The 253,979-nt window shown below is 46.3% G+C and overlaps 2 protein-coding genes across 3 annotated transcripts; both read left to right on the top strand.

Annotated features, from left to right (window-relative positions):
- Positions 1-133,581: 133,581 nt before the first annotated feature.
- SLC4A11 (solute carrier family 4 member 11) lies at positions 133,582-235,359 on the top strand (the record flags this gene model as incomplete). 2 transcript variants are annotated; one of them, XM_082315274.1, is made up of 20 exons in its annotated part: positions 133,582-133,640; positions 150,879-150,929; positions 162,365-162,517; positions 172,676-172,722; positions 177,879-178,110; positions 179,349-179,430; positions 188,530-188,653; positions 191,926-192,132; positions 197,156-197,240; positions 204,888-205,013; positions 205,790-205,903; positions 206,787-206,919; positions 207,231-207,304; positions 211,893-212,142; positions 212,906-213,012; positions 214,170-214,338; positions 217,226-217,399; positions 222,136-222,331; positions 224,746-224,915; positions 228,217-235,359. In XM_082315274.1, 20 exons carry the CDS (start codon positions 133,604-133,606, stop codon positions 228,278-228,280), a joined length of 2,595 nt encoding a protein of 864 aa, XP_082171400.1. In that variant the 3' UTR covers positions 228,281-235,359. The 2 variants fall into 2 exon arrangements, with proteins under 2 accessions (XP_082171400.1, XP_082171399.1); XM_082315273.1 differs by lacking the exon at positions 133,582-133,640 and adding an exon at positions 137,756-137,981.
- Positions 235,360-244,401: 9,042 nt separating this feature from the next.
- Positions 244,402-252,866, top strand: LOC309592730 (5-hydroxytryptamine receptor 7-like; the record flags this gene model as incomplete). Its single annotated transcript, XM_082316497.1, has 2 exons — positions 244,402-244,910; positions 252,095-252,866. 2 exons carry the CDS (start codon positions 244,402-244,404, stop codon positions 252,864-252,866), a joined length of 1,281 nt encoding a protein of 426 aa, XP_082172623.1.
- Between the last annotated feature and the right edge of the window lie 1,113 nt (positions 252,867-253,979).

Raw genomic sequence — 253,979 nt, 5'->3', positions numbered from 1 at the left:
ATGCAGTTTCAAGATCAGCTTCGGCTGAACTCCGATCAGGCTGCCGTTGAGAGGGCAATCCCGCCTTACCCTCCTTTTTCTGCTTCGGCCGCCGAGTGGGAGGCTGTGTAGGAGGCAGATCCGTTTGCTGATTAAACTGAATCTGCAAATGATTTCTGCCTCAGTTTGACAATGCTTTTGCATATTTTTTTTTTGTAGGAAGGTTTTGCGCTTGATTGGTTTTTATGAACTGTTTATGTAAAACCAGCATGTTAAAATTCAGCCTGTTTTGCGTACTCCAGGTACGCACACAAGAAACAGCAGCTCCTGACGCGTGGACTTTTGACTGAAATCCAGGAATTTTCCCTTGCTACGCAGCTAGTTTTGGAAAACGTGGCCTCTTCCACCTGTAAATGCACTTGGGCTGCATCCACGGCTTTTGAACTGCTGAGTACGCGCAGCTTCCTTTGACGTCGTGGTACGTGCTGTCAGCACAGCAGTGAACGGCTTCGTGTCGTCATATCGTGATTGTCTGAGAGAAACAGCCAGTTACCGCTTCAGCGTTAGACTACAGAGCCACAAAATCGTTCAGGTGTCAGCTTTGCCAAGAGCGTTTGGATCCCGTTGCCACTAAGGTGTGGGCACGTATTCTCGGTACGAGCCTTTGGGCTCCATCTTAGCGCTGGCCAAGAAACGAGGAGGGTTTCCACCATCCCTTGGGTGCTTGAGTAGGGAAATCCAGAGTCTTAACCCATGGCTTGATTCCCATCTTACCATGCCGTTATTCTTAAGATGCTCTTCAAATGCAGCTAAGTTGCTGAAGGTCAATGAAAGAAAAGCGACTTCTTTATTTTTTTTTTTAAGCCTGCCTGGATTATCTTTCAAGTGAGAATTTTGCTCTTTTCTCTGGTGCGTAACTCTGCTCGCTGCCTTTGTGCCCTGGCTTCTCCATCTTCCATTCACTTTGGATTTTCAAGATTTAACCTGAGATCGGTTCGTGGTTGATTATTAAAATGTAAAAGTCTTCATCTTACTAGGGTTGCAAGAGATGTTCTTTGCAAAGAAATGCTTTTTCAGGAAGGCTACGGAAATCAGACCGTCGGCTCAGTACGCGTCGCTCTGTGGAGCTGTGGCCGGGAGGAGCACGTCCCTGGGCCCTTCTAGCCCGAGTGTAAAGAGAAAAACGCTGTGACAAGGGATGAGCTATTTGGGAATTTCTAGAAATTATCCCAATACTGAAGTACTGGGATTTTTTTCAAGGTGAGAGGCAGGTCCCTTACCAGACTTGCTGGAACATCTGGTGGTGGAGACCACTGGCTGGTCCCCTCCGTGAACACGGCATAGTATTAAGCAATCATTATGGGCTGAATTCGGGATGCTCTCCTCCCCAAAACCATGAATTACAGCTTTCTCGTGTCGATGTGATGCTAGGCACGCTGTGGGTTGCACCCTAGAGGAGCCGTCAGCTGTGCTGGGTGCTTAACCATGGTGAGAGCTCAGATCTTCTGTGCCTCTCTCCACGCACACGTTGCAGACATCAGCCCCGGGCTTGACGAAGGCACATTGCAACGGAGTTGTCTGGAGCGCTTAAAAGGAGGAAACATCACCTACAAATACAAGGTAAGTCGATTTTTATTTCTTTTTTTCTTTGCAGATACCAGTTTTTGCCTTTACAGCTTTATTAGTCGTATACACTTGTAACGTACCGTAAGATTTGTTGTGGGGAAGCTTTTAAAGCATTGTGTTGCCTCTTCACGTGCGCTGCTAGCTACCGATCCCCCCGCTTCTCCTCTTCCTATGACTCTTCCATGTGACAGAGATGGGCCCTTCTGCCTGCAGCTTTTGCCCCTGCGTGGTAATCCTGGGGGGCTCCATCCGATCGGATTATTTTTCCATGACAAAAATAAGAGAAAATCATTTTTTTTTCTCCATCCCAAGAATACCTAGGTTAAAACTTTCCGAAAGTGGTGGTCATAATGAATAAGTGTTGAATCGCCCGATGGGCCAGCAGTGCTTTCTCCGTGGAGACTCGAGTTTGATTCTGCTCCTGGTGGCCTCGGTTTTGCGAACATTTCCTAACATAGCTCCCGCAACCCCGAGGGATTTAAGGTGTCTGTGAAAGTATGAAGTTACATCAACAAATCTTACAAGAAAAGGGGGAAATTCCTGCGTTACAGGATCAGAGGAAAGATCCTTGTATTTGTGCATCAGTAAAAAATAGAGAGCAATAAAAGCTTGGAGCAGGAGAGCACACAAGGTGTGATTATTTTATCTGCTCCCATTTTTAAAACCCTTGGCCATCCTCTGGGTAAGCTGGCGGTGCCGACCCAGTGCTGTATCTCACCCGCTGCAGTTTCCACTCTGCCCATTGCTCTCGCGTTGGGCCCTAATCTACAGCTCAGGCTGAGGCCGTTGAAATGTTGATTTATTTTTAGCAGCCAAAACCTCAGAGGGGGAGCGTGCGACAGGTTTAAAATACTGTGAGCCCTTTCACGAGCTTGTAGGTTTTGCAGTCTCCTTTTTTTAAAGACCAAAATATAGAGGTCCGGCTAATGAATATTTGCTCTTCTCACACTGCCGTGTAGGTTCAAAGGTATGGGTCCCATTCCTCCCCAAATCCTTGTTCCAGTCCCCCTCACCTTGAGGACTTTCTTCTTTCCTCCCCTTCCCATCAAAGGAGGATCTCAGGCTGTAGCTGTGCACCTCCCTGCTTCAACCTCTGTCCTTCCCTTCTCCTTTTCAGATGGGCCATCTCACCTGGTGGGGTCTGCAGGCAGAGCTAAGGTGGAGCTCGGGTTGCCCAACCCATAGCGTGGCTGCCAGAAGCTGAGCGCCAGGTTCCTGGGCTTCAGCCGCTTCCAGATTTGGCCAGCTGAGGGATGTGTGTTTACCTAATGTGTCTTTCTTACACCCACATTTCAGTGCTCACACGGGGAACATAACAGGTAAAATCTCTCTTGTGGCAGGTCAGGCAAGATCAAGCTGAGACTCAAGATCTTTTCTGCCTTAAAAATCTTAAAATTTAGTTTGGTTTGGTTTTTTTCCTAGTCCAAAATAACTTCTTATGGCCTACAGGCATGGATGGAAGGGATAGAATCGTTAAGGTTGGAAAAGACCCTTAGGATCACCGAGTCCAACTGTTAACCCAGCACTGCCAAGTCCACCACTAAAGATGCACAGGTGGGCATCCTAGGAGCTGCAAAATCTTGGTTGGGAAGAGCCAACCTCCATGTTTTGTCCCCCTTACCACCTTTCTTCCCCCAAAGGGCTGTCAGGCCCAGGCTGCCCAGGGCAGGGGCTGAGTCCCCATCCCTGGAGGGATTTAAAAGCCAGGGAAATGTGGTGCTTAGGGACGTGGTTTAGTGGTGGGCTTGGCAGTGCTGGGTTAACGGTTGGACTTGATGATCTTAAGGGTCTTTTCCAACCTAAACGATTCTGTGATTCTGTGATCATTCAGTCTGCTCCCTGTGAACTGGAGTTTTTCCTTCAATAACTCCTTTTCCCGGCAAAGGAAACATGGACTATATCTCATCTACCTGGACTTGGGCAATATATGTGGTATGTTTTCAAGATGGGAAGCTGCTAATTTGGAGACCAAGGGGGTTGGTGGAAGAGTGACAAGGTCAGTCAGAAACTGGCTGAAGGTTCGATGAGAGTGGTCAGTGTTGCAAGGAGAACTGGGCTGCGGGAAGGTTACGTGGTAGAGCTCGTGAGGAACATGCGCAGTGAATACTGCTATAAAAATTATCTTAGTCACAAGGGTTTTTGTACAGTAAACTTACTAAGGATGTAAAGTAGAGAGGACTTTTATAGACAGAGGAGGGTCAAAAAATGGTGGAGAACGAAGTGGAGGACCTCAGGGTACCACTGAAAATCAAATAATGAAGCTATTGCTAGAGGGATTTGAGCTCCTATCAAAGAACTGAGGAAGAAAAGCTGAATGTGAGGCTGGTGCAAAAGCACCTCTGAAAAATGCAAATGGGTTCTGGGATCTTGAATGGTGCCGATATTTCCAGTGTGGCAGGGGGTGGCCTCGACACTCGTCGATCACTGGGATAACTTGAGCTTTTCTGGTCACTTGTGCTCAGAAAAATAAATACTCCAAAGATGTTTAAGGAAGAGTGACCAAGGTGGAGACCCTGTCTCATCCAGGGACGCGAGAAATGAGCCTTGCTTTGGCCTGGCAGCAAAGGGGGCGTGCAACGGCCAAGGATAAACGCAGAGTAGATGCTGGGAGGAAGGTCTCAGATGGCCGGCGGGAGCATCGTGCTCCCGTACTAATAGGAGTAGGTGAAGAGCAAAACCCTCAACTAATGCAAAGCTTAAACCGCTTTGAAAGGGAACAGCTAACGGCGATGCCTACTATATGAGTTTCATTTCCTAAAAGAGATGAGTTAGGTTTTTCCTAGATAAATCCAAACATATCCCTTGAGTCGGGGTTTTAGTCCTGTTCCTTGCTCTCGATTCTCTCTCTCATTTTGGTGAGTCTGGTAGTATCTGCAGAGGTTTCCAGTTCTGCTTAGCTTTTCATGAGCTCTTCTGCCTTCCAACGTGAATTGATCTGGAATTTCTTCGCCTACGTGTCCGCAGACAAATGGTACCTTGTTAGCTTCATAAATTGCTAGCCTAATTAAAGTAATGAATGCACAACAGGAATTGCATGAAAATGGAGGGCTTGTTAATTGAATAGCCCTGGGTTCGGTTCCCATTGTACACTTTCAACAAGGTGCTTGTGTGATCCCTCCTATTGAATTTGCTTAAAATAAACCTTCAGAGTAGTTTGATGTCTTGGTAGGAAAGAAAACACCCAATGGGCAAGGCCTGGAGGATTTCAATAGCTTTATTGCTCCAGGACAGACAAAAAAAAAAGCATGGAAAGTAAAATCTGAGTGACCCATTCATGGCTAGGAAATCATTAGGCACACAATGTATTGTATAGATCACTGTAAAACCGCCCGACACGAGTAAAACAGGAAATTTATAATAGTTAAAATTGAGCCTTCGGTTAACCCCACCAAAAATCTTCTATTTTTCTGTGTTATCAAAGTTAGTTCAATATTTGCTTTATATACATCCTGTTCCGGACTTTGATTCCTCTCTATAGCGCACCTTCCTGCCTTCTAATATCTGATTTATTACACACCCGTTTTTCTTCCGAAGCTTTTGCTTTGCCTGCTTTAACTCTTTATCTTGTCAGCCTAAGAGCTGGTTTTGTCCGCAGGCTTTCCGTGTGCCTCTGCTTGCTTTGTGAAGCCCCGGAGAAGGAATAACTGAGGAGTTGGCAAAGAGGGGAGGCTATAGGGGACCTAAGGTGAGGATGGGCTGCAGGATCTTCTGGAGAGAGATGCAGAAACATCTAAGGTGGCTTGTGTGCATCAAATCAGGAGCTGGGTGGGTTTGTCCAGGTTGTCTCTGAAGTCAAAGGGTTGCAAACATGCAGGATGCGCGCGGTGTCCTGCTGCTGGAGCTTGGACTGAACGAGCATCAGTCTCCTCCTTCCTAAAACCCAGCGTAGGACGCGGAGGCTTCACGCGCCCTCCCGGCCGTGGTGCCGGCTTGGGGATCGCCGCCCTCCCGGCGCTCTGAGGTTATTTGCAGGCTTCGCCACGTCGCGGGGGGACAGGGGGACGGGGAGGAAGCGCTTTGCTCGGGGTCAGAAGGGATGTCACCAGCAGACGGGGAAGGTCCCAGAGGCAGGTTTGATGCTGAAGACTGTTGAAAGATGTGTTTCCTGTGCAACAATAGAGAATTCTGTTGTATTTCCCTGTGGAACCTCTTGAGATAAGGGCTGAAGTTCATCCTGTATAGCAGACACATCCCTTCTCCCTTTGTTGGCACGAAGAAGAACACAAAGACAGAATTACAAATTACGGTGCCTCTTATATGCCTTGTGCTGTCAGAGGTGCCCTGCCCCTGTTCAGCGTATTCCATCCTGAACGGGCCACCAGGATGGTGCGCATCTACCTAACGCGCATCTTCACGTGCACTAGTGACTACAGATGCTATTAGAAGTTGCCTTGGAGAGAAGAGAAGACTTCTGCTTTAAATTTTAGGAAGAAAAATGAAGAAATTGCTTGCTGTTCCTGGACTTGGCTGGTCCTGAGTACAGCAGAAAGAGGAGGCAGCAGCCATCCTGCTCACAGCGAAGCATCTTGGCATCCTCCCACGCCTCTCAGCTGCTGGTCCAGCCTGGGGCACGGACGCAAGGGTGGCTGGCTCCAGCTTTCTGCTGGTTGGCAACACATCCCCAGTGTTGGGCACGGCTCAGATCTCTTTCCTCTGCAGAAACGGCTTAGCTATGTGCACCCTGCACCCTGAGCCCTTCCTTCAGACCCAGTTCAGGGTGGCCAGGAGCTCAGAGGGTGTTAATGGAGAGTGGCAAAACTACAAACTACTCCTTTTCTTTAGGGAAGAAATTTTTTATGCTGAGGGTGGTGAAACACTGGCACAGGTTGCCCAGAGAGGTGGTCGATGCCTCATGCCTGGAAACATTCCAGGCCAGGCTGGATGGGGCTCTGAGCAACCTGGTCTGGTTGGAGATGTCCCTGCTCATGGCAGGGGGATGGACTAGGTGATCTTTGAAGGTCCCTTCCATCCCAAACCATTCTGTGATTTCCTGCAGCTTTGTTTCTTCACGAGATGGGGTTAAAAAGCTCCTTGAATTATGCCTTTTTTTTTTTCCCCCTAAAATAAATCTGCTAAAAGGCCACGTTGTCCCCCTGCCCAAGGACCTGCTCCCTGGCAGTGGGATGGGGCCATGGCAGAGCGGGGCTGAGAAGAGATTTCTCTTCTCAAAGCAAGAGCCTACAGCTTTCTTCTCTCTCTCTGGCTGCAAGACCGGAGAAATAAGTAAAATCCCTTCCCTAAAATGGGAGAGAGAAGCAGGGAAGGGATGACTGCACTTGCCTGGTCTCTGCTGCAGATTAAAATTGCTGCTGCAAAGCAAATGAAACACAATTATTGTAGGTTTGGCTTGGTTTGGGAAGGGTGTCCCTTCCGCTAGCCGCCGTTTGTTTGGTTAGGTTAGGTGCGTGCAAGCTCTAATAACAAACTCTCCTGGGAACATGATGGCTTGCAGAGAGGTCAAAGCAAAGGAACGAAGCAGCACCAGTCCTGGGATGGGACGCTGTGGGGAACATGGGAGGATGGGGTGGGCACGTAAAGGTGTGGTGCGCTCCTTCCCGCCGTCCTTGTGCCTTGTCCGTCCTCTTACCCATCTTGCAGGCAGCAATGGGCATTGCTTTGGCTCTTGAGTCCTTTCAGCCTCTTCTCCCAAGTTAAGTGGTCATTGATGGGTTTAAAGCAGTGTAGAGAGGAGAAGGGATGAAGAGAAGGATGGGAAGATCCATGAAAAGTCATCTTGTTTATCCCCATTGCCCCAAGAGAAGGTCACTGCTGCTCCTCAGGACATCCAGCCGTGGAGTTTTCTCCACCTGAACTGAGTATTGGCTTATTCCTCCCTGTAAAAGGCTTTTCTTGGTGTCTGACTCGCCTCTCTTGAATGGTAGAGCTGAATGGGGACCCCAGGAGGAGGGGAGCCTTTTGGTGCAGCCCAGCAGTTTGACTCTGAGTCCCCACCGCACGCAGCAGCACAGCTCCTGCAAACTCATAACAAACCCGTCGTGCCACTCCTTGAAAAACACCCGTAGATCAGCCCTGGGGCAATATCGCCTGTGTAGGTTGGGGAAGGGTGGTGTGACCCATCTGAGCCCCCCGGCGATGGGGCCGTCTGCCAGGTTTTGCTCTCCTTGCTGGGGACCCTGAGGAGCACCATGCTCCTGCTTTCTGCCGACTTCAGCACGAACAAGCAAACCATTGTTTGATTCAGTAACGAACTGGAAATACGCTCCAGACGTGAGAACCTGGTTGGTGCAGGTCTGCCAAAAATGGACAGAAGCTGAGAGCAGCATCCCTGGAGTGAAGAGGGGCAGATTGGCCATGGTGGGTCAGGTATTGCTGGGATTCATTGGAGTAACGGGAGATATGGGGGACCAGTGTTTTCATGGTCTTATCTGGACGTGACTGTCTGCATAACTGCATCTACCCAGCGCCTTGTGACGATGTTAGCGTGAGGCCAAGCCCAGATCAATGCACCCAAGCAAGGAAAGTCTCTGCCTTGATTCCCCTTGCAGGACAACCCAACGGGGCTGCTTTGCTGGCTGTGGGGAGGAAAGGATTCACTGCTAGAAGCAGTGAGGTGTGTGGCATCACCCTGGTGGGAGCCTCCCTTGGCGGTGCCTTGTTGGGGTGGACATGACGTCCCAAAGCAGCGGTGAAGGACAGAGCTCATCTTCAGTAGGAGGAAGGGAAACCAGAAACGTTGCAAGCCCAGGGTGTTGATATCTAGGAGGGGATTATGGCACTGGGAGGCAGGGTGAATGGTTTTTCATGTGGCTAGAGCCACGGGCTTGCTTTCCCCCCACTTCAACCAGACTCAAACTGCAAGTTTCCTTCCTTACAGATCTAGATGGCAGCCCACTACCTGATGCTGTGGGACGCGGTAACACAGGATGGACACGCCAGCGTCATCTAGGATACGTTAAACTCTGTCCTGAACTCGCCGGTCCCTCTGGGACGCACGGAGGAGTTCACTTCTCGGAGAGCTTCTGATTCAGCTGGCTTGCAGACAGCACTGAGTTCACCCATCTGCCGCTTTCTTGGCAGCCGGTGAGGGTAGGAAAATAACGATCGTTTTCAATCAAAGTTTAATGTGTGCAAAAAGCAGCCTGGAGGATTCCTTTGGCAAAGCCTGCCGCGGGGGAAGACAGCGGCTGGAGTGGGCCAGGAAGGCATTTTCCCCCTGCCCTGGCTCAACCTCTTTGTTGTAAGTGAATGTTTCTGATTGTCTGCAGCAAGTCCGCCGTGGCCAAGTGTCTCTTGGTTGCCACGGAGGTGCTCTTATCCCTTTTCTGCCTTCAGTAGTCATGCCCATCTGACATTTCAAGCACAATTTGTGCACTGTTGCAGACAGCCTTCAAAGGCTGAGCCATGAAGCCACTGGTTGTGGGGCTTACAGTCTTCTGCCTGGGTCTTCTCCTGGCAGCTTTCCCTTTGCTGCCCAGGCTAGCAATCTACACTCATATCCTACTTACAGGACAGTGAGGAGCAAATCAATATTTTTTTGTGATATGGACATTTGAGAGGGTTTGTAATTATTTAATTCCCTGTTTTTCTGCTCCGGGTGTGTAGTTGTCCATGCAATGCTGTCCCTACCCATGTTCTCCTTCCTAACCATTGCCCCCAAAGTCCCCTGCCATGAAGCATGGGGGAGCTGGAAGCGGCCGTGCTTGAAGGCAAAGGGGAAGATCAGTAAACGTGAAGGATGCTCTTAGCTTTACCTGGGGAAGGCATCCCTTAATGCGCTGCAGCAAGGCTTGAGGCTGTCAGTCAGCCCTTGGAGAGTTAACTGAGAGCTGTACAAGACTTAAACTCACAGAAAGTTGGTCTCAACCTGTCAACTAGGGCATCACACCACAGATTAATTTTTGTAACTTAATTGAATGTGCTTTTTTTAATCTTTTTTTTTTTTCTTTTGTCTCTGTAAGTCAGAGTCTTTCAATTAATTAGGTATCATATGCAGCCAGATTTCCTCTTTCATTTCCAATGGAAGAAAAGGGAGCTGGTGAAGCCTGTTCAGAAAGAAAAGCTGCTGGGGTTCAGGGAAATGATGGTTGCTGATTCAAAGTACAACACTGCTGCTGAGTTGTTTGCACCTTTGCTTCATGACCAGCTTTTTGCCGCTGTTTCATGCCTGCTTTGCTCGGTTTGCCTGGTAGCACCAGGGCTGCTGAAGGCCGCCCTTAGCTCGCATGGCTCTGCCACCCTTTTGGCTTCATCCTTCCCTCACTGCTTTCCCCCATCCACGGTGCATGTGAAGACTCATCCTTCTTTCCATGGATGTGCTCAGACAGCCGTGCCGCACAGAGATGACTTTGATCACTCCTGCTGTGTTAGAAATAACATGCTCTTAGCCTGAATACTGTTGTAGAGCTGTGACCGTAGGAGAAATGCAGGAAAGAAAGCAAACTAATGGGGAAAAGATGCTAAGTGAATCTCCTCTCTGGCTGGGAAGCAAAAGCTCAGCTAAAGAAGACTCTGAGCACCAAACCTCTGCTTTCCTGCTTTGTAGTTGACCCTACAGATGATGTAAGGAGGAGGATAGCCTTGATTCAGTGTGATAAATCCAGCTCAAAGCACTTGAGAGACCCTAGCATGTGTCTGAAGCCATGTGGGGCTGCAGATCCCTGCATGGAGCCCTTCCCCTAAATTAGCAGGCTATTACAAGGCCAGGAGCAGAGGTTACTCTGTTCTCCTCCCAGGCGAAGATAAAAAGAAGGTAGGAGAAAGAAAACAAAGTGCACAGCTGTTTCCTGGCTTCTGTGCTGCCTCTTCGGTGGCAGCTATTTTTGGGATCTGAGCTATGTTTTGTTCCCATTTTCAGAAACTTGAAATGTTCAATTCAGACTGTCTTTGGGGAATGCTTAAGGGGAAAAAAAAAAAAAAGAACAGATTAAGCACATTTCTAGCAAAGAGATACTGAAATAAAAACTGAACTTATATATTACACAGGAGCTGGGACTGTGATAATATGACCTGAAAATGGACCCCAAGCCTGGCTGTCCCATCTTGTCATGTCACCTTGCCCAGAGGGGACCAAGTTCTCCAGGGAAAGGAGTATTTCAGGGGAAGAAAAGCCTAACAACGATAAAAAAAAAAAAAATCAAAATCCTTTCTGCTGTGTTTATAATGCAGAGGTGAATAAAAGGTTTGTGTGCAGAAGCTGGATGTCCCCTCATGTCCTCTCTCATATCTTGGAAATGGGAAACCAGAGATATGCTTGGTTGTCCTTGGAATTTAAGGTTAGGAAGGGTCCATCAGGGTTAAACAGCCTGGTTTGTTCACCACTGGCTGCCTTGTTGCTGCTTGAGATCTGCCAGCCTCTTCCCATGAGGTTCACAGGTGCGTGGTCCTTACTGGCTAGATGGTACTCGGCTGTGCGGAGCCGAGCACCGTTACTAGCCCAGCTCGTTGTCCTGCTGAGTAACGAGAACGCAACATACTCTCTTCCAGCCAGATAGTCGTCACTGCCATTAATCCATCATTACCTGCAAGGACCATGTCAGTTCTTACCGCTCCTTGCAGCAGGAACTGCCTCGAGATCAGAAGACCTCACTGCGGTTGACCTGCAGAAGCAATGCAGGATTTCCCAGCAGGGCTGGGTTTGGCTACCGGGATCCTCTTTGGGCTCTCCTTTGTGCAATCTGCAGTTCAGCTCAGGAACTGTTTGCTATGTTTTCCTGGAGGCAAAGCCAAAAGCATAACTCGGTCCAGAAAGCCTGATTTGTAGAAGAAATGTTCCATCGAGAGCCAGTAAGTAGAGTAACAGGGAGCTAAACATGGTGTCTGCCAGGGTGGGGACAGCAGATGGCTGGAAACTAGAAGGGTAAGGCAAGGTGACCATCACTGTACAGCTCCAGTCTTTCCCCTAGCACTGGTTCTGGCTCCTGCCTGGCCTTGGTGAACCCTTGGTCTGATCCAAGACAGCTATTGCATCAAAACCCCTCAAGACAGAAAGCTAATTGGCAATATGGCCGTAACAGCCCAGGTGTCCTTTGCAAATGCAGGTCCTGGGATGAGTTGAGAGGACTGTGACACCGTTCTGGAGATGTTGCAGCAGGGTCTGGGGGACAACTGAGACAGCCTAGCTTGTCCTGGAGGTAACGGCCCCACCATGTGAAGGCGGCCAACCCCTGGAGCATCTCATCCCGGAGTACCTGCTTATTTCTCAGCTGCAAGGTCTGGGGGGGGGGGGCATCTTCCTGCACTCATGGTTTTGTACAATGGAGCCCTGTTGCATCTGAGGAGCTGCTGTCAGCGCACCGTCAAAAGCAGTGAGTATTGCTTTTTCTGGGAACAAGAATCACAGGAGCAAAACCCAAGTAGCCTTGGTTACCACGCTTTTATTCGTGGTAAACAACGGCTGATAGCAAAAGTCCTTTTCTTATGTATGTACTGAGTACGCAGTGTACCCACAGATGGAAAACAGCAGAGCCAGGGCGAGGAAGACTTTGGTAAAGCAAGCAAAATGTTGTAAATGTGATGTCACAGTTTTCTCATCACTCCAGTGCTCTTGGCGAGTCTCTCCTAAGGAGGTCGGCTCTTTGATACAAGGGGAAGCTGTTCCTTCTCTCTTTTGTTCTTGCCCAACTTATCTCCCGTGGCGATTTGTTTTTGCAGCTCCCAGAGATGAAACATCTTTGGCTGCAGTCATGAAAATGCTAACGAGGTGTCCATGGTCGGATAGCTTCGTAAAATGGGTTTGTAGCTTAAATCCTTAATAATGTGGGATTTGGGAGATATGTTTGCCCGGTGCCTAGCCTGCCCAGGAGCTAATCTCTTGGTTCTGTTGTTATAGAAATGCCCTTTGCGGCTTTCCCACCAGCCTTTGGCTCTGGAAGGTCTCTCTCCTGCTGTGTGCAGAAAAGCCTGCTCATCAGTTCCTCCCTTTTTCTATGGAAAGTGAGACTTCCACGACCAGAGTCACTTGTGCTATATCCTCGTACTCCTCTTCAGGGATTTTCCAGATTCATCTTCTCTGCATTATCAACATTATGTTGACAGTCTGGAGAGGAGGAACGGTACCTCCAGCAGAAGTCTGTTTATCCCATCTCTCTTGTATGCCAGCCTGCAGAGACACAAGCCGCAGCCAAGCTTTCTCTGAAAAATATTTTTAACCCTTCCTCCCTCCCACTCGTCTTCCCAGCCAGATCCCCGGGGACTTGCTGAACAAGATTGTTCTCACTTACCCGTCTCTTGTGACTGTATGGAAGAGCTTAGCTCTGCTTTGAGAAATACACTTCTTACGTATATTCTTCTTGTCTATACCCATTTCTTTCTTGCATCTTTGCCATGAAATCCCAGTTGTCAGGCCAAGGAGGAAAACTTTGAAATCTACTTGATTTTTTTACTTGAAGTAGATTATTTTTGTCATCTTTCCTTATTTTTTAAGACATTTAGGCAACGTAAGGACTGTTTTTCCTGGCATATTCTGTGACCTGATTGACCGAAGTACAGCAATTTTCGTGCTGTTCTCATACTTATTGTGGGACTTATTTGATCATGTGCAGGCATTCAGTCTGGTCTGGCCTTTCAAAGCCAGCGAATCCTACCCCAGTGCAGATATCCCCGCAGATGGGGATACCCTCGATACCTAAGCTGTAAGAGCAGCACAGGATGCAAAGACGTCTGCGCTGGAGCTGAACCAGGTTGGTTCACGACCGACTTGCAGTACTGCAGCCTTGGCATGACCTCCTGGCGTAGAAAACCCGTGGACACATATGGACAGGGCTGTACTCTGAACATAACATTCATCCCAACTGTAGCATGCAAATGGCAAGACTTTAACTCTTGTCCTACCGTCCTGCTGTTTATTTGCTGCAGTCTGACAGCTAACTACACATCTCCGTTTGCTTCTGCAAACTCCAACACCCTCACTCCCCACCCAACACACTCAGTGAAGTCTAAATACAGGTTGGAAGGGATGGCTATCTCAGGTTTTAATAGCACTGGAGTGATGAAGCACAAGAAGATGGAAGAAAACACAATTTCCATGGACACCTCAATCGTACAGCCTCAGTGGATAAATTCAGCCTAAACAAGTATTAACATAATTTACACTAACAACAAGATAAACACAGACACAGCACAGGGAAATGTGTAAAGCCAAGGAGTCTGGGCACAACAGTTGGTGGACATCACATATGGGTCCATAGAGGAAGATAAAAGCTCAGTCTAGTTGGTGACTGCTGTCTTACCGTACTTAGGAAAGGCCTGCATATTTTGTATGCAGGTTTCTGGTTCAACCCTTCCTGGTTTGCAGGTCTTACCTGCTTTGACTTTGGTTGTAAGGGAGTCTCTCAACCAAGATGGCTCATAGAGCTGGGTGCAGGCTCCTTGTATTGGGTTTGCATGGCAAGGTTTTGGTAGCGGGGGGCTACAGGGGTGGCTTCTGTGAGAAGCTGCTAGAAGCTTGCCCTATGTCTGATAGAGCCAATGCCACCGGCTCCAAGATGGACCCACCGCTGGTCAAGGCCGAGCCCATCAGTGATGGCGGTAGCGCCTCTGGGATAACGTATTTAGGAAGGGGAAAAAAAACTGTGCAAGTGCAGCCGGAGAGAGGAGTGAGAACATGTGAGAGGAACAACGCTGCAGACACCCAGGTCGGTGAAGAAGGAGGAGGAGGTGCTCCAGGCACTGGAGCAGAGATTCCCCTGCAGCCCGGGGTGAAGACCACGGTGAGGCAGGCCGTGCCCTGCAGCCCATGGAGGTCCATGATGGAGCAGATCTCTGCCTGCAGCCTGGGGAGGACCCCATGAGGAGCAGGGGGATGCCCAAAGGAGGCTGTGACACCGTGGGAAGGGGGTCCTGCTCCTGGCAGGACCCGTGGGGAGAGGAGCCCAGGCTGGAGCAGGTTTGCTGGCAGGGCTGGTGACCCCACGGGGGACCCACGCTGGAGCAGGCTGCTCCTGAAGGAGTCCACCCTGTGGAAGGGCCCCACGCTGGAGCAGTTCATGAAGAACTGCAGCCCCTGGGAAGGACTCAGGCTGGAGCAGTCCGTGGAGGACGGTCTGCCGTGGGAGGGACCCAGGCTGGAGCAGGGGCAGGGTGCGAGGAGTCCTGCCCTGAGGAGGCAGAGACAGCGTGCGATGAGCTGACCGCAGCCCCCATTCCCCGTCCCCCTGCGCCGCTGGGCGGGAGGAGGGAGAGAAATCGGGAGTGAAGTTGAGCGCGGGAAGAAGGGAGGGGTGGGGGGAAGGGGTTTTAAGATTTAGTTTTATTTCTCATTATCCTTCTCCAATTTGATTAGTAATAAATTAAGCTAATTTCCCCAAGTCGAGTCTGTTTTGCCCGTGACGGTAACTGGTGAGCGATCTCTCCCTGTCCTTCTCTCGACCCATGAGCCTTTCGTTATATTTTCTCTCCCCTCTCCAGCTGAGGAGGGCAGTGACAGAGCGGCTTTGGCGGGCGCTTGGTGCCCAGCCAGGGTCAGGCCACCACACTCCTGTTTGGTTTTTGGCCGTCCACAGCTCGATGCATGCCTGGAGGCCTCCTAATGACTTTTTGAACTAAGTTTGCTCAGAACTAGGTGTGTTTTACAGCTGCAGGTATGTGTTGTAATCTATCTTTACCTAATTTAATCCTGCTGGGCAGAGGGGGTGAGAGGAGGAGAGACATATGGGTTTGTTCTTTTGCCTATAATTATTTTTTCATGAGTGACGCTTGCCCCAGGGCTGTTATTTTTGGAGAGTTGGTGCTCGTGTTTATTGCGAAGGCTCTTAGAGCTCTGGGTGCAGGCTTTGAGGTATGTAAATCTAAATAAGAATGACATTTAAAATAGGTTACATGCTATACCCAAGTGTGCACAGAGAGGACATATGAGTAGACTGACTTCAGATCCTTGAAGTAAAAAATCCCTCGTGGAAGTATCATTAAAGTTCTCAGCACCTCCAGGTAATTATATTCTGACACAAGTTGTTTGGATCCCAATTCAAGGTAACTCTAATCTGGACCTCATTATAATGGATAAAGAGGAATTAATCACTGAGCTGGAAGCTGGATTTTTGCTGGAGGGATGTGATCATGACCTGCCTGCTTAAGTTTGGGCAAAGACGAGACAGTTTCGGCTAACAACGTGTGTGTACACACAGATACGTAGAGCGGCTCAACAGGGTCAGAGGGGCACAGGTCAGAAAAGTTAACGGCAAAACGGACTGGAAAGGACAAGGACATGGAGAGGAAGGCGGCAGTGGGAACCGAGAGTCATTTCACTTGTCAGTCATTTTTGGAAGCCAACCTGCTTCCACAAAACACAAGCAAAAATGCAGTCTTCGGGAGCCTGCTGGGTCTGCAGATATAATTTTACTACTGGTGCTGCGGACAACGCACAGGTTGGGAAGCACTGAGGAGGTCTGAAGAGTTGCACAGCAGCATCCCCGTTGCTCAGGGAGCGCAGCGTGGTCAGAAGACCGTTGGTCATGGAAGGTGCGTGCGAAGGTACTCAACTGATGGGGGGAGTCCGCAGAACACCACCGGCTGCCAGCAGCGTTACGGGCTCTGACTTTCCAGGCTGGCGCTGGATTGTCTGCTCAGCCTCACAGGGAGCAGATTGGGGTTTTTTTGTCTATGGTTATTCTGCAAGACACATAAGGGAGCCGAGTCACATTGTGCTTCTCTTTCCTTTATCCATCCAAGTGGATGGCCCATATGGAGTAGCCAGAAAAGAAAGATCTAGGGATCTGTGCTGCTTAAATTGTTTCTAGCAGCACAGGCAAGAGTCTAGCTCATGTCTATCATTGCAAGTGCTTCTCTTAGTTCAAAGTAGTCTTTGTACTTTGTTCTTCAGGGGAATCTTCCAACACAGTTCAGCAAGTTTGGTGTGAAATATGGATCCTGATACGTTAGCTGCAGGAACTGATTTCCAGGCCCAGAAAAAGCTCAAATCTACTTGAACTTTTGCTACAAGTCTAATTTAAATTACCGAACCTGAAGAAAGCAGACCGTGTTCCCCCACTACCAGCAGCATCCAAAAATAATCCATGGTTCTTGTTCTTCATTATTGCAACCAGGATCCCCCTTTCAAGCATCAGTTGGGTGCAGGCATGGAGAAGTATTTCCACTGTGTATCTTCTAGCCCACCTAAGTATGAACATCGAGTTTGCTTTCAGTAAGTCGATGTTTGTGGTGCCTTGCAGCATGTGTCAGAGTCTATGAGCAGAGCTGCTTGCACCTTCTGCTCAGTGGTTAGAGGCTTTGGCTACAGAGCTTCTTCCTTGCCTGTTCCCTCTCTTCATTTCAAGCCCTCAGTGCTCTTAAGTATGTATCTACATGTCATCCTTGATAATAAAGACCCAGAAGGTATTTTAAAGACAGAGATGATAAAATACAGCATCTCTTTACTTCCTTTCCCCTTTCCTCTGCCCAAGCGCAGAGTCTCTCTGCAAGGAGGTCTTACTTGCTTTACTATATATTTACATTTTAAAAATCTTGCTACCATCTGAAGTCGTTGGCTCCAGTTTGGGCTTTTTTCTTTTTTTTTTTTTATTTTTTTTGTTGTTGTTATCCTCTCAAAAGAAAGAAGCTATGTGGGTTTCCAAGTTCTTGAATAAATGTCAAATAAAACATTCCAAACAATTATTCAAGCTGGTAATAAGCAGTGAGACATCCTTCCTGTAGAGAAGCTGAACAATGGTTTCCTCTGACAGAAGCAAAATATTAGGAGCCTTCCATATGTTGGTGCTGATTTTAACGGCGGCAACATCTCTGAGTGGGATAGGAGGCCCCAGCAAGTATCTGGATATCCTGCGGGAAGAAAAGCTCTGCGGGTAACACCCAGACTCCCCCCGACATGCCATAAAGTTCTGGGAGTTTTCTCCATGTCTCCTCAACATCCTCCAGTTCTGAGAGCGTTTGCTTCCTTCCCTGGCTTTTTTAATCCTTCCCAGCACATCCAGCACTTCTGCGGCTTACCCCGAACACCCCAGGGAGGCAGGTGAGCCACCCTCCACCTCAAACACCAGGATGACCTCCAGGGAGGAGCAGTGCTGGCTGAACTTGGCTGCCAGTTTGACCTGCGTCCCCGCAGCCCCAGTGAACACGTCCCCTTCCCAGACCGCGTTCGGGGTCTGCTGCAGCACCGTCTTCTCTTGCCCGAGGACGACAGCTTGGTAGGCTTTCGGCACCTTGACCCTGAACCGGACCCAGCTCTGCTCTTGGAGCACCCCCGTGCGCGGCTCTAGCAACACGCACCCTCTCCTCCACAGGCTGTACACCCTGGGGAAGGGAGGCCAGCTGGGATCGGAGAAGCAGCGTATAACGTAGTCACAAATATGGACAAAGTCCTTGCGGTCCTTGCTTCTCCCAAAAAGCCCCACTTTGTAGACGCCCGACTCAGGGAGCACAACGCACACGCTGACTTTAGTCCTCAGGTGGGTGACCAGGACGTACCTCTCCAGGGGGTACTTGGCACCGGTGACTTTGTCCTTACTCAAGCTGGCGGTCACCTCGATGTTGGCGGGTGTGTGGAAGGTGATGTTGCACTTCCCTAGTTTGGTGGTGATGATGGGAGCAGAGTGGCTGGGGTTGGAGAGGCCATGGCAACTGGAGCTGATCCCGCTCCCACAGTTCATGCTCAGCCCCGAGGGGAAGAGTTCGTTCTGGTTGATGGGCCTCAAACAATGAATGAGGAAATTGGCTGCGTTCCTGAAGGTGCTGCCTCCTAAATCTTTCACAAACACGGAGAGCCAGTAGTAACCCTGGAAAGGGCAGAGCACGTGGCAACTCAGTTTCTCCTCCTCAGCTTGAGCAGCCAAGCATTTCTTGCTTAGAGCAGCATCTAAATCTTTATTAACCAGCTCATACGTGGCCAGCAAGGGTCGGGATGTCTGGAGAGTCAAGAGCAAAGTTCCCTGTGGAGCAACAAGCAGCTCCCCTTTGTGGCTGCTCTCCTTGATGCCAAAATCTCTCACCTTTTGGTGAAGGCCCCAGAAATTAAATGGGTTTTCAGGCAGTTTCTCTCCACAGTGTGGCTCCAGACATTGGATCTGATAGGAGCACACCCAATTGTAGGGGTCCTGAGAGTCGGCATGGCGTGCGAAGATCATGAGGTCAAACAAGCCCTCGGTTGGAGGAGTCACCTTGATGGTCATGTTGTTCTCGGACACTGTCATCATTCCGTGAACTGCGCCTACATCGTCTCCGGTTGTGGTGCCCTGGAGTCTGGACAGCTGGTAGGTGAACTCTGTTGGGTGGGTGCTCCCCAGCATCACTGACACCTCCCCATGGGCTGCAGAAGGGTAAACAAAACACCTTTTATAACCCTTTCATCACCAGTGTAACACATTCACTTTTGCAGTGTTGACCCAAATCATCTGCATGAGGCAAAGACGTAATTCTCCTTCTCTTTTTGCCTCTACCTACTGAAGGGCCTTAGCAAGACCCTTCCTCACCTTTTACCATTTTTCTTCCCTTGCTGAAAATGTCAAATAAATGCTGAAAGAGAAATGGTGATACCACTAGATCTAAGGATGAAGGGGACAGGTACAAATAGTTATCCTTTGGGCCCTGAGACACCCAAAACTAAGCTAATGGTGTCCCATAAGGAGGTAATTCTTGCATGACTTCCAGATCTGGAGTCATTCCTCTAAGCTGCAGGTCCTATACTGTGGTGTCAAACCAGCAAAGCAGCTGGGAGGATGAAAATATGCCAGCCTGGCTGCTAGGAGATCCCACATCACTGACACATTTTAGAAATGAATTTAATTTTTTGTATTATTATTATTAACATTTCCTTTCTAAATTTTGGCCTCACCAAATCACAAAAATCTACAAGCTTCTGGCTTGGAGTGCACACTAACTGGGGAGGAGGGGAGCAGGAGGTCCAAAGGAGAGGTGCGTTGGTACAGGTAGCTGGTGGTGGTATCATGCTTGGTGGATAAGTGCTGGGGCTCTTTCCCAATGACTTTTGCTCCTTGGTGAACATAAGTAGTCTCCTCCTCAGGGCCACTACACACCACCCAACACCTCCCCGGCAGCAAACCAACCTGCTCCCCCAGGCAGGCTGCAGCAGGCAGCTTTAAAGCCAATCTGAGCCCACCTTCACACCCAGACATGAAGCACCTCCAGGGGAGGTCACCACGGAGGAGAAGAGTCACGGTGGCCTTGGTTTCACCCCACCCTCCATGTGCCACGTCTTGCTGCTTGTAAACCCATACCGCAGTAAGAGAGGGCACTTCTCGGTGCAGCAAGCCCTCCCAAGGGATCTCCATCTGCTCCGGGGCAGAAGGGGCGGTTGGTTGATTTTGCAATGGGGACAAGGCAAGGTTTCGCAAGCCCTGAAGTCTTGGCCCTGAAGAAGACGGGACCGTCTAACCAGCAGACAGCAGGCTGCTTTCAGCACGTGGTGAGCTACATCATTCCATGTGAAGCCACAGATACTAGGGCAGCCTGGGTAGAAAACCCTGGTTTAATGGTATTTTACACCTTTTTTTCTCCAGGTATAGATGAAAGCACGAGAAAAATGGCGACAAAGAACAAGACTTTGAGTCCTTTTGCCCTTGAAGGATCCCAGGGTGCTTCACAGAGCCTGGCACCGGCACATAGACATACTGAGATGTGTACTTAAACCCACCATCCTCAAGGGCTGTGGAAATTAAGCCTGCTCTTCGTTACCCAAGGTCCCTAAGTGCCTAGGGATGGCTTGTCTCACGTCCAGAGTCCGGCTGCTCTGCATCATCCCATCCTTACCACGTTTTTGCTGGAGAGAGGGGAGTACCAAGCAATGGCACTGCGGGAGCTCACGGCTGGTATCAGCACCCGCGCTGTGCACAATGTTCATTTGTTTTGGGTGCTAACACAAAATGACAAAAGACTCCAGATTCATGCTGAAAAAATTGTCCCTTGCTAATTATTAGATTATGAAACGTGTTTCATAATCTAATGAATAATGGGGGGACGACTTTTTTTTTTTTTTTTCTGTTTGAATCTGGATTTTTTCATTGTTTACCCCACAGTTTTTGTTGGTAGGTTGAAACAGAGATGTGAAAAGAATGGGAAGGCTGGGTTTTATTTGTGCCTTGCCTGTTAAAGTTGTGACTTGGCTCACACAGTAAGTGCAAACAATTCTCTCCTGGCAAGTGTTCAGTGGAGACATTACTGATGACAGACTTTATTAACTGCAGGTTTGCTTGTTATTAAATTCGCTCTATGCTAGTTTCCGAAGCTGCTGGCCTGGCCGGCTGCATCGTATTAGGATCTTTAGGAAGAAAGAAAAGAACAGAACATTGTATGCAGCGGAGCCAGCGATGACGAGATAGGGAAGCCAGCAATGCATTTAGCTTTGGGAAGGAGACCCAAGGAGATAATTAATGGCTACGTTTAAAACAAACATTTGTTTGTTTTATTGAGTTAATTCAAGCCATGTGCTAGAGATTCCTGGTTTCCAGGGAGGCCAGGTGAAGCTGGGGATGTGTTCCCATGTCAGCACGCCCAGTGCTGCAGGAGGTCAACGTATGTTGCATTAATTGTTTGGGGGGGAAAAACCCACCATTAAAGTACAGGCATGTTTCTCATTCTTCAAAGCCTTGTTTAAAAGGCTTCCCTTCCCCTCTCCCACCCTAGCTATTGTATCTACGGTACGCCACCAATGACTGCCTTTCTATAAAAAAGAAAAATATCTTATAAAGTCTTGATTCCATAGGACTGAATGCCCTTCGTCACTGCGGTTACCAACCCTAACGCCCGGGCAACGTTAGCAATTAAAAGGGCTGGGTTTTCAGCGGATGGGTGCCAGGTATTTCCTGAAGATCAAGTCCCTTTGCAAGGTGTCCCACCTTCAGCTCCCATCACATAGTGATTTGTGGGAGGAATCTTGGCTGAAAGCTTTTAAGTATTTTGAGCAGATAGGAGCTGCTCAAATATAATAGAGCAGGAATCGATGCACAGTAACCAAAGAGGGAAGATAGGCTGATTTTGCACTGAAGATCTCGAGCGATTTTGCACTGAGATTGCCTTAGATGCTTAAGTGTACCCTGTAAGGTGATGGCTTACTTCCATCAACCTAGATCAATATAACCATAATTTTGTATCGACAAAAGCAGACTTCTGGTTTGGTTCACAAACTGGGTTTGCAATTTGGTGTTTTAAGCACATTTCTGATATGGGGCTGGCTGTTGAGGCTAATTGCAGAGGCTAAACTGTTCAGGTTATGTCCAGGAATACAATTATTCCCTCCACAAGATGAAAAATTCACAAGGGGAAAAAAAAATTAGCATTTTTTTCCCCGTTCTAATGGAAAAATCTCCTTTCATCTCAGTTTTGAAAGAAAAAAGAAAACTATGCCTGTAGCCCAGGTCACCCAGTGAATTTTGTGGTTGAGGGACAGGAGTTCCTCCAGCCGAGGGGCTGCAAAGGGGTGACGTAGCTGGGATGTGCCAGGCAGGTTTCCTTCCCTAACATCTCTCCCCACGTCCATTTTGGCTCGTGGCAGCTAGTGGCCAGCGAGGACCCAAAGCCCTGAGCTGCTTCTGGGCTCCATCCCTCTGTCTTTTGGCTATCAAAAACTGGGGGAGGGAGGGGAGAGAATAATGAAGTACTTATTTTTCCTCATTCTTCCCTTTGGGCTTTTGTACCACCACTAATGATATTTGGTGAGAGCCTATGTTTTGCAATTTATCGCTTTGGCATCCAGATCAAGGGACTGGTTGGACTATTGATCTGTTTTTCCTCTGAGAACGCAGACATTGTGTTGTTTGGTTTTATGCCTTGGAGCTTCCCTGGTGACCTGGACCTGAAAGGGCTTTCTCCAAGTCTCCGTTCCTGCATTTGCCACATAGGTGCTGTGTGACCCTGGGTAGAGGTAGACAAGGTCTACCTGCTCTGAGGTTCGGCGGTGGAGAAGCACCAGGAGAGCTTTGCATAAAAAGCAGCATTGACCTTTCAGCTATTCCCCATTTAATTTGATTTGCACAGGCCACTCACTGCTCATAAAGGTGCGTGATAGCCCGTCCCGGCAAAGCCCCAGCATCCTGGAAATACCGGAGGAGTTCCATTTCTGGGTAAGTAATAACCTCTCGGTCAAAAGCTTTACAGTGTGCCTTGTCTGTCATACATTCATTTTCTGTAAGCCTGACAGCTTCTCTCAATCTGGCTTTATCTCCTAGTTTGCTACCTTGATAAAATAAATTGCAGGGAAAATCTATATACTGTTGGGACCATCCGGGGGAAGAGAGGTACAAAGGGCGTCTAGGTAAAAAGAAGATCATGTTGTACCCAACCTGAAAAATTGTCATAAAACCACAATCAAGGAAAAACAACTCCAGCCCCCTCCCTTCATTTTCAGAAAATGGGACATGAACATTTCAGGTCATGTTTTATCTGGGAGTCTCCCTCCCCGGCTTATGAACACAATGAGGATTGTGGCTCAGGTACATTGAAGCTATTTTGCTACTGTTGGTGAATTTAGTTGGGAAAAGCCAGGCACAAAAGGGCTTAAGTGATTTGGCTCAATTAACTATAATTTATGAATCCTAATTCCCAGTTTACTAATCACAGTATCACACAATGGCCTTGATTCCAGAAATTGCTTAAATATGTGCCTCTGCTCTGCTAGATGTTAAACATGTGCTTAAAAATAGACAGATGGGCCATTTTTGAAGGAGAAATGTTTTTCTCAACCCAAACTTATTTCTTAAAAACAAGAGAGCTCTTAGATTATTAGGATTTAGCCCTCACTTTGCATTTACCTGTTTTGAGGAGGGAAGTGTCTGGAGAAAGGAGGGAGAGCTGAAGTCTGAAAAACTCTGAAGTTTTAAAAACTCTCTGCTCAAAGTCTTCCTGCGATATGGGGGGCTGCAGAAGCTGCCATTGGGGGTCCTCTGGCCAGTGGGTCTCAATGAAGTGCTCAGGGTCAGTAAGGAAGAAAAAATCGTCATGCCTGCAAAGTGAGAGGAGAAGACACCATGGAAGGAGCAAGAAAACCCTTAGCATCCTGAGTGGTCACGATGCACTGCTGTAAGGGAAAGGAGGCTCCTCTACCCCATCAGAGCTGCACCAACTTCAATAAGGGAGGGCCAAGTTCTCATTTGGCATTTCGTTTTCTGCTGCCCTTATTGTCTCTCTGCTTTTCCTGTACTGAGATGCCCAGAGTTGAAACTGCAGTTCCCAGCCCTGGGACAGACCTTTTCCAGCAACCAGTTAAGATGACCCTATGAGCTGCAGAGGAGATGATAATTTTACTGAGTGGTTCCTCTACCAAGGCCTGTTACTTGAGAATATATTTCAATATGACGTCTGATCTTGGTTTAAAGCTCTTCCAAGATTTTACGTATGATTTAAAAAAAAAAAAAAAGCATCTTGGTTCCAATTTGGATGTGCCTAGCCTGACTTTCCAAACATCACCCCTGCTTAGGTGTTTGCTGAGTGGGTCAACCTGCAGATGTGTGCTCAGCCTTGTGTTGGGGTCATCATAGAATCATACAATCATAGCATGCTTTGGGATAGAAAGGACCTTTAAAGGCCATCCAGTCCATCCCCCCTGCAATTGGCAGGGACATCTACAACTGGATCAGGTTGCTCAGAGCCCCATCCAGCCTGGCCTTGAATGTTTCCAGGGATGGGGCATCCACCACCTCTCTGGGGAACCCCTTCCAGTGTTTCACTACCCTCATTGTAAAAAATTTCTTCCTTATATCCAGTCTGAATCTACCCTCTTTTAGTTTAAAACCATTCCCCCTTGTCCTATCACAACAGGCCCTGGTAAAAAGTCTGTCCCCATCTTTCTAACAAGCCCCCTTTAAGCACTGCAAGGCCGCACTCAGGTCTCCCCGCAGCCTCCTCCTCTCCCGGCTGAACCCCCCCAGCTCTCAGCCTCTCCTCACAGCAGAGCTGTGCCACCCTCGGAGCATCTTCATGGCCTCCCCTGGCCTCGCTCCCACATCTCCATGTCCTTCCCGTGCTGAGGACCCCCGAGCTGGACGCAGGGCTCCAGGGGGGTCTCCCCAGAGCGGGGCAGAGGGGCAGAATCCCCTCCCTCGCCCCGCTGCCCACGCTGCGGGGGATGCAGCCCAGGATACAGTTGGCTTTCTGGGCTGTGAGAGAAGTGAAGCCCACCACTCATCCTGTGAAGCCCTGTTGCATCCGTTGACCTGAAGGTTTTGAGGCCACTGTGTTGGACCCACAAGAAGCTGTTATCTTTGCCTGTTGCTCTAGGTGATGTTTCATTCTCCTTCTCCTCTTTTCCCTATGCTCAGCTAAAAACAACCCACACTCACTGGTGTTTTAAAGTATTCTCAGCAAGATAATTACCTATTAGAAATTCTACAATTATTTCATTATGCGTTATTAGAGAAAAAAAAATTAAAAATGCAATCCCATAATACAGTTAATGGAAATTATAAAATTGTACAAATAACTTTCATGAGAGTCGTTATTTGCTTAGCATGGGCTGAGAAATCTCAAGTAATTACATATGGAACCACATAAGAGCAAAGTTGCTGTGAAAATGAGGATTTGTTACTTCATAAGTGACACTCGTTGCAGATTAAAAACAAGTTGCGGGGGGAAGTTATCATCTGAAAAGCTACTGCCCCAGCTCAGGGAATAAGGCACTTAATGTAGGTGTTTACATACAGAGGGTCCACATTTGCCTGATGTCCCTGAGCACCCACTGTAGTTGAGGATGAGCAGAATAGCTCTCTGGACCTTCTGCATGTAGCTTCTGGGGGGTTGTACCTGAAATAGGGGCTCAAGGCCTGGTGAACCCAGACTTTAAGGGTTCTATTGGAAGGGTTGGGATGGCCATTCTGGGGTGTCTCTGAAGTCAGGTTGAGCCTTGTCCATTTGTGTGGGGGACCATGTCTCCAGTGACGGCAGGGGAAAGGGTGTCTCACCTGGGCACGAACAACCTGTTCTCTGTATCCACAGTCCCTGCGCCCCAGCAAGCGTCCAGCAGCCACCACTGTCCTTCCAGCTCCACCGCGTTCCACATGTGGCTGCTCTTCTGCTGCTGGCACCACTGGCCTCTGCGGGAGCCCATACTGCGGCCAAACCCTGGGACCTCCACGCAGCTCAAACCCGCCTCCCTGTCCAGGGAGAACCAGCAAGGGAGATAACCGCAGACCAAACACTGCTTTGTGCTTGCTTTCTTGAGAGCAACCCAACCTGCATGGTTAGTACAACCTCCTTCTTAAAGCCACGACCCCACTCATGCAAGCTGTTGGCCAAATTCAGCTTTCATCCAGCCCCCTGCTTTCCCCACAGCTACTCCCAGCCCTCATCCCTCCTATCTCTGGTTCTGGTTAATCTGTCAAAGCCATATATACCCCTCCATCCAAGTCGAGTGGGAGGGAGGCAACTGCTGTGCTCAGGGACGTTGTGGGTAAATGACGCTGGTTGTGTGGCCAGCCCCATGCCAGATATATGTCTCAACCTCAGATCTTCAAGGGGACGGGAGAAGAAAGCCCAAGGTGAGTTTTACCTGCACATTTCCTGGCATAAATGGGCATAACCCGAACACACAGCTCTTCCTGTTTGCAGGACTTGCTCTGGCATGTGGATCTTCTGAGAAAGCCCCAAGAAGCCATCCACGTCATATTCTAGGAAAGGGAAAACACCATGCAATTTCAGGCCAACATAAAGGCTCATTATTTCCAAAATGATCCCGTTTCTTCTCGTGCCCAACCCTATTTCTCTGCCTGCCCACTCTGAAAGCCATGACGGCTCTTCTATCTATCATTATTCAAGAGTCTGACAATTCCCCATATGAGCAAAGACTTGCCAAAGCCTTGAGGGCGTTGTGTTCCCAGTGCATGTAAACAGCCGTTGCGCCATTCAAGAGAGGTACAGTGACAATCATATTGTCTTGCACACATGGATGTGGTAGGGTAAAGTGGCACGAAGAGGCTGCATTGTGCTGAGATTCCTGTGTCCCCAGATGACTGCTGCCAGGCGTAGCTCAGCCTCATCGAATTTGTATTATCAGGGAAACAGCCTCCGATGCATTGAAGATGAGTTCACCGGAGGCAGGTGGGCTTTACCGGTGTCTCTGGGGGTCTGGCACCTGAGTGCCAATGAAGCTGGTGTCATTTCCAGGATGGAGGGTCCCATGGTGGGAACCGTTCCTACCTCAGGCACTTTCCTGAATTCAAGAGGGGGACATTTCAATTCATGACTGCGATACAAATACTATGGAGTCTCTTCTGCAGGGCTTGAAGAGCTTAAATCCAGGAGGTGGCAGATGAAGAAAGGGCTTTTCACATCTCTGCAAAACAGTGAGGCCAGACTTACCAATGTTGTGGCAGAGCCAGAACCATATTGCCCGCACCGTCTCCAGTTTGCTCTGGGATTTGGTAGTGATCAGGGGAACGATGGTTTGGACGGACAGCTCGGTGTGCATGGATTTCATCTGCAAAGGAGAGGATGGGTGAGTTAAAGGGAATCTGGGTGTCACCGCTGCGTGGGTGGGTGACCGCTCCACGTGGCGGGCTCGCTGGAAAGAAAATGGACACCACAAAAAACCCAAAGCTGCATTTTTTTTCCCCCCCTAGACTTTAAAATGCAAAAAATACTGTTTGTGGTAGAACAGGGTGTTTCCCCCATTTTCCTAGGCATGGTATTATAAAAGCCTGAGGGGTGGAGTTGCAAGCTGGAGGAAATGAAGGTGGCTTTTCTCATTTCTTTGGAGCATCTGGTTGGGACATACAGTGTCATTGCTCTGCTGCCCTCTCTGTCCAGTGCAACGTGTCCTCTGGCCCAGAAGGTCTTGTCCTAGAAGTGGGTCTCTCCGGTGGTGCTACTCTGCAACACTTAACTAGGGACAGCGGGTTGCCAGCCCCGCACCAGTTAACATCTCAGTGTATGTATGCAGACTTGTGGCTCAGATGCTCTTCTTGAGGCTGTGAAACCTCATTCAAACCCATGCACCAAAATGGGTGGAAAGAAGATTTTTTTTTTTTTTTTTGCCCCTACCACTCAAATTTCACTAACTTTTTAATCCATACCTGACCCCCCAAAAAGCCTTTCTGCCTCTTTCCTCCCATTCACGCATTCACATTTCTGGGCTCTTTCCCCCTTTGTGATAGCACAAGCATTTTTAGCAGCAGGCTTTTCTTTCACTGAGTTAAATTCAGCCCAACTCGTTTCTCCAAACTCCTGCCCCTGCTATTTCATTCCTCAATGACTTTCCTGCCCCAGCCATCTGTAAGATAGTTTCACATAGATGGAAATTCCTTTCTTTTTGCCTGTGGGAAATGTTGCATTTGTAATGGACAAAGATTTTCCTTGGGATGCAGGTTTAAAAATGACAATGCAGCCAGGAGAACACCTATTTCAAAATGATGGTGCTCTTTCTGGTCCCTTGCATTTCTGTCATGAGGTTGTTATGAGTGTGCAGCTGCTAGGCAAACAAATAACATGAATTATTCCCAAGTCAAAAAAAAAATAACACTCAGTCATTAAATATCTAGCTAGCTGCTTCCCTGTTCATCTTGCAAATTCAGCCCAAGCCCATCCTATTCTTTGTTTCAGTCAGAGATGGTAAAAAGTAGGTCCTAGGTGGAGAGTTGCAATGTTGCCAAGTAATCATGGTCCCGACTATGCCTGAGGACCCTGAAGAAATGGGTCAGAGCATCTTGTGTTGCAGCGGCTGCTGGCTCCACCAGAGTGTTTGGAGTTGAAGGATGGAACCGTTTTCTCCAAAACCACCCAGGCAATGATCCTGCCAAGACTTTTTCACGTGGTTAAGGTAGATGCATGCAAGCAGTCCCCAGGCTGCTCCTAAATGGCCAGGAAACGGGTTCAGCTTTGTACCTGCACTGCCTGGGGCTCCCCCATCAACCACCTTCTCCCTGGGGGCTGGCAGCAGGGTTTGGTGCATGGGGAGAGGGGACAATCCTGTATCCCCACAGCACCATTGGCCGAGCAGCAGCCATCACCAGAGGTGCAATGCTCTACTCGTAGGTGGTCAGTAAACTGCTCTACTGCTGCTCTTGGCACCAATAATTCACAGCCAAGAGGAAAAGATGAAGTGCACCAGGTTTTAGTGCAGCTAGCGCTTTGAATAAATGGGGAAACAAGTTGTTCCCATGACTCCCCACTGCCTTGGAGGTATTTTTGGTTGTTTATTACCCTCTTTTTCCTATCTTCCAGCTCCCTCCCCCTCTCTTCTCTTTTTAATAGACTAGGTAGACTCTGAAATCCTCAAGCATCCTTATTCCCAAGGGAGGTTGGCCTCAGGCTAGGTACAAATGACAGGTTTCAACAATAACTGAGAGCACAATTATTCCTTGTGCCTCTTCGCTCTCACTAACAAGTTGACGTGTAAGCTGCAAACCCTGCATTGGTTCAGCATTCGCTGCTTAGGCAAATTATGCTGACCCCGGGGGAGAAATTACACCAGCAGCACATGGTTCAGGTAACAGGAAAGAATTACAAAATTCAGCGCTCTCCTTCTGGGCTCCTGAGCATCCAGAAAGTGGGAGCATCGTATAACGGCAGACAGCCTGAAATGAGAACACAACCAGCTCCCGGGCTAACTAAACACAGCCTGCGCCGCCTTGGAGCATCCTGTGGTCTGAGTCCCTTCCTCTCCCCCTTGCAACATTCCTAGAAGGGTTTCCAAGATCCCTCTACCCCACTGCCATCCTGTTTGGGACCCTGAAAAACTCCTGTCCCATGATGAAACCAGCCCATCTTCCCAGTTTTCCATGATGAGCTGCAGCAAGCGCTGCACATTGCAGCTACGCCCTGGTGCTGGCTGGAAACAGGCAGCAGTGGGTCCTGGGTGGGCAGCAGCTCTTCAGAGGTAGCGCAGTGATCTTTGGCTGTGGTTAGGACAAATTCACAGCCCAGGGTCTGTAGGGTCCTCTAGTTTTGCTGTAAAGCACCACCTTGTCACTCTTTTAGGACAAGAGGAAATGGCCTCAAGCTGCGCCAGGGGAGGTTTAGATTGGATATTAGGAAAAACTTCTTCACTGAAAGGGTTGTTGAGCATTGGAACAGGCTGCCCAGGGCAGGGGCTGAGTCCCCGTCCCTGGAGGCATTTAAAAGATGTGTAGATGTGGTGCTTAGGGACGTGGTTTAGTGGTGGACTTGGCAGTGCTGGGTTAACGGTTGGACTTGATGATCTTAAAGGTGTTTTCCAACCTAAACGATTCTATGATTCTGTGCTGTCAGCAGAGCATATGGTGAAAAGTTGAATGTTAGGATGTGGATCTGCTGGTGGCACCGTCTGCTGAGGGCACCATCTGTGTTCCTACTGAAGGACACCAGGACCTACCTGCTGGCTCACATGTAGGACGTGGGTGTCTATGTGGCTGAAAACCTTCGAGTCAGAGAAGAGATCTCTCCTGGTCTTTCTCTGGGGATTTTTAGCTTGCTTCTCTTCTTCCAAGCTGCTAAGCCCTTCCTTGGGAAGGAGGACTGGAGAGCAGCTTCCCACAGTCACGGATGACTTCTGCAATGGCTTTTGGAAGGTAGTCTTTTCGCTGCTGTTGTGAACTTTGTTTGCCCAAAACATGAAAACTGTCTTGGAGGGGGAATCCTCAGGCTCATCTCTTACTTTTTGTGTAGTTGAGACTTTCTTTAGCACGCCTTCCTTGTTCCTGTTCACATTGGTGACTCGGTGTGGGAGTTTCTTTGAGGTCTTGCAGCTGATCTCTTCAGAAATGTGTCCCAGGGGAAAGTTGCCATTACAGACATCTGACATCTGAGCTTCCCTCCAGCCAGGCAAGACGGTTTCTGCCTGGGATGGCATCGTGTTTTCTCCGTGGTTCCTGGGATGGGCCGGTCTCAATGAGCTTTGGGTGGTTTGTTTTTCATGGTGGTTGCCATTCCTGGAGCGATGGGAGGGAATCGGCTCGTTTGCTTTGATAGTCTGGGATTTGGACGACTTGCCTCTGTCATAACTGGTCTTCATCTGTGCAGTGGGTAAGGGGGTGAAGAAGCCACAGATGTCTGTGGATGGAAAGACATGATTTTTTTTTCAAAAGAAGAATGTACTCTGCACCGATTATTTCAGAGCCTGTCTGTCTGTATGGTTAATTACAGCAAATCAGGATTTGGTCGGCTGGGTTTAGCCAAAAGTACTGATTTTTTTCCTAATTCCAGAAGTAAGGTGGGATGGCAATGCCACAGAGAAGCCCTTGGCCTGTTTCCAAGTGAAAATACATTTATTTTTTTTTTTGATAGTTGGGGATTCAGTGGTGGGTTATTAACAGTTACATCTCTGCACTGGAAGGGAATGGGAAAATCGGGATTATTCCTTTCTCAGAGAAATGGTAAGGAGACATTTATGTGCATTGGAAGGGTCTGCAAGTAGGTACAGGGAATGGGTGGGTGCCTCAGTTTTCCTACATGAAACTAGGACTAATCACGTAGCATTTCTCCTTGCCCCCAGAGCCAGGAATCAAGGAGAACAAAGAATTAATATAATTAGTGTTTTGGTGCTCCGGAGAGGTACATCTGCCAGAAAATTTTTCCTTTAGGAGGACTCTCACCTCCCACCCACTATGTTTTTGTTTTTCTCAGATTTATTTCTGCCATTCAGGTTCTGCAGAAAAATGTCATTCTTTGTATTATTGCTTTGCACTTGAAATGCAGGTGTGTTGAGTGGGAAGTTTGCAGGAGAAAATAAGTGAAAAAGTGGAAGGAAAGGTGAAATCCGGGATTGATGAGGTTTTTGGGTTAAAGCTGTGGGTAGAGCCAGCTCTTGCATACCCTCAACATCTGCACAGCACTCGCTAGTTTTATCTTGGTTTAGCTTCTATTTGCTGTTGTTGTTTTTAATCATAAAATGACTATTTGTGCAATGCAAATAGCAGAGCCTGCTGTGAGCCACTTAGCGTAGCCCAGAAATGTCACTCTCCATATTCATCCAGCCTCTCCCATGCAGAGGCAGACTGGGTTTTCAACAACTGCACTGGGGCACTGGCCTCGCTTTTCCAGGAAAGTGGGATGTCACTCATCCTTCTCTCTGCTACCCTGGTTTTTCTCTCCCTGCCTGGGGTTGAGGCTTGTAGAGGTAGGACAGCCTTGTCCACAAGGGATAAGAGATCGTGACCACTCCAGGCTTGCCAAATTCTTTTTCTTATTAACACATGCATGCACGTGCAAACGTTGAGAGGATGCAAACAGCACAAATGAGTTAATCCAGCACTGGATGCTCAAATAACCAGAGGATGCCCCAATAGGACGATGTCCCCTAGATAGGTCCTGAGTGCATGCAATGTTTTTCTTTGCAGGGCAGCCATACTGGAGCCCAGATCTCCCCACTGCCGTGGGGTTTTTGCACAGCCCACTGAGGCCGTACGTTCTCTATTTACTCGCGGACCACATCTGAGCCCAAAGAGATGAATTGTTTGTGCCCAGCTGTTGACACGTTCGAGTTGTCCTTGTGCGTGTGAGCTGTGGTTGTTGCTGGGCTGTTCTCCTGTCCCCAGGCACAGACACCCGCTGTCACAGGCAGAGAGGGATTTTGCCTGCCACTTTCTAAGTGAGCAACAAGAGGCCACTTCTGAATCCTTCACGGTCATTACCTGACATGAACCGGGGCATGGTAACTTAAAAAAAAAAAATCCCAGCAGATGCCAAGAACATCAGCCTTTCTCCTCTTGCTTTGGCAGAGCTTGTTCCTGTGAAGTGTAGCCCATGTCAGAGGCATTGGGGGGCTCTAAGTCCAATTTTTCCACAGCTGTGCTTTCTGAGCACAAGTCTCTGCTGCCTTCCCACACGGCATTTGGGAGGTGAGTAGCTTGGGACTGGGGTGGAAAATGCGCCCTCGGCGCTTAGCCACAATCTCAGAAATACTGGAACAACCAGGTTGCCTCCAGATGACTGAAAATGTGAAAATCCTCACTTGCCCAGTTTTATTTTTCAATCTGAGCACTTTTTCTTGGGTTCAAACCAAATGTTTTATTTCAATTTCACGTCACTTCTCTATTTATGGCAAATAAATTTAAGCAAAAGCACCACTTTGACATTAGTCTAAACAGTTTCCTCTCCCCATGCCTTAAACATGATGCTTCATACACAACCCCTAGCTCACAAGTCCATAAATCACTCGGAGAAGAGGGTAACGGGGAGCTGCTGCTTTCTAAGTTTCGCCAACAAATTTCATCCGTGGTTGGAGGGGAGGGGGTCTTTGAGAGCACTGATCTCAGAGAGTGCTGTGCAGCCTCCGCTTGCACCCGCAGGGTGGCCAGACCCTTCCCCATGTCCTGTAGTGCCCTGGAGGTGATGATAACATGTTAATCCACAAAACACCAGCTCCAGAGGGGACTTTTCAGCCCAGAGGGGCTGTTGCAGAGGCTCAGGGAGAGGTGGGAGAAGGGCTAGCTGCTGCTGGGGTTTGAATGGGAGAAGCACCCCATGCCTTCCCAGGGATGGTTGTGCTATCAGCTCTTGACTCACGTTCCCAGGCAGGCATTTTGGTCTGCCCTGACCATGCTCAGAGCAGATAAATGCAATTTTAAAGTACCCCGGGCAACATTATCACCGGCAGCTCTGTGCAGTTTCAATGTTGGGAGTACGGGAATTGCTTTGCCTCTGTGAGGTGTAACAGCGGCAGCGTAGAGGTGTAATGGGTCAAATGGAAAGCCTCCACAAGAGGAGCAGAGAGAGACCATCTGACATCTCTGCAGCATCCCTCCCACGGTAAAGAGCCTGGCAGGGGGTGGAGAGGGGAAGGGAAAGGTTGTGGGGAACACTGAGGTTGCAAAAGAGCTGTTGGGGTGCGGAGGGTTTGGGGTGAGGAAGGTGATCAGGAGATGGGGGGGGGTCATAAAGAAGCCACCAAAGCAGAGCCACGCTGGATGCTGGCCACCCCATGTGGGGATGTGGCACTTTGTCCTCCTATAGTACAGGCAAGGAAATGGATGGAGCTGAGGGAATAAATGCAGAAGGGTGACAAAACTCTGGGAAATGATCTCCAGTGGATCTGTGCAGTGGCAGATGTCCCTGGAGAGACCCAGAGCAGTGGGTGCGCCGGGGCTAATAGCAGAGCCAGCAAAGCCTTTGAAAAAGGGGGTTGTTCCTACTCACCCTGCTCGCGACACAGCCGTGGCTCCCCACCGTTTGCAAAAGGCAGGCAACTCCCGGGGCCCCCCATCCCTTTTATACATGTGCCAAATCAGGACCATCGGTTTGTTTGTTTTTTTTTTTTTATTTTTGCACCTTGCTAATGTCAGGAGAGCTAAAAATACTGTAAAGTGCTGGCAAACATGCTAACATTGCTGCCAACCAAAGCCTCTGCAGGTCTGGCACTTCTGCAGAGCGTAGGGGCTAGTGTGTATTTACAGGAGGGATAGGGGCGAGATAAGAGGCTTTCCCTTATCAGCGGCCAGGCTTTGGCAGGGCAGCAGTGGCTGGCTCTGCCCGGCTGGCTCGTGTCCGTCCCCCCTGCCTGGGGAGGGCAGCTGCCTGCGGGAGGTAGTGCAGCCTATCTCTGTGGGTGTTTCTGCAGGGTTGCTCCTGCCTTTTTTTATTTTCTGGTCTCCTTTCACTGCATTCTTATAGTGCTTTGAATTTCACCATCCTGGCTTTGCCCTGCTAGGGATCTGGGGAATGCCCATAGCAGAGTTATCCAGCGAGCTGGTGGGGTTGTCCTCTCTCCACTTCTGCTCGTTAGCACTGCTTGGAAAGAACTTACGTCTTGTGAAATGCTCATGGAGCAATTCACACCACCTTTGCAACCATCTGCATCTGCCCTGAACTTACTGCCTCCCTGATTTTCCCACTCTTCTGCAAAATTCCTTGTGCCATAGGGCTGCATCTGCAGGATTGGAAGGGGAACTTTTTTTCCTGGCTTTGCACAGCACAGGCTGCTTTGCTTTTGTCTTTAGCTTGGTACCCTGGGAAGTCCCCAGTGCACATCAGGATTAAGAACAGTCTCATAGAGGTGACCAAAAATTTGAAACATGGATGTTGGAATGTTGTTCTTTATTATTATCTAACTATGTTCCACTAAGTGGCATCATATCCCTTGTTTCTGTTCACTCATCCTAACTCTGTCTCCAAACATTGAAAATTTTCTTCATCAAACAGACAGGAAATAATTAGGGAGGAAAAATATTTGCCAACTGAATGGAAATGTATTTTTGGAAGAATTTTTCCCAGTTTTTGGCTGAAAGTGAGGAAAGGAAAAAAAGGAGAAAAAGATTATTTTGGAAAAGAGAAGAAACATTTCATTTAAACTCCCCCCAGATCTTAGCCCCCCAGGCTCGCTCCCTTTACCTGGGGCTTGGAAACTCCCGGTGCTGCAGGTTCTCCCCAGCTCCCCTCTCGGTGTGGGGCTGGCTCTGTTTTGGATGCAGCGGACACCACACCTGGCTGCTGGAGAGCACAACATGTCATTTGGGTCCCAGCAACGAGACCTTCTTAATTTGCAGAAAATGGTTTCAAAATGAAATTTTCACAGCGCGTGGGTTTTGGCAGCAGGAGGCTGGCAAAGGAAGGTCTTGGGTCTTTGGGGAGAGAGCACGAGATCCCACAGCTTGAAGATGTTTCCAGTTATGTGTGGCCATTAATGGGTCTGTTTTGCAATTAGTGACCCTGAACTGGTCTCTACCCAATCCACAAACCTACTGAAACACTGCAGAAAGTTCTGTAAGGCATTACACACCCCTGGCTAATGCAGTTTTGGAGTCAAGGTACGAGTTCAAGCCTCTGGGCAGACCTATGGACAGCAGTCTGGCCATGGTGGTGCTCACTGTCAATGGGACCCTGGTTCTTTAGTCTGGGAAATCAGTAATATCTCACCTGGGTGCTGGCCACGTCCTTCCACTGGCTACAGACACAGATTCGGCTCATCTGTGCTCACCAATGAGACAACTAAGGTGAGGTTGAACTTTAGTCTCTGATACGCAGCAAGTTGTCACTGTCCTTGCTGTGGGACTCTTTTTTGTTAGATGGTGTCCGAAGGGCGAACTACAGCTTTTGCAATTGAAATAGAAGGAAAAAGCCCACACCGGACAGACCAAGGGATTCACCAAAAAGTGATGAGCCGATACGAGTCGCCATGGCTGGGCAGCTCTATTGACCATCTAACGGAGGCAAAGGTTTTTTGCGGTGTTGCAGGAAAAGGCAAGTTTGTAGGGAGGGTCTGAAGCAGAGGGATGAGGCGTTGCTGTGATTGTATTTGGAGGCTTTTCTCAGCGTGAAGACAGACAGGGAAAATAGCACAAGATTGCTTGCTTGGAGATTCAGCAGCTAGTAGAGGATGAACCAGGTGAGCCTGGAGACGGGGTTGGGATCAGAGGTGAGAGAGGAGGGGGCATAGAGGCTTTAGATAACTAAGACAAATCACTTATTCCCTCCTTCTACAGGGGGAAACAGTGCAAATAGAATCAGGATGCAGAAAGAGTTGACCCAACCAAGGCAAGGAGCTAAAAATACTCTTGCAGAGAGGTATTTTGCATGTGCAATGAAGGCAAATTTGCATCAGATGAGCCCAGCTGAGAGGCTGTGGCAGTAACCCTGTGCTGGTGGGCTGTGTGGGTGGGCAGGGGAGGGATTGCTTTGAAATGCCGAGTGGGAGGGATGTAGGCTCCAGCTATGTAAGAAAAACTGCCCACACCAACTAAGGCTGCTACAGATTTGATCCTAATTATCCATGTATGGCAGAAAGGGCCAATTTCTATATCTAGTTGTAGCTGCAGGTGCGTGTTTGCAGATCAGACCAAGATAGATACAGTTGTACTGTCCCCACCTTGGTTGCATGGCATGGTGGAGAGCAGATAAAACTGCCCTGTTGGGTGGGATGCAGCCCCGAGGTCATACCCATCCCTGAGCCATGGCATTGCTAATATTGCAGAGCAAGGAGCAATTTCAGACAGACAAGTATCTGTCTTTAAACTGGGGCTGGTCTCATGCTGTTTGCTTCATCTCTGCAGAGACACGAGCAACTTGGGATTTGCAGGACTGGAATCCAGCGTGGTGCCTCCAAGAGGGACTGGCCATGGGCTCCTGACTAAGGCGTACGGATCGTGGCAGCAGTTCTGCAGCCTTCTCATACAGAGTGCGGTTGAGAAAGTAATTTTCATTGTAATCTTTTATTTTACTTGTGAAGCCTTCCAGACTCAGGGAGTCTCTTGGCTCGAAAGCTGGGAGCTGGTTTTTGGGTTATTTTTTTTGGTTTTTTTTAAAAAGCACTCAGCAGGAATCCAGAATTTAAGAGACAAGAGAGAATTGCTCACTCTTCGGATATTGGCAGCGAGCCGCTTTTCCAGCTTATTTCCCTGGAAAGAGGGGAGGAATACATGGAAATAGAGTAAAGGCAGTATTTTAAAATCTTCCAGACAAGCACCTTCACCTAATGTAGGTCTGGTTTGGCTTTTCAAGCCAGCAGCCTTCCTAGCCTGGCAGAGCCTAAGCCCAGAGCAGGCAGGGAAATCCACAGATGGTTTTGAAACCAGCAGTGAGGTGTGTTTGAACGGTAATATGTCTTTCAGGAGGGACCCCCAACTCAAATCAAAGCATCCAGGAGGGGATGAGTTCACCCCAACCACTCAGAAACTAGCACCGTGTTGTTCTTGCTGTTAAAAACCCCTGATTTATTTGGAATCTGCCATTTTCCAGGCTACAAGGGACAGCCACCGGTTACCCATCCATCCACTTGATTCAAAAGCCATCGGCCAAAATGTGCACTTTGTGGGTCAGGGCTGCCTTGTTCCATTTGTACAACGCCGCCTGGGTTGGGGTTAGTGTCTAAGTGATGCCGCTGATGTCTAAGAAGTTTACAGCTATCCCAGTGGGGAAGGATTTGCCTTCTGGGATGGCCTTTGAAAGCCTGAGATTTAAAAAACAAACAAAAAAAGGAGACAAACAGGTGATGCTTCAGCATGTCTTCTGATTTAGAGGTCTCTCTAACACTGTATTTTAAAGGGTTTTATATGGGATTCGTGAAAATAAGAGATTAGGAGGTGGGAAAAAAGAAATTGAAAACTGGGATTCCTGCTTTCTCATCTGAGGCTGTAAGATAAACCACAGAGACTTGGTGTCTCCTAATGAAACGAGGAGCACCGGTGAAAATGCCCATGTTTTTCAGCCACTCTCGCTGCACGCTTGCAGGGACTCGGGCTTGTGAGCTCCTGCTCTGCCTGTGCCTTCGACCGCTCGGCATCTGGGGCCCCGACCTCGCGTGGGACCTTCCCCGCTGCTGCAGCACAGGGAACAGATTTACAGTGTTGTGGAAAGACGTCCCAATGGGAGTGAGCTCCTGTTTGGTAGAGCTCACCCACCTGCAGCAGGGAGCTGGAGCTGCTGTGGTGCAAAGGTGTGTTTTAAGGAACAATACGGGAAATAATACGGGAAATAATGCATCAGACACGTCTGTCACCAAGTTGCTTCATCTTATGCATCACTGTCTTTGACGACCTTTTTCAAGTGCTTTCTCTTAATGAATAGTTATTTTTCAGACTGAGGAAGAACACAGAGCTTTTGACAGTTCCCTTCCGTCATAGTTTCCTTCGTTTTGTTTTGTTTTGTTATTTCTTTCAGGTGAGTACTTGAACCAGAAATGAGTCAACTCTTTTTTTTTTTTTTTTTCTTTTTCTTTTTTTTTTGATCAAAAGCACAAAATATCCCGCAGAGTCTGGGCACATTCGCCTTTCTGAACTCACGGTGCTGGCATATCCCAACGACAATGATGTGTTTGATGAGCTCCTAATAACACTGCAAAGAGCCGTCCCCCCTTGAAGCCCACCTCCTGGCACCAATCTGACACTAAAATCTTTGAAGCTTGGACAAGTATTTAATTGACAACACTGAGCTGGCCTGGTATTGTCATTCCAAAGCTGTCAGGCTGCTGCAGACAAAGTGAAGGAACAATTTAAGTGACTTTTTTGTTTAGAAGAGGCTGGAGTAGCGGGGAAGCACAGTCAAGGATTAGAGCATATGCGCTCCCTGGTGCATTTCCATGCTTTGCTACCCTGTCATACGTCTTACCGTACAGCGCACGTGATGATCCATGGGATTTCCCGAGAGTCTGGTAGTACACACAGCAGTAAGGTCGGTTTTGGCTGTGGTCGTTTGCCTGGTGATGTGAAAAGTCCTCATGGCTCAGCTGATGCACAGGGCCGTGCTAAGGTTGCCTGCAGGTCTGCCAGGGATAGCGACTGTCCTTCATCTCCAGTTGCAGGTCCCAGTCAGGAACTGGTGCACCATGAAAGACTTCATGATTGCACAGTATCCCAAATGATATGAGATGTTCTGGGTATCTAGCAAGCCTCTCAGTGTTGGGAAAATTTCCAAACGTGAGCCTCGGGTAAAAGGTGGGGAAAACTAAGGACCATACCTCCGAGTCCTTGAGGTCTGTTTGCCAGCCAAAGGCAGAGAGTCCATGGGGTCCATGTGGACCCCACAGCAGGTTTCCAGACATGGTGTTGGGCTGTGACAGTCTGCAAAACAAAACTGCTCATACCACCACCAGCAAATCTGTCAGCAGAAGAGACCACACGATGCCACCAGGTGTGTAAAGATAAATACACCTCCCAGCTTGCACTAGCTATGTTCAGTGTTGCATCTTCTGGTTTTGCACTGGTTCTTGTCTCCTTTATTGTCTGCCACGGGTCGTGTCTGAGTCAGAGCAGACAGGGCAGGCTTTTACAAGAGATGCGCTCCCAGAAATGTGCTGCTGCTGTTTATTTTTACTTGTCCCTGCTTTGCAAGGATGGAGTGTGTGGGAAGAACAAATGATCTATCCTTGCGGATTGAAAGGGAGGGAGAAAATAAACAATCTTTTAATGCATGATTGTGCTTGAAAAACAGCAAGCCAGGATTTTAGGTCTTGATTGGGCTCAGAGGTGACTTTGCCAAAAAAACGGACAGCTTCCAGTCCCTGGCACAACCTCCAGGCAGGAGAAAGCTCTGAGACAAGTAGCCAGCCTTTCTCCAAGAGTTACGAGGAGAGGTTCACCTTCCTCAGGAGCCTGGCCATCAACACGGCCGGCATTGGCTGTGCTTGGACTGTGATGTTGACTTACAGTTTTCTTCGTGGCCTGGTGGTCCCAAAATAACAGAAAAGGGACCTTGGATGCCATCTATTGGAGAGGTGTAGGAAGGGAGAAGACGAGCTGGCTTCACCTGCGTGGGTGATACACCGCTGCAAACAGACTGGCTGTTTTGGCTCAAAAATTCAGTTCCATCTGGAGTAGGTGGGTAATAAAATGTCTTGTCTCTGTTGTAGAGCAATAAGGCAAAGGTACAGGCTGTAGTATGGGATGTTCAATGTAAACACCATCTCAGTCAAACCCTCTTGGGGAACAGAGCAAGAAAATAGAGTAATTTCTTAGCAGCGAGTGGTTTGCTGATGCTATATCTGGGCAAAGGAGAAGAGCAAAGGCCGTGGCTGGCTGGTTCTGCTCAGCAGTTTTGGGGATGTTGTTTGCTCTGAAACCAGAGACTTGCTCCTCTCCTGGTTTGGTGACCAAGGACAGCACACACACCGCTGACATTGTGGGACTGAGGTGTAGGACTGAGATGTGTCCAAAGTAATGTTCTCCTGATGGTCCCATCAGCATCCAGGAGATCTGGGACAGAGAACTCCTGGCCAACAAGCTGAGCAGAGGGGTGCTTTTACTGTTCATGCATACAATAAGGTTCAGTTTATTGTAGTGCCTTGTTCTTTTCCTCTTGGGTCATACAGGATTTATGGGGATCCATGGATGCTGCTTAGTTTTTCCAGGGGTTTTACTCCCTTCAGAAGGACTACGTGTGTACTTCGTGCTTATAGGCAATAGACTGATTCCAGCTGGCATCAGCTAGGGATCCAATATACACACTCCAGGACTATTTTCATTGGGCTAATTATTGTTGCTGGTGTAACAAGCAGCACTGTAATCATAACTCTTATTCTTCATGGATCTCCATGGACCCATTAAACCCCATTGTAATCTGTAGGATCCCTGGAGTACAAGAAAATTAATAGCAGTGCCCATGCATTACAATTACCACCAAGCAAAACTCAGAAATTCCTTTTTGCTGGAAAGTCCAATTCTCTGGAAAACAGTGATTGAGAATTACCGACTCTTAGGAAAACAGGAATCCAGAAATAAAAGTTCAGAAATCCTCTTTCTCACTTATTTCAAAAACTGTATCTAAGAGAGATCATTCTCTCTTTTTCTTTTAATTTACTCTTAGTGTTCTATTAAAAAACCCCCCACAAACCAGCTGCTACTGTAATTAGTATTGAGTGAAACAGCTTCTTTTACCATCTAATTCAAAATGTCAAACAATTCCCTTCCAGCAGCAAGACACACCTCAGACAAGCAGATAAGATGTTTCATTAGAGCAGTAGCTGCTTTCAATATTGTGGAAAACTGATAGCAGGTTAACATAAAAGCACAAACCTATGGAGCCGGACTGGCAGGCAGGCAGGAGAAATCCTAGATGAAGTTAGCACCCAGCCGTTTTCCCAGACAGACCATTAGGTGATTTCCCCCACCCCCTTTTTTTTTTTTCTGGCAAATTGACTGATTGCCAAGAGAAAATTTCAGTCTTACCCAAACTTCATTTTCCTGAGCAGCTGCAGTGCTGATAAACCTGCAGCCAACAGGGAAACTCCGTTTGCAGCGAGGTACATGCAGCTCCTCTGCAGAGCCCCAGGAGATGGACAGGACAATCTGTTTTCTGCCCATTTTATGGACAAAGAAACAAGTCAGGTGTGACTTGGTCCAAATCTTCATCCGTGTTTAATCACTGGCTCATAGTTTGCAGTTCCTGCTATGGAGCATGAGCTTTCTAAACACTCAAAGAGGACAATCTCTACTCCAAAAAATTCCCAGTTTAATTTAAACATAGTCAGCGATAAAAACAAGTGCAATTTATGTACGAAGCAGCATCATCCCCTATGGGCAAGCTAATGAATGGAGACTCTAAAGGTATTCCTGAATTAGGTACACCAGTGGATCTCCAAACCTTGCATGCAGTCCCTAAGGTGACGAGCAGGACCCCATCCTTATAGGGACGTAGCTGTGGAAAATGTCCAAAACAGCATAAAAAGGTAGATGCTGTCTTGAAACTGTAATTTAAGTGTGTGTTTGCTAAGGTGGACCTGGACTTCTGCTCTGCTCTGGAGGTGGGACTTGAACCTTGGTGTCCAGGGACTGCTCCAGCCATCAGAGGTGGTCACAGGTTGAGCTGGGAGAGGGAGGGTTGACGTTTGGCACGGATCAGAAACGCTCACACAGCCGGACAACCTTTCCGCTCAGCACCACACTTTCTCAGCTAATTTTTTTTGGACAAGTTGAGGTTTTCTGACAAAAATTATTTGAGGGATTTCTGATCTGCTCCAACCTGTGATAGTTTCTACCTGCTTGTGCAGGGAATGTGGGCCGTGAGGGTCAGAGGGTTTTTGGCACTACAGATTGGGTGAAAAAAAAGTAGGAGGAAGCAGCACAGACATGTTTTACTTGGCTGGAAGTTATGGGAGAAGCTGGGAAGCCAACTGGAGAGCTCTCCCCTGTAGGAGGTGAGGAGTTTTCCTACCTCCCTTGAGTGTTTTTTTTTTTTTACAGCTCCTGCAGGTCTGACAGGCATAGACAGCTTTGCTGTAGGATGCTTAGCCCACAGGTGCTGGTGTCTGAGGGGTAGCTGTTGTCACCGGAGGGCTGTGTCCCTCTCTGCTGAATCAGCAATAAGTCACCCTGCAACCACTACAGTTATCTTCATCCCTCCTCGGTGTTGTCCCCGTGGGACAGCCAGGGACTTGAGGACAGCAGGGTGCACATCGCACATAAATAGAGGGCAGTTGTGCATTGCTGTTAGGAGTGAAACTAAGTCTCTTTATATTGTTTGAGTAACAAACAGAGGAAATATCTGTAATCTCCTTTCCCTGCCACTCCTAGGGAACTATCTTGTTGCCTTTCCTGTGGAGTCCTCTGCTCTGGTTCTGCCTGTGGGAACTGCTACCCAAACAGATTATTTAAGGTTTGACCAGTTCTTCTCAGGGTTTTTTACAGGGTTCCCCTTTTGCGCATCTGTCTTTCAGGAGGAAAAATCCTGATCTCCTATTTCTATCTGTTTTGTGAGTTGGGATGATCTGGCAGCTCCTCTCCTGCAAAAGCTCAGCTTGTGCAGCATTACCACTTTCTCAACAGTCTGTCTTCTTGCTGACCCTTCAGCAGCTGTTACGTGCTCCGAGATGTCTTTCTCCCAGAACGTATCCTCTTCAGCAGATCACACCTGTGCTGGAAAAAAGCCCTGCCTGGACCGTAAACCACAGAGTCTGGTAATGCTTAACCTTTGTTATAGGTGCCTTGTTCAGGCACTGAGGCGTGGGCTGCAGTTCCATTTTGTTGGTTTGCAAAAATCATACCCTTATGGGACAGAGGAGAAAGCCTTATTGTGGTGGAGACAGACGCAGCAGCTAGAAACAGTGCTGTTTGTATGGGAATGAGGATAGGTCTCTGCAACACATCATTGCAAAGGCTCATTCCAGAAGCTATCCCCACAAAACCGTCTGCAGAGTAGGTAAGTCCTAAAAAGAAGCCGTTACTGGCCCTAAGAGCTGTGACCAAGGCAGGTAATGGGTGCAGCGACAAGCTACTGTTACAGCTTTGCAATTCAAGGCAGCAGGGAGCAATCCCATATCCGTGCCCTGGCACAGGAACCACTGGATTATGTAGGTCTGGATGAGACCCTGCTGTCATAGATAAATGTGCTGGACAAACTTAAAGGCATCATCTTACCTACTGAAAAAAGGTAGATTTAGATTAGATATTAGGAAGAAGTTCTTTACTATGAGGGTGGTGAGGCACTGGAGCAGGTTGCCCCGAGAAGCTGTGGATGCCCCATCCCTGGCGGTGTTCAAGGCCAGGTTGGACGGGGCTCTGAGCAACCTGGTCTGGTGGAAGGTGTCCCTGCCCATGGGAGGGGGTTGGAACCAGATGATCTTTATGGTCCCTTCCAGCCCAAACCATTCTGTGATTCCATGATCATACCATAGCTGAAAGCAACTCAGGTCATGCCACAGTCACTGAGCTTGGAAGGCAGCTAAGGATCCTCACTCCTCTCAATGTAAGATCCTAATTAAATTCCTGCCAATTAAATTCCTGCCAATTAAATTCCTGCCTATATTCTACCCTTGAGCAGATTCCCATCTTGCTAGCATACTGCACTCCTGCCTTCCCCACCTACACAAGCCCTCACCCTAGCGGACACAGAACTGCTTCCCTGAATGGTTTTGAGAAAAACCAGTCCTTTCTGAGTCTTTGTTTGAGAGGCTTGGGATGAGCTGTGGTCACCCAGGCTGGGAACCTGGCCTGAAGCTTTGCAGCCTCTCCCAGTCAGTACACTTCACTTCTCTTCCAGCAGCATGTACCTGGATGCCCGACATCCTGGGATGGAGGGAGGAGATGTTTAGGCTCCTCCAAGTCCCCTAGCTTTTCCTGCTCGCTCCAGTACCACTCCAGCATCTCTTTCCTCCAAGCATGACAGTTTGGGTTCAGCCTTTTAAAATAAGTATAATCAGAACTATTCAGGATGCTTCAGTTGTGGTCTCACAAGTGTCTGATACAATGACATTAAGGTTTCCATACCAGCATTTAAACTCTTTGCCCAGTACATCCTAGGATGATGTTTTTCCACAGATGACTCAATTACTGAGGTTATAAATATCCTATATGTCCACATTTTCTCCTCTTCCATTAATTCCAAACTGTAATTTTTCCCTTTTAGTCAAATTTTCTGTTTGATCCCCTCAGTACACACTCTCATACCTTATTAAATTCTACCCTTTTTAGCTCTCAAGCTCAGGCATTTTGTCTTTTATAATAATTTCCAATTCTTCCCTCTGCAGAGTCTTTTTCTCTGTACCCACAGCAACCATCAGCTCCCTGTTCTTCCTTTAGTCAAAACTATTACTGAAAATATATTTTTTTAAAAAGGAGCCCAATGTCTCACCTTTCAACTCCATTAGAAACTTTATTCCCATCCATTAGTTCCTCTCCCATCAAAACCTGGTGATGTCTACACTGTCCTCAGCTTGGTGCTTATTCATCTTCACAGATTCCAAACAAATCCTCTTTTCCAGGACATTACTGAATAAATACAATGCCAGGTGTGGTATCAGCAAATAGATCAGTGACGTTCTCAGACAGAAGACCTCTCATATTTCACTTTTCTAGGAAAACACTGTTTTTTGGCAACAAATTAGGAAAGGAGGTGTTCCTATACCGTGGCAGCTCCTGATGTCAGGTAACACGTGCTTGTTGTGAACAACTGATTTCCTACCACAACTGGGGTTCATCCTGCCTGGTTTTTGATGTCTACGGTGAGGATGCAAGATCCAACATAGCCACCTCAAATCCCTCGTGCTCAGGAGGAAGAGCAGGTACTGGTGAGCAGCAGCAGGTCTGATGAGCTGTACGCAAAGAAGAAATGTCATGATAAACTTCAGTCTTGTGATTAGCTTGTGAATCTCTCAGCCCCCTGTAGAAACTACCTTCCTCCTCAGCAGACCTGACAATGACCTGCAGGATATCTGTCTTTTCAGAGATCTTCCAAGAGCAAAGTCTTTGAGGGCCCAGGTCTGGACCCACTGTATCACTTTTGCTGATTTTATTGATGCGATGCCAGGGATTAAGCTATCCCCTACACCATGAGCACTAAAGCTGCAGCTGCTGGGAAGAACTGCTCAGGGCTAAGTCTTGGCAAATATCATGGCATGCGAATATTTTAAAGATGACTTCATAACTCAAAAAAACCCCAACCCCCAAACTGTGCAAGGACCAGCGAGTCATTCCGTATTGGCAGGACAGGAGATGGGAGGTGGCCAGCACAACGCATCTGCAGCTTCTAAGGTATGCACAAGCCCACTGGGTTGACTCCGTGGCTGGTTTGCCCGAGTTGGGGGCTCAACAAATAAAATGTAGAACTGAAACAGCCGAAGATAAGAATATCGTGAGGTTACAGGCAGAGAAATTCATAGCCCAGCCCATCCAGTGTCACTATCCTTATCCAAATTCAGCCTTCTCTGTAACCTTGGCATTTTTTCACATGAACTAATTCCCATTTTATTGGTTAGGAGAATTAATCGTATCATCCAATTCTTCAGATTCTTCATCCAGTCTCTCCTCCAAATGAGGGTGTTAAAAACCTTGCAGGTTTTATTGATGCCCATTATAAATGAGCATAATGGCTATAAAATATACACTGTAGTTTTATGTTTTTCTGCATCCCCACAGCATTTCAATGTTTGTAGCTGCATATTGCCTCTGTCTTTCTACTGCAATTCTAGACTTTTACACTAAGGCCCCAGATAAACTTTTCCACAAGGCTCTGTAGCCCCAGAAAGAGAAGAAAATATTGAATGTGTGTGTGACAAATGCAGGTAAAATGTTCACTGGGGAATGAACCAATTTATAGGGTCAGAAAGCCCTTGCTAAAGGTGAGACGAGAGTTAGGGAAGACTTGCTAAATTTCTCAGAGCACTGAATTGTCTTTAATTGGTATTTTCTCCATGCTGACATGTTTGTGAGGGTCCCCAGGACAAAGGAACTTTCCTAAATCTCTAATCTCTTGTAGTATAAAATCTTTCAGACACAGGCTGAGGTGTATTTTGTCACCCTAGGTGGAAAGGATACAGACACCAAGGTAAGAATTTATATTTTCTTTTTCCTTGGATGCTTTCCTTCCGGGGCTGGCTTCTCAGCGTTGCATTGACAAAGCCCACTCCCAGGCAGAATTGCCTCACCAGCCTCATTTGTGTGCTGCGAGATAAGGGAATGAATTTGGCCGGTTGTCAGTTAATTAACAGACCGCTGATGAATTTGTGCCGCTGTCAGCAGGGTGTTAGTGCTCTCCTGGGCACCTGCTGTCGACGGGAGGTGGAGGACAGACAGTTTCCGCGACATCCGTGCTACACAGCAAGCGGTTCCCAGGGTCCGCACCCCCCACCAGGGGTGAGCACTTTTGCTACTCCCAGATATCACAAAGCAATGGATATTTCTAAAGAAAAAAAAGAAAATCCAGGGCAAGATGCTCCCATGGCCTCCACCCAGGACAGACAGGCTTGTGCATACACCAGAGCTGCAATTATTCAGGCTGAGCACTTGCAAGAAAATAACTTTTTTATTTTCTTTTTTTTTCTGTGAACAGCAGCAACTAGAACTTGAAGTTCTCCCTTTCCTGTGAGGTCCTGCAACCCTGGCTGCCACGGGCGTTTGAATACTTCAAATGGAGAAATAAATGAATGGATTTTCCCCGATCCTCATTCCTTGCACAATCCTTTCACTCTTCTGGGGTACTGAAATGAGCTCAGCCCAAGGGTCAGGGTGGGTTTCATTGAAAATGGGCAGCATCTCCCAGGGCTTGGCAATAGAAGCCCGTTGTCAGTGAGAGACATAGGGTTTTGCTGTGAACAGATGTGGCTTTGGGGAAATCTCTTTCTGGCTGCATGTTTCGGGGATGGAAAACCCTCCACTTGTCCCTTGCTGAGCAGGAGGTACATCTGCTAAGGGATGAGCAACGCGAAAACACATGGAAGGGGAAGGAAATGTGGGCACATGCTCTATATGTGTGGAGGATAATCTGAGCTCAGTTATAAAAGGAGCAATTGCTATTCATGTTTTGTTTTTTTTTTAAACCAGCCCTTAATTCATCAAGTTCTTCCATTTGAAGAGCATATCTCTATCTTCTTCCCTCTCCTTCACTTCTACCCCAGAAGGAAAGAATCAGGAGAAATATATAATAATCATGAGACATTTTGGACTCCCATAGCATTTGTGTAGTGGTCCTACTATTCCCAACAGGTTCCTGTGCCAGCCTGGGAAGGTGCGTGCTACAAAGAGAGTGAAACAAGTTTCTTCAACAAAGAGTTTCATGTCCTACAAAGCAGCACATGACATTGTGCAGAAGATTGGTCTCAGAGATCTCAGAAAAGCCACTTAAATACAAACTTATGGCCAAAATGTGTTAATTTCCACACCATCACTTGTGATGTTGGACATCTAGGAAAACATCAGGTAAGCTAGGCTTGTATAGTGGGGAATGCTGCCTGGGAAGCAGTGACTGAAAAGGATTTGGGGGTTGACCTGTTAAGTCCCAGTGCCCAATGTGATGCTATGGCCAAAAAAGCTGGCAAGGCTTTGTATGTGCAAGCTGGGGCAGCTCAGGTAGGAAAGTGGGATCAGGTTGGTGACCGAGGGCCACTTAAGTCATCCTCACTTCAAGAAGTGGAGATCTGAAAATGCAATTTTCAGATACGTTGTCATTTTTTTTAAAGGTTTCTCCTCCTGATCTGCAGACCAAGACCCACTGCCCGAAGCCAGGATCGTGGCTCTGCTGGGAGACAGCAGCTGGGAGAGCGGAGGCAAGGAGTGGATCTGGGCAAGGGAGTGGACAAGGGGTGCCCTGTGATGCGAATACAGAGGTAACCCTGCAAATTGAATTCTCTTTGGGTGTGGAGTCTGATGGCAGCCTGCAACATTTTCCAAAGCAACCTCTTGCTTTACTCTTCTCCCTGGACCCAGCTGCTGCTAACTGCAAACCATCTGTCAGGTAAAGAGTGCTCTGCACTGAGCCCGCTCCTGCCTTCACTGAGTTGACAAATGCATTGCTTCCTGACCAGCAGCCTACGACTGATCGTTTGCAATTACCTTTTGTCTCTGAGGCCTCTCAGTACTGTAATCCCGGGGCTGGGTTTATGTTACTGGCTAAACGCGGTCCCAAGCCCTCTGTCTGTCTTGCTATTTGTTACATACATTATAATCTCTGAAGGCCTTTGTAGAAGCAAAGCCCAAGCAGATCTGTACTGTCGTGTATCCTGCCTGAGCCATCTGGACAGGGGCAGGACTACATAGGATGAGGATAGGTTGAGAGAGATGGCTTTGTTCAGCCTTGAGAAAAGGAGGCTTCGAGGTGATCTCATCACCATGTACCAGTACTTAAGGGGAGCTACAAAGACGATGGTGGCTCCCTTTTTACAAGGAGTCCCATGGTGAGGACAAGGGGTAACGGGTACAAGTTACTCCCAGGGAGATTCCGATGGGACACGAGAGGTAAATTTTTCACAATGAGAACAGTCAACCATTGGAATAATCTCACCGGGGAAGTGGTTGACTCTGCTATGCTGAACAGGTTTAAGACTCAGCTGGACAGGGTGCTGGGCCATCTTGTCTAGATTGTGCTAGAAAGGTTGGACCAGATGATCCTCGAGGTCCCTTCCAACCTGCTATTCTATGATTCTATGATACATAACACAGGAGCATAAGAGAGGCAGTGCTGGGTCAGACAGGACATCCATCTAACCCCATGCCTTGTGTCTGACCATGGCCAAAAGCAGGATCCTAGAGAAGGGTGAAGAGCAAAGCCTGCTGCTTCATGTCCGAGCAAGATCCTCCCAGCCCCCCGGCATGTTGTCTCAGACACTTGCTGAGCTGAATGTCGCCTATGTGCATTTAGCAATTCTCAGTTAATTTCTCCTCTGTTAATTTGTCTGGTCTTCCTATGAGCCCACATAAGCTGTCAGCATCCGCATGATCCTGTGGCAAGGAGATACAAAGCTCAGATGTGAAGAACCATCTCTGTAGGCCACTCATATATGTGGCCCTCACTGTCAGACTTCTCTGCACCTTCCACAGGCATCCCAAGAGCTTTCTGGGACTGATGTGGCTGTTTCAAGTCAGGTCTGTAGGATAGACTGGGTAATGTAGACAGAAAGTATCTTCATCACACAAACAGCCTTCAAAGTCACTCTTTTCATCCATGCAGAGGCAGCCCATATCTCCCTGGGGTATCAGTTGTGAGTGCAATGGTTGTATTAGCTTCATCTGCAGTGACAAATTCCAAGAAAATGTACAGCCTATGCTTTCAGAGTTGATGCAACATTAACGTCCTGTTGCTAAACAGGACTTTAAAGGAGCCACAAGGGAATGGAGACAACCAAAACCCATGGGATTTCAGCAAGGGGTAAGTACCTTACTCTCATGGGAAATAGGTGTCTTTTCTCTGTAATCTGTTTTGCCCTCTAAACTAGGTAAAAGAGAGCCTTACATCTTGCAATGATGGGAAACATTTGTGCAGGTCTCCCTCTTCTGAATGATAATCCTCAGCCATTTCTGGTTTGTTGTTTATTTTTTTTTTTCTTCTTTAATTGAAGCCCTGCTGTAAAGAATTAAAAGCAAACTTTTCTGAAGAAGGGATATACTTGCTCATGAGAAAATCTGTGCAAGCTTTACCCACCCCTTTCAGAGCTGCTCAGAGCTCTGGGATTTACTGATGTGTGTCTTTCTGTACTGAGTTGCTTTACTAGAAATTTGGTCTTTGCTCCTCTGCCTCCTAAATGCATCTGCAGGACTCGCTTTCGTGTGCTCTCTGCCAGGCTTGGAAATGCATCAGCTCTGATGGAGAACCTGCTGAAGACAGAGCGGGAGATGGACAGCAGCATCCCTTGAAGTGCACCATGCTGGTGGTCTCCCATCAGCCAAACATTTCCCTGTCAGCAGCCCTTGCCTCTTTGCTCCCCACCCTGCCTCGAAGCACGGGGCCAGACGCCAAGGATAAGTAATGAAATGAGGCAGAAAGACTGACACGGAGGCAGAGGTGAGGAGCAGGGAGAACGCTTCCACACTTGGATGGGAAGATCTAGGGTTCAACAGAGGAGGAGAGGCCAACAAAAGGGGAGCTGTCAGGAATCAGGGCTGGTCAGCAACTCCCATAGCCCAGGGTCATCCTCAGTTCCAGCACGCGGGCTTGGCATGGAGGCAAATGCCTGATTGTGAAACCCCCTCCTGCGCCGTCTCCCTCATGGACAGATTGATGAGTCTTGGGAAGCCCATCTGTCCTGTACAGCCAAGTGCAAGAATAAATAAGGCTGCAGTGTGGGGATTCAAGTCCGAGCGCTGCAGGAAAGCCAGGAGACACCTGGCCATGCTCGCAAGGCTAGGATTTGTCTCAAAATCTGCTGTACTGTGGAATGGTTTGGCCCTCTCCCCTCCAATATAGGACAGATCCTCCACCGACACAGATATTGGGCGCCTCTGCTTGGCTCAGATTCAGTTTATATCTAATAAGACCTTGCAATAAGTTTTTAACTGCATTGGAGAAGCCAGTCTCAGGCACCAGAGAAAGCAGAAAAAGGCAATTTATGCCAATGGCAAGGAAGAGAAGAGCAGCCTTTACAAGAGGAGGACGTACAAGGACAGCCATGGAGGAGAGCAATTTGGCCGTGATTTCTCCCCAGTTCACATTATTGGGGTATCGATAGCAAGGCTAATGGCCCTACAGTTCTGGATACAATGTGAAAAACTGTTTATAGCGTCTGCTGAGAGGCAGTTACTTTTACTCTTGTTGGCAAATCATTGTTTACGTCTCGTGTTTCGAAATGCAGCTGGGTTCCAGCCTTTCCTCACCAACTGGCGGAGCCGAGCGAATCCATGCCCATGTGCTGCTCTTTAGCAACACAAACAGCACAGCCAGATTCCACTTAGCAGGGTTTGCTCACTCCCCAAACATGCAAGGCTTGGCTATGAGCACGCCAGCTCGTTTCTGACGGCTCCTTGAGCACAGCAAGCGCCGCGGGAGAGTCACAAGCGGGTTAAAGGGTGGTGGAGCACCTGCGAGATATCCTGCAACAAGAACGGGCTTGACTCTTGTGTCGAGGTCAGGGGTGTGCTGTAGTTCATCTTCTTGGCGTGATCAGCTCCCCTTTCTCAGTTCCACTCATGATTCTGGAGATGTCTGTTGACTCGTGTAACCCTCGTTTCATTTTGGCCTTCTCTCTAGCTTTTCTGGGCCTATCGGCAACACCAGGTTGCTTTTGTCCAACCTAAATGTTGTAGTAAAGAGCCTGAGAGCCCAAATGGCAGTTCAAGTTGTGAAGGTGGAGATGAAAGGCTGTAGCTCTGAGAAGATCTACGTGGATATCGAGGGTAAGCTTGGATGGAGCACATTCATCCATTACGAGCTGCACATGCTGCCGTCTCCTGCTGTATGTTATTTGGAGCGGTGCGCCAAAGCCACTCGTGCTGTGCTGCTTGTTCCAGCAGCAGATCCCTGCTTGGAAGCACTCCCATTCCTCCTTGTGGGTTTGTTATCAGCTATGGGAAGAAGGGACACAGCATCCAGACGATGAGTAATAGGAGCTGTTATTGCTTGTCTTCCCCTGCTCACTGCCCAAATAAGTCCCAGATGCCCTTTTAGACTGGGAGGTCTTCTGTCCAGAACTCCAGCAGTGGTACAAACAGCTACCAGCTTCTTAGTAAGTGCATTGGGACTTCTGGCCCAACCAGCACTGCAGTCATAATCTTTAAGATCTTTTATGCAGAGTTAATCTACAAGGTTTAGACACAACTTAGAGGTGAAGACCAAGCTGAAGGCAATGCCCTGTTTGTTGGTGTGAGCTGCAAATGAGATGGTGGTGTACAAAAAGCTGAAGAATTGTAGCAGAAGTGTTACAGTGATGGGTAAATGCTGTATTTTGGCCAAGTGGGCAATAAGACATTATTCAGTGGGGAGATATGAGAAATAGGGGCTGAAGCCTGTATTTTGAACAGAAGGAAACAGAGGGAAAAGAAGAAATTTAGAGGAAGCAAGGGCAGAGCACTAAGCCAGCCCAAAGTTTGTCGGTTCATTTTGCACAGGTGGGAAATTAGAGGTCTGTTGGCCACAGTCAGATCCAACTCCCGAGCAGCTGTGCTTTGCGTTCTGGGGCTGCCCGGTGCAGTTCCTCCTTGCTGGGAAGTGAGAAGGGCTCAGAGGAGAGGGAAGGACCTGGGAGAAGCCACTGCTTTTTGTTTCCCAGGCTGGTCCCAGGTTCAGGCCGCTGATGGAGCGGTGAGGGATGGCTGACTCATCAGGCATAGTGCTATTTCGCAGGAGCTGTACGGAGCTCCTGACACCCTCTGATTTTGCGTTACATAAAGTAGATACACCCCGGTGCCAGATGTGCTATATCACATTCCCCTTTAGCAGAGTCCTTCAACTCTCCAAACCATGTCATGTTTATGTAGACTCCCAAGCACCAATTATGCAATCTTTCCCATTCTCTCTAGCCAACAAACATCCAATTAAATTGTGCAGTTACCATGGTTTCTTCCTCACCAACCTAGGTAGTTTAGATGTGAAGTTTGGGTTTGTGAGAAAAAAAAAAAAGAAGTATTTTCTTGTTATGAAATGTACTCATTAGACTGATGGTCTTAAAATGTTCTGTTCAGCCCACTTTGTGTTTGGGGGTTTTAATGCTGTTATTTTGGGGTTTTTTTGAGTACTCAAATCTGTGGAAAGGGAAGAGCTTGGGAATGGTTTACCATGACAAATACATTGTTTTCAGAGTAAATTTAAGCAGCCAGAGAGGAGGACTGGAGCTGGGGAATGTTTGCTGGAGTATATGAACGTGCTGTTGGAAATAGTTTGTTGTTGGTAAAAGCTGGGTTTAATTGTAGTCTCTTAAAATCCCTGAATGTCATATAAAGAAAAAAAGCTTTACAACAAAACATGTCTTTTAGGGCAGAGTTGAAAATGAATGTAGAGCCTAGAAACAAACTGGAGTTGCCTGGACTGGGTTACAAAACCATGACTTTTGTCATGCAGCATGTCTCACCATCCTGCTTTTCAAGATCCTTACACAGCAGAGGAAACTGGACTCAAAACCTCGGCTCCATGCAATGCTGTAGAGATCAGGCAGTGTAATCCAACTAATTTATCCAATTTTCCCTGCAGGGAGAGCACGAGGCCACTGCAGGCAGGTCACAGAAGCTGCAGACAGAAAGCAGAATGTGTCCGTGATATGGTGAAGTCAAGCTCAGCTGAATCCCATGGCATGTTGAGACAGTGCAAAACTTAGCCTGGGCTATGACAGAGACAAACAGCATAATCCACAGCTCTCCAAGCCATCGGTTCATATCTTCTCCCTTTGCAAACCTAAGGGGAGGCACAGGGAAAAAAGGTTAAGACTCATTGAAACATTGGTAAGTCTGCAGAGAGTAGCAATTCATCATAAATAATTACCAGCAAATAAGTGATAATGATAGCTGACCAGGCCAAGCCAGGTAGCTGGCAAGGCCCTGGAGAAATTCCATCTAGACAGATCCATCAACTTTGGTTTCTTCCTTTTTCTTCCTTCTCTCCATATTCAAGGAAGATGAACTGAAATAGAAAGAGGCACAGAAAGGAAGTAATGGGATGACATTAAAGGGAGCCTATTCTAAACAAACAAACAAACAAACCCCCCAAAAACATAAAAAAAAAGATGAGAGTCTTTGCTGGCCAACAGAAAGCCATGGCTGGTCTACAAGGTGCGCTGTGCCACTAAGCAGACATAATGGCATAATAAAATGATCAACCAAATGGTTTAATCTCCCCAGTAGGTTTTGGTCTGGTCTGTGCCCACTAGTGCTCTCCCTCACAAAGCCTGGAAACATTGCAGGGGACAGCAAGAGTCAGGGGCTGTCATCGGTAGGAAATATGGAAAAAAAATATCCTATTTTGCAGTAAAGGGAAAGACTATGATCACAAGCCATGCTGCTCCACTTGTCTTCAGGGCAAGAGAAGAGGCCTTGGCCCCATTCAATTTGCTAATCAACATTTTGCCCTGCCTAACACATTGTTTTTATAGAGCTTGGTTGAACTGAGAGGGTAAGTTTGATGTGAATAACAGGGAAGAGTAGTTATGGAGGATAACAGACTGTCTGCACAAACACTTGTGGTATGAACTGTGGAGGAATACATTTTGGATGAGGTTTAGAAGGTGGATTTTTAACATCACAACTATGAGATGCTGAATAGGCTGCCGATCTGAGTGGAGGCTGGAAAGAGCTTGAGTGGACACAGGTATGCATGCCAGCCCTGCTACCGCCTGGTTTTCCCCTGCTCCCTCCAAAGGGAAAAGCTTTGCAGTGCTGTTCCTCACCCTACACTTGTCAGCAGGGTTTGACTTTGAGCAGCGAGTCTTTGTTTAACCTGGGAGATGAATCACAGAATCATAGAATCATTAAGGCTGGAAAAGACCCTTAAGATCATCGAGTCCAACCGTTAACCCAGCACTGCCAAGGCCACCACTAAACCATGGCCCTCAGCACCACATCTACTTGTCTTTTAAATACCTCCAGGGGTGGGGACTCAGCCCCTGCCCCGGGCAGCCTGGGCCAGGCCCTGACAGCCCTTTGGGGGAAGAAGTTTTCCCAATACCCAACCCAACCCTGCCCTGGCGCAGCTTGAGGCCGTTCCCTCTCGTCCCAGCGCTTGTTCCTGGGGAGCAGAGACCGACCCCCCCGGCTCCAGCCTCCTTTCAGGCCGTTGCAGAGAGCGAGGAGGGCTCCCCTCAGCCTCCTCTTCTCCAGGCTGAGCCCCCCCAGCTCCCCCAGCCGCTCCTCCCCAGCCTTGTGCTCCAGCCCCTGCCCCAGCCTCGCTGCCCTGCTCTGGCCACGCTCCAGCCCCTCCATGGCCGCCTTGGGGTGCGGGGCCCAGCGCTGAGCACAGGACTCGAGGTGAAAATTGAAGATTGGTTCCTGGTGCATCCTGAGTGTATTTTCTTTCCTTCTGTGCCGAATTTTGCAGAAGGGAAACCTGGGCACAGAAACCCGAAGGGAGCTGTACTGGGCAATCAGAGACAAGAACTGGGTGCTGAGCCCAGCGTGAGCATGGACCTGCTGCTTAATGGAGACATCGTTTGATGGGAACACAGTGGTGTCATGCTCAGGGGACAAACGTTATGGGAATGCACACAGGGTTGAAGCGATATCTTGCAATGACACTGCTGCCGAACAGCAGCCATCCCCTGGTTTTACTCCTGTGCAGAGTGGAAGCTGACTTTCATGACCTGCCAGGTTAGGGCAAAATCAAAAACCACAGCCAGAAGTCTGCACCTTAGCAAAATAAATCCAGGCCTAAGCAGGATCCTCCAGAGGTCAAGGCATATCACAGACTGCCTTCCTCCAGCCCACTGGAAGGGAACTGGAGCTACCAGCTCTCCCATTTCGATAGGCTCTCTGGTAAGCGTGGCCTGTGCAGTTTCAGCTCGTGAGATCATCTGCTTCCCTAAGGTTAGGATAGAACAACATTTCACCACTGGTGGAAACCTCAAAGCAAAGCAAACCCACTGAAGCCATAATTATGTCTTTATTGTCCTGGGCCAAGCTGTGTGCGGCCTGGCAACGTGCCTTTCATTCTGCAGAGATGATTACATTTATACTACATTGCACATTGTGGGTTGGGGTTGGTAGTGCCGTTGTAATTCAGCGAGGGGCATCTCCATTCAGATCACTCGCTTGGCAGTGCTGTGAGGGCCATGTGTATGCAGATCCCATAAAGAATGACTTTGTTGCCTTTCTCCCAAGCAAGTCCCTCCTGGGCACCACATGGAGTGATGTAAAAGGGCTTTGTGTTGCTTGTCAGCAGGAACGCTCCAGCTGAGGCTGAAAAGGGCATGGACGAGGTGGCTGCGCAGTACAGACGAGGCAGCAGAGAAGGAGCAGCGCAAAGGTGGTTGCTATTTGGGCTGGAGAAGTGTGGGGCTGGGGTGTGACTTGTGAAAAAGAAATTTTGAATGTGGAGCAGTCTAGAGAGGAAGGTGGAAGAGCTGGAGGAAAGATGATGGATTTGCTGAGAAGAAAGCCATCCTGGTGGCAGGATTAAGGCCATATGGGTGGAATGATGGCAATAGCAGAGAGACGGATACGGAGGGTGAGCCAGGGCCGGTTGAGCAGATGGTTGTGATGCTTGAGGACATCAAAGGAGCCAAGGACTCAGGTGTGTGGTGGGGAGATGTCATTAATGTGCCCAGGTGTGACCAAGAGGGACTGATGGAGATGGCTGAAGAGGGAGAGGGGATGAGCTCTTGAGTGAAATGGTGAAAGGCAGAGTAGAAGGAAAGCTGCTCATTAAATGAAGAGGAATGAGCGAGAAGAGCTGAGTCAGGATCCAGAGAGGATGAGAGGAGGGGCGAGAGAAGAAGGGTTTGAGAGAGGCTGTGGCATCAAAGTGACAGATGTTATAGTGAAGAGAAGACAGGCAGGTGAAGGGATATGAGGCAGAGGCCCTCAGAGAAGAGGAGAGAGGCTGGATCAGAGATGAATGTGGAGACTGGAGGAGAAGTGATGAGGAACAGGCAGGGCTGTTTGTTGCAGGAGGTGGTAAGGGAAAGTGGGAAAAGGAGGGAGCTGGGGAAGGGTGTGCATTTGACACGACTGGCATGGGACGGGGTATACGGAGTAGGGATGGGTTGAATGCTGCAGAAATGCTGTGGACATGGTGCCTCCCTACTCTCTCTCCTGCAGAGCTGGAGAGAGCAGTCCTGTGCCCTTGGGGCAGAGGTTGTCCTTTCTGCTTGGCCCTACAGCAGTTGCTCTGGTGCATAGCAGGCCTTCCTACCACACCAACCCTACTTTTTCCCTCTCCTGAAGATTTCCTCCAAAGCCAGGAGAATGCCAATGGACTCTTGAATTGCTTGGCATTTTCCTGCCCAAACCCATACCTCACCCACCCTCCAGACCCCATGTGTGTGTCCAGAACAAGCAAACCCCAGGGTCTTTATTTTTTTTTTTTTTCCACACCTCAGAATTTTGAAGACTTTGGGGAAGGAGTAAGGTGTTTGGGTTAATGCTGGATGACAGGTAATAGGGAACCAGTTGAATAATTCCTAGGAGATTGAGCTTTATGTTGATGGACAAGAGGTGATGAGTTTCACAAGGTTGTGTCACGAGCCCAGGGTATTCATGGCCACAGGGAGCTCAACTGACTTTGCAGGAGTGGCAAAGGACCACCTTTCAGTCAGGGGCCTGTGGCTGGCCCTGGCTGAAGGGAAAGTCCAAGATTTGAAGAAGCTGATGTGATTTGACAGCTCCTGTGTGTCTTGCTTCTGGTCAGAAGGCTGCAAGATGGTGGTGGTGGTTGGATCATAGTGCAGCAGATGATGTTGGGCTGAACCAGCAAGGGAGGGCTGAGAAATTGGCACAGGCTTTGTCAGAGGAATATGAAAGGTTCAGTGCCATGAACTGTTGGGCTGTGGACATGTGTCTCTCTATGCATTGAACAAACAAAGTAAATCCAAAGTAAATGGTGAATTAGGCTAAGAATAGCATGTCAGCCTAATCCACAGACACCAGTGGCCAAGGGAAGGAGAACACTACACAAACCACACCAAATATTTAGAGTGGACAAGTTCTCTGCTAATAATCACATATTATCATGCCACATTTGCAAAATGTGTTTCTTTCCCACAGAACAGGCTGTCCCAACCTCCTTCCTTGGGAGGGGTGAACAGAAACTGTATTGACTCTACGGTGCAGCAGTGGTCCACGAAAGTCCCTAGGCTCCTCAGTACATGCTTTGGCTCTGTGTCACAAGACAGGGCCTTGTCCAGATGAGTTTCTAAGGGAGATCTTGGTGTGTGGGTATGGAATGAGATGCAGTGCACTGCAGTTCATCCTCCAGTGGGGTTTGTTAGGGGAAGGACCTAGGGCGTACCCTAAAGGACGCTTGGGACATGGCTGGGACATGCTTCTGTCCTGTAACATAGACAGCCAGAATGACAAGAGTAGGGAAAAGTGCATCATGGGAAGATGCTGGAGATACTAAGACTGATTAGGATGAAGAAGTAATGGGAAGCTTTTGGGTCCAAAACAATGCATGGGCCAATGGTAAATTATATTTAGACAACACAAGGCTGGTTCGCCCACCAGGCTGGGACTCAGAGGATCTGCAACCATTTCCTCAAGCAAACTTTAATAAATCATTTCACATTGTGTCACCTCAGTAGAACAGGGACATTACAGCCTCCTTCAGCAAGATTGTCAGCATTTCTATGTGTACAAGTACTGCTGTGCACCACAAGTGATGACAGCAGTCACGGAAAGCAACAGATCACTTGATGCAACTGAAAGGCGGCAGAGCTAAATCAAATGAAAGGAAATTTAGGCATTGGAGCGTGTTGTTTCAGGACATACCCGAGCTGAGGAGAACTCATAAAAACATCATGGGTATGAAAACACCAACTGCAAAATACTCAGAATGACCCAGTTTGAAGCAAAATCCAGGAAGAAGTTCCCTGCAGAAGAGACCCATGTTAGTCTGCAGAAGATAACCAGATCCTCCTGGAGGCCTCTCCGTCCAGTCCTAGAGGTAAGATAATGAATGAAATGACCTGATTCCTTCAGGCAATCCTGTGTCATCTAATCAGTGGACAAACACCCTTCCCATCCCCAGCTCTGCCTGTCCCAGCGTGACAGGGAGGCTTCTCTGGTTAGGTAAAATGCTTTATGCAACACAAATGCATTTTGTCACATTAAGGACAGAGTATTTCCAAATGTCTTGGCTCTTCCACATTTAGGGAATAGATAAATTAGCATCCTGAGTTGCCATGGTAAATAATACAGCAGCACCCCTGCTTAATGGCACTCCGCAAATACTTTAACATTGCATGACTGTAATTTTGCTTTGGAGTCTGGAAAATAGATTCTGTGACCAACTGAACAGTGGCTGATGGAAGTAATTTTGCAGTGGTCTCTTAAGCATCCCCTAACCCAGCCAGTCAGGCAGAAGCCAGAAAAATAGGAAACCTTATAGTTTGATTCTTTTAAAGTATCTTGAAACAGAAATTGGATTGTAGATGTGCTATCAATGCACTTACTGGGGATGTGGGTTTGCTAGTGCAGGAACGTCTTCAGTATACATCTCCATTATTTATTGACAGTGGGTTTAGAGCAGCACATGGCAGAGGAGAAGTCCCAGTTCTCAGTGCAGTGATTTAAATAGTTCCTAGGAGCAATGCTGCTTCGGGGCAAGTGTTGGATGTGGCGAATGGTTTTGAGAAAACGAACTCCCCAGAGCCCCCTTTGCTTTCCTGATGCTTTCTCCCTGACTTCTCCTCCATTCCCCTCTCTCAGCAGCCTGAGCAGAAATGCTGTGGTGAATGGAGAGCATAAACTGTCCTCTCTGTGACAGGGCAAAACATAACTTCACACCTCCATAACTTAGCCCTTGCCTGGTGTGCAATCAGTCCGTGCTTGCCCAGACTTCTCCCCAGGTGAGGTCTTCATGCCTCAATTGCAATGGAGAAGAGGGACATCTCTACCAGACCTGGCTGAACAAAGAGTCAGGGGAGCTGGGCTCTGTCCTCGGCTCTGCCACTGCTGTTCTGTTTCTCCTTGATCAAGTGACACCTCTCTGTGTCATTTCTTTGGGCAAGGAAGCTGCGTAGGGGTTCAGTATCCCCCATCCAGAGATGCTGTTCCTCACTGGGTTTGCTACCTCCCACCATGGTACATGGGGTCATAACAGACTGAGGCGACACTGCAGCTGCCCCACAGTGGTTCTGCCATGCTTCTCAAGACAGCAGCTTTTGTCAATGGTAAATACACTTTAGAGATAAAAGGCTTCAATGTCTCCCACTAAGACTCAGTTCAGCTGAAGTACTATCTATATCTCCTCTGTCTGCCCAATTTCAGGCTGTGATGAATAAGAAGGCATTAGACATAGCAGAAAGCTCTCACAGACACCTAGCCTGAAGAAGGGGTGACCTGCTTTCCTCCATCAGGAACCAGTTCACACCATCAGCTGATGGCAGTGCAGGAGTGGAAGAGGGAACCACCTGCACAAGGCTGTAGGGGAGTAGGATCAGTCTTGGTTTGTACGTACCACCTCTGTCCTGGTCTGGGGGTGGAGGAGGAGGAGAGAGCTGGAGAAAGGCAGAGATAAAATGAGCATCTGTCTCCTTTCAGGCCCTGGGCACATCAGGGAGCATCCCTGGACTCACAGCGGAGGTGGACTGAAGTCTGATCCTAGCACCCTCTATGCTATGGATGAGTATGCCAGCATCAGTCAGATCCTTAGGCTTTATTCTGGACTAAGTGGGAGACCATAATCACACTGGAAGGCATGTACTTGGTCCTTATTCAAGATACTGATCTTAGTACTTAGTCTTTATCCAAGATATTGATCAGCAAACTGGCAGCCTGAAGTGGTGGGTTCTGGATTATACACATACTCACTGTAGAGGATTAGCAAAGGGAAATATAAGAACTTGTCATAAAATCTTCCGGCTATCCACTGAATGACTCCTCTGAGCGTTTCGTTTGGGGCACTGAAGCGATACTGGCCCCAAAGCCCAATGCATTTGGAATATATTCAGTGTCTTGTCCCATTGCTGAAATCAGCATCTCACAACAGCAGAAAGGAGTTGGCTTTTTGTCTCCTGCCTCTGGGGGTCTGAGAAGGGTGGGAGACTGGTGAGCAAGGGGTGCAGAACAGGCATATCTGATTTATTTTTTCCCTTTTTTTAAAACAGAAGCAACTGAATGATTCATAAAAAAAAAAAAAAAAAAAAAAAAAAGTAAAAGTTGTGCATAAGATCTCAAAAAAAAAAAAGAAGAAAAAAAAGGCCCCGCCAGAAACAAGCTAGTTCCTCTCCCGTATCCTGCTGCTGATAAAAGATGACAGATTCTTTCCCTTAACGAAGCACCAGTGGTAGGTCTCAGAACAGCATGTTGAGACACCAGTTTCTCTGGGAGATTTCTCATTCATTCACAGGCCCAGAATACACGGCATGCTTCAACCACCAGGCAGGCTTGTACTGTCAAGTTTTCATTCCTCCCTGCGGTTTTGGTGGCTGAGGAAGCTGGAAATCAGAATTACTAGATATTCTTCTGCCCAGCTCCAAATCTTCCTGCTCCTTTCCTGCAGCAATCCCTTCCTTTGAAAAAGCACCACCACCAGTCAGAGACAACAACCCTCCTAAGGACTTCAGAGCTGGTTGGAGACAAATCAGAGATGAGGACCTCAGTGTTGGCTGGAGCGCTTGCATGAAGGAGAAGACCTCATCTCTAAAATTTGGGTGAAGACTTGGACAGCAATAAGAGAATGAATTTCTATATAACACAGCCTGGTCCTATGAAGGGTTCAGCACTCCTAAAAGGAGCTGGCCTTACTTGGCATCATGGGATTGATCTTTTAATGAGTCAAGCCTCAGTCTCCAGAGATGGCTAAGATGGACTCTTCACATTACTAGGACAGTTTTATGTGATGTGAACACCCACAGTCCTTTAAAAGCACCAGAGCTGGTCAGTGGCACCTTCCCCTCTGTGGAGTTACTTCTTCCAAGAGAAGGACATAGAGGTAAAGCTGGGCATTTGGGACAGGAAGGGTAAGGCATGGGGAGGAAAGAGAAAGCTTCCACCCATCCCTTCCCAAGGGCACGGCATTCCCCACCTGCACCCTCTTGTGATGGAGGCTGCTGCAAGCTCAACGTAGGTCCCAGGAGCGCTGGTTTCCACCCCTTTCCTCCCAACGCTGGGCAGCCATGACTCCTTACCCTCTGCAAATCGCACTGCTTTGGAGGGCTGTAGCTTTACTGTTCTGTCTCTCCTCTCTCAACCTCTGTCATTGCTTGCAATGTATTTCATCGCTTGGCCTTCACGATGCCGTTCATGTCCTACAGAGGGGGACGGACGTTTTAGTAGGGCCTGTAGCAATAGGACAAAGGGTAATGTTTTTTTCAAACTAAAAGAAGGTAGATTCAGACTAGATATAAGGAAGAAATTTTTTACAATGAGGGTGGTGAAACACTGGCACAGGTTGCCCAGAGAGGTGGTACATGCCCCATCCCTGGAAACATTCAAGGTCAGGTTGGACAGGACTCTGAGCAACCTGATCCAGTTGAAGATGTCCCTGCCAATTGCAGGGGGGTTGAACAAGATGACCTTTAAAGGTCCCTTCCAAACAAAATGATTCTATGATTCCTCTTCTTCTCTAGAGCATCAGAGACTGCTCTTTTTCTTGTGGGTTGCACAGAAATATCTCTGAGAAGATTTCTCAAGTTGGCAAGACCTTCTCTCCTTCTCCTGGAGCCCCCGTCCCACTTATCCTGGTTGTTTCAAAGTCATCCTGGCAAGACTAGATACGTCAACAAGAGAAAACTGTCAGGGCTGCTGATAGGAACCCAGCAACGCCCAGTTACAGGGGACATTTGCTGTGGACATGGCTTTTAAGGCAGGATTTCATTATGTGGAAAGTGTGTATCCAAGCCATCCTGCAGGGTGGCGTGGTGCCTGTATTTACAGTGCTGGCAGCTTTCAATAGCAATCTATTTTTAATGAAACCAAGCTGGAATGTGGTGCCTAAACCCTTGATTTAAGGCAGATTTCTAAAGGGAAGATTTACGCAAATTATCTTGATTGAAAATTAATTATTGCAACAGTCAAGTTCAGCTCAAATAATCTTGGAGAGACAGCCACAGGAGTCAGATAATTCATGGTGGAGAGAAGACATCAATTTACATTCCTTACTTTTCCATTGGGAAGGTTTCCTAATTCTGGAGGGAGCAGGAAGCATCGCAAGGAAAGCGAAGGGTGAGGGGTACTGGCAGTGGACCGAGTCGTTCCCCAAAACCCTCCTCAGAGAGGCGTTGTGCCTGAGTTATGGCAACCTCAATTTCACAACGGGGGCAAAATACTCCAGACCCATTTGGTGTGCCAGCTCTGCTGGATGCTCCTGCGAAGTCAAAGGGATGCTTGGGGGCCCAGGTGTGAGAGGGAAAACACGTCGGTCTTGGTGAGTGAGGGGCCTTGGTTTGCAAGTGTGGGTTTTTACTTATTAATCTTATTTTGCTGAAAGGAACCCTTACCAGGTTTACTCCTAAAGTGAAGGGGTGTTGTGGGTGTGGGGAGGCTCTGGTCCTGCTTGCATTTCACAGATCCTCTCTCATTTCCTGAGCCATTAGCCAAATTTTGGGAATGGCAGAGGAACCGAGCCAGCTCCAGGGCTCAACAGGTGATGAGGATATGCAATGTTTAAGTTCACCCTGCATTACAGCATTGTCCTTAGCCCCATAAGTTGATTATTTCCCATTTAATTGCACTCCAGTCCCTAAAGTATGCTAGGAAATCAGCAGTCTGGAATGCCCTCAGAGATGTGAGACCCTCACTCTCCCAGACAGGGCAGGCCAACCTGGTATTTCATTTATTTATGGCAGGATTGAGGCATGGGGCTCTCTCTCTCCCATCTGTGCGTTGCATGGTGAGCTTAGTGCCATGCTTCCATCTCCTCACCATGACTGGGGGTCCCCAGCACTCACTGGATCGTGTACCCCTAACATCAGCTCTGGGGCAGGTTAAATTGCCAGGGAGCATCTTCAGAAAGCTTGAAGGACATGTTATCTCAAGTCCTGACCAGGGTAGCTTCTGGTTTGGATTTTTCCTGAGGGTCAAAATCTGCCCCTATTCACAAGGTCTGACTTTGGGCATCGTTGTGTCTGAACATGAGGCGGGAGGGAGGTGGCAGAGAGCAAAGAGCAGGGAGAAGAGGATCAGGAAACCCGGCTATGCCTTGGCGAGGTGCCTGCCCTTAGCCTGTCTGTCACAGTTGGGAGTGATTAACAAGATGAAGTTCTCCTTCCCCCGCCGCGTCCTGCTGGGCTGTCCGGGTTGGTGGAGACTGTGGTCTGGGTTTCTCTTGTTCTCTCGGCTGAAATGCAGCTCCGGTGACAAAGAGGGAGGTTCTGGCTAGATTACTTCTGTTGTTTTCAGCAGCGTCTGCACCTCCTCAGCCTCTCCGCCGCCTCGTGTGCTCCAAGTCCAGTTTCCCTGCCTTCGTCACCCTGCTGCACTTGAGGAAACAGACCCAAGATAGGAAGGATGCTCCAAATCTCCGGAGTGCTGAAGGCTACGTTTCTCTTTGAAGCTGGCTTGTTTTTGCAGCCTTTTCCAGTTTGCTGTTGATCAGTGTGACATCCCTTCTCCCCCACCTTCAGGACTTCAGGAATTTCTCTGATCCTTTCCTTAGCCAGAGGGGAAAGCAGGACATGTCATCCCTTCCAGAACTCAAAAACGAAGAGATTTCTAACTGAGCTGTTGCACCCTTGAACTAGAAATGACACCTCACAGCTGGGTACTGAGGTTCCCCCTGTTTGCCCACAGCTATCAAGACTGAGCTTCACGATCACTGTGGCTGCAGACCACAGGCTGGGAGCTGTTGAAACACCTTCCACCTCCTTGAGGGATTTCTCTGAGGAAGAGATGCTGGATTTAATCCCAAGTGCCCATCTTGCTAAAATGGTTGGTGCCCCAATGAGGTCCAGGTCTAGCCTAGTGCAATGTTATTAATACATGAAAAAGGAACTGGTTGAAAATAAGTACATAAAAATGGTCATTTGTCCTGGACTAAAATGTCACTTTGCCCGTTCTCTGCCAGTGGACAATAGTGAAAATACAGGAAGGTGGTAGTGATGCTTCCCCAGATACTCTCCCAGCCTCTAACAATTTGTTTAGGGTCTTCCTGAACCCTAGGGCTCTTTATGTCTAATATCCCTCAATACATTTTTTTTCCCTGAATTTCCCCCATCAGATTGTGAACACATGTAAAGCACCAGCAGTATTCAGCTGGAGAGGCAAATTCTGCCCCTACCTCTGCCATAGCTTTCCTCAATGATGCTGGGCAAGTCACCCCAAACTTTGCCCATGGATTCTTGCCTCCAGTGAACACAGCTTGGGATGCTGAGGTCTAATCCACCATGGTGCTAAGCAGTCAAGAGGATCCAGACTTTTCTGGAAGGTAATGTGGAATTTAATCAGTGCTAGCTCTCCTCCAGTTTCTTAGAATTGACAAGTGGCTTTGAAACACATTGGGGGCCAAACAGATGGAGCACACCATGGAGCACAAACTGCATTTCCTAAGGAGCGCCGGATAAGAACAAATAATGGTAATATTAACAGTGATGAGTAGACAAGTGTTTTGTTTTCCTACCATAGGATTCTATGTGTACAACGAATAACATAGAACATTAAATCTGCTTCGAGAAAGTGGCTGACAGCATCCTTTTAAGCTAATTAAAGTAATTCTGGGTAGCTTTTTCTTGCTTGAAATTAGACAGGGTAGTTTTACTGATATTTAGGTCACTCTCAGTGCACATACTGTATTTAGCAATGCAGGCTTTTTGACTAATGTGACTGTCTTTGCCTGCTTTCATGAATATCTACAGATTTTTCTTTGTAGATAAATTTATCCCTGAACAAAAGATGAAAGATGAAATCTTGAGGATTGCTGCTGGTTGTTCTAGTCAATGAATATAGACCCTCTTTTGAGCTTGAGGAAGGAAAGGATGGCCTATATTTTGTACGGAAGATCATGAACAGTTTTACAGAGATGATACAAAGATTGTGTTTTCTCTTTTGTTGTTCATCATGCTTTAATTAGTTCAGCATTAATGGGAATTAAGTGTCCTATTTAGCTGGAGTAGGTGCCCATGCTAGTGTTATTAGTGCAGTCAGCTGCATTTGATATTTCTGAGCACTGGGTCTTAGGCAGGAGAAGGCACTTGGAGTGATTCTTTCCTTGTTGAGGAGTCCAGAATTTCATGTGTAAGTGGCCTTCCACGCAGGTACCACAGGATTTCATGTGGCCTTGCTTTCTCATTCAAGGAGCAGTGCTGGCTCTGGAAAACTGAAATGCTATAGAAGAGGACAGGGGTTTCAGCAGGCTTCACTTGGCTTTATATCAAAGTTTTGGGGAGAAGTGGAAGGAATAACTCAGTGTCCTGGGGAGGTTGTAACAAGGACAAAAAGCAAACAGACACTGACCTGATGTGAAAAAAGCACTCACTACACCTGAGAAATTCTTAGCTAGCACCAAAGAAAGGGTCAGGGAGAAAATGATGTCAAAACTTGGTCATCCCAAGGTCCATCTACCACAGTACCCTGTCCCCAAGAGGCAAGGAGGGAATGATTAGATAAACAGTGGAAAAAAGATGACAAGTACAGTGGCCCATCCCCTGCTGCACCCTCCAGGCTTGCAGCAATTAGCAGGCTAGAGCTCCCGTGCCAGAGATGACAGCCCAAACATCAAATTTCATTGCCAGTGGTAGAGCTATCTTCCAGCGATTTGGTAATCCCCCCAGGAGCCTATTGATAATTTTGTCCTCCTTGATATCCAAGACATTAAGTTCCACCAGATCGCAGCACACTTTATGTTAAAGTAGTACTCACTTGTGTCTATTTGCTCAATGCTGCACCTTTGGCATCTTTGAATTAAATTAAACCAGCATCTGCTCACTTTGCCATGGATTTACATCTTGGATGGATGGCTCCTGGTGACAACTTGTCATTTCAGGAGGCTTACTGATCTCCTGTAACACTACTAGGGTGCTCTTTTGCTTCTTTTGGAAGGATCTTGGTACTTACTGTTCTGTTTTTGTCATTGTGGTCCCAGAACTGAGTACGTGTCCATGTGTTTTCCCCTTATGTATTAGATGACACTAGTTCACGGTTAAGGACTGCAATTTTGTATGGATTCCTACATCCATTGCAGCTCTGGCAGTGAACCTGCTGTGTTGCTCCTGATCTATGTTCTCACTTACATGTAAGTGAGAAAAAGATCAATTCCATGAGATGTAGGCTTGTGACAACTGGAATCAATAACTACAGCAAGCAGCTTTAGTCCATGTGTACATCACTTTACAAAAACAGCTAGTGTAAGGGCAGTAGTATCTTGTTCATGACTTAGCGTGACACTTTTTTCCCATGGAAAACTTGATTGTTTCCATTAAAAAAATAAAATTTAAATATTTGAATTGAAAAAATCCCAAGTTTTGGAAATATCACTGAAAGCTGTCCCTTTGTGGGTCTTCTGCACCATTCAACTGCAAGGGCTCACGGCTTTTCCCATCCCATGCTAAGTCCCCTCAGGGTGCATGACGAGTTTCTGCGGCCGTGGTGCATCAGGAGACCTTTCAATGAGAAGTAAAACACTTTTTCCAGGAAATGCAAAAAAAAAAAAGTTATTAATTTCTTTTGTCCAGTTTTATTATCCGTATTATTGTAGAAACTCAAAAGTACTAGTTGTGGACCTGGATAGAGCTGTGCTAAGTGCTGTGTATAGGATGGAAAGACAGTCCCTGTCCCAAATTGCTTACAATTGATGTGCAAGACAACACTAAAATGGTTTTCCAGGAAGGTCCCTGACTGCTACCACTGATAATGGGGCTGGCACCTTTGTTGGTGAATGTCACAGGTTCTTTTATCCAATTTATAGGGCTGTTATGGCCTGGAAAACACAAAGATTGTCACAGTTCCTTATATTTATGACTAAGAGCAACCTCTCTCTTCTGCTGTCAGGTTGCTCCTTTGGGTTAAAATCCTCTTGAGTTGTAATCACCACATCATTGTGTCACCAAGGCAACCTCAGCATCCACTTTGGGAATCCGGGCACATATAACTTCAGCTTTGCCTTTTGGCTCTGAAACACTTCGTAAAACTGCCTCCAATCTACTTCCATAGGACAGTCTGTTTTTCCAGGGATAAATCTTTGGAGAAGGCAATTTTCCTTTTCACACCCAGATGGGAAGTCCTTAAATTATAGGAGAACGATTTAACTCTGTCCTGGTCAGCTGAAGTTCTCCGAGCTTTAATTATTCAGTGACACAGAAATGGCCAGAGTGTGCCAGAATCAGTGGCCAGCTTTACTCCAGATCTTGTTTTTGACATTAATCATTTCCAGCTGTTTCAAAGAAAGATGTAAGAAATGCTGCGCTTGATAAATTATGCAATTTTCCCACAGGGGAAGTTTCATCCTAATGGACTGTTGGTAGCTTGTTTGTGCTCTGCAGTACAAGAATTGATATCCTTTTCCAGACCAATCTAATATAGCTGCAGATGCTCCAATAGCCAGCTAAATGCCAATTTCTTTCCATTTCTTTGTTTCTTTTTTTATTTTTTTTTTTTGCAATCTTTCTAACCCCTGAGCTTACATAATGGCTCTTGGTGACGAGTTCCACAGCTTAATTAATCATTGTAATAACACATCTTAAATTGATGAGGTGCTCTATTTGCCTTTTAACTGAGTTGGGTGGGTTGGGTTGGGTTGTTTTTTTTCTAGATATGATGAAAACAGTGAAGTAAGGGATTCCCAGCCTGCTCTCTCAGAACCATCCATCATTTTATGCCCTTCTTTCATGTCACCTCTTCTCCCTCTCCGCTCAACGAGCTGTGACTCCCCCAAGGCAAGGGAAAGCCTGCCTCTATTTTCTGATCTGAAATCCTTTTGAAACACAGACAGAAAAATCCACCTTTCTTATTAGTGATGTGAAGGCTGGGAAGAGCCAGAGAAAATATCTGATGCGTGCTTCAGCAGAAGGGCTCGCAGCTCCAGGAGGAGTTTTGCAGGAGGGGAGCAGTTTCATGGGGGTGGATTGGGTTTAACTGCGTTTGCCATGGAGGAAGACAAAACCTTTTCTTTCAGCTTTTTCCTTTGAAAGAGGGAGGAGAGAGAGGGAAGCTGCATTCAGACTTCATCATCCCATTTTATTTTGACTTCTGGGCTAAATTGAGTCAAAACAGGATGAAGCAAGATGTTGGGAAGTTAAAATCATTTTTTTAAAAAAAATTCCAATAGTTGATGAGATATTAAAAAAAAAAAATCATGAGAGATTTCAAACTTCCAGCTTAGAATTTATATTTTTTGATAGAGATGTTAAATTTTTTGGAGGAACAAAAATCCCTCTTGCCCAGGAAGCCCAAACTAAAACCTCCAAATGGCCCTACCGGGAGGTAAGATGAATTATATTGTGGTTAAGAAAACTTATTGGGGCTCAGGGAATATGGATTTATTTCCTGGCAGGGCTACAAATCCCCTCTGTAGCTCTGAACAAACCATTTGGAAATAAATCTTACCGTGGATTTAAACATCACGGTCCTGAGTGCTTCATTACCCCTTTTTGAGGTGTTTACTGCCTGCAGTGGGACTGAAGTCCCCAAAGAGAAGGGAACAGAGGCCAGGGAAAACTTCCATATGGGAACAGCAGATTTTGAGTATACTAGATTTTCTCATTCAATATTCCTCATCTGTTCTAAGCTGGCAACCCTTTCCTGAAAAAAAAAACCCTCCTTCCCATCCCCTTACAACACACAGGGCAGGGAAAAATGTGTATAATTTGTTTGTGCACAGAGATTTGAGATGCTGGAAGAGATTTTTTTGCCCTGCAGTTGTAATGGGGTTTGCAACACAGGAAATCTTGGGAGTCTCTTTGCTTTAGGCTAATAGGTGTTTAGTTTTTTGGGACTTTGTTGACTTCCTTCTGTGATTCCTGCAGGTCTCGCCACTTCCAGCTCAAAAAATTACAAACTATGCTTTCCTCTACAACTGCAGGATTTTCCCTGCCGTGATGTCTCAGGAATATGGGTCCTACCTCTCCCCAGATGGTCTGCAGACCAAAGGGGAGGTTACACTTAGTTACAGCATGGGCATGCACAAGATCAGCCCTGCAGCTCACGCTACAGAAATAGCAGATGGGCTCTAAGTACTACCACCGTTTTTTATGGTGATGGATTTTTCATACTGGAAAAATGTTCTTGGGCAGAAAGATGACCTGCAAAGTTGGATAACATAGGAAAATCTGACTGCCCTCCTGCTGCGACATGGCCAGCTCTTTCCTGCTCTCCATGGAGGGATGCCATGACCGAGCTTGGGCGCCGTGTCTGGGAGAGCATCTCAATCCCACTCCCGCCTGCCGAGAGCAAGTCAACACGCGAGCCTGTCTTTGAGGCAGCAGATCTCAGCTGCCAGGGCTGGAGATGGGAGACCCGACTTTGTGGTCGAGGCAGGACCTTCGAATCGGGGCATAGGCATATATCTTCTGACATATTTAATGCAAACCAGAGCTGCAGGACAGGTCCATGCTTCGCCATGCCTCGGGCTGAGCGATGCATCTTGCTAGCAGACAAGAGCTGCTGGGGGCTGGTCCCTGTTGCTGAAGGGTCATTTAATTTGAAACTTGCTGCTCTGTCAGGGCCTAGAGCCACCGATCCCCTGGGCATGGTGAGACCCATCTGTTTACTGCGTTCTGCATGTCCAGGGCATGACAAGGAACTTGGCTGGGTTGGGTTGAGGAGGCTGTTTTGAATCTTGCCTCTTTCTTGTGGGATTGCATCGGGGGAGAAGTGAATCCAGAGATGGTCTTTGATGCTGCCACTTGCTGGCAGCGTGCCGCAAATGTGGACGGGTGGTTCCCGTGCTGCGAATGTGCTGAGGGCATGGGCAGTGGGCACAGCGACACTAAAATAAATTAAATATTTCTCAGGAATGGGGTGGGGACATCAACAAAACCTCTGCCTTATGCAATTGCCGCCAGCATTACAACAGATTTAAAGCAGCTGCTGTTGGCTTTCCCTCTTTGTTTTCATAAACCGGTTGTTTGTCTGTTTGCTAGATCCTGGTGGATGAGGTGGTGGGGGAGGGAGGAGAGGACAGAGATGGTCAAATGACGGGATGGTGCCCAAATCTGCCATCTTTGGCAGAAGAGAGCTGAACAGCTTGAAGCTTGGCTGACCTTACATGGATAGCAGTTGCTCTTGTCATCCCAGGCAAGGAGCATGAGCTGAGGAGGTCCATGGAGGGCCATAAACAGGGAGTGGTAGGGTTGAGCCAAAAGGATGTTCCTGGAAACACCAACTGGAGAGGATCAAGATGTTGCCATCGAGGCCAGACAAGAGGCAACTCCTAGCAGCTGAGGTACAGGATGAGAAGGGTTGCAGCAAGGCCTTTGACTGCTTCCTCAAGCAAACAGAAAGAGAAGCCTGATTTTTTTTTGAAGTAGCGAGAAGTAGAAGTGGTAAGATTGGGATAGGGCTTGAGCGGGTGGTTGAGAGGAGAGGACTGGGTCTAGAGTGATGGGTGGTGACCTCAGGTTGCAGAGAGGTGACTGACCCCACTGAGCTTGGGTTTGGCTCTGCTGGGCCTGACCTGGTGGTTGAACTGCTCAGTGAGAAGCAAGGTAGAGGACGGGGTGTTGTAAGACCCGCTTGCAGCAGGCAGGGAGGACGTGATTCACTTGTGTTTGAAGATGAGAGGAGCAAGAGACAGGGTGAGGGAAGGAATAAAGATAAAGGAAGGGGAGAAGGGAACATGGGGAAGCTTACAATTGAGCACTCGAGTCTCCTCTCTTCCCTGCAAGCAGGAAAATTCTCCAATTTGAGATGCAGCAAGGCTTTAGTTTTACTACTTCAATTAGCCTGCTTGAAACTCTCTGTAGGATGAGAGAAACCCCAATGCCCAAACCACAGCGAGTATCTACACGTGCAGAGCACCCGCCTGTGGGTATGGCTCTGCCTACATGTCCCGCAGGGAACCCTGGGATGCATTTTCCATCTCACCCCAGAAACAACACACAGCACTGTAGCAACACCCTGGGCTGTAGCTTCAAAACTCAACCGTTAAAAGGAATGACTGAATATCTCTGATCCAGGCCCTTCCCCAACCCAAATATACTCGCCTTCAGCTACATATTGCTGCCGTTATTCAGCCCAAGTATTCACCAGCTTCTTTCTATTCAAATAATACTAAAAACATGCTCACACAAGGGTCAGCATGTCTTAATATATAACTAGTATTTCAGCAAAACCCCAGGAGCAATCAAATCATCACTCAAATAGAAACAGTCCAGCCAGATATCCACAAAGAAGCCTCTTCCATCATTCCAAGAAATAGTCCCTCGGCTGTCTCCAGCAATCCTATTGTGAATAGATGTCTTTTGCCACTTTCCCAGAACGTCCACAAATGCAAGGGGTTTCAAATTCAGAGAGGACAGCGCAGAAAAACCAAGATTTAGAGTCTCAATGCAGGCAAAGAAATTGCCCTGCCACCTAGCCCTCTCTCTTAAACTGAGGTGGAATGAGCTCCAGCCCTACAAATGATCCTCGTGATGTGAGGCAGAGAAAAAGTAGATCTTTTGAGTTTCTTTAAATGGAGACTGGTCTTTAAATGCAGAATTGGTAAAGTTTAAGTGTTGCTTGGCTTGACAAGGGGTCTCAGAGTCCAGTCCATGATGAGGTTTGGAGACAGGGTGGCAGTCAAAGACTGCAAAGGGTTTTCAGCATTCATTTCCTTTCCATTCATTTCAAGCCTAGCTGTCCCTTTGCAGTGAGTGGGTAAGTGATGTATCACGGAGCAATTGCCATGGAAAACGCCTCCCAGCACATCAGCTCTCTGTTTTCTGTTTTATCTGCATGTTTTCTTTGCTCTTTGGGCTGGTAGCCACATGTGTGTAAGGTCTCCTGGTTTTACATATTGCTCTAAGCAACCAGCTCATTGCCGAGCTTTGTGTTTCCAGCCTCGCTGTCGCTTTCATCTTTGCATGCTAAAAATGGAGAAAACACCTGCACGGCTGTGGTTTTGTTTTATTCTTTGAGCTTCTCTGGTGGGAAGGTCAAAAGGAGGAAGAGCGTGCTCTGTACCCTGGGTTTCTTACCAGCCTGGTAGCTGTTTTTACATTAGAAAAGCTTTGTAGACAGAGCTTGTGCCCCCCAAGTGCCGGATGCCCAATCATCTGCCTAAGACATCCTTCTTGTCCGCAATTCCTTGACCATTCCATTTAGGAAAGGAAGGACAATAAGCATAGGAGGATCCTGCTCACCTCCACCACAGTCCTCCTGGACCCACGAGGCATCCTCACCCTGGGTCAGGGCGGTAAACCAGATGGAGACTCCTCCACAACCCTCAGCAGACGTGCTGGTTGCACACACTCTTTGAATCACTGAATCCTTCCCCTTGCCCTTGCCAGGCCTTCCTGCCCTGGCAAAGGAAGGTCCAGATGTGGGTCTAGTTCAGCCAGAGGTGAACACCCCACATGGTGAGCTAGCTGAGGGCAGGAGTCACTGGGTCAGTCCGGTCCATCAGGCAGTCTCTCCCTGTGTCAGACCATCTATTTTGCAGCCTGGCTCTGCAGACAAAGCAAGATCTGTCTTTTGTGGAGATGTCCCTTCCATCTCTTCTCCTCCCTGCTGGCTGGCTGGCCTGGACACGTTCAGCTGACTCCCCACCAAACACCCCTCCAGGATTTGCAGCGATAACCGTGCTAGCCAGCAGAAATCTTTTCCTTGACTTACCTCCTCCCAGTAACAAACTTTCCTTTCTGTTTGTCAGCCGGTTTCTCCCCATCAGCAAGAGGTCACGGCAGGGTGCCCTATCTCCATTACTTGCCCTGTAGCTTTTTGTGGGGGGAGAAAACAACTGAGCAAATTAATAGAAGAAAAAAATCCATTGAAGACTTAAACACAAAGACCTCACTTTTGGCTCAGGAAGTCTCTGAGCTGCAAATTGCAGACTGACCGAGTATTGTGGGGAAGTATTGCTACATACTGCCCTTTTTCTTATGCTCATCCTTAGGCATCAGCTGTTATTGCCACCGCCAGGAGACAGGACACAGGGTTACTTGGACCATGACTCTCAGATGCCATGGCTGCTCTTGTGTGCAGGGCTAGGTCTGTGCTTCTTCTAGTGCATTAGAAGTAGCTTGCAAAGACCCAGAGAGAGGTGAGCTGAAGCATTCCCTCCCTTCCACGTTTCCCCTCCTGCTTACTTAGTCAAAGATTAAAATTTTGCATTTTGTATTGTTGAGTATTTGTATTGTATTAGTACTGTGATTGACATTCTGTATTGGTTTTGTATCATGCACCCCTTTTTCCCTTGTTTGTTGTTTAGCATTACGAACAGGAGCAGTATACATTTCTAGTCACGTTATCTAGTTTACACATAAACTAAAAGTCTTCGAGTCCCTAAGGTGAAAGGAGAACTATGTTGTGCTACCAAAAAAACCTTCTGTCTCCTAAAGGAGGCTTCTGAGCAAATGAAGACTTAGCTGAAACAAAGGTTTATAAATACTCTGAATAGAAATTGCTTCTCATTTCTTTTTATCGCAGTTTCACTCTTGTTTTAGTTCTGATTTCACAGCTGTCCTAGTTGTAAGAAACTATGGCAAAAAACAAGGCTGAGAAGCCCTGTACTGCATGTTAGTAATAGCAAGAGAAGCAAGTGCAACAAAATGTAGAAATTCGTATAAAAACTTGAAATACATTATATACATCCAGATTAATTAGGAAAGGAATTAAACATTGCCTATCTTTTTTTTTGCAAGCGCATAGGGTTGTTTTCTCACCCAGCTGAAGTTCCCTGTGTGCCAGTTAGCTCGAGGGTTGTAAGGAATATTTTGGCAGCTGCTTTGGCCAAACGACCTCTCCAGAGCTCTTAGTGGGATGCGTGACTTTGTCTTTGGCCATTGTTTTGTTCTCCTTTTATTTAGCATCTCTTTCCTTTATGTTAGTAAAAGCATCGGGTGAGGGATGCTGCAAGGGGAGGCTTTAGGCTACTTTAATGCAAGCCAGAGAGGGGAATAGCAGGCTGAAGGGTTGTGCAAGAGGCGAGGCAGCTCTACCTACATTACCTGAGCATTAAAGGGCTCAGAAAAAAAAAAAAAACACAAAGAAGAAAGAGGATTTGAAACAACAGCCTGTAGTGCTTTTTCCCTTACAATAATATCGTGAGAGTTTTAAGGAGTTCTAATATAAATGAAGAATTGAGCTTTCCACATATTACCTGCAGTACTTCAGTATTTTTAAAAAAAGAGATGGACTAAGACAGCGCAGCTATTCTGTTTATTCACAGCAGTTATTGTTTGAGAACAGTGTCCACATATAAAAAAGATTTTTACTTCAAATGCTTCCAAGGACTTTGAAGTGAATTTGGTTGCTTGCTTGGTCGAGTATTACTTGAACACTAATAAACCCTTCCTCTTAACATCTATGGACTTACCTTGTTTACTCGTAGCGCACCTACTTAATGGTTGAACACTGAGTGTGAACCAGTTCAATTTTTTTCCAGTACAGCATTTGGATTTCTTTCTGATATATCACTTTCCAAACTGGAGTGTAAAAAAGTAATCACTGGAGGATATGTAGTCTGGACAGGCACTCTGGGTCTAGGTGTACACCAGCTCCGTGGGATCAGAGCAAGCACCCCGCAATGCCAGTGCTCCAGCTGGTAACCCCGGTCCATAGCAAACGTTTTGGGAGGTGCGTCCATCTGAGCAGGGCCACCACGGACAGAGACTGCTCTCCTGCCTCCAGTGACTTGCAACTAACTTCTTTATCTGGACATGATGTCTTTGTATTTAATATGTGTAAGGGAGCTTCTACCATTGAGCTGCCTAATTGCTTCTGGAGCTTGGGTAACCTTTTCTGGTCTTACAGCAAGGATGTGCCCCAACAGACCATGGAGGTGAGAAGTGCAGTGTGTGGCTGCAGGGGGAGCAAATCAGCATCCCCTCTGTCATGGACCCCAGCACAGCCATACGGGGGTCCTGATGCCGCTTACCTATCTTGCACATTGTTCTTGCCGTTGGCAAATGCAGGGTAAACTGAGGAAGCCCCATGGTCCCAGAGAGAAAGGATGCGTGGAGAGATCTGTGGCCAGGAGGGCTGAGGACTATGGGGAGTCTTAAAATGACATTAAAAGCAAAAGAAATTTTCATAATGGTATTGAGCCATTACTAGATTGAAATGGAAAAAAAGTGTTGATGATGATGAAGGCAGAAAAGTTCCCTAAATACTTCTTCTCTGTAGCTGGGAATAGTCAGATAATGTAATCACAGCCTAGATGGTGAAATGCTTTCCATTCCAACAGTAAGCCCCTAAGGGGGGTTTGGGCAGCAGCTATTAATTCTTGACACGGCTGGGTCTAGATAACTGCACCCAAGAGTTTTAAAAGAGCCGCCTGAGGACGTCTCTGGAACATTAATGATGTTTTTTTTTTCACTTGGTTTGGGTGGTTCTGAAAGATGAGAGTTCGGCTAATGTTGTAACTATGTTTTTCAAAAGGTAAATGGGATATCCTAGGAAAGTGTAAGCCCGTTAGTCTGGCATCAGTCCCAGGCAGAATAATACAGAATCTCACACAGGACGCAATAAATTAAGGGAAGATAATTAATAGAGGAAGGAAATTAAAGGAGGGTAACAAAACTAAGGCCAAGTAGTAATACTGTCAAGTGAATTTCGTATCTTATCTAAATAAGATTACCAATTTTTACAGAATTGTAACAGGCTTGATCTTATAGGTTTTGTCAGAAAGTTACAGAAAGTGGTGCTTCAAGTTACTCCTGGTTTAGTTTGAATTAGAGTTAGAATGGTATGCAACGCATGTGGAAGACATTAAATAGTTTGCAAACTAGCTAATTAATAGGATTCAAAGGGTAATTGCAAATGCAGTAATAAATGTAGTGGCTGTGTTTCCACTGGGGTTAGGCAGAAAGCATTTCCATGCTATTTAACATTTGAATTAATGACCTGAAGAAAACATACATTTGCTGCTGATAAAACCTTTCAGATGACCCAAAGAGCGGGGAAGTCATAAATGATGAAGGAAGGAATTCTGTAATACAGAAAAACTTTTATTCTTTTATTGCCACGCAATGAGGATGCATTTGAACGCAGCCGAGTATGCAGGTAGGCAGTAGTGATCCATGGGCATGGACTTTGGGAATTTGGGGGTGCAGGGGGAATCATGTGAGTCTGGGCTCCACTGCTGTTTGGTGACCAAAGGATGGATGCGACCGTAGTATGCAGAAGTGGTATGGAAACATAAGGTAGGAATGGGAAGACTGTGCTTTCCGTGGGCTGAGTCCTCCTGAAACCAGCACTGGAGGACAGTCTGCAGTTCAGGGACCTCCTGCTTGTGAAAAGTGTTGACAACCAGAAAGGGCTGATGGAGTCACGGGATGATTCATGGAAGCGAGACATCCCTTACAGCCAGACTGCAGGATTTTAACATTGAACGAACAAACAGGGCATTTTCATGCTTTTGGCACTTTAGGCATTCAACAACTGTGGGCCACTAAGTGGACTCTATAGGGATTCTTGCTTTTTCTGCTGCCTGTAGAGGTTTTGAGCCTCCTAGCTTAGGTATTTCAGAGTTGTTCCTAAATTTGGGCAGTGGGAATGTCCCTTTCATCCCAAGATGAGGAACGAAACTGCTGAAAGGTCTAGAGAGCAAGTCTTATGAGGATTAGCTGAGGCAACTGGGGTTGTTTAGAGTCATAGAATCATTTAGGTTGGAAAAGACCCTTAAGATCATCGAGTCCAACCATTAACCCAGCACTGCCAAGCCCACCACTAAACCATGTCCTTAAGCACCACATCTACACATCTTTTAAATACCTCCAGGGATGGGGACTCAACCACTTCCCTGGGCAGCCTGTTCCAATGCTTGACCACCCTTTCAGTGAAGAAGTTTTTCCTAATATCCAACCTAAACTTCCCCTGGTGCAGCTTGAGGTCGTTTCCTCTTGTCCTATCACTTGTTACTTGGGAGAAGAGACTTACCCCCACCTCGCTACAGCCTTCTTTCAGGTAGTTGTAGAGAGTGATAAGGTCTCCCCAAGCCTCCTTTGCTTCAGTGTTGCTTCAGCACAGTTGAGTTTTTCTTTCACTTAGGAGTTTTCTTTGGGTGAAATCAGGAGGTCGCACCAATTTCTGACTGTCCAATCCCCTGACCTCTGAACGTCAGGCAGCAGCTGCCCTCCCTGTATGGCCAAGGAGATGCTGACCAGTGAGAGTGTGCAGCCTTAGCAGCATCAGCTGCTCAGTGTTGCTGACCGGTCCTGCTAATGCATTAGGAAATCAAAGTGGCTTGACAGCAAACACCATCAAAAGGGGCTCTTGTACCCCTCTTCATCAGGGTTCACTGTTGTCAAGGTTGCACAAGCTTTCCTGAAGACTGCTATTTTACATCAAAGAGGTGGTGGATAAACAAGGGAAGTGGTATATTTTCTCTGGCAAACTGTGCTCTCACCTGGGCTCTCCCTGACCTTTTGCTGTGAAGTTCATCTGATTCCACGAATTTCTAAAACTCTGTTGAAGTGCTGCCCAGGCCCTTTGAGAGTTGCCCATTATACATCTATTTCCAACAAAAAAACCCCTAACTGGCAACCTCTCCTCTCCTCTCCTCTTCTTTTTTTCACATGCAGCTATGATGTGGTTCCTCAATTGACCCCTTTGAAATCTGACTAACAACTCTATACATTTCCCCCTCCCTCTGGACCTGCTAACTACTCCTCTGTCTCCTTGTGCCCAAACACTGCTTCTCCTTCTCTCCTGGGAAGTCCAGATAGCTTCTTCTCTTTTCAACACTCTCAGCCTTTCCCTAGAGGTCAGCCTGAGGAGGACAGGAGGTAGGTAGGGTTTCTTGCTAACACTGGCATTGGTTCTCTTCATCTGCTTAGTCTCACCCCACCAAAGTTCTCCCAGTACCTCTGCTTCTTCTCCCAGGAGGCTTCTTGTCACCTGAGATCACAGCTCCTACCTCAAAGGTTATTGCCTTGGATGGAGTTTTGTGTTGGCAAATTGGACTGCTCCGAGCTCCAGGCTAGTTTCTGTGTGTTGAATCCGCATTGCACTTCACTGTGTGATGCAGAGAGACCTTTATGTCCCTTTTTGACTGCTATAGCTTGTGTCCTCCAGTGTCTCCCACAAACAGACCCTAATCTTTGTACTTTTTTATCAAGCCTGCAGTGCTGAGCTTTTCGGGTCACTCTGTTCCTTTGAGGCTGTTGTGGCAGAGGAAATCATCGCAAACTTATGAGCGACTCCTTTTCAACCTCTCCCCTATGAGCCTGAGGGTAAGATTTGTCATCCTTTCACTTTTTCTCATCTGATGTTTACCTTGGGAGGAGCTGTAGCTCCAATATCTTAGTGGGCAAATCCTTTGGGATTGGAAGAGGTCAGGTCCCTCTTGACAGGACTTTGCTGCTTTGCCTTGTTTTCCTGAGCCTTGTGCCTATAGCCTTGCCCTTGAACTATGTGGTCACCATGAAACCTTGTCCAAATCTGTACAAATAGGATCTGAAAGGCAACAAGTATATCTCCAGAGCCCAGTGTGAGCCTTAATGCAAAAAAAAGTAATCTTTCCTGGTGTTGTCCTGTTCCTGATTTTTCTTTTCTTTTAAAATTATTTTAGTTCTGTTTAAAGACGACATTTTTCATGAATGAAAATTAACCTTTTGACTGACTTGTGGGACAGTATCAGGAAATAAGGAACCTGCTTACATGTTCTTTGCCACTTTCCTTAAATCAATAAAAAAATTGTTAAGGCTGGACAAGACTACTAAATTAAGAAGACCTGAACTCCTGTATAGAACAGACCATTTCACACTGTTAGCTCTATAAGGAGACTGATAGCTTGTGTTTGTCCAGGGCATCTCTTGCAGAAAGACATTTAACTTTGAACTCAAGAAGTGAAGCAAGAGAGGACTGCACTGCCCTTGGAGAATTTTGCTTCCACTGTGAAAAACTGGGATTTCATTTCCCATTCCACTTTATCTGGCTTTAATTACTGCCGAGAGAATAGAAAAGTGACCCACGTAGCCCCAGAAAATCCCCCTTCCTCTGTTCAGCTCCCTGCACAAGTCACAGTGCTCCGTGCCGCCGTGCCCTGCCCTGCTGGCTCTCGCCATCCTCACTGGGGAAGAACTGAAAAATCATAGAATCATAGAATCACAGAATGGTTTGGGCTGGAAGGGACCATAAAGATCATCTGGTTCCAACCCCACTGCCACGGGCAGGGACCCCTTCCACTGGACCAGGTTGCTCAAAGCCCCATCCAACCTGGCCTGGAACACTGCCAGGGATGGGGCATCCACAGCTTCTCTGGGCAGCCTGGTCCAGGGCCTCACCACCCTCATGGTGAAGAATTTCTTCCTAATAACTAATCTAAACCTGCTCTCCTTCAGTTTAAAACCGTTACCCCTCATCCTGTCACTGCACTCCCTGCTAAAAAGTCCATCCCCATCTTTCTTACAAGCCCCCTTTAAGCACTGCAAGGCCGCACTCAGGTCTCCCCGCAGCCTCCTCCTCTCCCGGCTGAACCCCCCCAGCTCTCAGCCTCTCCTCACAGCAGAGCTGTGCCACCCTCGGAGCATCTTCATGGCCTCCCCTGGCCCCGCTCCCACAGCTCCATGTCCTTCCCGTGCTGAGGACCCCCGAGCTGGACGCAGGGCTCCAGGGGGTCTCCCCAGAGCGGAGCAGAGGGGCAGAATCCCCTCCCTTGCCCCGATGGCCACGCTTCTTTTGATGCAACCCAGGATACAGTTGGCTTTCTGGGCTGCGAGAGCACATTGCCGGCTCATGTCCCATTTTTCATCCACCATCACCCCCAAGTCCTTTTTCACAGGGCTGCTCTCAATCCACTCATCGCCCAGCCTGTATCCATGTTTGGGATTGCCCCGAGTGAGAAAGCTCTTGCAAAGGCCATTAGCACAAAACAGCATCGTTAACACATATGCCTTAACATAGGAAACTTCTTTGCAAGGAAGCCTGATCTCAGCATCTTCAGCTGGAGAAGCATGTCTTCTTGAGCTCTCAAACAAAGCTGGGAGTACCAGGGAACAGAATTTTAGAAAGAGCATTAAATTCACCCTAATGATTGGACTAATTAACAAGCAGTGGAGCCTGCCTCCGCTGGGAGGTTTCCTCAGCCCTGTGGTTATTCATTATGGTATTTGTGATTTTCCATCTGAGATGACCTCAGAATTAGGGGGTGGAGATATTATTTCCTAGACACAGAGTGATTCCTGCTGTTTTAGAGGCAGTGGGATGGGAACTGCATCAGACACTGTGACCTCCAACTACAATGTGAGTCATGACAGAAACTACTCTACTCTTTCTCGAGAGGAGAGCTTTGCCCTGTGTGAAAGAAGGCCAGGCTCATGAGAGCCATGAAGCAGGTTGTGAAGGGGTGGGGAGGTACAAGAGGTTGTTTTTGTGGGTTAGTGTTGAACAACAACCTGTCCTCGGCTCTTCTTGAATGCCAGAAAGGGGAGATGCAAGTGCCCTACAAACAGCACGGAAGCCCCAATTTGAAGGGACAGTATGTGCTGCAAAGTAAAGTAGTTTCCCTTCAACTTAAGTTGCCTTTGGTCTTAGGCCCCCTTACTGGGAAGTAAGGGAATGAGCTCTTTTCTCCTAGGTGTTTCCTACCAGAGATAGTAGAGATCAAGTGAAAGAGGGCAAAAACTGAGTATGTCAACTAAACATGCTCTCACATCAGCACAAAAGTGAGCATCACAATAACCCTGTTCATTGGCCAAGAAAAAGTCTGGCACAGAAAGCTGCAACTTCAAGCTGAAGTTCAGTCCTGTGCCTTCAAAGAGCTGATGGGCACCAAACTCCAGAAAATTACTTAACTCCAGTAAAATGGAGTTAACGGTTGGACTCGATGATCTTAAGGGTCTTTTCCAACCTTAATGATTCTATGATTCTATGAAAATCAGTGAGAAAGCTCTAGACTTACCCAAGATCAGGATATGGTCATCCAGGCTGGTTGCTCCAGCTTAGTTCAGACGGGGGATTTAAAACACAACCCACAATGCAGCACAGCATTTACTGCCATGTTGCTTTTTTGTGTAAAGCAAAGACAAACTTGTGGTTTTTACCCTAAGAAAATGCTTTCACTCCTCTGACCCACTGTAGCTGAGTGATCCTCGTATTGCTGAGCAGTTATATTTCATTCTCTCAAGGATAAGGCCTCACCCAAAGCTCACCAAAGCCCATGTGTGTGGAGGCCAGTAGATGTTAGACCTGGCTCTGCTAACCTACTAGGAGATCACCGGAGCACATGCTGGAAACGTTCACTGCTTTCTTTCATCCCTGCCAGGACAACACTTGCTTTTATTTGCTTATCAGATTGATATATGTGATTTCACAAACAAATAGAAAAGATAAAATCATAGTAAGAGCCTTAATACGGACAGAAAAGCAGTGGAGAGAAATGGAATGTGATTATTGTTTGCAGGAAGATGAATACACCATCAAACTGAAACGCTGTCAGATTTCTAAACCTTATATAATATATTTTGTGGTCACTGCTATCTGGGACATCACGAAAGAGCCTTTGTCATCAACACCCGAAGGGTTTCTAGCTGCCTTTTCAAGCTCTTCTCAAGTAGGGACTGCAATGGCAGACCCAAATATGCTTGACAAATTCTTCTTTACTCTGCTTCTTTTTTTTCCTACAGATAAGTGGTTTCTTTTAATAACGCTTAATCAACCCAATGCACAATAGCATTCATTCAGCATGAGGGAGGAATCAGGCATGCAGAGCTCGCAGCTGCAGAGTTCAGGTTGGAAGTTCAGCTCCAGCTGTGTCCCTGATTCACTCCAGCATGGGGCAAGCGTGGTGGGATGAGATGCCTGTGATGTTCAGGCAACTTTCCTGTTTCTGCCTGCAACATCTACCTTGTGAACCCTCTCTGGGATGAGAACCTTCACCTTTTCAATGCTTTCTCCAGTAATGACGTTTCAAATAGCCCCAGTGAACTCAAGGGCAGAGTTAGCACAGGGCTGTTCCCACCAGCACTCATTGACTGTTGTCTCCTTGTAAAAGATAATGTCTTCTCTAAAATGGAATTGCATATTATCTGGTGAAACCGAGGGCTCCATCTTAAATGGGAAAAGTGGAAGCTCTTAAAGTGAAATAATGGCATTCAGTCAAAAATAAACACAGCTGAAATTGCTCAGTTTGGACTATGCTGCAAGGACTTAGCAGTTGATGACTGCAGTTTCTTCTCTTTTTCTGAGACAAATCTCTTGGCTATTGAGAATATGCAGAATTTTTGGCTGAATTCAGAAAAAAAAAACCAAACCACAGTTTGTGTTGTAACCTTGATTGACAATCAATTAATGATGTTTGGGCACCCTTAATTTGGAAACTGCCGCAGATGGGAACTCACCCTTTGCTTCATGAGCTTCTGCAGGTGACACCAGAGAGGGTTATACCCTCCTGTGCAACAGACATCTGCAAATGTTGTCAAGATCTTTTTTATTGCAACTTCCTCCCTTTGATTCCTGCCCGCCCCCCCCCCCCCCCCCCCCCTTGTAAGCAGCTTTGGAATTATATGCTTAAATCTAATCATAAAATTAGGAAAACAGTTATGCTAATTAAAAGTTGATGACAAATCTACATACAGCCTTATACAACCTTCTTTCATGTTGCCAGTGAAGGCTGACATGAGGAGATGTCCACACTGACACATTCAGTCAGCAGCCTTGCTCCGTGAGAGAGTCTATTATGGTTAACATAACAAAAGCGAGTTGGTTTTACTCTTGGGAAAAGGTACGAGTTTACATAAAGAGCTGAAAGCCAAGTGTCTTCATTCACAGCCTTGACCAGGCTGCTAACTGGGACAAATGTTGTCAAAATATAGTTTTACTAAAAGGTGATGAAAGGAAAAGCTTGGGAGCCACAGATGTTTCTCTGTCATTCACTGTTTCTCCAAACCACACGCAGAAATTGTTTCTTGACTCCAAAGTCAGGGCGCGTGTCTCCTGTGCTCCTTGCCAGTCGTTAGCCTTGTAGCTTTTGCTTCCCTCCTGCTGTTTTTTCCAAGGATGGATATTCAGCTGCTTAAATATATCTGCTTTGGCAAATCCACCCGCCCAATCTTAGTCTTTCAGCACAAGTGTCATCTTGGCCTCTTGATAGCATTGGTGAAGTTAAGTCTCAACGTTGACTTGGTTGTCCTATCAAGGGACACGGGTTGATCCCACATTGCAGGGAGACGGTGAGCTGCTCTTCCAGACTTTCTGTTCTGCTTCTCAATTGCTTTTCCTCGGCTCTCACCCCACTGGGCTCATACCGGTGGAACAACCAACACAGTGTGTGTCTGTGGGTGCAGTCCAGCTCAGGCTGACCATGAATTCTGGTGGCTCTCACTGGGAGCAGTGTGAGGGAAAAGCTCTCAGGTCTGTTTTGATACGATTCAATGTGCATTTGTTGTTGTTGTAGGCCACCCCAATTTCAGTTTGCATTTCCACAGCAAACTACCCTGTGAAATAATTCCCAGCAGCGTGAAGACGTTGACAAATGCCAGCACTGTGACAGACCAGCATCACTACAGCTGGAGATTTTCTGTGTGTTTTATGTGGTTCATAGAGAATGCACACTGGAAAAAAAAAAAAAAAACTGGAAATACTTTCTAGGAAAATGTCTCTGTTGACAATTCACAAGAAAGAAATGTTTTATATGGCGTAGTGTACTCAGCATGTCCCAGTTCTCGTGGTCCAAAGCAAGTCCAGTTTGTGTTCATCATGCTCCTGTCTCACTTCTAGCCTTGACCCCATCTTGCCACCACACCAGCCAAGGTGAAATGCCATGCAGGTTATCCTGAGAGCCACACAACCACACTATGTTGTGGGAGACCCACATGGGGCTGGTCAGCTGCTGCATGGGTCGAGGATACGGTGCAGCCATAGAGCAGGATATCAGTATCAAACCGTGCTTTGATGGCACCGCTTCCTCTAGAGCAGTGACAGCAAGGTGGATGCAAGTGATCTCTGGGCTTTGAACCAATCTGAAATCCCTCCACGGAGTTTGGCTCCTGGCTCAAAACACAAACTTGCCCAAAATGTCATGCACAGGCCCACTGTTCCCATTCAAGTCTTGCTCCTGCTTACTGGATAAGGACAATTCAAGAGCTGTAGGACTGCAATCTAGTATATAACTAACTTTCAGAGAGGCTGTAGCTCGCAACTCTGTCTTTAAAAACATATTTTACAGCTCAACATCCTTGATTTCCTGGAACTCATGAATAGAGAAGATATATTGTTCTTGGTAACTAAATAATGTCATTAAAACCATTATGAATCCTGCAAAAATTATTCCTGTCTACCTAATTTAATCATGTAACAATGACTATTATTAACTTGTCTTCTGCTGTTGCCATTTGAGATTATGGCCCTGAATGCATGGGTAGCTATTATATGATTCAGTTATTGTAAATGTGCATTGCTCTTAAGTGCTCGAGTGCCTATCCTTCAGTCAGCTCCCTGAATTTATCCATTCCAGGGCAGTATGGTGAAACTGAAGAAGAAAATGAGGAGTTCAGGGAACAACAGAAAGATTAACTCCTGTCCTCATCATATGGATTAGTGTCTCATGGCTGAGTTCTCACGTCTAACTACACAAGAGATCCAGTGGAAGCTCTTCCTATGATTGACAATAACATCGCTCTGTATGGCTTCTCGAGTGTCTGTAGACTTGAACTCCTCAACAGCATGGTCACCCCTATTTGTCTGTAAGGAATGTTATATTTTTGAAACCTCCAAGTTTCAGCCAACTTTGGCTCCACAGCCTCAGGCCCACAAGTTCTCAGCTGCAGAGGAGAGAAAGTGAGTCCCTGTCTGTTCTCATCCTCGGATTTTGACTGCACGCTCCCAGACTTCACCTCAAAAATGTGGCATATTGAGCAGACAACGCTCCCTAACAGTGTGACTGTCTGACCTCCCCCTCCACACACAGCTTAATGGAACAGGCTTCATTTCCTTAGGAAACTGGCTTCTAGGAAAAAAAAAATCCTCTACCTGTTTCTCTCCTTCCTTGGTAATAAAAAAAAAAACAAACCAGTGTATTTTTTTCCCTGATCACAGGTTTGAGCTGAACCAGACAAATCCATTGGAGTCCAAAAAATAAAAAAGAATAATAAATATGAAGTTACTTTTGGATTAAATCACTGCGAGGACAATATCAGCCTCAGCAAAACGTGTTGCATGAAAGCAAAGTCCCTGCAGAGAGCAGGGCTGGACTATTGCTGGGGTTCACCTCCGTCTGTAAGGGTGACTGCTGAAGGTGCCAAACATGCCTCCACCCAACTCTCATTTCTCTGCTGCAATGGCATTTCTCCTCTGCGTTACAGGAGCAAATAACAGGAGTTTCTAGGCATCTCCAGCAGGAGACAATAGTGTTTCTGGTGTCAAAAACGGAAAATAGGAAACATTATTAGCCTACTTTTCTAATGCAATGGGGTACATAGGAGCATCGTGTGTGAATGTACATGTTATTCCTACCCCACTCCTCTCTGGCGTTACATTTACCCCTTTGGCCAATTCCAACCAAACCTGACAGAGCCACCAAACTACTGGTTTCCTGCAAGTTTCATGAAAACAGACAACTGAGCAGAGTTGAAAGACCCTCCCTCCCACAGCAATTCTCATGTCCGTGTGGACAGCAACCCCCACCCCTCCCAAGCCTGTAGGAAAGCAGACATCTGTGTTCAGTGACTGCCACAACTATTTGATTTTCAATCTGGTTTTATGTGAGAAAGTGGGATTAAGGATGCCAGACTCTGCTATGGATGTAGGTGCTCACACAAGAGCAGCTCAGGTACTCGGTTACTGAGATGTGTGTGATGGCATCATCCCGCCTTCTTGAGACATTACATGTCCTCATTAAAGAGGCTCTTGAATGAAAGATGCTCCATCTTTCACACTAATAACATCTCCGTGAAGTTATTGATGTTACTATCGAAAATTGCAAGACAGATCCCAATTAGTGCTCATAAATGAGATCAGCCGGAGGAAATCCCTCTTGATGGGTGACCTGATCTCTGATTTGAGTCCAATCACGCTGCCACAAAATGCTGGCACCAGTTGTGATGTATAGTATAACCTAGCTGTCACGGACAACATGTTTGAGAGCTGAGGTAATTTCCATGCTGGGTGGAAACTATTTTCACAGCGGAATTCTTGCATTTCATTAATTACAAGTTATTTTGCAAAGCAAATGGGTCGGAGGATATCCCCTCCCCATTCCTGGGCGGTGTGGTAGAGATGTACGGTCAGGGCACTGTGCCTGTCAAGGCAGGGATCAGTCCCTGCAGCAACTTGCCACAAAATGGAGTCACCTGCAGAAAACAGAGGTTCAAACTGAACATCTCCATCTAATCTCCCAGGCTCAGGGCCGTAGCTGTACAGAGGCGACAATAACATTTTCCCCCCGTTTCAGAGCTTTTTACAAGTCTATAGGTACTGCCAACAGGGAGTGTGCTCTCCAAGAAAAGTCATGCCACCTTCGGAGCAAAATTTGAAAAATAATTGAGCAGATCAAAGTGAAGAGACAGAATAAAATACAGTTGTGGTAAAGCTCATAATTTTGCAACTTCAATGAAGTTTTGTGATTATTTTTTCAGACCGAATACAAGCAGCAAGTGATGAACATTTTCACCTGGTAACACAAGGGCTGCGTGACACAGCCCTAGGTCATATAATACAAAAGAATGATAGTGTGCTATTTACTGTCACTCGAGTAGGTGCTTGGGTGTATATTTTTTCCTCTCTCCTCAGAAATTGAGATTAAAGCCTCTACCTGAGATAGGGAGTCTGTAATGATACTGACCAGTTGATTTTTTAACTTTTTTTATATGGTTCCATGACATTTTCCATCTTAGTTGTCAGGAACCCAGTATTATGAGACAAAGCATAAAGAAGAGTGCTCTGATACCAGGACAACCAGTTATTCTGGAGAAGTGTCAGGAGTGTGGGATTGCATCAGAAACCCCAGTTACAACCCACAATAACATACCTTGGGAATAACACTGAAAAAGCAGGAGGGAAATGAGTAAGAATCAAAAGCAAACTTAGCCGTATCAGGTAGTTCACAAAACATCTCACAGACACAAATTCCCATTCTTTTGGAGGTCTTTCACCTTACTTATCACTCATCCTGGCTTCTCTAAGCCTCTTTAATCCCTAGGGGATGCCACTGGGAGGAACTTCTGGAGAAGATCCCTTTCCTGCCCCTGTCTCCAAGTGAACCAAGCTTCCCCATCAGGCTGTCCAACATCACCTGTGCAACCTCCATCCCACCCCAGCACCAGCTGTGTTTTCAAACCCCAGGAAGATTCCAGCAAGAAGCAGTTAAACGATCACCACTGCCACACCAATGGACCACCAAGCTGAACATCTCCAGCTATTCCTTATTGAGCCATCTCCCTGCCTGGAGAAGAAATATTGCCTGGCACCCTAAATACTTGAGTATCAACCTCCCCAGGCAGGTCAAGCCTGGGCTGTTGGACCACTGGGCTTTAACTCAGTGAGCTGAGGAGCTTCCCCCACCACAAAGTGTAAATGAGTTTATAGGAAATAGCTGAGGGTAAAGGCTAGGGTGGGTGGGGAGGTTGTCTTCCTCCCCACCCTTATTAGAGGACTTGGCCTCCTTACTGTGTGCCCTCTTCTCTTCTCCAGTGGTGGAGAGGAGCTGCTTCTCCTGGGCTTGTGGTGGGGGTGATGAATGGGGTAACCCCTCCTGGAGCCAGTAGGAAGGGAGGAGAGGGAGGGGGCTGTGTCCTCCATCCCCTGAGCCCTGGGAAGATGAAAACTGAGTCAAAGGAGATCCTGAATAATGAAAATGGGCTTTCTGCCCAGCAAGGTATGTTGCAATTTTTGTGTTTTGCTGCTTTCTTGTCTTTTTGTGACTGTTTGAAGAGAGACAATGTAGGCAATGCAGTAAGAGGCTGGGTTTTCTGCGGGGCTAGTAAAGTAAGTGAAGTGGAAAGCTGTTGAAGGGCTTGGTTAAAAGGCATCTGGTTTCTGATGGTCTGATTTTTTGGGGGTTGTGTGCTTTTGTTTTTGTTTATGGATTTGTTTTTTGTTTGGTTGGGCTTTTTTTTTTTTTTAATCTGTTCTTGAGGAGTCCTGTCTGTGCTTTTCCTGAGAAAGGCAATGTGCAGGGGTGATGACTATAGAGACCTCACTGTAAAGGGAGGAGGGTGAATGAGCAAAGCTGTGGGATGATGTGAAACAATAAAAGGGACAGAGGTGAGAATTTTTTTTTTTTCTCTTAAATACAATGGCTGATGTAGTGGTGGGTATCACTTGAAAGGTCTTCCAATACTGTTGCTATTTAAAAAACCCCACCCTGTTATGTGTCCTACAACTAACTTTTACTTTTAGTTAGTAAAAAGCTATTGGCAGAGAGGCTACACTGCAGCCAGGGTAGTGGGGAAGCCAAGGTGATGAAAGGTTGTGTCTCGTCTCCCTTAAGCAGTGGCATATCTAACTGTGCTCTTCAGGAGAAAAGGCAACTACTGCCAATAGCTGCTGGGAAGAAATTTCCTTGCTGTTGTTCAGAGCAACAGCCAAGAAAGCTCCTTGTGCCTCCTGTGGCAGCATAAGCTTACGGACAGGGTGATGTATGAGCTATTTGAGCTAATGCAGCAAGATTCTCCTCCCCGGGAGAAGCTAAGCATATGAATAGGAGACTAGGCAATGACGGCACCTAGGGATTTTGCCTAATTCCTAGTGAGAGTCTGGGCTGGAAGGGGACAAAATAAACTGAGTGTGAGAGGAGCTGTGAGCCCCTTCTCACCAGTGATGAGGCCACAACCTGTGTAATGCTGCATTGAGTGACCTGGCACAGCCGCCTTGGGAGACAGTATGAGATGAAGAAACTATGAGGACAGACCCTGTGCAATGATTATTCTTCCCTCCATTTATGAGAGCGGCCTTTGGGCTGTGCTTGTTACCTCTGGCTAAAGAGCCACCTTTAAATGAATGCTGGTGGTGGGGCAGTGGGAAGACTTGTTCCAGGAGTGATTTCTCTTCCTTTACTCACTGTTTCTTCTGGATAGATCTTGATGGACCAGGTCACTCCTGAAGGGAAAGAATGAGGGATGTGGGTAACCACCAGGTGGGAACTCGTATGTAGGAGACACAAAAGGGATTGAATGTGTGGTGCCTTTTTCAGTTGATGCCTTAGGTCTGGGGTACAGGCACCCAAGAGGAGCTCAAAGAAAAATGTTCCCAGGCATGCAACTAGATGTCTAGGAAAATACCCCCAACCCCTGAGGCTGCTGATGATGTGGAGTGCTCTCCTATCTAAAAGGATGTGGTGTAGCTGGTGGACTGCTATTTTGGAGAGGCTCAGGTGTGTTTTATCAAATAGTGGGTAATTCAGTTATCTGCTGCACCCACCTGCTTGTCACTCTTGCTCTGGAGTTCAGATATATTCTGCAAACCAGCCATCCAATACTTGTTTCTGCCACTTAGGACTTGATTCAAGGATAACTGCTGTGAAAAGACGCATTTTCCCTCCTTCCCTGGGGACCTCGGTCTGTCCCTGTGTCCTCTACTCTTGCTGGGGAGAGGCTATAGAGGAGCAAACTGTCCTCCTCCCAGGAGCTGAAAAACTTCTCTCTGCATGGCCCTGGGAGAAAATGTGAAACTGAACTTCCCCACAGTTTAATCTTCAAAGCAATAATCTAATTTGCTGAACAGCTGTGATATATGGAACTGACCCAGAATATTAAATTGCCTCCTTGCCCTGCAGTGAATAGGAGCTACAGTTCAAAAGCTGAAGGCTCCTGTTATCTCCTGTGATGGATGCTCCCTCCCGATGAATGTCTCCTGCGAAGCTGTGTGCAGTCCCCGCAGATCAAGTTGGGGGCTGGGACTCAATGGGAGCCCTAAGGGAGGCTCTGGGGAGCAGGGAAGACATTTCCCTTTCATAAGTCAATTGGAGGAGATCCCTTTGGGGATGTAGTGGTTGGGAATCTTCTAATTAAGTGTGCCCAGCTGGGCTCCCCTTCCTGGAAAAGCCTTGGTTCAAAGGGTGACTTTCAACTTTGAACTTCACAGTTGTCTGGTATTTGAGAGTGACCTTAGCTAGAATTCTAGTCTACTGAAAACTTTTTCTTTAAAAAAAGACCAGAATTGAAATTCGGACCCTAAGATAATCCTTGCCTTCTTGATGGGATAAGGCCTGTGCATCATCTACTTTGTCTGCAAGTTCCACTCCCATTTTCCTGGTTGCCCTCTGTCACCCACCTCCAAAAAGCCAAACTCCAAAGCCTCCATTATTTAACCCACTGCCCAATCTTAACTGTATTTGATGAGAGCAGATGGCTTGAAGGCATTCAGGTTCCACTGCATCCATTATTCCAATCACTTCTGTAATTATTATTTCTGGTAAAGTGGGAATCTTTAATCCCCAAGACCTATCAGCAAAGAGGGGAAAGTGGAGACGGCTTCTCGATTACTTTCTGGACTGCAAACGCAGGGAAGGATTTCCCCTGGCAGAACTAAGGGTGGGTGCTGTACATCTTCTTGTCTGCATTACCATGCAGTTGGGCTTCCAACCCTTCATCCCAGTGACCAACCCAAAATAGGACTCCCTCGTCAGACAGTGCCTTGGACTATTCAGCAGCTACAGTCACCTGCCAAAAGCTTTTACTTCACATGCATGCATATACAACCTGGCTAAAGCCTTGCCTGGAGAGAGCTGGAGTGGGCTGCCCTTTGCCAAGCACTTCTTCAGTCCCATAGTTTACTGGTATTGAGGTAGAACTGACTGTTAAAGTTTTGCTCTCCCAGCAAAGCGCAGGGTCAAAAGTAGGTGAAGTAGAGTATAACATAAGTATCCCAGCTGCATGCTCGTGGCAGGAATTGAGGTAAGGGATATGCTGGTATCCTCAACTATACAATATATATGCTAACATAGGAGACTGAGGGATGGGATGAACTCCAGTTTAGCCAAAGACTTCTCCTGATCTGGGTAGGGGAGAGAATTGTGTAATACAGAAGACAGAAGGGGCTTCCATCATGTGGAAACAGTGCCTGGGACTGCTCTTATTTCTTTGTGTCCGCTTGATATCTCCGGTGTTATCCCTTGGACTGATGTGTGGTATCTTAATATCAGCTTGGGGGAAACTGGGACAGGATGTCTTGCCTTATGGGATAAGAGTGAGAAACACTTATAGCCTCTGGTCTGGGATATTGGTGGCCTGTCTGGGTAAAAATGGAGGATGAGGTTCTTGAGGCCTCAGATAAATGTTTCTTGGGAAAAATAGGCTGCATCCTACTGTTTATCATTGAGAAGCGAGTTCACAGATCTTTTTCTTTTTTTTATTTTTTTAAAGTGAGGTATTCCCAAGGAAGGAGGTATTCTTTTGTGGAAGGAAGGTTGGTGTGTTGTAGGTTGTTGCAGCTGGCACCTGCTGACCCCCACCGACCTACTGAGTGGGGATGGAGGGACTTGGCATCATGGCTCAGTAGCACCAGTGCTGTGTGCGTTGTTCCTCAGTGAGGAAGCTATGTGGGTGTGGGAGTCTCCAGCCACACGCTTGGTGTGTAGACAAGATGATGTTGTGCTTTTGGGAATTGAATCTGCCGTGTAAATTCTATGATAGGGCAGCTTGAAAGGTCTGCTGGAGCTTGAAGAGAAGAGCTCTTCACAGATCTCCCCCTAAGCCCTGGCAAGGGGCTGAGTCATTCTCATGTCTAGAGTTTTCTGATCTCTGTGTGGCTCTTCCTAAAAGTTTTGTGCAGTTGGAACTAATGGATGTATGTTCTCAGAAAAAAAATTACATCAGCCGTTCCCATAAACAGAATTAAGGCCAAAGCCTCCAGATGTCACGCATTGGTTTTTTTATCTCCGTTTGACTATAGGAACTCTTCCTTAACAATTTGCAGCTAATGAATAGAACAAAATGGAGAAATCTGCACTGGGTTATAAAGAAATGAATGCATTTTTGAAAACATAATGCATGTTGACATGAGTGTGTTAGGGCTTGTGGCTGTATCCATCTAGGCAAGGAGTATATTAATAACACATGGTAGCTATGAGTGGTGCCTGTAAGACCAATCTAAAATAGCCTACAGGTATTCCATCTTAAACATCCTTTCTCAGCATGTGCAGAATGTCTTTGCTGATGGTAACTCTCCTCCTGTGGGTGGTACTCATGCTGTTGTGCTCTTGCTCCTATGATGGCAATGCGATGTGTGTCTAAGCCCGTTAGCTGAAGGACTGGTCAGGACCCACTGCTCCTGCTGTGAGAACATCTTGATTGCTAGCTTCCTCATGCTAATCGAATCAAGCTCATTGCTTAATTTAATTGAAACAAAGAGGGATCTGATATGTGGCATCTGTCAGCAACCTCAGGAGGAGGTAGGGATGTGATTTGTGTGGTAGGCAAGAGCATTTGAAGTATTTCCTAGAATGTCATATTTCATGGGGAACGTCTTTAATTAGGTTTGGATATTTCCACACTTCCTCACAATACTTGGAGTGGGTTGCTCAGCTTAATGACAGTAAGGACTATCTCCTTTATCAAGTTAATCAAGAATAAAGTTTAAAAAAAAAAAATTACCTGGCCAGGCCTTCTGCATTCATAGTTGGTTCTGTGGTAGCTTCTTTAAAATGCAATAATACATTTATAATTGGTAATGAAAAAATCCTCAAAGCTTGTAGCGCAAGGCTACTGCAAACATATTACGAGGCTTTTTGAGGAGAGGATGAGGGGTGATTTTCCTACCCAGAGTGTTGACTGAAATTGGAGCCAGGGATATAAGGAGGCTGAAGGCTGTGAAACTTTAATATCCTGGTTGGTGAAGTCCTGCTGGTGAATGCCAGTTGAAGATCCAACTTCTGCTAGTTGAACATGGTGCTGATCCAGTACCGAACTGCATGACAGCTGGCTCCAATTGCCTTCCTGGTTTTGTTGTAGGGCAGAAGGAAAACTGAGGCTTTAGCTTCCCTCAAAAGTCTTTGAAAAGCCTCAAGTAAATGAGTAGCTCTGTCACAGCAAGAGAAATGCTGCTCATGTACCTAAGTAACTTATTCTCGGATGGATGGATGAGAGACTTGAGAGCTGAGCAACTCGCAGCTCTCGTGGTTGGTGAACGTGTTACTGGTGGATGTGGTGTATCTGTCCCGCTAGCCTGAAATCATGCCAGCTGTGATGTGTGCTGACTTTCCCAAGTTGTTAAATATGAGCTGAAATTGAACTTGCATGAACTCGCTTTGAACTAAGAAGTTGGTGCAATGACACATGCTTAACTGGATGTGGATTCTTCATAAAATGGTTTCAAGTGTTGCTTCCCTAATGCTTGTGTGCTTGATGGCTCCTGATGTGGAGCTGGGGGATGCTGGTCCTCTGCGGAGGACAGTAGAGCAAATACCTGTGTCAAATGCCCATCTTGATTGTCCAGCATGAAGCTGGGAGTTGCAGGGCACTGCTGGCAGCACACCTCCTCTAAATGATGCAGGGATGAGAGGCTGGTGTGATCAGAGCTTGGGGGCTGCAAATGGGCAGATCTGCAAGGAGCTGCCTTGCTGCTTCTCAGTTCACCTGCACCAGCAGCTCCTTTCCACCCCCCCCCTCCATACACTCATTTTTGTAATGTTTACATATCCCTTTAATACTGTGAAAATGGCACAGGCTTTTTCCATGCTGATTTAAGTTATCGAAAGGACAAAGGCAGATAACTACACTTTACTGGCTGAGCAGTAGGAAGCCCTGACTGGGATAGCTCCATTTGTCTTACTTTTTCCAGGAGCGTGTTGCAGCTTTAAAGCTGAGACTGCCCAGCGTTTGAGATCATTTGCGTGCCAGAACAATGCATGAACTCATCTTTGTTTTAACTGAAATCCAGGCTGGGTTGTTGGGAGCTCCTGTTTCTCCTCTTATCCGTCTAAATGTTTTATGAAGTGAGTATAAAGTCAATAAACACTTCCTGTTTAATGTCTGCCTCGCTGCCTTATGAAAGATGCTTTATAAAAACATCACATCTCTCACCCGGCACACAGCTTATCTCTGGTTCCCTGCTAAGCATGATATCAAAACTCATCTAGTAGAAAAAAAAAAATCCCAACTTAAAGAGAAAATAAACTTGCGTCTTCCTCTTAATGGTGCCGTGCAGATTATGCAGTAACACAGCATATTGAAATTGCTCTGAAATTGGATTTCGGAGCCAGCTGAGCTTCAAATCCTGATGGGAAGGCTCATGGGGAAAGCTGGTCTGCACCTTGTGTGGAGAGTGAGCACCCAGCTTGTTTCTTTCTTGCTGCTTTTCACTGTGACAAATGAAATTTGAATAATTGCTATGTAAACTGAGAGCAGTTGTTGAATCTGAGAGGGCTGAAAAATATGTGCTTTTCAGCTTTGTTTGCTCTGTTGCTGGTGTTGATTCACGTTGATCGTGGCTGGAATCTTAATACTGTGGAATACGGAAAGCATTTTTATTATAAAAGAAAAGGTAAGCAGATTCCTGTTTTGCATGACTTTGCAAAGTTGCTGTTGGCATAGTCAAATTGGGCACAGGCTCGTTGTCAGCGGCTGTTGGATATCGGCAAGGGCTTCATGTGGCCAGTATCTGTCTGCACTTGGCCAAGGCAGTCCTAGGCCAAAGGTGGGTGCAAATATAAATGACTGATGTCAAGCTCCTAACCTTGTCTTTGCTCTTACTTGTGTGAGCTGTTGGCAAAGTGCCTAGCAGGTATTGGGCTTTGAGTTTACTCTTCTTGGCTCCTTAGATTAGAGGAGGGGGGGAAGGAAAATATATATATATACACACACACATTTTTTTTTTCTTGTTCCCAGATCTCTACAGTGTTTTCCTACCTTTAGTTGAGGGGAATGGCCCCTGCGGGAGATTTAGACTCCTGCTCTGCTCCATCAGGTGAAATATCGCCTAAAGAGCACAGCTAATGCAACCTATGAAGCAAGGAAGATGACTTGGTGAAGGAAAACACTGACGTTATCTTTTTTTCTTAATGGTTGTGCATATGTCTGTATTGTATCTTAAGATGGTGATTCTTTTCAAACTGCTTGATCCTCTGGAAGAAGTTTTCTGACAATAATAGTGCAGGGCCACCTCCTCAGCCTTCACCAGGATGGAAAAAACAGCTCGTCTGTAGTCCAGTGTATCAGAGCAGTGCGGGCTTGAAGGAGGTATCAGTAAGTTTCTAGAGACCCTCTGCTCTTCTTTGTCCTTTCTGAAAAGAAGCTTAGCCACAATTGCAAGCAGCAGGATCTGTCATATGCTCTCGGGTGGAAGTGTTAAAAAAATAAATCTGTTTACTACAATAAATGTAATGGAGGTTACTCTTCATTATCGGGGGACTTGTTGCTGATGCCCTCAGTTTTGTGAGCCCTCGTGTAGGTGGCACATTGAGCTGTGCATCTACCGAACACGTAAAGTGAAAGCCACCCATTGTGCTAAATGGTGTCCAGTGGAAGCGAGTTAGGAGATGGACACTCTGCCTACCTGTGCCTGGCGAAGTTGCTCTATTCTGTGCAGCCTCAATTCTCATTTCCAGGGCTGCTCAGCAATTTTAATTTGACCTGCATCTTCACATAAGGTTAAAAAGAACTTCAGCTTTACAGCTACTGCCTGTAGCCCAGATACTAGTCATGAGTTCAGTGACTTTAAAAGTCAAGTTTATTCTTCCTCCAGATTATTTTTCTTTCTCCACCTAAAGCTTGGAAACTGCAACTGAACCTCCTGTGCTCCTATTCTAGCCTGGATTGCTGAAGCAGTTTTGCTTGAAAACTTTAGGGTAAAACCTAGTTATCCTATCTTTTGATTATTTCCCTCCACCAGCTGCTCCTCTAGTAGACAACTCCAATGGACATGCCTTTTTCTCTTGCAGGAGAGCCCCTGCTGTTCAGTTACAATGATTGCTCTGATGAGATCTTGCAGGTAATGACCTCTGTGTTTTGCCCCATGTAGGAGAGACTGAGTTGAGCTGAATTTAACAAGTAGCCCCTCGGAGAGATGCTGTTTTATTGCTCTAAAGGTCCTTTGTGCTATTATAGTTAAGATTAAGGGACAGACCTAAGATAATGCCTTCCACTCTGAATGCACTGTATCTTATAAAAGTGAACAAGCTGTGAATAGGCAAGGCAGCAAAGCTTTTGGAGATGGAGCTGTCAGGATGATATTACCTTGTGTGCATGACTGCTTGCTAGCTTATGCGAATCTGAACTTGAATTGGGCTGGGCGCTCTCGGTTCAGAGGATACCTGCTCAATAGCCTCTCAAATCAGTCAGAGACAGCTCCCTATCTCTGAAGGGCACATGGGGAAGGCTGGAGATAGGAGGTGCTGACAGCATCCCATCCCTTGCCAGGATAGTTATGTGCAGCCATGGTGAGTCTGAAAAGATAGAATCTGATACCCATTTGGATGTGGTGAGCTCACACTGACAACAGAGACACTGTGTTTCACAACTCCCATCTCATCAACTCCCCGTCTGAAGGAACCGGGATGTGCGATAGCTGGAGCCTGAAGAGGACTTGGTTGCTTTTGAATGGCTCTCGGTCTTGGTGCAGATACAATCTGTTGTTGCTTTTTGAAATGGCTTGCATGACAGTGGAAAAATGTCTTGGTCCCTTTCCCACCTGGAGGAGGGACTTAAGCTGATGTGCTTAATGCTTCGTCTGGCTAGGGAGCCTGTCTCCTCTGATGCCTTTAGGTGATAAGATCTGGTAGGTAGGCTCCAGAAACCCTACAGCAAGTCCTAGTTAGCTTCTTTTGCTGGCATCCAGTTTGCAAACTGCAGTGCTATAAACTAATGCCCAAGAGACCAGTCAAGTGTGGCTCCAGGACAGAAAACAAGCCACAGTCTAGCCTTGGTTAACACTTTTCTGTTTCATGTCTGTGTTCACAGCAGCCTGCAACTGGGCTGCTGTTTGTGATCTTTGATCTGAAGCTGTGATGCTCCCAGTGTGACCATACACATCTTCAGAGGCCAGCTCTCCTCTTGCCTGAGAAGGCTGCTGAAATATCAACTGAATTTTTTTGGTTTTGGGGGGGCTACTGCTTGTCACTGCTGCTGAACTCGGTGGCTGTGGCTCTGTGAGGTGCAGGTCATGAAAAGCCAGTTCAAAGGAAAATACTAACTTGGGTGTAGCTCTTTCTTTGAAAGACCCGTCTGTTTTTCATTAGTGTTTTGGAGCTCTATTTTAAATCTCTTGCTTGTTAAAAGCCCTGAGGTGAGACAGAGGGCTCTTGGTCGAAAAAAGTATGGTCATGATGGCAGTAGGAAAGTAACAGTTTTGCTAGTATGTCTTGGATAAGGCATACAATATGGTAAGGGAAGCTGTTCAAATGCTTCTTGATGCTTTTTAGGAAGCCACTGCTGTGTAGCCAGTCTGTTTGCATGGTCTACCTTGGCTTGAGGTACTCGGGTGGGCAAATGCCACTATTGCAGATCAATGTTTCCTTGCTGAGTGGTGCTCGCCTATCCCCAAAGTTTCTTAGCCTTAGCAAACTAACCAGTATTGCTTGTTGGAGACTTGTGCCTTGTAACGCATCTTGTAAACAGAGATTTGCATCCTGGGATGAAAAACAAACAAACAAAACCCTGAACTACCAAACCACCCCACAACTTTGCCATGTTCTCTGCAAATGGACTGTATTTTTTCCCTCTTCCTCTCCTGGAGGATTGTGTATTGTCTGCTTCTGATCGCTATCTCCTGGCAGGCAAGTGAGGGTTTCCTTTGAGTGCTTTTAGAAACTGTAATTCTGCTAGAAAAGCTTGTGATCTGCAGCTGTCAGAAATGCCACTTGCTCTGAGCGCTCGGAGGCAGAGAGGCTGGGATGGGAAGGTGTGTGTGCACTGCTGGGGCTGTCTGTAGTCCTCCTAAGAGAAAGGTTAGGGTATTTGGCAGGGCTTTGATAAAAACTATATATATACACACATATATATTCCCTTTCAACCATATAGCATAACTGCTTTCTCTGTGGGACCAGCTATTGCTATAAGGCTGGGGTGGGATGTTAGTGTAAATAGTGGGAGAAGAAATGTGAAGCCTGTGAACTGCTGAGGGCAGCTCGTGCTGATCCAGGGTGACAAAGCTAATGTGGTGCTGTGCTACGGGTCTCTTCATTCCCCTTTCTCTGTGTGCCAACACTAGGTCGCTCCTGCAACACGTTACTGGTGCTGTGAGTTGGACGACAGCGAGTCAGTAGTGGCCCTGGTGGGACCTAAACCCTCTGAATTGTGGTGTGCCATGCATCTCCATAGCTAAGACTGCCCAGAGGACAGCCAGCATGTACAAGCAACGTGATGTTCGTGCTCTGTGGGACAGGAGAGCTGTTACAAAGGCTAGCAGGAGGTTCTGCACACAAGCAATCCTCTGCTCCAGCAATGCTTCACCTGATGACCTCTCTGGTGCTGAGACTCAGCTGTGGTGCTTGAATGGTCTTAGAGAAGCAAGCATATGCAATGCTCTCTTATTCTAGTCTTGCCTCAAGAGCTACACACCTCGGGACAGCTTTCCCGTAGTGCCCACACCGAGGGAGCAAGTGTGCGAGACCTTTGCCTTGGCCATCTTGCAACTGAAAGGCAAAATCCCAACACTAGCATCCCTCTAGCCCTGTTCTGCATAAAAGTGTCTGTCTTGAGGTCACTCCAGGTAAACTTTCAGGCCTGTTTTTAAGTTTCCTTCAGGGAAAGGAACTGTTATTTGGTCTCATTCTGTGACATGACTCACCGGTGCTTTCAGCAGCAACAATGGCAGAAATAGGCAGCGTTTCTTACAATGTGATTATCCTTAATCTGTGCAGGATGGAGAAGTCTGGAGTGGAATTGTACTTTACCTGTGTGGCTGCTGTCCTGAGGGAAAGTGCCTTTAATTTCTTGAGCAAAAAGACTGTCAGTCCTACATTAGCAAAAATTTAAATTTGAATTGTAGAATAAATGAGGTTGGAAGGGAGGTCTGGAGGTCTCCAGTCCTTTGCTCCAAGATCAGTGGCTTTTAAAGCTGGGTCAGGCTTCTAAGAGCTCTGTCCAGTGAAGCTGTGAGTATTTCCAAGAATGGGAGATTCAGGATCTTGGGGAGGTGGCAGATCCAATGCTTAAACACTGTCAACTACGGAAGAACAAGAAAAAAAAAAAACCCACAATATTGAGTTGGCATTTCCATTTTTACAGCTAGCATTTGTTAGCTAGTATTGTGCACCTCTGAAGTCTGTCTTCTCTATTGCCTTATGCGAGGTAGCTGTACGCAGCAATGTGATACCTCCTTAGTCATTGCTCCAAGCTGAACAGATCCATTTCTCCCACTCTTCTCATACATTGTACGCTCTAGTCCCTGGTTGTTCTGGTATTTCTCTGCTGGGTTCACTTCAATTTGCTTCTTGTGCTGGAGACCCCAGGACTAGATGCAGCACTCCCGATGTGGTCTCACTAGTCCTGAACAGAGCGGAGGAAATGCCAGAAAGTTATAGAAGAGCTTCCATAGCCATGACAGACAGTGCCACGGCTGAAGGTGCAAGGTCTGCTGCTTCCTGAGGTCAGAACTAGCAGGCTGTCAAACCAAGGTTGTCTGAGATGTTGACAGGTAGTGAATCTGAATTTGGCTCTGTGTCAGCTTCTGATGACTGTTAGAGCCGCTTGCTTTAAGACAGCGGTTAAGTCTCACAGCACTGCACAAAGGGAGTGTAGCTTTACAGATTGGTTTTCTCTTCAAAAGTTCCTCCTGCTCTAGATAAGGAGAAATAGCACTCCTTGCACAAAAAAAAAGCATAAGATCAGACAAGTAAGAGCTTAAATCTTACTGTTAATCTACAAAGGAATGGTGGTGACACTACTTTGCCTTGACCTGGAGATAACCACCATGGGCTCTTGGTTGTCTGGAAGGAAAGTGTGCCTCTACTGTAACCTGGTTCATGTGTGTCTGTGTCAAAAGGAGATGTCCCACTGAGATACCATTCATCAATGATGAGCAAACCCACAGCTTTAGCTGTTTCTCTGGATCTTGATAGATCAAGAAAGCAGCTGATGGCATCCTCCAAGATATTTCAAGAATAACAATAACCACCCCACATCTCTGGTATCAGTCCATCCTTTCAATAGTTTTAAACATTGGTATTTCCCTAAATAACTCGCTTCCTCCTCTGTTCCTTTGCGAGAGATGACGCACTTGCATGTGAGGGAGGTGAACTGATGCTCAGGCTCATTCTTGTCTTGTATTAAGGTGATAAACAAAAGGTTTAAGACCACAGCAAACAGGCTGTAGCTTGGTATCTGCTCTCAGATTAGTCATAATTGAAAGGCGTAAAACTTTATGCACCAGCTGTTGCTTTAGCACTAAACCAGTTGGCTTCTCCAGGCAATTAGCCTGCTGACTTTTGAGTTGAAGGCTTTCACCTGCAGAGACAGTGAGACCAGAGGACTCCTCAGGTGATTGCCTGAATTCCTTTGTATGTGGCCAGGCTTGTTAATGTGGCAACTCTGCCCTGGCCCTACCTTGTTTCCTCATCTGGTGGTAACTTTGGCATGACAGACACTTCTTTCAAGTATAAGTGTCTGTATCTGACGTCTCATTAGGATTTCAACAGTGTTATGCAAATGCTTGTTATTGTCCTAACAAATGCCTGAACCCATGCCTATTAAAGTTTGCCTGTGCTTATTTTTTGTTAGCAAGTTGGACTAGTATCCTTCTTGCTCCAGGTCCAGCTCTGGTCTGGTGGGAGCACTTCAGGCAGTGATATATTTGCCTATATTCAGTGGTGGTTCAAAACGGGTCTGTCTGGGATGGCTGGTTTATTGCATGCTGAGGAACATGCCCTAGATCAGAACAGTTGGACAAGGCTGTATGTCTGCTGAAGCTGTCCTCGGGACACTTTTTTTTTTTACAAGCTAGATAGCCAAGTCATCTTTCTAAATCAGCAAAGGTAAAATAGGTGAGTGCTGGGATTTTCTTTTTTTTTTTTTTTCTAGCATACAGAGCTTCTCCCAGTGTTTATCCACAGCACTGCTAAGTCCCAAAGCTTCCTTTTCCTGTCCCTCACTGCAGGGTTCAGCTGCAGTTTCCCTCTGCTCCTGGGAATGGGGCAGAGCACTGCAGCCGGTCCCTGGGGCAGAAGCAGTAGAAGATACCAGTCCCTCCCTACCAACGTGTCTGGGTCTGCTGGTGTTGATGACAATATCTAGTTGCAGTAAGGTCTTGGATTGGAGTCTGACATCTGAATAGTCAGAGCCTCCACGCATCTACACAAACATGCTTGTACATCGATATCTTTGTATGTCTGCTTGTGCAAAATGATCCTTGGACTAATCCTAGAGGCTGTTGGTTTATTAATCTCTGGATTCCCATGTTCTTGCAGTTATAGTTTCCCTTCAAATTAGCCATTCTTCTCTTGAAAAGCAGGAACATATCTCCTATGAATAGGAGGGTTTGGCTGTTCAGGACCCATCAGCCCACTGGCCAACCCCCCCACCTAAGATAAGGGAATTAAGGAGTGAGTTCGTAATAACAAAACAGCACAGTGATGCCCTGTGCAGCAGAGATGAAATGGCTGCTTTGTGTGCTGGAGGCTTGTAGTTGACAGCTTGCTCAGCCTGGGGATGCCTTTTATTTTGAACCGAAATAAAAATAAATGTCAAAGTCTTCGCGAGCTGCTGTTGTGACTGAACGAGGTACTTTGTCCTCAGCAATGTTCCCCTGGACTTGTGTGCGCCATGAGCTGTCACAGTCCTTGAAGAATCAAACTTGATTGAGCCCCCAGCACTGTCTGCATCCAGTTCTTGTCGCTCTGAGATCTATTGTAGTCTCTGCACTGGGTATTTGAAGTAGGCTAATAACTATGTAGAAGGTGTTCTTAGCTGCTATTCCCCCTGAAGGAAGCTAGGTTTTATGTAATGGTACCACGTGTGTCCTTCCTCTAACAACCAACTACAGCCAAACTTGACAGGTGATGGCAAAGCCTTTTGCAAGACTAAAAGGAAAGGGGCACACAAAGGGAAATAAATAACTAGCATCCCTACTAAAAGAGTTTCCTTGCACTGGCGGATGCTGAGGATTCCACCCGAGACTTTGAACCCAGGGATAAATCTAAGTCAGTGACTTTTGGTTTGCTTCTCAAGAAAAAGCTAGTTTATCTGGTGCTAGTCTCCTAATACTAGAGTCCTGTCCAACTTGGATTATGGAGCCTCTTCTAACTAGCCCCCACTCTCTAGTTCCTTGACATAGGAGAGGGCTGGAGTCCACTCTCTGAATGTTCAGAGCACCGCAGTCTCATTAGGTAATGCTTGCTGGAAGACGCGCGGTTGTATTAAACTTTTACTCTGACAAACTCCTTAATTCTGTGCAGTTGAACCTTTTCCCCTTGGCTGGCATATTTCATGATGAATGATGGTACATGACAGGACAGCAAAACTGGCTTGCATAGTTGATATGGGACATGCAGCAAGCTATGCTGGGAGTGGGTGCAGTCCCCCCAAAAAACTTGTTCGCTCTGATCTTAGAGTATGTGCACAAAGCAGTTGTGCAATTGGGTTTAAGGGTACTGGCTTGCAGGAAAAAAACTATTTGGAAGAAGGGTATTTTGGTGGGGACACAGTCATGTTCCTGTTGCTTCAGGAAAACGGGATACATCTAGGTCATTGAAGACCTGAGAGCAGATGGACGAGCCTGAGAGACTCTCTGGGTTTGAGAGGGCTTGCTGAAGTCTCCTGAAGCAAAGCCTTTGTGTGCACACAAGTACTTGTAAAACCAGAAACAGCACGTGGCTGAGCTGAGAGTTGAACCTTCCCCAATATTGGTGTCGATTAGTTTCTCAACTTGTTAGGACAACATCAGTTTGTGTGAGGAAAAAGTGGAAGTGGGTGAGGTTATTCTTAAGACTGAGAAATCTTCCTATGATTAGGATGCTAAAATGGGTAGCAGTGCCCTTCTAGGAGACAAGAAAGCAAAGGAAGAGCTCTGCAGCTGTCTCTCCTGCAAAACAATGTGCCTTTAGGACTTTACTGCACAAGCACAGAAGAAGTGATAGTGTCATTTAGCTCATCTATTCATAAACATCTGCACTTCGAACTTGGTTGATGAGACTATGCTAAAACAAAACACAGCTGGAGGGAAAGGACCTGGCACCTGCTGCTCAATCCCTTTCCAGTAAGGAAAAGGTGGTAATGAGCTGTAGTGTCTCATGTTGGGATGAGAGGATGGATGTAGGATTGTTCTTGCTATGTTCATACTCCATGTTCTTGCTATGTTCATACTCCATGTCAAGTATGGAGCTATTGGATCTGGGCAGAGCAGCACTTCGTGGTTGAAGTGGGAGAAATGTGACATACATGGGGAACTTATGTTTGACTCCTTAAAGCTTAATTAGAAGGCTCTTAACGCTGTAAAGAACTGATTCTGGAGGATGGGATTGGGATTTTTAAGAAAGAAGCTGATATAAGGCTTCAGGATCTCCTGAGGAAACATCTTGTGGAAAAGCTTGTGGCGTGAAAGCAGTATCCCAACTACTCCCAATGGTTGGAAAGCCAAGAGATCATCTTAACTGGATAAGACATATTATCTAGCTTGATATCATCAGGCTCAGAGGGTGTCCTTTTTACCTTTTTGCTAGCCTTGTTATTACCTTTAAATTTACAAGGCAGGTTTTTAGAAGGGATTTGCTGTGCCCAGCAGCTATAAGGATGATCTTGCAGAACAAGTCAAAGTTGTTTGATGTATTTGGGTCTGAGCTGAGACCACTAACAAGCACTTGGCAGAATGACTGTTCAACCTAGCTTATGCTAAAAGCACAGCAGGATTATAGAATTGCGAATTCTGCCTAGGTCGGGAATCCAAAAAAACCTCATTTATGAAAGCAATCCCATTGTAAACAAGTTTTTTAGTCTCAGTAAATAGGCTCTAAGTGCTGTGAACTTGCAAATGGTGAAACTGAACTGCAAGGGCTAACATTTAGGGGTAGACTCCTGTTCTGGACAGGCTTCATTACCTTTCTGCAAGCCATTAATTCAATAAAGCAGTGTAACAGATCCATTTCTGCCTCATTTTCAGATGGTATCATGTGCTTTTATTGTATCCTGAATAAGGTATGAAAAACTTTGTGTGGATGGAAAGCTGGCAAGGGCTAGAAGAGCAAGATAAAAGCATATAAAATTGACCCTCTAAGAGTGTGGGCTGATGGAAGGGGAAGAGCGAGCTGCTGGGGTCAGAACTGAGGTTAAGTTTGCATAAAGTGTACCTCTGTTTGCTTACACTTCTAACATAAACCTCAAAACACCTGACAATTCTTCTTCAGCTTAAAAGTGAGATTGAATAAACTGAAGAAACCCAGTCTCTACAGAAAGAAGTGGTATGTTACTCTTGGTCATGGGTAGATTTTCTGCTTTAAAGATCTGGTATGTTATTGATTAGAAGCAGGTATACATGGCATTCACCAACAAATGGTGAAATTCTCAAATACGGCAATTAAGCCTTTGCAGTTGCATTAGCAGAGTTTGACGTTTCATGCCTAAAATGATAGTTAGGTGTTTCTAGGCTTTGAAGCTCCTTTGAAGGAAGAGGAGATCAGAGTTCTGACTCTTCATACAGTCTCTACCACACAAGTAATAGCAGAATGCTTTGAAACTTGTGCATACGTCATTGATGTTGATATAAGCTTAGGATTGGAGATGCATCTTTCATCTGAATGCTCTAGACATCAGATGGCCAGGCACTTAATTGGGTAGTTGTATTTACAAATTTTGCACCCCGCATGGCTAGTGTACACCTGATTTCAGTCTTTTGGTACTATGTAGACCCCCTCACTAGAGCTGGAAGTCTCTGGAGCAATCTGTATCTATGGTGGTAGAATTGTCTGTCATTGACTTGACGCAGGAAGATGTGACCATAGCTCATGCTTTTCCATCTCTGTTCCAAAACATAAAGGCAAACTGAATAATAATCAATATGAGGTTGTACAAACGTTGAATAAGGCTTAGCAAACACTGCTGTTTCGGATCTGTTTCCCTTGAGCCCAACACCCAACTTCATGCCAAATTGTTAAAAACACGCAGGCCACAAAAGCAGTGCTCTAAAGCACAGAATACTGGAACTAATACTGTATGTTTTATGGTTGAATAATTACTGACTGACTTACACTCTTTCACTTAGAAAATAAGAAAAACTTGCAGAAGCTAATTCCTGCCTGCTGCTGTGAAAGTGTTTCTCAGTGGGCCTCTGGTGTCACTGTTGTCCATCAGCAGGTTTGTATTTCTAGAGTTGCTGGGCAGACTCTGCTCCTTCAAACGATGGCCCTCAACAGCAAAGGGCTTTTCCAGTTGAGCAGCACTAGAGACACAAAATGTGCTTTGGCCAGCTGAGCTCTCCAGATAAGGAGAATAGGTGAAATGAGGATCCCTGCCATGATATAGAAAGGCATGTTCTATGGTGGAGCCCATAGAGGATTTCTTGCCGTGTCTCTTGACACTGTCTGTTATTACCACTCTTTGGTGTTCCCAAGCTGCTGCTCTGGCCTACAGGCTTCAAACCTGGGTTTTGAATCTCCTTCAGTCACCGGTTCTCTTGGTATATCTCCTGCTGCTGCATATTTTCTCTTCTCTTTTACTGGCTCCTATTCCTCATTACCTCCTGCTTGCCCCATACCTGCTTCCAATTTTATTCAGCAAAGCCAAAACCCTCAAGTCCTAAATTCTGAAGTCTAAGGGTTGTTGAGCATATGCAATTTAGTTGCTTTTTCTCCTCCCCTCAAAAGGCTTATAATTTGCCTAGATTTTCGGCGATGACAAAAATTAAATTTGACACAAAAAGCTATCCCCTGCTCATTAAAGTCCCAGTTCTAAATCATGGGTCCAAGGCTTTTAAAAAAAAAAAAAGTCACCAGAAATTGAACAAAACAATGTGTTTATTCCCATGCTGCTTTCTGAGAAGCAGTTGGATTCACATGTTCCAAAACAACTCTGCCCGAGGCAGATGCGGCTAGCATGCAAACCCCTATCTTGAACAGCCAGGACTTGGTGAATTTATAAGCAACTGAAAACAGTACTGGGAAGGGTTAGGCAGTCTTAATAATATTGTCTAAAGATGCAGTCTTGGAAGGAAGATTACCTCTTTAATAAGTCTCCTTAAAAAAAAAAACCTTGCTGAATTCCCCTAAGAACACGAAGGATTTAATTCAGACTTGCCACACTCTTGCGCAGACCTCCGCAGACCCCACATCATTCCTGTTTAAATAGCCCAGTATTCTTCAATCTACCACAATAACACAAAAGACAAATGGAAGCGATTGTGTGCTTGTGAGTCTATTTTCTTTAATGGATGCATTTCAGGGGTCATGGGCCATGTGGCCCTCCCTTAGATATACAATCAGACCCTGAAAGAACATTGTCTGCTGGAGAACTTCCTCTGACACACCACCCTGCTGAAACAGCATGACAACAGCCGTGTTTCATTTTTCAAAGAGCTACATTCAGCCAACTTTGTAATTAGGACAATGAGGAATACGTATCTCTAAAGCAGTGTGTCTTTTAATAGTTGATTTATTTTTAAGAATGGGTGTGATTCAACCACTTTTTAAAAACTGCATCTCCTACTGTCTGTATCTTAAGGAATAAGCCTGGTGTTGATCTAGTGATTCTTTAAATGGAAGGCTGGAGTTGGCTGACTTCACTGTTTTGAATGTGTTTTTATCAATGTTGTACCAGTGTCTGGGATCTCGAAACTTGCTCCTTGGCCTCCGTTACCGGCAGTCTCGCAGTGTGTTTGTCTGACCTATTCAAGCGAGTGCCTTGCAATGGAGATGTTTCCTGCAAGAGGTTAGTGCAATTTGTCTAGTCTGACATCAGTGCGCGAGCTCTGCGATAGCAAGCATGGATGCATGTGTGTTAGACAGCTCTGTTGCGAGGGGGCTGGATTTCCCCAATTTTGGGGGCTGAGGAGGAGAAGAGATGCTCTGGGGCTTCGGCTGTTTGGCTGCCCAGGTAGGGGAGGGTATGGTGTATTGCTTGGTGCTTCGCAGTGGGCTTTGAGATGATGATTTTGAAGTCTGTCTTTCTTCCCACTGGTTTGGCTATCTTTTGTGTAAGGGTTGTAGCATGTTGGTAACTTCTGCAGTCCAAACTCTCCACGGGCACTGGAGGATCCTTGCTATCCCTCAGCCTGGATGGGAAAGGGGGAAGAATGAAGAAATAAACAGTAGATGTGATGTTCAACTGGTGTCCCCCATGCTAGGAGTTCCTCTTCTACCCTTGCTGCTTTTTTTTTTTTTAATGCCACATCTATAGTACTGGAGCATGAGGGATCTCTGCCCAGATCCTCTTCTATGCTTGGACTTGTTGCCCTTCTGTTTCCTTGCTCGGAGGTGCTGACATGTGAGTAATCCTTTCTGTACAATGCCTCTAGACTCCTTTTTCCCAGGCCTGAACTATGCTGGCTGATGCTGGAAAACAAGGCATGGTGCAGCCAACAGGACAGGGTGTTGGGTTTTGGAACAGAGATGATGAACTGCAGTGGGTGATCTGTGTCTGCTAAAATGGTCTTGTTTTCTGTCAGTTCAGCTGCTTCCATCTCCGTTAGAAGAACTGCCCCTCAGTGCTCCCTGAAGCTTTGGCTGCTTGGGTATGGTAGTCAGGCTATCGTTGTGTACAACTACTGTCTTTAGAGCTGAAGCCCTACATCTCCTCTTAAGTGTATCAGTGTATTTTTCTGCCTTCCACAGTACTTTCCAAGCTTCTCATGCTCTGAGCCTTAAAAGCAGTTGTGTTTAATATGCAACCTGGGATGAACATGGGTGTCAAACTTTGAGATGAATGAAGTTGACCACCAGCTTCTGCCCCCTCCACCCCACTAACTGGTCACTTCAAATTCCAGCTACACTTGTTGATGGAAACTTAAATTGCTCTTGGCATCTTGGGTGGGCTGAGTATCTCCCCGGTAAGCCCTTGAAGGCTCTTGCTTTGTAATAATGTTCCTCAGTGCTTGGCGTGGGCGAAGAGCACTGAACTTGCAACAGAGCTCTATGGCAACAAGCAATGGGATTGACAAGAAAAATAGCCAGTTCTCCTGCTCTCTAGCTCTTAGAAAATAGCCTTGCAGCTGGAGGAGCACATGCCTGGATTAGGTGTGACCTGGGTTCAAACTGAAATAGCCACTACCACTGCTTTGTGGACCTACAGTCCAAGTCTTGTTCTTCTAATACGCTCTCAGGCTGGGGATGAGGTCTGCTCTGCAGGGCTCCTCTGGAACCGGAGTACGTTCAGACAGGGACCAAGAAAGAGCAGGCTGTAAGCACAGTGACAGGCATCCAATTCACGTCTACTCTAGGTATTGCTGACACCTTTGGCACCAGAGTAGCTAGAAAAATGCCTTTGCTAATTTGGATTTCAGCATGACCATCTTAATGGGCTTGCTATTAGTGTGGGGTGGGGAGCGAGCAGGACAAAGGATAAGAAACTGTATTTTCTCAAAGCCACTCTCTTTCCATTTCTCATTAGAGGGTAGAAATAGCTGGCAAGTGTTGGTGAGATTGTCTCCTCTAACTTTCAAATGCTACTCACAGTGTATCTTGTACTCTGAAGCTAATTGGTTTCTCAGTAGCCCAAGTGTGTTTCTTAGTGCCATTGGGTTGCCTACCTAGAAAGGCTTCAACTTCTGTGCTGAAAGAGTTGAGGATTTCCCTTACGTATAGGCAGACCTCCACCTGAAGGTGAACATCTCCAGGTTGGATAAGACCAGTTCTTGACTACTGAAAATGCTGTTCAGTGCCTAGAAACTGGCCAGGACTTTAGCTGACCAGACAGCACAAGAGCTGTCATAGACTTCAGGGGCTTTCTACTAACAGTGCATTTGAGATGTTGCATTGCTTGAGCCTTTAACCCTCCCAAAGGAAAGGAGTCCTCATGCTCGTCTTTTACCTATTGCATATTGGAGTTGTATGAATATAATCCAATAGAAAAGCAAGTAGGGCCACAAAGTACAGCAACCAAGGAGCTTAGGTACTGAAATTTGAGCCTGGCTTTGTCCTGGGTTCAGGGTAAGTAGTGTAGGATCAGCTTGAGGGGTCTGGGCATAAGTTTCCATCATTGCCAGGTGTTAAACTTGGGAATCTGCACCCCTCTGAAAGAAGCAATTCCTGTAACTACACAGTACTGAGAAAAGCTCTAGCTCAAATTTGAGAGCATGCCCCAGACACAAGTGCTTGGATGCTTGGGGGCAAGGGAAACTGTTGAACATCATTCATCCCCTTGGTGGGCCTGACACATGGGGAGTCGGTGTGGTACATCTGGCCACGTTTCTGTGTTGCACAGTGGTATGGGGAGAAGGAGAGGGTCAAGAATAAGGGTGGGCAAGGAAAGGGCTATTTAAGTGTCCTCTACACAGAGGTGGGAGAATCATTTTACACATAGGATTTCTATCAGCAGCAACAGAATTCAGTTGCTGATTTTTATTTAATAATTTCATTCATGCAGTGTAGAGAAACAGTTAACCTGAATGGTGGAAACTCTACTGACAAAGCATTAAATACTTCTCTGACAAGATTTTTTTTGTTTGTTTCTGGTAATGAATATCTCCTAGGCTGGCTGAAGAGCTATGACAAGCCACAGTACTGTTCCCACTGCATTTTGTTTTAAATGTATGTAGGACTCCCATCTTGATGATTAGGGGATGAAGACTGTACAGATAAGGTACCTCTGCTGGAAAGGCACTTGGAAGAGAGACCCTTTCTTCATGAGAAACTTAAATGATTTTCCCTGCTGAATTATCTTTGCTTTTCTTAAAATGGCTTTCTTTTTTTAGAGTACTTCATATTGGCACTTAAATAACACTTTATGTCTCAAAAGTACTGAGTGTGCACTAAATTCTACTGTAACTATTAGGAAATAAAAACTGCTGGCTATTGGCAGAAAATGAATGTGATGCTTCTGTATTTGAGTCATCTACTACCTAAAATAGTAAAAGATGGGGGTCTGGCAGACAGTTACGTAGCTCAAGTGTGACACACACCTAGTAAGGACACCAACACGGGCAGGCACAGGAAGCTTGAAATGATGAGCACTAATTCTCTGAGGCAGGTTTCTATTAAACTGACTGTTTCTTGAGTAATTTTCAGCTGTAGCTCTTGTCTCGCTCTTCTCTGTGGATATATTTAATTGTACATGGTGTACCAGAGACTGAGAAGTGTACTACGGGGAAGGGACATATCCACACTGTGATGTGGATTCCTCCCCCAGCAGAAAAGGGTTTATAATCAGAATTGCCAATATACAAAGATAGAGACTAGCAATGCGAGGATGTTATCTGTTTTGCTCAAGTTGCTTTTAAATAAGCAAAACCTTTTTCTTAAGCAAACCTCCTTTGGCAGAGGGGAAGAATAGATTTCTATAAATATTGAGGGTTTTGGTTTAACTGGCATCCTCCTCAGTTCATCAGCACTGTGTATTTGTGGGTGACAGCTGCTTTTTCCTGAAGGAAGGACAGTATGGGTAGTGATTACACATCTTGGTTTTTGGTTTTCTTCATCCTCATGACTTTAACCTCTTTTTGTCAGCTGATACTGATGTCTTGTTAGCTTGGTTCATCTTTTTCTCTTTTTGAAAACACTGCGTTTTTCAGCTCCTCTAGCAAGCTGATTAATAGGTGCATCATTAATTCTTGCTGTATTTTTGTGCTGACACTTGCATATCTCAAGTGTACCTCATTCTTGTTGCTGATTTCTGTGGAGGTACTATAGCACTGTAAGTCCCTCTCTGCTTTTTTTCTCTAGCTGCTATTAGTTGAAAGTAGGAATTAATCTCTCTTCATGCTGGCAGATACATCAGTAAGTTGTCACTTCCCTGCAGAACTAAAAATCTGCCTCTGATGTGTGAAGCTAACTATCAACCTGAGCTTGGCGTAGCTTAATCTTCATCTGTGGCACCCTCTTCATCACCAAATGCCCAAATCCTCCTGTTCAACTCTTCTAGGGTTTCCTGTGTGCCATGGGTCTCCCATATCTTGTTCACTGTCTCTGGGATATAGACTCTGTCCACCCTGATTTCTGCCTCCTAGAAGGCAGATTTGTTACTGATCTAAATATGGGTTTTCTTATATTCAGGCATCTGTTTATGGTGTTTCTCTCTTGCTATGCATGTACCCCACCTGGGAGGCTGGATAATTATGATGTCCCTGATGTAAGCCAGTTCCTTTAAGAGCTGGGATAGTGTTCATCAGGAATGATACTTGGCTCTGAAAACAAAGCAGTTGGAAGCTGAGCCTCTTAGGAAAGCCTAATTGCTCAGAAATAGGAGTAGCTTTGCTTTCACCTTCAAAAGGCAATAGGTGACATCTCTGCTGCAAATTTAATCAGAATTTGTGCATAGAATGTCAAGAAACCAAATGCCTGGGTCCTGCAATGCCTTAACTAGCTGCTCTGACCTCTGTGCCCTTGGTACCACCTATGCCATTGATGCTGTGTATTTAAAGTTCAACAGAAGCTCTTTAGAAGATTGGGGTCTGTGCAATGTAAGTATTTCCCTGGGAGGCAGAGGAAGTGGTGTCCTTTAGCAAAATGTGCTTGCAAAACTTCTACTGGAGATGCCAAGGCTTGGTCTGGGAGATGGGTGACTTCATCCCTGGTCAAATGCCAGCTGAGTTCTGCCTGCTGGCAATCTGTGGGGGCTCCGGTAGAATGTGGTTGTCATCCTATGCCGTATGAACAGTTAAGTGGATCCTGATGTGTTGATGCTGGATTGTTGCCTTCTAACAAAAATGGTGGAAGGTGTGATGTAGGTACTGTGTGCAGCAGTGCAAGGACTCTTGGAGAAGAAGAAGAGGTCTGTGTGTGTAACTCTGACCCTGACTCGAAGTTCACATGCAGATAAAAATTAACTGGAGAGTATTCACATGTCATGAATGTGCCATGGTCACTTGGTCTCTCCAGCATTGCAGATGAGAGAATGTGAGAATGACATGTTTTTGGAGGAGTCTTAAAGGATAGACTGCATTGATATTTAAATATGCATTCAGGGAGGCGGGTAGTTGTGTGTCTTGGAGAAGAATGCAAGTTTATTTGCTTGCTTGGATGATTGCTTGACCACCACTTGTAGTGTGAAATATGAATTTGGAGAGCAACTAATAGAATGGCTCCAGTGATGGCAGGCAGATGTGGGGTGGGGCATGCTGTCTCTGACTATTTAATGAGCTCTGGTTTAAAGGTTGGATATGGAAACACAACTATGTATGCACATCCTCTGTAACCCTTACAAGTCTTTGGCTGTTGGATTCTTACTTGATTGCAACTTTAGTTATATGGAGCACATTTGTGTGAAAGAATTGAGGAGAACCTTGAAAACTGTGTCCTGGGATGTCCTGGGGAGCAGCACTGCAAGTTTGGACTTGCTTTTCCCTTCTGACTGGCTTCTGAGGCTTTTGAAGCCTTAGCTGTGGCTTGAGTGTATAAAAGCAATGAGTATTGCTTTTACCTCCACGGGGTGATGTGCTGGTTTTGGCTGGGATAGTGTGGTGCTTAATTGCTGGCTGGAGTTAAACCATGACAGGCGAGAAGGAGCAACCTCATCCCCAGGGTGACAAGCCACCCAGCAGCCCTTCACGCGGAGTTACTTCTGAGATGGGGTGACAGGGTCTCCTCTACCTGACATGGGGCTGGATGGCCACATGGAAGGGCAACATGAAATACATCTGTAGTACAACTTCAGATAAAACATACCGTATACATGTGGCTTCAGCTGCATCTAGGGTCCGGCTAAGAGCCAATCTGGCACTGACAGCTTAAACATGAATCTATGGTAGGATTTTTTGTATGCTGTCTTACTATGAATAAATATGATCGGTCTTCTCTATTCAAGTGCTAGCAAAAGCAGAGCAAGAGGGGGGAAAAAAAAAACCCAGTCAACACCCACCCTATTTTGCCTGAAAACCTCTTGCAAAATAAACAGTGCTGCATGATAGACTGAACTATTTACAAGTCTACTTTCACTGCAGATAAGAGTTGATGGGAAGAACAAACACCTTTTAATACCTCTGACTTTTTGACTTCTACACAAACTGTGGACAATCCAGAGCACTCAGCTGCAGGTCCACAGATGGCCCCAACATGGAAAGGTCAATAATGTCCACCAGCTAGTCCGTCTGCCCAAAACCAACTCTGTCACTGCCTGTAGCTCCCTCTGTAACTGTAGGTTTAGAAGTCTGAAGGTAAAACCATTCTAGTTGTTCTGGCCGCTTGTATCTGAGGTAACAATGCTTCCAAAATTAGGAAATAAGGCTGCTCAAGAGGTGACTTACCGGGGTACTGTGGTGTTAGTAAGTTGTGTGTTAAGTGACCACTAGTGATGACCTTAATGAGTGTGTTTGCCAAAAGTATGAGGCAGTTGGCGTTTAAAACAACGTTCTAATACCTGCTTATATTACCAGGCATTATCTTAATATAGAAATACTGGTATCATCTGAGCACTTAAAATTAAATTTTACTTAAGGGTCTCCCCAGGGTAAGGCCATGTATCTATTACATAGCACTCCAAATAACCTCTCTTAGGTATCTGAAATTCCCCATGGGTCGCTGAGCCTTTGGCCCATCCTGTGGGTCATTGCAGCAAAAATCTGCTAACCAAAACCAGCCTGATACACTTAAATCAGCTCTTTCCTCAATGTCATCAGCCATTAGGGGCTCTCCTTCTCTTGAATAATATGTATGGCCTTCTGGTCCCTCACCTTTTGGGGAAGCTGGGGGAGAAAGGATCAGCACTGTGGCTTGTGCACCCTAGGCGCTGTAATGCGGACCAGAGGTGTTGCCTGTTCTCTTCTCTGCTTGCACCTCTTCTCTAGCAGCGTCGGTGTGGCTTTGGGATGCCCGTTCTGTCTGTGAGCACTCCTCACCTGCAAAATGAGGGAGGATGACTGTATTAAAGATGACTTTTCTGTAACAGGGCATCCCCTTCGCAGAGTAAGAGGGATGAGCTGTCTGTGGTTGCATATCTTGCATGAGCCTTCAGTTAACTAATGCACCCAGACCTGTTAGCCTAAAGCATTCCTTCCGTTTTCTTTGGTGGTCGTGTTTCTTTCAATCCAAATGAACTTTGATATGAAATGCAAAACAACTCTTTGAAATTAAAGCTTCTTAAGCTTAAAGAATTGCAAAAAGTCAGATTGCAAGATGGGTTGTGTCTGCAAAATCCCCCTAAGAAGTCTCCCATGTGAGTAATTTCTGCCTATTGAAAATCTAAAATTAACCCCTGGGATAAATGCCCCATGTTACAACTGGAGAATGAATTTATCTTTTTCTGAGGCACCGAGTGTTTAATGCCTACCGACTCTCTCCCTTGAGACACAGCTTGGCAATTTATAGCAGATCTGAGAGTCTTTTGAACTGGAGCTCCGGCAACTCTTTTCGGCTACACATCCAGTTTCACATCTGACAAACTCTTCTGAATTTGTTTTCACATGCTCCAAGTTAACTTATCCATCCACAATCCAAAAGGGCAAGAGTTCAGACTCACTTCAGAGGGCTTTTTGTCAAGCAATCCTGCTTATGGGTTTAGCCAAATCAAGCCTGTAGGCTAAGGTGGTGGTGTAGAGGCGGCATGAGAAGTGGCTGCGATAATGATGTGTGAGGTTGGCAAGGTTGCAAGGGCTAAATCACGTGTGTAATCTCACAGGAGACTTTACTATGAAACAACAGCTGTCATAGCAAGGCCAAGAGGAATGCGAGCCAGAACTGAGCAGAGCAGACCATATGTACCTATTCTGGACTTCATTTTGTTGGCTTACAAAAGTAGGGTTGTTGCATGGTGGTCAGGGTTCCTCCTCATGCTGTCCTTGGCTCTTCTGGCTGTACAAACACGACATCCCCAGAAAAGCCTCTGACACTCAAAGGCGCTCATGCTGGGAGATGTCAGCTCTCTAAAATGTTCTTTTAGGGGAAAAAAAGCAGAACTCTGCACTTAAATTCAGTCAAATTGAAGATGTGCAGAACAGGAATCCTATGGTGCAGGACATGCTGGGCTGTGTATTCTGCTGGGGTTTCCTTTCTTATTAAATGACTTAACAGAAGGAAGCCAGAACCCACTCAGTCTTCCCTCTTTTGTCTGGAAGAGTTAACTTTGCAGCACAAAAACAATCCGGCACAGCAGAATGACTGCATTGAGTGCATTGTAGAAATCCATTTGCTAAGTGGTGGCTTTCCTGGTGGTTTTGCAGAGCGCTTCTCTCTAAAGAGAAACTCTTATGCTGCTGTGGGAGTCTTTAGATGTAGCAAAGTCTATTTTGATAAATTCAAGATGTTTATAGCGTGTGACCTTGCTACAGACTGCATTAAAGTGCAGCTACCTACTGAAATGGTCACCAGCTTGGCTTTGGCCACCCTGGGAGCAAGGGTGTGCATGCCAGGATGGAGTGGGCAGGGGGAGCTGGGTATGAAACACTTGTCACTAATAAAGTGAGGGAGCAAAACAGACTGCACATACGTTCCCACCTCTAGAAAAAACACTCTCAGGTTGTCTAAGAGCCTTCTGGTTTCCCTTGGAGACCTTACTAAGAGGAAAATAACCAGACAGCTTACCTGGTTCCAGCTGGAGAAGTGAAATGCCAGTGGAGGTGGATGAGACCCAGCCAGAGGCAAGGCTATAACCAGGAGTCAAGAAAGGTGTTGGCAGCCCTGGTGTCCCTTGCTCTGGAGGAGATGAGGAGAAGCCCATGTGATTTCTGCAAGGTCAACTAGTGCTGTGAGGCTGGGTTAAAGGCTACAGAAACTGGGGGAAATCTGGAGAGCAATTTTAGATGAAGATGAACTAGGTGTAGATGCCTTTCTGCAGAGCACTTGCCTCTGTCTACACCTGGTTAGACCTCTTTGGATCTAGGAAACATTCAGAGATTGCTTTTTTTGGCACCTTAAAGTCTGTTACAGATATACATGCTTAAAAGCAGCCAATGTTTGCTTTGTGTGCCTCTGGCTTCCTCTGGATAGCTGAAAACCTAGAGCAGGCTTTGAAGGCCTGCTGCCTGCTCCTATGCTTGCTACTTTAATATTTCTAAGAACTGAATGCTGTGAGCAGAGTGTGTGTGTGTTTGTCCTGGGAATATTATGACACTCAGAAGTGACACCCTTAATTGGGATCTGCCTTATAGACAAACTTGTTCAGTAATAAACAGCATTTCTTGCACACAATTCTTAACTCTTTTTTTTTTATTATTTTTTCCTCCCATCCCCCTGAGCCAGGAAGCTTAAAGTGAACATGCTGTTCTCAGCTGTAGCTTTCTTCCCTGCTGCTCTTGGTAGGGATAACCTCTGTCCAAGCATCAGCCCCTCTGCAGGCAACACAGGAATGGGGATGGGGGTGTTGGGCTTATCTGAGCAAGGAATGAGCTACAGGGCATTGAGAAGATGAGGAAGGATCACCCAGATGTGTGGCTGGGACTGGAGAGACCTAAATTTTGCTCCTGATGCTCTGTTCCCCTCTTGAACTTGGGCACGTGGCTTTACCTCTGTCTCGGTCTCCTCCAAACACTTTTTCTTTGAGGCTTGGGGCAGGGGGAAGCCCATGCAGGAGCTGGGGTACCTCCTCTGGAGATGCTGAAAGGACAAGCCATTTTTGGATGCTATTATCTGCTCTTGTGGCTTTGTTCCCGATGTCTGAGCGCAGCCCTCAGGGCTGTCCCTGGACGTGGGTAAATGTTACGAGCTGAGACGAAACGCGGTGGCGTCCCCCGGCCGGGGCTGCCAGCACAAACAGCTTCCCCAGCCAGCCGAGCCAGGAAGCCGCCGAGCGAGTGCTTCCCCTCGGAGCTCCTTCCGGAGGCAGGGGGCCTTCCTGCACGGGGACGCCGGCCCTTTCCCGGCTATATTTGGAGGATCTGTGCAGCACAGCCCTGTGTAATGCTTGCAGCATTGGTCCAGCCTTGGGCTGCTGTGGTGGAGGGGGGAAAAAAAAGAACAAACCACTTCTGGGTTAGGATGAAGCAGCAGGTCTGCAGGAGGCAAGGTGGTTGCAAGGTGGTGGAGTGGCCCATGCCCATGGTTTGCCTCCTCCTGGTAGAGGTGGTGATGGCAGGGCTGATAACTAGCACTGATTTTGCATGGTGAGGCTGGAGGCAAGGCTAGCCCTAGGAAATCTGCTCTTTGTGCTTCCCCCTTGGGATCAGAGGTCCCGAGTCAGCAGTGAAGCAGATGGTGAGAGATTGTCCTAGTGCGAGTTGGCTCTTGTTGCTTTGAAACTCACTATTAGCCTGACGAAGATAAAATAGAAAATGAGGTGTATCTGAATAGTGAGTGCCCTGTGGATCAGATGGCTTGCTATGTGGTGGGGTACATGGTTGGGGATGAGGCCTCTCTGCCCTACAGAGCTGCGGGATGGATGGAGGAGGAGGGAGGGCTTTGGGAATACCCTGGATAGCTCCAGCAGCTGGTCCTGCAACTTCATGTTCCTAGCACAGGTATGCAGCCAGCAGCCGAAGTTGGCCATGACTGGGATTCCCAGCCCTCATTAACACTTGGGAGTTTGGGTTGGCCAGGAGCTGTTCATGAAAAGTACTTGGAACCCACCCAAAAATTGCTGGTCTTAAACTTGTGGAGAGCTTCCAGCTCTGAGGAGCTGGCTCCAAAGGATGCAGGTAGAAAAGGGTTGCTTTCACGTTTTCCTATGCCAACAAACTGTGTTCCAAGATTGTAACGGTTTTAAGAGGAGCTTTTGGCAGCCTTGGGGTCTCCTGGATATTGGGGGCTACCTGGTCATCTTAGACAGATGTGGTGTTCCCAGCCACTCAGCAGGACTCCAGTACCTATCTCGCATCAGTGTAACAGCCTGGCAGTGGGAACATCACCCTGAGGGCAGTGTCTTTGCTCAGAGCATAGGAAAGTCCCTGCTGTAAAGTGTAGGAAATGTAGAGTGTGGGAAGCCTTGTTTCTCCTGTCCTGAATTCACCCCATGCTCAGCCTGTTCTTGGGGATGGTTGGTTGGAAGTATATCTGTGTACCTCTCCCTGTAATAGGGAAGCCTTTACCTGCAGAATGCCTGCTTCAAAGCATCTCAGCTGCTTCCCCCAGAGCTCTTCATTCTGTTTTTTGGGCTGCTATGCTTTGTGCCTTCTAAAAAAACTCTTCCAGATGGCTGAAATCACTCTGCAAATCACCTTGCTTTGGAGCAGAGGTGCTACTGCTTCATCAAGCACCAAACTTTTGGAGATCTTTTATGTTGGCAGCAAGTATTCTGTTAGGATAATAACTGGACAATTATTTAACTCCTGACTTTGGTTCTGTAGTGCTTTATTTTTGCACTGTTAATCAACTCCATCTTCATTAAATTGTGCTTCAGTGTCATTACTGGAGCATAATTCACAGAAGGAAGTGGAACATAAACTTGTGTTACTGAGCCAAATTTGCTTAACCGACCTAAAATAGTCTGTCAAAGTTGTATTCCTCCAGGCCACCACTAATTCTGTTTGTGCTGCTGAAGATCAGAATGACACTGTATGATCTGATCTTCCTTTGATTTAAGGCCTCTTGCTTACTGGAAGTGCAGTGAGAAGTTTCTGGCTTACCCAGACAATAATAGAGGAAAAGCACTGGGACCTCTGGTAGGCAGGGAGAGGTGTCCTCATGTGGTTTTGCTCCCCATGTTCCTTTAAACCTGGCTTGTCTTCACGTAAAATGCAGTGCTCCAAAACGCAGAGGTGCCTGTGCTGCCCCTCCAGCAGCCCTAGGCATCATCGGAGGTCAGAAAGGCAACAGTGAGGGCTAAGGGCAAAAATAGCTTCTGTACAAGAACTAACCATGTTAGATTATCTCCAACCTGGAAAAGGTCACAAGGAAAGACTGGGGAGTGCAGACCAAGGTGGGAAATGAAGGCGCATCATGCGGTTTTTTGCTTAAAAACCTAGCAAAAGGAGACTGTTCTTGTGACAGCATGATAAGCTATGGAGCTCCCTGCTGCAGGATTTTGGAGATGCTGAAATGCAGATGACCTCAAAAAATGAGTGAACCCATCTGGGGTAGGGACACATGCTGCAGGCTGTGGAGCACAGAGACCCACCTCTAACTCTCCAAGTCCTTGGTCTCCAGACTTGGAGGATGCCTTAGGAGGCCTCCCTATAGGCTGGGCTGGTGTTAAAGCTCTTGTCTAGGTATTTGTTGGTAGCTGTTATCCAGTCCAGGACACTAGGCTGGATGCAGATTTTGTTGATCAGTTGAAAGAGCTGTTCTTAAGCTCTTGAGATGCTCTTGCTTTGTGCCATACCCATCACCAGCAATTCCCATTATGTTCAAAGCGAATGTACTGATGGCACCAGTGCTCTGGGCTTTAGCTTTTTCTGCAGGACCAAAACTTTAGTGGGATTTTTGTGTAGGAAGTGTGGCCAGAAACACTCGCGCTGTGTGTGGATGTTGTAAGGAGATGGGCTGTGTCTCTAGCTGTCTGCATCCTGCTCTCTTCCCCAGTTCTTACTAAGATGTTCCTTATGTTTTTCAAAAGACTTGCTAAACTCTTTCCTCATAGTTTCCATTATGTGTTGATGATCGTGACCCTTTTTACAGAGGAAACGTACCAGGTGAACCTCTTAGTCTTTCAGAAAGTCAGATAATAACCTTGAGTCTGACGAGGATGGTGCTCTCAGCACTTCAGTATGCTCTGTGGCGTCAGGACACTGCTAGTTAGCAATCTCAACCTTTTTCATGAGTGAGGTGGAAAGCAGTCTGGTGACTCAACCCACACCAGATCTAGGCAGTGATAAGTTTGATATAGACTGAAATAAACTGTGAATTGTGCTAAACTGTTCTGAGCTGCAGCGTGTACCTTGGGCAATAAGGGATAAGGCTTTGAACTTCTCCAGGGCTGTCAGATCTCATTTATGTTGCTTGGGGTAGAGCTTGAAACCTGAATTGGTTTTGGTATTGAGACAGAACCAGCCTGTCTCTGGTGAGGACACAAATTGCTTCTCCAGTCTGCTGCGGGGGGACTGAAGTCAGAGATGTGATGTCTAGGCAGGCTGCCTGGTGGAGGGTTGCTCATGGTGAAGATACACAAAGCTGGGTAGCAAGCTCAGGTCAAATCTTTAGTGAAGATTTCTTGCTAAAACTAACAAGAGCACTTAATTTGTCAGTGTGGACCAAGATGGATAGCTTCACCCCAATCTATTGGGTGCTGAATGCCTATACCCTGAGGAGGTGACAAATATCCTGAGGAGGTGACAAACGGCCTGGGGAGATAGTATTACTCAATCAATATGACCACAACTGGCTCTCTCAGTACTTAGTAATCCACGTAGCATTGCTTGGGAGTACAGTAAAGTGTTTTGGCTGTGATAGCTCAGGTAGCAATCATCAAAATAGCCTGACTAAGCTAGAGGGGAGTCCTGGAGCACATGTTGACCGAAGATGGCTGGCAGCTAACTGCTGTGATGTTCTCAGTATATAGTCAATAAAATACTTGTAATGGCCTGCAAACCATCTATTCAAATGCACTGTGGGTATCTGCTTTGTATCTCCAGGCTGAAAACAGAACTGTGTGAGAGCGGCAGTCTGCCTGAGTTGCTCCCTTCAAATGCTGCCTTGATTTGCTCCCTCCGTTTTTGCCAGCTGACAGCAGTACAGAGCCTGTCGGTAGCTTGGTCTGAAAGTGAGAGAAATACTTGAAGGAATAAAGTTAATGTCAACTGTGATCTGGGTGGGTAGAGATAGACAACTGCTTTGAAATAGCTGCGTGTCCAAGGAGATGAAGTATATGCAATGCAACTTCTTACCTAAATGGTTTTGCGTTGTTTTAGGGGAGAGTATTGCTAGCTCCTTAATGTACAACATGAGTGCTTGGCATGTTTGCGTATAAAGGCAAATATACTTGTAGGACTTACTGGTTTTTGACAAGGTATCTTTTGTGGATCTGTGTATCGGGTATCTGGAAGGGGGTGGAAGGTCAACCTCTTGCTGCTCTGCAGGAGGGTTGCACCGGGAAATGCATCATTGGACCTCTCCTTCCCTAAAGCTTAGAACAGTGTGGGGTTACAGTAAACTTGATCACTTAAGGACCTCTTCCACTCAGCAGCATCGTGCATTAGTTGGTTTAATAATGTCAACTCTGTGACTCCAATTCTTGCTACTTATCTGGTTCCCAGCAGGTCTCAAGTTCAAGATCTCGGTGTTCAGAGACAAAATGATCTGAGGCTGGCACTGTCCTGGGGAAAGAAAATGCTGTGAACAGAGGAGTCGTTTCTAGCTCTGAACTAAAACGTTCCCAAAAGCAAACTGCTGTCTAGCTTACCAGGGTGTGAAAAATATTCTCTTGTGGGAATAACAATTGCAGACTAGTCTGAGCTGAATCTAGCTGCCTTTCTTCATATCAGTCTGTTGGAGTCTCTCAGACACAAGAGGTTTTTGGAAGATTTAAGATGCATTATTTTTCTCAGAAGCCCTTTTTTCATCAGGGGAGTGAGCAAAGCCTTTAGATTACCAAGAATATTTGACTTCATTTAGAGGCCAAATGGTTGTTCTGTAGTGGATATTAAACCAGGGTTGTTCCATAGTGGATGTTAAACCAGTGCAAGGGAATGTTCCTGTTCAGTAAAAGAAACCCTAGTTTTGGCTGTCCTCATGCTGAGAGATCAGAAAAGGCATCATGGCTCCTTCTGCAAACCTATCCCTGTGGATAATTCAAACTGGTGGAACTTACGCGGACTTTGTCGTTTTTTTTTTGAGGGGTGGTCATAGTGTTGTGATGAAGCAGTTGTGCTCCTGATGTGCTCTACTCTTTCTCTGGGTGTAATCACTTGCCACATCCTAGGACTTCAGGGCCTTCTTGCTCACTGGAAGGCTGGTAAAAGGGCAGGGCATGTGAGAGCTTCCCAGAGAAGAAAATTACTGCCAGGTTACTCTCTGCTTTAATTTCAGTCTCTTCTACCTACTTCCTCAGGATTCCTAGCCAGGAGCCAGTCTGTCTGCAAGAGGAAACCATCTGAATGGATGATAGCGTGCCAGCACTTCTGTAGGTGGCTTTTTGAAGTCTACTTATTATCTTCAGCTAGGACACCCAAAAAATTGAGATGTGAAGGACAGGGGGTAGGTGTTGTAATTGCAGCTGTCTGCAGAACAGGATCTGCAGCTTGGCATATGCAAGTCTGTCACAGTGAACAATTCTGAATGCAGCTCTCAAACTGGCAAATAAGGGCTGGTTTCTGTCAGTTTGGTGTATAAAACTTGTTTCTGCTCGTTCTTGGGGGAAGACCCCTCCTAACAGCAGTATTTAAAGACATTTCATATAATTCTGCAGCCTCAGGTGGAGAAGAGGGAAGGGGAGAATCCATGAAGTCTGGCTGGGCTATCTCAAAAAATAAATAAAAATTAAGTGGTGGAGTCCCAGAAACGTTAGGTTGTAGCTTTTCAGCTTGGCTGGATGTTTTGTGGGCTCAGTGTTATGTGCTGAGGCTGAATGTGCCCATTCACATCCACATGAATTGAAACTATCTGGAGGGGTTACAGACTTTTCTAGGTAAGAAAAGCTTGCAGGTGTCTTGAGGTGTCTGTGCATCTGAATGAGGCTGAGTTGTGTGCAGTTGCAAGGTTTCAGAAATTAATCCTCCGCTGAATATCTTGCATCCTCTTACACGCAGGGATCTTTCCTGTGACAAGAAGTAATTTTATATTCTTCTGGCACGGGACTGATGGTAAGACACTGAATTCAGAGATAAGAACTTGGGTATTTTTCCAACTCTGACTTAAAAAAAAAAAACACCACCAAAAAACCCCCTTGTTTGCTATACGGCAACCTTTGGGTTTTTCCAGTTTGTGCAGGAATAATACTCTCCTGGGAGAGGATGACTAGACTGCAGTCTAACTGGCTTAATCGTTGAAAACTTTCCTGCCAGTCAGCCAAAATTACCTTGCTTGGTTTTGTTCTGTTCCTTTCCAGTTCCTCTGTCTTGAAGCTTGTCCACGACTGCTTTCCTCATAGGTCAGTTTTCTGAGAAACCGTCATCATTTTATTGTTTGCTCTCAGGATCCTGTTTAGCTCTGCCAACAACGCTGGAGTCAGTGATTCCAACTGCAGGCTTTAAACCTATCTGCCCAATGCTTCATGCCAAGCAATGGAGCTGAATTATTAAAACACTGACTGTTAATGCTAAGCTGCTTGATTATGGATATGAATGGGATAAATGTAAGCCACAAAACAGGAGCTGTAAAACACGGAAACCTTACGGTCTACCTGAAGGTGTTCATGGAACAGTTTCTCCTTGAACCCTTTGTAGACTGGGAGGTGATTCAAGCTTGCTACTGGGGTACCAAAGGCTTGAGAGTTTCCCGTTCTGCCTTGCGAAGGCTAAAAAGAAAGCTCAAATCCTCCAGATCACTCTGAAACAGTTTCTCCCTATTACAAAGGGTTTGGAAAGCAGGCTTCTTCATCTCACAGTTGGACTTAGATGGTTATTGTAGGTCCCTTTCAGCTGCAAATATTCTATCTCAAGAATGGCTTGTCCAACTGTTTAGTCTTTCTTCTCTCTCATTGAAAGCAGAGGTGTGTGTCTGGTGTTAAAGAGGGAGGGGGAAAAAAACCCAACCAGTGAGGTGGTGGTTGGTGGTGCAGAAGGTGCAGATGGATACGGCCCAGCCTCGGCTAGGTAGACCTGTTTGTCTGCAGACCCTCTGAGCTCCTGCAGAAGGTCTCTTCTGAAAGTGAGCTTGGCCTTGCTGGAAAGAAACCTGTTGCTTAACCTTTAAGAAAGCCCTGGGCTGAATGAAAACTGGCTGGTTCAACACAGGCCATGGATAGCTCACAGTGGAACAGTGGACTGAAATGCAAGGTCAAGAAGGAAGGCCCTGAGCTTTGAGTTACCTCCACCTACGCTTAAGATACAGCTTCACAGCATGACTATTTGCATTAACCAACAGAAGAGAAACGCAAGTGTGTGCTTGAACAAGAAAGATGGGTATTTGTAATGCTTTCAGACTTTCCTGCTTGGCCTTACACTTTGTCACTATTCACAGAGGGAGTAGGTAAGTCCTTGATAGCATCAATAGTCTATGGCATTTAATGCAAAAATATAATTGTACAGGTACTGAGCTGCTCCATAATGGCATCAAGGGCTTTATTTATCTGTTTCTCTAGGTGGTGGGAATGCTACTGGTCCAAACTAGTTTTAAAGAACAAGTGCTATTTAATAGCTTGTATATTTGAGTCAGCTGGGCTTTTAACATCAAAAGAGCTTGGTTTTGTTTAATCTGGCAGTAGGGAGAGTAACTCTTTCTCCTTGTCTGGGAGCTGGGTTACAAAACCTTGAATTTGCTGTTGAGAAGTGCTACTACTGTTTATGCTGGAGTGATGGCGAGGGCTGTGTACCAGCATCCAAAACCACGCTAGGTAAATGGTCCCTCTGCAACCACGTTGCCTACCTGTGTGTGGAAATGAGGCAAAACTGTGGCTGTATCTTCAGGCAGTAGCTCCTGCAGTCTATCATGCCACTGATCATCAAGCAGCTGATTAAGTTTTTGATTAACAGGAATGCTATTTTAATGGTCTGTGCTTCAGTGTATATGTACCAGGCTACTGCTTTCATGCCCTAATTAGCTTTGAAAGGCTCACTTGTAAATGGGAGAACTTCTATCCCATACCTGTAGGGCTGGAATAGGATGGAAATATTTTATAATTATAACTTGAATGATTTTGGGTTTTTTTTAAGGAGGTGACTGTTGCCTGGCTGCTCTGTGCTAGAGCGTTTCTTGCCAAGGAAGGTGGTGAAGGTGGCTAACACCTCCTTAGATCTGTCCTCTAAATGACCAAAGTGAGTCCCTCCCTTCCCTAGTGGGAGTAGGGGGCTGCAAGCTATATACCTGACAGCTCTGTACCTGTCCCTTAGTGTCCCCGACCAACCTGAAACAGCTGTTGAAAGGGTTCTGCCCTCTCTGTGCTACTGAGGCGCACTGGTAGCCGTTATGGGCTCTTACTTAATAGGGGGGATGACAGATCCCCTTGTTACTCCCTTATTGCAGCCTGGAAGCTGGTTTTGTGCTGATGGTGGGGAGGTGAAGACATGAATTGGTCTGTCCAGAGGTGAGACTAAACTCATCAATTAGCTGGTCTTAATCTGAGCATCTATTTCTAAGCTTAGTTCTAACATAGCTTTATTGCTGGTGGGGCCTTCAGCTCACCATAAACTTCTGTATCTGGCTGGCCAAGAGGCCCTCCAGTCCCTGTCGGGACCGGGTACTGGCATCCATGTTCCCTTCCTAACACAGGAGGTGAGCCCCAAAATGTCGCTCCACTGTTGTGCTGTCGCATTAGCTTTTACTGTCGCCTTACTCATTTCAGAGGGCAGGTGTCTCCTTAAAACTGATGTTGCTTTGAAGTGATGGGCTCTCAAAGCTGAGCAGATGTGATAACCCATGGGTATGTGGAGACCCTCTGCTCTCAGTGAATCCACAGAGGACAGCAATGCCCCTTCTTTAGGAGGACCCAAACAGGGATGCTGCATTTCTCACACTGAACTCAAACTCTTTGCTGACTGCTTGGACTTGACATGTTTCTTGAAATGCCTCTTCTACGGCATCCTTTTACCAACTATCCAGTTCTGACCCCAGTCTGCAGTGTCAAAACTAGAAGTGTTAAGTTGTAATCATTAACTTAAAAAAAAAGTGCATCCCTGCTACTGGTACCCTACTGTCCCATTGCTGGGGGAGGGTGGCACTTCAAGGGGAGAAAAGTAAGAGGCTTTTCATGCAACTTTAAGTTGAACAAGCATAGCAGATTGTGAATCTGTTTTAGCAGTGAGTAAAACACTGTTGGGCTTTGAAGCTTGTTGTGGAACTTGAGGGGCTTTTTTCTGTTCTTGTGTATTTGCTGCCAGCAATTGTATCTGCTCAGAGAGATGAAAGTCATCATCCCAAAGTGTGAAGAATCTTCACAACCGCATCCTAGCATATGATTCCTTTTTGTGTTAAAAGTGGGGTTTTCTAGTTTGTCTGGAAACTGTTAAAGTTGTTCCCGACTACCAGCTTCTCTGTGCTGCAAGTCCTTGTGAACCTGCTGCTGAGTTCGATTAAAAACTGCTCTTTGCCTGGAAAATGTTGGTCTTTGTTAGGCTTGTTCTCATCTCCGCTGCTTCCCATGGGCTTCTGCTTGGTATGAAAATGCGCTGGCACCTCGTGCCTTCTTGGTCGTGAAGGTTTCAGGTAAATATTTATGTCCACGGATGTTGTGTGATCTAACTGGATGTGTTAGGCAAGGGGCTTTGCAAGTGTGCATAGCTAAGATTAAAAGTTGTTTCCTATTACATCTTTAGATGTTGCTGAGTGTTCCTGTTTTTTATCTGTTGCCTTCAGTTGTGTAATTCTTTATTGCTCTATTACATGACATCATCTGGATCTGCTGCTCTAGTCTGTTTTCTGAGCTTCATAACATGTTCAGCTGAGTCTTGGGTAAGGACCATCATTTATTTCTAAATCCATTAGCTTTCTGAAAAAAGCTAAATAAATGCCATGCTAAACTCCTTATCGCCAGCACGTTGCCTCCAGCAGCAGTGAAAATATTCACATTGTTTGAGTTGCTGCTAACTGCAGAAGAGAGGCTGGGTTGCCAGTGGCTGGACTGGTTACTGAGGCTTTTTCTTTAAACTGTGCTCTTGCACAAAAAAGCCTGGCAAGTGTGTTCTCTACTGGAATCAACAATCTCTAATGCTCTGAGGCTAAACTAAGGCTGAAGTCAGCTATTCAGCTGTGGCTCCGTGCAAGTCTATTGTGTGTTTATCTCTGCCTGAGACCTACTCATTAGGCTAGCAGGACTCTTTGTATAGCTGTAACATCATTTAAGGGTAGTCTTTTCCCATGATCTTAACCACGTAGAAACCAAAGCAATGGAAAACGATCCGTTGCTGAATGTCACCTCTTAAGTGACTTCAGTGGCACGGCTGGGTCTCAGCAATTCTGCTGTGCCGGTAGGTACTGTGTCAGGTAATGATGAGATGTGTTGGTTCTCAGGCACGCACTGGCAGGAGGGAGATGGAGGCTGGGCTCTCTGGTCCTTGGTTGACTGCTGCTATGGGATCCAGGGAGCAATGATAGAGGTGAAGACACTGTGTCCTGTTGTTAATGAGCCATGAAATGGAGATGTGCTTTGACGAGCTCCATGGAGATGTCCTCTGTTTAATCGCTACAGAAAGGTAAACTGACGCTTGGGTGTGAAAGTGGCAGGCTAGAGCTTAAGCTACTTCTTGGGAGACAGATTTCAATGCCACCCTCCCTTAAAGTAACTTTTTCATTTCTACCAAAATAACCATCGGCAATATTCCTTCAAGCTCCGGTTCAAATCCTGTGCTCGGGTGGAGCGTGCTCGGGAGCCTGAGGACAGACCGTAGCTGTAAGAGCAATGAAGTCCCCGTGCTATTGCTCCTCTCTTGGGCTGCTCTCTTTACATCATCTCCCTTAGCTCTCTTCAGCTCTCCTACTCTGTTCAGGTGTGATGCACCTCTGCTTTCCTACAAGAGGTGGAAAGACTTGAGATGGCATTTGGTGTGTTATAGGACTCCAAGGTCTGGATTAGATTTAGATTAGGCCTTGTGTTGGCACTTCCCTGGGGAAGTCTTTCTCTCCTGCTTTCCGCACCTATCTCGCAGGGAGCCTGGGAGTCCCTGTGATGTTCTGGACTGTACAGATGCTTTTATCAGTCAGCCAAGAGGAGTGCGTGGGGCTGCACTGTCTAGTGGAAGCTTTCAGTGGCCACAAGTCCATGCCAAACTTGCAGCTTGCTGGTTGCAGCCTGGAGAGATCTCCATACAAATCTTCTGCTAACTAAACTTTAGCAGACCACCAAATGTCCCCCTTGCTCCCTTTGTTTCCAAGATAAGCCCAGCTAGTCGGGACCTAAGTCTAACCAAGTCTTGCCTTAGTGTGTTATGACCCCATCTGTCTAGGAAGGTGTGAGTTTGGCTGGTCTCGGACTGCCTGATCTCAAACATTGCTTGTGAAATGTCTTGTGAAAATAGATGGCTGGATGAGAAGCAACTCTTTTAATGTCCCTGTGGAGGGGAAGGCCTGAGCATCCCCTGTTCCTGGACACGTGGGAAGGGTATGGCTTTCTCACCCTGTGGTCTAGGCAGCTTCCAGGGATGGTGAAGTAGTCTCTAGTTAATGCTTTGGCCCTTAGGGCCCCAGACAAGGAGAAGAGGCTTCATTCAGCCCCTGCTAACCAATGTGGTCAGAAGACACAAGCTCAGGCAGCATTGGTGTCCATCACATGAACCACAGCTTAGTATTGCAGGTGTCCAGCCACACTGGCTACTGATCTGCTGGCAGGTGGGTTCTTCACACTTACAAGACCTTCCAGTCAGGATGCCTAGGTCTTGTTAGGGAGTCCTTATTCCTGCTGCTCCTGTAGAGGTGAGACATACTTGGGAAAACTCCTCCAAAGAGGAAAAGGTTTATTCCTGCTGCTATCCCCTGCCCCAGACGTGTGCTCCTTAGGAGGGCTGGAGCAGGGACTTTGCAGTCAGATCTTCTCCAAGCTGCAGTTCCCTCCTGTGGCATTCAGCTCCTTTCCAAGAAGGCAACGGTTGGGTGAGAGTTGCTCCCCTTATGCTTGCAAAGGGCCCTTGAATACCTCCTGGAGATGAAAGCATCTTTGTCCCAGGAAAAATGAATCACATTTTGCGGCATGGGGAGGGGGCTGTGTTTAGGGTAAGGACTGTACCGCAAACACAGTTACGATGTTTGAGCACTCAGTCCTGCTTGCATCTCCCTGTTGTAGCTGGTGGTGATGCAAGTTGGCTTGCATGGTCCTGGCCTAATAAAACCTGCATGCTGGTGTGACTCTTGCCAGGGAGTTTCTGCCTCTAGCTCTGGCAGAGCATACTGGAGAGACTGGCTGCCTTCCCCAGCTCCTACCAGTGCCAGGAGGAAATCACCATCTGGGTGCAATCTGCATCTAAAGGACTCTGACCTTTCCAGCAGCCCTTGGTCTGAGCACCAGCCCTGGTCCTTGCTGGCCCCGCATAGCTCCAAGCGTCTGGAGGAGACAGCCAGCAGTGCTTGAGGAGCTGTGGGAAGCTGTAGGGAAAAAATCTACAGGAGGGAGACAAAGGAATGAGTATTTATGTACCTCTTAATCAAATATAACTAATTTCTCCTTTTGTCAGACATGACCGGCTCTCCTCTTAGTTGGGAGCATGAGCACGGAGAAGAAGCAGTGTTGTGTCTGTTTGCCTTAAAGCATCAGGCTCCTGGGTCAGCTCCTTGTGCTGCTGCCTCTTAAACTCCCCTGATCCCCCCTGTGCTAAGGGACTGTTGTGCCTTTTCTTAAGGTTGTTTTGTGGCTGTTTCTGGGGTTTTCTCTCTCCTATTTGGGTGAGTTTCTAGATGGGGTACTCTTAAAGGGTAACTTGAGATGTGCTCCCTTGTATCTGGAGGTACTGATACAGTTCTACCTAACGTTTACTTATGCCTTTGCTGTGGGGCTGGAAGACAGGCACCAAAAAAAGGTGATTGTTGCTAAACTCACCTCAATGTCTCAATCTGCAGGCTGCAACTGCTCAAACTGCCAGGTCACGAGTTACCTTGGCCTCTAATACTGGATTTCCTTAACAAATCTGGTGCCCCAAACCAGCCTGGGTCTCTGCAGGCCATCGTGCCAGAGCAAATTCAAACCTGTGTCCTGAAATAGGATCCTTAGTGCTGTGGTTGAGACCTGTGGGATGCAGCTCCAGGGGTGAGACCAAAGAGCGGGGAGGCAAATGCTGGTGGGATAAGCACTTGAAACCCTTCCGAATGACAAGAACTCAAAAAGGAGCTGTTGTCTGGTGGTGTCCCCCTCGGAGGGGGGTTCCCAGCAGGACGCTGTGCTCCCTCTGCTGTGCTGCAGCATTTATTGCACTGGCCTGCAAGCAGAGCTGGCCTCCTGCAGCTGGGAGCACGAAGCAGGCTCTGCAACAGGAGCTCGATTTGTGAAGCAAACCGAGGTTTCGCTTGAGTTGCAGTCAAAGCAACAGGAGGCGGGGGGGATTTAAGGAGTTCGGGGTGTGATTAACACAGAATAAAACAACTCTGACGGCAGGTATGGTAGTACTTAATTTTTTTTTTGACCCCAAAAGCAACTTCTTTGCATTGTTTAAAGTCTTGGCTGTCAGAGGCATGGGAATCCAGCACTACTTCATGCGTGAGTATTGGATAAGAGTTTCTCTGCAATGCTTGGGTCCACCTAGTGTTTCTTTCTGGCCTCCAAATTCTTGCAGTCTTCAATGTTAGCCCACCAGAAAAATCGCCACCTTGGCAAAAGCGTCCTACAAAAAAGCAAATATACCTGGTGTCTGTCCCTGGCTTGGAGGAAACTCAACTATCTTCTGCTCAGATGTATGGCTGGTCCTGCTAGACCAGGCAATCAGGTCCTATATGATCTGGTTGTGAAGGCAAGCAAAAATCCCCTTCCCGCTGGTGCCTAGCTCCAAACCAGCTACAAAGAGCTACTTCATGCCAATCAGGCAGTCAAGAAGAACTTGCTGAGAGATGATAACAAACATCTGCCTTGAAGGGAGGTTGTCTTTGTGCATAAAGCTTGTTACTTGCTGGAGGGGGATACTCGGATGAGGCTCCTCAGAAGCTGAAGGGCTCAGGGTAGGGTGTAGCTCCTGCTTCTTGGATCCAGCTCCCTCTGGGTGACTGTGCTTAGCTGGGCCAGTGGAGACTGCTTGCAAAAAGCAGGTCTGGAGACACTGGGATAGACCAGATAGCACCAGACAGAAGGTATCTGATATCTTTACTGGAGCCTGGCATCATATCAGATAAGCTGATAGCTTCCAGAAAGCTATACTGGTGGTGGGGCTAATATTTCTAGCAAGGGACACCTACTGCCATAATAATTTTTCATTATCATAGGGAAATATGGTTTGGTTTAAGGTATAGAGGGAAATTAATATGGGGCCCAGACTTCCACCGTTAGCTGTGTGCCCATCAGATGGAGGTCTTGAAGGAATCCTACAAACCCCTGCAGGAGACCTGTATGAAATGCAGCCCTGCAAAGTTGTCCTTGCATGCTCTTGCATGCATTCCCATAGCCCTGTCCTTCCTGGTTGTCTTATTTTGGGAGGAGCTGGCAAGGTCACCGCTTGGGAGACTGGGCTCCCCATCGCCTGATGTAACTGGATGCCATGCATTCAACCCCTGTGCAGAGCTAAAGGTTGTATTAAATTTGTACAGTTTAAACCATTAAAACAATTATTAACTTCTGCAATGTAAGCAGAACTTCAGCAAACCCACAAATTGTTACTTTAAAATATAGCCATCTTCCAAACCAACATAATGGGATTAAAACTACCTCTCCTCGCTCTTCTTCCCATGAGGATTTTTGGGTGGGAATGGGTTTCTCTTGTGAGCTGAAGGAGGTGGCACTTAGCACTTGAAACTGGAAATGGAGTTGATTCCTTGAAATTAATCTAGGTGCTAAATAGGCATGAAGACTCTTCTCCAGTGTTTGCTGGATCTACGCAGTCGCTTAAGCCTTCAAATTATGGCAGGGGGTTTCCCCACCTCCAGCTGAAATGGTGTCAAATGGTTTTCTAGTGTTTTTTCTGGTTGTGGTTTGCTGATTTAGAGGATGAGGAAGGTTCGCTATGGATATGCTGCCTTGAGACCAAGATCTGTAGCAATCAAAAGCCAAGATGTCTTTAAGATTTCTTTAAACCTCCTTCACCCCTAACTTCCAAATTTCCTACAAATTGCTTGCTGCAGCTAGATCAGCTCAGAGACCCTGCAGGAGGAAGGAAAGGTCAGGAAACAGAAACAAAACAGCCTGAGTCCAGCCTTTATGGTGGCGTAGCTGTTTATCCTCATATGATACTGTGTACACACCGGAGGCAATGCAGAGGCAATGCAAATGTCCTCTTGCCAGTCTCTAATTGCTGCCTTGCTTTTATTGCAGCGGAGGAGCGTTAAGCTTCACTCATCGCTTCTCCAGCTTCTTTGTGTTCAGTGCTCCTGGTGCTGGCACCTACCTCGTGGGGAGAGTGACTTGAGCAGGGAGGGGAATAAAAAAATATAAAACGAGGCTTTCTCAGGTTGTGAGCAAACCAGGTAGCAGTGGCTGGGGAAAACTTGCAAAAAAAAAAAAAAAAGGGCAGCAAAGTGTAAGAACTTAAATGTACCTTTTTTTTTTTCTTAAAGCAAAGGCTGCAGGTTGGGGAGCATCACTGCACCTGCTTTTAAAAACTTTATTGTTACTGCTTGGTTTTGTAAAGAAACTCGAGGTGCATCACTGTGCTGTGCCTCAGGGATTTATTTTGAATCCCAGCTGGCTGCTTTTGAGTCAAAGGTGCCTGTGCCAGGCTATTTATTATTCTTCACTCTGAGGGCGCTGAGGTGCTGGCACAGGTTGCCCAAAGAGGTGGTGGATGCCCCATCCCTGGAAACATCCAAGGCCAGGTTGGATGGGGCTTTGAGCAACCTGGTCTGGTGGGAGGCGTCCCTGCCCATGGCAGGGGGCTCGGAACCAGATGATCTTTAAGGTCGGTTCCAACCCAAACCATTCTGTGATTCTGATTTCAGAGGAAGTTTTGAAGGGGCAGAGAAAACCAGTCTGGATGATGGGACCCTGCGGTGTACTTTATGCACGCTTTATGGGCGAAGCAAGATCTGTCAGCTCGGTGCTTTTTCCCAGCTCCGAAGTTATTGGCAGCTCTCACCTGCTAATGCTTTGAGTAGCCTTGCATCTGTAGAAAAGTGAAAACTGATTTTTTTTTTTTAATTGAAGTGACAAGCCTCAGTACAGGAGGAGTGTGCGTGGGGGGAGAACTGACTTTAAATCTCCCCTTTTGAGGGCACCCGGGGTTGTGCCGGAGCGGGGTGACCCGAGAACCTGGACCCGGCGCGGTGGCCGCGGGCTGCGGGGCGGGCGCTAGGACCCGGGCGGGGGTGTGACACCGCGCCGTCCCTTCCCCTTCCAGCCCACACTCCTGCACCGGGAGTTTCTTTATTTTTTTGGCTCTTCTGCCTTTATTTTATATTTTTTTGTCGGGGAAAAAAAAAAATAAGTAGAAAACCCTCAAGAAAGCCTGAAAAGTGTCGAGATGAAGACGGGATGAGAAGAAAAAGCGAGGCAGCCATGGCAGCGAGACGGGTGTTTCACCTCCAGCCATGCGGTGAGAGGCAAAGCTGGCTGGAGCCCGGGGGGGGCACCAGTGTGATGAGTTTTGCCGGCAGCTTGAGGGGTGTCGTGTCCTCCCCCCCTCCTTTTACCCCGGTTCTGCCTCTTGCAGCAGCGGGGATGGGGATGGGATGCGCTGGGGAGGGCGGTCTGGAGGGGATGGGGGACGCCTATCCCGCTTTCCCCGCTTGGAATGGTGCTGGGGGGGGCAGAAATTTGGGAAATCTTCGGTTTGCATCATTGCTCAAGGTTTATTTTTGTCGGGGAGCCGGTTGTTACCTGCGGGGAGGTAGTGATACCCCCCAAATCTGGGCTCCTTGGGCAGCGGAGGGATGTTTCAGCCCAGGGAGCGCAGATGTGGCGTGAAAGAAATACCGGGGGCTAAAGGAGCGATGTCACCTTCGTGCTCCCCCGTTTTGGGGGTGTTTTCCCCTCTTTTGGTACTTGTTTATACCTAACTAGGGGAGGAGGGCACGGTGTGGTGTTTAGCTTTGCTTGCGGATGCGGTTGCCTGACTTCATGTCGGTAATGGTGCAAAAACCGCAATAAAAAGAAAAAAAAAAAAAGCTGAAACTTATATGGTTCAAGCTGCACTAGTGTAAAGGGCTTGGGCAGTCGTGTGCATTGGCAAAAACTTCAGCAATGTGTTTGGCTTTGTTTTGAAAGGCAGGGAGAGGGTGGGTTTAAACGTGCTTTGAAATGCACTTTGTGATTTACGCTAAACTTTAAAAAAAGTTATTTTCTGAAGTGCTTCCCCCCCCGCCTTACCGAAGGAAGCACTTCCTTAATCAGCATGGCTGCGTTAGCGCGGTTTGACACCAAATTAAATGACAGGGACTTGGGTTGGTGTAGGAAAGTGGTTTTTGTTTTGGAGTGAAGGCAACTGTAGGTGGCACAACAGCTTTGCTGTGAGCGGGAGGCCGGCCTCAAACCTCGCTTGAGGACCTTGGGGAGGATTGTGCCCTTGGTTTTTTTCCCCTCCTCCTCCCAGTTTAATCAAAAAGTTTGCTTTGGAGCTGATGATCTTCCTCAAAGCTTTCTTCCACGCTGCTGGTTTTCATCTCCGGGACTGTTATTCTTCCTCTGGCAACCTGATGGTGTGGACTGGCTGTCCGTCACCAATACGCACATCAGCAATCTATTGGGAACATAAAACTTTTTTCCTAAGCTGTTGCAATGCGCAACGTTTGCAAGACTTCTCCTGTGGGTTTTCTTTAGGTGCGAACGTAGTCTTGTCCCTCCTTTGCAGAGTTACTGTCCCTCAAAAGCGGTAGCTGAAGCATGGGGTACGCCGCTGGGCCCAGGGCTGGATAAACCCCGCGGTGTTTCAGCCTTCTCACCTGGGTTGCTGTTAGAGGTGGCTTTGTGGCTGGTGTTTTTGCAGGCTGGAAGGAAGCAGTGATGCAATGCTTTAGTCCCGTCTACGCTGCGACCTCATTGCTACCACCCCTGCCAGCCGCGCGTCGCCGCTTCCCTGCTATAACCGAGACGCGTAGGCTAATCCATCTCAGCCAGAGCCCTCTAGTTCTGAAATATCTGTGGCTTTTCTGGAGTTGCCACTCGGTAAGAATTATGTACCGCAGAGGAAGTTCCTCTCCGGCTCTCGTGTTGTGCCTTGGCAACTCCAACGCTTCAGCTTGTTTAAATGAACGCAGCTAGAAATAGAGTTGGGCTCTTACATGGAGCACTTGCTGGATTTCCCCAGTGGTGTAAGATATCTGTATGTAAACTTGTAGTGCCTTGATTTCTAGTAAAGCTGTAGTAAATCGCTTAAGGCTGTAAACAGTTGCTGAAGAAAGCTTCGGTTTGATGTTAAGTCAATGTGAAAACAAAGATGTCTTGGCTTTAAAAGCAAAAGGATCTGAAATGGGAGCTTTCTATATTGTCTTCAAAAAAGAAGCATCAGTGCAAAGTTTGATATTGCTTGCAGAAGGGAGCTCGAGGTTAGCTGCGAAGTTGGATTTCAGTCCCGAGTTATGGGACTTAGCCTGGTGCTGGTTTATTTGCCCCTATAAGACTAAAACTTCAAACCTTGTCCTTGCAGAACTGCTGTGATGCACCACATATGGATTTTTTTGCCTAAAGGCAAGTGCTAAATCACATTACCTGGGGGAAAGCTGCTGGTTTTTTTTTTTTTTCAGTGAGTAATTCTAATACTGGGCTGTGATTTAGGTGTCTCTGGGAAGCCGCAGTGATCGCTATCCAAAAGCTTTCTATTGCTGTAGGCGACTTGGGTGGCACTTGAGTTACCTCTTCCTAATGCAAAACCACTTCTCTAGAAGTCCTGTTCCCCTATGTTGGATTTCTCTGGGAGTAAACAACTCTCCGGGACACTTTAATGACTCATCATCATGAAGCTGTCATCTACCCTCTAAATATGCAAATTACTGCCAAGCACACCAGCAGATATCCAGCATATGTTGAATCCAAGCTACCTTTGCTGCTGGCAGCAGCTGAGGCACGGCACGGTGCTGTCGCTGCCGAAGCGGGGTAGGGAGGCTGCTGTGAAGGATGCAGTGCAGCAAGGCTGAAAACTGGGAATGCCAGGGGCAATTCCTTAAAGTTCATCCTAATTTGAGTCTGAGCAGTGTTTTGTGATCATGAAGTCTGCAAAGTAGCTCCTTCAGCTGGGACCTAGTGAAACTGAAAAACTCTCTCTTTTTTTTTTAATGCAATATAACTTTCTAAATAAGATCTAGTATAAGCTCCCCATAAAGCCTTTCTGCAGAGCACGGTGACATGCTGGCCCGGAGCAGAGCGCGGCAGGCTGCTGCATCTGTCAGTGCTGGCTTTGATATCAAAGCACTTAGCTGTGACTTATAACTCCATGGGTTTTTCTATTCCCCCTTTCTAGATCATCCCCAGCTCTGACTTGCAATTAAAAAAAAAAAGGCAGTACGAAGGGCTTCAATTGAATACTGGTATTGAAGAAGGGTCTGCAAGCTCTGATGGACCACGGGGAGCTGTGATTTGGGTAGGGCATGGAGGGAATAGAGTCCAATTGCATTCCTTGTAAATGCCCTGGTGAGAAAACTGCAGGAGGATGGGGAGAAAAGCATGAAAACCTGATCCAAGCCACTGGAGTGGGTAATGCTGACTTTATACTTGCGTTAGGCAGGAACTTTCTTCCCCATGGGTGCTTTTTGGCTCTCTGGGTTTGAAGGACCTGATGCAAACAGCAGCAGAAGGGCTTGTAGGGCTGTGGCTGCCCCAGGGGCATCCCTGCAGCCATACTGTGGTGGGATGGATGGAGACTGGTGATAATGGGGGCTCTGGCAGGGGGGGGAAAAACCCAGGTTTGAAGCTGGTGGAGGGAAGACCTCAGGTGGTCGCTGCTTGGAGCTGGGCAAGCTTTGTCTCAGGATGCTGCGAGTGGGTTTTGGACAGCAGTGGTGATGGAGTGGGTTATTGCTAGGTGCTATGCACTCATGGGGGCAGATGAGGAGTGGAAAAATTAGGAGGGGGGCAGTCTGGGGGCTGAGGATGAGGTGGCCTTCCTCCCCTTTTGGTGTTGGGGCAGGTGCTGGCACCCTGCAGGGGTGGGAGCTGCCACTTGGGCTCACCCCCCGGGGGAAAAAGCACCCCACGGAGTACAGTTGGGCGTCAGATTTATTCTCCTTTTCCTCTCACCCGCTGCCATCTCCTTTTCCAGAAGTTAATGCCTCTTCCCCCCTGCTCCGAGCCTAATTGCGTCCCCAGGGTTTAACACGCGTGTGTTTGTTTTATTCAACGTGTTGGCTGTTCCCACCGGAACAGGCTGATTTTTTTTTTTAGGGATTGGGCTTTTTTTTTTTTTGCTTATTGTGCACAACAAGCTACTGCACAAGATATTCTTTGGGGGGGGGGGAGGAATTGTAGTAATGCCAATACTTCTTGAATATTATAAACCTGGCTTATCAGCCCGACGCAGAGCTGGAATTTGTCTCTTCCTGTGCTGCATCTCTGCTTTCTGAGAGGGGCGTTTAAATACAGGCTGGAGACGCAGCCTTTCCAGTGTGCTCTGCTGGGCTGTGACAGCAGCAGCGGGGCTGCTCGAGCGGCTTTTTTTTTTTTTTTTGCACTAATTCCTCTCCAAAAAGGAACTTCTCAGGGAGAAGGCTCCGAGACTGCATGTCCCAACAGTACCCGCTGAAGGAGGTGAAGGGAGACGCGGTTTGCTTCGTACCTGGCTCTCCTCTCTTCTCCGTCCTAATGGAGCCGGCTTCTTTCTGCTACCCCCGGCTCACCTTTCTCCGCTCGCCCTATGGCCAGTTTGGGGCGAGCGCTGGCTCTTCGCAGGATTTGGCCCAGTGGCCGCAACGTTTGGTGACGCAGAGGTGGACCGGGCCGGTGGATGGTGCGTGAGCGGGGATGAAAGGGTTGGGGACCGGAGAGGGGTGGCATGGGGTAGCAGAGAAGCCCACCAGGATTTGGGGGGGAGCTTTGGAGATGGTGGGTAAGGAGGGAGACAACGCAGGTAGGACTTGGTGGACGCATCGATGCGGTTGTGTTGATGGACTCTCCTCTCGGACCTCTCCTGGTGGTGCTTGCTTGGCCGCTGTCATCTCCACCAAGGAGCAGCTCCGGTCACTGTTACCCCCTTGTGCCTGGGCAGGCTGGCCAGGGAGAGCTGATAAACAACCTCAGCACGATAAAAAATAAAAATAGAAACTGATCTTAGCCAGTCTTTTGTTTCGTAAGCTTGTTCACTTGCTGAAATGAATCTGGCAGTGCTTGAAACCTGAAATACCTGCTGGAGGCTAGGCGGGCTTGTTTCACCTTTAGGGTTGTGATGCTGTCAACTCTGTCCTTTAAACTGTTATTAAAGGTATCAAGTGTGGGTACAGGGGAAGGTATTAAGATCTTCTACTGCAGATTTTTCTCGCTACAAGGAAATACCTTAAAAGTATCAGCTTTGTTCAAAATTTTACACGTTGCTTTATTGCGAAGCATCTATATGGGGAAACTCGGTAAATCCTGCTGGTTCAGGAGCTGAGCCCTGCTGTAAGTGCTGATCCCAAGGACAGGAGTCTTGACTGTAAAACTCTTTTGGGGAAGGTATTGGGCTTGATGAGATGAGGTCTTGAGCAGCCTGATGTAGCTTTGAAGGTGGTTGGTGGTTCTGCCTGGAGCAAGGAGTGGGGCTAGAGACCTCCAAGGGTCTTTTCCACCCTCCAGTACTTTATGAACCATGGTTTTACATCCTTTACATCTTATTAACAGTCTGAACATGATGCGCCCTACCTGGAAAAGCTCGTCAGGTGGCATGCAAAAAAAAAAAAAAAAAATGGAGGAGACTGGATGAGCAGTCTCGGCAGAGAAAATGCGTAGGAGGTGTTTAAAAACATGCATTGCCTGTGGTTTCGTGCAGCGGAAACAAGTCTGTAGCAGGGACTGCAAAGGGGGGTATGTGGCTCTGCCTGAATCCCTCTGCTGAAAGCCATGCCTCTTCCCGAGCCGTGCCTGCCTCCCCTCGCTTTGCGCTGGGAAACGTTTGCTGCCTCCTGGTAAATATGGTCACTGGGAAATTTTAACTTAAGTCACAGTAATTGTCAGAGTTAGTGTTAGGGACTTGCAGATGGGAGTCACCCGGTCTTGCCAGCATTTGGATAACTTGCTGTTTATTTCTGCCTTATTTTTTTAGGGTTCTGCCTTTTCTAAGGCTGACTTGATGTTGCTTTGGGGAGGTTTTTCCTTTTTTTTTTTTTTTTTTTTTTTATTTGGCCAGCATAGACCATTCCTCCAGGCTTTAAATATCCAGCTGGGGGAGACTTGGCTTATTGTTATGAAAATCTTGAATTGTAAGGAAAGTGAAGCAGTAGAATAGGCTGGAGGGAGGGGGAGGATGCGGCATCTTCCCTCCAAAGCTTTTTAGGCACTGCATAGTCAAGTACCGGGCTTGGATACAAGTCTCCTCGGATGAGGTGAGGTCTCTTCAGCTCTATTTTCTGCAACTTGCTGTTAGAGCAGAGACTTATTGCCCCGTTTCTCATTCCCTTATGCAGGCTCCTCATTGAATGCATGCGTTAACCCTTGCGCTGCTGCTGCCCGTGCAACCGAGCTGTCACACTGGGTAGCGTGGAAAAAGCATCGGAGCCCAGCCCCGCAATCGGGCAGGCACCGCACTCGCAGAGTACAGCAGATATATCTGTAAGAAATTGGCTGTATCTACCTTTCAGCAGCAGGTTTTTTTTCCCCTCCCTCTTTTCTTCCTGCATCTTCACATCCTCTTGTTTTCCCTGTACTTCTGTCTGTAAGGTACAGTATCTTCTCACTTCAGTTGAGCCTGGCTGCCACAAAGCTTTTTTTTTTTTTAAGGAGGCACACGAGCTTTTCTTCATACAGCATCCAGCAAAAACTGCTGGCTCTGAAGCGCAGGGTCACTTTAATTATTCTATTTTTCCTCTTGGCTACCAGAGGCAAATAGCTCTGAGAGGCAGCGGGATTTGGGTGGCTGGAGGCGATAACCCAAAGCCCAGCCTTGCCCGGGGCTGCGGCGGCATGCGGAGCGGTGCTTCGCAGGCGTGAAGTTAGCGGCTTGCCGGCATCGCTGCTCCGGTTGGGAGAGCTGGGTTGGAGGTGCCCATCTGGGAGCTAATGGGTCGCGTTCTCACTCCACCCATCCGCCGCTCGCCAATTGGAAGTGAGGGAGAAAGATGCCCTGGATGGATTAATATTGGAGCCATTGAAAAAGCACGAGCCATTGCCGCCTCAGCCACCTGAGCAAGTGGCATTTGGGAACAAGTGTGGTGGCCCAGGGGGAGCAGCCGGGAGGGGAGCGGAGGTTGTTTGAACAGCATCTCTATTAAAGAAGTAGTGCAGGTGAGTTGTGGTCTTAAAACCCCGAAACTGAAGCACTACTGTTGCTGGGCGATGCATTTGGACAGGAAAGCTAGAGAACCAGCTCTGCCAGCTCTTTAATTATTTAATTCACTAAAGTAAGGCAGTACTTGATGTATTTTCAATGGGCTTTGCTGCTTAGTGATGATATCTATTGCCTGTGCCGGATGTCTGTTGCCTTGCCTGATGCTGTTGTGTTTAAGGATGGAAAATACCTTTTGAATTCAATTTGCATTAACCAGAGTGCTGTCTTTCAGGGTTTGAATTTAGTTTCAAGATATGCATGGGGAGATGAGTACAAGAGATCTTACCTGTTCTGGTTTTTTTCTAATTAATGCTAAAACCTCCTCTCTGTGAGGATTTACATACTGATGTTTCACGTGGGGAAAGTGCAGTGCTGAGTGAAAACAAAATGCATGTATGCAATCTGTCTAAAATACTAGCCAACATCATCCCTGTTGCTGTAGCCATGGAAGCCATGTAGACGAACCATAAACAATGTCCTAATGAATAACACTCTATCATAGATTGTCAGTCTGCAATTATTTCACCACTGGACCGGGGTATTTTTATTTTGGGTTGATGATGGACAGCAAAATCGGATCTGGTGCCACTGGCTCTCCCCCTGACCGTGGTGTTGTCATCACTGCTGCTGTTTCGTGGCTCCTAGGCATAGAAACTGTATGTGGTGATTTATGTTATCCTGCCAAGCCTGTTGTGATTTGAAATCCCCGTTTCTGGAGGGGGGTGGCTGAGGCTGCGGAGGGCAGCTGGGCTGCCATTTGGGTATCCTTTGGACTGTTTTCACTTTTAATGGCAGGGGGAGGTTTTTCTTTCTGTGTCTTGCCTGGAACCACAACTGAAAATGTGTTTGGTGATCAGGTGGCTGGGTTCACTGCTCTTCTTCTGTGGCTTTCTATGTTTCCAGTACAGATCTTGTTTTTCACCTAACTTCTGGTTTTGTGTGAATTAGAGCTGGTCTCCTGTTTCATCCAGATGCCTTTTGGCTGGTGCTGGTGGGAAGGGGTGCAGGAATAAGTTTGCTGCAAAGCTTGGCCCAGCCACTGCTGCCTTTTTAGCAGCTGTTTTCATTTCTGGTGGCAATAAGACAGGGCATAAAAACTTTATAGAAATGCACTTTGTTCCAGAACATGATCCTGGTACCCTGGGGGGATGCTAGAGTGAAACTGGTGCTGGTGCATCTCTTCTACCTAACCCCAAAGAAGTTATAGCTTAGTTTGTACCTATACTATTGGTATACTATACTAGTTTATACCTTGCTGCTGCTTAACTTTTACAGTATTTAATGCAGTTGAACCACTGCAGGGAACAGCTCCTTTTCTTTGAATAGCCCCAAGCAAGTGAAACGTTGATAGACTGTCTCTTAACCATTTTTGTATGTTTTTTACACTGTACCACTGTGGATAAGTAGCAGGTTGTGGCCTCTGGAAGACCTGCCTGTACAAGGGAAGCATTTCAGCAAAGAAAAATATCTCGGGCACCTTTTTGAATCCACGTTCAACCCTGCCCAAGATTTGGGGCCATTGCAGTATCTTTTTTTGTTGTTGTTGATTAAGAGTGAGGTTTTTGATAGGGCCCTGCAAGTGAAAGAGCTGTCTGAAAAGCTGTCAGTAAGAGTTAATGCTTTCTAAATTATTTAAATGGTTCAGGAAAAGTCTCCTGAAAAGCCTCAACTGGTCTGTTCTTGGGCCTTTGCCAGCTTGTGGGATCTCTGGAGGTATTTGCTTTCGCTCCTCTCCATGTAGCACTTATGCAAGGAATCCTTGCAAGTCTTCAATCACTTTTTTTAGAGGGCCCAAAAAAATGAAACCTCCCCCTTCAACCTCGAAAAAAAGGCAAATAGCCCAAATTCTCTGTCCGCCAGCCAAATCCCAAAGTGTCGTCGTTCCCCCACTTCTCAGCTTGTCCTGCTCACCTACGAAATGCTGGTCAAGAAACCCGGTGGCGGAGGAAAGGAGATCCCGTTAGCAAAGCAGCTGCGTGGCGCTCAGTTTACAGGGTCGCTTCCTCTTGCAGCTCACCTCTGGGAGGCACCCTCGGATATTAATTGCTCGGGTGGGCTAAATTGTGATGAGTCAACCTGGCCAGGCTGGTGCTGCTGGTAAATCCAAGCACTGCTGACATCTATCTTTCATGTGCATGGGGTTTATTTTTTTGGGGGGGGAGGTCTCTGATAGCTGTCACTGCTGCAGCCAGAGATCTTTTAATAGATGGTTTTATTGCGATGGGTTATCTGGAGGAAGCTGGGGAGGGGATGAAGAGGGGAATCGTTCAATGCAGTGAGGGAAATGCTTTGCAAGCAGACATGTCTGATCCCTGAGCTTGTGTGTGGGTGTGTGTTTGCCTGGGAGTGAGCAGGCAGGAGGATGCTTCCTGCTGTATTCTTTCAATATGATGCTTTCTATTTTCACAGCCAGCGACTGTGAAAATTAGCTCTGGAGTTTCGTTTACCAGAGTGACCATGGCATGACTTAAGACCTCCTCACACCATTTCCCTTCATCAGAAGAATATCCAGCTCCTTGCATATAATCCTGATTCGATACCTTAGTGCCTGCTGAGCCATGAAGCGATAAAGTTGTGTTTTCCACCTGGATCAGGACTGGCATCGTGGGGTGGTCACGCTGTGGTGGAGGACGCTGTTTAGATAGATCCATGGAGCAAAGCTTTATGTCCAAGTGACTGGTGCACTGTGGGATAGCCTAGGAAATGTCAGAGGGTTGGTGTCACCTCCTCCAAAAAAAATCAGAGAAATGGGTCACTCCCCAGGGGTGTTACAGATGTTTAATTTTGGTAGTCCAGACCTCTTAGTCCTAATAAATGGGAATTTGGGGGAAATAAAACCCTTATGGGAAGGAAAGAGGTGGTGAAAATCCTTTAGGGATACTTCTTCTAGTAGGGGGGCAGGGGAGACAAACACATCTATGCAATTCTGTGGCAAGAAGAGTATGTTAAACATGCATAACTTCTTCAAAGTGCTTTTTACTAACAGAAATGTCCTCTTCTCTCAGGATTGCTAGAGGACTTAGCCGTTTCTACATGTAAGGAGGGCAAAGCTTGTGTCCCTGCAGGTCTGAGTCTCTTGGCTAAAGCAGCGATTTGCCATTGGATTGGGCTGCTTAAAAGCACCTTCCTTCTCGGCGCCTGCTCTGGCCAATGCTTTGTCACCTTCTAAAAGCTTACCAAAATGAAGGGGTTTGGAATAGACTTAAATCTGCCTGGGTCATGGCTGTCTTCTAGACTGTTTTGAAGACCTCCAAAGTTGATTTCTTGTAGGCGTTTGCACACAGATGATGTTTTAATCAACCCATTTATGTAAAGGTCTCTAACAAAAATGCCTGCTTTATTACAAAGTAGTGCCAATGCCTGCTGGTACCCCATACTGCTGCCTGCGTTAAACCCCTTGGCATGCCACGTGGGGATGAGTCCCTCGTCCGTCCTTCAGTGTCTGGCCGTGTTTTTTAAAGGCTTGACAGCTTCATGAGGAGGAGGATAAGCCGAGAAGAAAAGCAGGGGCAGCAGTGCAGAAGGGGAACGCAGACAGAGGGGAGTCTGCCCTTCCTGCGAGCACTGGCTGGAGCGTGCCTTTCACCATCATGACCAGTACGTTGCTAACTCTTTACTCTTCAAATAGCGCTGTAGAAAGTGCTAGGAAGATATTTAGACATGTGTGATGGGCATGTGGATACAATTGGGGGGAGGAGGAACACAGCTGGTCCGTTGTGGGGCTCTGCTTAGCCCTTCCCTGCAGCGATGCCATGGAGATGGATGAAGGGCAGCTTGAGGAGGGATAGGGCTCTGGTGTGTCTCGTGAAAGAAGGGTTTATCCCTCTTGGCCTCTGCTTGGGATGAGATGTGGATGGACGTGTGTCTGTACAGAGAAGCACGTGTGGCGCTTGCAAGGGGAGCGAGGCTGTAAAGCTGCAGTGAAGAAGAGTCCTTTAGCTGATCTTGAGTCTTATCCCTTCAAGATAAAACTCCCTGGAAGGTAGCGGAGTGCTGGTATTTCCTATTTAATGACTTAAAAAAGGTCTTTTTACTCCTCTTGAGTTTTTTTCTAGTATGTTTTTCTTTGCCTTTATCAATGCAAACCGGTGCTTTCTGGGGAAAAGTCTATGTTTGGGATTGCCACAGGCAGCAGTGCTCATACACTGTATTTGCCGGGTGCTTTCCTGCCCAAGTGTTAACAAATACGCCTTACTCATCTTACACTTCCTTGAATTACAGCGATTCGTTTTGAAACCCTGACTTGTGTGGTTTGTGTGTGTGTTTTTTTTTTTTTTTTTCCTTGTCATACCTCTCTACGTGTAGAGAAAAACAGGGGAAAATCTCAAGCTCTTGTCCTGTGTGTCAATTGTTATTGCCCAGAACAGCAGCATAGGGGTATGCTTCTCATCTCTGGCTGTCCTTTCACCAGCATGTTCCAGTTGAAGTACGCAGGGCTGCGGGAAGGGATCAGCTGCTTGAGGTACAGATAGCAATGAGAAGTGGTAACTTAAGGCAAAACAGCTTTTTCGCATGCTGCTGTCCATTCATTCTTGCTGACTTGAATAGTTCTAAATAATTTGCAGCCAATTTTTCCACCAGCAGACCTCGCTGTTTGGTTCTGCCCTGAAAACTGCCAAAACCTCATGTTTAATGGGCACAAGCGATGCTATGTGGGAGAATCCTGCAATATTGATATATTTGGACCCGATCAGCTAGTCAGTGTGATCAGATTTGCTGTCTGTCAAGCTCTTTCCCTATTCTGTGGCAATGCAGTTTTGTGTTACAACAGGGGTTTGAGGCTTCCTCATCCTCCTGCTGTTTGGGCTCTTGCTGCATACGGAGATTTTTAGACTCTCACTTGCGAGCTCCTTTCAGTCAGTGCTCCACATAATTGAGAGGACTTTTTCTTTAATTCCCCTGGGATATTATTCCTTGTGTAGGTGTGTGTTCTCTGAAGTTTGGTTTTCTGCTGACTTTGGGTGGAGGAGAAGAGCGGCATCACTTGTTAAGTATTTGAAGCACATAAATTGTGGCTTCCCCCCTGCCCCAAACTGCATGAACCTGGGTGCAGCTCCCTGGTCATCTGCACAACTGCAGACTGCCTTGTCCTGTGATGTTAATTCATGGTGGAGGGGAGAGAACAGAGAAGTGAGCTCAGTTTAATATTAAATACCAGGTCTGGTGAAGCCTTGGATAGGGCTAGCTTTGTCATCTTCCCCCAGATCTAAGCCTTAGATAAGACCATACACTTGTTCAAGCTGGACTTGGCCCCCCGGATCTGTTTGAGGTGGTGTGACCAACTGCAACATTCCCTGTTGTGCAGGGAAGCTGGTGCTGAACTATTTAACGGTAGTGATGGATGCTTTTAGCATTGACTGACAAACTCCTGGAAGTAGGCTTGAAGTGGCCAAAACCTTGCTTCAAAGCTAAAGGCCTACATGTCTTCTGGAAAGTAGATTCTGCCCCCCATAACTGGGCAGTTCAGTCTATCATGCTGAGAATTGGTAATTCCTCCAGGGAGGAAACTGGGAAAGCCTAAAGGCTTTTTTTCAGCTGAACAGGTGATTTTTATTGTAACTTCTTGCTCAGAGGCTCAAGAGTTTTGCTTTATCAACTTTAAGGCAAGATGTTGCATTTGCTGATGAAATGTCCTCAGCTTTAGTAAAGCAGTGTTGAAGGTGGTGGAAATTGGGATTTTGGAGCACACCCTGAGTAAAAGATGATGAAGGTACCCAACATTTTCCCATCAGTACTTTTGGGGTAACTAAATGCTCCAGATGTACAGGCTGCCGATGTTCGGAGACAACCCAAGAGCAGCCAATATTAAAGGGCCCGTAAATGAAAAGTACTTTTCCAATAACTCTTTCAAAATGGTGCTGGGGGAAGTCATAAAAGCCACAGTCTGTAAGTACCACTTGTAGAAAATTTGTTAGAGAGCTATGTTTTGCTTCAATATAAGGCTTGTGCTGTGGAGGGCTGTTTACTTGGAAGATGCCAGCAATAGAACATTGTAATTGAGTTACCGAAGTATCCAGAGAATGTGTTTTTATTTGTAATCCGCTAATATTGCAAGGCTCAAGAGAACTTATTACTAACCTTAAAACAAGAGACTTAAAATGGGTTATTAGATCTGAGATGCGTTTCCCACAGGAATTTAATAATGGAGGATGGCACGGTAGGGTTTTGTCTGTTTTTGTTGTTAAATGCAAATGTAAAAATGGTAAGAATGTAAGAAATCGGGAAGTATACTCACTTCTGGTCTGATACTTCCTACTGCGAATCATCTGATCCGTCCTCGTCCTAAGACCAAGCACCTTAAACTACAGCAAGCTTGACTCTCCTACCAGTTCAGTAGTAAACTTCATGTACCTCCCCCTTGGTGGCTCTTGGAGTCGCTGTAATAGCTTCAAGTCAAAGGCAGTGATTTCTGAAATCTTGAGCTGTATCCCTGAGTCTCGAGCAATAGGCTTTGTTTTCCACTTTGCAGCACTTCAGTGCTTCAGCTCTTTGCTTTTACCTTTGAATTCAATGCTCATAAAGGGATGAGAAATCGGTCAGAAGCTTTTCTTTGAAAAAGCAACTAAGTGGTGACACTTTTAATGCCTGTCCAATTTAGTCTTGTCTAATAGACATCCTTGTAGTGACTAAGGTGGGGTGGCAGTAGAAACTTATTTGCTGGAGTAAATTCACTCTTAAAAATGAAGAGCACTGCTTGAATTGTCAAAAGAGCTATACTACGTGCTTTTTGGCAGATAATGGAAGATGGTATCTTGTTCTGCCTCTGGACAGGGAGAGCAATTGGAGAGTCTGGTTGTCCTTGTAGGTGTTGGATGAGAAAGCAGACTCTGGAGAGTGAGGACATAGGACCTCTCTGAGATGTACTAGAGGTACGAGAGTGAATTTGCTGTGTTGTGTATCTTAGCTCCTCAGGGTGATGCTTTCTATCTTTGTCTCTAGAAGCCTGACCCTATGTCTTGCTGAAATGGCTTTGTATTTTTAATTGCTGAAATCTGAAAGAAAACCTGGGGGAAAGGAACCAGCAACGTGAGTTTGGTGGATCAGAGGGAAGTGGTGTGCTGGTGTAGAGAGGGGGAACTCCCACCTTGTGGTAAAAGTGCTCTCCAGACTGTAGGTCTTTTCCTCCAGCCTGCAAAGGCTAGTGCAGGGGCTGACTTACACATCGCAGAAACACTTCTGCAACTTCAGGCAAACCCTGCAGCATTGCAATGTTGATCTCTAATGTATTTGGAGACTCTTAGGGAAGCCTAGGCAGGAATAAGCCAATCAATCACATTGCTGCAGCATTTTATAACTGCCCCTGGGTTCAGCTCTGTTTTCAAGAGTGGAGGTGAGGTGGGGAGAAGAAATGCAGGCTGGTGTGTGTGCGTCAGGCTGTGGGCATGAACCTTATTGCTAGAGAAAAGAGGACTCTGCCTTGTCATCAGTTCTGCACAACCCGAACCCATTGCTCCCATCTTCAGCAAAACATGACCAAAGAGCCAACAGTTTGGATATTAAAATCCCGTAAGCCTTGTGAAAGGAGAGGCATGTGGAGCCTGCTGATAACGTTTGCCTTGCTGACTGCTACTGAGCATGCACTTAAGCACAGTCTAGCTGGTCTTGTCCTTGGGTTGTGTTTATGGGACGCTTGTGCTAAACTGATTGGGGAAGTATGGGGAGAAAGGGGGCTGATGCATAAGGAGGAAAGATATTAATCGCCCTCTCCCTAAATCAGTCTCCTTTGTTGTGTGTGTTTAAAAAGTTAGGTGGATGCCACTTTCTCTAGATTCTGAGATGTGGATGCTGTGGCCTCCAATTTACCCTTCCTACCTCTAGTTCTGCTAACGCGTTGACCTTTAAGCTAGTCCCATAGCTCCGTGCATGTCGGGACTTGTGTAAACACCCCATCACCTCTTACCTCCTGGGCATGTTACACACCGTTCCTGATGTCAATGTGCGTAGCCCCTTCCGTAGGGGTTGTAACAACTTTTCAAAAGGTTCCAACAAGACTGTTTTGAAGTCTGAATCCCCTTGGTGCTATGGGACAGCATTAAGCAGGGAGAAGACAAATTACCAGGGCTGGACTTTAGCCAGGACATAGTAGGGTGAACGCCTGACTCTTTTTCCCAAACGTGCCGTTGCATCTTTAATTACGAGGTTAAGACCTCTGTTTTATGACTCATCTGAAAAAACAGCACCTCCAACATAATTGCCTGAGCATGTTGCCTAGGGGACTGTTGCTCACAGTGATTCAGAGGAACAAGTGCCACCTAATGAAATGGCACTGCCTGCTGCAATACCCCAGCCTTGCCCTTTTCATGCCTAGTCCAAGCAGCGACCAAACCAGTCTCCCGTAAAGGTGCGATGTCAACCTAGGCAACGCTGCATTTAGAAGGTATTTCTAATGAAGAAAGCAACCAACCGCCTCTGAATTCCTGCTCATGGGTATTATCAACCATAGAAATAGGTGTGTTCGGTTAAAGAAAAAGCAAACGGTGTCTCATTTTGCCTCGTGAAGGACGAACGTGTTGCTTCAGGTTCCCTCAGAAGCCACAACAGAAATGAGAAATCGATATACCGTCCTGGTGGGAATGTCAGTTCCTTGGGTAATCCATCTGCCGAGGCGTACTTTGTTTGTTTCTTTGAAATACGTAAATGCAATCATTACACAATAAGAGTCTCTTTAAAAAATTTTCCTTTGATCGTTAGCATGCTAATCAGTCTGGATGGATCTTCTCCTTCCCTTCCAGGTGGAGGGAAACAATTGACTCGTGTAATGGGTGCCCCTTGGCCATGGTGCGTTTGTTCCTCCAACCCATTGTTCTGGGATGAAACTGGAACATTGTGTTTCTCTCTTGGACCAGACACTTGAATTGCCCTCGGGTTTATGTGGGTTTTTTTAATGGTCATCAGGGTGTTGCTCCAGGAACCTGTGCAGCCAAATGCTGTCTGCGCTGAAAGGTCTGAGCCACGTTGGGCTGTGACAAGTGTCAGGGCTGGAAGGTGCTGCCGTCAGTGATGTGACTTGTATCCGTCTGGCGTACAAAGGCTCCCAGTGGACCAGGATGAATTATGATGCTTTAAAACGTGCCACACTGTAAAAGGGGAAGAAAAAAAAAAAAAAAAGGCAGCACTTACCCTGTAAGCCAAAAGTTATGGCGTAGCAAAAGGGTCTTTGGGAAACAGTCTCGTACCTCAAACGAAAAGCAGGAAGCCTAATCTGTAGAACAATAAAGCAGGCAAAACCTCTTTCCTTGTTGGCCCAAATTCATCCCAGGCTTGCGTAGGTAATGTTTGATTAGCCTAATGGAGTGGGGAAAGACAGAGCAAATCTATTCCTCTTTTCTGATTGCATTTTGGCTGGGAAGAAGCATATAAAGCGGCAGCATCTAGTAGCAGCTTTCTAAGGGACTGCTTGGGTGACTCTTGCTCAAGGCTTGAAATAGAGCTGTGTTAGCTCACTGTAAAATGGGGCATGCACCTGTACAGAAAAGCTGGTGCTTCTAGCCCACGCAGTCTGAACTGTCAAATAATGTTAGTATTAAAAACAGCCAGGCTGGGCTTGGGTACCAGACTTTGATCCCACCTGAAAGCAGGTGCTCCTATGCTGTTTGAACATCTCTTTGCATGGTAAATACCCAATTTGCCAGCAGTTAATTGCAGAAATGACTCGCTGACAAATAAAGTATGTTCCATAATGAATCATGGGGATTCGGTCCCGGTGCCGCTGTGTTTGTGGGTTCGCTCTGGGTCAGCGTCATTTCCCATTTGTGGCTTCCTCGTGAGACCCCGCTGGTGCAGATGGTGTTTGCTGCAGGACCCCTGCTCAGGAAGCAGGCCAAGGAAGGCTACAGCGTTCTGGTGCTTATCTTTAAGTGCCAAGCACTGTCTTGGGATATACTAACGATTAGGAGCAGAAGAATAGGATGTGAAATCCTGTTCTCATCTAAATTGAGTTGTTTTCTTCTAAAATGAACTGGTTCTTTTTGTCTGAGCATAAGATACAACCTGGACTTCACTGTGGCTTGTATTTTTTTTTTATAAAAGCCTCGCAGATGCTTAGCTTGGGTTATTTTTGGATGCACTTGTTCAGGTTTGATAGGTCACTGAGATGATCAGGCTTGTCCTGATCCTTTAGTCTTGCTGTTGTGTGGTCCCAGCCCAGGATGTCTGAAACTGCTTAACTTTTTCCAAGCAGTGACTGTGACTGTATAGGATATTCTGGTAAATGCTAAAGTCAATAAACAAAAGGTTAAAGTTGCCACATTAGGGAAAATCTGATGCCTGCAGTATTTTGGGGCTGTCTTTCTGCTGTAATCCAGGCTTACAGCAAGTTTAGCAGTAAGGTGAAGACATTCAGCATCTCGATGGTTCTTATGTTTCCTTTATTTTTTCTGTTTTTTTTAGAGTCTCCACCAGCAGCGATGTCAAGAAATGGATACTTCTTTGAAGAGAGCGGCAAGTATTATTTGACTTTTTTCTGCATAGTGTTGCCTTATTGGAGGGAGAGCTGTGCTACAGGGTTAGCTGAGAATGTGAAACAGGTGATGATACAAAAATCTATTTAGCCTAAGCAGCATGTAAAGGCAGTCTTGCATGGTGGTTGTGTAATCTCGTACTGGAAGCAGACTCTGCATTTTTAAATCCTGTAGATGTTCTAGATATTCAAAGCAGTAAATAATCATCTTCACGTTGTCATCAGTGACTATTCTGGGTGGCTCCTTGTTTTTCAAGCTCTTCCATGATGTTTTCGTGTAATGCGGGCTGGCAGGTGTATTTGCTTGTCATCTTTTCTGGAGTGGAGATCATGTGTAGGTGTCAGATCCCTTTGGAAACATCCTGCCAAGAGCATCAGACAAATGTGGGATGGCTCTGGTAAATGCATCTCTTAGTGCAAAGTGCTCTCTAAGATTTTTCTTTGAAGCAAGATTAAGTTGTGGCGTTTGGAAACTTGTATCATCTTCCTCAACAAAGGTGGCTGAGCTCTCGGAGATACTGTACTGATAAAGGGCCAAAGTATTGCACAACCAAACTTGAAGTCCCAACTCCTCTACTGGTTTTGGAAAAATAGCATGTGTGGGGGTTGGTAGGGAAAGATCATCTTGAGAGTTCAACTCGAGACCAGCCAGGTCTTGAGGTGTAGTCTCTAAGGGCCTGGGGCTTTTTGCCCTTGAAGGTGCAGCGCTTGGAGTATTCAGGACTTCAAAATGGTGAGAGCAGAACGCTAAAATGCTCCAGTCATTTAGGCCTGTAGATGCTTGTAGCTGTCACAAGGCTCATCTTTCTTTTTCCAGGGGGCCAAGTCTTAAGTTAACATCTGGGAAGGGGAAGCTGAACGTCTGCCAGCTGCAGTAGATCCAGCATTGCTATTGACAGTGCTTGCTTTGGCATTGGCTTTCCTGCCTTCTCTGAAAGGGTTATATGGAGCTAATTTCTAGGAGTAAAAGGATGAAACTGGAAGGAAGTACTCTCTTCTCTAGTAAGAGGCTTTTCTGAAGGCTGGACTGAGTTGCAGAAGGGCAGAAATTACGCCTGATCTCAGGGAGGTGTTATTTCTTTGGTATTTGCAGGTTTTTCGAGGTCATGTGGGGCATGAGGTCCGGGTAGCCCTGTTCCTACCTTACCTGGCTTGCTTGTGGCCCCTTGGGATGTGGTTGGTGCTTTCTTGAGGACTGGGAATGTAAGAGGGTGGTCCAGGTTGGGACCTGGAGAAGAAGACAGCCTCCAGCTTCTGGCTGAGAGCAGTAAGGGCTTGGTGAGAAATGCTGCTATGTGATTTGGACAAAGCACGAAGGCGGCTGTCTTCTGGAGCCACCTATTTCATCCCAAGCCCTCCTGCCACAGGGAACACAAGCGCAGCTGGCTGTCCTAGCATCTTGTGTGGAAAGGTTCCACATGCCCCCTGCCAGGACTCAATGTCTTGTCTTCCTCGAACTGTCCAAACAAAAAAAAGGCAGCTCTCTAGATGTTTTTAGAGCACGTGTTTGTAGTTGTGGCATCCCCTGTGCAAAGCTCTCCTATGAGAGATGCTTTTTGGCAATGTGGTGCCATAGCAGCGAGCGTTTATTTCTGCCCTATTTGTGTTGTTACTCGGCTTCCCCCTTTGTCTTAAGGAGCACCTTAGAGCTGCCATTAAGGACTTCATGAAGCTGTGTGTGCTTCTTGCCTGTTATGCTTCTGCATGGTTTGGGGGAAGGAGGGAAGATTGCTTGCAAGTTCTTCTTCAGCTCGCATGCAGTATTGAATGCTGTATTAATTGTGATTGAAAATACAGGGGATTTCTTGGTTATTTCACACTCAAATCTGCTGTCGTTCTTGTTCCTCATTACAAACTGACCTTTTGTAAATGTTCGGTTGCTGTTGAGTGATGAGTCACCTTCTACTGCCGGATTTAACTGAGGGCTTGTGTGTTTCTGTGCAGAATATATGGACCGTGCGTCTTGGGGATTGCCAGTGTGAATATTCGCATCCCTCTGCGAGGCAGCGCTCTGGCTCTCTCTGTACAGAAACTTCATGCACTCAGAATCTTGAGGACTTACCCAAAACCTTAATCAGGGCTAGAGGAAACCACAGAGAAAGAAGTCACCTTTTCACATAGTTTCAAAATTGCTTGTTTTGAAATGGAGCTACGTAACCATTAAGCTGTTTCTTGGCACCACTTGTTTGGATCTGCCAGTTTGTTATGGAGACCGAGAGATGCTCTTGCCCCACCTTTAAAATAAAAAACTAATCCCCTAAGCTGTGTGTTTGGGGGGCAAAGAAAAAAAAAATAAACCTCTTCCTTTGATTCCCTTAGCTCTTACACTTTTTGCTTTTCTCAGTTAGAGAAACATCTTTTGATACTATTGCTCTTTGCACAGTCGAGCTCTTTCCTTATCTCCTCCTGAGATGTTGCATATACGTATGGTTTTCTGTATCCTTAATAATTAGGATGTTTTTGTTTCTGACCATATCTGAGGTTGTGTTCAGAGACTGTGTCTGTCTTTGCCAGTTAACTTTTTTCTTACCCTTGTTGTGTTCTCCACAGCAGCAATGTTAAAACTTAAAAGCTGAGACTCCAGTTTTAGTTTAAGCAGTTGTAGGGAGGGTAATCTTGGCTGCAGCACCAAAGCAGTGCTTTGTAAGAATCTCCTGGATATTTACTGTTCATAAAAAAACTTACTGAAGTATTTAATAATTAGTAGCTCTGTTAATTACTGAGGCGCTGAGGAAAGCCCAGGAAAGATTTTCTGGTGAATGGATGTACAACTATTCTGGAAGCTCAGGGGGTTGTTATGGTCCCAAACATGTACCAACCTATTTGATAACTTCTTAACTGGCTAAAAAATCTGGAAAGTTAATCAAAGGAGGCCATGTCTTTAGCTACAAGTTCCAGTTTCCAGCATACTTGGGTTTCCCTTATTGCTGGAAGAATTTGACTGAAAACCGCTTTTGTGGCCTTTAGTGCTTTGCAGAAGGTAAACGCCTGCAATGTGACTGGGGGGAGAAAAAAATCTGTTCAGTAGCTTGCTCTGTAGAGGCAACATTAAGAGGAAAAACAAGGCAATAAAGTTTGTGCCTGCCTGGTTAGAAGTTTCTGATGGAGAGTGTGGTGGTAGCAGGTACGATGGCACCTGTTGACCATGTTCTGTTTTCAGCCTGTGTGTATTGTCAGTTTTATTAGTTGTCCTCTGATGTATCTTGCTGATGAAAATCCATGTTTTCACTCATTCTTTTGAGTCTGTGGAAGAAGCCTCTTGCACAAGCAAATGAAGAAAACCTGGCATGGCCCAGTAATACTTGGTGTCCCCCTACCCACCCTGTGAGCAGGCTGTGTGTTTAAGTCACTTGAATCTTCAGCAAGGTGGTTTTGCCAAAGGAGTTTTCTTCCTGGCAAATTTAAGTGACTGAGATGATTGTGTAGACCCAGTCCAAACCTGAAGATAATTGGGAGTCCAGATGAAATGCAGCTTGGCAATGAATGTTCAGAGTAACTACTCATCAAGCCTCACGTTGTCTCTTGGCTGCCAGCCTCCTGCACCCTCCTCGGTGGTGGTGGGGGAGTATCCAGTGCCTGCTACAAGTGGATTAGCTCTAAAGGCATTGGTATTCACTACAAGTGATTAAATTCTGCCAGTGTATAATGAGCTTTTCAATTGACCCAAGAACTTTCCCTGATGAGACACAAAACCAGAGGCTTTCTAGTTCCTCTTGCAAAATCCAAAGGAAGGAGCCCCGCTATAGCACTGGGGATATCTGAATTGTTGTGTTGTTTTAAAGCTGGCTCAACAGATATTGCAGCATAAACGTTTGTCTTCCAGAGCAAATCCCTCACTGCTTGGTCTCCTCTGACTTATTAATTGGTTTTGCTGGCACAATAAATTGCAGTTGTGTTGAAGGGCCCCAAGGCCCTGGTCTGGCTTGGGATGTTTGGATATATTTTATCTGCTTGTTTTTGTTTTTTCAGTTTGGTATGTGTGGTGTGGGGGGTTTTCTCTTTGAAATTTGTCTTTATCTGTCTTGGAATTGTTTGCCAAATGAGGAGATTAATCTGAATGTCTTTGTGAAACAAATCCTCTTGCAATAGGCTTCCCCTGATGAGATGCTCGGTTTACCAGCAGGAGATGCACTACTGCTACCTATGGAGAGCCCCAGGGGGTAGCTTGCAGGTCTCTTGCAGATTTTTATTTATGAGAACTGTCTATCAGGAGGCCTATAATAAAACGAACACTTCTGATTTCTGTGGGTTCTGGTACAGAACTGAAATTTCATGTGCTGCTGTGTTTTGTAAAAACAAAACAAAAAATAAAAACAAAGCCCCGCTGAATTACTTGGATTATTCACAACATTTCCTAGAAATCTGGCTGCAAAATACAATACTGGAATTAATTCAAAAGTGCCTGGGTGGTTTTTTGTAGCAGATCAGTTCTTTCACTTCTGTTATGAATTATTACTGAAGTGGCAGGGGAAACTTTGTGTTTCCATCTGGCTCTTCATGACAAAAGAGTGACTCGAAGTAGGGTTGGAAACATGCGACTGAAGTTATGGCTGGCCAGTAGCGGAGGGATCTGTTACTTAGAGGATGCAGGTCTGGTCTTGGTGATTCACCTGCTAGACCCTTTCTACTTTTTTTGTTTTACAAGAGGAGGTTGTGGTTTCATCTGTGGTCTTGAAGCCCTCTGAAAGCTTTAGGTAATGGATTGACATCTCCATAGCAGGTGGCCGTTACTCCAAAAGGCCACAAACCCATATCTGATGAGCTTCCAGTGACTGCTTTAAGAGCCAAGAAGCATCACCCAACCCTTGCCCAGCTCTTCTGCCCCTCAAGCTACTCGTGGAGGGGCTGGGATTGGATGGGATTGGAGCATGCTTCTCTAAATCCTGTCTAGATGACCCAGAGAAGTCATTAGTCTACCTGTGCCAACCTATAATGTTTGGCTTAATAAAGGGGATCTTCTAACAAAAGCATGGGAGGCAAGCTCTGGACCTCTCTTCCCAATTAGCCATCAGCAGCAAACCCTCAGCAGTCCAACAATGCAGTCTGTGGACAACCCTACCCCCCCAGTTGTCTTCTCCTGGGCTGGCATAAATCCTGTCCATGAGGCTGCCTGCTGCACAATGGGTAAATCTCCTTAGGACAAAAATAGCGAGCCTTGCCAGGGAATCTCTGAACTGTGAACCAAAGGAAAAGTTTAGAATTCTAGCAAGCATCCAGCTGTATGCAGAACTGCTTTATTTAATCAGCATGGCTTAAATTTTTAATTTTGTGGGAGACAGCTTTGTAAAATATGACTTGATAGCAGCCTTCGGAGGGTATTGCTCTGTGGCTACAGCACTGCAATTGTTCTTGTCTGTGAAATGGAGTAATTTCTTAGGAAGGAAGGAATTTTTCATGACTGCTTTTCAGACTCTTGTGATACAAAACAATAAGTAACCCCCTAACTTTGAAGTGTAACCTCAGCAGGAACATGTAGAATTTAGGCAAATATTTAAGTAAAAGATGCTGTTCTATCCATACGATTGCTCTCTTTTTTTGGTCTGAAAAAGGAGAGCTATTTTGATAAGTCGGTGATTATGCCGAAAGCGACATATGAGGTGTGACCAGAAGCTTGCTTTGGGTAGCGTGTGTGAGCGCAGGATGCTGTTTAAACCATTTTTTTTCTAGAATACCGTGCAGATTGGAGAACTGATAACACCTTGTACAAAAGTTCTTCCCAGTCTCTCCTGAATCCTTGGATTGCTTTATCCCTGCCAGTATTAACTAGCTGTAAGGTTATCTAACCTTTGGAGGCAATGTGAGTCCGTGTTTTTGTGCAGAGTGTAAAGGTCAAAATGGAGGTGGAGGCTCCGTTATTAACGGAGTTTCCTTTTGCACCTAATGTTGGGAATTTGGGTATTTTCTCAGTGACGCAGTGAATCTGGAAGCCTGCAGTACTCGGAACAAAGCAAGCCCTCTGATAGCTTAAAGCTCAGGCTGATCACTTTAGCTCAGGTTAATTAAAACCTCATGCCTTTCTTGAAAATTAGTGTCTATTGCTGGTTAGAGCAAGTTGAAAATCCGCAGGAGTGGAAAAATCGGATGAAGCTGACTTTTTGTTTTTTAACTTAATGCCAGTATCATGACTACTTTTTAGGTAGATACCAGGCTTAATTCTCTCTTGAGTTCCTTAACACTGTGTTACAGCTGAGCGCTGGGATGCTCAAAGAACCAGACGTGATTTTAGAGTAATGTCCATGTCCCGGTCGATGCCCCCTAATCTTTAAAAGCTATTGAATATATATTATTATCACTTCTATTGTCCTTCTGTACTTGACCTGTAATTAGTCTGAGAAAGTAGATGCAAAGAGCTCTTGGGCTTTTCCAGAACAAGAACTTGCAAACTTCTGCACTTGACTGTCTGACTGCAGCAGAGCCTGGCTATTTGGCTGTGTGAGGTTTATGGCTTGAAATGCGGAGAGTGGGGCCAACTGCTGGATTTCAGTCCTGAATGGATCAGGATCAGTGACAAAAATATGTAAAACAGTGATGTTATAAGGAAACCCTTTGTTTTTCCCAGGGTGGGATGTCTGAGGCTGCTGAATCCAGGAGGAACACAGTGCATACCGTTGCTCCTGTGTTCTGGCGAGGTGACCGCAAGCGCTGTTTTGCAAAACCAGTAAAAAGGGCTGTCCTGCAATGGGCTGCCTTCTGTGCCTAAAAACTCATTTGAGAAATTCCGAGATGGCTTTTAACATGGCTAGCTGATCATGTTGAATTGCCAATCATAGGAGCTCAAAAGAACCCTTTTAATGTAACTTCAGCTTTCTGAAGAGATTTTGTGGGAGGAGGCAACTACCATTTCTGAAGAAGAGCAAATGCCACCCCATGATTCTGGAAGCTGGGGCTTGGATTTGCCTGAGGGAATAGGCATTGCTGTGCAAACAGGCGCTATCAGTGAGAAGGCTTTTCTAGACTTGTAGTGTAGGCTGCCTTGGAAGTTGAGGGTAAAAATCAGTGGTTTCTAGAAAACTGTGTTGAGTATTCAGGGTGTTGATGTAGCATATGTGGTCCTTCAGAAATAAAGCCAGCATTTTTTGCAGAGACTTGTCAGAGATTGATAATTTCTGACAAGTTTTGATCTTAGCTTTCCTATTTTGCCCCGCTAATCTAGCTACATGGATAGGTTCCTTACCCATGTAACTTCTGCTAAAACAGTAGCAGCAATATACCTGCCTAAACAAAAAATTTGTATAGTGCACACATGCCCAGAATTGTGCAACATCTGGGTAGTGCCAAAAGGAAAAATGCCCAATCTCCCCCAAAACCTCCTTTTTAGATGTTGTGTCTGGCTTGCCATGCTAAATTGAGTTTGCAGCAAAGTATGGATAGATGCATTTGCACTGCTAACCTCCTGGTTAGTGTGCATGCTTGCAGATGCAGGTGTTGATTAAAATACCGCGATTGGCTTTGTCTCCTCTGAGGCATATGGAGAGGCTATGCTGGGGCTGTCTCTGGCATAAGTCTCATAACCTGGGATGTGAGATGATGTCGTTAGTAATATAGCTGCTTTTCTCCCAGGAAACCGAGTTTGATGATTAAGATTTCTGCTTTCTTGGAGGAGTCTGCAGCCCCTAGGCTGTGAGTGCTGCTCCCATGGAGCAATTAAGCTTTTCTAGGGAATGTATATGATGTGGCTGAAGTTGTACTTCCTACTAACTACTACTCTGCTGATTTTATTACCCCAGGTGCAGCTGCCAGTGGAGGGAGAAGCAATGCCACCTCCAATTGCTGCAGCTCAATTCGCTGCTCTTCCCGACAGAGCCCTGCGCTCTTAAAACTCATCTCGAAAGCAAAATAGCTGCAGGGCAAGCACCTTCTCAGAGTTGTCAGAGGGTTGATAGCAGCAGGACTGGGGAGATGAAGTGGGTCTGAGAAGATGTGGGAGTAAGGAGAGAAGGCTGGGGATGGATATTGAGATATTGGAGCAAGGCAGGCCTTGGCCAGGGATGAATTACAGGGGAAGGAGTGATGCTTTAAAGGGGAATGGCTAGAGAAACTGCATTTTTTTTTTCTTCCCAGCACCTGCATAAAATGGGGGGATGGCTTATTTTCACGTTGCATCTGATGGGCTGAGGTACAGAAGGACTTAGGGTCAAGGCAGCTGCTGCTCATGGCTGCACAGGGTGAGGAGCTGATTTTGTTCCTGCAGCACTGAAGGATGGTGCCTGCTGTCCTTGGCCTCTGCGCTTTGCGTGCCTTTTCCATTTCTTTGCTATGAGATGAGTCCTGCAGGAGGGGGATCATCCCGACCACAAAAGATGTTCTCCAAGGTACAGGAGGGTTGCACTGATCTCAGCCAACCTTAACTCAGTTTCTGGCTCTGGCCTCCTACTCAGCAAAATCTCTTTTCTCTAGTGCTTTTAGGCCATGTTTCAGGCTGAAGTGGCACTTCTCTGCTCCGAGGTCTGACTCACCCTGCCATGTAGCTCATAGCACTTCAGAAAATGCTGCCTTCATATGAAGGTGGCAATCTGCAGTGATAGACATGGTGGGGACACCGTTTTGGAGATGTTAAACTCTTCCCCAGCCAACTTGAGGCAGTATGCAAAGGCATCTAACCCCATGCCTCCCTGAAGCAACTGCTTGTAGCACAGGCTACAAAGCATTACCGAGACTGTGCTCCCATATGGAAACCTGATTGATATTTACACAAATTGTGCAATGGCTGTATCAGATCCTGCTCTGAACTTCTGTAAAACACCGATCAAACTTTCAGAACAGCTTCTGCTGTCGCTTGTGGCATCTGCTGCCCTTCAAGCTTGCGGGGGTGGCACTCAGTAATCATCAGGTGATGGGGGAAAAACAGCTGCCAGGGCTGGAGGCAGCTATCGAGCCATGCTCAGAGAGGAAGGTACATCTGCCACGCACACAGCTCATCTTCTCACCTCAAAGTGACCCTGCATTTGACAGGCATAAGCTGCTCATGTTTTAAAATGCCTGCTAGACTAATAGGCTAAAGGATTCAAAACAGGAGTGGTTTGAAGCCTTGAGGTGGTTTAGTGACAAAGCAGACACCTGCCTGGGAGCGCAGTTCCTGTACAGCCCAGGTTTGGGTTTATTTGCAAGCTGAGTGTTTTGTCCGTCCCTTGCCCAAGGGACACGAGGCTCGGCTGCCTTTTGTTCTGCTCTTTCCTCCCCTAAAGAGGGAGGAACAGAGGATGCTTCCCTTGCCAGAGTCCTCGCTGACCTCTGCCCAACCCTCTGATCTTACTCCACCCTTGCCCTTCTTCCAGATTCTGTGCTGCTTCTCTCCTGTCTCCAGCCCTCTCTGCTTTCAGAGCCCACTGCTGTTGTGCTCTTATCAAGCCAGTTTCGGTGGGCTTGGGAAGTGAATAATCTTCCTTGCTTGGCTTTTACCCATCTGTCTCTTAATTGCATTAGGACAGTGGGGGAAAAACTCAGCCGTGTTCTCTGAGCTGTGTGCTTGAACCATCTTGCTCTCACATACCTCCCATCTGACGCACTCCGTGGGAAGGATGGAGAAGCGCAGACCTGTTGTGACAACTTCCCGGAGGCTGTGACCCTAGAGATGGCTGAGATAGAAAAGCCGGGATCACGGATTTGAGGCTGATTTTTGCTTTCCAGGGCTGGCAAGCTCTCCTTTGCTCAGGAGAGGTTATGGTGCCCATCATGTGTTTCAGAGGAACCAGACCCCAGGTTTTGGCACTTCATTTGGGATCGGGATGCTCATATGGGGCTTTGCAGTACTTCCCATGTCAGCAGGCAGCCTGCCTGGCTCTTCATCTCTCCAGGACACAGGCTGCCCCTCAATTCAGGCACATCTGCCAGCCCTTCTGCAGATATTTCATACTTGGTCGTGCCCATAGCGCCATGATACTTCAGGCACTGTGTTCAGGTGTTTCCTCTGCTTTCCTCGCCTCGTGTCTTTCTAGCCGTTTTGGGCAAGTTTGCATCATGCAGGGATGGAAACAGCTGCCTAAGCTTCAGCAGTAGCAGAGGATGGCATCCTTGGTGTGTTTTGCAGGCTCTCTCCAGGCTGGATGGGGACAGCAGCAACCTGGATGCTTTTTGAAGCCTTCCGTGCAGTTCTGATAGGACCAAGTCACATTTATTCCTCTCAAGCAAGTTGCTGAAGGCGGCAGAGATTGGAAGGGGGGATTAATCTCAGGTTTTTGTCGGGTTTCCTGTGGCTCAGAAGTTACCTGAAGGCTTGAACCCCTGGCACCCTCTGAGTCCTCCTGGTGAGATGCCGAGCGCCCGTCGGCACGTCGCCCGCGGCAGGAAGCGCTGCAGCCCCTGTCCTGCGTCGCCGGGTTCCTGTTTGTGGCTTCCCTGCTCGGGGCTTGTTTTCTGCGGTGGCGAGCTGTCGGCTCGAGATCCCTCCGAGACCGCGTGCGCTGCTTTCAGCTGCTGCCACCTCTATGTTTGCTTATATGAGGCTTTAAAAAAAGCCATCAATATTTTAGTTTCCATTTAAGCCTCTGCCTTGGAGCTCACCCTTTTCGTTTTGCTGTAGTGCCCTGAAGCAAGCTAATGAAATATATCCCTCCCGCTTCAAATTAGGCATAAAAGACTTGTCAGAAGATGGGTAGAAGCTGCTGAATAATCCTGGTAATGTAAAAATTGACATTCTATAATGTCCCTAATTCTCCTAATTAAACATGATACACAAGCACACCACAAGAGTCCTCCAGCTGCTTCGTAATAAAACGTTGCAGTGAACCAGCTTGCTGTTGAATGAGGCTGGGTTCAAGTCTAATTAGTGTTGTGAAAGGCTCAGGAGTTGTCCGCTGTAATTAAGAAACTTATTTTGCTTTCTCGGTGCTGCTGCCTCCTGTGACCTGCTCCTCTGCCTGAGGAGCTGTTGGTCTGTCCGTCCATATCAGGTGTCTCCTTGGAAACATCTTTTTTCTTTTTTTTTTTCTCCCTCAGTTTCAAATTGCTGAACTGCAAGCAAAACAGCTGTGCTGCTGGTGACTTGAGCTGATGAACATGCTGGGTTTAGGGTGGGCTGGGGCAGCTCTTGCTTCTGGGTCACTGCTTGGTGTTTTTATGGTTTCGAGTCTGAGTTTTCATCCTGTTTTGTGGTTTTTGGGTTTTTGATCTGAGAGGAGTGAGGCATAACCCCCTGGATTTGCTGCTCACGCCATTGACTTGGTGAGCCGGCTGGTGGGTGAAGCCTCTGCTGTCACCCGGCCAGGCTCCAGAGAGGCCCTTTGGACGCACGCCTGGGGCCAACCCGAAATGTGCCAGAGCTGGTTGTTTATAATTTTCATCCCTCACCAGGTGAGGGTGTAAGAGAAGCCCCTCGCGAGGCCGCAGGCGCTGCTGAGGCCTCGCTGCGGCCCTCGGCGGCCATGACCGGTGGGTATGCCCGCATCCCCGCTAACCGCCCTCCCCATGTCGTTGGCAGGGTACCTCAAGTGCGACACGGACGATGGCTGCGAGGCCAAGGAGGAGACGGGGGGCGAGGAGCTCTTCGACGCGGTGAACTCCTCCATCGTCTCGGGGGACAGCATCCGCTTCTTCGTCAACGTCAACCTGGAGGTGCCGCCGAACGCCACCGGTGAGTGCTGACCCCGAAACGGGGCTGCGGGACGTGGCCGTGCCTCGCCGCAAAACTCTGGAGCGGTATTTTCATATTTTTAGGAAACCCAATAAAAGTCTGGCTGCTGAGCAGGTCTTCAGCCATCCATATGAAGCTTTTTGACTCCTTTTTTTTCTTCCTTTTTAAGCAAGACCTCAATTTTGGGCCTGGGGCCTTGCTGTTACTCTCGCTGCTGTGGCCTGCTCACTGGATGAGAGCAGTTTCTAGTGAGAAATCGGGATTTTTGGTGCATGTGGTCCCTGTAGATAACTCAAATGTGGCTCTGGGGCTTCCCAAGGTTTTTTGAGGTTGTTTCTTTTTTATCATATTGTAATTGAAATGCTGGAGGTGAGTCGGAGCAGTGGATCACCTGGATCAATCGCTGCCTGCCACAGCAACCGGTAAGGGAAGATAGAGTGTGGAGGGACATTTGGGGGTTGGACATGTGCCTTTTGGGTTTAATCATCCTGGCAGGAGGCAAGCAATCCCTGTACCTACTGTGTTGAGGCAGATAGCCAAAATGAGGAGAAAACTAGCCTGTTAGACACCTCTGATGGAGGTCAGGCCCCTGCAGCTATGCCTACAGTACAGGGAAGTGCTGTTGTGTGTCATGCTCTGGTTATAAACACAAACTGCCTGCTCTAGGTGAGGACCCAAGTGTCAAGCTCCCCTAAATGTGCTTTAGTGGGATCTGTGCCCTGCTACAAGGCAGCTTTGTGCCAGGGAGGAGGACGGCGTTTGCTGGCAGTAGTGCTGGGAGTGAACCCACCAGCAAAACGCACCGCTGGGGCTTCCACCCTTGGGCAGCCATGGTGTCAGCTTTGAGCGGTGGGTTGGCTTGCATAAGCCAAGTGGCCACAAAGGAGGTGGTTGTGCAGTCATGTTGCAGATAGACATGTCTGCCCAAAACCGTGCTCTTTGTGTGCTCCCTGCCAAGGTAGCATCCTTTAGAAACTTTGCCCAAGACGGGGACCAAGGTGAAGGGGACTTCCAAACAGCCTAGTTAACACAAATTGTGAAAACATCTAAAATGCTTGCTGCTGAGGAATAAAATCCTTAGATTGTTCTAGGGGTTACTTTTGCCTCCATAACACCTTTTTAACATCCTCTGTAATGCTCATGCTAAATGGTGAAGGAGGAGGGCTAGCAAAACCTGGCTTTCATACTGTGTGCCTAGGAAAATGCAGCTCTGGGACATGGCAGCAGCCTGTTTTTTGTTTTTTTTTTTTTTTTTTCCTGGCAGCTGGAAGCAGCCTGGAGCCTGTCTGTGTGGGCACTGACTATTTTGAAGATTAAATGTGAGGGCTCTGGATTATACTTGGCGTCACAGTGTTGGAGAGCCCTTTAAGTTTACTCAAAGTTATTTTTAGTTTACAAGCAAATACCAGTTGATCTATAATGAGCAATTATTGGAAATGGTGGTGCGGAATAGGCATGGCCCAGACCTCTGCTTGACTCTCTTGAAGTCTACTTTTTGAATCGGAGTGGTGACTTCAACTTAGGAATAATATCTAGCAATTTTCAAGCCTGCAATTTTACAAATGCCATCTTAATTGAAAGATTTAAGGGGAACTGTACTCTGCTATGACAAGTCTGGGCTTAATGCCGTGGGGTGTATTGTTCGGGGATGAGGAATGCAAGTGCTGTGGATTCTTCTGTGTCTGAAGAAGCTGACTTTCCCTGTGTGTCCTCCTGGGCTTTTTAGCAGTGTTTTCCTTTCTATTCAAAACAGGTCAAAAAAGGCTTCCTTATTAGTGCTTGAGGGAAATGTTTGTGATGGTGGTATTAGTTGTATTCTTTTTCAGCTGATGTTTAGTATTTTTAAGGAAAAATGGACTTCTCATGTGCTGGAGTCCCCTTTCCAAATGCAAGGATGGAGGTTTTAAAAATGGGCTTTGGGCAGAACTAAAGTCCAGGCTTTCAGTAAGGGCAGCTGTGAAGTGAGATGTATTGTTTCTTTTTTTTCCATGACAGCATCAAAGCAGTCCAGGTAGCCAAAATCCAGGTTCTTCTCTGTGAGCATCAGGCACGGGATTCCTCAGACTCCAGGTGTTTGAGTCATTTAAGCTGTCAGCTCTTTCTCAGAAGTGATTTTTGCTGAAGCATCTTCTAGAGTTGATTTTCTACATACTAAAGCAGTTTCGGGCTGCAGAGGGCATAGCTGATCCTCCTGGAGAGCTGGCTTCTCAGGTGGCTGAAAGTGGATGAGATGAGCCCTTTAAGCTCTTCTGCTAATGAAAGTAGCCTGAACTGCTGGAAGAAAACCCCTCTTCACAAGCTTTTGAAGCTCTTTCCAGAAATGAGGTTTAACTGTGCCCTTGCTGAGGTGTATCTGGGAGTATTGCTCCTTGTTCAATTCTGCAAGGGGATGCTTTTCAGAAATGGCCTTGCATTGCTGTTGCTCTCTGGGTGTTTTGTTTTATATTCAGGCTTTGCGTTCCTGGAACAAGACTGTGGATCTGAGCACTTGCAGCACTTGTCTCCAGCAAGACAAGCTGAAAGGAAAGGGCGGGGAGGGAAGCAGGTTTTGTCCAGGCAATGCAAGATCCCCTCTCCAAACACCTCATTTCCAACCCCCAAGGGAGCTAGAGCTCCAGGGTCCTACAAGACCCTCTGGTGCTCTCTAAACACAGTGGAAAAGCAAGTGTGGGAGTAACATCTTTCTGTCCCCATTCCATCTTCTTGTTTTCTCCAACCTGGGTTGAAACCTTTGTTGAGCTGAAAGACCTCCTTGTGCCAGAGGGCTCGATATTGCCCTCTTGTGTCATGCAACCCATTGCAACACTTGCTGGGGCTTGGGTAGTTGGGGCCTGGCCAGAGAGGGACTGACCATGGGCCATCTTCTGCAAAGAGGGCTCTCCAGAGCTGCCTGCGTTGATTTGCTCCCTAGTGTCAGATGCACTTGCTGCATTAAATATTTGTTCAATCTCCAGCAGGAAAAACCTCTAAGGTGACTTGAAACAAGATAAATAGCTGCTCTGTGATATCTGTGAGTCTCTGTGTGCATGTTCTGGCTGTCACAGTTTGGTCTCTTGGCTGAATGTGGTGTCCAAATTCTCTCCTGCTGGAGACCTTTTCTGGCGAGCTGCTGTGAGGTTGCTGCCTGCCTTAACGCAGGGCTAAAAGATCCAAAAATTCCATCTGGGGAGGGGATGAGTTGGTACCCCAGGGTCTGGGTGCTGGCAGGCAACGTAAGTGGAATTACAGATGCAGTGACGGCTCTGCCATCATCCTGTCGAGCTGTTAATCTCTATATGATGGATGTACAGCTCGCTATGAGCATAATTGGATGCACTTTACTATAATTCTGTTTTAAAAAGATTGCTGCGTGGGATTAAACGTTGAGCCAACAAAACATAGCATGGCCCATAAAACGCTGACAATTAACCATTGTTGTAAAATGCTGGGCTGCGTGCACAGATGTGTGTAAAACAGGATAGCTTGAAGAAATCTATGGTTTAAGATATGGCCTGTCTCATTTTTAATTCATACTGGCTGCTGTTGCATAGAATATTGAGCCCAAATCAGTGCAGATGCCTAGGTACTAAAATGCTTCTTAGGCTTGGGTCCTTTCTCCTGGGTGTTTTATTGCTTCCTTGTGGTAGCTGATGAAAAGCTTTTTTCTATTTTCTTCTGTCTCTCATCCTTCCAGCTTAGGTTTTGGCAGCAAGACTCTTGTTTTCAGCAAATGTTAGTAGCTTCAACAGGAAGGTGGGTCTTCATCTGAAGCTGGATGCTTTTGGACCTGGGATCTGCATTTTTAGGGGAAGGTTTTGGGGGTTTTCAGAGACTGAGACTTGTTCTGAAGTCACAATAAATGTGTACAAGTAAAATGTTAGGTCTGCGCCCAGCTGCATGTATTTTTGCAGGAGTCAGTACTGCATTCCTGTCCCAAATGAAGTCCTTTTTCTCTGACACCCTTGAGGGAGGTTGGAGAGGGAGCCCCCACCACAGGAGCAGGGATGTTGCCTTTCCTGTGCTGCAGGTGGAAAATCCATCCGGATGCTCTGTTCCCTGGGAATTTGTGCCAGAGAACGAGGAGCATCAGTGAGTTTGGTGTGCGGTGGGGGGGACCTCTTTCTTCTCCAGACCAGTGTGCCACAAGCCCTGCTTATCTCATCACTACCAGGTTAGCTGTCTAGCGCCTTGAGGCTCATACATGGCTTTTCAACTGCTTTCCTACTCTCTCACTTAGCCAGAAGTGTATTAACTCTTCTGTCTTAGTGCTATCTGGGATTCAACCACTTGCTGCTTTATCTGCAGCATGCTTGGAAATAAATCCCTGCAAACGAATACAGCAATTTGGTTTAGGTTGAGCCTTAAAGTTGGTGGACAGGCAATGCAAGCCTCACTGGTTGCAGTGGGTCTGCAAAGTGCGCAGGGCCCCAGCCTTGCCCTCGGTCACAGTGTTCTTACCTGCTTGGCAGCTCCCTTAAATCAGCCAGGCAAATATTTTCATTGTTTGGACCTTGTTCTTGTAGTTTGGGGTTTTAAAACAATTCTTTGGACCTCGTTCTTGCAACTTAGAGTTTTAAAACAATTCACCTTCTCCTTTCCCCAGATTGCAATAGGGGGGTTTGCACAGGATTTTTTCCTAAACTTGGGCACAATTTATCAGGGATTTGTGGTGGTGTAGCTGCTCAACTATTGCAGTATGCATTGCTCCTTACAGCCGATGCTCATACTGGTGGTTTTAGCTGCAGAGAGCTGCCTGAAGCAGTTTTTTGGGGGAAGAAGGCAAAACCCTGACGGCAGCAAAAAGCCAATCGGAAAGCAGGATGTGGCTTTGTCGGGGTGTGTGGGGGAAATAACGGAACACGATTTACGCTTCATCAGAAATTAAAGCCTGTTCCACCCTCTGGACAATTGATCATTCCTAGATACGGAGAATCAACAGTTTCCTGTAATCCGCTCCAGAGGCACGCACGTGCCTGCCCACCGCTGCTGCTACGAGCAAAACACGGTGCACTAACTGATGGCCCAGCCCCTGCCGAGATGACTTTTTTTTTTCTTTAAGGGGACGAGGAGAAAAGCTAGATGCTGGCGCCAAGGATATTCCAGAGAGAGTAACGTCCAGAGACAAGTGGTCTGGGCCTGAATGGGTATCATTCTGCACACAATAGTCACATTTCCTCACATTAATACCGAGGTCCTTTTTATGTCTCGAGGCACAATGCTGACCCACGCGTTCCATCTGATAACTCCTGTTTTAGCAGTTTGATGTCAGCGTGGGATGTTGGGCTCCCGAAGCTTCCTATGCTCTGATGGAAAGTGGATACACCGATTGTGTCGCGGGGAGGGGGAGATGGCCTCCCTCCGAATTTCCTGACGAGGGTGTTTTCAAAGCGGTGCTTATGAAGCCAAGGGAGGCGTGGGGGGGGTTGGGTAGTGCGAGTGGCTCTGCATGAAGGCAGCGTTCTCCCTTTTAGGTGCTTCACCTTGGGTTTGCTTCAGGGCAGCCTTCCCCAGGGTTTTGAGCAATCTGTCCTTCCAGCTGGGGTGGAAAAATGCACCTTTTTCCCCTGCCACAAACTTAATGACAAAACCTATTGCAGCTTTTTTGACAAAAAAGTTTTGCTTTTGTAGTGTGTGCATGTCTAAAGTTGCAGGGTGTGACAAGTGACAGTGCTCAGCACTCTTATCTTGTCTGTGGCTCTGTACAAGAGCCCTGGTCAGTCTGTCTGTGCTGTCCACCTCTTTCCAATTCCTCTGCGGTGGCCAGAGAGGGGTGCAAGGTGATATCCACCTGCTCAGCCGTTGCGATGTCCATGCTGAGTATTACTCAAGTGAGGTTTTCCTCCCCACCCTGCCTGCTCCAGGAACTTGCAGCTGGTTGCCTCTTCCCACCTGCCTTTAACCTGGGTGTTGGTCTAAGAGGGATGAACCCAGCTGATTTTAGGCTTTCTGCTGCAGCTCAGCCCACTGCCCTATCATGGGAACGTGGGATAGTTGGGGCACAATTATTTATCTAACAATATTTAACTGAGATTACTCAAGTCTGTTGGGGATGAGTCCAGACTCAGCACAGCCGTGGCAGGACAGCAAAGCAAAGGGTTCCCTTGAGATCCTGCTTGTGCAATCCCTCACTGCCAGTGATGAGTTAGAGGTATCTCTGCTGCTCCTAACAGGTTCCTGTCATGCCATGTGCTGGTGTATTTTTATCTTTTTTTAAGGCAACAGATTCTAAAAGCGGAACAGTTTTTGCTGCTTGCAGTGTTGTTCAACACAAGTGGTTGCAGCTTAGATTTGCTCAGACCCCTGAAGAAAGCTCAGATAAAATAGTTCTTAATAACAAAACCCCTCAAACCTTAAGTACTTCCACTTACACCAGAGCCTTGATATTTTTCTGAGAAAACCATGGAAGTGCTCATGTAGTATTCTGCTCTGATTTATTAGCCTATTTACCGTGCAGATGCACTGGGGAGTGCATGTAGATCTACAGTAATGTGCACTGATACCTGCACAGCCAAAAAGTTCCTGCTCTCCAATTTCCACTCCTTTATTCCAAAGAAAAATATGGCCTTAAGATGTTGCAGACATCCAGTGGTGGCTTTGTTCCAAAGACTTTTAGGGCTTCTGAGGTGTTGAGGGCAGCACCGGGGACCTGTACAAGGGAAGGGATGGAAAGGGGATCTTAAGTGAAAGGAGATCTCTTAAGGGAAAAGGTGAAAGGCCTTAAACTTTGGCATATGACTTTCATGGGTTTGTTTTCGGGTTGTCTTTGCATAGAAGGTGTCATCATCGAAATGGGGTGGAGGGGAAGCAAGTAGGGGATTTCATTTCTCTTGGTTGCTGTCAGGGATGTTATGTAAAGGCCAGCTGGGATGAAACCGCTTTGGAGCATAGCAAATAAATTTCCTGCTGCATTTTTCGCTTCCAAGTATTAAATCTCCTTGTTCATGTCGAGAAGCTGGATGGGTCCTGTTCTTCTCCAAGTAGTGGGAAATAAAAAATGGAGACGTGCCACAGTGCCCTGGCAGGGCTCTGAATGTACCACCACGAGGCCACAAGTGTAAGTCTAACGTTGGCAACGCATCAGCGTTGCTAAAACTGAAGCGAACTCCCAGTTCGTCGCTTGTAGCGTATTCAGTAATGCTGCGTGCTTGTGTACATGCATCCTAGAAATTCGGGATATGCGTGTCGCCTTGATGTGGCTGCCAGGGGATGTCAGAGATGAGTTGCTGACTTTTTGATTTTCCCCTGGGCAGAACCTGGAGCACAGCCTAACAGATAAGGTCGGTCACCCCTGGCAGCTCTCCTTTAACTATGTGTGAGGACAGAGACAATAACGCCTGTAGCTAGCTAGCTTGCCTAAAATAGACTTTTGCAGCCTGCTTTGTCCAGCAAGGAGGACCACAAAAATAGAAATAAAAATTGTACATATCCCTGACCTCTTCTTTCTGTTTAAGTATGCTTAATCCTGACATTCAGGTGTGAAATCTAGTTATTACCCCTGGTAGTGAGACATAACTGGTGATTGATGGATAGTTTTGTCCTTGTCAGTAGAGGGTGAATCCGTGGTTTTCTGTATCCATTTTGTCCCCATGAAGGGCTCTTCCATGGAGGTGTAAGGTTCAAGAGTGTTGCATCTTTTCAGCTCCTTCATAACTGGAGGGAGGCAGTGACAGTGCCACGAAAGAGGAGAAGATGGGTGGCAGGCTGGTGGTGGTTGGTCTTGGGCTTTAGCCAAGCTGTCTCCCAATGGATCTGTCATGGGCAACCTCATGCAGGGTCTTTATCCCACATTGCCTAGCGGGTTCCCCTGCAGTAAGTAAATGGGTGGTTTATAAGCCAGGCAGAAGAGCACTTGGGAACTCTCTGTGTATTTCCCCCCCCATTTTTCATGTTCTGGTGGATTTGCTGCTGTCCCCCAGTAATGTCATAGCACTCCAGTGGGCCTTTAAGATAACAGCCTGGAACTGGGATGGCCATGTCCAGCTGTCTCTTTTCCCTGGATCAAGTCTGAGTGGCACATTGCTTGGATGAAATGATGAATGAAGCTCTGGGCCTTCCAAAGCATCACCTCTGTACTCAGAACAGCTTCTTCGAGAAGTTTGAAAGATCCTGGTCTAACAGATGTAATTAGATGGTTTTGCTTGTGTTGATAAAGCAGCACTCAGTGCTCATCTGGGATGAGTACCTGAGAGAGCTGTCAGTGGAGAAAACTGATACATGCTTGAAACTGATAAGGAGAACCAAGAGTTGCTTCGTGATAAGGACAACATGAATTTCTGTTGCGTTTGCATGGATCCGTAAGGACAGACTGCAGATATGCAGATACTTCTTTTCAGGATGTGCTTGCTATTGTTCAGGGTTGTGGGTATTTTTTTGTCTCTCTAGAACTACTTCTTGGAAGAGCAGAAAAACCAAAACATGTTTTCTCCTCAATGAATATTTATGGTTTCCAAATCATCCAGCATACTTTTGCATGTGTAATTAGGCTGTAAGTTGAGTAAGTGAGCATCGGAGAATTACAAATATAAGAGCCTGGGGAAAATGCTTGATGTTTCTGGTTTATTTGGGTGCTTGCTTTTTAATAATAAATAGCATTTTTTAGATGAAACAGCTTGTGTTTTCCAAAAGATGTGTCAAAAGCAGTAATAATTGGGACCGTCGCACCAGCAGACTTGTCTAGTTAGGTGATGCTTTTAATCATATGTACAGCATCCAAGTGAACTTTGGGAGAAGCTGGGTGATGTAAGTAAAGCCTCTGAACCATCTTATTCTGTTTAGTGGGAGATGAAGGCAATTCTTTCCCTCTTCTTTGCTGCAGTCAGCTCCGCTCCCAGTTTGAGTTGCAGCCTTTTAACCCCACCATGGACATGACTTGAATTCCTGTTTGAACAGGGGCGGTTTTGGTTAAAGCAGCTTTCTGTGTGCAAAAAATAATTGCTATTTTGGAGTTCTGGTGTTTGTGTGTGAATTTGCATCCTCATCAGCTTATTTTTTGGAGAGTAGCAGGGCTGGGCTTGAAGGTGCCTGTGTGTGTGGTCAGCCTGTGAAATGGGATTGTAGAGGTTCTTGTAGGTTAGGATTTGGAAGTCCAGATCTGGAAAGCACACAAAAAAACCTCATCTGAATAGCTGTAACTGTGTTACATCTCTGTACTTTTCCACAGCTTAGCCTCTGGAAAAGTTTTTGGTCTTCAGTAGGTTTTTTCCATGCTGTCACTACACTCATTTGAATGCAAACTGTTCATGTGTTTCATGTATAATTTTGGTAGCACCTCAGTCTTGTGGGTTTTTTGGAGAGCGTGAAGATGAGGACTTAAGGAGAAGGACACACGGACAGTACCTGTGGTACTAGTGATGCTACAGAGAAGCTGCCTTGGATGCAAGCAGCGTGGAGTGGGCTTGTGGCAAAAACAATTGGGGTTTATTTGTTTTTTAGCTTATACCCAAAAACTTGCTTCATAGATACCCTAAGAAAATGTAAATGTTGGTGTCTGGAAGTTTGAACTGGGAACTTCCCGGCTACCCCTGTCCCTGTATCTCAGCTGCATATTAAGTGACATTTAATAGTCTCTAAACAGTGGTTTTCTTTCCCAAGCGCTCTGTTGCTTTACACTTAGATTTATGGAGGCAGCGTGGTGAGTTGACAGGACATTAATGTGCTCATCTTCGAGTCACTGCGTGCGATTTCTCTCAGCCCGCTTCCTTGGAAGTGCCTGGGTGTTATTGTTGACTCTTTAATGAGGACAAGAATGGTTTCCAAACGAGCGTGACTCATGCAATCTTAGCCCCAATCTATCAAACAACGATGCATTGGATTAAATGATTATCTAAAGGATTAGGAGTTAGTATTTTTGGGAGGCGGGGGGGTGGGGGGAGAAGTGAAAAGTAAAAATACATGAGGAATGTGGAGGGGGAAAAAAAACAAACAAACAAACAAACAAAAGCTGCAAGACACAAACCCCAAGTGATCAGATAATGCCAAAGGCTGCTTCTACACTTGGTTTACGCTTCCAAAATGGGAAATGTTGTAAAAATTGAATCTCTGCTTTTCCCTAGAGATCATCCTCCACCAAGAGAGTGATACTTCACCTCGTTCTGAGCCTTCTGCTTAGTTACTGCTGCCTGTCAGGTACCTGTGATAGTAACAGTTTTCTGATTTTATTTTATTTTTTCCCCATTCCAGCTGAAAATGAAAGTGCTGGCTGCGTGTTACTGCACACATCAAGGAAGGTAAGTAGGAATGCTGTGTGATCAATTTATTTTTTTTTGTCATCTAGAAGCAGAGAAAAGGATCTTGAAACGCTCTGTGGGGGTGGGGAGGTGGTTTTTACTGGCCAAAACAGAAGGCATATTAATGCCTTTTTCCTTGAATTCCTCTGGTTTTATTTAAATGTAAAAAGCCATGTGCTGCTCATTCTCCAAACAATTTCTCTGTAATTCTGATTGTTCCACTGCTTTTTGTCCCAGACAATTCCTTGACATGTTAATTCATCACTTTCTCTTCTGCAGCTGCCTGCAAAGGGATCCAAGCATACACCATAGAGATTCAGGCTGCTGAGCTCCTCTCGAGCCGAAAGCAGAAACACCCAATAGACATTGCTGCGATTTGGTTTCCTGTTTATTCTAGCTAATCAGATATGCCTTCACGAGGTTCAGCAGGAGTGAATTCCCTGGAAACACATAGTCTAGGAGGACAATTAGGAAACAACGTTTAGTTTACGCTTGCTTTCAAGACCGTAATTCAATAATGATAAGGTGAAAATGCAAAACAAACCCCCTCGTGTAGGCTGTGTTACTACAAACCTCTGACTATGAAAGTACACAGAAAGTATGCAGAGAGGAAATGGGTGGATATTTAATACCACATGAAGTCTCGGTCTTTGGGGCTGTGAGGCACGGCTCGTGGTGCTTTAAATTGTCTTTGACTCTTGCCTCATCTGCCGGTTGGAGGGGCTGGCTGGCTGCGTGAAAACTTCTAGCATCACTGATCCTGGTAAAGCATATATTGCAGGCTTCATTGAAGGTTGCCACTTGGGTTCTTAAATCTGTGTACCAAAGCCTTGGGGGCTTTTTAGGGAATCCCAGAGAGCTCTTTAACTCTGCTTTGCTTTAGGCCTCTAAGCTCAAATCTTGAAAAGATATTTCAGCAGGCTGAATTAGTAGGGGGAGGAAAATGTGTAATAGCCTCAGTAGAAGAAACCTTCCCCCAAGTTAAAAAAACAAACAAACAAACCAAAAACAAACCCAACAACAACAAAAAATTAAACATTGTTTGATATTAAGTCATAAAATTTAAAATAAGCTATTCTGTGCTCAGGAATGAAAATTATCTAATACTAGTGCCAAGGTTCCCTGAGTTGTGTACACTTGACTGAAAGTAACCTAAGAACTTAATCACTTAAAGTGCAAATTCTAAGCCCAAATGCAGGGATCTGCCTCTGATAAGAAATAGTTGGAGACTGCTAACACGTAAGTGTCTCTTCTATTTTATTTTTCCTTTTCAGAGCTGTAGGATTCCTGTTTTTCTGCCTGTAGTTCATGCTTGATCATTTTAGTGTGCTGTTGAGCAACAAATACCAGAGAGCTAGCATGCTTTAGTAGGGCTTGAGAAAAGATACTATGGCCAGTTTTTGTCTCCGGGGAGGACGAGTGGAAATTTTGCACTTCAGATGTGAAGGAAAGTGGGACCTGAGTCACAGAGGAGATGGCTCCAAGTGTCTGGGAAGGGGGAATTGCTAGCAGAAACGTGATCAGGTCAGAAGCTTTGTCAGGAGATGTTTCCCTGCTAGGTTGTCCCTGTCTCTGGTGGTAACCTGTGGTTTTTGTGCCCCTTCAGGAGTGCTGGAAGGGCAATCTGTGTCTCGGGCAAGTTGCTATAGAATCGTTAAGGTTGGAAAAGACCCTTAAGATCATCAAGTCCAGCCCTTAACCTAGCACTGCCAAGGCCACCACTAAACCATGTCCTCAAGCACCACGTCTACCCATCTTTTAAATACCTCTAGGGATGGAGACTCAACCACTGCCCTGGGCAGCCTGTGCAAGTGCCTGACTGCCCTTTTGGGGAAGAAATTTTTCCTAATATCCAACCTAAACCTGCCCTGGTGCAGCTTGAGGCTGTTTCTGCTCGTCCTATTGCTTGTTACTGCGGAGAAGAGACCAACCCCCACCTCACTACAACCTCCTTTCAGGCAGTTGCAGAGAGTGATGAGGTCTCCCCTCAGCCTCCTCTTCTCCAGACTAAACAACCCCAGCTCCCTCAGCTGCTCCTCATAAGATTTGTGCTCCAGACCCTTCACCACCTTTGCTGCCCTGCTCTGGCCACGCTCCAGCACCTCCATGTCCTTCTTGTAGTGAGGGGCCCAAAACTGAACACAGGACTCGAGGTGCAGCCTCACCAGTGCCCGGTACAGGGGGGACGATCACCTCCCTGGTCCTGCTGGCCACACTATTCCTGATACAGGCCAGGATGCCATTAGCCTTCTTGGCCACCTGAGCACACTGCTGGCACTATCTGGCATGGCACTTGGTAGGCATAAATAAGGAGAAGCTCCTTGATGTGGTTTGAACTATTTGATCACCATCACAGTGTGTTTCTGATGGAATTGTCCCAAGTGACCAGGGCAACAGCACAGGTAGACCTCTGCCCAGGACAACATGACTTTTGGACACCCCCTTCTCGTAAGGTTCTTGCAATGTCTTTAAGTGGAGGTGGTCTCCAGAGCAGCCACCCATCGGAGAACTTGCATTTTGGGCCTTCTTGATGAGTGCTGAGAGCTCTTTTTTGCACAGATAGAGTGTGTGACTTTAGCCAAGAGACCTGCCTGAAGTCGGGGGAGGCTGTTTCAACATATTCCCCCTTCTTTGGCACAACAGCTTCTGTTCTTGCCACGATGCAGTGTGCAGCTTTGCAATCAAGGATACTCAATGCTTTTAAAATGGCTATTGGGTTGCTGTCTTGGGTTTCTTGCTAAGCAGTTTCCAGCATCAAGTTTCCAGTATCAAGTATCCTGGTGTGACTTGACTAGCTAGCTAAAAATATTTGTGAAAGAGCAGTCGTTAATCTCTCCTGAAACCACTGGGTGTCCTGACTGGAACGGTTCTGTTTGAGCTATGTCCGAGGTGTTGCTGTACCAGTGCTTCCACTAATTTGATTTTGGTTTGTCTCAGGGAGCGATGTGTTTATATCCTTCCATGGTGGCTGGTTGCTTTGTTTAATGGATGTTTAATGTGCATATCTTCCCCAATGTTATGGGAGTGATAATAAGGATGGATATTGTCCCTGTTTCCTATACCAGGAAGCAGGGCAATCAAACAGGTATGAGGCATGGAAAATTATTTACCCAAGGCATCGCCTGAAGCCTGTGACAGAGCTGGAGCTGAATCCTTATGACTTGCAGTAAGCTGCTGACAGCACTGGCCTGCCATAACAAGCAAATGATGCTGTCATGCACAGCTCGCTGGAGGATCAGTGTTGATTGAGATGATGTGGGCAGATAATAGCCCTCTTCTGAATGCCTTTGATTAATTTCTGCTGTCCCTCAGCTGTCCCTTATCTTTCTCCTCCTGCTGTTCTGCTTCTGGTGGCTTCTCTCGTGCATGGGAGAAGTTGGTGACATGAAGCCACTCTTGCTTTTTTTGAAAACTCCTTGGCATAGTGGCACTCCTGATGCTCTTAACCTTCCTCATACCTCCATGGGTATCTCCTCTGCCATCCGCCTTGTTAAATCCTGTCTAGGTTATTTGGCCTCTTTGCTGTTTGAACCTACGTCCTAGGTTGGACTTCGTGCCAGACAAGCTGAAATGATTTACCTTTGGGAGGTAGCTGTTGGTCATATGGTGACCCTATGAACACCAGTGTTACAGATGGCGATAGGTGTGTTAACCTGCTCTCATGCAGTGATAATTTGAGACTGACTTGGCCACTTGCAGTTATATGGTCTCTTTTAGGTGGAGTTGTAATGTAGCTGTGTCACTGTCTCCTCTCCTAAGAGCAGATGGCAACAAAGCCTTGGAGGTGGGAGCTGTAATCCTTCAGAGAATCCTCCCTCTCAAGGATGCTGTGTAAGAAGTGATTGATGCAAAGTAAAACAGTGCTAATTGCAATGGATGTGTACTGACAACTTGATAGTTGCTGTGATAATTATAGTAATTAGTGAGAGATTAGCATTTTTTCCCTGTGTCTAGGCTATAAATGGAAAAGGTAGTGAGAGGAGGGTATCTGTGACTCGGGCAGGTGGTCCCATAACTTGGGAGGAATATGCCAGGGTCCTGGTTGTGGAGGTGACTTGGTGTCAGACTTGTAAAAGAAATTCAGATCTTGATTCTTATTGAGCTTAAGGGGAACTTGAGGGTTTAAAGGTTTCTTGACAATCTGGTCCTCAACATCATGAATTCGAGCCTGGCTAGTTTCCCATCAGAAGGAAGATCCATATAACAAAGTGTAGTTCTCATTTCCTCACTCAGTCTTAAGCTGTTGAAGGAGAGGACAGGACTGTCAGTCCTTCTTGACCAGTACTGTGAGTGCTAGCTCTGCGTGTGGATTTCCAAGGACTGTGAAATGGGAACGATGCATTTGTAGTTTGATCACTCAATGAACTTCACAGCTGACAAATACAGAAGGGAGCTGAGGTTCTGTAATACAGCATGGCTGTTTCTTCCATCTCAAGGCCAACAAGTCTGGGGCAGCAGAGGGAACCAGCAGAGAGTTGAGACAGTTTCAGCCTGTCTGCTGTCTTTTTTTGGTTGGTTTTTTTTTTAATTGATTCAAAGCTAAATGTTATACACAAAGGAAGAAAACTTTCTTGGGAGTGGGAACAGTAGACATTTAGGAAGTGTCAAAAAAGGTGATGGGCTGGATGATGTTCCCTATCTCCCACTTCAGGCTCCCTAACTGGGAGCACTGGGGAGAGATGGTTTCCAGTTTAAGAACGGGGTTAGATTGCAGAGATGCATACTAGTAATTTTTCATGCTGCTGAGCTCAGAGTCCATTTTCTTCCAAATAACTTTTCCCATGTTTCTGCAAACCCTTAAATAATTTAAACGTCAAGAGGATTTTAAATGCTACCTGAAGCATTTTTGCTTTCAGGCTAACTTCTGTGCTTTATCCTAGGCAACAAAATAATTTTTTCTTAATTCTGCTTTCTATGTCAGTGTGTAAATGGTGCCTAGACATCCACCTATGGTGACTCTATTAGGAGAAGTCTTGAAAATGCAAGCCTTCAATGCATTAAAAATATAACAGAACTCCTTTTCTTCTATAATGTGATCTGAATGGTTAAACTGATTCCAGAATCAAACTGTCTGCTTGTTAACTACACAGATCCTAGTCCTTTACTGTTAGGTGTTGTATACAGCTGTCTAATGCTCTGACCTCTTCTTAAAACAGTACCTGAAATTAAAGAATTTTGAGGAGGAAGTCAGAGCCCACAGAGACCTGGATGGGTTCTTGGCCAGAGCCAGCATCATCCTTGATGAAACGGCCACCTCCTTAGATGATGTTCTTCGAGAGATGCTGAAGCACTTTGCTGAAGATCCTGAGAACATGGAGCCAAGCTGCAACTTTGAAAAAATCATGAGCACTTTATTCACGGATTCAGGGACTCCACGAGAAGGGAATGGTAATCAGCTCTTTTTGCTTTTGCCTGTGCGTTACTGTTAAGTTGTCACCCTTTTCATTGGTGGCGTGTTGAACACTCACTACTGCGTGGTCCCCAGACTTGCATGTCGCATGTGAAACTGGGGGTTTATTTTTCCATGTCACCCAAGCTGAAGGGTCTCATGTCTAGTGTTTTTGTTTTTGGTGGAGTCTTGCCCCTATTTCATTAAGATGACACATAGTGGTGTTCTCTGGGGTGAGAAGTCTGCAGCGCTGGAGTGTCTTGTCTATTTGGACCCATTAGGTGTACTTGTCCTCAGACAAGTGTCCGATGCTCTTCAGCAAAGAGGCACTTGCTGGTGTCCCTTCAGAAATGGCTCCTTTGCCTTGTGATTCTCCATCTGAATTCACATAGGCTGGTGAAGTTTGACTGCTTTGGACAAGTAATTGGTTGGGGAGGGCTGAGCCTTCGTGTTGCTCCCAGCCCACTGGAAGGGACGAGAGGAGCTTTGTTCTCCTCCAGAAACTCAACTAGGGCAGCCCTGGCCAACGTTGTTGGCTCATGTGTCACCTTAAGCTATCAGCAAATGTCATAGCGTAGTCTAAAACGCTACCTTTTAGCCCAAGATGTAAAGAAGCTTAACTAAGCGTTGTTTCTCTGTAGGCACCCATGATGTTTCAGAGTCAACAGGAATGAATATACAAACATGTACATCGCACCTCAAATGTAACTGTCACAGCCTCAGTGAATTTGTTTAACAGATATGTCAAGTCCTGAGCATGTAGTAAGCATGTTCATGCTTTGGTTACTTCTTGCTACCTGTCTTAGAGCTTTGCATTTATAATATCTTTAATTTAGGCTTTCTGCCAATAAAGAAAAATTAAGCAATGCCATAAAATAATGTCAGAACAGTAGTTAGGAAGAGGGGGAAAGAGGGCAGGGAAGTCAGGAGACCTCTTCTAGTCCTGTCTGTGTGTGTGTTGAATAATGCTAATCTAATAATCTAATATTGCAGTAGGTTGATGTTGGGAGGAGAAAACAGCTGCCTTTCCAAGCTGTGAATAGTTTAAGGACAGAAGTCAAAAGCATCAGGACAAATGTTTCCATCTTTCTCTGTCACCCCCACCCTTGCATCAATCCACTGTGCAGATAAATACGTATGCTTGGTGTTAGTACTCAGCTTCCATTTGAAAGGAAATGTTTGCAGTTGCGACTCAAACATGGACAGCCTGTAATGTTTCCCTCTCTTCTTTTCCTAGTTCACCTCTTATCAGATACAATTCAAGGGGTCACAGCGACAGTCACGGGGGTGCAGTATCAGCAGTCCTGGCTCTGTATCATGTAAGTACCTGGGTCAGATTGGCAGAATCCACTGGCTGCTCAAGACTTGTGACTTTTCTTGCTGCTGGGAAGAACAGCAGTTCAGAATGTGCCCTTCTAAGTCAAAACGGTGATGCCCTCTCCATCCATCCTGGCCTGTGGGATCTCAGTCTCAGCATTGGGCTGCTCCTCTTTGCAAATGGGCAAGCAGTAGCCTGGGCAGAGATGACCATAGTCTCTACAGGGCATTAAGCTCTTGGATGCTATCAAAATCTGGTGTTAACAAGCTAAGAATGCTGAAAAAAATCTGATCCAGAAAATGCTAATTATTGAGAAATGTTAATGAGAGGAACTTCTGAAAGGGATGAGAAAACTGGTTCATGGACTACTTTGCCTGCCAAAGTCTGGGAACTTTGTACCAAAAGATTTCTTGGGTCCTTTGAAAACATCTAAACTTTGTAACTGAAAATTGAAGTCAGAAATTCTGACACTATTTAGACACTGATTACTTTGACAATTAATTCAGACACTGATTAATTGTCAACACTGGTAAACATTGGAGCAGACCCTTAAGACAGTAAGGACTCTGTCACCTGGGATTTATGAGACATAGTGGCTTCACCCCAGCTTCCACTTGACCAAAACTGGGTTTTGAAATTATTGTCTCTAAGTCAAGCATGTTGGGTGAGCCAAACTGTCCCTTCACAGAGGAAGGCCAGAACCCGAGTCACTGAGCCAACCAAAGCAATGCGATTTGAGTTCTCTCTGTTGCTTTATGCATGTGCAGTCTCTAACTCAAGTTATCAAGAAATATGTTAATTTCCAGAGAAATTACTAAGATATGTTGGATAGGTGCCTAAAGGCTTGGGGAGTGCATGCACATATTTTAGCCTTCACAGCCAGTTTGCTAGAAAAACTGTCACAATAGCTTTCCTTCTACTAGTGGTTCTTCTCTTACCCTATGCTTATGGCTGGAAAAAATGGTAGAGTATTCTGCCTTGGAAATAAATGATTTAAAAACCAAACAAACAAAACTATAAAAAAAACCCCAAACACCAAGAGAAAGCAACACGTTCTGCCCTTGTTTCTGATCTCTTACGAAAAAGAAAGATGTGGTCTCTTGTAAAAAGGAAACTACTGCATATCAGGGCTCTGTTCTGTGAAATAAGTGAACTGGATAATGCCTGTGCTGCGTGTGCTACTGTCAGTTCTTCTACTCTTATGCTGGGCATGTACAGAGCAGCTTACACAAAGCAAACGAGTTCATACAGTAAAATCGTCTTTCTGTGCTGATCAACCAAGAGGGCTTTTGAGCAGTTTTCTCCCCTTTGGATGCCGTAGGTAGGATAATGGCAATAAGGATATGTACATCCTACTCTAGGAAGGATAGAGGGTAGAAGTTTCTCCCGTGGCATGTGATATGGCTCTATGGAGGGTTTTGGAGAGCGTTGACTTAATAACAAAGTAGTTCTAGAGGTCATGATACAAATTCTGTGATTATATCCATGAAGTTAAAAGGGTAGGTTCAGCCTTTATGTAGAAAGTGTGCCAAAGCTTTAAATGCATCCATGTGAGTAATACTGGCTTCCATGACAAGACATGATTTGAAAAATAAGCTTACAGCCTGAAGGTGTCTTGTGCAAAACTTTCCTTCTTTCTTCCTTTTGTTAGTCTGAAGAGGGAGAAGAAAGTGGTGGGAAAGCAGTGATGAGTTATTAACTATAATTATCTAATTATTGCACTGTATTTCTGCTGTAGCTATTGTGCAACAGGTTGTGAGCCATATTTTTAGATCTTACATTTTTCTTGAAGCTGGATTGCAAAACAACTTCCAAAACTCTGAAGTAAAAGGAATTTATTGATGAAAAAATTTTCCGTATGAGTGGGAAGAACCTTTAAGATATCTGCTGTTCTTTTATCCTTGCATTTAGTCTAGACTCTTTGCTAAATTTTAAATTAGCGCTGCTGGTTTTTGTGCACCTTAACTAACTTTATTCCTAGTGGATGAGATAGGCTTGAGTATTGCGATAGGATTATAGTAATGAGGAAAAGCAGCTCAGAGATATGGTTTTGGTAGTGCTGCTTCTGCATTGATTTTGAGGGGAAACACCAAGGCCTAAATTAGCTGAGAGTCAGAAAAAAAAAAAAAAAACTTGTGTAGGATTTTCACTGAGTTGTGCAGAGCCTGGCTGCAGAAGAGCATTCCTAATGGACACAAATTTTGTTCCCTCGCCTGTTCTGGAGAGAGGGCTAATCTTTCTTATCTGACTTACCCTCAGTGGGAAGAGTGGTGGGGAAAACCTAGGGTGAAAGAGCTATTCTGCTTCTGCTGGAGTTGGTGCTCTCCTGACAGCTTCAGGTCTATTGAACTGCCAGCAAGGTCAGATGAACCGTATGGATCTGGGCTGTAGCCACACGGCAGAACAAACTGTTGGGGAACTGAAGATCTCAAGGTTTGAATGTTCCACTGAAGTCCAGGAAAACAACGGGTTTCTGATTCACAATAGGCTTTAGGGCTTTCCCCCCCACCCAAGAGTGACTAAAACCTGATCTTGCTCAAGCTGTACTAGGGTACATAAGCTTGTGGAAACCTTGAGACTCCTTCATTAAAATTCTGTGTAGCTGAGAGCAGCGCAATACCGCGTGCCCCACTAACCAGCAATCTTCAGCGCTAGAAGAATGAAGGTTGCTAGGTATTTGTGTACGTGATGGTTTTCTAACTAGAAAGCAAATCTTCAGAGTTACAGATTAGCTTTATCAGTCAAGGACATGACTTCATACTTAAACTATGGTCACAACTCTTTCTTTCTCCTATTTATAGCATTTGCCAGAACAGCAAGACACAAACTGACATGGAGATCTCTTGCTGCTTTGCTGTGAAGCTGCTGGTTGATAGTTTCATTAGAGAACTTGGGATGAAGGATAGCCGGATCTGTTGCAGAACAGGGAGTGCTGAACTGTTATCCTCAGACTTCATCAGTTATTTCGCATGAGGAAGCTCTGCTGTTTAGGAGCTTAGGGACCCCTCCAGGTTGCAATGGCTGCAGCAGGTAGATGTACTGCCAGGAGGGTGTTTGGGGTTCCCCACAAACCACCCAGAGCCTGGAGGGGGTAAACTGGATGCTTTGCATGTCTGGATCAGGAAAGGTGGGGAAGAAGCCCCTATGAGAGCTATTGGTTTTGGTGTTGTACAGCTTTGTGGCTCAAAAAGCCCAAGGAAGGTCTCCCCCATTATCCAATGGAGAGCGTAAGGGGAAGTGGCTGTCATCACAAATCAAGTCCTATCACACCCAATTCTTTCTTTTGCTGTCTGACAAATGGAGAGGCAAATGCCTATTTTTTAATATATTTTTTTTTTCCCCCTTGGAGTGAAGGATACCTAATGCAAAGGATGTTAAAGTAACTGTTAACTGACTGCTGGTAGATCTGTCTCCTCGATGTCCTTCTAGGAGAAACAGCAGCTGTGTGGGTTACTGAACAAATACTGCCTGAGCTGAGTGGAATTCCCCAGGCATCGCAACTTCCAGGCTATATTCTTCTTGCCAGGAAATAGATATAATTGCTTTCTTCCAAAGTTGAATCCTTAGAAAAACATGAAAGCAAGCTGCTTCATAGTCTGTATTGAGTAGTTGAAGAGCCATTGCCTTTGGCTGCATTGATAAGGCACATAGATTGATGAAGGGCATTTTCAGTGCATTCAACTGATTTGCTAAAACTGTTTTTACAGGCAAAGCAGAAGAAAAAGCCTCTCTGCAAGCAAAGAGTGGTTTAGTGGTTTGTGTGCTCCGTGTTGCTATAAAATTGCTTACTCTGATATGATTCCTGTGGAGTTTTACTCAGAAAAACTCAGGTAGCCTTTCAAAAACAGGTATTGTGAGGTTGTTTTGGATATCAAGCAAGACTGCTATACAAATAGAGTAATGTTTAAGAGTAGTAACTTCTCAGATTTAATGTATAACTGATGGTTGTGTGAAACATGTTATTAACGGATCTCTCAACAAAAGTAATGCAAAGCCTCTTTCACATGTTTAAGGATTTGTCCAGACCCAGAGGTGTTCAGGTCTATAGAAAAGCCATGTTGCTTCTTATTTAGCTCTTGAATAGATTTCAAATAGAGATGCTACAGTTCCTGTGTATTCCTCAGAATACAGAATTCCCCTTCTTTCAAAGAGCAAAATGGGATGCTGTGGGAAATTAACCAGTTCAAGTGTTTAAAACAAATATTCTCCTTTAGAGGAATGATTATGAGATTTGGAGTCTTGTTTACAAAGAGCCTCTTCTGCAATATTTGCAACCATAATCTCTCAAGTGTTCTTTGGGTTCAAAGAACTGATTAATTTTCTTTTAAGTGCCTGTAGCCAGCCTTGTTGGGCTGTCCCAGGTTATGCCGAAGAGCTGAAGCTCAGGTGCTGTGTTATGAAAAGGAGTTTTCAAATTCAAACCCCTCATTAGGAATTTGGGTCCCAAAGGAGGTGTGTTGGAGAGAAGGATGACTCGTTTCAGTGCCTGCAGCACGTGTACAGGGAGGAGAAGGTGTCTCCGTGTGCATTGACCTGAAGGAAATACTTTCCCCTAGAGAGATTAATTGCTAGAGAGGGATGGGTCTTTCTGGAACCGAGCAAATGCTTTTACCAGTCCAAAAAGATAACCAGCTTGGAGCGACTGTTGCTGAATCAACTCTGTGTCAAGCTGCGGGTGAGCTGGTTTGCTGGCCACAGCTTCATTCCTTGCTTGCAAATTCTGGTTTCTGAAAGCTTGTGCCTAGAGCTGCTCTGCGGAGGAAGATTTATTTGCAGTGGATGAGAACGAGAAGTGTCATTGTTCTGCATCGGGACAGGAAAAGGCTGGCTAGCTGATCACCTCTGCTGGGCGCTTTTTCTTACTGCAGGGGATAATTTGTTTCTGAATTAACTTCCTTTCTTGCCCTGTTTAAAGAGAGTTTCTGTTTCTCTTGGGTCTCCGCAGTTTGACCCTTTTTATGATTTGTTTGAGAAATGTGTTGTTATTCTGATAACATCTTGGGCACGGGGCAGACCTGTGGCATGTGTGACTCGGTGTATCAGCGACTTTGGTGGAGCGTTGCCAGTTCTCACCATCCGACTGCCACGCTCAATGCTGCTAGATACGCAGCCTAGAAAGCGAGGAGGGCAGCAAAGCAGGAATGTGTGTTAAATGCCCTTTTTATGAGCTCAGTTATTGGAGGATCAAGATAAAATTGCTGAGAACACAACCTGGCATCTCATTAAATCATAGCCGAGCATTTCTTTGTGTGACTAATACTGGGTGAAAATAGATTTTTCAGCTTGTTGGCCAAAGCAAAAGAGAATCAAATTTAGCTCAACCCAAACCAAAAGGGAACTTGGAGGCTTTGGCCAAACTAGACTTGATTTAGTGGCAGCTGAAAACGTTTTGCTAGTTCTCAGGGTTTTTGGGGCTTTGGCTATTTACCCTTCAGAATTTTTTCTTAGTAAGAATTTACTGAAGTGCTACTTGAAAAAAGTTGCTTCATTTTGAAAGTGGCTCTCCTCTTGGCCTGAACTATGCTGAGTTTTACCTGCGGTCTTGCATAATGTGGGATTTCTCCATGTGAACCAAATAACTTTTTTTTGTCCTTTACAAATATTCGCACAAGTCTAGTAGGGATTGCAGTTTTGGTTTGTATTATGTTTGTATCTGGATTCTGGAATTAAAACAAAAATGGGAGCTATAAGTGCTACACCAGGGAATAGGATTTGAGTCAGCTAAATAATGGCTTAAATTTGAGGAAAAGCTTGAGGTGCTGAATGATGCATGGGCAGAAGTGACTTGGCCTTGCACTAAAAGTACCGAGACATCAGGTTCCCCCCCCAAATAAATTGATATAACGGAGCGAGACCAAGCTCGGTGCAGATGAGGCTGCGTTCTGCACAAAGGCACTGTTTGTCCCCTCCATGCAGCAATGCTCAGGTGCATCAGACCTTCTCTGTGGCAGCTGTTTAAATCTGGTTTTACTCTGGTTTACCATCACTAACCCGAATCAGCCTGATTTGTAAAGGTATTATTGACTTAAATTGCGTCCATACATTGACCTAAACTAGGCTGGAAATTCTTCGCTCAGTTTTACTGGTGTGAGTGATATTCGTATTCAGGTGCATGTGTCGGTGCCAATAGAGGTCTTTACAGAAGAGTTGGGAAAAACTGTCTTATAGGTGTGAGAGGTCTTAGACTCCAGCTCTATGGATAAAACTATTCCAGATAAAAATGGGCAATGATGCTAGTGGGTTTCTTGGCATCCTGAGAATGTGCTTGGTGTTGCTGAATCTTTTATTACTGCCTAAGTGATATGAGATCCTCTGGCTGCATGCTCTCCCAGTCCTTCAAGGTAAGGAAACAGTGGACTCCTGATTTAAAGAAACACAAGATTTTGGCATGGCTGCCAGGAAAATGAGTTTGTATGTGAAAGCAATCCAATAACAAAGAGCAGCCTTTTAGAGTGAAGTTTTCCCCTCCATACCCAAGAAGCTCCTGAGCTCAAGTGATGTTGTAGCCATGTGGACTGGCACTGTTGGTAGGACTGTCATCTCTGGGAAGCATAGCCTCAGAGACAAGTTACTGGAGCTGAAACATGACTGTCCTTTCAGGGAGAAAGCGAGCTACAGAAGAACATGTGGCTTGCTTAATTATTGCACTATATAGTAGATTTTTCCAAATAACTTGCTATATTGCTACGTGACTTCACATATTGTAGCTAGGGGAGCAGAGCATGTTGGCTTTCCTACCTTGGGTAGGAGCAAGCTGAAATTCTGGGGTTTTTGTGAGGTTTCACTTTTGGATTTATCCAAATGGTTTGGGAGCAGGCAAGCAGGTACTGCTGAGTAGCACTGCTGAGAGGTGGCTGGGACCTTGTACCTCCACACCATGTGCAAACTTACATTCATGTGCATGCCTTGGTATCCTGTCCTGCTTCAGGCTCCGAGGCGCGTGCTCGTGTGATCAGCTCTTGCTCTGTAATAAATCTTCTTGGGCCATGCTTTGTACTTCAGTAGTTCTTGCTAGGTCAGGTAGACGTGGTAGGAAAGGGTTGATGTCTGGAAAGCGTTAGTACAGCTCTGTGAGCAACAGGTATCCGGTACCTGTGTCTGGCCATCTCCAGAACAGATGCGATGTTCAAAACGCCCAGAAAGCCTTCCTTTTCAAAACAAATTGATTGGTGAGCAAAACATCTGAGGTATGAAAATACTGACAACAGAGCATAAAATAAGGGTTATTTTTGCTAATGGTGCATTAATTATTCGCTGTTGGTGACCAGTTCAGGTGGATGAAGGTGAGAGAACTGAAGGTGTTGGACCACTTGAAGGTTCTCCTGTTAGTCTAAAGCCCAGAGTTCACGTATTTTCCCCATTAACTTGTTGAACTGTAACACGAGGAGACTTGTACGCTGTCCAGCCACAGCAGGATTGTTACCGAGGGCTTTGATTTGCTTGTGAAAACCAGCGTTGTCTGTGCTCACTTGATCCCTTGGGAGGGAAGGACAAGGATTGTTGCAGATCCAAACTATGGGTTTAGTTGAGCAGATAGCTTGTGCTCTGTTTTCAATTACTTTAGAAGAGATTTATTCCTAACCTTAGGACCTGCCTTGGTTTTTCTCCCCTCCAAAGCTGATTAGAGTAGAAAAAGGACAAGGGGCTGTGGTGGAGGGGAGTTAGGAAATAAATGAAATACCGTCATCTTGCTCATGACCTATATTGTTCTAATTAAGCTGTTTGGTTGCTCTCAGACAAGTGCCTTTGTCAGATTAATTTTTGTAAGTAGGCTGCTTCCAATCTGTGATCGGAAAGTCAAACTCAATAAGAAAATACTTGGTGGTGTGATTTTGTATGCAAGTTAAGAACTTAATAGAAAATATAATGTGCTCCTGACTAGTACATTTCCAGCCAAAGCTCTTCAGGAGCCATTACTGGAACAACCTTCAGGGTGCATGGGTGTGAGAATACATGTTAAAAGGAAAAAAACAGGCTAGGATTATGGAAGAGAAGTAAAAGGAGAGATGACTTAAGGACTGTGATAGACGCTTAGTAGATGAATAAAAGGGAGCAAGTGGTCTAAGTGACTTTGAACCAGGGAAAAAAAAAAGATCACTCCGAGGTAGGAAAACACACTTCCATACTTCTTTCAGTGTCAACAGGCAAAACCTATGTATGTATCTCATCAGTGCTTTTCAGAGAGTTGAGAAGTAGTAGGTGGCTTTAATGGGAACAGGAGATCTGCGGTGCAGGCTGGCGTTAACCTCTTCCTGCGACTGCACCGAGCCGCTTTGCTGCTTTGTCAGAATTTCCCAGCAGGAAAAATGATGGCTACTCAGATCACAGCTCTGTTTAAATATCCCGGGGTGGAGACAGACCTGGTCTTTCATGGCTTCCACAGATGATCCCTGTGTTTGTTTCAAACAACTTGTTGCTAGTCTGTGTTATGGGAGTCAAGCAGGCATCGCATGCCCAGCAGGGCTGGCTGAATTGCAGCCAAGGATTTCCCTCTGAGCAGTAATCCTGCCTGCTACAGCCTCTGTAGATCTTGAGCATAGAGGTCAGCTTGGTTTCTGTAACACACCTGTACCAGAAAGGGGAAAAACAACAGCTGAGAGCAAATAGGGAAAGCCATTCAAACAAAGAAATCTGCCCAAGGCAAAAGAAGTGGAAATATGTTGGGTTGGCCTCTTGCCTTAACGTTTCCAAAAGCACTTTAGGAGATCAGGTGAAATGAAATGAAATGTAAACTGCTTTCCAGTAATGTAGGTGTTGGGTTTTTTCTAAGAGGGTTTTTTTGTAGAAGCTTCTGTAGCATTGCAAGTATGTTGCATTCTCTGTCTTTTGATTTCTTGGCTATTAAAATGCACGTGGGGGAAGAGGAAGAATACATCTTGAAAGTTATTTCCCATAAAAACATGGACCTTCAAAAGAGCTAGCAGAATTGGGCTAACAGTAACTTAAAGTCACTGTTTAAGACTTCAGAAGTGAGCCTCTCACAACCAAAACCAATTTGCATTCCTCCAAGTTGAAATGTGTGTTTATAAACCTTGCACACCAGGAGAGAGCATGCCGTGTGTTATAGCGCCGTGTATAACAATGCCATCTTCCTTGACAGTTGCACTATAAAGTCCCTTCAGCGACGTCACGTTTGCATCAGCCGTCTGGAGAGGCCTCAGAATTGGGGTGAAAACTCCTGCGAAGTGAGATTTGTGATATTAGTCCTGGCTCCTCCTAAAATGGTGAGTATTGCTCTCTTGTTTGCTCTGGTGCTTCAGAGGGTTCTTCCAAGATTGCTTTTCCTTGGTCTCCTCCTAGGGTTAATGACAACACATTATTTTTAAAATACAAGGGGATGTGAAAAGACCTGAGATCATCTTGGCAGCTGTCACGATGGTTTATTCTAACAGTGTTCATGGGGGTAGATTAGTCAGCTGCATCCTCGTCTCATACTGGAGAATGGCCTCTAGCCTGACTGGGAGGAGAACACTGCAGATGAAGTGTGTCTGTGTGGTCCCCATACACCTTTTGCTAGAGCTCCCTCCATGGTGCATGTAATAGTCCGCAGGTTTCCCCCCCTCCAGCTTTACCAGTTTAGCTGCTATTTTTAAAGGTAAGGAATGCTGTTCCTGGTTAAAGCCATGCTTGTGCAGGGCTCTTGTGAGTCTGCAGCGGATGCCCCACTGCAAAGGTCTGGGTTGCTTCCCGGCAAACTCTCTTGATGGGACTGACAGCTACACTGCAGGTGTGGTTGCCGCTGTTGTAGGATGGATTGACGCAACCAAGAGAAAGATGTAGTTTTGTGAGCTCTGTTGCCGTATGGGCGAGACTATTTGGGAGCTGGGCTGCTTGTAAGGTCAGACTGTGCTGAGGCCCTCTGGGATGTGTTTTCACAGCTTTTGGTACTCAAAACGGCGAGGTTAAAGCTTGCTTAAGTGTACTTACTGGTTCTTTGGTGTAGACAAAGCCAGCAAATTACATAGTAGTACACATTACTGCAATATCACAGGGGGGCATCAAGGTCAATTGGGGATCGCTGTCCTGTCTTCCTAGAAAGCACTGGCTTGATCAAGATGGTGTGTTCTTCTAGCTAATGGTTGAACGGTTCAAAGCTCAAGACCTTTTCACACTTAAGCTGCCTGTTTACACCTTGAGGCTACTAGGTCTGCTTCTGGGAGGTGCTGGAGAGGTTGGGGACCTTGTCTGGAACAGGACATATCCTGATTCAATTTCCTGCTCTTCAATGCTATCTGTGCGACCTTGGGACCTTCTAGTCTGGTCCGTCTGTCTCCTCCTCCCCTCCACCACCACCCTTGTTTAAATGGAAATACTGGTGTTTCCTTATTTCCCAGGATTTCTGGCAGACTTTTCCCACATGAGCAGTTCAATGCTTTTGGCATAGATCTCAAACCCAACAGGCTGAAAACATATTGATGTTCTTTATGAAAAGCAGCAGGCAAACAACTGAACCCGCGCGCAATTGCATTGATCTCTCTTTCATTGTACGGGAGTTTGCTTATCTCCGGCCAGCTACGTGCAAAGCACCCAGCGAACAGCTCTGCATCCGCTTGTGTCCTGAAAGTTTGCAGTTCCAATGGACAGCATCAAATTAAGGAAAGGGAGTGGAGGCCAAGCAGAGCTGCAGTTGCCAATATGCTTTTTATTTTAAATGAGTTTATCTAGCCAGCTCTAAGTACGCATTTCTGGTACAGCAGTTAAAATAATTAACCTGCTGACAGTAACAGATTAAATGAGCCTTGCTTGGGGAGAAAAAAAAAATAAAGCCCAGAAAATGGGCATCTGTTGTTCTGAGGAATCCAGATCCTTGGCCTTCTCTGATATGGAGGATGGAAAAAACTTGAGTTCTCTTGCAAATATCTGCACTCTTCCTCTAAACTATTCACTTGTCTCTCTGGGAAAGCAAAGAGAGAGAGCAGCACTGGGCAGCTTGAAATAACCCCTTGCAGCATCCAGCCCAAGGACCACTGCTTCTTAGAGGGGAAAGGAGAAGCCTCCCCTGTGATGGCGAATCCAGGCTGGTTGAATCCAGGCTGGTTCAGTCTGAAAGGACCGAGCTTACAAACTCTAAAAGCAACTCCCAGAGCAGATTATCTTCACTTAAATCCAAGCCCTTCCCTGGAAACTTAAGCATGTCCTAGCAAGTGTGTCTGAAGGGGCATTCCCTGTGATGGAGAGAGGGTGATGGAGGAGAGGTGGAGGCAGGGCAGTGTGAGCGATGGAGCAAGTATAGCGTCAGTGATGACTGGGACTAGTGCAGTGCCACCCACACATCCATGCCTCTGTATCAAGCAACACTGAATTATTTGGTTGTGTTCATGAAGAAATTGTTCATCTGCTTTGTTATGAATCATGAAAACTAATTCAGATCAATCACATATGCTCGCTACTACTTTTCACAGTAATGTGAGGAGCTTGGAGGCTGTCCAAAGGAGGGTGGTTGTTTGGGTGTCTCTAGCAGTTGCTGCATGATGAGTGTTGAGTGTAGCTGATGCAAAGTTTTAACCCACCTGCCTTAAAAAGAGTTCTTAATGAGCTATGGTTCTGTATAACTTTGCCTTAGTAAGTATGTTATCTGTCCTGACCAAAATGATACAAGCAGTTGAGCAGGTCAGGGTTTGCAGAGCTTGGATTTGGTGGGTTTGTGGAGGGATGGGGAGCTCAGTCGTCTTTGCTGTTCCCTTTGCATCTAATTTCCAAGGTGCTTGTGGCAATAGGAAAGTGGGCTTGGATACGGCTGAAGCTGGACCTTCAAAGATCAGGACTGTGGCTCACCGAAATGTTAAAGCCTGCAAACAGGCACTTGTTCCTTTTTCATGTTTGCAAGTCTCCTGTCCCTTCCAAACATTTAGTGAAAATAGACAGTGCCGCTTGTGTGCCTGCTCAGTTGCTTCTTTCCTATGCTTTCCTCTGTGCCAGGAGTTACTTTAGCTGAGAGCTCTAAATCTCTGCTTGTGCTGCTAGAATTGCTCCAGAGAGGCCAACTGAATTGAGTTTTAATGCCCAGAAAATAGTAAGCTGATGAAGCAGATGTGCACAATAATCTGTCTTCTGGAAAAGATATCAGGACACTTCTACCTGCAGGAGCCTTAACTACAGCATCTTTCCACCTCAGTAGCAGCAATGCTGAGATGCTATGGGATAGCAAAGACTTTTATCTGTTAGTCTTAGCAGCCTTGAAGGGAGACTGGGGATAAAAATGCATGCTCAGCATGATTCAGCTTTGGATCGAGTCCTGGGAAGTTGATCAAGTAAGATGGATCAGTGCTTCTGGTCAGGGTGTGTATGCTGATGCCTTCACAGGATCCTGCTGTGGCTGGTGTGTTCATCTGCAACAGCTTCCACATGTCCCCTTCTCTCAGGTGTCCCTGGGGTCCTGGAAGCCAGGCTCTTCAGATGGTGCCCAATGGGGCAAATCAATGGGTTTACCTTTCAGAAGTGAAAGAAAATGGTTTTACAAGGGTTTTTTTTCCTGTCTTTTTTTTTCCCCACTCAGAAAAGTACCAAAACTGCTACAGAAGTGGGCAGGACCTTTGCCACGATGTTTTCAGATATAACCTTTCGTCAGAAACTCCTAGAAACCAAAACTGAAGAGGAGTTCAAGGAAGCCTTAGTCCACCAACGCCACTTGTTGACGGTGGTGAATCAGAGACCCTCAGCAATGAGTGATGGGCACAAGTCGCACAGTCCTAAGCCACTCAAGGTAAGGCTGGACAACATCTGCCATGCCCCTGCTTCAGTCGTGTCCAAATGCATAAATCCAAGGGGTTTTGGGTAAGGGGTTGAAATACTTCTGCTGCTTGCATCCATTGGGCTCTCCTAGCAAGCTCTCAACACTGAGGTTTGTTTTTTTTTTATGAACGGCTGTTTTGTGTATGTCCACCTTTCTCAGCTCCTGCTGTAAATCTAAAAAAATACACTTCAGAGAGGCAGGTGCTGAAGGGAGGCAGAGCAGTAGGGGGTTTGGTTACAGGACTTTGATTCCAGATGCTTAGTCAAGGGTGGGATTACTGGATCACTGTGCGTTGTCAGTCCAAGGTACTTAATCCTTACAATCAAGTCTCTGAAGGAAGCTGCTGCTTGTCTTTCCTGCAGCCAAAAGACATCTTGGCCATCCCTGCATGGTAATTTCATTTAAAAGTTGCCTGTCAGTATTTGGCCTGACTTCTCACTGTTTGATCTGTAGCTCTGTAAAATGTTACTTGCTTTGTACTTTAAAGTCTGAGGGAAATGCTGTAATTCAGCTTTCTTTTCTGGAATTTCCTGTGTTATTGGTCATCACTTTGCTTTTCCGTTCAGAAATTCATTCTTTAACCGGACAACATACCTGAAAAACAAACTGTGCCATCTCTAGTTTGCTGCTTCTGTCCCTGAATTACAATAACTGTAAAGCTTTGGGTTGCCTACAATGTGGAAGCTGGTTAACTTATCACTTTTTTTTTTCCCCTGGAATAGACTTAAGGGGTTTTGATCCACACATCTGGAAATGAGCAAAGCTCATGTTTTTCCTGCAGAATCCCCTTACTTATAGGTAGTGCTTTGAACTTTGCTAGACCCCATACTTGTTCTTAAGTTTGCAGAACAAGTTCTGAAACCCTCTTCAAACCTAGGTCATTCAGAGCGGTGGTATTTGGAGTAGTTGCAGTAATTTAATATAGGTAAAGTGCATTTAACCCTTTGCACTTGGTCTTTCAAAGGGGTTTTTGGTAGAGCAATTCAAGTGTCTGGCTCTGTCTTCTGCTAAAACTATCCCTTTCTAAATGTCTGTAGAGGATTTCCCGCTCTGTGGTTTGGTGAGCAGGAGGGCTGGATGCAACACTGAGCTTGTGTAGATGTTGGCCCTGAGAAGTGATGGTTCCTACCTGCCTTGCTGGGCAAGCAGCCTTGGCCAGGCAGACTTTTGATGGCTCTGAGCCAGTGCTGTAGGTAGTGATGCTTGTTTCTTTAGCGCTTGCTCTTGGCATTGACCGTTCTTGGTCTGGATTTGGTAAATCATTGTTTTTAAAATGCTCTATCTTTCAGCTCTCAGGAGACTTAGCCTGTGTAGTAGTAACTCTGCTTTCTCATGTGTCTTGGAAGAAACTGTCCCCCACCCCACCTTGCCAGTATAGACCTTAAGAATTGGGATGGAGATTTCCTGGCAAGCAAAGATTTACCTGGAGAAGTGAGGTTGCTTTGAGATCATAACTTGTATTCCTCAGTTCCTATTCCTGCCTTCTCCAGCAGCATCTCCCTTCCCCTCTGCCTGCCCTGTGCAATAGCCTTCTAGAAAGGAAGCATATGAGCACAAATTTGTATGAGACCAGGGGTGTAATTTCAACCTGTGAACGACACCCAGTGAAATAAATACCCTAATCTGGAGCCACTGTATTATTACAACTGAGCCCTCGGGAGGAGGCAGGAGGGTCAAGTCTCTTGGTAGCACAAAAATCTGCCTCCTGCCTCCCTTCTTCCCTTGGTCCTGCAGTGATGGGGGAGAAATGGGCCTCAAATGCTCTGTGTGTGAGTGGGATTTTTGCAAGTGCTCATTTTTACCTCTGCTAAAATACAGAAGGGAAAATGACAGTTGCATATCACACTGTGCCTACAGCACAGTCAGTTTGCTTTGGCTTATCTCGGGGGATTATTTAGGCAAGGCTACATACCCAGTCATAATTAAGTCAGCCTGAAATCCGCTTATTTACTGAGGCATCTAATTGTGATTTTGTTCATGGAGGAGCCCCTAATGCTTGTGATGCTTTCTGGCTGTGATTTTGTGTCAGTTTGATACCTGTGTGGATTTGCTGAGAGGGCTGGACTCTGCTTGCTCAGCATCAGCAGGAGGGAGGATAGTGCGTGTCCCTGGTCCCTGTAAAATAGTTGTGCAGCCCCCCAGTGCTTTAGAGGATGACTGGGAAAGGGTCGGTAGTGTTGGAGCAGATGTTTTCTGTTTGGCTTTAACTGCTTTATACCCCCAAACAATGGTCACTTGTGGCAAGAGACTTGGAGAGATTTGTAAAATGGAAAGTGGAAAATTTATGAACTTGGTCCAGGATTTTTTGTGTGTGCTCCTTTTGCTGCTCTTTCCTCCCTCGTGTATCAGGAGCAGCATGGGCAAGGCACTGGAAGGACTTGCAGAAGAGGAGAATGAGGAGACTGAAGAAGGATTTGGTGCTGGGTACCTGGGCTGCTGTTCCTAAAGGCTAATAAGCCTTGAGCTTGGCATTGGTGGGGGATGCAGCTCTGGCCTCCTCGATGAGGCCACCTAGTATCAGAATGTTAAATCTAAAAGACAACAGGGCCGTGAGAGAGGTGCCACTATGTATGGGAGCGGAAAGCCAATGAGTCAGCCAAACTTGAAGGAGAAAGAAGCAGGGCATGGCAGTCCAAGAAATTCCCAGCACTTGAATGTATGAGGAAGCAGATCAAAAAGGGCAGGAATGAAGTGTCAGCACTGTCCTTCCCAAGGTTTTTGGAAACCTCGCAAGGTGCAAGCTCAGAAGATGTCAGGAGGCAAAAGCCAGACTGAAACACGTCTGGAGTAGAGTTAGACAATGAAGATGCATGGTGGATAGGTTGGGGTATAAACGTAAAACCAAAAAGGGGCAGTAGCTTCAGAGGTCAGTGAACTTGGTCTTTTATCTTCTCAGTGCAACCCAAGTCGAGTATGAGGTTAGTAGAGCAGAGAAGAAAGTTAAGAGGAGGGTTAGCCATACAGAAGAAACAGCTTTCCCCATACTTAGCCACTGATGAGGTTTAGCTTGACATGGCCATGCCCTACCCTAGGCTAAACTTGCACATGTGCAGGGAATAAATGCATGAAGGAATCGGGGTTCTCAAACATAACCCATTGGCTCCCCCTTCTCTCAAATTTGTCTCAACGCACCTTGTGGGACAAGAAGTCAGGCAGTGCTTTTCTCTTCTGCACACTCACCGCTGCCTACGAACAGGCAAGGTGCATGAGTGCCCCTTCCCTCCCCACCCCACGCTCAGCCCCAGGCCAGCAGCCAGCGTGTGGTTTCTTCCCCAGAAGACGAGATACCCTGAGCAACATTTTCCCTGTACTCGCTGCAGCGAGACGAGTCAACATATTATTCATTAAAGCTATTGTGATTCTCTGGCTGACTCGTGCCTTCAGGAATGTCTTTCTGGGGGGGGGGAATTAAATTGCTTTTCAAGTGCATATGGCTTTGATGTCCAAATATGCCTCCAAATATGGTTTAAGCTCATAGCTTTTTTTGGAAATGCTTAAAATGCAGGTGTTATGCTGGTGCCTGCTGTCTTTTCATTCTGATTGTTCAGGTTAGAGACTTGAAACTGTCCTAAGTAATACAGGTGTAGTGGCAAAATGCAACAGACTTAAGTAGCTGAAATATGAGGGGTCATAGCAGCTGATAAAGGAGCTGGTCCTCTGGGGTATCTTTTGCACCCCAGACTCTAGTGTTTGCCATGCCCAGTGTATTCCTTCTAAAGGAGAGGTTTCCTTGTTGTGTTTTCCTTATGGCTCTGACCTTCCAGGTGCTGCAAGGCAGGTGAGTCCCATGAGAAAAGGCAAAGTTGTGTGTGTAGTCTGTTAAATGAGCACTGTAGTGTGAAGTCCTTTCTAAAGAAGTAGTTTTTATCAGTTTCCACATAAACCAGCCAAAGGAAGATGTCCATGCTGTTTTGAGATGATCTGTTGGTGTAAATTTTGGATATACGATTCCCCCCCACCCACACACGCACTCCTTAGGGGAAGTTATAAGTCATCTGTGTCTAGTTCTTCAACAAGCATAAGAAATGTTTTAGATGAGACAGCTGGGGTAATTAGCACTGTATAAAGGTGCATTTGATTTTTATAGTATGTGTTCTCTCAGTTGAGGATAACAGAAAGAAATCTGACAGGTGCCTCATTTGCAAGTGTTGCCTACACTGATGATTTCCATGTGCTTTCCGTAAGGATGTAGTTGTGAGAATTGGGAGGCTGTAAGTCAATAGCAGCTGTCACATATTTCTGAAAAGCTCCTTATTGCCTATGGTGAGCATCAGATTGTATAAACAATCATGCTGCACCTTGCAGGCCCCCAAAGCAGAAATAAAAGGGAACGTGTTGGGTTTTGGAACCCTTTCACAATGTTCTTACTGTCTTTTAATGAGCAGAAATTATGACTTGGTTACGTGAGGTTTTTCATGCTTGTTCCCTTTTGGTGGAGTTTGAGGTGTAGACGATCTTGGTTCCCTTACTAACATCTATTTGAGGTCTCCCTTTCCCCTGGCAATGCCAAGGAAGGGAGCCCTTGCTGGGGATCCCTTTTCAGAGGCTTCATGTGGATTTGGGGGAAGAACTTTTTGTGGTGGCATCTAAAGAAAAAGAAGCTGGCTAGAGAGCTGGGAAAGGCATCTCTGACCTGATGTCTAACCCCAGGGTACCCAAGGTCTAATCCTGCTGTTGGCCGGGGTGTTTTCAGTGGGTCACACTGTGCATCAGCTCCCTCACCTGCAAGGCAGGGATGCAGATATGAATGGGAGGGGGAAAAGGGAAGGAAGGGAGGAAAACAGGGTGGTCTGGGGGATTTTCTCTTTCACAATGCTTTTGAGGATATAAATTGAAGTGCAAAGAGTTTATTTTTATTATCGTTACAAAATCTGATTTGAATGCCCTATTCAAAATGTCCAGTTTTGCTCCTATCAGTATTGAATAAGGAGGTTAATCTCTTTAACAATACATGAGCCTTTAAACTGACACAACACTTCCTTCCTTTCTTTAGTTGCATGAGTTTCTCAATGTTGGCAAGGGGATTTCTGATGACATTGCACGAAGACTTCCAGTGTACGCTTTGGACTTCACTGACGGTATGTTGGCCGATGTTTATGAAAGCATTGGCCTGATTTTGAATTTTTGTGATGCGATGTCCTGTTTACGGTGTGCGTTGAATGTGTTCTTTGATACATGTAATAGCTCTCTTGTTTAAAAGAATATTTTGACAAAAGCCTGTGAATAGGCAGCGTGGCACACTACAGATGAGAATCTTGCAGTGTTCCCTTAATGAAGATCCTAGCTGTATGTAGATGAGGATTTTAATTTTTATTAAGTGAGGAGGTGATTAAATGGATTGATTATTGTTGTGTGTAGACACAGATCAACTCATTGCAACCTAATCAGTCAGCACTGGCCTAATAGGCCCTTTCTGCTGTCTTTGCAAGCCAGCATTAATAGCAATTATAGTGATGCTGTGGGAGTTGAGAAGGCTTAAACAAAATGTGAGCTTCAGTAACTTCAGCTCGGTGCTTTTAAAAGTGGATATAGCTTGTCTGCTGTAGCCAGATCACAGGAGCAGCAATACAGTGTTTACATTGAGCCTCAGGTTTCGGGCTTTATATAGCTCCCACAATGGCCTTGTTGGTTTTAAGAGTCACTTTCTCCCTTTTCACTTTCAAACTTTCACTTTCAGAGATCCTTACAGGCTGTGAAGAGTCTTCAGGGGAAACCATGATGAGAGCCTCAGGCTGACATCAAAACATATTCAGTTTCTTATAGCTTGTTGGGGAGTTGGTTAATATATTCAAGTATCAAACCCAGAAAGTTTGCATAAAATAGCGATGTAGAGTGTAGGCAGGGACAGTCTCGGGGCTCTGTCAGACACCTTCCTGCTGTTAAATCCTCCTTGGCCCAAGCCACAGTGTCCCAGCCTTCCCCACCTCTGCTGAGGGCTATCTCCCTTGGAGTTGGCATAAGAAAATAAGATGCATACCCAAACCCCGCTTTGCAGACAGGTATTCTAGTGCAAAGCCACCTTCTACAGCAGGTTAAGCTTGAGAGCAAGCATGGGCAGGGTATGGATGTGTGTCCTCCACTATGTTTCAACGAGGATGGTCACCACCAGCAGAGGAACATAGCAATCAGCTGTTGGCTCCTCGGCTGAAGGAGATGCCATGTGTCTGGGGGAGCTGCCAAGAAGTTGCTTCCCACAAAGATCCAGCTTTGTCAGCTAGGAATGCTTCATCCACCACGAGGCGTTTTGGAGTTAGTGGTATCCACTTTGCTGGGAAGAATAAAATGGGATGAGATGCTGGCTTAGCACAGTGGTTGAGTGTCATGCTTTGAGTGATGCTTTCTTTAGGTGCTTTGTAACTGCTGGGATGAAACTATTTTCAGGAGGCTTGGGGTGAAAGGGAGGGCAGGCGCTGTTTGAAGTCAAGCTAATGCTATGTTCTCTGGGGATTTGAGGGTATGTTGAGGAGATGGACAAGAAATCATTTTCGGGGTAGCAGCAAGGAATCTGATAAAACAAAAAATATTTCTTGGCACGTTCATCGTTGGCACCAGATCTGGCAGGGGACTTAAGCTCCTAATCTGGACACCTCTGGAGCACATTTAGAACACCTCATCTCTATGGCTGTTGCTTTGTAGGGCTGTCAATGTCTAACTTTTCATTATAAAGGGATATTTAAGCACTTCAGAAAGGAAATCCTGCAGAAGCACCTTGTGGGGACCCATGTGCATCTCAAGACAGAGCAATGTCTGCTGTGGATGTCAGTGTCCTGAGCGCAGCAGGTTCACAGGCACAAAAGCATCATACAATGTCCTGCAGCCAACTTTGGCTGTCAGCAGATTTGGAAATCCATTTCAGGGTCCGTGTTCTGGCTCTGCATGCATCCAAATTAGCCTGTGCGTGCTGCCTCTCAGCCCTGGGGCTGTCAGCTATAGCCAGGTCCGCAAGCTTAACTGATGTACACGGCAGATCAGGCTTGGCCTAAACAAGGTGCTGTGATTGACTAGCTTGAAAGAATTGTTCCCTTGGTTGCATCTGCCCTGAATGATGAAATACTGTCATAGTGAGAATCCAGCATTGCAAATATTCCAGAAAAATGGTTTTGGTATAAAATGCAAATATAAGTTTAAAAAGTGTCAGTGAATTGATATACAATTTCTAGGAGAGTGGAAGGTGCAGAAATGAGCCAAGTGAAACTCAAGACCTATTGCAGCTCAAATGTGAAGTACTCACCTTAGGAGCAGTTGTGCTCTTTCTAATAGGATATGGGGAAAAGAGGATTTTTAAAAAAACTATATATGTTAGTATGTGCCATTTCTTCCCAGAAACCAGAAATTAGGATGAATTCTTTAAGGATCTGTGTGGAATGAAAACCAGATGGAGCATAAAGTATCTGCCATAAACCACCAAGACTGAAGGTGATCAGGAATGTGAAATTCCTGAACCATCTCAAAGCAGCAGTGTACCAGAACATTGGGGATTTGAGCTATCCAAGTATCTGCGCTCCAGACAACCACACGTGCATCATCAAAGAGCTCTGAATTACAAAGATGTCTTTTTTTGAATAGTTGGAGTCTCTAAATGCTTAATCTGAGAAGCACCCTGGGGTTTTGGTTTAGACTGATAAACCGATTAAGGGCAGGGTGATGATTAATAAGGCTTTCGTAGGGCCAGCAAATGTTTTGTCAGTTGAACTTCCATAGAATTGGTGGTCTTCACACAGTGCACAAAGCTGGCCACTAAATTATCCTTAACCATCGTGATTTGGAAGAGGAGAGAAAGGAATTATCTTTCTCTCTTTTTTCATATTTTTTTTTTTTCTCCAGATGAGGAATTTGTCAGCTTTAGGTCTGTTTTGGAGTGTAGAAGTCTTGTGCATTTTACTGAACACTCAAGGATCAGGGAAGAGTTTTTTCTAAACTTTTGGTCCAGCACTTTAGTGATATGGGTGGCTTGTAATAGGTGTCTTCCAGCAGGAGCATCTGAAGATGAACAACTGGATTATGCTGAGCCGAAGAATACCTGTAGTTTTCCTTTGAAGTTAGGATTAACACAATTTGGCATGTAGTCTCCTTTTAATGACTACAACCCTTGTTTATGGGATTCCTCTTTCTTAAAAAAAAAAAACAAAAAAAAAAAAAAACAAAAACAAAACCACCAAACAAAAAACCCCAACTTGTACAAAACTTCATCTTGATCTTGTCAAATAGGCTCAAAATACGTATGTATCAATATTATTACTCTTTAAGACTCAGTCATCATAGGAGCTTCTGAAATTTTTTTATTTTGAGGCTGGTTTGAATGAAGGAGGGAATTCTGCATGGACTCAGCTACAAGTTTCCTGAAATCCCTTTAAGTTGCTACCCTTGTTCTTCAATCTGTATTTTCTGGTACAACATGGAGGAATAAACACTTACGAATGTAGCGCCTGGAGTGCCCAGGAGGAAATTTGAGGTGCCTGAGGTTTTTATGGTGAGCTTTGATGCTGTGTTCTGCCACATCCCGTCACCTCTCGGGGAGGGAGGGTGAAGGGAAGAGAGGACAGCTGAGATTTAATCTGGTTCCCCCTATTTTTCTTGACCTGTGTCCTCGACACACAGCTGCGGTGGGTGGATAGTTCAGCTGGAGATGTGGATTCCTCCCTGTCCTTGGTCCTGCAGAGGGTCCCTAACCAGCTCCTGAGAGTAAGGCGAGCGCATCTGCTGGCAGCATCCTCGGGATTTGGTGGTGGTGTTTTGCAGGAGGGAGATCTCTAAAGCTCCCCGTAATGCAGGCATGCTGAGAATGAAGGCTTGAAGGCACTGGAAAAATGGAATTTGAAAGGGAAGTTTTGTCTTGCTGGTTGTCTAGGATAGCACAGAGCTTGAACCTGCCAAAGTGTTGACTGTGGATTCGCTGTGGCATGTGCCAAATCTTCATTGACTCTCCCACCTGGTTGGACTGGCCACCTTGTTTGGCAGGATTACATTCTTGAGGGAGGAGGAAAAATAAAAGGATTGCAGATAGGCTTTTTCCCCTCTCTTCCAGTGCCTCTTCTGCTCTAGGTTAGGTGATGGGGTAGCTCCTGCATCACTCTGCAGCTCTTCATTCCTAAATATCACCTGGGTATAAAAGTTCAATGGCCACTTGAAGACTGACTTGTTGGATGCTTTGGGGCATCATGACCTGGGTTTGCAGCTATGCTGCTTTTGAAGTCTGTCTTTGTGTCAGTGACGGATGGGAATGCATTAAAGATGCATAAAAGCATCTTGTTTTGTCTGTGTGGTTTCCTTCCAAGAGACTAGCACTTCATGGGAAATGGGCTGAAAGAAACAAGAGAAGAAGGGAAGACTCTGAGCCCTTGATTTGTTTCTTCATACTTTAGTCTGAGCATATGCTTGGCTTCTCTGCTCCAAAAATCAGTAAGAGTGGATTTCCTTTTCCAGTTAAGTTCTTAGTCTCACTTGTACTGTGATTTACTCTTCACAGCACTTTCGGGAAGATTCATCTTCTGTTCATCTTCAGAAAATTGGGCAGAGTCCAGCAGCTACTAATAGAAGTGAAAGCCCAGCTTGAGGGCATTAGCAGAAGTTTGTAATGCTTTGAGTTTTTACAGCTCAAAAACCTATGAACAGATGTCCTTACTGTGTGCTTTTACCATTGAAAGGTGATTTTTTTTTTTTTTTTTTTTTAAAATCAGGGCTTTAATAGAGACATCCTTGCTGCTGTGCTGCAGATCAGTATAATTAAACTTGTTTTGCATTGGATATTTCAGGGAATCGGGAAGGAACATTAATAGTCAGACATTTCATAGAATGTCCAGCTGTCTTGATTTTGATTCAGTAAATGTACAACTAGTAGACTTAAGGAGCTCTAGTCCCAGTCTCTGGGTCTCTTGGTCATTAACTTAGTGATGCAGAATACCAAGCAAAGCGAGGCCAGTCATGCTGCAGTTTCTGAAACGTTAACCTTGTCTTTAGAAACTACGACATTTCAGAAATTCAAGCAAGTAAAATAGAACTGTCATGTTGATGAACATAATTGCTTCCCATTTCAATGTGTAGATGTACCTTAATTTCAAGGGATTGCTTCTGTAATAGTCAGCCACTGAAATTTCACAGCTGGACTGAGAGTTGATTTTCTGCTACAAATTTACATTGTGCAGTTGGAGTGACACATTTTTTAATGGCTTTATGAGCCTGCTGCAGATGAAATGCCATCATAACGCAGCCCACCTTCGTTTAAATGAAGTAATGTCAGTCCCCGGGTTGCAAATAGACCCTGAAAACGTTTAGCCAGATGTTGACTTTGAAAAGGCAAAAGGTAAATTGTGGTTAACATTGGATTTTAGTGCTTGTCTCAGGTGAATCTGTACAAGAAGGCAGTATTTGCTCATGACTTTAACTGCAATTAAGGAGTGATTAATCATGTTTGTGAAAGAGTATGTTTAATGTGTTGTAGTTATTGTCTCCATTATGAAGTGAGTTTTGCTGCCCACCAGTAGGGATTCTTTGCTTCTTGGATCTCATCTGGCTCATTATGGACTAAAGAAGTACTGCTTTGTACTGGAAGTCTTGGACCCAGCCATGATGTGGCATAAGGACCTCCATGATAAGCAAGGACTCCTGCTGCTTGCTTTGTAAGGATTAAAGCTGAAACTAAAAGCCATGCATGAGCTTTTGTGATCCTCTTCAACTATGATTTAGCTATCAGAAAACTTTTTAGAAAGCACCTCATCACTTACGTAGCTTTCTCTGCTCAGCAAATGAGCTTTTTTTTAATGTTAGTTGCTTCTCTGGTCCTGGTCACCTGTCTTTTTATGAATGATTTCAAAGCTTTCAGGCACTGTTGCCTCTGACCTTTCATGTTGGAAGGACTCCTTTGTCCAAAATGCAGTATTCTGGAGCAGCACAGAGTCCTCTGAGCACGGATGTGACCATCTCTACTTATAAAACTACCACTCAGTCCGCTGTTTGCCCTGCCAAGTCTTTCCTTTTCTCTAAAGGTCTCAGGCATTTGGGAGTGTGAGGCAGGAGCCTGCAGCTGGACTTGAGGTCACATGAGAAAGCTTCATCTGCAAGAAGCAAATTTTAGGCCCTTTGGTTGCCAAGAGTGGTCAGGAATGTGGTCTGTGGTTTCTGAATCTTCACAATAAATTGAAAGGAATCTGCCTTGAAACAGCTGGTCTTATGACTCCTTGGAAGGTCAGGCTCATATTTGCATGCTTGAGATGACTACTGTCAAGTTTCAGCCCCTGCCTCTTTTTTTGAGGATGCTGAGTATCAGAAGTCCTGTTTATGTTTGTTCTTTTCATCTCTGCGAACAGGAACCATCACGAGGTGTCCTTCATTCACGCAGCTGCCTGTTCATTACGCATTGTCTTTGATTTTTGGTTTTTGTATCTCCTTCTGTCCTTGCTCTGCACTGCAAATGGTGCAGAAAACAGGTTAGATAAGATCCCAAAATCATTGAGTGCTTTTTTTCTCCCCCCCCTTTCATTCCAATGATACAGTTAGTCTGTTGTGGCAATGTCCAGATTTTCTCAGTGTTGCACCAAGAGCCTCTGATGCAGAGCCCTCACCTCTCCCATTCAACTCATTGGCTTGTAGCTCCCTCACAAGGGACTGATGCTAGCAAAGGCTTAGATGGGCATTTTGGGAGCTTAGGGGTAGATGCCTGTGTAGGAGTTCACTGCTCAGGAGGCTTCCAGAAAGGTGAACCGGGCAGCTCCAAGCTTGTCCAAGTGTCTCGCAGCAGGAGCATCATCAAGGATGGTGGTACAGGCAGGTTGAAGGCTGTTTCAAGGTTTTCTTTGAAAGGGCCCTCTCTGGTGTAGCCTCTCAGAAGAGGCTGTTCTGTGGAAAAACTCATGTTCTCCTCAAGCAATATCAGCTGTTGTCATCTCTCATCCTTTCTTTTGTGTCATATGAGCTCACTGGGGATGGACATCAGCCTGAAAACAGGAAAGGGAAGGGAAGCTACTTCAGAGGCCCTTAAATCCATATTATGACACTTTAATTCTCTTTCTGGCTGCTTTTGTTTTGGCCTGGTGTGTTTTTTCCGATGGAGATGAGAGGGGGTGAGTGGATGGAAAAGAAGCAAGCCATTCTTTCAGAAGGGCTTTTTTTAAAGCAAAACTCTTAACATATGCATTCCTGACCTCTTATGCTATTTGTTTTTGTAAGTCTGCTAGTGCTAATTGGCTCAGCGTAGCATATTATTGATTCAAGCCTATAACCTCAGATTTCTGCCTAGGGAAAAATGAAGTGCTTTGTGTTTTCCGGCCCAAAGCATCATGAGTTGCAAAGACGAGTGATCATCATGAAGCTCATTAGGGGCATAGCCCAGAATACCTATAAAGTTGGTATTAAAAAGGCAAGGGGTGGAGGGTTTATGAACCCTAAACTTATGGCTTCTGCTTTGATCCTCTTCCAAGCATTTGGGGCTGGCAAAACTAAGAAAAGGCTTCCAGTATTTCCTGTTTTGATGATGCCAGAAATGTCTGTTGAAGCAGTCTGGTGGCATGTTGGTGCTTCCACATCTGGTCCCAGATGAATAAATGAGCATGTTTGTGCAAAAGCAAATGTTAAAGGCCTACCTATACATTTAGGAATAAAGTGTGGACTGAATTTCTGCTTCTGTCTTTCAGCGTTAAAAGAACTAATGGTACATATGGTTGATGCAAGTAGGGTTTCAATGCTTTACAAGTGGACAGTACTAACATGACTTCTGTTATGATTTACACTAGGTGTTATTGGAAACAACAAAGCTATAGGAAAATACATCACAACTATGATCTTTCTGTATTTTGCCTGTCTCCTTCCATCCATTGCGTTCGGGTCACTCAATGATGAAAATACCCGAGGAGCTATTGGTAAGTTTATCAGTTTTGTGTATCTGTTCTAGGATCCTGTGTATTCAAGCTGGGTAGCTCTGGTCACAGAAAGTTTTGATAGCTTTTATTTGCTGAAAAAACCTACCACTGAAGGTTTTTCTAACTGTTACATCTGTGACTTTTTCCTCAGAAGACTAAAGAAGTTGAACACTACTTTGGGTAGTATGATCTGGCTTGGCTGATACTGATATATACTACTGTATTTTTAAATGATGCTCACTTTGTAATTATGTAGTTATCTTCATGTTTTTCCTAGTACAAGCTCCTGTGCTTTTGATCTGAATTTGATTGCCAGCAATCCAAACCACTGGTATAGCAGATGGTGCTTTGCTCTATCCCAGTTGTGGCCCTGAAGCTAGTTCATACTGCTGTTACAGTTGATAGGAGCATTAGTTGAAATCTTGTCCTGAAGGCCTCCACAAACACTGTTTATGTTTTTATAACTGTTTAAAATAAATAAAAAACCCAAATCCCACCCACCCAAAAAGCACAACACCCTCCCACCCAAACCAAGTAAAAAAAAAACCCTCAACTTTGATAGCTCAACATCTGGAAATCTAGAGACACCCTAAATTATTGGTACAAGTTTGCTGGCAAAGGGGTCCCTTCTTGCTTTCACAATGTCTCACCTCTGTATCCTCTAAGCATTGCTCTTTCTCATTAGTGGTTGGCTTCTATGCCCTGTGAATGCTCCTTGGTGGGAGGTGTTGGTTTAAAAAACCCTGTTTGTTTCCACCCTTCCTAATTACTCGTAGATGTGCAGAAGACAATCGTCGGCCAGTGTATTGGAGGGCTGCTTTACGCGCTCTTTTCGGGGCAACCTCTAGTTGTACTCCTAACGACGGCTCCTTTAGCACTCTACATTAACGGTAAGTCTATTAAACTTGTACATCGGGGACAGATGTGATTGCAATTGGTGGAATGTGACTTTGTACGAGAACCTTGCGATCCTGTTAGAGCTTTAGTTGCATTTGTTTAATAGATCAATGCTAAAGGACTGCTTCTGGTGCTGAGGGAGAGGGGAGGAATTTGATTCAGGTTTAGTTAAAGTTGATTTCTAAAGGAATGATTTTGCATAGAAAAAACGTTTTGTGAGAATAAACATTTCTGCTTCAAGGAAGAAATCTCTTTTATCTGATGGCTTTCTCCTGTGGCTGCATTTAACCAATTTGAGGATGAGAGCCCAAGACAAAGGGTTTTTTTGGTTGTGGTTTTTTTAATCTTTTAAGGTGTGATCAATAGCTTTCCAGTTACGGCTACAAGCTGGTATTACCAAGCCAGAGGTGCAAAGGAGCAAAGTCAATACCTATAGGAAAAATCAGATAGGCTATGACTAGCTTAAAAGGTTTAAGACATGAGGTTTTGTCCACAGTGGAGTGACTGAGTAAACGTGGTGCAAAAGCATGGAGGAGATCCCTTGTTCAACAGCATCTCGAAATGTCAGCAGCCACAAATTCCAAGGGCTGATTTTGTGGCCTTGATGCCTGGGAAAGGTGCTTTGAGCAGCATGGGAGGGTATTTTTTCCAAGTGCTTCTCCCCATTTCTGGTGGAGGAAGGGGGTGGGGAAGGGGAGAACAGTTTGGGTTGATCCAGTGTTCACCTGGGAGTGTAAGAACAGGGGTTTAATAGCATCTGCCATAAGCGCATTTGGGCGAAGTCTTGAAATTCATTCTTTTTGCCATCAAGCAGACGGGAATCACAGGGTGGTAATGACAAGTTTAATCTGACACATGAATGCTTCATTTTCACAGTCATCCGAGGAATCTGTGATGACTACAACTTGGATTTCAGTGCTTTCTATGCCTGGATTGGACTGTGGAACAGCTTTTTCCTTGTGATGTACTCCCTCTTTAATTTCAGTCTTCTGATGAAGCTCTTTAAAAGGTAGCTATTTTCAAGAAGTCATATTTTGATCAGGTTATTCAGCAAATGGAAAAATTATACATTCCACAAGCTCCTTAATTACAAACTTGCTGCCAAGTGTATTTTGTGAGATGAGGCTAGTATCATTTCAGCTTATTGTTCCAGCTTGAAAGAAGCTTTTAAAGATTCACTGGGTTTTGTTTCTTGAGTTGGAGTCTAACTAAAACTGGTATATTTTCATGTAAATGCGTGAATATGCTGATTTTCCTTTGAATGGAGTTGAATGCAGACTCTGCTAATGGCTATATTAATTCCTGGGATTTTTCCCACAGGTCAACAGAAGAAATAATTGCACTTTTTATATCCATCACATTTGTGCTTGATGCCTTCAAAGGCATTATTAAAGGTAAGTCTTGCAACAATGTTTTCCAGTGCGGATTTCTGCTTTGGTTCCTTGTCAAAGGGAAATACAAGGCTTGAAATATGCATGATGTTTGCTTGTTCCATGTTCATTCAGGGTCTTCAGGGGGAAAAAAAAAAAAGTGTGTGAGATTGAAGCAGCCCTGTGTCAGCAGTTTACCTGGATATGCAGAATTTCTATCAGCTCGAATTTCAGTTAGCTGAGATAGAATTAGTGTCTTAACTTAACAAATGGAGAAACCATATTAATGTTGCTGTGAAAGTCTTCCCCTGATATCAGTCTCTTTAGTCCTGGCAAAAAAGTCCCAATTTCAATGCAGTGCATCTAGACCTCTTTCCTTGCCACATTATTAAAACTACACAGAGAGGAGTTGAAAGATGGTTTGAGGTTGCCCATTCTTACGTGAGCTCTGAGACCCTTCTTTAATGGCAACATAAGGACTGCAGTGCCTTCCAGCATGCTCCTAAAGCTATTCTGCCCTTTCCAGCCACGCGGTCCCCCTTTCTGGGTTAAGTTCTAGGTGAGTATCCATGAGCAGCCTTGGGGTTTAACAAACTTCTCTGGCACCTCTCTTCCTCCTGATCAGGATTGGCAGGAGGTATTTGTGAAGGTGAAAGATGTTAGCAGAAATGCCATGTGAATGGCAACCTTTCTGCTCATCCCAGTGAGGAGCTGGCCCGGTCTGCATTACTTGTTATTTATGGCCTATTTTCTAACAGCCCCAAGTTTGGGCTATCCTTTGAAGTCCTTGAGGACATACCTAGGCACACTGAGCACATCCCTTGTTTTCAAGATTCTTAGGCTTGGCTCATTATGGTATCCTGCATGCAAGGAGAAAACCTTCAAAGAGCAGGTTTGACACTGCAAAGCAATTTGAGGTGAGATACTTCCTCACTTCATTGGGAATCCTTAATTTGGCTCCCTGGGCATATGCTTTGGTTGTGCAATCAGAATTTTTTTTGTCTCTGCAGAACACCTGCATCTTTCAAATATTCTGCTTAGACAAAGCTTGGTGAAGGAGAAGCTGTTCTGGGATGCTTTGCTTTCTCCTTGCTTGCTACGTGGCTGTGAGCTTTGCTTAATGTGTGCTGTTAGTGCCCTGTTCTGGAGGCATGAGACAGTCTCCCTGTGGCACCAAGGTGTTCCTCGAGAGAATATTCAATTGCTCTGTAAAAATTAGCAAATGCAAACGTTCACAGTGCTACCGTAGTAGATTTTTCCATAGCAGGGGAATGAGGTGCAGGTTGAAGGTACAGAAAGCATCCATTGATCTCGGCTGTCAGACTTTCAGGAATATGCAATAATACCTCAGAGTATTGCAGTGGGGACAGGAGAGGATCCTGGAAGTTGATTAGTGTAATTACTGAATTAGTGTAATTCTCCACTGTACTTGGAAAGGGCTGAGTTTATAGGAACAATGGTAATAAATCGAACCAATGCGCTGCTCGTTTGCCAGCTCATGTTGGCTTGAGCTGCACCTGAGAGTGTTCAGTGCATCACAGATGGGACCCCAGGTCCAGCCACGTTCCCAGATGCAGAAGGGCACTGATGCTGGCAGGCACAGACTTTATCCTTAACCCTCTCAGTGCTCATATTTAAACACATGACACCATTGCAGCTCACGGCCACGTGCTTGTCTTTCTTCTTCCACTCCTGTTTTGCAGCAGGAGGTGATGGTTGCTGCTGCCATCTCCCCCTCCCACTCAAAACTTCGGTTGAGCAGTTAAAGCTGGTACCTTCTCCATGCTGTTAAATGTGTCCTGGTGATGGCTAGCCAGCTGACAGCGATCTCGGGCTTCCTGAGTGGCAGGGGACAATGCTGCTCTTGCTCAGATATGTTTTCCTTAGTCTGTTCGTAGCCTTGATTTTTTTTTTTTTTTGCAAGGTACTCGTAGATGTGCAGGAAAGAAGGGGGGAGGGATGCGATACTGTACAGAGGAATCAAGCCATGTGCGTTCATGCTATCCCGGTGACACTTTGTTTTTGCTGTGTGGCCCAGCCACCAAAGCTGTGTTTGTTTGATCTTGACATCTGCACTCTGCAGGAAACGGCAGTGAACCGGCTGAAGCAAACAAAGCGAGTGAATGTTGTTGGAGGGAACTTGAGCGCGCAGTGGGCTTGAGAATGGCTCTGTTTCAGCGGGGGCACCACCTGCTTTGCTGAACGTGGGCAACAAGATTCACTTAAGTCTGTTATAAAAACAAACCATAAATCTGCAGGAATCAAATACTTCATAGCAAGTCCTGGTGCAGGACGAAGGCCTCCGCTAGCCATCTTGGCACATTCTCGTTGCTTTAACTAAAATACAAGAGTAAAGTCAAAGTTTCTTCCCCTGTATCCAGGATTGAGTGGAGCAATCCTACCTGGTTTTGAGCAGGCTGCAAATTGAATTGCAGCCTGAGAGGTAGTGTACATAGACGTAATTCGGCCGAACGCAGTGCACCAAAGATGTCCTCAGCCCTAAATGTATTATTGCAATACAGCAGAGCATGGGAAATGGAGAAAATCTACAAGACCCCCCAAAAAACTAACTTGTTTCTTATTCCTTTGAGTCAAATCTAAATACGGAGGCATGCAAATACATTCTGTATAGTTGCCGAGTTGTATGTGTGGTCGGTTTATCATACGCTCAGTAATTCTGTGTGTCTCTAGGACTTTGTAACACTGAGGGTCAGCTGAGATGGGGAACAGGCTTTTAGCCCTGGCCAGCTGCTAATCCCCAGGAAATACTGCTATATTTTTCTTTTTGTTATGACAAAAGTGTCCTTTAATGTTCAGAGCCAGAAACTGCAAATCTTCCAATGACCTGTGCTGGTGTGCGGGTCACGGCAGTGCTCTGTGCCTCAGTTTACCTGTTTGCAAAGCAGGTGGGGGTGTCCTGGCTGGGCTGGACGCAGCTGTGAGGATGGAGGGAGGAAATGATAGCAGAGCCTCTTCCGTAGCACGCGATGCAGAAATACGCAGTGCTAACGGAGGTCGTAATGAGATTCCTCCTTACTGGGGGAAGCTTTCTTGTGCTTTAACAGTGCAATGATATCCTCGTTTCTGGCTGCAGCTGAGAGCAAATTGAAAGGTTAAATCTTGACCTGTAAACCTTCTATGATCTTCACATTCAATACTTCTGTATATAAATTTAAAGTAACCAGTCTTTCTTCTTGTCCTATGTGCCCTATTGACCCCATCAACTTGTTGAATGCCTGGACTTATTTTAAAACATAAAGGTGGTGCAAGAGATTATTACTGCTGTTAAAATGGCAGCACGGCTAAGGATGGGGCGTTTTATGTTGGGGTGAGCTCCAAACTAGCAGTAACACAAACTGTGCTTTGGCTAAATTCAATTGGTTGCAAATGCCAATTGTGCTTTGCAAGAATGTTTAAAGTTTGTTTTGCTTGTTTTCAAATATTTAGAATTAGTTTATTTTGCCTGTTTTCCCTGTAGCTGCTGCAGGTAGAAAAGCTGAGGTGCTTGGGGTTTTCAGAAACTTGATTATTATTTGGGGGTGGGGGGAAATGTTGCGAGGAGAGTTATAGTCTAAACTTCAAATTGTTGTATTTTTGCCTAAAGAGGATGGTCTTGCCCTAAACTTTTGAGTTTCCTTATGCAAAGCCTGAAGGGATATTTTGACTAAAGCAAAGAAAGGTAGAGGAACTGCAAAGCTCTGACATGGTGGTTTCCATCCTTCTGTATCTTCCCACTGGTTTGGGGGCAAGCGGGTGCTGCCTGCCGCCATCTGATCACGTAACATGGGAGTATCAAGGCTGCAAAGCCCGATTCCCATCTTCTGGTTTTACTTGCTCCTTGTAGCACCTCAGGCTCTTGTTCCCAAAAGAGGTGAAATCATCCCAGCACCGCGTTTATATGCCTGAAGCCAGCCAATGCCATAGAAATGGGAATATAGCTGTCTAAATGCTCAAGAGCAAGAGTGTATTTACAACTGTTAATTACTTATATAAATGCCTCTGAGCGTTTATGGACAGTTCCAGAGGCATTACTGGGTGTTTCACTTGTACAGGTTTACTTCAGGTGCTCTGTAACTCTATTTCAATTTGCAGTGTAAATTTAAATGTTCTGCCAGGTTTTGCATATCATCAATACTTATCTTTAATCGGAGGAAAAGTGATTACTGTACATCTTGTAGTCCACTTAAGTATCTGTGCAGCCTGGCTGCTCTTAACTTTTTCAGAGATCCTGGTGGAGTTTGTTTACCAGGCTGCTGAAAGTAGGTGTCTTTATATATAAAAAATATGTATATATTTAAGAGCAGTGATTCCAGTGCTAGGAACAAAATCATGTAAATGATTAGTGCTGGAAGTCCTTACAGTTCAAACGTGTTGCTTTAGATCAATTTAACTTTTACCTGTTAAAATAAGTGAAAAATAAATTTGTAAGGCACTGTCTTTATAAGGGAAGCGGCTCTCCTGCTTTCTTTTCACTGGTTTGAGGGGCAGAGCTATAAACCTGGTGAAGCATAATGTTAATACTGCATGATCAAGCAAGAACAAACCACTTTATTTTACTTGCTTTGATTGTCACAAACCTATCCTAATGCTTGCCTGTTGGTTGTTTGTACAGTTTTTAAGAAATATTACTACCATGGGCGCACAGGAGACAGTTACTTGGAAAAAGCACGAACTGATGCTATTCCAAGCCTCGGCATCAATACCACCTTCTTGATGAATTCATCAGTGAGCAGATCCATGTCCCTAGAGAATCAAACAGGCACGCATGATATGCATTATGGACGTGAAACTGCCGTCCTTAGTCTCATGTTGATGTTGGGTACCCTTTGGCTTGGTCATACGCTCTATCAGTTTAAGAAAAGGTGAGTTACTTCAGTCTTAGAGCTCAGACTACTGATTATTTCGTATTACCTGCGAGGAATCGCTAATGGTTTAGATCTTCAATTTTGTAACTCGGAAAAATCAGGTGGAACTCTTCCATTAGTGGTGGTGGAAGCCAAAACCAGAGACGAACTTGGCTGGCCACCTGGAAAATGTTAGCAGCAGAACAAAACGTTCGGTCACTGGACGATGCCCTTCCGTATTTGGTTTGGCGCCGCAAGTGACCTTTTAGAAAGCTTTGGGTGAACCATGTATTTCATGTTGGAACTCCTGTAACTCCCCCCAAATAGGGATTGAACCATTCTGGGGGGTAAAAATCCCTGATGGTGCTGGAAGGTCTACTGGGAGTGTACCGTCAGTGTGCTCTTGGGAGTCAAATGCCCAGCTCTAATTTGGGGTTTACTCCCATTGCCCTTAAAACTCTTCATTTGAAATGCTTGAGTAAGCAATTAAACTAAAATGGAAATGAGACACAAATTGGTCCTTGGAAGACTTTTTTTCTAGCTTGCCTCTTAGTTTCTTGTTTCTTTATGGGTTTTGCTTATGCATTCATCAACCTTCAAAGGCCATATAGATTCCAGAGGATTTAAGGCTAAATTAGAGACTAATTCTTCACTTCAAATATCTCTTTTGAGTTGCAAGATGGGACTGAATTTTCACTTGTTAAAGCATTAACAGTATCTGGATTGAGAAATTGTCCCTACAGTATGGTGCTGATGGAAATTTTTTGTCTTTAAATTGCAGCCCATATTTGCATGCGAGAGTACGTGAAATTCTGTCCGACTGTGCCTTACCGATTTCAGTATTGACTTTCTCTGTTGTGGGTTCCTATATCTTCAAGGAAATTGAAAGTAAGTTTTATATTTCTATTCTCTGAAGTACTGGGGGGGAAGCTATTTAGGGTGTAGGAGAAAAGAGAAATGAAATCCTAGGAAGGTTTTGCTAAAAAAATAGCAAGGTTCTTATAATTTTACAAATACTACATGTACCTCCCCCACCCCAAGAACTTAGATTTCCTCAATATTAGATTTAATTAACTCAAAACCCTAATCAAACAAGGCAGAGTGAAGTTGTTTTCTCTAGATAAATTATTCCAGTGTGTCTTTTAATTTCAATGCAATTTAAAGTATGTATCTCTTACAATAAAGAGGATCAACAATTTCTGGCAAAGAACAAAGGGCAGAGTAATTAGCAGGCAGGAAGGGTTGTTGCCAGTCATACAGACGTAGAGTTGATGATCCCAGTCTGTCCTCTTTGTCTCCAGTTTACGTTTTCCTAATTTAGGTGAAAAGGTGCAGAGCATCTGGGCAGTTCTAAGTTACACAAGGAAATCTAAAAATGAGACGCCATTCATTGGCCAAATAGATCAGCTTTTCCATATCAGGAAGCGATAATGGGGACAGGAATTGCATTGTCCTGTGGTGACGTGAGTGGGTGATGTGAGGAAATGTATGGAAACAAATAAGAAATTACTTTTTTCTGTGATGGCCATTCCATCCAGTTGGATTGTAAAATGATGTGTGGCCATGTGTGATTTATCCCTAGTCATGGATTTCTTCCAATGGCAGGAAAGTAGGAGCATTTTATACTAAAATGCCTTGCACAGCTTGTTGGATATGAGGAAGTTTTAAACCTAAATGGCCTCTGTCAGCTGATTAACTGAGCAGGAAGAGTACACTGCTATTTAGAAATAAGGTTTTCTAATCTAAAAATGCCTTGCAGTTGCGGTAAACAAGTTTCCCTCTTTTGTTTTGCTCAAATATATGTAATACCTCACTAGAACTAGCAGTAATCTGTCAAATCAGGATGGCAGCCAAGTTCTAAGAGGATGGAGGAAAAAAAATAAGCTAAAACAGCCAGATGGGCCCATCCTCTATGGCCTTCTGGCTCCAACATGCCAGAGCATTCAGGCCTGGTTTGCATTGTTTGTGGGTAAAACATTACTTGAGTCCATGTGGATGGTTGGACAAGAAGGTGCCTCCTAACATCATTCCCCTCCTCTTTCCAGTGTCCAAATTTAACTACAACCCATCTGAGAGCTTGTTTGTGCTGGCCCCGGTCCAGTCCCTCTCCATTGGGTCAGTGATGAGCGCCATGGGGCTGGGGTTCCTCCTGTCAATGCTCTTCTTCATAGAGCAGAACATCGTGGCGTCGCTCACAAATGCCCCGGAGAACAGGTAATGCTGTTGGTACTCTGCTTCTTCTGTGGGGGGACGTCCTCGAGTCTCTTCCCAGCACTGCTTGTCCAAAGCTTGTCTGAATATCAGAAAAGGTATTCAGGACGTGTTCTTTAGAGCTTCTGTTGTCGCAGATGAAGGTAACTCTACTGCTTAACTCCTCACGATCTCCAAAACCCAATGTTGTGGCAGTGAGTCAAAAATGCAAAGCATCAAGAAGCTCATCAACTCAGCCTTTTTCTTCTTTGCCCATGTGTGAATGTTACATAGATATTTTGTATGATTTGAGGTCTGTGGATGTGCCTTGAGATATTTAGGGAATGTCTGACCCGTATGGACACTTGCACTGCTCTTGCATTATAGAGAATTTTTTGAAAATGAAAAGTCAGTGACCTGCACAAATGTCCTAGCATGATATGCTGCAGTTGAGCATCAGAAAAAAAGTGTCTGGAGCTGTTAGTCTCCATTTGAAAAGGTGGAAGTGAAGTAAAAACAGTATGTCTAATGTCTGATAGGTCTGGTTTATGTGCAAACTTGAGTGGAGATGTTGCACTAATAAAATATTCCCTCTGATGTTTTTGTGCCAACTGCAATCAGATATGATATCAAGAATGAACGTGTATGACTCTTTTTCCAGGGAAACCACCATGTCTCAGAGGATTTTTTGCTAATGTGATGTGTGGGAGGGTTCTCTCCTTGCTTAACATACATCAGCATTCTCCATGTTGTAGCTGGAGTGACACTGAATTAGCGAGGGGAAGACAAGCTCAAATTCAGTTATACTAATTTGGTTTTCTTTGACCACTTGATTTTTCATCTTATCTTTATTATATCCCTTTAAGTGAAGTGTTGCATAAATCTGTAATGTAAGTAGGTCATCTCTTTCCTAATATGAGTTTCTTCTAAACTTTTGATGTTTTCCACTAGTGTGTCTTTAAGGAATGTAAAATACTCTTTGGAGTTCTTCACAGTGTTTTTCATAATGCCTTGTTACAGGGCTGAGCTTATGCTGATCAGGTATCAGGGCATGAGTTTTTAGAGATGGAAAAACTAGGACTTGACACCTTCTGTTTGCAGTACCATCACAGAATAAAAATACCATCATCTATACCAGCCAAATGGAGAATGGGCTGTTTGGTGTCTTAACAAATATAGTGATTTCCTTGTGTAGGGAAAAAAAACAGGGAAAAGAGGACGCTTGCCCAAAAGTACACTGATGGGCTTTGGTAAAGAATACTCACAGCAAGCTTATGGGACAGTCCAAGGAACGCTGGGCTGGTTGGGCAGCGTGAGGATAACCTAGGGTAAGGCATCTATGTCTTTGCATGTCTGGTGAGCTAGGCAGGCTCAGTGGAGCCTATTCATTGGTCAAAGCAGGTGTATACCACACACAGTGCTGCAAGACTGCTGAGGCCAAACAGTGCCCTAAGGGCGATTAAAATGATGCTGCTGTTAGATACATGGCCTTAGCACATAAAAGCCCTCTGGAAAGGGCAGACGGGACAATCAAACAATAACCCTGGGGATGCTGGAGATGCCTTTTGCTCTGAGAAAGCAGCACGTGGGCGGGGGCCGTGCTTTCGAAGTGTGAGCCAACACAGAAAGTGTGTTTACAATCTCGCCCTTCCTGCTAGCACCCACCAGCTTCAGAGGCATTGCAAAGTAAATATCTACCTGACCTAGTCACCCTGCGGCCGCCTCAGTCAGTGGGAGCGAGCACTTCCAGTGAGATGAGGCTTTTTGTTCCAAACCCGAACGCCACCCAAAATTTCTGCTGCCCAAATAATGGCATCTGCTGCTCTTTGAGATAGACATTAGGCATAGATCTTCGTGTGCTGGGTCACATCTACTAGCTCCATGCACCTCGCGTCCTAGAGCATCTCAGATAGCTCCAAGTCTCTGCTTAGGTATTGAATGGAGTTTGCTTGGGTGGCATTAAGACACCTAAACAGTGCTCCCTTTCCAGTTGATGGTGCCTGGATTGCAATTCAGCTGATCCCTTGTGTTGTGTCAGGGTGGCAGCTGCTGTCTGCTCTGACGCCCAGGCACAAACACAGCTATAGACCTTTAAGTTAGGTATCAAACTCGGAGAGCTGAATTCTTCCCTAGCCTTTTCCTAAACTTTACTCGTGGCATCTGAGCACTTGGTACCAGATGGGTATATTCAGGAAAAGGGCAGACCTTGTGAAAAAAGGCAAGGTTAAACTAGATGTGAGTTCAGTGTTAGCAGTGGGAATGTGAAGTGGTCAGCTTCTTTGGTGAAGGCTGCCAGTTTCCCCCTCCCCTAACAAATAAAATGGGGAGGCTACCCTGCATTCACCAAAGTTAGGAGCGTATCTCCTTGGCTGACTACTATGGAGGAGCTGAAGCTTAATGAATTCATGTCTCATTTTCTTATCATGCAGTACAAATTACATAATTAGGGGATTACTGCAGCATACTGAGCATATGTTCTGCCCGTGGAGGAGGGGAGATCATGGTTAAAACCAAGACGGGTGTGAAACTTCAGCGTCAGTAGTTTGGCACCCCGTGCCCAGGTTTCTAACCACTCCCCACGTGGACTCTGCTAGCAGATATACACGTACGTTTTGAGTGGACTCTGCAATAAATGTAGTGGCAAAACGCTGATGAAATTTTCACGGGCTGTTATTTTAGTGGGTTGCCTTTCTGCTCAGTGTTGTTCTTTCCAGGAGATGACTGCTTTGGGAGCAAACTATCAAGTTTTATTACCTTCTGTGTTCATGTAACACAGGCTGTAAAGCAGGAGTGCGAAATCTGTGCATGGAAGTGCACTTTGATGTTTAGCATTCGAGCTCAGGTTCAGCAAGAGCAGCCTGTTAACAATTCGCACCAGGCGTAACTGCTGTCAACAAAAACCTCATTTCAGGTTGGTGAAGGGAACAGCCTACCACTGGGACCTCCTTCTCGTTGCGCTGATTAACACAGGGCTGTCAGTCTTCGGCCTCCCGTGGATCCACGCTGCCTTCCCTCACTCCCCAATGCACGTCCGCGCCCTGGCCTACGTGGAGGAGAGGGTTGAAAATGGACACATCTACGAGACGTAAGTAGGAACCATGGAGCTGTCTTAGATCTCTTTGGTTTCATTTGTGGTTTCCTAACCCTTTGGGTACAGTGGGTTACGTAGTCGGGGAGTTCGCTGTCTTCTTGAAGACCTGCAAGATATGAAGGTGGAGGGGAGATGCACAAATGAAGCCACCTCAGCCAGCATGGCCTGTGACCCTGCTTCATCCCCCTTCACCAAAGCCCTTGTTTTAAGACAGACACAAATTTTTGCTCTTGTCAGTGGCTGGCGGCAGCCTGCATGGATTCCATCCGCTCCAGTGCAAATTGTCTTCTGGAAGAGTCAGCCAAAGCCTTTTTCAGGTTTATCCTTGTGGAAAGCTGAGGAGATGCTTTGGCCAGATCTTTCCAGATGTCTTCACCAGAAAAAATCTAGTCTGATTCATTGCCTGAAACCTGTCTGGTGGTTATTACAAAGGGTAGGAAAAATGCAGCATTATTTCAGAGCTCCCATAGCATCTTCCGCCACGTTTCAGGAAGGCGAGAAGCTTATTAAATTCTCTTGTTTTTATGCAAAAGCAACTGTGAAGCCATGCCTGGGTCATGGCTTTCTATTTAAGACCAGCTTTTTTGCTGTTTTGAGTTGTCCAACACACTCTTATCAGAGCCCTATTTAAAAAAAAAAAAAAATTAAAAACCTAATTTCTCACTAAGCTTGTTCCAGAATAGAGATTATCTGGTCTGTTTGATCACCGTCTGTTACAGTTGAGTGCTTTTACCTCAGAAGTGGTAATTTCCACTCACATGCCATTAGTTTTAATTAAGCTGTCTTGGTTTCCATTTTCAGAGTTGCCACTTACCAAAGGGGAGGCTAAGTGGTCATTTACTTTGGGGGATGGAGTGGGTCTGTCTTTTAATTTCAGTCTAATCTTTATGCTCTTCTTGGTGCCAGCTGGCCCAGCCCAACCTGGCACAGCTGCTTTTTGGGTCAGTGATGGACAGATTTCACCTTCCACATCTGGAAATTGCTGAGTCCTGCTGTTCCCTGCAACACTTTTAAAGACCTTTCCTGGGAAATCAGTCCCTTGGGCTCATATTCCCATTAGTACGTGTTAGATTAAGTTGCGGGAACAACTAATACCATCTTAAATGAATGTTAAATCCTATTTCAAAAAAGGCAACTTTGTAATTTGAGTTCTGTAGGGTTTTAATCTGTGCCGTTGCTCCTGGTGTCCATGAGCTGCTCTGGGATACTTCTGATCTCGATTTCTTTGTGAGATGCAGAATTTACACTTTGAAACCCACGTGCGAAGCCTCTCTCCTGTGTTTTCTGTTGTCAATTTTAATACCTGGTGGCTTTTTTCCTGTTTTGCCACCCTCTGTCTTTATTCTGCACTCTGACAAGGTCCAGTTCCCTGCCTGAATTAAGGACTACCTTCTGCCCTTGCTCTCTGCTCCTTCACCCAGCTGCCCTAAAAGAGCATGGGAGGGCCCTCTTTGGCTGTACTAACCTAGATATGGCTCCAGTGATTATCCTAAAAAGGACTGAGGGATGTCCTGATCTCGCTAAGCGTGTTCCCTTGTGGCACTGCTCCTTCTCTGCTGGAGGCAAATCGGTACGTAAATGAGCGCTATAAACTGGGTATTGGGAGTGAAGAAGGGAACGAAGACTTCCTGGGTGTCTGAACTCCCTTTGAGACTGAAGCTTTTTGTTCTCCACAAAGCATTGAGCTATAAACAGGAGGCTCTGAGCACTGTTGTCATATTTTTTTGGTTTCTGTTCTTCTTAGCCAGCTCTGCTGAAAAAGAAATGTACTGAAGCTCAATTAGAAAATCAGGAGTTCTTTCAGCGCTGGCTCCCTTGGCAGGCTCCTTTCCTGCACTTGAATCAAAGCTCTCAGTGAGGATGATGATATAAACAAGAATAAAGATCTGTCACAATGAAAGCAAAATTTTCTTCTTCCCTGTAGAGTAACCACTTGAGTTTCATGTGGCAATCTGCAAATAGGCTCTCATTACTCATATGGAGGAGGTCGGGAATGGCTAATCTTGTGCTAGCTGTATTTAAAGGATTCTGGGGAAATGAGCCTGGATTATGCTCCTTTAATCTCCATTAATTACTTCATTTCCATTGCAGCACAGGCTTTCTGGAGCTGCTTCCTCAAGGGCCACACCAGATTCTGAACACATGCAAATTACTGGATTTCTTCTATTGCCTTAATGTGACTGTTCTTGATGTCCTTACCCTGGAATTAAGAAAGGTGCTAGAATTGGCAAAAGACCAATTTCATGCTGGGAACTTCAGCCTTAAAGATATTAAGTTTGGTCAATTATGAGCAATTTTAATTATGTTCTGATAAGAAATTCCAAACTACTTTAATAAGTGGCATTAGCAGGAGCTGACAGTAGTGGTTGCAGTATATCTTGTATGTGATCAAAGACTTCAGTGCTGTGATTGCTGCAACCCCAAGAGATGACAGGCAGAAAATTTCATGAACTTAAAAAAAATCCATTACGAAAGAACAGCTCAGAGTAGCAGCCCTTGTACTTAGACTTGCATCTGATTGAAATGTGGTGGCTTCATATCTAATTTTGATCCTGAGCTCTTTGGTTTGCATGACTTCACTTGCAAGGAACCTAGAAGACTTGTGCGTGCTCAGACTGACGCTTGCAGGTCACGAGCATTCCCAGCAGTGGGTTAGATCTTTGCCTGAAGTAGCAGAAATGCTTCCTCTGCAGCTTGCCCGATGATGAAGCCAGGGGAATTCTTGCTGTACCCAGATGAGGCTAAATCACTTAGTGCATCCTTTCACTCCTACTTTACTGGGCCACTTGAGAGGCTCATGGAGGTTCTGGTAGCTCTGAAGTGGTCTGACCGCTCCTTATAGGACTATGGAATTACTCTGAATTAGCCCTCACAGTTGCATTTTAAGCTTGCTTGGCTCTGGCATCTCCAAGACTTCTGTAGTGATCCAGGCCTGGAGGCAGTGAAAAGGGTACCAAACTATATCCACCCAGATGATGCCCCAGTTCTTCCAGAGCTGTCTGCAGATAAGAGTGAAGTGCTGTACTCTCCCTTGGCTTCTCTAGGCATTGGCAGGGACCTCTTGACATAGGAGACTTGCAAGAGGATCTGAACAAAATCTGTTTGGAAGGAGGAAGACTGTGGTTTCTGCTGTTTAAACCTATAGCCAGGGGAGTGGGGAGGTTACTTAGAGGTTAGCACCTCCTGTGGTTCTTCTGTGCATCCTCTCTTGGTAATCCTAGATAATATGTATGATCTGCCCCGTTACTCACCAAGGAATTCAAGTGGTGTCCTCAGGACTTTGTGTACCGTTTGTGATATCTGTTGTTCCTTAGCTCTCATGGCTGCTCGTGTTGATTCTGCCATGTTACCCATATCCTGAGAGCAAGCCTTGGGCTGTTCCCCTTTCCCTCCCTCTCTAAATACAGGTGTGGAAGGCTCCTTCGTCCCCACAGCTTCGTTATGCTCTTGAATATATAAACAGATTTGAAGCTCAGCCTGACCTTACTTATAAGCAAGACTCTCAAAAACTTGAAAGAATTCACTGGGAAGCAATCTTCTTTAGGACAGAAGGGATTACAAAGTCCCAGCAGTGCGTATGTAAAAGAGATGATAGATCTCGTGGCTGGCTCTTGTGTTAATCTTCAGAGTATTTTGTGTACAGGGTTAATTTGGAATATGAGGTCTTGCATCCCGGGAATGAGACCACTAGATGACATCAAAACAGCCTATGGACAAGAATTTCCCCTGATAATAGGGGGATTTACTCACTAGCTTATCCACTGAATTGGTGGATTTATCTTCTCAAGAAAAGTTACATTAAGAATCCCCCTTTTGCTATTTATAAGTAGTCTTGAAAGATGAGTTTTACCAGAAACAATAGGAGGAAAGAATTTTTTTTCAAACTCGGAGATGCTCACAGGTTTGGTTGAAGTGAAAAGAAAACAAAGCAACCTCCCGTCACCCCCCATGTAGGCTCTGAAAGTTGCTGCATGCTTTCCTGTCAGTCTTTTCTTTCCCCCCTTAAAAAAAAATTCAATCTGTGGTCTGTCAGCTCTGGAAAATTTGCATTAATTAATTACGTTTTGCATGGTAATAGGCAATTTGCAGTGCAGCTGCTATTATCCACAGCAGAATTGGATTTCTAGCTCTGAGTAGTGCTCTCAGCTTTTCCCTTCCATATAAACAAGGAGATCCTCATATACATCAAAAATGCTGACTCGCAGTCAAGAGAGTGCGGGCTCTTTTTTTTTTTTTTACAAGAGGTTCATTAGTTCCCGTAGAAGTCAATGAGTTTTCTTTTGGATAAAAGCCAGTTGCATATGCATTGGGTAAACCGAGGAAAGGATTACTACCCAGAAAGAGGATTCTTGCCTGGGATGGTGTGGTTTTCTTTTTTTCTCTCTTTTTTTTTTTTTCTTCTCCTTGTAATGTGCTAAACAGAATTAGTTTAGAGGGCAATTTAGTTCAGGATAGGATCTGTGGAGCTTTTTGCAGAAGGGGAATTTGGCATCTTTCCAGCTGCTCTGTTTGAGCTGTAGATTAAGTGCCTGGCCTGGATCCAGCAGAGCTCTGCCTTCTCAGTGTCAGCACGGGGCCAGAAGTGCTGATCTCAGTGCAGTGGAGATGGGTTTCCCTTTCCCGAGCGGCACGTGTCCTGCACCTACACAGAGTAGTGAGCCCCAGCGGTAAGCTGACATGGATACTGGGATATTATCCCACTCCCCTAATCCCTGTTTTCTTGCTTTCAGGATTGTGAGCGTGAAGGAGACCCGGCTGACAAGTCTAGTTGCAAATTTCTTGGTTGGCCTCTCGCTCCTGCTCCTTCCTTTCCCTCTCCAGTGGATCCCAAAGCCAGTCCTCTATGGCCTCTTCCTCTACATTGCATTGACCTCCATTGACGGGAACCAGCTCTTTGAAAGGGTGGCTCTCCTGCTCAAAGAACAGGTACACAGACTGGGGCACTGGCCTGGTGGAACAGAGAAGCAAATTGTATTTACAACTTTAGCATCAAATTGTGCCAGGAGCTAACATGGAAAGCTGCTGATGTTGGGAATTGTAGAATACTGGGTTGGAAGGGACCTCAAGGATCATCTGGTCCAACCTTTCTAGGCAAGAGCATGGTCTAGACGAGATGGCCCAGCACCCTGTCCAGCTGAGTCTTAAAAGTGTCCAGTGTTGCAGAGTCAACCACTTCCCTGGGGAGATTATTCCAATGGTTGACTGTTCTCACTGTGAAAAATTTTCCTCTCGTGTCCCATTGGAATCTCCCTGGGAGTAACTTGTACCCATAGTCTCCCACAGAGAATGGGGTTACCCCCAAAACTCATGTTCTCAGGAGGCTGATTTCCAGCTCCAGCCTGCACTTTGCATATCCCTTTCACCTTTCCCTGCAAAGAGGGAGGGAAGCTTGATGGTCTCTAGTTTAGCCTGGCTGCCACTGAGATGTGAGCAAGAGAAAGCTTTTCCATTAAAGCAAACAAATGAGTGAGAGAATAATGCAGTGTCAAACAACAAAAGTGACATGGTTATTGTTACGTTAAAAAAAGATGGTAGCTGAATTGTTCGTAGAATTGCACTGCATCTTGTCTGTCTTTTAAACTCTGCATAAATTGCTTTCTGCATTTCCCTGCCCCAAAAGCATTTGAGCTTTCTTGTTCAGAGCAATGTCTTGGATATAGTCACTCTCTTTTCAGGCTGCTAAGAATTGCTCTGGAGCCCCTGTCTCCAGAAGGCAAAAATGAGTGCATGAATGGAGCCAGGATAGCTGCTGCCAGCGAAGACACCCCCTAAACTGTGTAGAGTGCAAACCAAAAATACATTCAAACAATGCCTTTTTAAAAAAGCAATTGTACAAACTGTTGCTCACTGAATGTAGAGTGTTTGTAAGTTTTAAAAACGCACTGCGATGTCTGTCAGCTGCAGAGCACGTGCATTTTAAAATTAAAAAAAAATATATTAAAAAGCACATGCATGATGTCAGTAAATAGTGATCTTTGATTTCCTCAACAAAGCTTCAGAACAGGTAATTTTTTTGCTATGTTTTACACTTCCAGTTTGACTTGTGTGAAATATCAGGAGGTAGGATTTTAAACTCAAAATTACATTACCTGCATTATTGAAACCCTTCTGATGTGGGATGTAACCAAACCTGGAAGATCTGTTTACAAGCCATCTCTATTGCAAGTGCTAAGAAGGTGTTAGCTTGCAGTGTAGGCAGTACCTGGGAGCAATAGCGAGTCTCCAGCTCACCTTCCTTTAGGTAACAAGGGTCAAGGGCTTAATAAGTCTAATTTGGCTCTGCATCTCTGCTAATCTATCTTGATCTCTAATATTACATCCCAGAGGTTAAAACTGTGAAATCCGGGTAAAGATTACATTTGTCATGTCAATTTTTGAATGAGGATTGAACAGGTACTGATGTACGTGGAATATTACTTCTGGGTTTTGTACAAATTATGTGTGGAATCTTCCAAGCTTTGGTGTGGAAAATTAAAAAGTGTTCTCAAATATGGAGATTTCCCTTTTCTGGAAACCTTTTAATGAGTCATGGCACAATCTGAAATCCATTGAGTCTGTATCGGTGCCAGCAGACAGTCGCTCATACTCTTCATTGGTGTATAGACAGTGAGTCAAAGCCTGTGCTCAGACATGAGCAAGTAACTGTCAAAAGAAACCACGAGTGATATTTAGCCTATTAATGTCACTTTTCCCTTCTTTCTCAAAAATGGATAGCTTATATGAGTTGAGAAAAATCACTGCAGGCTGAGGACAGCCTCTTCCTGCACCTCCCCAATCTCATCTCCTGGGCTTCCCCTGCTGGGGTTCAGCCAAGACATGGGACCACCAGGGACAAGCATGGAGTCTGATTAGCAGAGAAAAGGTTATAAAATAATGAGGAGCTGGGTTTCAGGTGGAGAAACCATCCAGCAGTAACAACACCCAAATGCATCTGCTTACCATCACCCCCCTGGCCACCCCCACAGGCACTTCACGTGTTGCTGCAAAGCCCTGATAATCCTGCTCAGGGGAATCTCATTACTGTACTTATCAAGAAATTTTATTGCACTCTAGATGCTCCCAAAGGCAATCTTAGCTGTGTGCTGTGTCTTTTCTTCTCCAGGTTTCTAGTGCCCAGTCATCTTCTGTGTGTTGCTGCCAATGCTGTGGTTTAATGCACTTGCTTTAACCCTACAAATCCTGTGTTCAACTGTTGAACCTGTTAAGGACTCTGATGTTGATGCACTCCGTGTGTAAACTGATGACTTCCTTAAAATCCTTGTGTTCAAAAGCCTGTACCACATTCTGCAGTCACAAGTCCAGGTCGCTGCATGTCTAACGTGCAATTCTTCTCTTCCCAGACTGCTTATCCTCCGACACATTACATCCGCAGAGTGCCCCAGAGGAAGATCCACTATTTCACAGGCTTGCAGGTCCTGCAGCTCCTCATCCTCTGTGGTTTCGGCATGTCACCGTTGCCCTACATGAAGATGATCTTCCCACTCATCATGATAGGGATGATCCCAATCAGGTATGTATGAAACTTGGCTGCTACTTTTTTCCCCGTCTCCCATGCCTTTTGTCTTCAGGCTTGGACTGCAGGAAGTCTGAGTGGTCTAAAAGGGCAGCCGGTACTTTCCTGAGTAGCCAGATCCTGGGAGTGGGTGATGGTGACCTCTTCCTCACCAGCTGCTCGGGCTTGAGGAGGAATAGTGCTGAGAGCCTGTGATTTCACTGATGCTGGGTGTTGTGCGAAGGGTTCTGGGCTGGCAGGTACTCTTCTTCCAGCTAGCGGAGAGGCAAATAAGTCTCCTTTTGCAGTGCCTGCGAGATGCTCGATCTTCCCGAGAAGCTGTAGTCTGAGCCTTCCCTCTGGGTATTTGCTAATGTTACTGATTGCTTTGCAATTTGATTTCCTAAGGCCTGTGCTCAGAGCAGAGCTAGAAACTTTGCCTAAGAGGAATCCTTGTCTCTTGCCCACTGCTGTGGGGACCTTACAGACTTCCTGCACTGCTGAATGCCATTGCCAATGATCAGTTAGGTCAAACTGGCCACATTTAGTCTTAAAATGTTTCTTTAGAACTGGGAGGACCCCACAATATCTTGCAGTCTTGAGAGAGAATCATTGGGAAATTTAACTAATTTCTCCCTTAATGTTCATTAATAGTGACTGCCCATCATTCTCCAGTTAAATCATTCATGCTCTCCATCCTTTGGATATAATGAGAAGCCATAATAAGATCTTGGAAGGAACAAATCTGTTTCCAGTCCACTTGATTATTTTTAGGTCAGCATGGCATCCAGCGATATCTGGTTGTCTTTGAGCTTGTAGTCTCGGAGGTTTTTCTGTTTGATCTCAAAGTTCAGGGCTGCCAATGTGATAATCTGCTAAGGCAGCTATTGTGGTGTTTTCCTTGGGTGATAAAGATGAGTCCAGTTCTTTCTAAAACAAAAGCAAATGTCAAAACTACCATGGCTTTCAACAGGATCAGGTTAGAGCTATTTGGGCTGGATTTTTAAAGATAAACAAAATCTTGGAAAACACTGAAATCACTGTTCCTATGGTAAGAGTCTCTCACCCACCCTTCATGCAGGCATCACTTTGGATGGTTAAGTGCCTGGTAAATACTTCAGCTGTGTGGATTGATTGACTTCAGCTGGATGATTGACTCTTGTGGAAATTGCAAGTCTCTGCACAGAGCAGCTCAGTACAGAAAAGAAAACGTGGGACGCTTTTTGCCAGACATTAAAGTATTGGACGTAGTGTAATAAGCTAAATTAGTGTGAGAGAGTGTGCTGTGTCAAAGAACCTGATTTTGTAATAAGAGCTAGATAATTTAGTGGTGCAAATATGTCATCTTTTGAGTAAATAAGATACTGTCATCTTATACTAGCTCTGTTGCTAACTCATTTCTCTTTCCAGAGGCTCTTTTTCTAGTAGTTGGATAATCAGCCCTGCTGCTAAGGGGAACATGGTGCTACCTGGCACAACACAGAAATTTGCCCTTGGCTTTCCTTTCTCTGATTTCTTTTGCCTTCATGTAGCTTCTGTGGGCTCCAGCCGAGAAGGCAGCACCATGGTGCATGAGCTCTGTAGTTAACAATGACTTTTTCACAAAGATTTGGCACTCTAAATAGATGAGACAGTAGAAGAAATGAAATATCTTTTCTCTTTTTTTTTTTAAGAACTGAAGGGAGGAAGGAGGAGATGGGAGAGTAGCCAGGGGTCAAAGTCAAGAATCAAACCCAGATGAGTGAGTCATGGCTCAGTTTCCCATCCAGAAAACCAGCCATGGTACTTGTCTGTCTCAAAGCCACATTTCTATCTGTCCGACAGCATTAGATGCATGCTTTGAATTGTCAGCGCTGAGGGACCATCTTTTTCCACTGGTGTAGTGTTAATGTGAAAGATAATGGATTTCAATGGCTTCTCATTATTGCTGTGGAGAACAGCCTGTTGGGAGAAAATGCGATCTCTTTGGGTATCCCCAGTTCCTGGCTTTGATTTAAAACTCTGGGATGACTAGTTTTTGGTTACTCTCTAATCCCTGCTCTGAGGAGTACTGAGATTAAGGTTGCTCAGAGAGGGAGAATCTTCTTTCTGAGTTCTCTGTGATGCTTATCTGTGCTCCCACGGCTCTCAAGCATTTTATTTCACGACAGGTCTATTTAAGCAGATCCTGGTACTTCTCAGTAGTAAGTGCTGTTTGGGATCTCTTGCATAGCTATTGAAAAGGCCTTTCCAAGTCTTAAACTGGCTTTCTACTGCTTTGTGCCTTATTTTAACAGCTGAAGAATAGCTTCCTTGTTAAGCAAGGAAAAGCATCAAACTAAATACGCAGTAGGATTTAATGAGAGCAGCTTCATAGCATATTGTTACAGTGCCTTGCCCTTCTCACCCAAATAGCTTAATTCATGAGGATGTTCTTACAAATAAACAAAAAAACCCCAAAAGTAAGGGAATTGCTGTCTGCGTGATCCAGCAGAGAATCCAGACACGGGGTAGGGATGGAGTCTTACCAAAAGCTGGAGGAATGAATGCCACAGCCCTTCTTAGCCTCCTGCCATGGTCTCAAGTCTTGCTGATAGACTTAGTGCTTCTCTAAAGACCAAAGCTTCTGGGTTGTCTATTAAAGCTTCTTTGTGGGAGAGCTCAAAGGAGTGAGCTGGGGTACTTGGGGAACTGAAGAAGCGCAAGACAAATAATCCTTGTGTGCCGGTCTTTGAGCCAGCCCTGTAAATTTAGAGGAGGGTTTCTCCTGTGAGCTCTCAGTGCCTGGTGTTGATAGTGTTGTAATGAGTGTAGGACTGCGTCAGGTGGGGTTTTGTGTTGGGAAACTATAGGGAAAGAGGCAAAGAAAGTAGGAACTAGAAGTAGATGGTGATTCTTGGCAAAGTAACCCATCCACTAGCAAACCAGAGGCAGCAGGAAGCTATTGCCTGCCTCCCCAACAGAAACCAGGAGCGTAGCTGTGGGTCAGGTGAGATGGTACGTTTTCAGCACCTTTAAGACTTTGTGGTGACAGCGCTCTGGAAAGATTTTTCTTCTTGAGGATGAGGATCTCTTTCCTCTTCAAGCGAAATGAGTTGCGGCTTCTAGGAGGAGCTCTGCACTGTTATTCCTATAAATGCTGTATTTATATTTCTATAAATGCTGTATTTAATTGCAGGATTAGTTTTTTTTTTTCCTTTCCCCCACTTAATCTCCCCTTTAGCTGGGTGAATCTGTTGTATGCATGGGCACGGACAAACTCAGCTGAGAGTCAGGGCAGACAAACACAATGTTACACGATGATAAACAGGCACTAATACTATCTCTGGTTCAATCTTAGGTATAACCTGCTCCCTAGGATCATCGAAGCCAAGTACTTGGATGCTATGGATGCAGAGCATTAAACGGGGTCCTCCGCACACGGAGCAGTGAGGACAGCTCTTTTGGAGTTGAAAGGCAGCTTTGCCGAGGCGTAGAACAATCTATCTGCAGTTCTTTCTTTCACCACTTTCTTTCTGCTGTAATACGGCATTGGTAATGCACAACTATCAAAGACCAATTGAGCGTTGAAGTGTCAGACTAAAACAGCCTTGGACTTGGGAGGCCGATGCTCTTTGGAGCTGTGAGGCAAGCAAGCTTTATGGAAATGCCACTTTCCACGTCCCAAAACTGGAAACCCCAAAGATCAGCATGTCCGTACGGTTGGAGCATGCGTTCTCAGAGCTGTCGTGCGTTCCCTTGTTTGAGGGGTGGGGGGGAATCTTTTTTTATGCACCATGTCCCTTTCTTCCAAAACACTATAAGGACAGCAACTGACCCTTCTTTACAGAATGACAGTCCTGTTCTGGCCTTTGAATTCAATTTCCCGTGCATCCAGTATTCCCAAATTGGTATTTTGGGTGGGATGGCCTCATGCTAAACCACTGATGTCAGGAGAGATGTCTGGCCATCTCTTCAGATTAGCAGGGTTGGAAACGGATCTAATTTGTACTGATACAATCCATGGCTTTGGATGAATATTTAATTCCTACAAATGAGCTGGAAATGTTCAGAGGTTGGGCTTGCATGGTGATGTTGATGAAACTGCATCTTGGGTCTAAGCTATTTGGGAATTATTTTGGATCTTTCTGCCATTCCTTCTTGGTAATCAAACACAGAAGCGTGGTTTTGCACAACTGCAACGTTCTTGCTTGTACCCGGAGTCAGATGCTGAAACTTGTCAAAGGGCAGTTGTGTTAATGATTGCATATACATATGTACAGTAGTGCCTATGTGTACATATATACATATGGATTTGTGTATATATTTTGCATAGATATACAAATAGGCCTGATACTTTCAAAAATATCAAGTGTTTTGTGCAGTCAGTGTTACCCGTGATGTCTTGACCATATACTTGTTCTCTGCTTCAGTGCTGCTTTTTCTCATTTGAGATATGGTCGCTCTGTTCCTTTTGAAGCTGCTCAGTTACTGGTTTTGTTCATGTGTTGCTTTATTCAAGGTGTTCCTTTGCTTTCTTCTTCCCATGGCTTGAGACCTTCATCATTCTGTCTTGATGCTCCAACATGTGAATTTTGCATTTAATTTTAATGTACAGCATGCAATGAAAGTTTTCCTCTTTCACCTAATGAATATTTGTTGGTCATTTCATTGTTTCTGTTTTGTAGCTAATCTCCCACTCCCAGACATTATATTATATTTCTGGATGAATCTAACTTTTGCTGTCTTTTATATTTCAGTTTATTTAATTTTGCTTGTACTATGGTCAGTTTTCTTATTTGGAGTACTGTGAAACAAGCTGCCCTTTAGTTCTGTGCTTGCCCTTTGCTGCACACTACAGATCACAGGTAAAGTGTTAAGAAAAATGTGGACCTCTGAAGATAATGAACTTTCGAAACAGCAGAAATGAGGGAAGAAGGGTAATGTAAAATGAGATGCAAATGTATTATTAGCACAGAGAGGTGTTTCTTACCAATTGCTTGCCCAGTAAATGGTGCAGAGGTCTTTTTATCAGCACATGCCCTACTGATTGGGTGTTCCTCTGCGTGATGAGGAAGACCAACTCTGTAATGAGGGAGGAAGGCATTGGGTAAAAAGCTCCTATGTTGAAACTAAGCCAGACTCAAGCCACTGAAGATTTGGTGTATTTGCACTAAATATCAGATGGTATTTCATCTTAATGTAGCTGCCTACGGCTTTAAAACTTCTACGAAAAACTGAATTTTTTATTTTCTTATGAAACCCGTCATCTTTATATTGATAATTGATGGAGGGGAGCAGTAAGAGTGTTCCCAAGAACATGGCCATGGCTAATATCTCCCAGAGCAATCGCAGGGGAAAGCCCTCAGCTTAGCAAGGAAAACAGCGTGACCTTGAAAGCATGACCTTCATGTTGCACCAGCCAACCCTTGTGGGACTGCTGAGAAGTCTCAGGGGCGGGATGACCACCCCAGTACATCAAAACAGGTAACGCCATGCGTTTGGCTTTCAGTCTTGGGTAGCAGGGTTAACTCATGCCACGTCTCATAGGTAGCGTGACAGCAGGTATAAATACGCGCATGGTTTCTAATCACCTTTGTCAGTATTTCCTAGCTTTTGAGTCATTTCTACAGTGAGATCACTAGTAGCTGTTACCAAGGTCTACATGCAGAAACGGGGCAAAGAAGTCGGCAAACAGGATTTCAGGGCAGTGCAAAGGTGGAGGTGGTAAAAGTATGTCTGATCTTCAGTCAACAGAAAAAGAGCAGGTGACACAAACAGTTCAGTGCCTGTTGTAAGATAGGGAGTACAAAGACCTGGTGATGCTTAAATAACATGCTTTTCCCACAGATGTCAAAAGATTTAACCAAAGGTAGAATGAAAAAGCATCATCCTGTGGGTTGAGTAAGCTATTAAACGCACGTGTCCTGGGGTTGCGTTTCTGGTGTCTCAGCTCTTGGCAGGAAGAAGTCGCCCTGTGGGCTGGTTTAAATCATGTTGCAGATGCTGTGGCTGAAGGAAGGAGAGGACGTGCCCAAGGGAATGTGGCTGTGGTCCTCTTTGAGGAAGAGCAGAGGCCCTGGGTGAAACTTTCTCCAGTGCAGAGCATGGTGGGGTGAAATGGCATGCAGGCTTTGCCAGAGGAAATAGTTTTGAGATGTACCCTCCATCCCCCCACATCCCCACACCAAAAATGTCCCCGTTTAAGCCTCTTTGAAAGCACCAGTTTCAGATAGTGTCAAATGTTGCTAACAGAGATCACTTAAAATCTAGATAGCTGGGGGGGGGTGAAATATCTTTCACAGCTCTTGTTTATATCTTAATGCTGTTGCTTTACCAGCATGACTTCAGTGTTCATATTTTCTTTGTAGCATCAACAGGATTCCGTTTTGCAGGGCTTTCTTCCTGCAGAAGTCAGGGGCCAAAGAATCAACTGATGGGAAATCGGCACAACTCGGGAAAAGTTGTGCTGGCTTAGACTGGTTGAACATTTGGACCTGCGTCTCAGTATATGGGTAGAAGGGAGATGTGAGACCGGAGGCCTCTTAGCTCATACGGGATCGTAATGATCCTGCGGAGGATTTTTATCCATGCAAGTACCTTTTCTCTTCTTGCTTGCTTCTGGTTTTGCTGACTTAAGTGCAGGCGTTTCCAGGAAGTAGGCTAGCTAGGGAAGGAGAGTTTGTTCAGAGTTCCTTGAGCACTTTAATACTTCTGTGAAGGTTAAGACAATTGGAATGTAAAAGAAGTTTTATTATAAGCTCTTTGTATACGCACAATGCTATGTATAACTGTTGCCAAAGAAGTGGGTTTGAAAGATGTTGATAGCTATTAAGAGAGTCCGTGATGTTCACCTGGAACGGCAAGGTAGTGAAAAGCTGCTGAAACGAGTGGATTTTGGAAGTTACCTTTTGACAGCTGCCAAAACGATCAGAAACTGGGGATAGAATAAAATTCTACTCTCAAATTTGTAGTTTTTGATCCTTGCATTGAATGTAGGAGCTAGAAGTTAGCTTGATAATTAAAATCGGATTTATACCTGAATAGTTTTGTTGGTCTGAGACTTATTTTCTTGCCTTCAAAAATACCGTTGACATGCTATGTGTGGAAATAGATGTGTTTCTCTATGTAAATTAAGGAAAGTTGGTGAAAACATGGACTGCTGAACAGGCGGTATAGCACTTTCTAGATTGCTTAGGAAGCAAATCTGACAACTTCACTAGCAACAATCCCCAAATTCTCTGGCATCAACATTTGAAGCTATTAATAAATGTTAAGCTCTACTGGGATATGCATCAGTGCATTGCTTGCGAAAGGATGGGGATGAAGTGAATTCAACTGGTTTGCTTCGGAGCTGCCATCTGGTGAAATGCTTCAAGATGAGCCCAACAACTGTGGGACACGATACACGCTTCCTGATGACCGTGTGAACTGGGATACTCTGAAAACAAATACGGTAGATGGTCACGTTTCCATATACTGTAGGTGCCACAATTCTCCCCAAAAGTTCCATATCCCCAGCTGTGCTGAAAGACTGAAACTGTTTGTAAATTTTTGCATATCATATTTGGCTGCTTTAGAAACTGCTGCTGAACTGTGTTCTGTGGACACTCTTTGAAGAAACATGAAGTTGGCCGAAGCTGGAGAACATTTGGGGGTGAGAAGGAAGGGTTTTTCTTTTTTGTGGAGTTCTCAGCAACAAAAAAGGGACCTGAGACATGCCATGTCACCAAAAGCACCTACCGTTTTCCAGTCTGTGTCCTACCAAGCATGTATCTACCCTATCTCGTTGACACATGTTCGTGTTATGCCTTGAGCAAGCTTTTCTTGTTCACTGTGTTCTGTACCTGCCCTTTGTAGTGTTTCTACCTACCTGGAAGGTGAACGGGCAGAACCAGGGTTGGCTCAAGCTCATCTCTTGTGTCCATCCCCCCAAAACTTCAGTGCAAGCCATTTTCTCTGTCATCTCCTGACCCAGCTCTCATCTTCCCCAGCCCTTCTCTGGAAGTTGATTCTGGCAACCCAACCGTGGAAACACTGCCGAAGTGCCAAGTGGGTATGTTTCTTGGGAGGACTAGAGCCTGTGTCTGAGCAGCAGCATGGCAGGGGCTGCTCCCCTGGGGGCTCGCTTTGCCATAACAGGCGATTATGAAGGATTCCTAATTGTCCTACAGTTGCACTGTCTTCTGCATCTCTTCAGATGATTACTTTATGGTGCAGTGCTCCAGTTGGGCTGTCCTCCTTTCGTCTGTCAAGCTTCCAAAACAACTTAAATAGACATAATGGGATGGATTTGCCCCATTTTCTATCTGTGCTGAGGCCTGTAGATGTTAGAGAATAGTCTTCTCTAATTGTTTTCATATCCAATTAAGGCATTTAAGCACCAAACCCTGCCCATTACACTACTGGCTGCAGATCTGGTTGTAAAGAGCAAACCATCAATATTGTGTAAAGAGCAGACAGACAAGGGAGTTGCCAGAGTACATGCTTTAGAAATACAAATTAGCACTTTCCTCTTCAGCTTTTGTGTGGTGTTTTTCCTTTCAGACTAAGACAATCCTTGACTGTGTCTTTTTTTCTCTTGTAGAAAACTCTGCATGAGCTTGGATCACTTAGGCACTGTTCTGATGTTGCATTAAATGTTAAGAGCTTGTCCTGGGGGAGATGCTGCCTTCTGCTCTCCATCTGCATCTCTGCTGCAAAGAGCTGCTTGCTTGGAGAGCTGAAGTCTGCTCTTGGAGCAGCAGAGGGGATGCACGTGGCATCTCAGTTGGTCATCTGTGTGACAAATCCTTCCTGCTGCAAAAAGCTATCGATATCCCTCATTTAGCTGCAGGTGGGAGTCCCACAGGTGAACAAAATGGCAAAGAGCTGGAAAAAACACTTTTCAGTCAAATTCTCTCCCTCTTGACCTGAGCTATGCTGGCTTTCTGCTCTTAGCATGCAAAAAAAAAAAAAAAAAAAAAAATCCTAGCTTTCTGGCAGTAAAGTATGTTATGTGATCAGGGTTTTTCAGAAAATCAGCATATCAAATTCCACAGCTGGAGCATCAGTTTCGGTGCTTGGGAGGCTTGCTGCAGGGCTGAGATCAGTTCTCGCTCTGCCTACCGGCAACAATTGGTGTCTCATCATGCTTTTTCCAGGTATCACATTTAGATAAGTTTCACATGATTGGATGACTTAGATGGTTTCTGCAAGCATCCGTGTGAGTGATGGCAGGGTAATGTGGCCATGCTGGTCTCTGCCAGATGTGCCTGGAGCAGAAGACGCAGCCCTTGGTGCTGCGAGAGGTGGCATCTCCAGTTTTACAGGTGATCCCTTTTCAGGAGGTGGTTGGTTGATACCTGACATGACGGAGCCCGTGCAGCATGCCCTCCTCTCTGCGAACTGCTTACCTTGGGGGCTGTGTTAGCCACCTTTCCATTATTTAAAGCATATATCTATAGCATCACGTATTTCTGAACTTCTCAAATTTGGGATCAGTGCCACTGATTTCAAGCCGCATCCCCAGCAATCCCAGCCTGCATAAATAGACTTTTAAGTGATTCTCATCTTTATTGCAGAGCTTCCTTTGCCTGCCCAGGTACTAGCAGCTACCTCCCATCTCTAAGACGTCTGATGCCAAAGTGTAATTAGGACCCTGGTTTTAAGTGCCCACGTGTGAAGCTGTGACCGCCGGGATGTGCATTGGATATGTCCATCCCTGGCAGGTGCTGGGCTCTGATCTGAAGTGCCCAGCAGATCTAAAGTGGATCTATTCCCATCGGAGAAAGCATGATTCAGCTGCAAAGCAAGAAGTCTACTGCTCTGTTGACCCTTTGAGGATTTTAGCCTCTTGTGTTTGGCGGAGCTGCTCTGATTTAATAAGTAAGGTGGCTTTGTGCTCTTATGTTCAGATCTGTTTAGCCCCTCTGTTCTCCCTGTCCTCTTTATTGATGTGAAGCTATACCTTGTTCCCACACAGGTGTTACCCCAGAAAATAGGTATTGTCTTACTAAAGACAAAAAACCTTACTTTTTCAAAGTATGTGCTCCTGAACTTTAGTGCAAACCAAACCCTCTTCCCTTTGGTCCGACCTGAGAAGGGGCTGTATCTTAAATACTCCCTCGTTTCCCCTCCTGCTTTCCTTGGAGGGAGTGTAAATGCAGGATAATCTCCAAGGAGGTGATTTAAGAGGAGAAACTTTCCAGAGGGAGAACTGGCTCATCTCAGCTCCTGCATCCCATTTCCCTGTAGGCAAGCGCTGGCGGAGCCGCTTGGCTGGGGCGGTCTGCAGCATGCCGGGAGAAGACCCGCGGTGGGTTTGTTTTCCAACGTGTCCCGTGGCATGTAACCGGTTAAATGTTTCTGTATTTGGTGACCAGGAGGTCTCTGTCACGGATTGCTGGGGAACTATTTAGAGTGAGGGAAAGCACGTGTTCCTATTGAGGGAGATATGGCCTATAGATATTGCACTTGCTAAATATGCTCTTAAAGCGCATGCCTCTACCTAGTGCTGATTTTCCAGTGAATGATTTCTTTTGATAGGAGTTGCTTGGGGCAGGGTGGGGAGGGAGAGGGAATTCCTTTATTGTATAAGGAAATTCTGTATTTAAAAAGAAAATAAAAAGAAATATACTGTTTATATATTTCTACTTTGTGCCTAGTCAGTGTCCTTTATTTAACCTTAAGCTCCCAGCGTTGCTTGGACTTCTCTCCCAGTGCTGATGTATGTATTTCTCTGGGGACTGGTGGGGGTCCCTGTAGCTGAGATGCTTCTGTAATCCCCAACACTTTGTAGCATTTGAGCATCTCCACTTTGAATGTAAGGACATGGGTTTTCTTACCTGTGGGAGTCTGGGGAGCCAAAAATGGGATTCCTTCGTGCTTTAATGGGGAAGTGTAAGAAATAACTGCACCTTTTACCTGATGCAGTGCACTGAGAGCATCTGGACCTGGCTAGCATTGCCCTTGTGGTTCTGACTTCCTTGGCATCATCCAAACCTGAGATGAGACCAAAACCTGGTGAATTTTGTGTCATGTAGAAGCCTGAGAATGATCCATTTCTCCAGGGAGTAAATTCACTAGTTACCTGCTGCGGGATCCAGGCTTGGATAGTTGCCCTCCAGCTCCTCATCAGGATCCTTGAGGAGCTTACTTTGCAGAAAGGGGGGCTTTTTGCATGTGAACGCAAGCTGAGATCAAGGTAAGACCGAGAATGGCCGTGTGGGTCCGGTAGCATTATCCGAGAGGAACCAGAGTCTGCAAGCTTGCTCCTTGCCTCCAGCTGCTGCATCTCTCCAGGTCCTCTGGGTCCCCTGCTGTGCAGAGGACCAGTTCTGGCCTCCATCAGCATGAGCTGCCCAAGAAGTGATGTTGGTGACCCTTTTTAAATATGTATGTATTATATTTATATATATACACACACGTGTGTGAACAGGCTATCAGGAAAAAGGGGGGAAATGGTCCTTGTGGTGTTAACTTCAGAGGGCTGCTGATCATGTGGGCAGCCTCAAATTTTAGGGACCTGTGCTAGAGCGCAGAGCTGCCTGGGGACCTTTGAGCTGTGCCAGTCCCTGGGGCAGTGAAGGAGCACTTGGACTGCGTTTGCTGTGCCAGTCTCGTACCATCCTCTTCTGCAGAAAGGCGAAGCGGGAGCGGGGTCTGGGGAGGCTCCTGAGCCCTTTCACAGCTCTGCCTTGCCTTCAGGCAGGTAGATTGCATCCTCCTTCACAGCAAGGTCCAAAAGGGACCTCCAAAAGGAGACACAGAGATCCTCAAACTGGTGCAAGGATGAAGGCCTTGGCAGCAAGAAGCAGCTTGGGGTGGGAGGGGAGTGGGGCATGTGGCAAATGTCTTTCCCTTTTGAGGTCCTGGCCTGTGGTGAAGGACAGCATGCATGGGGTGATTATCCTGAAGACCCAGGGATCCTCTTGCAAGACGATGGGACAGTGTGTTCCTAGCCAAGACTGCTCCCTCCTGGACAGGCTGGAGGTCCCAAGAACGGGACCAAAGAAGTGGTAAGAAGTTGTGCACTCATCAAAGAACACCTCCTGGGAGCCATGGGGTCACCCGGGCCCGTGATCTCTCTGTGGCGGCTGTCTTTCTCCAGCCCATGAGGGTCTTGCCCCAGGACAGCCCCCAGGTCCCTGCTTGGTGCCCAGGAGTAGCCTTGGAAAGCCAGGGAGGCTGAAAAGCCCTTCTGGGCTGAAGGGAGGTGTGACGAAAGGCTCGGTGCTACACCAGGACCGTAAACACGTGGGGATGCAGTGAGCCCCTCGGGATGGGTGTAGAGAAGCAGCGAGGGGGTGGGCAGGCCGTGTTTGTCACGTTCTGGCTGTCACTGCATGGGGCGTTACTGATGGGCATCTGCCTGCAATCGTAGGCAGCCTGGCAAGGCCATAACCCTGCGAGGTGCATCCCTGTTCAAAGCAGATGCCTAATACTAGTCTGTTTAAATATCAGCTGCGTTTGGTGCAGATCTGAGCTTGGGAAGGAAAGGGTCAGATGGGGACGTGTTTTCCCCCCACCGTGTCCTTCCTTCCCCACCAGGACGCACATGCAATGCACTGCCAGGAGCTTTACAGGAGGGATTTAAATACCCATTGGCCAAAAATTACATGGATTAACTGTTGAAAGAGCAGCCAGGCCCCAGGGATGTGATCTGTGGGTTTGCCCTGTACCATGTCTTGGTATGGAGGACATGGAAAAAGGGATTATTTAGGGTGGCTGCGTCTGGGCTTTCCTTGAACTGACATGAGGAGTTTGTCAATACCTTTCCCTTCTCAATGTCCTGCTTTGATTTAAAGTGAAAAGGGAGTTGGCGTGTTCCTCCCTGCACTTCCCAGCCCTGTAAAGGACTGAAATACCTTTCCAGAGGGATCTAGGTCTGATCTTAGTCCCTGTCCACTGCATTTTGGGGGGACTGAGCACCCAGAGATGGACCAGAAGAGAAAGCAGCAGAAATGCTGCAGCCAACAAGGGGTCAGGTGGCTCCAGTTCTTGGTGTCAGAGCTAAAAGAGCCATTAATTGTAGCTTTTTCTTTAGTGTTTTGGGTGGATTTTTTTTGTTTGTTTGTTTTCTGGCAGGCGGTTTGCAGCCCTGAGCCTTCCCTGGCACCAAAACCTGCTGTTTTTCCGTCAGGGATTTAATCTGCTGAGAGCAGGTGCCATCTAGGGGACAGACAAAAGAAGACAAGGAGGGGTTTCATTTCCAAACCTGCAATCCTTTCTCCACCACCCCAACCCACCTGCAATTTCCGAAGGGCCTCAGCCCACCTCTGCGATGCTCTCCTGGTCGCATGGGCAGCGAGCGTGGAGAACGCTGGGCTCAAAATGGGGAGCTGGTGGCTGCGTGGCTTGATGCAAGCTTTGCTGGCTCCAAATCTGTCTTCATGCAGCACTCGTGCCCAAATCCATGGACCAGAGAAGCCTGCACCAGGGTTTTCTTCAGTGGTTTGCTGTATTCTGCTGGATTTTAGAAAAGTTTTGGCTAGGAGCACTTGTTCTGCATCATCTGCTTCTCCTCTTCTTGAATTTGGATGGTCCAGAGGTGTAATGCCAACACCATGCATTGAGGCAGCCAGTTTGGTGCTATGTGACTCTCTATTTGAGCCCAAAAAACCTAAATCAGCACCTACCTCACTGCATACGCTTAAAATCAGGCTCTACCCTAACCCTTGGAGATGGTGGATGGGAGAGCAGTAGATGGAAATGCTGCACGTCCATCCTCTGAATAAATAACGAGCACTAATGATACTGACTTGCTAATAAAAGTCTGGCAAATGGGTGACTACAGCTGCAAGCCAGAGCTGAAGGGTTTGTGTTGGAAACTTCAGCTAAATCACTCGTTTATCACCCTTTCCTCTCTTATTTCAGGCTTTTTGATTTTTCTCTGCCAGCTTCATCAGCCCCCCTGGAAATCCCTTTAGCACCCACCATAGGCAGCTTCAGGGTGGACAGGAGGGGCTGCAGGCCAAAAGTTTGCTGTTGGGGGCTCCTTTTCCCTCCACCTCATCCCCATCCCTGGCAAATGTTCCTCCAGCTCATCCCCATCCTCCCCCAAGGCAGTCCCACCTTTGCAGGACATCAGGATGAGGCACTGGTGCTGCCAGCACATGGCTTGCCCTGGCTTTAGCTGGGATGGGACATGGAGATAACTCTTTGAGAGCCCTCCCAGGTAACCAAAATTTGCAAATCGTGGGTGATTTAAACACTAAAAGCTGCTTGCTGTCTGTGCAGACTCCAGCAGAGGGAGTGTGGCTGCATCTAACAGCATTAATGCCCGCTTCTCTTCAGCAAATGCAATTTTTTGAGATGAGCTATTTGGATGTCTCCTTTGGATGGCGTTTTCCCACGAGGTTCCTGACTGCTCCCCATCTGCTCAGACAGCAAAATGTATGGGGTGCTTTTATAACTAGATGATTTTTTTTTTTTTTCTATTTTGGGGAGATCCAGTAAGAAAAAACAAACCAAAGACCCAACTCTGAGAGTTTTAAGCCACATGTAGATCATTAACTTATCAATTCTGCATTGGCTTTTCCCTTCATGGAAAAAGGATTTGAGGTAGAAAGCCCTTGGCTGGTTGGATCTCCTTGCCAAAATCTGCTGTCACTGCCATGGGACCGGGCCCCTGGTCCCCACAGGGCACTTTGAGCAGTGTCCCCTCTCTGTGCCCCTGCTATTTGCCTCCTTCCCAAAGGATGGGTTTCCACAAGGAGGCAATTCCCTATGTTTCTGCTGTGGTGCAGAGGAAACCAAAGAGATGGGAGGACGCAGGGATGCTCAGATGGGCTGAGGGCTTCAGGCTTTGGAAGAGGGACAAGGAAGAGACCTTTTCCTGATCCAACCAAAACTGTTCCACTTCAATGCTATCGTGTCTTATTTAGGGACTCTTCTTTGAACGCCTTTTGTCCTTTTTAAAATTGTGGGTTGATTTTGAAAGGACGTGTGTGGTTTGAAAGTTTAAATGCCGAGCTTTGCTGCCTTCTTGGGCCTTTCAAGTGCCTCAGTTTCCCCCCAAGATCCAGTTCCTTTGCCACAGACCCCTGCCAGCCCTGTTCCAGCGGGTACTGAGGGGCTGAGCCCGGCCACCCTGGGCTGGGCCCCGAGGCTGGAGGGTCCGTAGCTGGGAGACCCAACTGTCTCTTGGGTGCCACATTCCCACCAGACCGAGATGATGTTTGCTGGGTGAACACCTCTGGGGAGCTGGGCTTCAATGCTCATCAGGAGGAGATGGGGCTGTCTTCAGGAGTGGGAAGCCCTGGTGGGAAAGCAGAACACATGGCTGTGGAGAGGAGGCGATGCCCTGAGCATTTTGGTTCCTTGAAACGCCTCGGGCATCATCCTTCCTGATGACAACCACTGGAGAAGCACCAGAGTATCTGCATGTGGTCAGGTTATTGGCCACCCTGCTGTGAAAGTGGGTTAAGCCCCTCTGTTTCCAAATCAGAGTGGGTTTAGATACCTCAGACCAGTTCATTGGGAACTTCTCTGGAGGCAAGAGCAGATCTTAGAGATGCTCCTTGAAAGCTGATAGCCTCAAGTGATTAATTTTGTCCATCTAGGCAGTTTCTGCCTGCTTGGAGGGAGAAATGTCAACACCTGTGACACAGGGAAGATTGCTTTGGGACACTAGTCCTGAAAACATTGAGAGATTGAGGACCTTGGAGTTAATGAGATTTCTCAGAATTTGCATATTAATAACTGTGCCTATTACCTTGCCAGTAGAGTTAATAGGGTGTAATATTACCAATTAATAGTTAATAAAATAGCTACTTTAATGGTCATTTGTACATGAAGATGGAAGAACATATCTGGGCATTGCCTTTATGACATGGTGGGAGGACTTTGTTCATCTCTTGTCTGGCTGAAGATGGAGGGGGAAAACTTTGGCTATTTTGGGTCTTCAATTTCTCAGCTTTATTTTGCAAGGGCAATTTTCTTTGGGGTTAATCCATCTCACTCCAGCAACATCCCTGCTCCTCCAAACCCATGCTCTCTTCTCAGCTAAAGAGAGAAGGCTACTGTTAGTAGCTAAGCTAAGGAGTGCTGGCCATTTCCTCCCCTAATTGCCATTAAATGCAATTAGTGCTTCCCAGTGTGCCCCAGGAGCAAGTGTCTTAACAAGGTCATCATGTCCTCCAGCTGGAGAAATGCTGCACTAAGAGTTTAAGGGAGAATAAGAAATATTATTATTTTTAATCCTTCTTTCACACAAAAATTGGCATTTTCCCTTCTGTCCTCCCAAAAATGAGCCAATGCTGGGAACGTGCCCTCCAGCCACTCAGCGTGTCCCATGACCTGGCTGGTGGCTTGCTGCCCTTGGTTTTGCAGGGATTTTGCAGCTCCCCAAATTATCAGAGCAGCTCGTTCCCCCTAGAAAGGTGGGGGGAACCCTCCTCTGGAGTCCCCGGACCTGCAGGGGTTTCGGAAGGGAGAAGATATAGGTTGTATCCTAGAGAAATGGTGCTGGGATGGGCAAGAGGGAGGTTAATTCTGCTCCCAGAAGCTATTGCAGGATTTGGGGGCTCTGCCAGAAGTAGTGTAAGGGGTTGGCCAGAGCAAAGGGACCATGAAGCTCATCACCTTTATAAGCACCTTCTTTCCTCTGCCAGGACATGAATTTGACCGCTGTGCGTAAGCCAGCTGCTTCCCAGCGGTGCATTAAGAGGAAAAAAAATCCGAATCCCTCTCTGTCTCTCCTTGCCGATGCACAGGAGCCACTTGCTGCGCTCCTCTCCCAAAGGCAACCTCCAGGGAAGCTGGCACCCCCCGACCCCGCATCCTTCCTGCCAAACCCCGCTCCCGAGGCGGAAAGCAGGGCAGGAGTCTGCAGCTCGTGCGTAGATGGCTTTCCCGAAACTCTCCGGGAATCTGGTGACCGACTGCCTTGGCTGGTCCTTAGGGGATGGTTTTATTCTTGGGTGAATTTGTCTGGGTTTTGAGACTGCAGAATCCTTTGGTCCTGCAGCAGGGAGTTCTGCAGATCCCGCTTTCTCTTTGGAAATACGAAGCGTATTTTTTCCACTAAATATTGGTGAGTTCAGCCTGGCCGCTGAAGCAGCCCTCGCTCGCCAGGTCAGGCAGGGGACTGGGCTTTGCAGGTTGTGTTTGTGTATCATCAGCCCCATCCCATCTTGGCATGTCATCGCGCGGAAGGGGCTGAAAAAAAAAGCCGCACGTAATGCAAAGAGCGAGAAAGCCAGAGCTTCAATACATCCTGCCCTGGCGAGGAAGCTATTTTAGCCAGCCTCCCACGCACGCTGCGATGCTTGAGCATCAGCAGCAAAGGAGAAACCCAAGTGTTAAGTACAGCTTTCACAGCCCTGTTTTAGCTTGCCAGAGCTTTCCTTGCAGATGTACTTTTGCAGGGAACATCTGCCCCAAAAATCTCTGGGGCTTGGTGCTGACTTTGATCTAAGGCAACACAGTGCTCTGCATCTCGGACATTTAAAGGTATTTTTTCTGTATCAGCCCCCTGTGCTGTCCCTGGGAGGGCTAGGGGGTGCCAGGGTGTTTGCATAGCCCCGGGATGGGCGAGGGAGCTGGTGGCACCAGGGATGGAGGTGCTCATCTCTCTCCTAAAGCGCTTAGCACAGGGCAGGGCAGTGGGAAACACTTTCTAAGCCTGCAAACAGCTCTGAAGCCGCCTGCCTGCACCTCTCCTGGCTGGACGCCCATCGCCCCGAGGGGTGCGGGATGGGGCCGGTGCAAGGGGAGAAGCCCCACACCGTGCACCCCGCCGGGGAGGCAGCAGAAGGGCCGAGCTCCTGGGGGAATTGCCTTTAGGAGCAAGCGATGCAGGAGATGACTCTGCTCTGCTTCTTTTCTCCCCGGAGGAGCGAACAGCAGCTGTCTGATGCCCTGGGTTGAAGCGCCGGAGCAATCCCAGCACCAAAACGCCCATGAAACATTTGGTGGAGAGGGAAATGGATGTGGATCTCTGCATGCTCTTGCCTGGTTTGTTTATTCTCTCTATTTTGATTTTACTAGGGTAATGGAAAGGCTCATCTTTAGAGATCTGCCTCTCCCTGGCTCTTTGCTGCTCTTTAGTGCAGAGCTGAATGAATACGGGACCTCCTACAATCAGAGGGGGTGGAAAAATGCATGGAGCACGGATAGAAATCCTCTCCTGTAAAATAAAAAAAAAATAAAATTGATGGGGAAAAGTGCTCTGGAAGCAGCCTTTCTCTGTAGCCCTGTTCTGTACCCTGCTTGCTGGGTTTCAGGCTGCTCCTCCTGCGCCTGCCTCGCCGTGTTCAAAGGCATCTTCTCAACTTCCAGCCTTTCTCTCGCGCTCCTCGCACCCATCTCTGCAGGGCTGGGGTGGGTGCAGGACCCAGCCTGGACCCCCCCTCCCCTCTCCCTGCCCCTCCCTGGGGCTCAGAGGGACCCAGGGACCACCTGGGTCCCTGCCCGGGGAGAGGCGAGGGGAGGGCGGTAGGAGGGACCGGCGAGGCGGGGAGGGGAGAAGGATGCTCCGGGGGTGGCTCTGTGCTTTCTCGCCTGCCCGGAGCTCGCAGGGGCTCGCCTGGAGGATGTCTCACCCCTTCGGCACAGGTAACTCCGGGACCCCCATCGCCCCAGCCTGGGGGAAGCTGCAAAGGGGAGGAGGGGGTTGCAATTCTGCTTTGATTTCAACAAAACTCCCTTCAAGGGGAAAAAGGAGCTTTGAAACAAAAAGAAGAGGGTGCAGGTTGTGTATGATGCTTGGAGCCCTGCATAGGGGTGAATCCTGCCCTAAAGTTTCCCTATCGATGGCTGGGAAATACTTACAGGGGTGAAAACCCGGGGGTGGGAGCGTGGGAGCTGCTCTCCGGGTGTCTCTGATGTGTGTGTGGTGGTGATGCGCAGGGCTCCGGGCACGGGCTGGGATGCCCTGGCTGTGCGTGGTACCCTGGGGGTGTTGCATGCGATGGATACGCTCCCACTGCAAGCTGCACCTCCGCACCATGCTCCTGTGCATACGTACGCTCGCGTGTTGTCATTAAATGCCGTGTGCATGGATTTACAGTCATAGCTTTGAAGTTTATGTGTTAATGCATGCAGGAGATACAGCCGGTGATGTGTGTGCACACGTTTGTGGCTGTGACTTGTGTTATCACGTACTCCTCTATAGCCACATGCGGGAATATGCATGTAGTTGCAGGGGATTTAAATGTACGGATGCACAAGAGAAGTGCAAGACCAGCAGCGCAGCTCGGCAGTAACAGATAATAACACGGGTAGTTAGGATCGGCTGCCGTTATCCGTCCTTCTGGAAAAGCAGGCAGATGATCAGGCAGCCGTTGCAGGCAGACTGGGCAGCTTGTGCTCCTTTAAAAGTGGAGACGAGCTTTCTCTGAGCATCCTCCAGCAAACGGTGCCTTCACGCAGACTTGGGAAGCGGCTTCTTGCTGAGCACGTGAGATCCAGCCACAGCTTTGGGAGGCAAGAGATGGGGTTGGCGTGGGGGGCAATATTTTATTTTCTTAGCCTGTTTGTGATAAAATGTTCTGGTTTGTCACCGGAGGTGTCATTGCCAGGAGAAAACTCGTGCCATTGCCCGCTGCGGTGAGCTCAGAGCATGTTGCTAAGGGCCAGCCCCAGGCGGTTTCTGGAGCACCATCTTCTCTTTGTGGAGAACGCAGAGCAGCAGCACCCGGCTCAGAAATCGCTCCTGAATCCATTCATGACTGAGGAACCCTCCGTCCCAGCCGAGCCAGACCTACCATCCTCCAACCTCACCAACACAACGGACTGCGGCGAGGAGATCCTGCTCTATGGGGACACCGAGAAGATTGTCATCGGAGCAGTGCTCTCCATCATCATCCTCATGACCATCGCCGGCAACGGTCTGGTCATCATCTCCGTGTGCATCGTCAAGAAGCTCCGGCAGCCCTCCAACTACCTGGTGGTGTCCCTCGCAGCCGCCGACCTGTCGGTGGCCTTCGCTGTCATGCCCTTTGTGACCATCACAGACCTGGTGGGGGGAGAGTGGCTCTTTGGGAAGGTTTTTTGCAATGTGTTTATCGCCATGGACGTTATGTGTTGCACCGCCTCCATCATGACCTTGTGCATCATCAGCGTGGACAGGTAAGGGACAACAAGGCACCTTCAGGTGGGCTCAAATATGGGGGAGTTTCTGGACGTTGAGGGCCACCAGAATCACGTTGCTGGTTGGACCAATGCTTCTGCACGTGTTTTCCAGGTGCATGGGGTTGCTGAGGGCTTTCTGTATGAGTTAGGTGCCTCGGGCCCTTTGGAGGAGCTGGGCTTAAGGTGCTTTCTCAAGTAACGTCTCGAAGTTACTTGCTTAGTCCTCCCCCTCTAGGCAGCTCCTTCACATTGTTCTTCCTTGGCTGGAGGAACAGAGCCTAGAGGATAGACCTGTGACCTGACCTTCCCCACGGAAGGAGGCTGGAACATAAAATAATTTAACAAAACAAACAAAAAAAAAACCCTACATGCACTTTGAAAATCCAGGTTACAGAGCTTCTAGAGCCTAGTCCTACGGGATGCTCTGCTGCTGCCTGGACTCATGCCTTGCCTAGGGATGTCAGCAGCTCCCCCCACCCCATCCCAAGTCCCCAGAATGCCTGGTTTAGCCTAGCACATACATTTGTGAGGATTTGCTGGCTTCAGCTCTCACACCTGGGGTCGGGAGGGAAAGGCTAAACCCGCCTGGCAAACTGGCAAGACTCGGGCAAGTCAGCACCTCCACGGGTCTAATTTTAGCAGCCTGCGTCATTAGGGACACGGTGCTGATGAGCCGGTGGGCCAGATCCAGATCTGATGCACGCGCTGGCTTTCTCAGGGGGTTGGTTTGGGTTTACGCTGGCACTGCTGAACGAGGCTGGTTTGTGATCAGGAGCTCAGCGAAGGGAGACAGCCGATGAGATGCGTGCCTTTGGCTATACCACCTCCCTGGCCACCCTCCCCAGGTGTGAAACCGGGTGACAAAGCAGAAAGGACAGAGAAAATCCTGCTGCTGCTGACTGATGTTATTGCCCAGCGAGCAAACAGCAACTCCTGCTCCGAAGCCCTTGTCCCCCACCAGCCGCGGCTCCCCTACGAGCTGCCCGTTGCTCCACGGCTCTGAGCAGCTCAGAGCTGCTGCTTAGAAAGAAAAATCACTCCCAGGCCACAGGACGAGGTCCAGCTCTGCTGCTGAACTTGCTTTGTTTTAATAAAAAGCCTGTTCCTAAAAAAGCAGGTGTATTCAGAGCTGACAGAAGTCTGTCTCTGTTAGAGGGAAGAGAATAAATGCAGTAATGAAATGTCAGTGCTTCCTCTTGATGAATGAGGAGCAGGGAAGCAGCCACACACTAATCAGATTGGCTCTGCTTTAAAAGATTTCCTTTCCTTTTTCCTTTCCTTTTTTCCTTTCCTTTTTTCCTTTCCTTTTTTCCTTTCCTTTTTTCCTTTCCTTTTTTCCTTTCCTTTTTTCCTTTCCTTTTTTCCTTTCCTTTTTTCCTTTCCTTTTTCCCTTCCCTTCCCCACCAATCCCATCCCATCCCTTGGAAAAACACTCTTCCAAACAAGCACACAAATAGGACAGATTTTCACAAAAAATCATTGCAATTTATTCCACTTGTTCATCACGTCTCTCTCGCCCAATGTCACGGCTCCCGTGAGCAGACGAAAATCCGAGGATGCTGTGCAGGCAGGTGCCTGGGGCTGACGTTGGTCCATCTTTCCCTGCTGGAATGGGACCGGGTAGGAGGTTTCTGGGGAGGTATGGACACCAGAGTGGGGGGGTCCACACGTGCCGAGGCCAAATCCTGGGCGGTGCTGAGGGCTGTGGGGAAGTAGGGTGGCCAGGAGTTGTATCTGCATAACTGTAATCCCCGGCTTAAATGGGAGCAGCCCTAAGGCTGCTCTAAGTTGCACCCACTGGCCGTACAGGCAAGGAGGATCTGTTTTAACTGGCTGATGCTGGAGGCACTTGTGGGTATGCTTTTTCTGTCTCCAGCAACCCCCTGCCTCTCTGGGGGAGCATCTCTGCCCAGCTCACCCAGACGAGCTTGGTGGGGCTCCGAAGAGCCCAGGAGCAGGGCAGCTTCAGGCCCTTGCTGCAAAACTCATGCTGCCAGTGCTGAGCTGCAGAGGGAAAACCATCCCACCCCATGGCACACGGTCCCATGCCTCATCTCATGCAGCTCTCAAGCACCTACTCGGCTCTGCTGCAACATCTTCAGGTGCTGGCCAGGCAAATCCCGCTGTCTTTTTTGGATGTTGGAGAGGAAAGGGGAGGTGCAGCAAAAGAAATGAGAGAGAGAGAGCAGGTTTCTGGGTGCTTTTTATACAACCTTTCTGTGCTTCAGACCTCTCAGCAGGGTGGTGGAGGAAAAACCTGTGATAAAAGAGGCTGCCACAGAGCCTGAGTCTTCTGGCACGGGCTTGTTCTTCGGGTGCTTTTTCACAGGGACCGTGCCGTGCTGGGAGCTCGACTGGGCGGCAGCATCACCGTTCGCTCCCAGACCTTCATCCCTCCCCACCAAATGCCTGATGGGGAAGTTGAATGGCGAGAGGACAAGTGCCTGAGGTGCATTTCGAGTCAGGGAAAAGAGAAAAAGAGCAAAGGTTGTAATTTGAGTGGGAGGAGGACTGGCAGGGCAGAGGGAAGGGGTGGGAGGAAGGCCATGCTGCGAGTGCGTGCGGGCTGGCAGGCTCAGTCCGTCCCGGGGCTTTAGGAGGGAACAGGAATAATTGGGATGTCCTCTGATGCCCGAAGGAGGAGTAGGTGACCGGGGCACTGTCCTGCTGCTTTCTGCCCCGAGGGTCCCCAGGATCCACCTGTGTGGATTGCCCCATGGCTGTATCTTGAGCATCCTGTAAGTCATCATTTCTCCACATCAACCCATCGTCCTCGTTGCTCCCACAAGGCAGTTGATGGAGGTGGATTGAGGGAGAGCACGGATCCAGGACCATGCCTGGATCGCCACCTCCCCCCAGCCGTGGGATGGGCAGGATTTTTTGTGTAGCTCCTGATGGAAACACACTTTTCAGCTTCCGCGCTGATACAAAGCAAAGCTGATCACAAAGCTTTAGCAAAAGGATAGCTGAGTTTGCAGAGAGCCTGAAACACCTGCTCCAAGAGAGATTAAATGGTCGGTCATCTCAGTGAGGCGGTAAGTGAAATTTCCACCAGTGACGATGGCAAGGTGTTCCTCCTGCCCTGCAAGAAATAAGAGGAACAGCACTGGTGCTTCTTGGAAGTTAGTTAACCACTGTTAGGCAGGTGCCTGTTTCTGCCAAAGAGGAGGTTGCGTTTTTATTGATGGCTGAACCGTCCACATATTTTGGTTAGCTTAGATGTAAAAGATGCTTGGTTTACCCAAGATGACGAGTACTATTAAAATGTAGGCTGCTATTATTGATTATTAATGCAGAGCGCTTTCTAAAAGCCTCTTGATTGAAGCTGGTAGAACTAATCTTGTCTGAAGGGGGGGTTGATTGATTTTCTTTTAAATCAAAAAAGAAAAATGCTGGAAACATCCATCTTTCTCTCACATTTTTCTTATATAAAAGCCTGCCAGTGTTATAGATTCTTTATTGCCACACACCAAAAACAAAACGACAACAAAAAAACCCTTTTGGCTGTTCGGCTGTTGATGAAGCTCTCCATAAAAATGCCAAGCAGCTGACAAAAGAAGCTCCCCAAACCCCACATATCACTTCAGAGTTCCCCAGTGGAGGAAAAATGGAGGAAAAAGTCTCCATCCATTTCCCAGGCAGCCCCGCTAGGGCTCTCCCATCTCCCTGGCAAGTATTTTCTACCTAAAATCAGATTATATGCTCCAAATTGGCGTTGTCCTCCGTAAAAAGGATGCCTCCCAAAAGAGTCGGTGGGATGAAACCCGCACAGCATTTTGCTGGATTGCCTTTACCATGTCCTTCATCCGAACATATCCCAGGCCAGGTAGGTGCCTGCACTGTATCTCCAGCAAGCTGGAATGCATCCCTGGGATGTTTCCACCAACCCTGGCTTAGGGCACAGGCAGATGAAGCCACAGGTAGCTGCAACCTCCAGCTGCCCTTTGCATCCTCCACCTGGAGGTTTCTTCTCCTTCACCAGGATGGGGCAGGCACGGTGTCAGCCTGGAAGCAAGGTACGGAGCTTAAATTTGGCCCAGAGGAGGCACAGGATTGTGGTAAAACAGTGGGGTCCAGGAAACCCCAATTCTGGGCTCATTTGGGCTCAACCAACCTGTGTGAGTGGAGATTTGTCCTTTCCCAGTTTGCCCACTGCAGAATGAAGATAGGGCCACCTTGGAGAGGTTTTGTTTTTCTTTATTATTTAATCCCTGGAATAAGGATTAAATGATTACCGTTGAGTGTAGAACAAATGAAATGAATTGGCTAATCTATGGGGTTGATGGTGGAGCCCAGACTGGGGCAGGTCTCCTACCCCACGGCCAGGGCTCGGGCTGCCCAGGCATCCGTGGGAGCGAGGACGTGGAAGGAGTTTATTGCAGAAGGAACGAGTGGCTACACAATCAGCTCTGCACGGTGGGGGTCCTGCAAAGCCGCACAAACCGCCAGTAAATCGCTGCTCCGGGAGCTGGCTTTTGTTACCTGATTACCACTAAACTTGATTAACAAGACACACACACACAAAAAAAGAATCAAAGCAAGAGAATTTTATTTGAATTTCATTGCGTGTCTGTGCAGCCTCACCTCCCGCCTTGCTGTAAACGCTGGCCTATTTTGAGGTCTTCCTGCTCTCATCAAAATTATAAGCAAAGACCTCAGAACGGCCCCATTTCCTCCAACAGCGACTGCACAAGGCACCCGCAGATGAAATGTGTCGGCTTTGCCTGCTTTTTAAATCTTGTCACTGTGTATTTTGCTGGGCTAGCATGTAAATTCCTTGAAGTTTCAGTAAATCCCGAGTGGATCGGCGTCTAAAGAGAACCCAGTAATAGCATAATAAAGGATATCGCACAACACAGCATACATTAGTTTGCAAAATTCTTGGCTTGGATATAGAAAGAAGTGCTTTTTTGGGTGCTGAATTTGGAGATGCAAGAGCAGGGCATGTTTTTTTCCCAGCCTAGGGGACATCAAGTCTGCTCTCCCTCCAAAGCCCCTTCCTGCTCCAACCCATCACTCTGAGCCCTGATCTTCCAGCCAGGCTCATCACTTCTCGCTGTGCTCAGCCCAGGTAGGAAGGAGTCAATGTTTTGGAAGGACAGCACCAAAACCAGCTTTATTGTCCATCTCAGCAGGTCTCCTCCTTCATAGACAGGATCCCATGGGATGACGGGATTAAAAGTCCTCTCCTGAGAGGCTGCGTTGCCTTTGCATCCGTGAATGTTGTCCTTCAGCCTGTACCACTGCTGGGCGTTCAAGCAGCATAGGTGGTCGTGGAGAGGTTTTTTTGGTTTTTGTGATTAAGGCCAGCTGAAGAAAATACAGAGGAAAACAGGAAAAGAATAACTCAGTGAATGAATTCAAATTCATTTTATCAGGGAGTCAGGGGAGAATACTTTGGGCTTTGAATTTATTTAGCAGTCGTGAGGGGAGGCAGAATTGTTTTTGGTTTTTTATTATTTTATTTCTATCTTCTTCCAATCTTGGGGGAGGATCTGGAAAAGGGAAATAATCAGGGAAGAAAAAATCTTTTAACACCTACAATGAGGCTGATTGTCAGAAAAAAATAATGATACAACAGAGGTAAAAATCTCTGCAGAATTTTTTTCTTTTGGCAGAAAAGCCCGTTCTTCCCTGGAAACGCTTTCAGCAAAAATATCTGTACAGCTACTGTTCTCACTGCCCCTCCGGACTGACACAGCTTATCCAAAACAATTGAGAGGTGATGTGATCCTGTCTAAAAATGCCTAGAAATTCCCAACAACAGGCAGGCTGAATCAAAAAGGCTGTAACATAAAAGAAATCCATGTGACAGCTGGAGGCTTTTGCTGGACTGATTGAGACTGAATAGGAGGCAGAAGTTTTTCAGTGGGGAACATTGGCTGGCAGTGGCTAACTCCTTACTGATTTATTAGTTTGCAGTTTTAATTTACCAACTAACAGCTGACACGATTTCTTAGTCACGTGAACCTTCTCAATCAAGGCTTGGGATGCTTCAAAATTACACCCATAGTCTAACCGGGAGCTGATGGGTGATGCAGTCTCCAGTTCCTTTCAGTCAAGCTAACAAGGTGACTCCTAACTCCAGGCATCAGCATTTGTGCATCTGTGGGTCACCACATGCTTTTGGGATCTCCTACTTGGAGCTCCTCTCATTTTATTCCTCGGGGAGGGCTGGACACCATCACTTCAGGAGCTATGGGCCATGCAAGGGAGCAGACTGCTCCAGCTGTTTGCAACTGGCACTTGCTCCTGTCTTGGTCTCTAGAGGTCATCTCCAGTAGATGTCACAGGAACCTGTAGATTTGTCCTATTATTGCAGGCTAGATGGAGACGGGAGTGATGGGGTGTGCTGCTGACAGTGGCGTCTCCCATGGGTGCCAGTGCTGGAAGATGCAATCACACAGCCCATCAGCTGAAAGAAGGTGTGAGTCAACAGCTGTCAGTCTTGAACCACAGCCCATCACCCGATCGCTAGCTTTGCCTGTCCGGACATATCCTTAACTCTGCCCAAAGGCAAGATTGCTCCTTGGTCTCACGCTGCCTCAGGGGCATCTCAGCTGCAGGTTGTATTTCTTTCCCGAGTTCCCAAGTTGCCTGGACAAATAAGAGAAAGGTGTTGCCCATCCCACTTCCCATTAAACACTGGTATGTGTCTATTCGTTTCAGCTGGAGTCAGTCCTGACGTATCCTGGTGCAAGTATTACTCTGTGGATCACCCATCCCACTCCCGGGTGTTTCCCTGGGAGGGCGACAGTCTGGAGTGAGTTACATGCCATGGCTGGAAGTCATTGCATGTTCTCTGTGTACAAACTAGTTCTGGTGGAAAAATGAAGCTTTTTTTAAGCATTTTTGTTCCCCAGGAAACAAAAATGCAGAGCTTGGACTGCACTCAGCAGTTAAATGACATCTCATGTCATGCATGGGGTGGTTGCGAGAAAGCAGTGGGGAGTAGTCAAAACAGGGTGTTTAGGCAAGAGAGTTGAAGGGATGTGAAATGCATTTCACAGAAGATACTGCAGCTGCGTGTCTCTGGGAACATTTTAATTTGGGTAATTCATTTCTTGTCTCCACCCAGGGCCAAAATTCTCCTGTGACAGAGCATTAACAGATGATTAGGAAGGAAAACCACCCAACAGCATTCACACCTCCTAACCCTTTGCAACTCTTCTCTTTTCCAGGTATCTGGGGATCACTCGGCCACTCACGTACCCCGTGAGACAAAACGGGAAGCTGATGGCCAAGATGGTCTTCATCGTTTGGCTCCTGTCTGCCTCCATCACCCTTCCTCCTCTTTTTGGCTGGGCCAAGAACGTCACCGTGGAAAGAGTCTGTCTCATCAGCCAGGACTTCGGGTACACCGTCTACTCCACAGGGGTTGCCTTCTACATCCCCATGGCGGTCATGCTCGTCATGTACAGCCAGATCTACAAAGCCGCCAAGGTGAGCGCTGAGAAGCACCGCTTCATGAACTTCCCCAAGCACTACGAAGAGGAGGGTGTCTACTGCCTAGAGGCTTCCAGCCGGAGCCATCACAGCTCCAAGCGTACCAAAGCGGTGGAGGAATGCGCCACGCTCTCCAAACTGCTCCGGCAAGACCGAAAGAATATTTCCATCTTCAAACGGGAGCAGAAAGCAGCCAGGACCCTCGGCATTATCGTGGGCGCGTTCACGTTTTGCTGGCTTCCATTCTTCCTGATGTCAACAGCTCGGCCTTTCATCTGTGGCATCCGCTGCAGCTGCATGCCCCTGCGGCTGGAGAGGACTCTGCTCTGGCTGGGATACACCAACTCCCTCATCAACCCCTTGATCTACGCTTTCTTTAACCGAGACTTGAGGACTACTTTCTGGAACCTCCTGAGGTGCAGGTACAGGAACATCAACAGGAGGCTCTCCGCCGCCAGCATGCACGAGGCCCTGAAAGCCACAGAGAGGCACGAATGCATCCTGTAGAGCCGCGTCTTCTTGCTCTGTGCCTGACCAATGAACTCCTGCCTCTCCATTTCAGGTTCCTTGCTTCTCTTGCCTCTTGGGGCTGGCAGAAACCATGTGTGCCGTTGTCCCCCTGCCAGACATCGCCGCTGAGAGTGACGCCCCTTCCCCTCGTTCCAGGAGGAGCTGCGGTTCTCCTCGCCTCGGGAACAAGTGGGCAGCCCTTCCTTCTCACCATGTTCCAGGTGGGAGCTGAGCAGCCGTGAGCAAGATCAGGGGGTTCAAGGTCTACCACCGATTGTGGGCAAGTCACACCACCTTTCTGTGCCTCAGTTTCCCCATCTGTTAAAAAAAAAAAAAAAAAAGAAAGGAAAAGCAACCCTTGCAACCAACCAAACAAAAAAACCTAAAAACTTGATAAGACTGTGGCTCTCCACCTTCGAAAAGGGCTCTAAGGTCTGTGGAGGGCACACAATATACTATGTAAAGATGACATTGGCTGCACTTCTCTATCGAATATGACAGCAGCTATAGGATCCGCTGTAGATCCAAGCACTCATGACATCCCAGCTTATACGAACTCGTTCCACTGATGTAATTGCATTTTACACACCGAGCTCATGTCCAGGTATGCACGTCAGAGAATACCAATGACCCCCGTTTCCCCTCACACTGTAGCACTGCAGCACTTGAAAGAGGCACGCTTGCAGAACGAAACACAAATGAACATGAAGTTTCCTTTATGGCTGGATAGGAAAGTCCAATGGCCTCCTCATCAGGGCAATGGCCAGTGAGCAAAGACGGTAATGTTTATTGGGTTGTCCTGTAATTCATTCTCAGACAAGTGATGTGTGTTCATAATTTGTGGCTAATTGACTCCATAAAAGCACGCTTTGGTTGACAACAGAAAAAAGTATATAATTTCTCTGACAGCTTTACAGTGCTTCAGTATGATGTCCAGCAAGCTTGAAAAAATACACTAAAAGTGATGTATCTTTTTTTTAAAAAAAAAACAAAAAAAGTCTGTTTTCCTTATATTGGTGTAGATTGTTTGGTCACTTTGACTTTAAAGCGTCTCTTTATGTAGCGGTAGGACTTGTCTTCCCACAATCCTCTTTGCTCTCAATCAACCTT

Source organism: Platalea leucorodia, assembly GCF_965183815.1.
Source record: "Platalea leucorodia genome assembly, chromosome: 6".
Taxonomy (NCBI): Eukaryota; Metazoa; Chordata; class Aves; order Pelecaniformes; family Threskiornithidae; genus Platalea; species Platalea leucorodia.
Note: the sequence above shows the minus strand (reverse complement) of the source record. Positions and strands in the feature narration are given on the sequence as shown.